The sequence below is a fragment of the Malus sylvestris genome, chromosome 16 (genome assembly GCF_916048215.2).
Source record: "Malus sylvestris chromosome 16, drMalSylv7.2, whole genome shotgun sequence".
NCBI lineage: Eukaryota > Viridiplantae > Streptophyta > Magnoliopsida > Rosales > Rosaceae > Malus > Malus sylvestris.
Window position 1 is genome coordinate 17,825,412 of NC_062275.1, and position 288,358 is coordinate 18,113,769.

At 38.6% G+C, this 288,358-nt stretch overlaps 12 protein-coding genes, 8 long non-coding RNA genes, 1 other non-coding gene and 3 pseudogenes across 34 annotated transcripts; 14 read left to right on the top strand and 10 right to left on the bottom strand.

Annotated features, from left to right (window-relative positions):
- Window positions 1-22,916: 22,916 nt before the first annotated feature.
- On the bottom strand, window positions 22,917-27,775 carry LOC126606768 (U-box domain-containing protein 43-like). Of its 3 annotated transcripts, none has more exons than XM_050274159.1 (4): window positions 26,880-27,775; window positions 25,358-26,784; window positions 24,800-25,121; window positions 22,917-24,492 (listed from the first exon to the last, which is right to left on the bottom strand). In XM_050274159.1, the coding sequence occupies exons 2-4, from the start codon at window positions 26,585-26,587 to the stop codon at window positions 23,000-23,002; spliced, it is 3,045 nt and encodes a 1,014-aa protein (XP_050130116.1). In that variant the 5' UTR covers window positions 26,588-26,784; window positions 26,880-27,775; the 3' UTR covers window positions 22,917-22,999. The 3 variants fall into 3 exon arrangements, with proteins under 3 accessions (XP_050130116.1, XP_050130114.1, XP_050130115.1); XM_050274157.1 differs by having other exon boundaries at window positions 25,358-26,799; XM_050274158.1 differs by having other exon boundaries at window positions 25,358-27,775.
- Window positions 27,776-27,927: 152 nt separating this feature from the next.
- Window positions 27,928-29,344, bottom strand: LOC126606789 (uncharacterized). Its single transcript, XM_050274182.1, has 2 exons — window positions 29,107-29,344; window positions 27,928-28,838 (listed from the first exon to the last, which is right to left on the bottom strand). Exons 1-2 carry the CDS (start codon window positions 29,233-29,235, stop codon window positions 28,737-28,739), a joined length of 231 nt encoding a protein of 76 aa, XP_050130139.1. The 5' UTR covers window positions 29,236-29,344; the 3' UTR covers window positions 27,928-28,736.
- A 7,762-nt stretch (window positions 29,345-37,106) lies between these two features.
- LOC126606794 (uncharacterized) lies at window positions 37,107-39,004 on the top strand. The gene is made up of 2 exons (XR_007617371.1): window positions 37,107-37,314; window positions 38,656-39,004. It is a non-coding gene; the product is annotated as an uncharacterized LOC126606794 (long non-coding RNA).
- Window positions 39,005-53,371: 14,367 nt separating this feature from the next.
- Window positions 53,372-55,069, top strand: LOC126606780 (CBL-interacting serine/threonine-protein kinase 4-like). Its single transcript, XM_050274170.1, has one exon. It carries the CDS (start codon window positions 53,442-53,444, stop codon window positions 54,741-54,743), a length of 1,302 nt encoding a protein of 433 aa, XP_050130127.1. The 5' UTR covers window positions 53,372-53,441; the 3' UTR covers window positions 54,744-55,069.
- Window positions 55,070-68,647: 13,578 nt separating this feature from the next.
- LOC126606781 (pentatricopeptide repeat-containing protein At3g23020-like) lies at window positions 68,648-70,412 on the bottom strand. The gene has a single exon (XM_050274171.1). It carries the CDS (start codon window positions 70,020-70,022, stop codon window positions 68,910-68,912), a length of 1,113 nt encoding a protein of 370 aa, XP_050130128.1. The 5' UTR covers window positions 70,023-70,412; the 3' UTR covers window positions 68,648-68,909.
- Window positions 70,413-73,319: 2,907 nt separating this feature from the next.
- LOC126606798 (uncharacterized) lies at window positions 73,320-76,159 on the bottom strand. Its single transcript, XR_007617375.1, has 2 exons — window positions 76,123-76,159; window positions 73,320-73,616 (listed from the first exon to the last, which is right to left on the bottom strand). It is a non-coding gene; the product is annotated as an uncharacterized LOC126606798 (long non-coding RNA).
- A 452-nt stretch (window positions 76,160-76,611) lies between these two features.
- Window positions 76,612-81,393, bottom strand: LOC126606775 (acylamino-acid-releasing enzyme-like; annotated as a pseudogene).
- Window positions 81,394-83,410: 2,017 nt separating this feature from the next.
- On the bottom strand, window positions 83,411-142,171 carry LOC126606772 (acylamino-acid-releasing enzyme-like). 3 transcript variants are annotated; one of them, XM_050274164.1, is made up of 18 exons: window positions 142,006-142,170; window positions 93,606-93,781; window positions 93,123-93,432; window positions 92,710-92,931; window positions 92,390-92,608; window positions 92,189-92,263; window positions 91,755-91,893; window positions 91,004-91,155; window positions 90,825-90,904; window positions 90,614-90,735; window positions 90,447-90,525; window positions 90,188-90,365; window positions 89,945-90,005; window positions 89,512-89,634; window positions 89,108-89,305; window positions 88,877-88,945; window positions 83,836-83,912; window positions 83,411-83,723 (listed from the first exon to the last, which is right to left on the bottom strand). In XM_050274164.1, the coding sequence occupies exons 1-18, from the start codon at window positions 142,122-142,124 to the stop codon at window positions 83,660-83,662; spliced, it is 2,463 nt and encodes an 820-aa protein (XP_050130121.1). In that variant the 5' UTR covers window positions 142,125-142,170; the 3' UTR covers window positions 83,411-83,659. The 3 variants fall into 3 exon arrangements, with proteins under 3 accessions (XP_050130121.1, XP_050130119.1, XP_050130120.1); XM_050274162.1 differs by lacking the exon at window positions 142,006-142,170 and adding an exon at window positions 94,701-94,865; XM_050274163.1 differs by lacking the exons at window positions 83,411-83,723; window positions 83,836-83,912; window positions 88,877-88,945; ... (12 more) ...; window positions 93,123-93,432; window positions 93,606-93,781 and adding exons at window positions 135,475-135,787; window positions 135,900-135,976; window positions 136,184-136,252; ... (12 more) ...; window positions 140,428-140,737; window positions 140,911-141,086 and having other exon boundaries at window positions 142,006-142,171.
- LOC126606792 (uncharacterized) lies at window positions 84,179-88,724 on the top strand. 5 transcript variants are annotated; one of them, XR_007617366.1, is made up of 9 exons: window positions 84,180-84,801; window positions 85,654-85,796; window positions 85,921-85,979; window positions 86,250-86,394; window positions 86,485-86,553; window positions 87,026-87,121; window positions 87,234-87,489; window positions 87,730-87,794; window positions 88,529-88,724. It is a non-coding gene; the product is annotated as an uncharacterized LOC126606792 (long non-coding RNA). The 5 variants fall into 5 exon arrangements; XR_007617369.1 differs by lacking the exon at window positions 88,529-88,724 and having other exon boundaries at window positions 84,179-84,801; window positions 87,026-87,106; window positions 87,730-88,069; XR_007617367.1 differs by lacking the exon at window positions 88,529-88,724 and having other exon boundaries at window positions 87,023-87,121; window positions 87,730-88,069.
- Window positions 94,970-102,800, top strand: LOC126606790 (uncharacterized). 2 transcript variants are annotated; one of them, XR_007617364.1, is made up of 7 exons: window positions 94,970-95,209; window positions 95,294-95,310; window positions 95,823-95,935; window positions 99,032-99,131; window positions 101,263-101,342; window positions 101,545-102,608; window positions 102,707-102,800. It is a non-coding gene; the product is annotated as an uncharacterized LOC126606790 (long non-coding RNA). The 2 variants fall into 2 exon arrangements; XR_007617363.1 differs by having other exon boundaries at window positions 95,010-95,209; window positions 101,545-102,800.
- On the top strand, window positions 102,025-102,127 carry LOC126609449 (small nucleolar RNA Z103). The gene has a single exon (XR_007618164.1). It is a non-coding gene; the product is annotated as a small nucleolar RNA Z103 (small nucleolar RNA).
- On the bottom strand, window positions 104,565-120,025 carry LOC126606796 (uncharacterized). The gene is made up of 2 exons (XR_007617373.1): window positions 118,873-120,025; window positions 104,565-106,335 (listed from the first exon to the last, which is right to left on the bottom strand). It is a non-coding gene; the product is annotated as an uncharacterized LOC126606796 (long non-coding RNA).
- Window positions 124,096-161,461, bottom strand: LOC126606773 (acylamino-acid-releasing enzyme-like; annotated as a pseudogene).
- LOC126606784 (acylamino-acid-releasing enzyme-like) lies at window positions 127,092-133,718 on the bottom strand. The gene is made up of 6 exons (XM_050274174.1): window positions 133,506-133,718; window positions 133,042-133,351; window positions 132,707-132,928; window positions 127,670-127,888; window positions 127,498-127,572; window positions 127,092-127,153 (listed from the first exon to the last, which is right to left on the bottom strand). The coding sequence occupies exons 1-6, from the start codon at window positions 133,654-133,656 to the stop codon at window positions 127,147-127,149; spliced, it is 984 nt and encodes a 327-aa protein (XP_050130131.1). The 5' UTR covers window positions 133,657-133,718; the 3' UTR covers window positions 127,092-127,146.
- LOC126606793 (uncharacterized) lies at window positions 142,313-148,870 on the top strand. The gene is made up of 6 exons (XR_007617370.1): window positions 142,313-142,514; window positions 142,599-142,615; window positions 143,128-144,158; window positions 146,339-146,438; window positions 148,570-148,649; window positions 148,852-148,870. It is a non-coding gene; the product is annotated as an uncharacterized LOC126606793 (long non-coding RNA).
- Window positions 152,950-210,427, top strand: LOC126606786 (uncharacterized). 3 transcript variants are annotated; one of them, XM_050274179.1, is made up of 2 exons: window positions 152,950-153,273; window positions 210,113-210,427. In XM_050274179.1, the coding sequence occupies exons 1-2, from the start codon at window positions 152,950-152,952 to the stop codon at window positions 210,332-210,334; spliced, it is 546 nt and encodes a 181-aa protein (XP_050130136.1). In that variant the 3' UTR covers window positions 210,335-210,427. The 3 variants fall into 3 exon arrangements, with proteins under 3 accessions (XP_050130136.1, XP_050130135.1, XP_050130134.1); XM_050274178.1 differs by having other exon boundaries at window positions 152,950-153,079; window positions 209,919-210,427; XM_050274177.1 differs by lacking the exon at window positions 152,950-153,273 and adding an exon at window positions 186,498-186,906 and having other exon boundaries at window positions 209,919-210,427.
- Window positions 161,603-164,193, top strand: LOC126606795 (uncharacterized). Its single transcript, XR_007617372.1, has 7 exons — window positions 161,603-161,976; window positions 162,077-162,215; window positions 162,340-162,480; window positions 162,989-163,076; window positions 163,267-163,339; window positions 163,447-163,542; window positions 163,662-164,193. It is a non-coding gene; the product is annotated as an uncharacterized LOC126606795 (long non-coding RNA).
- Window positions 178,626-183,652, top strand: LOC126606785 (uncharacterized). Its single transcript, XM_050274176.1, has 3 exons — window positions 178,626-179,254; window positions 182,765-183,455; window positions 183,549-183,652. Exons 1-3 carry the CDS (start codon window positions 179,052-179,054, stop codon window positions 183,597-183,599), a joined length of 945 nt encoding a protein of 314 aa, XP_050130133.1. The 5' UTR covers window positions 178,626-179,051; the 3' UTR covers window positions 183,600-183,652.
- On the bottom strand, window positions 192,549-196,180 carry LOC126606777 (uncharacterized; annotated as a pseudogene).
- On the top strand, window positions 201,956-205,626 carry LOC126606797 (uncharacterized). Its single transcript, XR_007617374.1, has 2 exons — window positions 201,956-202,971; window positions 203,239-205,626. It is a non-coding gene; the product is annotated as an uncharacterized LOC126606797 (long non-coding RNA).
- Window positions 210,428-215,343: 4,916 nt separating the features above from the next.
- Window positions 215,344-223,897, top strand: LOC126606771 (putative ion channel POLLUX-like 2). Its single transcript, XM_050274160.1, has 24 exons — window positions 215,344-215,532; window positions 216,835-216,902; window positions 217,010-217,128; window positions 217,499-217,785; window positions 217,862-217,933; window positions 218,707-218,782; window positions 218,894-218,992; window positions 219,072-219,226; window positions 219,322-219,426; window positions 219,598-219,684; window positions 219,832-219,916; window positions 220,004-220,151; window positions 220,570-220,646; window positions 220,737-220,817; window positions 221,224-221,415; window positions 221,509-221,622; window positions 222,075-222,167; window positions 222,306-222,429; window positions 222,528-222,604; window positions 222,756-222,803; window positions 222,903-222,972; window positions 223,064-223,137; window positions 223,282-223,392; window positions 223,467-223,897. Exons 1-24 carry the CDS (start codon window positions 215,441-215,443, stop codon window positions 223,566-223,568), a joined length of 2,556 nt encoding a protein of 851 aa, XP_050130117.1. The 5' UTR covers window positions 215,344-215,440; the 3' UTR covers window positions 223,569-223,897.
- A 32,291-nt stretch (window positions 223,898-256,188) lies between these two features.
- On the top strand, window positions 256,189-265,541 carry LOC126606783 (rRNA-processing protein EFG1-like). Of its 2 annotated transcripts, none has more exons than XM_050274173.1 (8): window positions 256,189-256,399; window positions 256,767-256,896; window positions 257,026-257,153; window positions 257,429-257,567; window positions 257,851-257,965; window positions 258,802-258,865; window positions 258,967-259,281; window positions 265,237-265,541. In XM_050274173.1, the coding sequence occupies exons 1-8, from the start codon at window positions 256,262-256,264 to the stop codon at window positions 265,240-265,242; spliced, it is 1,035 nt and encodes a 344-aa protein (XP_050130130.1). In that variant the 5' UTR covers window positions 256,189-256,261; the 3' UTR covers window positions 265,243-265,541. The 2 variants fall into 2 exon arrangements, with proteins under 2 accessions (XP_050130130.1, XP_050130129.1); XM_050274172.1 differs by having other exon boundaries at window positions 256,190-256,399; window positions 258,961-259,281.
- Window positions 265,542-269,526: 3,985 nt separating this feature from the next.
- On the top strand, window positions 269,527-280,618 carry LOC126606776 (alpha-mannosidase I MNS4). 2 transcript variants are annotated; one of them, XR_007617362.1, is made up of 18 exons: window positions 269,527-269,782; window positions 270,806-270,925; window positions 271,043-271,135; window positions 271,695-271,781; window positions 272,598-272,688; window positions 273,181-273,236; window positions 273,501-273,573; window positions 273,872-273,981; window positions 274,874-274,924; window positions 275,485-275,573; window positions 275,657-275,738; window positions 275,843-275,956; window positions 278,265-278,344; window positions 278,489-278,624; window positions 278,878-278,948; window positions 279,087-279,330; window positions 279,646-280,011; window positions 280,109-280,618. XR_007617362.1 is itself a non-coding variant. In XM_050274167.1 (17 exons), exons 1-17 carry the CDS (start codon window positions 269,651-269,653, stop codon window positions 279,883-279,885), a joined length of 1,869 nt encoding a protein of 622 aa, XP_050130124.1. In that variant the 5' UTR covers window positions 269,527-269,650; the 3' UTR covers window positions 279,886-280,618. The 2 variants fall into 2 exon arrangements, 1 of the variants encoding a protein (XP_050130124.1); XM_050274167.1 differs by having other exon boundaries at window positions 279,646-280,618.
- Window positions 280,619-280,781: 163 nt separating this feature from the next.
- LOC126606774 (pentatricopeptide repeat-containing protein At4g02750-like) lies at window positions 280,782-283,213 on the top strand. The gene has a single exon (XM_050274165.1). The coding sequence runs from the start codon at window positions 281,135-281,137 to the stop codon at window positions 283,109-283,111; it is 1,977 nt and encodes a 658-aa protein (XP_050130122.1). The 5' UTR covers window positions 280,782-281,134; the 3' UTR covers window positions 283,112-283,213.
- Window positions 283,214-288,358: the final 5,145 nt, after the last annotated feature.

Sequence of the window (288,358 nt, forward strand, 5' to 3'; positions counted from 1 at the left end):
AAAAACCTAGTTTTTCGGCAAAAACCCGCAAGATTTGTAGGCATTTTCTGGCCACAGCTAGACCAAATGTTTGTATATTTCTATTCCGCTCCTCTGTAGCTTCAAATCCATATATATGGCATGCTGGTGGTAGTTGTGAAATGGAGCTAGTCAGACTCCATATTGTTTCCCGACCAAATTTACAGAATCTGGCCAGCCCATGGCCTAAAACCAGGTCGACCTAACCTGCAACCCAAAACTGGATCCGACACGACCCAAAACCCTATTCCAACCCGACCCAGACCCTGATGGAATATTTTGTCAGGGAATATTCCCTAGAATATTTTTATTGACTTTTTGTTGACTTTTATGAAATTTGCCCGAGGTCACCCCTTAGGTTTTTCGACATCCTCAATCCGTTTACGACATCCATTTTCTTAAATTCAATCATTTAATAGAGTTTTATTAATTGGTCCCTTTATGTGCTTAAGTGCGTTGTTAGTGGCGTTTTCGTCTTCTCTAGTTTGCACGGCTCTTCGACAACGGAGTACCTATGAGTGGACCCTTTCCAAAATGCATGATTTTATTATTAGAAATGCATACATGAAAAACATGATTTTATGACTACGTTTTATGAAACGTTTATGAGTAAATCGGATTTACGCTTTATGCAATATCATGCTTTATCGAATTTATGTTTACTGAGGTATTTATGAACATGGATTTATAATATGATGATTGAGCTATTGAGCTCCTATGACATATATTTTGGAAAGATTATGTTCATGATTTTATGTGCTTACTTAGTGGTTATTCATACTATGTGCTTATGGGCGAATGATATTTATATATGGCTTTGGTTGGGTGATGTAGTAGCTTCGGTCGGAACATAATTATATATGGCTTTGATCGGGTGATGTAGTGGCTTCAATCAGAAGATAATTATATATGGCTTTGGTCGTGTGATGTCGGGCGATGTAGTGGCTTCGGTCGAAGGATAATTATATCTGGCTTCGGTCATGTGATGTAGTGGCTTCGATCAGAAGATAATTATATATGGCTTCGGTCAGGCAATGTAGTGGCTTCGATCAGGCGATGTAGGGCCTTCGGGTGATTGTGAAGCCACTACTAAGCATTTATATATGATATATGTTTTACGAAGGTTTTATGACATGCTAAGGTTTTCGGAAAAACCTATTACTTATTATGCTATATGAGTTTTCCAATTAGGGGTTAGTACGTTGAAGAATAACTGTTTTAGTTTACATATATATAAACTTGGTCCACTCATGTATTGTTTTGCATCCTTTTCAGGACTTAGAATCGAGGCGTACAATCCCGGCATCAAGGCACTCCCGCATGGGTATCTTCAAGTCCTCTCGGTATAGGACCCATTCTTTTGTTTGTAACTTTTCATAATATTACTTCTATAGTATTCTTGATTAGTTGTATGTTTTGAACACATTCCCACAATTGCATATTCATATTAGTTAAATTTACGTGTTTTTATTTAAGTTTGTTCTTTCTTCATAACTTTCATGCATGTTAATATGGCTTCGTCACCCACGGGTGTCGGCCAGCATATGCTTGCCTTGGTGTTTGGGGGAAATCGGGGTCGGGCGTGTCAATTTGGTATTAGAGCATGGTTTGTTGAGAGCATACTTAGGATCACCTCTTACTCTTGTAGTTGTAGGCCTTGATATCATTTGAATTGCCACACCCTTATCTGAAGTATGAAATTCGTGTCGGGATTGTGCCACTTCAAGGATGTAACTGATTAATGGACGACTTTCAACAACGGACCGATACTCTGTAACATGCATTCCCTAGGAATGGTGGGCAGAGTCAGATTTATAGTAAAGTGACGTGAAATAGAAAGAAAAAAATCTCAGTGAGAGGAAGTCTGGTTAAAACCGGTTGAAGATCTAAAACAGTGATATTACTCTGCAACACACGTTTCCTTGGAATGACAGGCAGAGTCATATCTATATGGAGATTACTCGAAACATCCGAAGCTTATGTTGGAGAAAGTGAGGAAGCATCAGTTGTAAGCGTAGTTTAGCAAGTGTTAGTTTGGTGGTATCGAATCAATGTCCTCGTGCTTGTTATTTCCGCTGAGGGAATTCGTATGGACCCTCAGGAGGCAGTTCTTAACAATTCTTTGAGCTTAGCCCTATTTCATTTTTTGATAAGAAAACTAGTCAATTTTGTTTAAGATGTTGAAGGTGAACGAAGTTTCTGACAACGAAAGTATAGTCTCTGTAGACAACAAAATTTCGATAAATAAATCTTCACCAACCCATTAAAGTTTTGACGTGTCATGGCATACATGGGATGCGCCACATGTCACACAATTGTATACATGGCATGTGACTCAACAAATTGGAAGAAATACCCTCGGAGGATTAAACAAGTTTTTCTTCTCATTTTTGGGCAATGATAAGGCAAGCACACTTCAATCCATTATGGATGAAAACAAGTTTTTCTTCTCATTTTGGGTAATGACAAGGTAAGCACATTTCAATCCATTACGAATCAAAAAAAGTTTTTCTCATTTGGGTAATGACAAAGCAAGCACACTTCAAGTTTAAAATTGTATCAAGTGGGAAAATTAGGCCATAAGTTAGACCACTTCAAGTTTAAAATGGTATTAAGTGGGAAATTAGGCCATATGTTAAACCACTTCAATTTCAATATTGCATTAAGTGGGAAAATTAGGTAATGGTGCTTAAGTGGGAAAATTATGTGGTGGTAATTCATTCTCAAAGCCTATAAATAGGCTTCTCCATCAAGGTATCAATCATCCTAAAATTCACAAATACATTTCTCTACTCCCAAATTAGAAGAGAATTCCCCAAAACCTTGAAGCTTTGAAACTCTAAAGCTCTCAAGCAAATCCTGAAGGATTAAGAAAGCCCTCTTCGTTCTTTGTCAAATCCTCCTTTAAGATTAAGCCCCAATGGCCTTTAAAGAACTTCCACCAATTAAAGATCAAGCATCGATGGCCCTTGAAGAAAGTGTTCATCGTTCATCATCCGTTCATCCTAAGATCAAGCCCCAACGGCCCTTTGGATCAACAACATCAACAAATCCGCACAATCATTCTTCAAGATTAAGCCCAAAATTCCTTGAAGATCTATTCATCCGTCAACCTTCAAGATCAAACCCAAAAGCCCTTGACGAAATCCGCACAACCGTTCTTCAAGATCAAGCCCAAAGGCCCCTTGAAAATATGTTCATTTGTCAACCTTCAAGATCAAGCCCAAAAGCCCTTGAAGAAACTTCCAACTGTTCATCCAAGATCAAGCCTCGATGACCCTTGGATCAACCTCACATCCATAAATCAACACCTTACGGAGATCGAATCAAATGATCAAGTTACAAAGAGATTGTAACCCAAAAATCATTAACACCAAAATATTATTTTGTACACGTTGTTCTTGTTTCAGGAATTTCCATATTCACAGTCTCATTTGATCTTTGTTCTTAAACTTTCCAATGACATCGATAAATTTCAAATTCTACAATGATGTTTTATTGAATGTTTGGCTACACGCTGATGCAACATGACTGAGTAACGCGTGTGCCTCTTGACAATTAGAACCGCATGAAGTGAACCATCTTATCTACGACCTTGAGCCAATGGTTACCTTCTTACTTGAAACCCTAATGACATCGTTTCTTTGTAGAAATTTATGTAGGACGAAGGTTAAGAATAGAACTTTTGGAGTTTGGAACATCGTTTTACTCATGCTCCCGTCCCTGCTTTTCTTGACGTTGGTGGTGAGTTTTAAGTCTCTTGTTTTGCATCCTTGTCACATTGGGGTTATAATTGGATGTAGCATAAGAAGGTCATCGCCTATGCTCTAGGACATCTCGAACCTCACAGAAAGAATTAACCTATTTATGACCTAGAGCTGGTAACAATTTCCCTTGCTATAAAATCTAGCGACTTTTTCTTTACAGCAAGAAGTGTTGCATCCCTTCTGACAAAAGAAATTGTAGTGTGTCATCACACAGAATGGTGTTTAGAGGATACCACTCGAGTCTAGTCCACACTCGACCATCTCGACTTGCCACCACAAAATCAAGTTAGGTACTCACACGTGTTTTTGCATCAAAGTTACGCATTTAATCCAGTTATCTTGTACTCTAGATTTGATGAACTTGTTTTGACCCTTAAATTCTTGAGTGTTCTTTTAGCCTTTTCAACATAGCCTTTCACTAAATTCAAGAAATTTTCAGTGAATCAGCTCGCTTGGGCTTTGTGAATCACATTGTTTAGTTTTAAGGTGCGTCGTCACTATTGTACCTCATCGGGATTTGCATCTCACTTCTAAGTCGTGTGAAGCTTTCTAGAAGGCCATGGTACTAAGTTGTTGTCCAATACCACATTTCATTCTCAGACTGTTAACCAGTCTAAACGAACTATCCAGACCTTGGATGACGTGTTGTGTTCATTTGTTCTGTGGTTTCAGCGTGATTAGAAATTGCACCGATCTCTTTTGGAGTTGTTACGACGACAATTATTATTTTCAGTTTGGGTATGGTACTATTTGAGACATGGTATGAAATATTCTACAGGCAACACTTGTTAGACATAAGAGTATTGCGAACTGGTATTCGAATGATCAAAAAGTTTTGATATGGGAAACTGTGTGCTTCAGATGATGTCACCTTGGGGTTTGGACAAAATGGTAATTTTGTACCCTCAGAAGTTACTACTTGTTTATCGAGATAACAATGTGTTGTCGATGTTGCGGGCTGCAAACTATAATATCGATGGTTTATTTGTTTGGTTCGTTAAGCAAGTAGGTAGGTAGACCTGTCTGTGGTAGTAGTTACTGATTAATTATTGTTTGGGCTCGATCCAAAGACATACACATCTATTGTTAGAGTACGTGACGTTACAAATGCTTGGGCGAAACCCATTTTTATTTTCGATTTTAATTTTCAATGCAAGTATTTTAACTTACATTATTATATTTATATATTTGTATTTTTTACGTTACAAATGTTTGGATGGGTCATTTCCACTTTCAATTTCAAATTCGGCACAAGTTTTTTGCTTCTATTTTAGTACATATTGATTTTGACGTTATCTCATTATGCGAACATGTTTTTGACCTTACGTTATTATATATATTTTTTACTTTATATTTTTATATAGTTTTGATACTATTATTATACTGATGGGGGAAGAAAGTACGAGCTTAGAGGCATGAAAGAGGAATCATTGCAACCTGATCGTGACGGAGTAGCACTCTCTTTTATTCAACCTCTCTGACTTGATTTCTTCTTTATATATATTCTTCTTACTATCTTCGAGTATTTATGTATAGCAAGTTATTTCAAATTTCAGGGACAAAATTTTCTTAATGAGGGTAGATTGTAACAACCCATCCTAGATTTTACGGAACGTCAAGGGCAATTTTGTAATTTCACTTTGGTTGGGGTATTTATTTTAAATGTTTGCTTTTTGGCCTTGTTTGGTGTGCCATGTGGGTCCATCCCTATTTTTGGTCCTCTGTTCCTTCTCTCTTTTTCCCTCTATTCTCTCCTTTCTCTCCCCATAAGCCCTCACTCTCAAACTCTTTCATGGCTAACTCTCTCACATATCTCTCTACTATTCTCTCCCTTTCTCCAAACAACAACAACAACCACACACACTAGACCACCACCTTAAGACCTTCCCTGTAACGCCCCGCCCCGCCAATTTTTTTTTCAGAAATACATTTAATGGTAGGCCAAAAAAACTGTCATTGTTACCCTTTAGGTTAACAACCATTCTAACATTTCTTTCTTTGATGATTTTCCACTAAAATTTAATCTCGTTTATTTTATGGATACATCTAACTTCTCATTTTACTGCCTACATACCCTTTGGAAGGATCAAGCCAATCATAGTTCATAATTCATTTCTAAAAATATTCAAGTCACTCTCTAACCAATGTAGGTCCACTAGACTTCACTTAGTCTCTTGTAGTACTAATTTTAGTATTTAGAACGTTTTGAGACATGTTGACCAAAAGTTAACTCTCGATCAATGGTAGGGTCCACAACTCTCAATAATTCGCTCCGGAAGATCCACACATCAGATTTTGGATCTGTAACGTCCTAAGGTTCTCACTATGCTCATAGAACATCATACTAAAATCTTAACACAATCCGATGGTCGGACCTCCTCCAATCACAATTTTCAGTAGCAGTCAACGTTTTATTTTATAAACTTACAAATCCAACTCGGGAAGATCTGTATGTCGGATTCACAATCCGTAAGTTTCTATTGTCCTCACATATTATGTACTATAATGTATCAAAGTTGGTGACGATCCAACGGTCGGATCGTTGATTGCTATAATATACTCAAACAATGGAATTTCATTAATGAGATATCAAATATGGAATCGGGGCATCAAAATTTAGCATAGGATGGTCAGGGGGTGCCTCAGCCCACGCGTCGCCTCATATGGCGGCCAGCCGCCCCGACTCGTCGGAAAATTCAACTAACTCCAAAAGTTATAAAATTTTACAGAATTGTAAATCTCAATTAGTAGAGCAAGTTTCATACCTGTGGCCAATGTCAATTTTGGCTGGGAACGGCCCCAATTTCACTCGAACTCACCGGAAACCTTAGAAATAGTTGGCTTTGATATGTCACCTCCGGTGCTCCCCCACCCCTATAGTTGTTTGGGCTTTATTCTAGACCTCATGAGGAGTAGTTTGATGGTGGTGGTCGGCTATACTACCTTCAAAAATGGAGGAATCCCCACGAACTCGTCGGTGAGTTTATTACGAAATCAAACCAATTTAACTCGGTTTTTTTATGAAATTGGAAGAGGAATTCCAGGTGGTGTGTAATCACTGGAGAAATCGCCTGAAAATGCATCGGAAACCATGGCTTTCGTCGAGTCGGGCCATGGGTCAAGGGATGACCTAGTTTGGCTGGGTTATTACCCCCCTTCTGGTTCCTCTCATTTTCTTCCCTCTCCTTTCTCTCTTTTCTCTTGTTTGTCATTGGTCGCACCCTCTTCTCTTTCTCCCCGATTGGGCAGCCCCCCTCTTCTTTCTTCTTACCTTTTTCGTTTATTTTTTTCTTCTTTCCCCTCCTCCCCGTTCATCCATCCTCCTCCTCCCTTTTTTTTTTTTCTAATTGGTCCTTTCCCAATTTAATGGGAACCCAAAAATATTAAATTTCTATTTTATTTAAGAACTTCTATCCAAATATATCAAGAATATGATAAAATATGTGAGGATAAAATACATCATTGTATAATTACATTGAGCCAACTAGGGCATTTTCATCTTTTCACTTATCGAACAAATATCCGTCGTAAATATAAATATGTTGTAACCACTAATATGACTACAAAATACTTAATTTAATAATCAAAATCAGGAACGGGATTTTACATTTCCCCATTAAAATATTCTTAATCATTTAGTGATTCATTTCCCTACTTTGCCCATATATTCATAAATATTAATATCAATTTCATATACTTAAATTTTTCAGGATATTACATTCCCAGTCACGATCTCGAACTCAGGCCAAGACCGTGGAGTCCCAATGCCCCGACAGTGGCTACGCCACTGTTCATTACCTTCTCCGGCAAGTTTCTCGACTTCCCCACTTGGGGTAAGCTTCGGGATGCTTAAGATGCTTTCTTTTTCGTCATGGTGATTTATTTATAACATAGACTATGCTTTTTAAACGTTGGAATTGTACAGGAACAAAGAATGTAAGGAACCCAGTTTTCCAACGAAAACCCGCGAGATTTGCAAGCATTTTCTGGCCACGGCTAGATATTTCTATTCCCCTCCTCCGTAGCTTCAAATCCATGTTGACTTTTATGAAATTTGCCCGAGGTCCCCCCTTAGGTTTTTCGACATCTTGAATCTGTTTACGACGTCTGTTTTCCCAAATTCAATTATTTTAGTAGAGTTTTATTAATTGGTCCCTTTATGTGCTTAGGTGCGTTGTTAGTGGCGTTTCCGTCTTCTCTAGTTTGCATGGCTCTTCGATGACAAAGTATCTGAGTGGACCCTTCCCAAAATGCATGATTTTATTATTAAAAATGCATACATGAAAAGCATGATTTTATGACTACATTTTATGAAATGTTTATGAGAAAATTGGATTTACGCTTTATGAAATATCATGCTTTATCGAATTTATGTTTACTGAGGTATTTATGAACATGGATTTATGATATGACGTTTGAGCTATTAGGCTTCGATGATATATATTTTGGAAATATTATGTTCATGATTTTATGTGCTTACTTAGTGGTTATTCACACTATGTGCCTACGGGCAAATGATATTTATATATGGCTTCGGTCGGGCAATGTAGTGGCTTTGGTGGGAAGATAAATTATATATGGCTTCGGTAGGCCGATGTAATGGCTTCAGTCAGAAGGTATCTATATATGGCGGTCGGGCGATGTAGGACCTTCAGGCGATTGTGAAACCACTACTAAGCATTTATATATGATATATGTTTTACAAAGTTTTTACGGCATGCTAGGGTTTTCAGAAAAACCTATTACTTATTATGCTATATGAGTTTTCTAACTAGGGTTAGTACGTTGAAGAATAACTGTTTTAGTATTACATGCATACATACATACATACATACATATATATATATATGGTCCACTCATGTTTTGTTTTGCGCCTTCATGACTTAGAATCGAGGCGTACAATCCCAGCGTCAAGGCACTCCCACATGGGTATCTTCGAGTCCTCTCGATGTAGGATCCATTCCTTTGTTTGTAACTTTTCATAATATTCCTTCTACATTATTCTTAATTAGTTGTATACTCTGAACACATACCCACAATTGCATATTCATATTAGTTAAATTTACATGTTTTTATTTACATTAATTCTTTCTTCATAACTTTCATGCATGTTAATATGGCTCGTCACCCTCGGGTGTCGGCCAACACATGCCTACTTTGGTGTTTGGAGGATATCGGGATCAGGCGTGTCAGAAGTGCTTCGACTTCGAATTATAGATTGTTGAATCCTAGGAGACGGACACCTACTGAACTACAAGCACAAGAGTAAGGGGGAATTATGTCTTTAGGACGTTGCATTTATCCAAGCCTCAATCTCCAAATTTGTCTGTGCTTCTAACTTTTTCTCTTGTTGTTTATATTAATCTCATACATAATTGATGTTGTGAATTTCTTTATGATTATTATTAGTGTAATTCTTGTGTTTTTTTTTTTAATATTTTTCTCCAACAGTAATATACCAGCCACTGTATTGGCTAAACACAGACCCAACACAATTTGATAGCTTTCACATCTTGCATTTCCAAACATATATCGATGGTGATAACTGGAGCCAAAAATTTATATTGGTTATGTGCGTGGACCAAGAGACATTGGCTATCTCTACCATTAGAGCTTCACGGTGATAATGAAAAAAATAAGAGAAAGAGGAGAGAGGGAAGAGACCAAGAAAGATTGTAGATGCCAAAGGACCAAAGAAAAGGCCCGTGACTAATGTTTTTTTCTTTATATTTATCTCCACACACTTGGGTTTTTCAAGTGGTATTCCAAAAGGACAGGAGAAAAATGTACTTGAAAACCTAGTTTCATAGATTATCTAACCAATGATTTAGGTAGCTTGACCATATATATATGCTTTCGAGAAGTAGTTAAGTACCTAGCTAAACTAGTTAATTACGTTATAGGGAATTTCTACTAAATTCATGACCCATTCCTTTTTTATTTATTTTGAAAGCAATATGCAAGTCTTCTATAATATGCATACTAAAAGTACTAATCCTGAGATGTTATTAAACAAAGCATAAGATGAACTACAAACAACACCAACAAGCAAAAATTTTTCGCTCTCTTTACACGCCTTATACACTCCTATATGAGGTAGAGTTTTGTACTTGAATATTGTGTATGAAAGTGGGGATCTAAGCCATATATTTATAGATGAGAGAGTATTAGGTTTCTTTCCCATAAAGAAAGCCCTTGTTTCTTTAGCATTTCCATAATTCATGATCTAATAGGATAGATATTCCCATTGATTGTAGCTTTACTTCCTATCTTGTATTCTTAATCAATGGGGCTTCTAAATAGATGTACGCCCACAAAGTCTTACATTCTCCCACTTGGGCGAATACCTATTCAAAAGCTCTCATTAAGATCAAGAATTGATTTCCTATGCGCACAACTTTGGATGATTATTTGATAACAATATTTATTCAAACTTAGTGTCAAATATCATTAGCCCGTAGGATTATAGACCATGATATCCAATATAGCAGATACATACCTCTACAATCACATACAAGCAATGACATTCACATGAAGTACCAATAAGTCATGGACAAATGTGTGTGTGTGCGCATATACATATATATGGTTCTTTTTACACAATACACACACACACACACACACACACACACACTGATACACATACATATGATAAGGGAGCTTAAGGGTGAGTATCACACTTAACGCATATATGGTCCTTTTTACCATCACAAAGTGATCTTCCTTAATGCTTAAATAAGCCCTTATGTCAAAAAGACAATCTTCATATAACAAAAATTAGCTAACTATTATGAAATAGGTTTGTAGTAATAAAACCCATTCATCTTTAGTGCATATCCATGAAATCTCAACGAAAGGAAAAGCTCAAAAATTGAAAAATATAACTAACAAACAAAAATAACTCCAGCTCCCACTAATCTAAGGCGTCTTCAAAACTTGATAGAACTCTCATACTTGTGACATGTTTTAGAAAACCTGTGTTAGGGATAGCTTTGTTTAATGAGTATGCTATCGTGTCTTTAGTGCTAATATAATCAACAGTAGTGATTCCTTCTTGCACCTTCTCCCTAACCTTCAAAAAATTTCGTTAACATGCTTGAATCTTTAAGATCTCTTGTTATTCCTGCTTAGAAAAACGGCTTCCTTGTTGTCACAGTACAATTGAATAGGTCTTGATATATTGTCAACAACTTGCAAACCTAATATAAAATTTCTCAACCAAATGTCATGCATTGTTCCTTTGAACACATGCCATAAACTCTGCATGCATTTGTCTAGACAACCATTGTCTTTTGTTTGACACTCTTCCAAGCTACTGCACAACCTCAAACATAAACACGAAACTAAAAGTTGACATTAAGTCATCTGCATATCTAGCAAAGTCGGAATCAAAATAACTTACTGATTCTATCTCATCACTCTTCTTTAAAACAGGCATGTGGTCTTTGGCTCCTTGTAAATAACGTAGAACCTTCTTTGTAGCTTTTCAATGTGCCAATCCGGAATTAGATTGGTACCTACCTAGAATACTAACATGAAATACTAGGTCTGGGCGAGTACAATACATGATGCTTTCTACAACTAAAGCATAGGGCTTGTTCTTCATCTCCTCATTTTTTTATATCATTTCTTGGACAATCTTTGTTACTCAATTTGTGTGTCCCTTGGATATTGGATATTGGAACTTCAACACCATTACTTGTCAACATATTAAGTATCTTCAACACCTTCTCAATATAAGCCTTTTGAGATAAGCCTAACTGACCATGGTTTATATCTCTATGAAAAGAAGCCTCTCCAAGATCCTTCATATCGAAATTCTTTAACAGGATATCTTTGGTGTCATGTAACAACTCCTTATCACTACTGCAAGTAGTATGTCATCAGCTTAATTACTCCTGCTAAATTTAACATATATGCATGCATCAATTTTTTTTTTCTTTGAAACTATATGAATTGATAGCCTTATCGAATTTCAAATATATTGTCTTGAATCTTGTTTTAATCGAAAGATTGATCTCTTCAACTTACACACGAAGTGTTTTTTTTCCCCTTCTCCACAAAACCTTCAGGTTGCTTCATGAATATCTCTTCATCCAAATCAACATTGAGGAATGCAGTTTTCACGTCTATTTGGTGCAGGTATAGATCAAAGTGTGCTACCAAGGCCATGATGATTCTAAATGCATCTTTTTTCAAAACTAGGGAAAGGGCTCCATTGTAGTCTACACCTTCTTATTGTGTGAAACCTTTAACTACCAATCTTGCCTTGTGTTTTTCAATGCTGCCTTTAGAATCCTTCTTAGTTTTAATCACCCACTGATATCCAAAAGGTTTAACTTCTTGCCTTAGTTCAACAAGCTCCCACACTTTATTGTTTTCCATAGACTAACTCACTTTGCATAGCTTCAATCCATTTCTCATACTCTAAACTAGTGATGGCTTCTTTGGAAGTTAAAGGGTTTCATATTTAAAATAATCCATAGTGTGGTTGGCCTTCTTTCTCCTTGAGATCTCCTAACTTTTTCTGGCTCATGTGCTATGTCAATAGGTCAACGTTGACTTCTTCATGTGGAGCTTTTTCGTGCACAATTTCTTTATTCATTGGTTCAACAACATGCGCAGCTTGTGGTAGAGTTTGAAGTAGAGGAATGGTGATTATTGGTTCAAGAGTGGTGGGATTGACCGGTTCAGTCTCAACTTCTCCTTCTTCTTAAAAAATAAAGTTCTTGTTCACTCTTTCACCAAATCATCATACTTAATAAACTTAGCTTTCCCACTATCTACAATTATGGTGGTGTGCTTGGGACTATAAAACCAAAAATCTATAGATCTTTCTACATAGCTAATGGAAAAAAACAACTGATTATCATGTGACCCAATTTAGACAACTCTAGATTGTAAATTCTTGCTTCAGTTTTGCAACCTCATACATGTAAGTGATTCAAATTTAGTTTTCTTTTATTTCACAACTCAAATGGTGTTTTAGAAACTGACTTGATTGGAACTCTTTGAGGATGTAGTTGTTAGCCTTAATCTCATCACCCCATAGAAATCTTGGAAGAAGATCAGTGTAACAAATCATACTTCTCACAATACCTTTCAAAGTCCTATTTCTTTGTTCAAGTACTCCATTCTATCCTGGGGTCCCAAGGTTTGTGTACTCAGCGAATATCCCACAATCTTGTAATGTGCAAAAGGTACAGAATCCCTTCCTTGCTCATCATACTTGCTATAATATTTCTCCACCCTTATTGGATCAAACCACTTTAATTTTTACATTAAGTTGGTTTCATACTTCAGTTTTAAAGACTTTGAAAACCTCAAAAACACTAGATTTAGTTGGAATTAGGTAGAGATAACAAAACCTTGAGTAGTGACTCATCAATGAAAGTGATGAAATACGTATGACCATTTAGGGTTTCAATTGGAAAATGACCGCAGATGTCTGTATGGATGATTTTTAAAAGATGAGTACTTCTAGTTGACCCTAATTTCCTTGAGTTGGTCATATATTTCCCTTAATGCACTCAATGCAATCACCATAATCTGAAAAGTCTAATGGAGGAAGGATTTTCTCCTTGACTAGGCGTTGCATTCTTTCTCTAGATATATGACCTAGACATTTGTGTAATAACCTTGATGAACTATCTCTTATGAGAGACGATTTTTTACCTATGATCTCAACATTAAGAGCCAATTTTTCTTTTCCATGAGTTAATTGAAACATTTCATCAATAACAAACCATTCCCAACAAGAATAGATTTTAGAAACAAATGGAAACCACATTCATGCATACTAACTTTAAACTTCGACTTAACAAGTTTGGAAATAGAAATCAAATTCCTCCTCATGGAAGGTATATAAACAACAACTTTTAACTCTAAACAAGAACTAGAGTCTATATAAAGCCTAACAGTACTTGTTACATGGACTGGAACTCTTTTGCCATTCCCTACAACTTGAACTTGATCTTTATTTGGTGTTTTCTGGCTTATAAAGTTCTGCAAGGAATTAGCAACATGGATAAAAGATTCACTGTCAATAATCCAAGTACTGGAAGGAAATATAAAGACAAAATTTGACTCAAAACAAACTAATTCGTTGCAAAAGTAACAACCAATGTTATTGGTTTGATTGACAAGAGTAGATGTCTTAAGGAGAAGGGTTCGGCTTTGCACCTATTGGCAATATGAGAGCTTCCCTTGAAGGGGCGACATTTCTGAGTACTAGCAGTGGCGAGATGCATAGGGTGAGTCTCCTTCTCTTTCTTGAGTCTTTCTTCTTCTTGAACACAAACAAGAATCATGAACAGAAAAGAAAATGAATAAATGAGTTTCTTGAGTAAAAGGAGACGTGGAAATTGATTGATCTTAAAAATCTGACAAAAGTTAAAGAACTTCAGTTGAAAATTTGAAACCAATACGGTTTCAATCAAACATCATTAGTGGTTAGGGACCTAAATTTTTTCTTTCTTTATATTTGATTTCAATAAAAATATCAGTTCATGATATTTACATCATTTGTTAAAATATTTTATTTGTAAATAAAGAGAGAAAATATATAAAATTGAACACTGTTTCACATTCAATCTGTCACATGATAAGATAAGATAGTCACTACTCAAGTTTTTCTTTTGGTATACGATCGGGTAATGCCTATATGATGAGGTAGGGTTCAAATGGAAAAGGCCAACAATATAATTCAGCATATATATCACTAATATTAATTGTTGCACTGGATGGTTCGCATCTGTCTTCTTCTCTTCCTATAATATATCATCATCAGAAAGCACATTAAAGGATAGTTTCCTTACCACCACACAAATAAAAGACACCAAAGATTTGGAAAATCTGACGTGACCTAAGAATGAGCATGCAAGTGCAAGTACCTAAGTTTAAGTGACCAAGCTAGTTTTACGCCTTCTTTGTTTTGCGGTCGGTGTATGTATGTAACAACTTCTATATGTCGATCCTTAATAGTAAGTGTGTATGCCTATGGATCATGTACACACAGGCAATGCACTCACAGAATCACCTTGATCAACTCGAAGCAGCTACATATCCTAACCCTATCCGTTTGAAAAATCATCTGTGAGGGGCGGAATTAAGCAACTAAAGAAAAACTTGACGATATTGAATTAACTCTAGCACCTGGACGCCAGTGTTCGATTTCCCAAAAAAACTTCATAAACTAAGAATATTTCAAGCAATAAAAGAAAGAACTAATGAAAGGAAAATCATTGGTGAGAATGGTTACGCATCTAATATATTTTATAATTATTCTTTAGCATTCAACATTATAATTAGAACCGTTCATCCTTTTATTATCATTTAAAGATCATATCTGCAAACAAAATAATCCAATTATTATGATGCAAGAAGATTGAAAATTTTCAATGCTAATTAATTAAGAATTTTTAACAAAGGATATACAAATCATAAGAATATGTTAGGTTCAGAGTTTGAAACCCTTCTAATGTAATTAAAAAAATGACTCATATTAATGCCAGTGGTATTCCTCCTCACTTGTAAATGAGAGCTCTAAGTTTGATTCTCCTAAAGGAGAATCTGAACCATATTATTACTAGCTCATTGTGAGGCTTAATCCACTCCCCTACTCCATAATTTAAGTCCTATCTTTTTCATGTGAATATTAACAAGTCGATGGCTAGCCTTGATAATTAACCAATTAAACATTTTTATGTGAATTAATACTAAGACTACTGTTTGTACTACTGTCTAGTAAGAACAGTAGTAGTGTAGATGGCCATGTCTATATTAATTTATGATAGCTGCATCGTTGGAAAGATACATAAAAAAAGTTGACTAATTAACGAGACATTGTGGTAATCTTCCTATTCATGGGCAATTATTTGACAAAATTGATGTAAGTGCCAATTTTATGAGTTATGACAGTACTTTTGTGTCCCCTCTATGACTGCATCACTTTGATGGTTAGTCTTGACAAATGTACTATAATTCTACAAATGGTATAATCGTAACTGTTCAATTTTTCAATCATCATATTATTTTCACAAAAAAATAATTCAAATTTGGCGATAATTTATGGATAGTACAAATTCAATTGTTATAACAATATACATTTTCATTTTGAACTGTCAATTTATTTGATATATATAAATGACTAAAAGATCACTAATTCAATTGTCTTCTAACAAAAATGATTTTTAAATGATGGTTAATACGTTAATCACAACTGAGGTTCACCTAGAAAATGAACACAAGTGTTAATGTTAGTCATCTTATCCCAATTGCCACTTGCATATGACTAAAACATGTCACGAAATCCCTTTCTTAGTAGCTTTTAAAAAGCGACATAAGATAATGAAATTTAATTTTCTAGAATATTTGAAGTTTATTTCTTATCTTGTTAACTTAAAAGTATAATGAAATAAGTGACAAAAAAAAAAGTATAATGAAATAATATATTACTAATTTTTTTCTTTGAACTTTAAGTTTACATGTAAATAATGGAATTTCTGGCCACGTTAAGTTTTCATACAACTGCAAGGAACACTTGCAGCTTAAAAAGTAGGAACATTTATCCACACACTCGGGATCCTAGTGTCACGGGATGACTCTTTAAGCCTTCCGCCCGTGCGGCACTTAGACTTGAATACCTCGACGAACAAGCTAAGTAAGCCTTCGAAGCCTCGCTTCCCCGGATCGAATCACAAAGAAAGCTAAGATAACTTGGAGAATGCTAAGATCACTTAGAAGATGGGAGAAAGGAAGCTTTGTATTGAAAGTTAAGAGAACTTTACAATTGCTTACAATTCTTGGATGGTTTGGCCAAATGGCCTTACCTCCTATTTATAGGCCTAAGTCACCTCCTCAATGGAGGGTTCTAGAATCCCCTACTTACATCCAAAAATATCTAGCATAGTTCTAGATACAACTTGCCTAATCTAGATTATTCTAGGTGAGGCTTAAATATGTACACTTGTGTGGAATGTTCCGGAATGCCCTAGATTATCTTGAATGCTCCGCCACGTTATTGATTTCTCCGGGACGTTCCAGAAGCTTCCATGAAGACATGGCTTCATGGGCTTAGATATATGATGTCTTGGGCATTTTCTTTGTTTTTAACATGCGGCCCGTGACATCCTCCCCCACTTAAGCCGTCGACGTCCTCGTCGACTCTTGCCTCTCGAATGTCTGAATCAAGTCCTTATATTGCCATAAGGACATCTCCTTCTCCCATGTTGCTTCGGAGTATGGTAGCCCCTTCCATTTGACAAAGTACTCCACATGCTTTGGTTGTCTTGGTCGCACCACGACACGCTTGGCTTCAATGCTCTCCACTTCTTTGTCAAATGCCTCCGTCATCAAAGGGGGTGCTCGATGAGACTCACCTCGGCTTGGTTCCTCATTGTCTGCATGATAAGGCTTCAAGTTGCTTACATGGAACACCGGGTGAAACTTGAGGCGGGGTGGGAGTTCCACAACATACGCGGCTTTGCCAACCTTCTTGATGATAGGGAATGGTCCCTTATATTTCCGCAACAAGCTCTTGTGCAAGCCACGAGTACTCTTGTGCTGAGACGCATTGAGCTTCACAAAGACTTGGTCGCCAGTTTGGAACTCCACATTCCTTCGCTTGCGATCCGCCCATTTCTTCATCTTCTTTGAAGCCTTCTCCAAATGAGCTCGAGCAAGTTCGTGGGCTAATTGCCACTCCTTAGCGGTTTTGAAAGCGGCTGGACTATTCCCCGTGTAGCCAGTCACGACCGTGTTCGGGGTCAAGGGTTGTTGCCCTATAGCCAACTCGAACAGACTTTTCCCCGTCGACTCCGAACGTTGCAAGTTATAAGAGAATTGGGCAACATCAAGTAACTTAGCCCAATCTCGTTGATTGGCACTAACATAGTGCCGCAAATAAGTCTCCAACAATGCATTAACCCGCTCCGTTTGTCCATCAGTTTGGGGATGAAAAGCTGTGGAGAAGTCTAACTTCGAGCCAAGTAGTTTGAAGAGCTCCTTCCAAAATCTACCCGTGAAGCGAGCATCTCGATCACTGACTATGCTTCTCGGAACTCCCCAATACTTCACCACGTGCTTTAAAAACAAGCGTGCAGCTACTTCGGCTGTGCACTCCACAGGTGCGGGTATGAAAGTGGCATACTTGGTGAATCTATCGACCACGACGAAGATAGATCCACATCCATCAGACTTGGGCAAATGTGTGATGAAATCCATGGTTAAACATTCCCATGGTCTTGATGGGGTGGGAAGTGGTTCCAACAGTCCTCCCGGTTGCTTTTGTTCCACTTTGTCTTGTTGGCACACAAGACAAGTCTTCACGTATGAATCTACATCATCTCGCATTTGTGGCCAATAATAAGCATCGCTCACCAAAGCCAACGTGCGGTGAGTGCCAGGATGTCCTGCCCACATTGAGTCATGGCACTCCTTAAGGATTTCTTTCCTTAAGCTTCCCCACTTTGGGACATAGATCCGCTTGCCCTTGGTGTATAGCAAGCCGTCCTCAAGCCAAAACCTTCTTGTCTTCCCATCCTTGACAAACTCCACAATGTTCTTGGCTTGGACGTCATGTGATAAACCTTCTCGGACACGGCCCAAGAGATGGCTTTGCGGCTTGAGTACCGTAGCCATTAACTCTACTCGTCTACTCAGAGCATCGGCCACCACGTTCTCCTTTCCTTGCTTGTACTCTAGCTTGTAATCAAACTCCGCTAAGAACTCTTGCCACCTTGCTTGCTTAGGTGTGAGCTTTTGTTGGGTTTGAAAGTAGCTAGTGGCAACGTTGTCCGTCTTGATGACGAATGGGGTACCAAGCAAGTAATGCCTCCAAACTCTAAGGCAATGGACGATGGCGGTCATCTCCTTTTCATGGGTCGTGTACCTCTTCTCGGCATTGTTTAGCTTGCGACTTTCATAGGCTATCGGATGTCCCTCTTGCATCAACACTCCTCCTATGGCAAAGTCGGAAGCATCAGTGTGCAACTCGAATGGCTTACTAAGGTCGGGCAACCTTAGTACAGGCTCCTCCATTAGGGCCTTCTTCAACCTCTCAAAGGCCTCTTGACACCGGTCCGTCCATTCCCATGCCTTGTTTTTCTTAAGAAGGTCTGTTAAGGGTGCCGCTATAGTTGAATACCCTTTTATGAATCTCCGATAGTAGTTGGCTAGCCCCAGAAAGGATCGTAGTGTTGGTACCTTGGTCGGCGGTTCCCACTCTTGAATGGCCTTGATCTTGCCCTTTTCCATCATAAGTTTCCCCTCCTTTATCTTGTGGCCAAGAAATTCTACTTCTTTTGTGGCAAAGGAGCATTTCTCCTTCTTGACATAGAGTTCATGCTCCCGAAGGGTCTTGAACACTATGCGCAAGTGCTTGACGTGCTCCTCCAATGTCTTGCTATAGACAACGATATCATCAATGTAAACCACGACAAACTTGTCAAGATAAGGATGGAATACCTTATTCATCAATGTGCAGAATGTTGCGGGGGCATTGGTTAGACCAAATGGCATGACTTTATACTCGAACGCTCCATATCTGGTCACCATCGCCGTCTTCGATTCGTCTCCAGGGGCTATCCTCACTTGGTAGTATCCCGATCGAAGATCTAATTTTGTGAAGTACCTTGCTTCACCAAGTTGATCGAATAAGTCGACGATCAACGGAAGTGGATACTTGTTCTTGATGGTAATCTTGTTCAATGCTCTATAGTCGATGCACAACCTTAGGCTACCTTCTTTCTTGCGTTGGAACAAGACAGGTGCACCATATGGGGACTTGGAGGGTTGGATGTAGCCAGCATCAAGCAGCTCGTTGAGTTGCTTCCTCAATTCCTCCAACTCGGGTGGCGACATCCTATAAGGTGATTTGGAGGGAGGCTTAGCACCAGGCTCCAACTCAATTGCATGGTCGACCTCTCTCCTTGGTGGCAACTTCTTTGGCAGTTCCTTAGGCATCACGTCCGCAAACTCCACAAGGACGTCTTCCACTTGTTTCGGCAAAGGCCCGTGCTTCTCCTCCCCTTCATTCAACATTAGGGTTGCAAGAAATGTGGCCTCGCCTTTCTTCCAAGACTTGGCAAATTGAATTGCCGACAAGTGCTGGGTACACTTCTTGGCTTGCCTTTCCAATGGCACCAGGCAAGGTTGTCTTCCGTCGGATAGGATACAGAAGATATTGTAGAATGGAATAGGAAAGGCTCGTACCTTGTCCATGAACTCTAACCCAATGACTACGCCATAGTCGTCCATCTTGACTACGGTGAAGTCGATTGTTCCCTTCCATGTGCCAATGTCTACGTGTACATTGCGCGCAACTCCAACAATGGGGGTGGCAGCGGAATTTACCGTCTTCACGCTACCGGGCTCCTTGGTGACTCGGAGGCCAAGCCTTGTGGCTTCCTCCGACGTCATGAAGTTGTGTGTTGCTCCCATGTCCACCAACACACGCGTCGTCTTGTCACCAGTCTTGACGTCGACGAACAATGATCTTCCCCCAACTTGAGCCTTAGGTTGTGGGAGGGTTGTCTGGATGGCATTCAGTAGACGGATGCATCCCATCGTTGCATCGTTACTCTCCTCGGCCTTGTCCTCCTTGAAGGCCATGGCCTTAAGGGCCTTCTTTTGTGGGCAATCTCGCATCATGTGAGGGCCGTCGCATAGGTAACAAGTGGGTTGCCAAGACTTACCTTTGCCTTTGTCATGCTTATCGGCTTTCTTCTCCTTCGGTTTGCTTGTCTCGGCCTTGTCCTTCGGCTTATGTTCTCCCCCACTTCTCTCATGGTTACCCCTCTTCCCCGTGGACTTGGAATCACCTTGGTGGCTTGATTTAAACTCAATCAAGGATTCGGCAGCGGCAATGGCATCAGACAATGTTTGCACGTGTCTCCTTTGTAGTTCGAGCTTTGCCCAATTTTGTAGTCCACTCATGAAGTACATGAGCTTGTCTTCCTCTAACATGTTGGGCACCTCGAATAACAAGCTCACGAAGGCGTTGACATAGTCTTTGACGCTCCCCGTTTGCTTGAGCCACCTTAGTTTCTCCTTGGCTTCGTACTTGGCATTTTGGGGATAGAAGTGCAACATAAGATCTTTCTTAAATTCATCCCAAGTGGTGAGAGAGAACGTACCTTGCTCAATCTCCATGCTCCGACGACGCCACCACATAAGGGCATTGTCAGCTAAGAACATGGTTGCCGTTGAGATTTTGGACTCGTCATCTTCAAGCTTCAGGTACTTGAAGTATCGCTCCACGTTCCACACGAATGTGTCGAGCTCCTTTGCTTCCCTCTTCCCATTATAGGATTTGGGTTTAAAGGAGTCGATTACCTTGGAGTCCAACGCCTTGATTTCCCTCGACCCTTGCACGAATTGCTTCACGACTGCTTCTTTACAAAACACCACATCTCCCTTAAGTTCCCTTGTGTCCTTTATCTCTTCTTGAAGCGCCACAAACCTTGCCTCTATGTTGTCAAGGTGAACCTGGACTTCCCTCCGCATCTTGTCTGCCATGGTGTTGAGAGCGCCAAGGAGCTCATCTCGTAGCCCTTCCACCAAGCCACGCAATTCATCCTTACCATTGTCCACCATGGTTTGGATTTCCTCCTTGTCGACAACGTCCTCATCAAGTCGAGTATCGAACTCGAGTATGGTTCGTTCCACCTTCTCGAGTCGCTCTTCCATGGTCTCCATCGATGCTTGCAAGTCCTTTAACTTTGGCTTGCTCTTGGCAACGTCTTGGACCTCGGCAGTACGCTCCCTTAGGTCGGAGACTCCGGACACCATCTCTCCACTTGCCATATCCTACTTTCCTTCAAGTGATTCACGAGCTTGGCTCTGATACCAGCTGTCACGGGATGACTCTTTAAGCCTTCCGCCCGTGCGGCACTTAGACTTGAATACCTCGACGAACAAGCTAAGTAAGCCTTCGAAGCCTCGCTTCCCCGGATCGAATCACAAAGAAAGCTAAGATAACTTGGAGAATGCTAAGATCACTTAGAAGATGGGAGAAAGGAAGCTTTGTATTGAAAGTTAAGAGAACTTTACAATTGCTTACAATTCTTGGATGGTTTGGCCAAATGGCCTTACCTCCTATTTATAGGCCTAAGTCACCTCCTCAATGGAGGGTTCTAGAATCCCCTACTTACATCCAAAAATATCTAGCATAGTTCTAGATACAACTTGCCTAATCTAGATTATTCTAGGTGAGGCTTAAATATGTACACTTGTGTGGAATGTTCCGGAATGCCCTAGATTATCTTGAATGCTCCGCCACGTTCTTGATTTCTCCGGGACGTTCCAGAAGCTTCCATGAAGACATGGCTTCATGGGCTTAGATATATGATGTCTTGGGCATTTTCTTTGTTTTTAACATGCGGCCCGTGACACTAGGTAGTTCGATTCCACACCCCTCTCTCTATCATACACAGTAATGCTTGTGTAAAAGAAATTCTGCAAGAACATAACTTTTGGAAAGTAAAAAAAAGTTGAATATCAGAGTGCGTAACGACCAAGATTAACAAAATAATAAGAATATTATTAAACAAACTGAGAATGCCAAAATGACTACAAAACTCTAAGAGACTACATTGTGACTAACTTATTCTAAAACTAAATTACAAGCTCTATTATATATAGTGAAAACTAAAGCAAAATTCCAATCCTTAAAAGATATAGAAAACTCTAATAAACCCTAAATCCTAACCCTTAAAGGATATAGAAAATTATAATATCCTTATTCCACAAGAAAACCATAAACAAAAATAAACTAATAACTAATTTTCCAACAAAAAATTGTAGCCAATTGACCCCTTTTACCGTCAAATTTCCCCTTTGACTCCTTAGGCCACGTTTGATAAGATTATTTTCGTTTGGCTAGCCTAACCTAAGAATAATTCACGAAAGTTAGAGATCTTTTGTAGAAAGCTAAAACTTCGACGTTGTCCAAAAATTTTACTCATCCAAAGCAAGATTAAAAAGCCACTTAGACTTAGTACCACGGTTTAAGTGAGAGGTCTTAAGTTTGATGAGAGTAAAACAATTAAAAAAAAAGGTCAAATCCAAGAGAAAATCTAATCACTGAATAGTATGATAAATATTTTTGCTAGTGACAATTGCTGCACTAAATTTTCCAACTCCATCCTTGTATATTCACAAACATAGTTGAAGTACATTTGTTCTTCTGATCTGATACCGAAAACTTGTTAGCCTTACATCAGTCCCGGAGTAAAAGAAGTTGATTTCGAATAACGTTCAAGGAGGGACAAAACCCTGGCAGCCTTCCTCCTATGGCCACCATCCTCATGGATGTTCGTGCTAGTTAGACCAGCAAGACTTAATCTAGCTGCTGATCCATACACATCAACCATTTCCTTCGATATGAAAACCTTTTCGAGGAGACTCAACGTATCTTCTTGTAAAGAATCTGTTCCCCAAGACAAGATTTCCAACATCGGCTTTATGGCATCAGCCTCATGCAAGACGCTGGCTCCTCTTTGAGGAGAGGCTTCGACAACCAATGTCGAAAGAGTTTGAATTGCTTCGATGGCAGTTTCATACACTTCTCCAGATAACAGCCTTACTAAGTCAGGCAAAGCTTTTGCTTCCAAAAGACAGAATGTGGAAGTCACACTGCAGATACCACCGTGCGCTGAGCATAGTGGAGCATTCGATGGCTTGAAACAGGACCAGCAACCGGAGGGTTTGGAGACAATGGTGAGATTTGGAGTGCTTGTGGAAAGATTACCAATCAGAGCTGCAGCTCTTGCCCTTGCAGTCACTGAGCTGGACCTGAGAAAGTTTACAAGCAAAGGGTATGCTCCTCCTTCAACCAGTGTACGCTGCGATTCCAGGTTTGTGGGATCCGTAAACCTGAAAAGAGCACCTAGAGCATTTTCTTTTGCCTTCAGAGTCCCTGTTCTTAAAATGCTTATGAGCGCAGTATGTCCGTCCAGTTCGATTAACTTCATAGTTAGTGATCTTTCCGATTTTGGTAGGTTCGCCAATAATCCAGCAGCAGCCATCTGTGCATCATCCTTGTCTTCATTCTCAAGGAATCCCACTAAAGCCTCCAGCCTTCTTGGCCTGAGAAGGTATTCCACAACCCCCTCAGGCTCGTGCTGCGAGAAGAGGAAAAGCAAATTTATGGCAATCTCCCGAATCTCCGAGTCAGAATCATCAAGGAGAGGAAGGACTAGAGACATGGCATTAGGAGTGAGAACAGCCTTTTTAACCAGCTCCGCATCAAACTTGCAGATTCCAAGAAGTGAGCGCAAGGCAGGCCTTCGGACATTGTAGGCCAAGTTATGATTCTGTTGTAATGCAGTCAAATTGGTGACAATTGGCCCTAACTCTAGTTGGCACCCGTTTTCATCGACAAAGAATTTGGCCCCATCAGTGTCAGATGTAAATTTCTCCAGGATTTCATAACATTTAACAACAATGATTGCACGCACATGCGGAGTGAATGCTAGCTTTAGAACAAGACTTACCCCACCAGAAGCAGCAATCAGTTCTTTGTTGGCACTGCAACCTGATAATTCAGCCAAGGCGGATAAGGACAATAGTTTTGATTCAATATTTCCGGACACCATTTCGAGCAAAGGAGGTATAATCCCTTGCTCACCAAGGAGCTTCAAATTTGAGTCTACCAATTCCATGTTAACAAGTGTTCTCACCATTGATACCCTTGAAGTTTCCGGCCCTGAAAATTGTTAGAGTGATAAACAGTTTGAGCAATCTATCGTTAAAATTAAAATAGGCAAATCAGAAAATATGTTTATCACAAGGCATTTAATGCTACAAGCATTGGATGGCCTGAATTCACGAGACCACACTAAAGGAATAATCCAAACCAATCCAAGTCATCCAATGCTCGTAGCATTTAATGCTACGTAGCATGGAAGAATTTCTTTATTACATCCCTCTTTTCATTTTTTGTTATGTGACTGAAGGAATCGAATGTATAAAAACAATATGTTATATAGGTTCTAGGAAATGAATCGTCTTACCTTCAACTATGCGATCAACAAGTGGCTTATACCAGCCAGATTTAGCTGCACGAGATATGTTTTCCTCATCTATGTCGAAAAGATTCAGCAAGATTTTCTCTGCAATCTCAGCTGACACCCTCACAGTACCCTTTAAAAGGGTGTAAACAAGGAAAAGAATTGTACTGCATTGTTGAGAGAGTTTCCTGCATACAGACACATTCCAACCAGTTCTGTCTTGCAACAATTCATATAGCAACTCAATTGCAGCCTTTGAGATGCTTGAGTCGCGCCCTAAGCAGGGAACGATGTGATCCCACCCCTGGGATTCAACCACTTTCTCCTAAAGAATTGATTGAAAAAGATTTAGAATATAGCAAAACATTTCATATATTTTCAGGCCGCAAAAGAGAACAAACTCCGAAAAAATAGATTGTATACTTCAAAAATCCAAACAGAGGGAGGATAAATTAAATGAATTAAAGGAAGGGCATTCGATTTCTACCATTCTTTCTTCTTTTCAGTTTTCGCTTCTTTTAGTTGTTTTCCATATTTGAAGGGAGTATCAAAGATGCTTACCTTGTTTCTTGCATGCCCTTCGACAATATCCTTTAAGGTGATCAAAATCCTCCTTTTCAAATCTCTGTCGTGAGAGTTTCCAAGTATAGAGATTATAATGTCGGTGAGCCCTTCAATGGTGAGCCAGTCCTTGTTAATAGAACTCTCTGTCATAAGATCTTGCATTTTGCTTAAGGCCTCTAATATTGACGTCTCAAAGCCCGATAACAACTTTGCCTTGGCAGTTCGAATCTTGAGACAATAATTTAGCTCTCTCCACTCTTCTATTGATTGTCTCAGTGGGATGTTACACCTCCAGGAAGTATCTTGAAGAACCTCATGAGTTTCAGGGTCAGTTCTCTCACCACTTTCAAACCAAGTTATGATTGCAGCTCTCTCACATGTAGTACCGGTGCAAAGACTGACTGGCTCAGCCATCACAGTTTTTCTAATACAGCATATAAAAGGCTTAAGTGGTGGAATATATTCTTCGCTCGAGTCGTATCTCTGTATGGCCTGCACACGTTGCTTGTATTGTTTCTTGACTTCTTCATAATCCCTTGCAGCATCAGCTCGAGAAAGCAGCTCAATAATCTGATCTAAGAAGAAAACTTCAGCTCTTTCTTTCCTGTTGGCAGCTTCTTCTTTCTCCTTTCTGAAATCTGCAAGCTCTTTGCTTATCTCTGAGGGCTCTAAAGGCACCCCAACTGCCATCGCTATTTCTGCAAGCATATCGTTTGCAAAACCTTGGTCAAGTGTCTGATCATCAAGACCTTGTTTTAGCTTGTCGAAAACTTGGAGCTGAGACTGTGAGGCCTCAATTTCCACTCTCTGCATTTCATTCTGTAACCTATCCACCTGATCAGATATCCCCAATAAGACGTCGGTGTTTGCAACGGACAGAGCAGCCAAAGACCTTCCAATATCCCTAGTAACGTCTTGTACCTCCTTGACAATGTGCCGGCACTTGACAAGCAAGTAGAAGCGTGCTCGGTTTTTATACTTGTCAACCAGATTATTTGCCCTTTTAACATCTGCTTCGAGGGACTCCAAAGCAAGCCTGGCAGCTTGAGAGTCATTCAATTCTTGACGCTGTAGTTCGTTCAAGACCGAGCCAATGTCAAGCAAGTGCTTCGAAAGGACCTTGAAACTCTCCTTGCCGAAAACATCTTTTGCAGCATTAGCTGTTTTAATGACCTGGTTTGTTAGCACGGCCAAGATGGTACCAATAGGTATAAGCTCCACTGCCATCGTAATATTCTGTGCCAAAGGATCCTTTATTCCAACAGAAAGACGATCTCCTATAAGATGAAGGCAACAACTACGGAAGCATACTTCTCCTGACCACCAATCCAACTGATCCAGAAGATGAATTTGGGTCAGCTCAGGCTACTTTTCCCAACAAAATGCTTTCAGTTTCAAACAACGGCTCCCAGCTTCTTTTATCTCTGAGATTTTGGCCGCTAAACATAGAAATAAGCACAAGTATCTGAAACATGAAAACCCCAGACAAAAATAAAAAAGCAATGAGAATTTTGGGTACCTGCCAAAAGTGCAGTGCATCATTATATTTACACTTGTGCTCCGGTTGGAAAATGGCAATATTGCTGCGGGGAACAAGACTTTAGACAAGTCAAGCCCTGTTTCTCTTGCCCTTGTATTTTTTCCAGGAAATTTGTATTTACTGGTAAACCACGCTTCATTTGGCCGTCGATATTATTAATTCATTTTTACGAAGGATCATGGAAAATTCCACCTACTGAGGACGGTTGCAGAAAAAGTCGTTGATTTTATGACATTAGTCATTACTGATGTGATCAAATGTGCGACAAAAATGCCAACTTTACGTATTTATAAAGTCGAGTTTATATCTTGGTTAGTTAAGAGAATTCGCTTGTATACTCAAAATACTAAATTCGAGTCCCTCCTCCTCTAATCGCTTGCATTAGTCATTACTGATGTGATCAAATGTGCGACAAAAATGCCAACTTTACGTATTTATAAAGTCGAGTTTATATCTCGGTTAGTTAAGAGAATTCGCTTGTATACTCAAAATACTAAATTCGAGTCCCTCCTCCTCTAATCGCTTGCATGAAAAAAAAAAAAAAAAAAAAAAGAAACAACGTTTGATGTCCTAGGAGTCGGACCAACTCGCTTGTTTATTCTAGCGCTACTTCTTTTCCCGAAATTGGAAAGTCTTAGGAGTCGGACCACCCCTGTTAACCAGAAACAGAACAGAAGTCGGACCAACACCAGCACTGGAGAGTAAATTTGTACTTGGGAAAATGACATTTCGTCTATCAGTGGACCGAAGACATTTTCCGTGATGGCCAGCGGTCCGGCGGAGTTTCGATTCATGAGTTGGCTGCGGGCAAGAATCCAAAAGCCCAAAACCAACCAGGACGATGAGGATCAGCCTTCTTGTTACAGCATCTGTAACAGCCTTCTTGGTGGCCGGCAGGCAAATAGACATCCAGAGGAATCAGCTTCTCAAGTCCCACAACTCTTGGATGACCCAAGGATCGGCTCCCAATGGCTGGTAATTTACATCAAATCCCGAATTACAGGTCGGAGAAAGGTTTTCTCAGGGATTCATACAACTCTGAAGAAATGGCATTTCGAATGAAAAATGGAACAACAATGGCTCTGGTTTGCAAGTCCACAAAAACAATTAATCTCAATCAACCATTAAAGCATGGAATAAACAGTAAACACGGGAACTTCATGCATCCGAAACTACATTCAAGCTTAACCTAATCAAAGTTAGGGCTGGTTTGGTATTGCTGTGCTTTGAAAAAAAGCTGCTGTGAGAATAAGCGGCTGTGCTGTGAGAATAAGCGGCTGTGAAATAAATCAGCAGAGTGTTTGGTAAACTTTTTTGTAAAAGTGCTTTTGGAAAAAAAAGCAATCTGATAGTGGGTCTTTTCATTAAAGGAGCACTGTAGTTCTGTGTGCTTTGAAAAAAAACCAGTTTTCCAAAGCTACAAATTGCAGCTTCAGCTTTTTCCTTTGATTTCAGCTTATTCTCACAGCAGCTTCCAAAATAAACCATTTTTTAAGTTTACCAAACACCAAAAACACTCCCAGCCCTTTTTTCATAAGAGCAGCTCAACCCCAAACTGGGGCTTAGCAGTACACGGTGATACTTGGAAGATACGATAGCAAACAAACGATGGCAACAAGTAGTGGTTGTGGAATCATCACATTCATATTTTACAAACAGCGGAGACCACAGCCATCGCCAAAATTAGAGGCCATACTTGTATTCCAAGAGCTAATCCACTTACTAACCACTCAGCGTTGCCATTATTTAAACCGAAATCCAAACAAGAACATAGCATTTTCTGTACAGCAGCAAAGCACTTACAAGTTACAACCAACCCACAAAGCACCAAATGCCTCAACGGGCAGCCTTCTTCCGAGCTAGCTCTCGTGCCATCTCCCTCATTTCCTCCGGTGATGGAGGTCTCGGTGCCTCCGGTGGATACACTACATACGAATGCTGAAGACCAAAACACAACAGCTTAAGTCATAATTATATTATAAACCCACATCAGATTTCAGCAAACTTCTCACTAATCATCATGCAATGCCAGATTTCTTATCACCTCAACTTTGAATCCTTCAATTTAATCACACTAAAACACTATATCCAATAAACCCAATTCAGATTTCAAATATCTAATTTCTTTCTTTCTTTCTTTCTTTCTTTCTTTTTCAATTTATATATTGAAGCAAAACTAATACAATTTCAATGAGAGAGAGATTACATTGCCCATGAATCTCTGGAGATTCTTAGAGTTGTTGGCGAAGGTGTACATAAGCACCATGGGGATGGCGACGTACAGCCCAAATTTTCCGATCTCCAGAATTCCCTTTGATGCTCCCACATTCGACATGTTTCCCTCTTCAATCGGACGAATCGGACGAATCGAACTTCACCTCTTTCACTCGCTCAAGTCTGAATCTTGTGCTCACAAACCCTAGAAAAATGATCGACCTTTTCAACTTATTGAATTGGATACGTGGACTGTTTCTGGGTGCTTGAGTGTCCGTGACATTGGGCCGGGCTATTTAATCTCCTCATTTCTATGGGCTTTGCTTACCCAATTAAAATCGTAATGGGCAACTTATTTCTTTCATTTCCAGCCCATTACCTCTAACAAACGAGGGCCCATACGCCAGTCTCATAACCTGGATTCCAATAGTCTCTCCCACAATATTTTCCGCCTCATTTATCTCAAGGCACCATTTTAAGCTTGTTAACACTCCATTGGCCATGTGATAGAAAAGAAAATCTAATAACATTTTCCTCCTCATTTATCTCAAGGCACCATTTTAAGATTTAACTTATTATAAAACTATACAGCACCTTTGGGGATGGGGAGAGAATTATTACTCATGTGGTTATTGAAACTGGGCATTTCAGTCCTATTCTTCCACATATTGGTCAGATATCAATACCGTCTATGATCATCCAAGCTAGTGTGGCCAATGCGTCAGCGAAATAATTTTTCATCCTCCACAAATAACTGAAAGTAATATGTCTAAACTTTAGGCAGATATCTTCCAGATATGGAAGTCTTTAAAGATCTCATAAGCAACTGAACTACCCTACAAGCAGCCAAAACAAAGGAAAGACTCCTAGCATCCTCTTGCTAGGAACTTATGTGAAAGAGGAGAGAAAACAACAAAATTCGAGTTAGGTGATCATAACCAAGTACGTTAGGAAATGTGCTGCAACCTAGTGATCACTAGGTAGCTCTTTCGCTCTATACAGATCGCGAGCATAGCACAATTCTTCTTGGAAGATAGTTGGTTTGCCTGTGTGACTGAGACTACCATAATGCACTCCTACCTATAGCTCCGGCTACCCAAGTCAAGCATATATACGGCGATCTTCATGGCTGCTAAGAATGTCCATTAAAAGGAGCGGGCCGATGGGGTCGTTTTTCAAGCACAAATAGGACGATAGTGAAGCAGGTGCACAAAGCATGAACGAATGGCTACCTGAACTAAAGTAAGCAGTGGAAGAACTTGCTTCAATGCAACATTCGAGCAAAGGGAGAACCCCTTGAGAAATAGGTCCCAAGAATTCATTATTCGCTGCAGTTACAGCCACTGTCGATTCATTAAATTGAGCTCACCAGGCCAAATAATAGCATGCAGTTAGGAAAGATTTTGCTTAATGTGTTGTACTTTGTTTTTTTCTTACTTTGTTTCTTTAATAGCATGCAGTTAGGAAAGATTTGGATGAATGATTGTTTTCTTTGTTTGTATTACCTTTTGAATGATGAATTTGGGTGATATTACCTTTGAATGATGAATTTAGATGATATTATCTTTTGAATGACTATGGATTTGAATGAAAAATTGAGAATGGATGTTTATTTTACATAGTATTATTGTTTATACAATTATATGTATAATACATAAAATATATATATAAAAAAAAATTTAATCCCGTAAGGCTTCGTCTCATGCTTAGGCCGGGCTTCGCCTCGGACGCCTCGCCCACACCTCACGCTTTTAATACATTGCCACCAACTAAACGTGGGCTCATGGTAGTCGACCAAAAACCCAGAAAATCATTTATTTATTTTTTTTCACATTTTTTTTTCTTACAAATGTTATCGATATCTTACTAAAGCTTAACTGAGATTAAATGCACATATGGCTGACTACAGATTTGGTGGAAGATGGGAGGTGATGGTGGGAGAGATGAGAAAAACCGAGGGCATGGGAGAAGGACGTGTGGGATTTTTTTCCAACTCCAAAACGCTATTAATTTTTTTGGACTAAAGTAAATATTGTCTTTAAATTGCAGTAATTGTTAACTATAGAATCAAATTGGAATTTCACTCAAATTAGAAGCAAGTGTCTTGTTGTACCTCGCGATTATTAATTTGATAGAAAATATTGAAAGTGATAGAAATTGTTAATTACAAAGAAGCTGTTGAGCGCCTCATCCAAAGATGCTGCATGCACAGTGAATAACGTGTTTTAGACATGGATGGGGTTTTGTATTAAACTTTACGGATATTTGGCTTAAATTAGATTCTGCATGCATCGCTAATAATGTGTTTTAGACTTGGATTGGGTTTTGTATTAAACTTGATAGAGATTTGGCTTAAATCAGATACTGCATGCGTCGTTAATAACATGTTTTAGATATGAATTGGGTTTTGCATTAAACTTAATAGAGATTTGGTTTAGATCAAATGCTGCATGCATCGTTAATAACGTGGTTTAGACATGGATCGGGTTATTTTGTATGAAACTTGATAGAGATTTGCAAATCTAGTGCTCTGTTTGCTGTGGTCTAACAAGGCACGGCACACTAATTAATAAACAACGAATGTCATTGTTACAAGTTGCTTGACTAGGGTTTAAGCTAGATTATTTAACTTCCAATTTGCGTTTAATAATACTTTCTTAATTAAAAGATATTTTAACCATGGAAAGGTTAGTTTTAAGTTTTGGGAGGTGCTTTACCCGTATACTTCCAAACAAATCCCTTCTTGCTATATCAATAATACTTCCTATAACTAAATTCTTCTCAATTCACCTGCGTAATGCATATGGAGTGGAACCAGAAGTTAAGCAACGATGAAAGGCTATTTTTAGTAATTACATTTTTATAAGAACAAAGCTTAGCTACTGAACAATTAGCAAGAGCTTCTGCTAAAATGCTAATGTAGCTGCTCCTTTGATTTGCCAGTTGTTCTTCTTTTCTTTTCTTTTTTTGTTAAAAAATTATTCAGTTTGAAGAGCAGAAATATGACTCGCTCACTCGGTCCCAGCAACCAAATAATTGCCAAAAGATAAAATTAAAACTGGTGCATACCTGATAATAATGAGTTAGGAAGATTAAAAGCATCCATGACTCTAGAAAAAGTAAGAGAATTAACTTTTTGTCTACGGGGGGTAATGGAATAGAAGAAAATTGAACGGAGTCGGCGTTTGTCAAAAAAGAGAAAAGAACCGGACATGTGTTAAATCAAGGAGTAGTCACATTAACTTTTCATAGGAAGAACTGCTAACACAAGCTTTAAAAGAGATGTCAAATATGTGAAATAGAATTAAAAGATATTCAACTGTTCTTTAATGAATATGTCATATATGATGTGGATGTGAGCCATTTAACTCCTTACTTTTTAAGTGTTTTTTTTTATAACAAACAAAGAAGGAATCAAATATATTTAATTTAAATTTTTTGATGCATGGATCCCATTAATAACCAATAAAATATAAATTAAAACTAATTTTTATTTTTTAATAGTTAATATAACTCTAGGTTCAATAAAATAATAAAATAAATATTTGACATATCTATCAGAAAATAAGAAAATTTAACATTTGTATTCAATTTGCCACGTTAGCTATCAAATAAAATTTTAACGTACCATATTTGAGATATCCTTGGGAAATGCTCTAATTGTTCGTCGGCCAAAATTTAGTTTTTTAATTGTTGAAGTCAACTTTCGTACAGGAAAATATCTGAGCTAAATCTTTTGTTTGTGGACAAAACTGGTGTTGGCTTAGGTTTTAATTTAATAAAATTCAATGATATAATGCTCAGACAATGATGTCGACATGGGTCTAATTAAACGAAATTAGTGGAAGGAATGGCCTATAATTTAAAGTGTCGTAAATGGCACTTTCAAAGTGATGAACAAGGAGCAAGGTATTAAATATCGGTAATATAGGAAATATCGGTAGTCCGAAAACACGGAAATATCGGTAAAATATCGATATCGATAAAAATTACATGGAAACCACGGAAATTGTAAGAAAAACTTGAAAATTTTAATTGAAACTTTGCAAGATGTTTATTTAATCAATTATCTATTAGTTTATCACAAAAAATTGGAAGGAAATGCATTGCATGATGGATTTAACTGATTTAAATTGATTATATAGCGAGCTGGCAAACATTGTGAGTGTAAAAAATATGTAGTAATTAATGAAAAAAGTTTAAAGACACCACAATCATTATATACAATGAATTAGTACAATATTTTACACTTTATATATTGCATTTTTTTTTCTCTCAGATAACACACACAGACTGACACATAGCCTGGATAATTTGAAAGCAGGTTTGGATTTTTTTTTTCTTCTCTCGGATAACACACACACACCCCACTTCTACACACACACACTTCAAAGTGCACCCCACTTCTACACACACACGCACAGACACACTGTAACAACCCAACCCCAAATTTTTATATATTTTCGTGGTTCCCCAAATAATTATGAAATTATCGTTTTAGTCCCCTATCTTAACCAAATCTGGACCATTCATCTTGATTTCCAAATTCTCTCAAGCTACCACATGGCAGCACCCTAGCACCCTCACGTATCTCTCTCTCTCCCCACCCCGTGACCTCTTTCTCCTTCTTTCTTCTCTGCACTCACTCTCCCTCTCTCGAAGACCCTCACTCTTTCACCCTTTGACCCACACCCGAGAGCACCCACGCACACCCTTCGTGGTACTCCGTCGACGGCATCGTCATCACCTTCTACACGCCGTCGTCTCTCTCTCTCTCTTTCTCTCTCTCCCGTCGCTGCGCAACTCGACGAAACCCCAAGAACCTCCGGCGAGTTCTTCATGGGTTATGGTTAGGTAAGCCTCGAACCTCTCTTTCCGTGTTGGTTTGTTGCTTGGATGTGATTATTGAGGTTATTCTGTCCTTTTTACCAAGGATTTAGCACGAAATCAGCCTGGGAATAGGCGCACCCATCTCCGGCGAGACCGTGGGTGTCGAGAGGTTTTCCGACCACCACGGGTCGTTTCACGGCAAATGGAAGGTATAAACGCACTCCTCTCGTCTCGTGCTTTTGTTTGATACCTAGATCGGGGTCTAGAACCCTTGTTTGTGGTCGGTCGGAGCTGTAGAAGCTCCGGCGTTCTTCTCCGAGTAGCACGGTTAAAAAAATATCGCGATATTTCCAAAATATCGCGATATTATCGATAATATCGCGATATTTTACCGAAAACCATTTGGATACCTATTTAAATATCCATTACCTGAAAAACCGATAATATCGGCGATATTTCGCCGATATTATCGATATTTTCTTCCATGACAAGGAGACAATACTCGTGTTTAATTAATTAAGAATAAAATAATATGATTATTTTATGAATAATATTTGACTACTTAAAAATAAGTAAGAAATTCTACTCAAAATTTTTCAAAATTATTCGTTGTCAATTTACAGAACATTCGTGTCTATAATCAGAATCATTCATATTATAAATCACTATATAATGATCGCCTCTGCAAAAAAAAAAAAAAAAAAAAAATTAAAACTAAGGTCTTTTAGTCATCAAACTATTTAAAAACAAATGAACGGTATTGGTAAAAGTATTATGAACCGTCTATATATTTGTTACAATATATTGACTAAACAACTTTAGTTTTAATTTATTTTTTGCAGAGATAATTTTACAGTATGATTCATAATATGAACGGTTCTTATCATAAGCACAAAACTTTATGATTAAAACACTAAGAGTTCTGAGTAGAAGCTTATACTCATCCTTGAGTAGTTAAGTATTATTCTTATTTTATTCTAGGAGTGGGTGTTGAAGTATCTCACGTTGACTGTGCTTCTAAAAAAGAAGAGTTTAAATATTCGAATTCCACTATAACAAATACCGAAATATTTTGTGATAGAATCTCACACTTGTGCAAATAATAATTGACCAGTTAAAAACAATAAAGACGATATCACTTTTATTAGAAGTGAACAATTAGCCCGCCTCTTTCTGATAATCTCAGAAGTGGGCATTGGGTGACTCCCCTCAGTTTCAGACCAAACCCACCCAATTCCTTTTCAGTGGAGTAGGGTTGGGTGAAGGGAGATAAGAGACGAAGGCTCGAAGCTCCCCATCTGATATTGTTTTTTTTTTAATAAAAATTTTGTTTTAATTTAAAATTAAACAATAATAAAATAGTTGATTAAAGTAAAATACTCTGCTTGTTTTAAAGAATTAGCTTTTAGACAGCATTTTTTAAAAGCAGTATGTTAGTTGTCTTTGAAAGTTGTTTTAATGAAAAACGAAGTTGAGCTTTTAATTAATATTTCAAAGGGAAGTGTTGTTGGTATTCCAGAATTTTATTCTACACTTCTCACAAGTGTATTTTTCTTACTAATTATAAAAAATTTAGAGTGCGAAATAAGATTTTTAGCATATCAATAACAATTTTCATTTCAAATTCTGTAATACCCTTATTAATTTTCTAAAAAATCCATTGTTTAACCTTTATGCTTATTTATCCTTTGTAGAACAAAGTCAACGCTACCAGCTACTAGACCCCACAGTTTCTGACAAGACACAATGACACGACACGAAAACGACACAAAAATAACGGATTTTGGGTCAACACGATAACTAATCGGGTCATTATCGAGTGACCCGTTAAGAACCCATTATTAACGGGTTCTTAACGGGTATACACGCGAGTAACACATGAGTGACCCGTTTTGACCCATTAAGAAAAAAAATTATTTTGATAATTTTAAAGTTTAATTACTAAAAGATTTATTATAAATCTTTTAATATATACAATAGCCATATTACTAAAAGAGTTATTATCATGTTTTTATACAACAGTCATATTAATATATACAATATATTCTATATTAAATATATAGTTTTGTATTATTATTCTATATAAGTTTTGAAAATAGTTTTAGTCGTTATTTATTTTTATTATGAGAGTTTCTTATTATCATTACTAGGATAAATTTTACTTAACATGTTGTTGTCCAAAATTAAAATAAACTAGTATAGTATTTGTATGGGCAAGAACTAAGAAGACATACATACAAGTATGAAAAATGTGAAATAATATATAAACACTTGTGATTCATCATTATTTATCCACGAGTAGATAATGGTTACACTTACATTATCGTTTAGATTTTTAAAATCCTCCAAACCCTCATGAAAATGTTTTTTATTTGAGGGAAAAATTAATAAAATTAATAATAATTATTGTCGAAGTGTAAAAAATGTAAAAAAAAATATACAATCCCTCATAATGACAAGCTTTACAAATTTCATGAAGGGTCAGCTTCGAAATCCAACACTATAATCCATAAACCTTAAATTTATATTTAACCGTCGATTGTCATTTACGCTTTATTCTTGTTACTGGATTTCATTTTTAAAATTTTCTTTTTTGAAAACATGATCATCTGGCGGATGTAAGAAGATGAACGGTTCAGATCTTTAATATCACGTTTCGATATTTACGATTAACTGAAATATGAGTTGATGTCATATAGTTTGTAGAAACTTTATAAACATCAAGCAATATTTTCACTAACTGTAAAACTCTGAACATAATATTAACGATCCAAACCGTTCATCTTCTTGCATCCTCTAATAGATCATGTTTTCAAAAAACAAAATCTGAAAAAACAAAATTTGATGAGAAAAATGAAGTGTAAATGTAAACAACAATCAACGGTTAAATTTTGATCTATGATTTATATGATTATAGTGGCGAATTTTGAGGTTAAGCTCTTCACGAAAGTTGTAAAGCTTGTCATTACGAGCGTTTATATATTTTTTCTATATTTTTTAAACTTCTACATTAATTAAAAAACTATTAAAAACTTTACTTAAATAACAGCCGTCAGATAAATGAGAATAAATCTTTACCGTTAGATTCTATTTCATTTATATTATTAAAACTTTTTTGGACAAAAAAAACCCCTTATATTTTCCATTATTTTCCAATTTTTTCCCTCTGATTTGATCAGAAGCCAACGCCCAGCCCTAAATTCTAATCCCTTTCTTTCTTCCTCTCTCCCCACTCCCGTACCCTCTTCTCCCAACCCGTCGCGACGCCGTCTATTCTTCGTAGCCTCTCTCTCCCGCTGTCTGTTCTTCCAAAAAGCTCTGATCCGACGGCCATGATCTTCTTGTCCTCCATTCATACAGCCACTTCTGTGTAAGTATTTCTCCCTCTTCAACCTTGCTCTCTCTTCACTCTTTCTACGCTGATATACGTACTTGGGTATTTTTATATCACTATATATACACATTTTCTGTGTTCTTTTCATTTGTTGAATGTTGTATCTTTATAAATCTTATGTTTTTGTTTCTTCTTTTTCATTCGAAATTACGAATTTTCATTTCTTGAAAAAAAAAACCCATGTTTTGTTTTTAAAATCTGACAATCTTTGATTAGTTCCAACATGCAGTGATTTAAGTTTGGATTATTTGACTTGTTAACTGATATGGGGATTCTGGATTTTAGCTACTAATATCAAAGCAGTATTTGAGTTCACTTTTTCTGATATGGCAATGTTTTTGTTTACTTTTTCTGATATGGGGATTTTCCGATTCTAGATTATTTGACTTGTTAACTGATATGGCAATGTTTTTGTTTACTTTTTCTGTTGAAATTTGCTCAAGGGGTATTTGAGTTTCTGCATTTCGTTTGCTGAGTGTGTTTATTGCGTGTTAAGTACATGAGTTTGATAGCTTTTAAAGTCGTAAATTTCGAAAATTACTTTATGAGTATTTTTTTTCTTCAAGTAAATTTGTAATGTTGGTAAGTGAATTACTTCTTTGTATGCTAAATATGAATAAGATAATCACCTGAGGCTTTTAGATCCGTGTTTTTGAATCTCATAAGTGCACTTAGTATGTTGTGATATTGATATTGATATGGATATTCACTCAAACGATTAGAAATCTTATATGCTAGGAATGAAATTCGTTAACATTATCAGTTTCTTATTGCGATCCTTGTGTTCTTAATTGTATAAACTTGCCACCAGTAATATGGTTTTCGGTTACAAAGATATGAAATCGTGTTTAATTCGTCATCTGCTTTTGGTCTTCTTGCAATCTTGGATATTGCCATGGATGATATAGTGGGAGAAGATTTGTCACCTTTTGTTAAGCGGTGCGATTCGTGAATAATTGCTTTCTTTGATTCCCTATATTTGAGAACCATGACATATATGACATGTCCAAGCTTGTGTTTCTTGCCTACTATCACTGATTTGGGCTAATGTTTAGTTTCTTTATAAAGAAGATAAGACTTTGGAGTTTATTAACTGATGGGAATGAATGCTGTTCGGGTGATGATTGTTCACTATGATGATGCACAGTTTTGGACAAATTTACTCTGATTATATTTGGTTATCAACTAAACCGGTTACCTCTGTCTAGTATAAGATGATATGTGCTGCTCATTATATTTGGTTAATTCCAGATTTGGCCTAAAGGCTAAGTGTATTCACATCTGATGATTGTCCTTCCCTTATGCTGTTTTGCGCAGATATCGTGTTCTCTACAGCTAAATTTGATCTTGTATATATGCGTGTGCTGGTATACCTTGCAAGAGTTTGTTAGATTTTGGTGCTACATTTTTTTTGAACTCCTTGTGAATTGGTTGGATGATGATTTGGGCACGTAATGCCAAGGAATTTCATTACAAGAATATTCCTGGATGTTCTTTTCTGTTTCACCTATTCCTCACTTTTGTTTTGAAAGAAAGAAGATCAAAAAGGGAAATTACATGACAGTTTATTCAAGCTGTTTTTGATTCATGGAGGCAGGGGTATGGGTGTGAATTAAATCGATGTACACAGATTGGCTCTAATCAAATTTGAGTTTTGGGACTAGAAGATTGATTTGTGTTTTGGGAGTAGAAGATTGATTTGTGTTTTGGTTCTAATCAAGCAATTGTGGGTTCGAGTCGAGTCCCATTGGACGTGCGTGCAACCTTTTTTTTTCACTCAAAAAAATTATTATGTTCTTTATTTGATTATTTATTAATTTAAAATATATTTTCCTTAACGAGTAACGAGTTGGGTCATATTACCCGTTAATATTATCGGGTCGATTTCAGGTTGGGTCATTTTACCCGTTTATATTAACGGGTGTTACACAACACGACCCGTTAAGATATCGGGTATGACACGAAAACAACACGAACACGGAAAACACGACACGAATGCTAGGTCTGCCAACTACCACTACAAGCGTTAACCTCACACCACCATTGCTAATTGCAACTAAATAAAATATATTGATGACTCGACGAAGACATAACAACACATATATAATGACAACATAATAAGCATTTATCATTTCTTGCTTTATAAAATAAGTCCATTTTGTAAGAAACATCCGGGTACATTTGTATATTTGTTCCCCGTAATATGAGAACAAATACAAAGACTATCGCATTAATACATTTTCCAGTGATCAAATCATTAATCCGGAGGTAATTTACACAAACATGCATAAACATACATAAAGATAAAACCTCTAGTTAAGTACCACAAGCAAAAACAACGCCATTATTAGCACAAACACCATTGACATATCCGTTACTAAGTGACAACTTTTTATATTAATTTTATGTTGGAGCATATATACTAGAGCATGCGCGATCGACCGTTTACTCTCTAGTGTCTTGTAATATGAACGACCCAACCCTACACAGGCAAAATGAAATTACGAGCATAGTGTTGGACATGTCAAATATATCAAAATGATATTCATCCCTCACTTATGTTGACTAAATATTAGTATTTACAGTGTTGGCCAAAAAAAAAATATTAAGTTGTTATTTGAAAAAAAATATATAAAAATATATATATAAATTTTTTTTAACAAACAATATTATATAAACTAAGTGAGCGGGCTTAGCCTCATAATGAGGAGCAATAATATAATTAAAGATCGCATTGGCGAGAACCGAACTTAAGACCTCTCAGTTATAAGTGAAGAGGAATATGCTAGAGAGACTAAATTTGTAGACAAGATTTACAAACTAAATAATGTGTCACCGATAGGAATGAACACATTGATCAACGCTTAAGTAATAATCCGATCATCAATTTTCATGACATTTAATTTACAAAATTTTATCTACAATTTTAGTTTCTCTAGCATTACTCTTGTTAAATATATTATATAGAAGATGACATAGCCAAAGGCTCACAAGCCCTTGGTTGGGTGGGTGTGTGTGTGGTGGGGATACTGGGTTTGTAATATTTAAGTGTGTTATTGTTGACCCTAAAAATTACCAAGCCTACGTGGCGCGCAGGTCGAGTAACTAATGAGCTAACTATGTTGTTCGGTTGATGCGGGGTATGCCAACTCGTTGGTCGAGCTCGATCGAGGAGTAAAATGTGTTGATGTTGCGTTGAGCGCGCGGCTGACTTCTCGATCTTGCAACTGCTACCGAGGAAGGAACACGTCTCGGCCTCTGGGTTATAGAGCTTGAAGACAAGACTGCTAGTTCCACGAAGTTCACAAATCATCGGCGTCCGATTCGGTCATGGTGATTATATTTGTAAGAGTATAAGCACGCTGAATCGACACCAGACTATATGGACACAAGTATTCAAAGCAGATGTATGTTTTAATCGTAAATGTGGTTCAGCTGTCAGAATGCCGAACTCTAAATCTAACTTATGAGTATCCAATCATAAAACAACTCGACGTTCAATGTGCTAAGCCCTAGTAAACTGTAACACCTCGCCTCGCCGAAAAGGCTAATGAGATAACCTCCGCCAATAAAGACCCAAAATTCTTTCTCGACCGAGACTTGTATAGATAATCAGTTGGCCTTGACGCAGTGTTGTTTATCCAAATTGAAGGTGCTTCGCGATTGGCTAATTCTACAGTGACAATGTTGTTTATCCAAACTGAGGATGTTCGTTGGTTGCCTTCACAGTGTTGTTTATCCAAACTGAAGATGTGTCGGCAAAAAAGAAAATAAAAATCTCAAGGTTGTTGAGAGGTTTCGCGTAGAGCTAGAGTTTGCGCAAAGCAGTTTGTGTGTTGGATTGGAGACCCTTTTCATTGTTTGCCGCTTTGTATTTATAGCCAAGTTTCCTTGACCACCAATCCAAAAGAGTCATTTCCCGACTATACTCCAAAAACAATATCAAAACAACTGATATTATCTTTAATATATTTCGGCAAAAAATCTTCTTAGTCTCCTTATGCATGTGGACTTATACTAGAGGAGCAACATATGTCCCATTGAAACCCTTTCACACGGCACGCATACTATGATTCCATCATCAATTCTTATCACTTTAAACTCATTTGACAACACCCATCACCATGCAAAAAGGCCTAGCCTACCTAGGTTTCCTACCACATCATCACATCACCAAAAAAAAAACCTAGCTTTCCTAGGTTCTCATCATCACCCTAAGCCATCCTCTTTTACCAAAAATGTCGCATGCATCCTGAATGCTGATGTTCATTTTTAATTATCACCATATTTTAAATGGATAATATCCTGACCTGCATGCTTCATTATTTGATATCGTGCATATCTGTCAACCAAAATTGATCCAAACCACATATCCACATCCACATCAATTTGAATTGTGTCGCCTGTTTCCAACATGGAGATATATTATTTCCATAAGAAAATGTGAAGATAAATCATTTTTAAAAGATAAACATGATAAAAGAAACCATAACGTTATCTTTTAACCTTACTAAAATTATCTTTACTTTTCCATCAACAGTGTGGAGGTATGCTTACTTAACGGTCTCGATTACTCAGGCCAATGGTGTAATTTTGGGTCCAAACATTGGCCCCCAGTTTCCTTGAGCTTTGAGTTTCAGCTCGTAAGCCGAATGGTTAAGGAAATTAAACTTTACAGCACTCTATAATTCTACTGGATAGAAGACTTGAAATGTCCATACTTCTCCCGAATATGAAATGGCACCTCAGCCGACTCCATTCTACCGACTTCAGATGGTGTTCGGCCAAATACCAGTAGTCTGGCCAAGTCAGACTAGTTTGATGCACAAATAAAACCACGACACTTCGTTCGGTTGTCTTAAAAACCATTGGATACCTTTAAACAAATCATTGAACTCGACGTTCAGTGCGGCTAAGCTTAGAAAATAATTAAGCAACATATACTGAGCAGCTCGGCCAAACTCAAAAAAAAAAAAAAAAAAAACTTTTATCTTTACCAATGATGTTCTGACATAACTTGGAACTGATCATGACTCCCCATCTGCAACCACAAGTTCATAGGCTGAAACCTACTTCCTTTCTTCTCGGTAATGGCATCTTGATACATACACACACACATTGAGCCGAGGTTGATAAGCTCAGAATGAAGGCAAGAAAAAACAAAGTGAAACACTGTTAAGCTCGACAAACACACCACTAAGATTTTTCTCGGCCGAGACTATTCCACCGAATGGGTCACGATAATACCATATTTGAGTCACATCAAATATTTCTGCTTCACCAAACCAGTGGCCTACCTTTCAGCTATCATGTCAGGGAAAGTGGAATCATGACGTCCAGACATAATAAAAATTTGGTATTCCTTTTTTTTTTCAATCCACATTTCTCGACTCTTCGACCTACTCTCGACTTCGGCCTAATGGTTTGTTTCGGCCCCCTATTTCCTTGACCTCGGCAGTCAAAAATGAAGGTCGACCCAAAATCAGGGTGGTGTATATATATATATATATATATATATATATATATATACATACATATATATATATATATACATACATATATATATATACATACATATATATTAGGTTGGATATCTCAGCAACACAGCAAACAAACCCTTTTTTTTCTTTTCTAATGCTGGTGTACGAGGCATTGCCCCCCTATGCATCAGCTTAATTAGCCAAATGATTAAGAAAATAATTTATTCCTTTTCTAAATAAAAGAAAACAAAAGTGGCCGAACTAATTAGGAAGAGGAGGCCAACGATACTTTATTCCAAGCCGAGATCTTAGGCCGAATAAAGAATTTTCTCCAAATATTTTTAACTTGACGAAATATTTTTCATTTTCGGTTATTGAATGTGTTGAACAATTACTATGCCCCCCGGGCATAATTATTTCACCAATTTCGACTTTTAACTCGAGCAACTCAACCGAACGGGACTTCTCCATATCGGCTTTATCACCAATAATCATATCGATTGGCGTGGTTTTTTCAGCTAGGCCAATGTCTTGGCCTTGTTTGTCATTGGAACACTCCTCTGACGAATCATTTTCTGAGTCAATTTTTGGCTTTAAAACTTGAACTTTTTCTTCTAGGCCTACCATAATTTCGATCCTGACCAAAAAAACAGGTGACCTAGGTTCTTCTTAGACCATCTCGACAATCTTCTTAGGCCGAATATTGGTTGTAGCCGAAGCGAAAAATTACCCCCCGGTCTTTTGATCCAACCATTATTCAAATGGAATTGATTTGAAGCCAAGACAAAAAGACTTTTTCTTATCGAGCCACTCATAATATCGAGCTTTATCTTCATTTAACCATTGATCTTGTAAGTTGTGATGAACCTTCACCTTTTTCATTTGAAAGAGAGATTTTTGCCTTTCTTCATTCACTTCGATGATCTAGTCAAGGCGTTTTTGTTACTCGACAATTTCCTTGAAGAGATGCCAAATCTCACTCTTTCTGAGATCTTGATATACCATGTGAACTTCGTAGTTTTAGCAGAGGTCCCACTGGGCGTGCCAAAATGTTGACCTTTAAAACTACCAAGCCTACGTGACGTGCAGGCCGAGTAACTAATAAGCTAACTACATCCTTCAGTTGATGAGGGGTATGCCAACTTGTCGGTCGAGAAGTAAAATGTGTTAATGTTGCATTGAGCGTGCGACTGATTTCTCGATCTTGCAACTGCGACCGAGGAAGAAACACGTCCAAAATGTTGACCTTAAAAACTACCAAGCCTACGTGGCGCGTAGGCTAAGTAACTAATGAGCTAACTACGTCATTCAGTTGATGCGGGGCGTGCCAACTTGTCGGCCGAGCTAGGCCGAGGAGTAAAATGTGTTGATGTTGCGTTGAGCGCGCGGCTGACTTCTCGATCTTGCAACTGTGATCGAGAAAGGAACACGTCTCAACCTTTCGATTCTAGAGCCTGAAGACAGGGCTGCTAGTTCCACGAAGTTCACAAATCATCGGCGTCCGATTCGGTCACAGTGATTATATTTGTAAAAGTATAAGCATGCCGAATCGACATCAGACTATATGGACACAAGTATTCAAAGCAAATGTACGTTTTAATCGTAAATGTGGTTCGGTCGTTAGAATGCCGAACTCTATATCTAACTTGTGAGTATCCAATCATAAAACAACTCGGCGTTCAATGTGCCGAGCCCTAGTAAACTGTAACACCTCACCTCGTCGAAAAGGCTAATAAGATGACCTCTACCAATAAAGACCCAAAAGTCTTTCTCGACTGAGACTTAGATAGATAATCAGTCGGCCTTGACGCGGTGCTGTTTATCCAAACTGAATGTGCTTTGCAATCGGCTGATTCTACGACGACAGTGCTGTTTATCCAAACTGAAGATGTTCGTCGGTTGCCTTCACAGTGTTGTTTATCCAAACTGAATATGTGTCGGTGACAAAGAAAATAAAAATCTCAAGGTTGTTGAGAGGTTTCACGTAGCGCGAGAATTTGCGCAAGGCAGTTTGTGTGTTGGATTGGAGACCCTTTTCGTTGTTTGCCATTTTGTATTTATAGCTAAGTTTCCTTGACCGCCAATCCAAAAGAGTCATTTTCCTGACTATACTCCAAAACAATATCAAAACAACTGATATTATCTTTAATATATTTCGGCAAAAATCTTCTTAGTCTCCTTATGCATGTAAACTTATACCAGAGGAGCAACAGATGTCCCGTTGAAACCTTTTCACACTACACACATATTGTGATTCCATCATCAATTCTTATCACTTTAAACTCATTTAACAACACCCATCACCATGCAAAAAGGCCTAGCCTACCTAGGTTTCCTACCACATCATCACATCACCAAAAAAAAAAAACCTAGCTTTCCTAGGCTATCATCATCACCCTAAGCCATCATCTTTTACCAAAAATGTCGCATGCATCCTGAATGCTAATGTTCATTTTTAATTATCACCATATTTTAAATGGATAATATCATGACCTGCACGCTTCATTATCTGATGCCGTGCATATCTGTCAACCAAAATTGATCCAAACCACATATCCACTTCCACATCAATTTGAATTGTGCTGCCTGTTTCCAGCTTGGAGATATATTATTTCCATAAGAAAATGTCAAGATAAATCATTATTAAAAGATAAACATGATAAAAGAAACAATAATGTTATCTTTTAACCTTACTAAAATTATCTTCACTTTTCCATCGACAGTGTGGAGGTATGCTTACTCAATGGTCTCGATTACTCAAGCTAATGGTGTAATTTTGGGTCCAAACAGTTATATAGAACTCTATTATTCTTTGTAGAGAATTTGCGTGGGTATCATTCCAAATATGCCATGAGATAATTAATGGCATTTATATTAACTTAAAACAAATTACAAAGAATCTTCTCTGCGGATCTTTAAACTATAATATCGACATTAATTCCTAGTATAACTTCCTTAAAAAAATTACAAAACCAAATACAAGATTAATCATTAGCTCAAGTTGTCCGCAAGCATTAAGGGTTTGGTTATCAGAGGTGTTGGGGATCAACTATTAGGAGAATTTTGGGAAGTACTTGGGTATCCAAGCAGATTTTGGGGGTTCGAAGAAGAAAGTGTTTGAAGAAATACGGAATAAGTTGGAGGAAAGAATTAATGGATGGGCGGAACAGTTTTTATCGGTGGCTAGGAAATAGGTTCTCCTTAAAAGTGTAGCTACTTCTTTACCTAATAACACAATGTCTTGCTTCCAGCTTCCCATTCAATTGGCTAAGGAAATTGAGCAAGTAATTGCTAGGTTTTAGTAGAGGGACCAGAAAACGCAGAAGGGGGTTCATTGGTTGGCTTAGAATAAAATGTCGAAAGGGAAGGCATCTAGAGGACTTGGGTTTAAGGAAATTATTTCGTTTAACTTAGCTATGCTAGCGAAGGTTGGGTGGCGGATTGTTTGTAATCCAGATTCTCTTATGGCTAAAGTTCTTCGAGCGAAATACCATTCTTCCTCATCTTTTTTGGAGACACAAATGGGAAGAGGCACCTCTTGGGGGTGGAAATGTATCTTACAGGGACGAAAAATATTGAAAGGGGGACTCCGATGGCGGGTTGGGGATGGGCAGAGTATTCAGATTGTGAAAGACCCCTGGATTCCTAATCAGTGCACTTTTCTCCCTATCTCATGGTCTATGGAAATGCGCAGATGGTTGGGGATTTGGTGGGCGTTGGCAGTCTTTGGAACAGGAACATTATTGAACGGTGCTTTAATGAGAAGAAAGCCCGTATCATTTTGAGTATGCGGCTTAGTAAATTTGGATGTCCTTATCGAATTATTTGGCATTATACACAGAATGGGATGTATTCTCTTATCTGGCTATATGGTTGCTCAAGATATAAATCGGAATGGAGAGCTTGGGAGGAATGGTGTGGGACAATCAGGTGGGGATCATGTCAGGGATCCTATTTAGGGGGCTATATGGCAGTTGAAGGTTCCTCCTAAGCTTTGTCATTTTATTTGGACAGGTTGTAAAAACATTCTTGCTATTAGAACTAATTTACAACAACGGGGCTTCTGTTTGGAGACAAGATGTCAACACTATGGGGAAGATATGGAGACACAAGTACATTTATTTTTCAAATGTCATTTTGCTCGTGTGTTTTGGTTTAGATCTCCATTGCAACTGGATGTGGTATTGGTGGAGGGGGGAGATTTTTTGGAATGTTGGAAATGGTTGTGGAGGAAATATGGTGATGCGGTGGAGGTGGATAAGCTTATATGGTGGGTTGTATGTGGATTGTGGAGGATTTGGAAGTGTCGAAACAGCACGGTTTTCGAGAAGACTATGGTGGAACCTAGTGTAGCTTTGGAGCTACTACAGTGCCAATGAGGTGAGCTTGAGGGAAGTGGACGGGAGCAGATGTTGCCTGCGTGCGAAAAAAGCAAGGTAGGGGGAGAGGAGGTCCAAGAAAGATGGGTGAAGCCTCATTTTCAAACAATTAAACTTAATTGTGATGGAGCCTGGCATAAGCAAATGGGAAGGGGTGGATTTGGGTGGGTTGCTAGAGACTTTGTGGGGATTTTTAAAGGAGCTGGAAGAGTCGGGAATGTTTTATGTGAATCTAGTTTGATGGCGGAAGCAGTGTGAGCAACTTTAGTGGCTTGTGTGGAAAGAGGTTTTGTGACTGTTCAACTTGAAACCGATTCTAAGGTTTTGGTGGACATGCTCACATGTGTACTTCAACTGGAGGCTGCTATGGAAGGTGTTTTATGGGACATTCAATATATTAAGCAACAATTGAGTTCAGTTGAATTTCTTTTCACCCCTCGATCCTGTAATGGGGCTGCACATTTGGTGACTAATCACATCAGGCGTGTGGGGGGATATCATATGTGGAATTGTTTTGAATCGGAATGATTGTTTAATACTCTGACTTATAATGTAAACATTTCAATTCGTATTTAATAATATTCTACTCTTTTGGAAAACAAAAATATACAAGAACGATCATATTTATGACCTACATTGGCAAAGGCATTTGTCGTCATATTAGCCTCTATATAAGTGTGCCGGAATTGGATATCCGGAATCTATTCTCGAAAGATGTAATGACAATTTGCTTAATTGTGATGAGTATTATTTTTTTATATAACAATGTGTTAATATTGATAATGAGATTTAAATTAAGCCACATAATGCATTAGTCAAATTAGGTAACGAACAAGTTACACAAGTGAGAAGTGAGTCAAATATGAAACCTTTTTTTATTTTTTATTTTTTTTGAGTTCGTCGATACTTTTACACTAAGGGGAGGGGGAGTTCGGCTAAGTTATACAACCTAATTTGGTATCGAATTCGCCATCCACGAGATTCGAACCTAAGACCTCTCACTTTCAAGTGAAGAGGAATACCATCATACCGTAGTACTGAAACATCCTATTAACAAGTGGAGAAAAATAATACTAGACTGTAGTCCTAGTGATATCTATGAGTGTTATTTTGATTGCTTTTATCTCATGCGTTAACTAACATGAGGATGCTAGCAACTTTCTCATTTAAACATTCTCATTTTACCTTTTTGGCTATCCTTCTCATCCTGCAATGTTGTTTGACGATCAGAATGATATACTTTCTAGATTAGCCTTTAAAGAACAACTCTTCAAAAACCAACCAAGTTAGAAACATTTAACTATTCTATTAATTTTGTCAAAATTTTAATATTTAAGTGAGAAGAATGGTTCGTCTATTTATTAGAAAACCATGAGATGACTAGACGATTTCGAATTTAGTTAATTTTTGCAGACATGATCTTTAACGGGTGATTAAAAAGTAACAATTTGAAACATCAAACAACATTGTAGAATAAGAAGGTCAAGAAGGTAGGACACGAAGATCCAAATGAGAATATTGTTACCATTCCACTACTAACATTCAAAGAAAGAAACAACTACTCGTTTAAGTTTGTCATACAGTTTGGGTTCAGTCTTTTTTTGAGTAAGCACCTCTATCTTGTCGTCGTTTGGTGGTTACAAATATAGTAGGGGTCTCGTGATATTCTTTTGTAAACTTTATTTTTCTTTCGGGCTTATGCTCCATTGTCAACCAAAAGAAAGAAAAAAAAACAATTTATGGGTTTTGCATTAAAACTAGTTATCGTACACTTGAACAACTAGGTATTAAATCACCAAAAAAGTCACTAACATGAATAATATAGTTTTGTAACACTGAAACAAATTTATCATTAAAAAAAAAAAAAACTAAATCGATTGTAAATTAAAATTATTATGTCAATCTTTTAGTAATGTTGAATAAATGAATATTATCACATTATATTGTCAATAAAAATATGCAAATCATAACCGCTCGATTAAAACGTGAAAACAATATGCAAAACAGAGTTGAATCATATTTTACTTAATCAATTGTATGCATATTATCTGACAACAATTTCCAGTCCAGTAAACCTCCACCCAGTGGAGTGAGTTACAGGGAGCTACGTCGTCGTTTCAGTTGCGGAAGCAGCCGCAGACTCCTAGGTAATCCCAACACGTGCCCAAACTCATCGCCTTTCCAGACTACTTCTTTGCTCTTTCCTCCCCTGACTCTCTCAGTGAACTCGACATCGTTGAAATTACGTAAAAGCCCTTTTCCGCTAGAAAAAAAAATTTGACCACGCAATTAATTAAGTTGAATATTAAGCTGAGCAGGCGCCACCGGACCCGTGAAACTTTCCGACAAAGCGACAAAAGGAAAGGTCGTATGCCACCTAATTTGACTCTCTCTGGATTTCAAAGGCCAATATGAACTTGCACAAATATGGGCCGTTGATATATGAATGATCTATGATTATGATCCAAGTAAATTGTTGAAGGTGGTGCCTTTCATTTTCAGTCCGTGATATGTAAAAAATCATATTTTTAAATCACATATTGTAACAATAAAGTAAGATTTCATAATTTAAAGAATTTAAAAAAAAATCATCACTCAGTACTACAGTCTAGTGATATTCTTCTTCACTTATAAGTGAGAGATCTTATGTTCGAATCTCGTAAATGGTGAATAAGATGCTAAATTAAGTTGCCCATTATGCGATTTAGCCGAACTCCCCATCTTCTTAGTGTTAAATATATCTGTTAAATATATTGTTGTGCTAAAAAACTTTTAAAAAATTTAGAATTCATGAATGCTTCAATATTAATCTTCTCACTAACATAATTATATATAACTATAACTCTAATCCCAATAAATTAAAAAAAAAAAAACTATTAAGAAAAGGAATCCTTAGCTGTACACGAAATTCACACATTTTAACAAAATAATCGTCTCACTAGCATTACCCTAAATATAGATATTTAAATAAAAAAAAGGCGATTACTTTGATTTCAATGAGAAGGATAAATTATAAATTTAAGGGCTTTAAGCCTGGATTCATGTGTCGGCACCAATAATATTTCTTGGCATTGTACGATTAATTGTTAGTGGAAGTGCTTTAAGCCGTTTACATCGATGTATATTTGTTCTCACATCATGCTTGTGGCCCTCTAAGTCACGATCGGTTACTTTCTTTTGAATCCTACATGCTCAATTTGCCCGTTTTGATATATTTTTTTTAATCGGTAGCGCCATCCGCTATCGTACATTAGAGCATGGAAGCTTCATATTAGTGCTTCATATATCGATTTCTATTATTAGAGTAAACTATTCCTCAGTTGTGAAACATAAAATATTCGAATTCATGGGAATACATTATGTGTACAACATATGTTATTTATCAAGTATGATAACTCTGTTTTTGATGAAATACGCAGATCATTAGTCAATTCAGACCATATTCTACGACTCTGTTTTTGATGAAATACGCACATCATTAGTCAATTCAAACCATATTCTACGAAGGCACTAGAAGTCCACAATCAACTGCCCCTCGAGCCTTATCATCGCATATGGTACAAGTCAATCGCTACGCGACTTCCGTAGACTATCCTGATATGTAAATACCTTGCCTATCAGTCAGAGCCGGCCCTGAGGGTGTGCAAGCGGTGCCATCGTACAGGGCCCACAATTCGAAAGGGCCCCTGATTACGATTTTATTTTACCTGTAGATATAGTATAAGTTTTTAAATTTGCAATGATATTCCAAAGTCTTCTCATATCCCAATTGTCTTCCGCTTCTTATCCATAATCCATGTCCATGAAACTGGGCTCGACTTTACATGGCGCCTTTTTTTTGTGTTTTATTTTAATTTTTTGGGTATTTAATAGCACGGTGTTTATTTAATGTTTTATTTTAAATTTCTTTTGTGTTTTATTTTAATTGTTTTGGTATTTAAAAGAATGAGTTCTGTTTTAATTTTGTTTAATTTAAAGCATGGTGTTTCAAACCCAAAAACATATGGGATGTAAATAGGTACCTAACCGCCACACTAAGATTTTTTTTTTCCTTACATCATCTCAATTATATGTGATCATAATTAAATGTAAAAGAAAACATAGCAACAAAATGTTAGACCCTCTAAGGGCTTTTCATTGGGTATGTTAAAATAAAGAGTTTTGAACCCAAAAACACAGCACCGAATTTTTTTCTTTTACACAGCAAATATATATCTAACCATAGCACAAATTTTTTTCTTTAACTCAATCTATAAATAATCATAAAAATTAAAATGTAAAAGAAAACATATCAACCAAAATTCTATACTTATTAAGGGCCTCTTTGGAGTCTCGCACAGGGCCCCCAAAATCTCAGGGCCGGCCCTGCTATCAGTATCTTAGCATGACAAAATTCTCTGGAGCATATTCTAGGAATCTCAAATGAATATTTTTTTAGGGTAAAAGACTGTTTACTACCCTCATGTTTGGTGGTTTTCAACATTTAGTACATCAAGTTTTTTTCGTCCCATAATCATACCTAAAGTGTAAATTTTAGGACAGTCTCATACATCCGTTAGTCAAACTGTTAAGTCTCCCGTTAACTGTGACGTGGCACCCATGTGGACAATGACTAGGCGCCACATGTCACCCACGTGGAAATTAAAAAGAAATTATTTATAAAATAAATAAATATATAAAATTATACATATATATATATATTAATAAATATATATATATTTTCTTTTTAACAAACGGGATGTGAGGAAAAATTAAAACACAAGATGCTCTTAATTACTTAAATTACAGCTCAATCATGCTGATGTGAGTATGACTCGGAGACTTATCTAAAACTACTAAACATATAATGGTCATGACTCATTCTACATATAACAAAACACGGACGGAAAATGTTATGCAATTCAATTGAAAATTAATCTTTTATATATGTATCTGGTCTACTTTTTCCTACTTAGTATTTAGGGTTTTTATCACAAATAGTCCCTGACATTGGTCAAACACATCATTTTGGTCCCTGACATTGAAAATCAATAGAAATGGTCCCTGACATTGATCAAAACCATCACAAATGGTCCTTCCGTTAAAAACTTTTTGGGCAATTTTCAAAGCTTTGTAACTCAATCGTTTCTTAACCAAATTCGACCCATGATATATCAAAATGAAGATAGGAACGTGTAGAACAAGATTATACCTATTTGGAAGCCCAATGGTTGCCAGAGATGGCCAGAAAATAGCCTCAAATGTGACTGGTCAGCAAAAAAACTGGAAAACTCGCCTGAAATGGGGTAAACTTTAAACATTCATAACTTCTTCAATAATCAACGAAATCGAGTGATTCAAAAACGAAAATCATACTTCTCGACGAGACTAAGAGAATGGTATTTTTTTTTTATGGCCTACTCGTCGTAGTTTGGCCGGAAAACGACTCGAAATTGGCTAACTCGAAAATGGTTATCCAAGTTCGAGCCATTTTCCGGTCAAACCACAGTAAATTAGCAGTCAATAAAGGTACCATTCTCTTTGTCTCGTTGCGAAGTATGATTTTCATTTTTGAATCACTCAATTGCGTTGAGTATTGAAGAAGTTATGAATATTTAAAATTTACCCCATTTCAGGCGAGTTTTCTAGTTTTTTCGCGGATCAGTCACATTTGAGGCTATTTTCCGGCCATCTCCGGCAACCATTGGGCTTCCAAATAGGTATAATCTTGTTCTACACTTTCCTATCTTCATTTTGATATATCATGGGTCGAATTTGGTTAAGAAACGATTGAGTTACAAAGCTTTGAAAATTGCCCAAAAAGTTTTTAACGGAATGACCATTTGTGATGGTTTTGATCAATGTCAGAGACCATTTCTATTGATTTTCAATGTCAGAGACCAAAATGATGTGTTTGATCAATGTTAGGGACTATTTGTGATAAAAACCTTAGTATTTATTTTGATGATACATTTACCTACTTAATATTGTCAATAAATTATAATACAAATAAAAATAAGAAGGAAGGGGATGAAATATGTGGGGGCGGGTGGGTAAGAGGTTGACTACAGTCTACAACGGGAAGTGAAAAACAAATTTCAAAAAACCAAAAAATACAAGGGTATTATGGGAAAACAAAATAAAGAAGCTAGCGTGTAGTCTCCGGAGAAATATGCTATAAAACCTAACGCCCAACGCGGCAGCAATTGCCCTTCAGAGTCTCTGGGTTGCTGCTGCTGCAATAGCTTCCTCCAACCCACGAGCCATGGGCCCCGGGGTCCCAGCAACCTCACCACCCACCTCCCGCGACGCCGCCACAACGACGCCCACCACCCTCCTCGGCAAATACCAACTGGGCCGGCTGTTGGGTCGAGGCAGCTTCGCTAAGGTCTACAAAGCCCAATCCCTCATCGACAACACCGCCGTCGCCATCAAAATCATCGACAAGTCCCAAGCCGACACCGCAATGGAGCCCCGCATCCTTCGAGAAATCTCCGCCATGCGCCGCCTCCAGCAACACCCCAATGTCCTCAAAATCCACGAAGTCCTCGCCACCAAGTCCAAAATCTACCTCGTCGTGGAGCTCGCCACGGGCGGTGAGTTGTTCGCCAAAATCTCGCGTCATGGTAAATTTCCGGAGTCCCTTGCCCGCCGATACTTCCAGCAGCTCGTCTCTGCGTTGCACTTCTGCCACCAAAACGGCGTCGCCCACCGCGACGTGAAGCCCCAGAACCTTCTGCTGGACAAGAACGGCAACTTAAAAGTCTCGGATTTTGGACTCTCCGCTTTACCCGATCAGCTCAAAAACGGGCTGCTCCACACCGCCTGTGGGACCCCCGCGTACACGGCGCCCGAGGTGGTTTACCGGCGCGGCTACGACGGCTCCAAAGCCGACGCGTGGTCGTGCGGCGTCATCCTCTTCGTCCTGCTCGCCGGTCGCCTGCCTTTCGACGACAGCAATTTGATCGCCATGTATAAGAAAGTGCAGAGACGGGAGTACGAGATTCCGGCTTGGATTTCGAAACCGGCGGGTCGGATCATATACCAGCTGCTCGACCCGAACCCAAACACGAGGTTGGGGATCGAGGCGTTGATGGAGAAGCCGTGGTTTAAAAGATCTATTGATATAGGCCTTTTCGAGGAACCGGCAGCGGAGGTAAAGAAATACGACGTCGTTCCCTGCGGGATGAATGCGTTCGATATAATATCGATGTCGTCAGGGTTGGATCTCTCCGGGCTTTTCGAGGCGGGGACACGGAGGGAGAGGCGGTTCACGGCAGAATCGGCGGCGGAGACAGTGGTGGAGAAGGTGCGGGAGGTTGGGGATAAGCTGGGGTACAGGGTGGAGAGAGGGAAGAGCGGTGTGAGTGTGGGAGTGGGGAGGGGAGCGATGATGAGGGTGGTAATGGCGGTTGAGGTAATGGAGATTGCACCGAGTTTGGTGGCTGGGGAAGTGAAGATGGTGGAGGGCGGAGGGGTTGAGTCTGAGCGGGAGGTTGGGCTTTGGGAAGAGTTGAGGGCTGGGCTGGAAAACCTTGTCGTTTCGTGGCATAGCGCTGCCGTTTGATGTTGGCGGTGTACATTATTTGGATATTAGCTGGGTGTGTTGTGTGGAAATTAAACACTGGGTTGGTTTAACACACGAGGCGAACTATCAGTGTCATATAAGCCCTTGTGCGAAACAGAAACATTAGTAATTGTTTAATTAAGGCGTGGTTAGTGATATATTAGTTTTATTTTTTTTGTCGAAAGATAAAAAAATTTATTAGTTGGGTTTGATTATTCGTTTCATTGATAGGATGTTGGGTTATGAGTTTAGATCGTGTACATTAGTTGAGATAGTGTAGTATGTACTGGTGCTTATGCATGATCAATGAAAAACTAGTTTCATCATTTCATCATTCACCTCCGTCTTATAATTTCAAGGAAGCTGTACTAGTTGTCATATTTTGTCGCATCATTTGTCACAACATTGTGATACGACTAGAATTGAATTAATATTCATTTGTTAATCGCATCCTTAATCGTGGATTTAATTGGGCTAATAAATAGGATGAAAGAACCAGTAGGCCCTTTTGTTTGGAGTTACATTGGTGCCTTGTGCAACATGAAAAATCAAATCTTTTATAGATGACATGGGAATCCGAACAAGAGTCTCAACATATACAGTTAAACACAACGATTGTTGTATTATTGCTGTTTTTTTAGACATCCACGAGGATGATTCAATCAGTCACGATTCACTATGTAAGAAACTTACGTACATTATGAATTAATAATACAATTTTAAAAAGTTGAATGCATACATAATACGCAACGCCCACAGTATTATTTGGAGGAGGAATATATACGTATGTAAGTCCTTAAGGTTGAGAAAATCAAGTGCTAATTTGTATATTTATATATTAAAAAAAATTGTGAACGTTCAATACGACAAAAGAAGTGAATTATTATGTTATTCCAAATTGGAATTAGAAATTTAGAAAGAAATTGGCTTGCTAGCTACTTGTTTGTTGTTCGTTGCTTGAACAGAAAAACAGGCTCCAATTCACGCGCATCATATTATTCAGATGGTCAGAAGACAGAAGATATTTTGGTTGGCAACATAAAACACTTAGCTGGGTATCTGCCAATGGGAGTTTCAGCTTTGAGTTAAAGGTTTTTTTAAAACAAAGGTACAATATTCACCAAACAAATCAAAATTCGTACAAACTGAGGATAGTGTGCATAATGGGTCTCGATAAAATTTTTTTCGGGGATTTCAACTCGGTCGAAGGAAAAGAATGTCCCGCACAACAATAAACCTATCCTCAAATGAACAATCAAACTTACAATCCTTCATAAAAAAGAATATCTTGAATCAAATCCAGAGGCTCCTCGAACCATACCATATCTTGGGCACTAGTAATCCCTAATTAAGCAAGCCTATGCGCCACCGAATTTCCTTCTCGTTGGACATGACTATTCTTCGAAGTCGACCACTCCATAAGAAGGCACCGCAAGTCATTTATAATGGGACTAAGAACAAAGCTGTCATCTCGTTGGCCCTTCATGGTTGTCAATACCAAACCCATATCACCTTCAAATTGAACTTGTACTTCGCCCGAGTATAACCTTTTGACCAGCAATACAACTTGTCTAGCTGCCATAAACTTCGCATGTAAGGCAGACGTGGTCTTTTCAATGGGACATGCTGCATCACCGAGAAACTCCCCCAACTGGTTGCGTATCACCACTCCAAACCCACCCCGGTTCTATCTTTGATTCCATGCTCCGTCAAAATTGCACTTGACCCATCCCTCCTCAGGTTTTCTCCACTTATGTAACTCACATCTTCCCTTATTTGCATCTATCTTATGGCATCTGTGGAATTCCTGTAACCAACATTCAGTTCGAAGCACAATCTCCATAGGGTTTAGAGGCTTACCATCCACAACACTTCATTCCAATGTTGCCATAGTGACCTGATCAACATTAACATAGATCAAATCTCAATGCATGACCCTGTATATGAAGATTGGCTAACCAATTCATAAAATTCACACCGTGCCTAGCATCCACACAAGCCCAAGCCTGGAAACCACACCTTTCTCGCTGCCTGACAATCCCGCAAGACATGCTCCACATATTCCACCTAACATCCACACACTACACATTCGTCCTCGATTGGCACTCTCCGCTTACAAAGATTTGATCTTGTAGGCAACGAATCCAAACAAGCGCGCCACACACAAATCTTGACTTTCCTAAGGACACAAGCCGACCACAATTTCTTCCTTAACTTCTCCCCACTATTACTAGTAGCCGAATGAGAGCCTGTAGTCCCTTCCCCACTAGCTGCAATTATCCCTCGAGCAACATGATAAGCACTCTAAACCATAAACTTCCCATGTTGATCATAATGCCAAACTATTCTATCGGCAATGTTATGTAAGCTAAGTGGGATCCCTTGAATTAATTCCACTTCTTCCTGGGAGAAAATCTCATTCAACAATCGCACATTCCACTACTTATCATCGACATGGCATTATGATCGACATGTTCTCATGGTGGCCTCATCATTCCAATGTACGGGTGGCGGGGTCAAAATCCAAAGACAGGACTTGTCACACCCGGCCCGAGCCCCCACCACATCCCGGGCTCGATTCCACCGTAGCATGATATTGTCCGCTTTGGGCCCCGACCACGCCCTCACGGTTTTGTTTTTGGGAACTCACACAAGAACTTCCCAGTGTTCACCCATCATAGGATTGCTCTCGCACAAACTCGCTTAACTTTGAAGTTCTGATGGAACCGGAAGTCAGTGAGCTCCCAAAAGGCCTCGTGCTAGATAGAGATGAGAATATACATATAAGGCTTACAGGATCCACTCCCCTAGGTGAAGTGGGATGTTACAATCCACCCCCCTTAGGGGCCCGACATCCTCGTCGGCACACTTCCGGCCAGAGATTGGCTCTGATACAAAATTGTCACATCTCGGCTCGGGCCCCCACCACATCCCGAGCTCGACTCAACCGTAGCACAATATTGTCCGCTTTGGGCCCCCACCACGCTCTCACGGTTTTGTTTCTGGGAACTCACACGAGAACTTTCTAGTGGGTCACCCATTATAAGATTGCTCTCGTGCGAACTCGCTTAACTTCGGAGTTTCGATGGAACCCGAAGCCAGTGAGCTCCCAAAAGGTCTCATGCTAGGTAGAGATGAGAATATACATATAAAGCTTACATGATCCACTCCCCTGGGCGAAGTGAGATGTTACAAGACTCATTTGACACCCAATATCCTTCCATATGTGAACCGTCTTCCCATCACCCACCTTCCACTGAAGTCCTTTTTGGAGCACCGGTCTTGAGGCAGGAATACTGTGACAGACATATGAACTATTAGAAGTTACCCGAGCTTCAAGGAAATCTGTAGTAGGAAAGTATCGAGCCTTGAACACACGATACACAAGGCCCTCGGTATCATGCAGCTGCCATGCCTGCTTGGCTAACGAAGCCAAGTTAAACGCATAAAGATCTCTAAATCCAAGACCACCTTCTTGTTTAGACTTACACAACACCCTCTAATTGAGCCAATGTATTTATCAAAACTTTTTCCACACCCTATCTTTCACATACTCGAAGGTTTCTTCCTTTGACTTGCGAAATACCGGCAAACCCAAGTATTTATCATGAAATTCCACTCGCCTCATCCCAAGACAGTTAGCCAATAATTGCTTATCATAAACATAGTGATTGGAACTGAACATAGTGATTGGAACTGAACAAAACGTAACTTTTCTCAAAATTAACCACTTGTCCAGAGGCCAACTCATACGTCCGCAACACCTGTTTAATATTATGACACTCACTAATGGTACCTCGGACAAAAAGTAAACTATCATCAGCGAAAAAAATGATGGATACTAGAAGCAGCTTAACAAACTTTGATCCCCTGTAACTCTCATTCAAACTCGATCTTTGTCAATAGGGCTGAGAAGCTCTCTGCACATATAATAAATAAAAAGGGGAATAGAGGATCCCTTGGCGTAGTCCTCTTTCTGGATACACGTAACCCACCGGGGCACCATTCAATTTAAATGAATAAGTCACCGTTGAAACACACAACATGGTCATATGAATCCACCTTTCAGAAAATCCCAATCTCTGCATCATAGCCTCAAGAAATTTCCATTCCACACGATCATAAGCCTTTACTAATGTCCACTTTCAATGTCATAAGACCATTGGACCATGAGGACCGTTTATGCATATAATGAGCAACTTCTGCAGCTACCAAATAATTATCCAAGATTAAATGTCTCGGAACGAAAGCACTTTGAGTAGGAGAAATAACATGCGGGAGAATAAGCTTCAATCTGTTCGTGAGAACCTTTGCCATTATTTTGTACAACACATTGCACAAACTAATAGAGCGAAGTTGTGTCATCATTGTAGCATCTTTGACTTTGGGAATTAATGTAACATGTGTATAATTGATTTTTCGTAGAATATGGCCAGATAGGAGCATGGACTGAACCTCATTACAAACATCCTTGCAGACCACTCCCCAGTGCTTCTGGTAGAATCCCGGTGATATATCGTCCGGTCCCAACGTCTTTGTAGGATGCATTTGAAAAACAGCACATTTGATCTCCTCATCCGTGAACAGGCTTATCAGGGAAAGATTCATCTCCTCCGTCACCTTAGGCGTGATATGACACAAGATATCGTCAAAACTCTCTACTCCATTTGAACTAAAAAGTATTGTGAAATAAGACACCACAACTTCCTTCATCGTCCTACGATCCTCACGCCAACAAGCATTATCATCCATTAACCCGTATAAACAGTTCCGCTTTTGCCTCCTATTAGCCTACTGATGAAAATACTTGGTATTGCAATCCCCAAGTTTAATCCAATTTTCCTTCAATAGTTGTCTCCAAAATTGCCCCTCTTGTTCAAGCAATCAGTTCAACTTCCCAATTAGCGTCTTTTTCTGCTCAATAGACTTATCAGTGAATGGTTGTCCCAACAAACTCGTAAGCTTATCCTCTGCTTCTCTAATTGATTTTGGTCCCACCCTTACATTACCATGAGCCCAATTATTGAGCTTCATCCTCATCATCTTAATTTTCTCGGTAACCTGGAACATTGGTGAGCCCTCCACCTCCTGGGTCCGTCCCCTCCCCCCCCCCCAATACCGTTTTAGTATAACCCTCATGCAAATGCCATCCTTTCTCATAACATAATTGTTTCTTCCATCGGATTAGGTTATGCCCCAACTAATTAAGCAAAATCGGCACATGATTCGAGGAAGTTTTGTTTAAATAATGCATTTTAAAATGAGGGAATTTCGCCATCCATTCTTGATTACCCAAAGCTCTATCCAGTCGTATCTTCATTCCACCCATTTTTGTCGTAAACCACATGAACTTATTTCCTGAGAAACCAAGATCCACCAGCCGACACTATTGCACTACATCTCGAAATCCCTCCATTAGTCTATCCTGTCGAATATTACCTTTTCCATGCTCGTTGGCTTGAAGGATTTCATTGAAATCCCCAATGCACAACCAAGGTTTAGAATCATTGCCTGCAAGAGTCTTTAAAAATCTCCAGGATTTATATCTGCCACAAATAGTTGGATAACCATAAAAACCAGTAAATTGCCAATGGTCTGTATCACCCGGAACACCCACATCAAAATCAACATGGTTTTAAGAATATGACCTTAAACATAACTTTATTTCATCATTCCAAAGAAAACATAGGCCCCCTGAACTACCTCGACTATCAACTGTAAAACAATGATCAAAATTCAACTTAAAACGTAAACGGTCCATGCAACGAGAATTACTTTTTGTCTTGCACAAGAACATTACAGTGGGATCTTGACTGGATATTAACCATTGAAGTGCATGAATTGCATGAAGGTTCCCAAGCTCCCGGCAGTTCCAACTTAGACAACTTATTGCTTGCGGCGGGGTTAACCCCTGTCAACCTTCATCGATGAACTGGACAACACCAAACTAGCATCCAACCTTCCTCTACCTTTGCTCTAAGATACCACTTCCTCATCTTCCCGAGATAACCTTTTCCTTAACCCCGGGAACATTGCAACCCCTCAATCTTGTGCAATAGGTTGCATGATACTTGACAAACTACCTTCATGTCTTCCTCGTCTTGGTCTCCTTTTCCTAACCCTCTGATGATCTCGATGATAGGCATAAGGTTGAATGGGTCTGAACTCAGCCCCGAGTTCTCGACCCACCATAATCTCGCCTCTACCTCGAGGCTCAATAATCTTCAGCCCATGTATAACATTCCTTACCTCCCTCTCTATTGACTCCATATGAAACTGACCATCATCTCCGTGCATTGTAGGCATGACATTTAAGTCGAATCCAAATAGTGTCAACCCTATGTCTACTTGATTTGTCGGGACCTGCTGCACTGGTGTAATTACTACAAAATCTTCTCTCATCTCCTCTAGGTCAACCTCAGCATTCAAGTCAGGGATATCAATGTCGCCATTAATGGTGGCATCATCCATCGCCTCTCCACGAATCCCACTACCTGACTATCCCACTGCAGCCATCACCAGAGTTGCCTCCAATACTCCCTACTGTTCTTCTAGCGTATTAATCATGTTTTCCCTATCATTAACATGCGTCGGCACTGTTATAGACCATCCCTTTGACCCCTCAAATCCAAAGCACGTGCCTTGAGACCACCTATAATTATCTCCCAACACATTATTCTGAAACCATCGTCCATACGACTTAGCAAAATCATCATCATTCTTCTCTTTAAAGTGCAAACACTGCTCTTTCATATGTCCAATGACCTCATAGAGAAAACAAGTGACAAGGAGTTTTTCATATTACAGATCGATCCCAATCTCCGTACCTTGAATTGAAAGCAGAAGGTTACATCTTAGTGGAGTGGCTTCGTAATATCTATCTCCACTCGAATGCGTAGAATGCTACCAAATAGATCACCCTTACGATTTTGATTAGTCAACACATGCATCCTATTCTGGTTACCTATGAACTACCCCATATGACGAGTCATATACACTAGGGGAAAACCCTTCACTTGAACCCAAAACTTCTGCAATCGCAGCGGAACCCTAGCAGGGTGCGCTAGGTTATCTGCCTCTGCCAATACTAGTAGGGCACCATCATATAGCCATGGTCCTCCCCTCATCATCATCGATCTCTCCCGAGCACTGTCAAACCCAAAAGAGAACAGCCCCTCATCCATCTCCACTATTGTAACCCTTGCCTTAGGGCACCAGAGATTTACCATCTGGCATTTAAACTCTCCTTATTTATCGCTTTTCATGAGAGGACCCTCCCGACTAGGAAAACTCTATCAGTTCGAAGCAGTGTGCTTTCCTTTTCATCAATCACAACAATCCATTGCTTTTCTTCCGTGAGAGCCAGTCTATCTGCAAACTTGATCACCATGTCCTCCATCATGCGTTGGACCACATGAAACCCTAACCTGCAGACCACTCGTAAATTATGCCCAACCATTTGTCCTAGTCGTCAGAACATCCACTCCAACCAAGCCACACTATCTGCGTCGATCTCCACGTTCCGTTGTGCACAGCAAATCAATACTCTATGGTCGTTGTCATAATTTGGTCATGCCGCTCTCCTAGAGAAACCCTAGAAAAACCCTAGAGAGGAATATTAACCTTGTGTAAGTTAAATGTGCAAACTTGATGCATACAACTGTGAGTTAAAGTTACACAAAAAGCTGTCCAATACACCATAAAGCAAATTGAATTGGGAGGATTAATGTTGTGGTGCCTTGCTCCATGCTTCTTTTGCTCTTTGTATCATCAAGATATTTTCTAAATCAATCATCATTTTTTTATGTCATTGTCAAGGAAAATGAACATTTCCAGATCCCTTCCTCTTAATCCACCAAGTTCAGGGATTCAGACCATTAAAATTTGATCTAATGATTAAAGTTATTATAACTTATAAAATAAGCCCCTGTTTGTAGCCGTTGAATCAAATTTCACTAGCTCAGATCCCTAAACTTGATGAATTAGGAGGAAGGAATCCAGAGAGGATCCCTTTTCCCATTGTCAACCACCACCTTGTTTCACAATAGGCTTAAAAATAAATAAACTTTTGTCTTTTTAGAAATATGACATTTGAAAAGAGAATTCTGTTTTTATTTTTTTATTTTTTTTATCACCAAGTGATCAAGTAGTTACTTGTTTTTAAATTCGATATAATGATTTAAGATTGCAACTCTAAAATCACATTCATTTATTTTTAACTTTTGATATCAAATTTTAGGTGAATGACTATGCATTCTGATGAGTGCATATTTTACTACTTATTTTACTCCGAAAGCTACATTTTCTTGTATCATGTTTGTTCTAAATGAATGAAATTACATGGTTTTGAGAAAAATATGAATTCAATCCTTTTAAGTTCAATCAAGTAAAGTAGCTGGAATTTGGTTTTGTTTAGTAAGTGGATTGAGCTGAAGTGTGTTTATCATAATTTTTTTTTTTAAGGCAAACTTGGTCTTAAGTGATATTCACAAGTTGGGAAATTTTTAATTACATTTTTGGCTCATCCAAATCTTATGCAAATCTTTCCTTTAGAAATTAGACAGCAGTTTATTTGGTTGAATTTTTCCTGTAGGGATCTTATTGTTTTATAAGTCTAAAAGGAGCATTGACTAGTCAACTAGACCATTTACTTGCGTGTGGCTTCTTACCAATTCCATGGGAAAGAGTTTTTATTGTTTTTTGTTCCAAAAGAAAGGGAAGGCTGCAATCACCTCTTGGCATTCTACAAGGGTAGCCAACCAATTCCATTTCAAGAAAAAGAAAAGAAAATGAGAGTGTTCAATTCCACACACCACCAGAGATGGTAGTTCATCCACCAAATTTTCAATCAGTGGATCTCTGCGAGAAGATGAATTTGGAGCATTGGGTTGATTATCTTAACTTTTGGAGTTTGGGAAATTTTTGAAAAGTGGCAAAGACGACCTGGAAGGTGAAATTCGAGTTGCACAGTTGGGGGAGAACAGAAAAGGAAAGTAGAGGAATGTTATTCCCATATTTTCTTGCTCCTAATTTGTTTGATTTTCTTGTGGTGTGTTCTCTTATATTATGGATTTTGGTGTGAAGGCATTAAAGAGAGATTTGGCTGTTGATGTTTTAAATGGATTTACTGAGTTATCGAAATCAAGGGGTAAACAACAGCAAGGAGATCAAGGGCACAAGTTTGATGCTAATAGATTCAGAATTCATTTGGGTGCCTTAATGTACCAAAGAGTGGCCATCACATAATTGAAGACTTCTACTGTTTCCTCTCTTTTACTGTCAGCAATCAATTGGGATTAAGTTTTCGTCGGTTACGAAAAAGTAAAAGGGGAAAAGAAGGAGAGGAATGACAGATCAGACAGAAGAGGCATACGAAAGACAGCAGCAGCAGAGAATAAGGATTTTTCTATGTTTTTTCTAACCTCAATTGTCTTATTATTTTTATTATGAATACAATGACAATTTCATCTATGTTTTGGAACTAATTTTCCTTAGCTAGGGCTACGATGTAGCCATGACTATGTATGCTTATATTCTCAAGTAAATTATTTTAAGTTTTCAATTTCATTGAGTATCGTTTGCTATGTTTATATGCTTGGTTTTAGTCTTGGTGATTAGCTACCATCTTGACTTTTACTTGGTAGATTTGATGCAAGTTGTGCAGATGCCGTGTTTTCAACATGAGTGATAACTTCTTGCAAATATATACCATGAATTACCTAGTAGTAGATGCCATACTCAAGGATTTGTGTAGTCTTTATATAAATTTCCACTGATCGTAATGAGTTTCATTATGTTAAACTATTCTAGATGCCATGGATGGTTTCAAATTGGGATATACGTAATAGTTTAGATGCCATAGTGTTTGCGCCCAATTTTACACTATCGGCCCGAGTAATCAAAGCCGTTGAATGAACAAAATTTTAGACCGTTGAATGAGAAAGTGAAGATAATTTTGTTATTGTTAAAGGATATTATTATTATTATTGTTTTATCATAATAATTATCTTTTAATAAGGAATTATCTTAACGTTTTCCTATCCAAGATAAATGGGATGCAAACTATATCTACGATCTGGAAGTAAACAACACAGTTCGAGTTGGGACTCTTATCACGTGGCATGGCTGGGATGTGATGGTCATGATAGGCTTTAGCCTACGGATGGGATAAGAAAATGGAGATGTGATGTGGTAGAAGGTTAGCTTGCATGCATGAATAAAGATTATGGTGGGACCGAATATCATTGGCATCCTGCCAAGAGTCTTGTCAAATGGCATCACATGGAAGAAACACATCTCATCAATGTAAATTTCCATGTGAATTAATGAAGATCGCATGAAGATAGGCATGCATGCAACATCTGAAGCAGAGACAAGCCCACGTGGCTCCTTGTTATCAACCTAGAGTCCCAATTGAGATAGAAACACATCTCATCAAGCACGTGGCCTCATCATGAAATATTGTTTAAACTGTGATGGGCACAGGATAAAGATGCATGCGGATTACACTAGAGAGATTAGGATTTGATCGAGGTTTGAACAGTGAAAGAGTTTTAGTAGCATGGTGGAACTTGAAAGTTTATCAACCGCGTACTTGTCCTTATAAATACAAAGGCAGTGGCAACGGAAAATGCCTCTCCAACTCAATACACAAACTGCCCTACGCAAACTCTCGCTCTACGCGAAACCTCTCAACAACCTTGAGATTTTTTATTTTCTTTTCTGCCAACACATCTTCAGTTTGGATAAACAGAATTGTGAAGGCAACCGGCGAACATCTTCAGTTTGGATAAACAGCACTGTAGCCGTAAAATTAGATGACCGCGAAACACCTTCAGTTTGGATAAACAGCACTACGTCGAGGCCGAATGGTTATCTATCAAAGTCTCGGCCTAAAAGGATTTTCGAATCCTTATTGGTAGAGGTCATCTCATTAGCCTTCTCAGCGAAGTGAGGTGTTACAAATTACTGGGCTCAGCACATTGAACACCAAGTTGTTTATGATTGGTTATTCACAAGTAGGGTTTAGCGGCCGAACCATGTTTACCATCAAGACATATCTTTTTTGAGTACTTGTGTCCGTATAGTTTGGAGCCAGTTCGGCTTGCTTATACTCTCACGAATATAATCATCGTGACCGAACTCGGTGCCAACGATCCATAAACTTCGCAAAACTAGCAGCCTTGTCTTCAGGCTTTAGAACCCGAAGGCCGAGACGTGTTCCTTCCTTGGCCACAGTTGCAAGATTAAGAAGTCAGCAGTGCGCTCAATGCAACATCAACATATTTTACTCCTCAGCCAAGCTTGGCCGACGAGTTGGCACGCCCGCATACAACTGAAGGACGTAGTTAGATCATTAGTTACTCGGCCTGCACGCCACGGGTTTGGTAGTTTTTAGGGTCAACACATAGATATTACATGTGTTGGGGAGATTTGACTATCAATGAGGTTGAGTACTTGTTCATAGTTCACTGCATAAAATAAGTTGGATTGGTTTTGGTGAGTCGGATGCTCTAGCGTTTTACTCAACTGAATTACAATTTGTGTACTTGGCTGCCACTTTTTGCATTGTGATCAAACTTTCTTGTTTTCATTTGTTTTTAACTATTAGTTTCAGTTCTCAAATCCATCTTTCATCAATCTTTGCTAATTTTACTTCGTTATAATTGGATTTAAGTTAGTTGATAAGAATTAAATCATTTTCTAAGGGACGATATTAAGTGCTTGCTTTCTATAATATCGAATGATTCGTACGCTTGCGAGCATTAAATTTGGAACTAAGTTGGACTAATTTCGATTAATTTAAATTTCGCAACACATTCTACAAAATATTTTTGTTTCAACAGTTCTTCACAACTAAAATATTTATCCATAAATTGGATTTTTGTTTTTTAATTACTTTCAATTTTAAGTTGGATTTTTGTGTAAGATATCGAAAGGAAATAATGAGAGAACGAGATATAGAAGCGTGGAGGACATGATAGAAGAAATGTTGAAGAATTATACTAGGAAATTAACACAAAATCAAAATCAAAACAATAAAAGATGAAAAGTTATTTTAAGCTGTTTTCAATTTGAATAATGTTGTTTTCGTTCATTCGTTCTTATTTTTTCCTCTCACTCCCACCATCCTTTTTCAATGTTCATTTATCTATACACTTTCTCCACGTCTCAAGCACAAAATGTAAAAAATAAGGCTTTTTAGCCAAAATGGTCTCTAAGAACGACATAACTCTTCATTTTGATCACTGAGATTAAAATCGATAGAAATGGTTTCTAAGATTGTCCACCATCAATCATTTTGGTTCTTATGTGAAAAACCTTTGTTAAATTGAGGATATTTTGTCAAATCAACCCATCAACTTGAACAGGTGATTTCTTCAATTTAACGAAGATTTTTCACATAATGACTAAAATGATTGACGGCGGACAATCTCAAGCCCACTTCTATCGGTTTGAAATCTCAGAAACTAAAGTGATGAATTATGCTAATCTTATGAATCATTTGGGCTTAAAAATCCGAAAAATAATAACAAAATGTTTGTCAAATGGGTCTATAACTTCCCATTCGAAAATAATCAAACCTCAATATAATATTATTGCATTACATACAAGGATTTTGTTTTTGTAGTTTTGACTTTTTACGTGTTTCCCATTAACTAGTATGGATCAAGTAACGATACAATATTCTAAGGGAGACTTTGGATGCGGTCCCTAGTTATGAATAGTCTTTGACTGAAACCTTGTTGGTTTTCAATTTTTGATCCAAGTCCCTGAAATTAATTGATAATTTATTTCTATGTACGTTACTATATTTTTTAAATTAAAAATTAAAATTTATAGTTGTTTATAGTAATGAGATTTTAAATAAAAAACCATAATTTGTGGGATTAAAAATATTAAAATATAAATATACTATTGTGTGTGTGTGTGTGTGTAAACATGGGTACATTCATAAAAAAATAACCAAAAAATTATTGTATCAAAACATGGATACATTCTTCAAAATGGGTACATTTAGCAAAAATAAAAATGGGTACAAATAAATAAAAAAATATGGGTACAATACAAATAAAACTTTAAAAAATATGGGCACAAAAAGAAATTAATATATGGGTACAAATTAAAACTGAAAGGAAAATTGGTACAAATTAAAAAAGGGTTGCAAATTAAAAATGGGTACAAACTAAAAATAAAAATATATGATAAAAAATTTAGCCATAAATATAAATATACTAATTGTAATATTTTTAATATTAAATGAATATATTTAGAAATAAAAAATATTTTATTATTGAAATAATTAATGATATTATTAATACAAAGGACCTTGATCAAAAATTGAAAAGTAATAAGGTTTTAATCAATAGAGTAGTAAAAATAAGGATGAAAACCTAATTACTCCATATTCTAAACTACTTAAATAATTTATGTGAATGATGAGGATTCAAACTCGAACACAACCCTGCGAGCACACTACCAACACCAACTCGCCTAACCAAGTTCAGTGTAGTGTTCAAGCGAAGTTTGTTGTGGGTGAACTTTAGAAGAAAGAGTATTAAGAAAATTTCCATAATGCGTCTTCCACCAAGAGATGCTTTTGTAAAGAAGAGTGGTTCATAGCTGAAAAAACGCAGAGAAAATTCTGCGTTATGCTTATGAAACAAGACACTGAGTTAACTAACATGGTATTTGAACCTTGCTCAATAAATATTCGATATAAACAAGGCAACTACACTGATTGAATTTTACCACAAAATGGCAACTCTGATACTCTTCTTTTCTACAAAATTCAGATTATTTGAAGAACGTATATTAAGTGCCACAACTGGTCATACAAGGATATTACATAATATTCAATTTGATTCGAGGAATTACTCCGGTAGAGTTGGCTATACAATTCTTGTTCCGAGCAATCGGCTCTATACAGGGTCACTTCTCTCGCCCCTGTCAACCGACATGTCATCTACATTTTTATCCTGTCAAAATTTTCATCTCCCTTCTCTGTACCATTGAGTGGCACATTGGATGTAACTTTGCATGCATAATTCAACTTCTACACCTGAAGTTCCACAGCCCAGTTCCCTCATTGACTTCCATTGATCTGCAAGGCATTGGACTACAAGGCTTGGTGGTCATTACTCAAACCCTCGTAGCAGAGTGTATCTACAGATAATTACTTTCATTTAATCTCACAACAGAAGAGAGGGCTGAAATCCACGCTCGCAAACCACTCTGAGGATCCTTCTTCATTGATACTTCCAGATTGCCAACAGCCTGTTTCGAAATCCCAGATTTCACCAAAACAATTCCAAGTGATTTGAATGTACAATCATCAGGTTTAATGGAAGCTTTTATCATTTCCTTGAAAGTTGCCACTACCTCTTTGAATCTGCCATGCATTGCATACAGTCCAAGCACATTATTATAACTCAGCAAATTAGTAAAAAGTTGCAGTTCTCTCATCTGCTTTGCGATCTGAATGGCTTCCTCAAACCTCCTCTGTTTTTTATACATGCACAACATCATTGCATATGTAAACTCATTTGCAGCTCCCTTGCTCTTCAAGCTATCAAAGAGTTCTTCTGATGGCTCAACCATACATCGCTCGCTATAAAGGTCAGTCATGCAATTTGAAGCATATATGGCATAACCATCCTCTGATGACTGAAGAAGTCTGTATGTTTCTTCTGCTTCTTTCAAAAACCCAACTTTAGTATAGAGCTTGATCAAGGAGTTGTAAATCACCGTGTTCCCAAGCAAACCTTCATTTTTCATTGCATCAGCATAACTCAGAGCTTCTTTAACACTTCCGACATCAGTAAAAGCATTTATCGACACCCCAAAGACTATAACATCCAACTCAACATTGAATCTGACCATCTCTTTGTATAGTTTCTCTGCCATTTCCAGTTGTCCTAATTTTGCAAAGCTTGATATCACAGCACAATACGGGATGCAATCACTTGCCAATCCTACCTCCTGCATCTTCCGGAGACAGGGTTTAGCAATATGTGGCATATCAGCAATAGCCAAAATTTGTATGAGAGAGCTATAACTACATTTGTTCGGAACTACGCCATGACTCTCCATGCTATCAAACAGCTGACATGTTTTACCATATTGTTTCCCTATCCCGTAAGCTTTAATCATCATATTAAACTCCAGGACACTCAATTTCTTCGCTTCTAGGCAGCAAATGAAAACTTTTTCAGCTTCCAAAATATGCCCACGCTCTCCATATGCATCAATGTTGGCAGAAAAGCACTCATAACTCATTTTCCCTGAAAGATGAAATCACATGAACCAAAACCATGATTTCTTAAGCATCCCAGCAGCTATGTACGTTCTACTCAAAGCTGACTGAGTGAATTCATCAATCTCAAGTCCCCTTTCATCCATCTCTGATATAAGGATTTTAGCTTTGGTAACCATGTGCCTTAACGAGTATACATACAAAAGGATCCGGTAACTCATAGGGTCTGGCTCAAGGCGAACCTCTCCTTCATCCTTGTGAAGTAGTTTGTCACCATGTCTATATTATCATGCATTTCGTGGAGGGAAATTAGAATATTATATGTTCTTGTATCGGGTGGACATCGAAGCTCTTCCATTTTCTGCATAAAGGAAGCAACTTCTTCTAGCCGGCCGTGGTTACCGCAAATGTGAATCATTGTATTGAAAGTCACTGTGGTTGGTGCAATCCCTTCCCTAAGCATCACTGCAAATATTTCATATGCTTCTTTAAGTTGGGCATCCTTTTCATATGTGTCAATTAATGTATTGTATGTATGCGAGCTCAAAGAAACATGAGAATGCAATGAGCTCTGCAATCCACAAGCACTTGTTGTAGAAGTGCCCTCTTGTAAACTACGTAGTATGTATTAACGAGATTTTATATTATTTTCGGGAATTTATAAGAGTTTTATTAAATTTAGATTTTAATTAAATTAATTACAAAGTTTAAATTTTGGTTAATAATTGTTAAAAATCCATAGACTGTACGAGGTCACACTAAGTACAATTGGACATGGCTCAATCCTACAAGCGCATATGCGAAAATCGTTCGCGAATCGGAGTTGAAATGAATAAATTAAAGGCATTTATAAAAATAAAATAAATAAATAAAAGAAGACTAGAAGCTGCCAAATGGCAAGGGAGAGACGGAGAAAATGAGAGAAATGAGGGAGGGATAGACCAATCAGGATGAGAAGAAAGGAGGGAAAGGAAAGTGGGAGGAACCAGCCAACCCGGATCCTCACGAGACCCGGTTCCTAACCCGACTACCAACCCAATTTTTCCTACACAATTCCGACGAAATTCCGTCGATTTTCCAATGAATTGAGTCAATCCACCACCATTAATCATCGCATCGCCACTTCCTCTCCACTTTCCACCCAACCCAACTGGGTTTATGCCCAGTTTCGTGAAGAACGAACTTGTGGGTTCCGTGAGTCTCTCGACTGCAATCCGCGCTTCCGCAATCACCAACATCTGCCACCACCACCGTTCAACTTCGACGAAATTATGTCGATTTTCCGATGAATTGAGTCGATCCACCACCACTAATCATCACATCGCCATTTCCTTTCCACTTTCCACCCAACCCAACTGGGTTTATGCCCAGTTTCGTGAAGAACAAACTTGTGGGTTCCGTGAGTCTCTCGGCTGCAATCACCACCATCTGCCACCACCATCGTTCAAATCCCCTTAGACCTAGGAACAAGTGTTAAGCATTGGGTGAGGCGTCAGAGTTTAAATGGACGATGATTCGAATGGCACCAATCCTAGGGTTTCCGGCAGCCTCTCGTCGATTTCAGGTAATTCCCGATGGAATTGAACTCTTTCACAAGTATGAAAATTCTTCCCCTTGTTACTTTCTATAATCTTGTGAAATTTGTTGATTTTTGGACTTGGTCGAAAATTTTGGTTTCCTTTCATAGGAAACCGCCGCATGCGGCTGCTCATGGGTAATGGGCTGACTTTGTCTTTTTAGGTTAAGTTCGATACTCTGATTACATATTTGACATCCGCACGATGAAATTCCATCGTTCGAACCTAGTTTCTTTAATGTCTGCCACTTGAATATTATAGTAAACAGCGATCCAACCGTTGAAACGTCACCAAATTTAGTATGTTATTGTACGTAATATTTAAGAACTTTAGGAACTACAAATCAAAAATCCGGTGGACGGATCTTCCTGATTGGATTACTAGGGTTGACTTTGTTGAAAATGTTTTGAAGCGTTCTTCAATACTAAAATTAGCATTACTAGAGACCCAATGGGGCCTAGCGGGCCATCTTAATTAGTGAGCTATCCCAGGTGATGTGCACCTTGATTTATGTGCAAGTGGCACCTTATTGTGTTATACATATTTATTGAACTTTCTAGATGATACGAATGAAATGTACAATTGCTAGTATAGAAATGCAAGTCCAGAATCTTATTAGAAGTATTATATAGATCTTATATGTTGGTATGACAAGATAGTTAGTGGTCGTGAGAAGTTGATAGTGCAGGTGCTTACGTTGTAAATCGTAAGGGTTTAAGATAAGGGTAAGTAGGTTGTGTGTTGATCTAACTGCACCATGTAGCAGTGGTACATGGATGATCCTGCTTGGTATATTTGCGATAGGGGACCATATGTATTTCAGGGGTGATCATGATTGGTATATTTGCGATGGGTGATCATCGCCTGCACAATTAGGTTATGCTTGGTTTATCCACAATAGGGGACCATACACATTTTAGGAGTGATCATGCTTGGTATATTAACGATGTGTGATAGTTAGGATGTGGTCCTGCTTGGTATATCTGCGATGGGGGACTTTATGTATTTTAGGGGTGATCATGCTTGGTATATCTGCGATCGGTGATCACTACCTACGTTATTAGACTATGCCTATGGTTTTGCTTAGTTTAGCTGCAATGGGGGACCACACGCATTCTAGGAGTGATCATGTTTGGCATATCCGCGATGGGTGATCACTACCTAGAGTTAGGATGTGGTCCTGCTTGGTATATCCGCGATGAGGGGACCATACGTATTTTAGGGGTGATCATTCTTAGCATATCCACGATGGGTGATCACTGCCGACATGCTTAAATTATGCATTTGGTTCTGCTTAGTATAGCCGCAATGGGGGATCATAAGCATTCTAGGGTGATGAGGATTAGTTGTACTTGTTACATTTTGGTAGGCGGCCATATTTTAGTTGGATTCCGTGGAGTGGCCTAGAATCCTTACTCTTGCTCATTTCCATAAAGTTAGTTTGGAACCCTAGATTCAAGTGAATGGGAATTACCCACTATAGACCTTGTGAGTATAAATTAGATTTACCATGTTATTACTTATAATCCAAGTAGGGAATTATGTAGAGTTCTTTAATTAAATTCGTGAATGATATGTTATCTCGTTGATCGATTAACGTAGTTAAAGGATAATATCGTGCATCTTTGACTCATGAATTTATTAGTGGACATGTTTGTGGAATGGTGTTGGAAAGCATGTGATATATGTGAATGACGAAATGACAAATCTCGGTTTATATATAGTTGTTATATAGTGGGGTACTTTTTGTTTTCTACTAGGAAGTATATTGAGAAAAGTTCAGAGTTTAATAATTGGTGAACTACGGATGGCTAAATCTCTATTTAGGGTACGTAGGCAGTCTAACGCAAGGGTTAGATGCAGCCATGAAATGGAAGTTACTACGTGGTTGAATCATTGTTTATTTTTTGTCTTCTCCAAGGGCAAGACATGATAGATAAACAAGAATTAGTGACGTCACGTGTCAATCCTGGACATATCTTGGGATCGGAGTGTGACAATAAGCTTGAGATTCTTGTATGACTAACGTATAAGCCACAACTGCACCACATTAAGAAAAAACAAACTCATTAATTTAATGAAGGGTTATATATTCAAACAAAATGCGTAAGTTAATACAATTTCCAAACTTCAAAGCACAAGGTAGAAAATTAGAACCTTGTGGTCCATTTTGAAAATCACTTCAAACTTGAAAAGTGTAAATTGTAATTGACCTTAGATTTTATATTGGTATTTGGGCAAATGAATGAGAGATTATTGTTCAAGTATGAATTCCATATCGAAAAAAAAAAGCATTGCCTGAAAGTTTAAATACATTTTGGAACACTTCATCTTGTTGTTAATTGGTTAATATGATTATTGAAAATACTTTTGGGTTTCTTAGATATTTGTTATTGGGCTTAAATATCAAAAAGGTTTGTGTGTTTTACTCTATCAGCCAATTTTAGTTCCTGTATTTTTCGTTTGACCAAACTAGTCCCTGTGTTTACGTTTGTTAGCTAATTCAAGACAATCCGTTAAAAGACGGTTAAAATTGAAATGTGTCAGGCACGTGGGAGGACAAAAACGTCATTTTATTGTACACCCACTAAATATATACGATGCATATATTTAGAAATTGACACTTTGTTCAGTTCACTTGAATACTATGCGATTTAGGGTTTCAACATCCATAAGGTTAGAAATTTAGAGATTATGGGGTTGTCGACTGAGATTTTGGTGACTACTCCAGAGAAGATGACAAGCAGACGAACTGAACCAAACAACCATGGTGACGATCTTCTTCGATTTTCAATGTTGTTGGGGGCTAAGGTTTGATTTGTTGGATATATTGTGTGCTTTTTTCCTGATAAAGGTAGCATTGTGTAATCGGCTCATGTCTTTCTTTAAAAATAAAACGTATTTCATTTTACGTGTGCAGATTTTCCTCAAGTTATCGAGGACTTAACTCAACCACCATTGTCACAAGCTCAATAAATTATGAAGAATCATTCAATGAATTCTCTACATAATTGTCTAGTCAGGTTGATGAAAATAGGTATTGCCTAAATGGTCTTAGCAGCGAATTCTTATTTCAAGAAGATAGTAGTGCTTTGTATCATGGTAAGCCTCAATATTATTATGATGTACCCATACAAACTGAAGAGTGTGAATATGATGGTGAGCAAAAATCTGATACGGACAATTACCTTTATGAGGAAAGTGATAATGATGATGACATTGGTGATTCTGATACAGACAATTTCTTATATGATGAGTATAATGATGCAATGCTTGAAGATGACAATTTCAGTGACAATGTAGATACATAGAGTTTCATTGGATGCAGTAGGAAACAAAAAACAAAATAATAAAAAAACGATTGGGAAGATATACAGGTTGAGGATTTGAACATGCATGAGAAGCAATATAACTCAGATGAGTTACATTCGCCACTAAATCTGATGAAGAAGGACATGATCGTAGATGCAAAGAGTTTAATGTTGACTGATATGGAAAACCCACAATTTGATATTGGGATGAAATTTCTAAGTAAAAAGGTGTTAAAGCAGGCTAGACATAAATATGAAGTCGTAAGGTCATATGAGTGTAAGGTAAGGAAGAATGATAGGATTAGGTTGTCTGTTAAATGCAAGAAAGGTTGCAGCTGGAAGTTGTTTGCTTCTGTGATGCAGGGTGAAAGTACTTTTCAAAACAAGAGCTACACTCCTGGTCATTCATGTTCAAAAGGTTTCTCTAGTAAAAACATAACTTTAACTTTTCTTTCTGAAAGATACATGGGTAGGATTAAAGATGATCCTAAGATTAAGAAGACAAACGCTTCAGTTAGAAATATTCAGAGACTTGGGATGTGAAGTCTCAACAAATCAAAGTTACAAAGCTAAGAGGAAGGCTCTAACTTTGATTGAGGGGGCTTATGCTCAACAATATGAAAGCTATGGGAGTATTGTGAAGAGGTTTGAAAGACAAATATAGGCAGCACTATGATGATGAAGGTGGATCCTCCTTATTTCCAAAGACATAATGTGTGCTTGGATGCATGCAAATAGGGGTTTGTATCTGATTGCAGACCTTTGATAGGTGTTGATGGTTGCCACCATAAGGTACCGTTTGATACGTGGGATGGGACGGGACGGAACGGGACGAGCCGTTCCGTCCCACGTTTGGTGCGCCTAAAAACTGTGGAACGGGTTGTCCCATGGGACGAAATTTGGCTGATTTTTCGTTCCACCTCTTCCCCCTGGAACGACCCGTTCCACCTCTTCCCCCTGGAACGACCCGTTCCACATCCGTTGAACACAAATTTGTAACATTTTATGACAAAATTTCTCCTTATCTTTTTCAATATTTACATCATCCGTTCCATCCTGTTCTGTCCCGTCCCGTCTCGTTCCGTCTCGTCTGCGTACCAAACGGTACCTAAGGGAACATTCCAAGGTAAAGAATTAATTTGTAGTTTTATTTGACATCAACTCATGTAGAAGTGGTATTAATTTAATATAACGTCCATATATGATATGTCTATGCGTGCATATTAATTCAATACCTTGGCAAGGCAATTACTTGTGGTAGTGGGAATTGATGCTGTTATGATCCCACACTTATGGGGGTGTAGGGGTTCTTAAGTCCTTGGGGTCCTCCCACCTATTGGACTAGTTTTTTGGGTTGGGCTCTTCCCTTGGGCTTGAGTACTTAACATTGGTATCAGAGCCTAGGTTCCCGACGTTGCGGAGGGGGCGACCTGGAAAGGGCTACCTTAACGGGATGACCAAAGGGTGCACCGCCGTTAAGAGTGAAAGCCACCAGAGTAAGGGCCACCGTGGGCGTTGGCTTCCGAAGGGTGGTGTAATGTTATGATCCCACACTTATGGGGGTGTAGGGGTTCTTAAGTCCTTGGGGTCCTCCCACCTATTGGACTAGTCTTTTGGATTGGGCTCTTCCCTTGGGCTTGAGTACTTAACAGATGCAAATGAAAATATGTATAGATTCAGTTCGATGATCAAGCGTGATATGTTGCTGAACAGCTTGTGTGAAATGGCGGTCAAATTGCTGCAGTAAAAGCAGCGGAGAAATGCCTGCTCATTTACGATAAATATTTCTTAAACCAGACACCAATGTTAAGAAAGCTCTCAAAGTCGGATTGTGGCCTGCAAACACGAATTTTGAAATCTCAGATTGCATTCCAAGCATGAAATTTTATGACTTTGGTTGTACCAAGTGACTAGTGACTACAATGCACAGCACATCTGGATCACTCCTTACCTGTCAATTGCATGATTATCGTGAGGAAACACAATGACTTTGACAGGAACTCCTTTTTCCTTCAGAGCGCGAGAATACTGTGTAAAGAACAATAAATATATCCAAATCATTTTCTACTCACGCCATTGCAATTATGCAACCATTAAAGTAGAATTGAAGTGCTCAATGTGTAGTTCATGAGGACACGAACGTGTTTTCTTACTTGCAATCCAATAGAAATCGGAAGACGAATATCCTGAGCACCCAAAAGAAAGAGGGTGGGTGTTTTGACCTGCAGAGAACATACGAGCTTGACGATAGTCCAGAATAGGCTCACTAAAATAACAGAAAACAAGCCTAACAAAAGTTACAAAACACAAACCTTTGAGACATGTGAAATAGGAGACATTCTGTGAAAGAGAGTCAGATGCTCAGCTGATGGCGCTTCTGTGAAGCTGTTTTTACCCTCACTCCCGTAGGCCTCAACATAGCACCAATCGGGAATGTCTGTTGTACCCACCATTAGCGCGAGGTTGCAAGCAGGATTCCTTGTTGCTGCCACAACAAACTTCTCTGGTTCCTGCAGCATTTCAATTACAAGATTATCGGATTCATAAGTACACCTAAAATAGTGTATGTTCATGTATGCATAAATGGGAAAATTATCGTCCTTTTTGCAAACTTAACACACCTGGCCAATCAAGTGGGTTGTGAGAAAGCCACCGTGGGAACCACCAAGAACTGCAACTTTTGACGGACTGCAAGCCCCACGTCAATGACATGGTCTACAGCCGCCAGTACATCCTTCAAGTCCTGTAGAGAAGATACTAATGGATCAGGGTCTCCGAATACAAATCCACACATTTAAAGTAAATACCATCTAAAGTAAATGCTTAACAAACATTGTGCATATACAGACACATAATATGTTGTTGGAACCCCAGTCCCACATCAGACAGAGGGAGAAGAAAAGAGTGCTTTAAATAGAAATACCCCTCTCTAACTAACATCGAGGCCTTTTGTGATAAAACCCCACACCTGAGGATTGTGCAGGTGGTTAAGTAGGGACAGTATCGGTGTTGTCAGATTGGGCCCTCGGCCCGTCGACCTGAAAATTTCCACATGGTATCAGAGCCAGGAGGCGGGCCCGTACTGCCACGTGATTGGGTGGGTCCCCGTTGGCCCCGCGTGATTGTCCACGTAGGCCAAAGATGCCACGTGTTTGGGTGGGTCCCCATTGGCCCCGCGTGATTGGGTGAGTCCCGACATGGCTCCACGTGGTTGCCGATGTGTGGAAATTCACGTGTGACCCATAAGTGGGGTCTCACGTGCGGGGGAGTGTTGGAACCCCAGTCCCACATCGGACAGAGGGAGAAGAAAAGAGTGCTTTAAATAGAAATACCCCTCTCTAACTAACATCGAGGCCTTTTGTGATAAAACTCCACACCTGAGGATTGTGCAGGTGGTTAAGTGGGGACAGTATCGGTGTTGTTAGATTGGGCCCTCGGCCCGTCGACCTGAAAATTTCCACATATGTATATAATATTACCTGGGACCCAATTTTTCCGGGAAGAGACTGAAGTGCTTCTTCACCAAACCCCAGTGAACCTCTGAGATAAACTCGCATGTCAGATCAATGGAAGCCAAAAGCTGATTATATGAAGCTAATATTGAAAAGAGGCAATTTTTGAAGCAGGGGATGATAAAATGTACTTTAGCCGAAAAAATCAGAATGAAAGGAAAACGGAGAAACACAACTTTCCTGTAATTTACAATTAACAAGCTGAAACCAATCGAAGAGAGAAATGCTAAGGACTTTGAAAAGCTTGACAATGAAACAATATGTGGGCCTCCATGAAAGAATACAATTAACGGGTTAAGTGCATCATTTCTTTTAGTTTTGGAAGACACAAATATAGCTTCAATAGGATTGGTGGCACCTGAAAGGTTTTAATCATATACAGGATGTCAAAATCAATGATTTTCCAAGACATAAGAAAGAAAACTGACTTGTGATACCTTTTGTTGGGCTATCAGAAACATCCCTGATCGGAATCTTCATTATACTGAACCGAAGAGATGAGAGCAAAGATTTAACCTGTAGCAAGGCGAAACTTGAGTAAAACAAAAGTAAGTTTTTAAGATAATCACAGTAATAACACAGTACTACAGACCTTCTCAGGACATTCATCTGTGGGGCTTGCTACGTTTAACCAACTCCATGCAGCATTTTTACTTTCTTTATCAACAAGATAACCGTACTTGATACGGGGTACATCTACTGGACTGCTAGACACTTCCGAAATCAAACAAGAAGTGAATTTTATTATTGTAATTCAGTAAATTTGTCCAACAAGTTATCAGTAAAAAAAAGGGAGTTTATATTACCGGCAATGATATTGTCTCCGTCCAGTGTAAGAACGCTCCATGAAAAACTAGAATTAGTAGGACTGATTCGTAATACTTCCCCGCTGTAATTTCATATAATTGTATCATGATTTAATTATAATAACAAGGTAACAAGAGCACGTCATATCATGAAACCCTATAGTTACCTCAACACATTCACAGAAAGTATCACTTGACAGCTACACCAGATGGAAGATATGATCATCGTGCGTCCATCAGAAAGCCATGGATTACTAAGGATACTTGAACAGTATAACCCAGGAAAGCAACCATCCTCAGCAGACATTACAACAGAAATCTTCAAAAAAGAAGCATACAGGGAATTAAAGAGAGAATAAAACTCATACGAAAAGGCCTAGATCTTTGATTATTATGTTGTGTGATATCAAATTCATGATACTGAAACTTGTTGAAAATAATTAAGCTCAGCTATAATCTATAACTTCGGTGGATATCTTTCACCAACGGAAGCCTCAGTGGGAGGCTATAGACTCAATATGCATGAAACCAATCAAGTTCCAAGTTTAGAGCATAAGATTCCTCCGATATATGAAGCAAGTAATGTAGAAACACGCATATTCTTGTCCAACCAAAAGCAGAAAATATCAGAGCAAGACACAAACAGTGATTTACATTTCTAACAATTCTGCAATGTGAGTTTGTATAGGTTTGTTGCACGTTACAAGGAAGACACTCGTCACTTATAGCCCATGCTAACAAGTGAACCTTTGCTCATAATCTACTTGCACCAGGAATTAATCCAGGAAGTACACATAAATGAGTAGTTTCTAGTTTTCAATCAAGGGAAAAAAGTAAGTTGATTATACTCGAATAAAAGAGATAAAGATTGAAGAGTTCACCACATCAGTAATTTTTGCAGCTGAGGATAGTACTCCATCCATTGGCCAATCTATTTTGTGAAGAGAGTTCGTTGCAGAATGTGCTCCAGACTCCACAGAACATTTTGCAGATAAAAACAGAAGGAATTTACCATCTGGGCTGGAAAATATTACACCGGTCATGACTTAGACAGAATCGGACATCTAGTAGATAACATTTGTAACAATCAGAACTATCCCCATTCTGATGTCCATCAAACTTGTGTTTATCAAGGTATCAATTTCAGTTTTTGAATCGAAAGATAGGTGGAAGGTGCCAAAATAAATTGTTTCAGTTCTGTCGAGTCTAGCACTCCAAGAGAAATTATATCAGTGACACGAAGAAAATGTATTCCACATGAGATATATTGTACACTGAATCTAAGCAACTAATGATTACAGACCCCTGTAAAGTGTAGACACACAGAAAACGAAGTATCTGACAGGGGAAAAAAAGTACCTGAACAGTGGATCGAAAGCACTACTTATGCTTTGAGTTAAGTTTACCAAAGGAGGATCTTCAGTTGAACAATCTCTGGAAAAGTGAAGGGATTGATAGTTATATGATATGACTAAGCACAATGAATCTCCAAAATACAAGAGACGGATGCATTGCACAAAAAGCAACTCACTTGAGTTCATGTCCATCAGCTTCTGATTCAAAGTTTGGTGCCTTAACCGCATACAAAGCACACGGCCTGTTATAGCAGTACTTCATACCAAGCTTTCTGGTACCCTCTGACCACCCAACAAAAACCAAATACTGATTCGAGCCTCTAACTTGCGGCGCCCACACAACTTGGCCAACACTCAATGACTTGTCAATTCCTTTAACAGCTTCCGCCTCTCCACTGTACAGGATAGGGGAATTTAAATAAGTTGGCTATTTAAGAAGAAATCCTCTTACTTATAATCTCGGTACTGATAAAAAGGAAACCACTTGTAACAAGACCTGTTAATGTTGAAGACAAAAAGTTCAGGCTGCTGTGCTCCAGCATACGTTTCCCCCCATTCCTCCTTCCAATCCCCTTGACCTTTCCAGTTACCCAAGTCCGTATCCGTTGAACTACATTTCTTGTATCCCTGGCTTGTGAATGTCGGCTTGGAGGGAGACGGTTCCTCAGCAACATAAGTGATGCGAGTTTCATCATGGTTCCAAGAAATTCCTTGAAACCTGTAACATCGAAAATTTGCCCTCTTTGAAATGAGGGAAAAATGTAGGCAAGAAAAAGGGCGAATAATGCACAGACTAAGGCACATTGTATATTGTACACATGATTAATATACCATCCATCAGTATATACATTGCTTTGAGAAAAAAAGAGAATTCGTACCGCTGTCAGATTTAAAAACCCATGCCTTGTCAACGCTGGACATACTAGTGAATTCTTGAAGTAACCTGGACTGGGAAGCATATTCTTCCTCAGTTGCTGCATCTATTCCAAGAGGCATCTCCTTCAGTGGACCATCTTTCGAACCGTCCATGGCTAAAAATGTTGACAATCTTCCACCACAAAGCAGATTGTAGGGAAGATCAATAACAAGAAAGCAACAAGCAGCAAGTATCGGAACAAACGATTACTTATTTTTCTTTTGATTATACAAATTAGAACTAGCATGTCATTCTTTCTTCAACATATTATACAGATGTATTATATGAAGCTGGATAGTGCTTCGATTGCTTTGTTTTTATGTTCTTCAAGTCAATCAGCCGTCTCAAATCTCAACGTTAACAGTTTCAGCAGCAGAAAATGTTGACGGCTCTTTCGGGTGACTAGAATTACTCGATTTCAATTAGCAATCCCCATGATTCCATCTAGTAAATGCCGGTGCTTGGAAATTTGGCGAATGTGGATTAATTGGAGTTGCTTTAGTAACATGAAAGTTTCAATATTTGCTCAGCTATATCCAATATGGCCACTCCATTTACCATTCGCAATCGTAAAAGAGTTCAACTTCAAGATATCCAAAACGCATGTAATTCAATGGTTTAAACTTTACCAACAAAAGAAAGAAAAGAAAGAGAACAGAACAACTGAAGTAGCAATATGAATCAAAGCACCAAGCAAAAAGAGATAAAAACTTGGATGGAACGACTAAAAGTCAACAGAATGTCAGTGAGAAGAGCACACAGTAAATACGAGAGAGAGAGAGAGAGAGAGAGAGAGCGCGCGCTTACGTAGAGAGAGAAGAGCTGAGTTTGTAAAGGATTGAGGTTTGGCTTGCAAATGTTGCTTCTCTTTATGAATTCAAAAACCCTTTTGACTTCATCACCTTAGCTTGTGTTTGCTTCCCTAGATTTGGTTGCATGTGTTATAAAATGCATATACGATACGGTTAATATGTATTTATATGTCTTATTAAATAAATTTATGTATTATAATTTAAGTGAAATAATTGTGTGATACTGATGTGAATACGCCTAAAAGTTAAGTAAGAGAGTTTTCAGGAGAAGAGCTTATAAAAAAAAAAAACATGAACACCAAAAGTGACAATGTCATATCTGCAACTTGTACGCATAATACACATACAAGAGGGACCCATGCATTTAGATAGGCCCTTTTTTTTTTTTTTACAGAAACAATAGAATTTCATTACTATCAACAACCACTTACAAGGATGTCAGATGGGTACATATGCTCCAATGATCAATTTCTTGATCTGGAGGTAATAAGCACAAATTACAAATAATTTTAAACCCCTATACAACCATCACACAAATCACACCATTAGAACGAGGAATCCCGAGACTGATATGCCCTATAGGCAAGACATGACATACCAAGCACCGAAACTCTCACCAAAACCACCGCAAGACAGCAAGACTACAAAATCGCCGAAACGACACAAACCACTTGCCAAAGCAACACAGACCAGTCATAAAAACAAAACGAAAAAAACAAAAGAACATGGTGACGTGTCCATAATGGAGATGCAGTTGCAAAATTTGGTAGTAGGCATGGGTAGAAAAGGCAGAGGCACATGCAAAAATGTCAGGAGGTGTAGGAGGCTAGTTGTAGCTGGGACAAACTCAGAGGGGTGGGGTGGAAGGGTATCCAGTCAGTGCTACCAAAGTCGTCAGAACGCCACCACAATCCAAAAACCTACATAAAACATGTTAACACCAAAGAAATTGATGCCCCTGTTATCTCACAAGGGTGAGAAAAAGACGTTTATACTCACTTAACGACTGTTTAACAAATTACCCTATATTCACTAACAAATATAAAAACATGGGCTAAATTGAAAACACAGTACCAAATATAGCATTAAAGCCAAAACAATATTAATAGTAATACGTAATAGTTCAGTTGAAGTTGCATTATTGATTTCAATAATCATAAATTTTCAACTACAATAATTTTTCATCCAGATTACATATGCTGAGCAAACGCAAGCCGGATTCAATAGTTTTTCATCCAGATTCAAGGTGGATTCAACCTACTTGACTGTAAATTGTAGATTTATTTGTACCGTGCCATAAAAGCAACCATCTTACGAAAGCTCTCGAAGTCGAACTATGGGGGTAAAAGCAGGGAAGAAATGCCTGCTCATTTACGGTAAATACTTCTTGAACCAGACACCAATGTTAAGAAAGCTCTCAAAGTCCGATTGTGGCCTGCAAACACACAAATTCGTATAAGATGAAAATCCGAGCATGACACTTTATGACCTCGCTTGTAGTGACTAGTGACTACAGTGCACAAAGCACATTTGGATCATAAGTTTACCTCTCAATTCCATGAGTATCCTGTGGAAACACAATGACTTTGACAGGAACTCCTTTTTCCTTAAGCGCCCGAGCATACTATGAATAATAAACATCCAAATCACTTTTCTACTCACATAATTCCAATTATGCAAACGTCTATGAATCAAAATCATCCCACCCCCTTGGGAGGAAGGAAAACAATTTAAAAGATGAAACTAAAAGAATAATTATCCAAGCACTTGTTTCATTATCTATTCTAAAATTGAGGAAGGATTTGACTGTAGCTTAGCTACAGTCAAATGATTGACCCTCGATTTTGCTTTTTTTACATCACTACCACCATATCTCTGGCTGGGTTGGAAGGGTAATTATTAAAACTTAGAAGGGTAATTTTGTCCGTGGGTTTGAGCCGAATTTCACTTTATTTACAAAATTGCCACCGCCTTTTCCTTCCCTCTTTCTCTCTCCCGACTCTCTCTCGGTAACCATCCATCAAATCCCCATCCTTCCCTTTTCTCACTCTGTAAGTCTCATTTCCTACAACCCTAGAGCACCGTTTCTCTAAAATTTGACTCAGGGAGAGAGAGGGAAGGGGGACGGAAGGGTTGACAGGTTGGAGGGAGAGGATCGTCGGGATTTAGGGGAGAGGATTTTCGGCAGGGAGGTATGGGTTTAGGGAGAGAGAGAGTAAGGGAGAAGTATGGGGTAGGCGGATTTCCAGGGATTTCTTTTCACCCCTTCACTCACCACGAACCCACCTTTCCCTTCTTTTCTTCCGTCCTCAAATCTTCTGATTTCCCTCTCACAAAATACCCACCAAGGAAACCCTACTTTTGGTTTATTTTGGGATTTTGTTTGCGCTCTCGATTTTCAGACGACGGGCCAATTGGTTGAGATTTGGATTTCTTCTCCTTTTGTCGAAACGCACAAATTTTGTTTCGGTGGGATTGGTCTCGAATAGCTGCGTGTGTCTACCCTTTCCAAGGTATGGTGTTCACCGATGACATGTTTTAGTGTGTTTCTGTTTTTTTTTTCTTTGTTTTGTATTTCTAATTTATCGTTTGCTGCTTGACAATGGTGATTGTATGTTTTAGTTTGGATGTTTTTCTGATTTTGGGTTGGTCAGTTTTTTTGGGCTGCTTGAGAAAATGTGATCCCATGTTTTGACCGAGTGAAATAATTAATAGATAAAAAGAGTGGAGAATTAGTGTCAAGAGTAGTGATGGAAAAAATGAGGAAAAAAATATAGATGTGGAAGAAAAAGGGGGGGGGGGGGGCTGGAAATCGAGCAAGGTGAAGAGAAAAAAAAATAGGGGTTAAGTGAGCAGCCAAAAGAGAAAAAAAATGAGGGGAAAAGGCTTAATGTGGGGAGTGGGCAAAAGAGAAAAGCAAGGGAAGGGAGACAGAACAGGAACAAGGTGTGGTTTTGTTGTTGGTTTTATCCAAATTTTTGATTTGGCATTGGTTTGAAGCTTATGTGTTATTAGTATAGTCTAATTTAGTGTTGGTTTATCTAGGTTTGTAGCTAATTTAATGTTAATGTTGATCTAGGCGTTTTAATTTGTTGTGAACTTATATGAGTTTCGTTTTTTAATTGTTATTTTACAGTTGCTAGGGATGACTTTGGCTTTTATATTGGTTTGGGTATTTTTTTTTTTCATTTGAAGATTTAGTGTCATTATACACCTTTGCACCACTGTTTGTTCTGTTTTTCTCGGTTTCTGTATATATTGGACTGTTCTTTTTAACTTAATTAAAGTTTTTGAGACTTAATTGAATGAAAGTTTAGTGTGTGTTTTGGACTAATGGTTTTGTGTTGTTATGTGGGTTTGTGAAGATGGATAGATGTGTGGCTCGGTTGCAGGAGCTGCAGTACACAGTTTCGGGCGGTACGAAGGTGATCTCAGGAGTGAGTCTCAGCCCTGGGAGTTCAAGAGGTTATCTCAGGGCTAGCCTCCGATGCAAACAAGAAACTGCAAGGTAATTGAGAATCTGATTTTAATTTGATTTGTACAAACCAGGAACAAAAAATCCCAGCTTTTGCTTGAATTTGAAGTTTTTGATTTTGATATTGGAACTGAAATGGGTCTTTTGATTTATGCAGAATTAAAGGCTCAGCCCCTAGAAAATCTCCTGTTGGCAAGTTTCCAGCAAAGGCAGGAGGTATCTCCCTCTCTCTCTCTCTCTCTCCCTAAAATCATAGACGTATGGCCAAATGTGTTTTTTGACAAGAAAGTTTATCCTTCACTTTTTTCAAAGAACAAAATTGAGTTTAGATTCAAAATCTGAACCTTTTGTTTTTGAAAATACGACATTCTAAACAACAGAAGCTCATTACTTTTTGTTTTTTAATAAAGCCATTACCAGTTTCTGAATTGATTCTACATTTTACTCTGTTTTTATGCCTAATACCGTTTGTTTTCCATTGGGTAGCTGTATAAGTTTTCCATAAGCTTCGATCATCTCCCCAATAAACCCAGAGCCTCCTTCTCTCCCGCTAAGCAAAAGAAAATCAAGGAGGCCTGCAACTTCGTATGCAGTCCGCCACTGCAAATCAGTCTGGAAACTGGATTCAAAGGTAAAACACACCTTTGATTTTGGTCTCTACTGCACAGTTTGACAGACAAATGATAAACCTAACACATGCATGCTTTGATTTCCTTGGTAGGTCATATTTTTCACTTTCTGGATGTGCAAAGTCTGGATAGTACACATCACCGGACCAAACCTTTATCAGGTAAGGAATTCCATCGCGTTTGTTGAAAATATTTGCTTCCTTTCCTCTCATGTATGTGTATGTATGATTGTATGTGTGTGATTTTAGATTGTAATGCATCACAAATTTGTGGCATAAAAATTGACATTTGTAGACTTACCCTTTGTTTGGTGACTGTGATAATTGAGAGAAAGGAAAATAAAATTTCGAAGATTGATGCTTTTATGTGATTTCTTGGCTCTTTTTTTTCATATGATTTTCATTGTATGTGTGCCGGTGTATGTCTCTTCTTGAAAAATACATGTTGAAAATGGGAGAATTTTGGACATGACACGTTTAGAAGTGAGGTTTTCTGAATGAAGACACTTTTATGATTTGTTTGTAATTTGTTTTGCAAATGGGTAGGAATGTCATTCTAAAAGGATATTGGCAGGAGAGGGTGGAATGTCATTCTAAAATATGTGTAATTCAATTCTCTCATTTTCTATAGCAGAATTGCGGATTTCTAAATCGAAAAGGAGAAATAAACACTATAGAAGTTTATGCAGAAGGAGCATGTAAAAGAGAAGCACAGGTAAAGGTTTATGAGGTCAGTTGGCTGTTTTCTTTTTAGTGTTTTCAATTTGTTCCTTTTAGTCTGGCTGCAATTTTTTAATCTCTGGTTATGCATCAATTTCTCTGCTTCTTTGTAAATCTTGCAGGTGAGGACAACACACTTATCAGGGCAATGTCGGGATGTTTAGGCTTGGGTGGAGACATGGACTTATGGAAGAGGTGAAGTAGCTTAGGTTTCTGTCATTAGCTTTATCTGTTCTATGCATCTCTGCAATCTTACAATGCTCCTTTATTTAATTGCAAGATGTTGGGGACCGGTTACTGGAATACAAGATTTGGAACAAAAGTGGTTGACAATGCAAGAGTCGAAAGCAAGTGTGAAATTCGCATTGAAAATGACAGGTGAGAATGCTAATCATATTCTAAAAAAATGTTGGGTTTCCTGATGAGTTCTCTAGCTGAATTCAAGAGGCTAATTTAGTGATTTGGAGTTAATTTTGTAAATTTATTGAATAAAGTTATTTGTTATTTAGCTTATCTTGCGTTTGGTTTGGTTTTAGGAGAGGGTTACGCATGATCCGTAGGTTATTTGTTATTTAGCTTATCTTTATTTAGCTTATCTTGCGTTTGGTTTGGTTTTAGGAGAGGGTTACGCATGATCCGTAGGTTCATTCAACCTCGCTGTTTTCGTTAGAATCACAATTAAGGTCAGTTTTTCCAACATTTTTTTTGCTTTTTGCTGCATGTTTGTGCATGTTTGGTCTCTGAGATTTTGTTTTTAGTCACTGTTGATTTGTAGTTTATGTCTTCCTTTAGCTACATATTGACACATGTTTATTCTCAGCATTTTTTTGTTATGGTAAGTGGTTTGGGGAGTTCTGTATTATTATATAATCTTTGGGGCTATTTTAAGTAAAAATGAAATGTTGACATTGATATAGCATACGGCACACTTAATTCACACTCCTATATTCGGTTTTCATGTTTCCATTGCAACACTCTGCATTTCCGAGCCAATGAATTTTTTGATAAAGATGTACTTAAAGCAATTACATGCTCTATCAAGTATGTTTTATATGTGGTTGTGGTAGTTGCAAGGAAATGAAATATTTGTGCTGATAATTGGTAGTTTAAATATATAGAAATAGAGAAGAATTATAAATGGAGCACCTAGGATATTTAACATTGTTTTCTTTTCCATGTATTTTTTCTCATGTTTAATATCTGCTTTTGCTTATGCATATGATTCAAGTGCTATTTTTATTAGTGTTAATTTTGGGTTGCATATCAACAAACTAACCCAGTTAATTTTGCTTAGTGTTCATGTATAACGAGAACTCTCATTGCATCAACTTGAACAAACATTCTTCTACTTAGTTGCTTAGCTGCTGCAACCAGAACGAAACACTTTTTATGTTTTTTTGTTTAACTGCTAAAACAGGTGACTGGCCTCCAGGACATATATTTTGCCATCTTAACTTTAAAGGCAATACATATGTAAAATGCATGTTGCTAAGGGAAACAAAGCATTTTTTGCAACCACATCTTTTGTAATCAGCTCGGTTGAATGTATATAAAAGTTAAGCTACTTATCTTACCTACACCGATCACTCATCTATCCTTTTTGTTCGTTCATGATTATGTTGAATTTTTTTTCAGGTTAAATGTGTCTTATTCATGTAGTTAAGGCTGGTGCATTCAAGTCCCGCAGCAACGCGCGGGCATTTTTCTAGTTGTTAAACTATTAAGGAGAAAAGGTGTATTTCATTAGGAGAACATGTTAACTTACTTGAAGTCCAGTAGAAATTGGAACACGAAGATCCTGAGCACCCAAAAGAAAGAGGGTGGGTGTTTTGACCTGCAGATAGATCCTTCAAAAAGTTACAAATAGCAAACTTCTTACCATATAAAATCTTTTTAAATTATTGAATTTCTTCGCAAAAAGGAAATTTATAGTATAAGCTTCAAAATCAAGAGTACGTAAATAATATAGTAACAGAGAAAAAGCTTAAACAAGCACCTTTGAGACGTGTGAAATAGGAGATTTGCTGTGCAAGAGAGTCAGATGCTCAGCAGAAGGTGCTTCTGTGTAGTTATTTCTACCCTCACTTCCATAGGCCTCCACATAGCACCAATCTGGGATGTCTGTCGTACCGATCATTAATGCGAGATTACAGGCGGGGTTCCTCACTGCTGCCACAACAAACTTATCTGGTGCCTGCAGCATAAATATGTTCAACTCTCAGTATAACTAAAAAATGATCGTCTACCAAGTGTGCATAAGTAATAGATGCTTCAAAAATAAAATAAAAAAGTTTTTTCAGTACCCCACAAAAAAAAAACAAAAAAAAAAAAAAAGCTTAAAGCGAGAAGCCTCAAAGCAACTAAAAAATAACAGTCATCCTTTTTACAAAACTACCAGACCTGGCCAATCAAGTGAGTAGTCAGAAAGCCGCCATGAGAACCACCAAGAACTGCAATTTTTGATGCACTGGCAAGCCCCTTGTCAATGACGTGATCGATAGCCACCAGCACATCATCCACGTCCTGTAGTGAATAAACTCAGATATTAGGGTCTACAAATACAAAAGCAGATACGTAAAGTAAATACTAGTTACACAAGTATATTAACAACGTAAATTCTTAGCATACATAAGCATATACAGATATATTTATGCCAGAGAGTGTGTATGTCTATCTGTATGATACCAAAGTAGTATAAAATGGCCCAACATGGGGCTCTACATAAATAAACAGGTGCTATAGAATACGCTCCCCTAAGGAACAATGCCATCTCGGATAACAAAAATAACATTGCTGTAAAACAGATTAAAGGTAAATATATATAGGTACGCACCTGGGACCCTATTTTCCCTAGAAGGGACTGAAGTGCTTCTTCACCAAAACCCAGCGAACCTCTGAGATAAACTAACATGTCAGAACAATGCAAGATAAAAGCCGATGAAGTTAAAAGAAATGGTTATTTCTTTTCATATCCGTAGGCCAATTTCATAATATCTGAACAAGATTGGAGCACAATTTTGTTGACCCAGATAAGAAAATTCAGAATGAAAGGACAAAAAGGAGAATCATAGCTTACCTATAATTTACAAGTAACAAACTGAACCCAATTGAAGAGAGAAATGCTAAGGACTTTGAATAGCTTGACAATGAAACAGAGTGCGGGCCTCCGTGGAGGATTACAATTAATGGGTCAAATGAATCATTTCTTTTAGTTTTGGAAGACACAAATATGGCTTCAATTGGTTTGGCAGCACCTGAAAGGTTTTAAGCATGTACAGGATGTTAAAATCAATTTTTTTTTTTTTTACAAACAAGAAATAATTGGTTTATAATACCTTTTGTTACGCTACCAGAAACATCCCTGACAGGAACCTTCAGTATACTGAATTGCAGAGAGGAGAGCAAAGATTTAACCTATGGCAAGTTGAAACATGAGTTGAACAGATGTAAGCTTTGAAGATAATCTTGATATGTGGAAATATAGAAAAGCAGATTAATGGACCTTCTCAGAGCATTCACTTGGGGGGCTTGATACATTTAACCAACTCCATGCGGTACTTGTACTTTCTTTATCAACAAGGTAACCATAATTGATATGAGGTACATCTACTGGACTGCTAGACACTTCAGAAATCAAAGATAAAGAGAAATTTCGTTATTGATCAGTAAATTTTTCCTGAGTAATTATCAGTAAAAAATGGCAATTTCTTTACCAGCAATGATATTGTCCCCATCCAGTGTAAGAACATCCCATGAATTTGAATCAGCAGAGCTGATACGTGATACTTCCCCGCTGTACTTCCATATAACTTTCATAGGTCAGTTATAAAAAGTTAAAAAGGTAACGACCCCATGGAGATACGAGTGTCATATGATTAGTCATTATAGTTACCTCAAAACATTCACAGAAAGTATCACTTGACAGCTACCCCAGATAGAAGATATGATCATTGTGCATCCATCAGAAAGCCATGGATTACTAAGGATACTTGACCAGTAAAGCCCAGGGAAGCAACCATCCTCAGCACACATAACAACAGGAATCTTCAAAAAAGAAGTGTATTAAGTGTTGTTATATAAGTAGGGAGAGAGATAAAGAGAGAAAAATTCATAAAAAATTTCCTAAACTTATATTATTATGTTGTGTGATATCACCTTCATGAAATCAAAACCTTTTGTTGAAGACAATTAACCTAGAGTTCAAGGGTTCGCTACCCATGCACAAAAGTACCGCACACCAGAATAAAAAAAGGGAAGAAAACAGGTCAAAGGAAATTTCTATATATTGAATTTCATCCTCAGTGTGTATGAATACAACATCGAATTTACAAATCAACTACAAAAGATACCACTGGTATATAGTAGCAACTAGCAAATAGCAAAACAGCATCCAACCAAAACAAGTAAGCGAACCACGATCTTTAATCCTAACAGTTCTGGAATGCAAACCCATATGAGTTTACACCTTTACAAGGAAACGCTTAATGCTTACTTATAAGCACATCTTAACAAATGAACCTTTGTTCATAATTTACATGCACATGGACTCGAACAAAGAATTCCACAGAACTGAGTAGTTTAAATTATCAATCAGGAAATAAAAGTTGATTAGTATACAGAAAGATAAAAGCCAGAGAGCTCACCACATCAACAATTTTTGCAGATGAGGATAGCACTCCATCCACTGGCCAGTCTATTCTGTGAAGAGAATCTGTTGCAGAATGTGCCCCGGAATCCACAGAACTTCTAGCCGATAAAAACAAAAGGAATTTTCCATCTGGGCTGCCAAAATTACATTGATCATGTTTCAAATACAATCAGAATCAGTAATTGTAATGATGTTTGAAACAATCAACCATCTATTGGATAATGTGAAACAATCAGTACAATTCCGATTCAAATGTTCATCAAACTTCAATTAATATTAAGATATCAATTTCCGTTTTGAAATTAAAAGAGAGGCTATAAACGTCAAAAACTTATATCATAGACTAAATTTGAGTACTGCATGATGTTACAGACCCTGGTAAAGTGCACACGAACACATAACTAAGTGTCTGATGGGGGAAAAAGTTACCAGAACCGTGGATAGAAAGCACTACTTATGCTTTGAGTCAGCTTTACAGCAGGAAGATCTTCAGTTGAACTAGCTCTAGAACAGTGAAAGAAAGTAATAGTTATATCAAATGTAGAAGCACAATGAATTTCCAAAACAATTAACAAGCAGAAGATCCAAAAAATCAATAAGTAACAATAAGTATTGCACAAAGCAACTCACTTGAGTTCAGAACCAGTTGCTTCTGATTCAAAATTTGGTGCCTTGACCACATACAATGCACAGGGCCTGTTAAAGCAGTACTTGATACCAAGCTTTCTGATACCTTCTGACCACCCAACAAAAACCAACGATTGATGCGAGCCTTTAACTGGTGGCGCCCATACAACTTGACCAACACTCAAAGACTTTTCAATTCCTTTGACAGCTTGTGCCTCTCCGCTGCACAGCATAGGATAATTAAAGTTAGCCAGGCATTTAAACGAGAAATCTCCTTACTTCTAATCCTGGTACTAATAGAAACTAAACCAATTGTTAAAGACCTGTTAATATTGATGACAAAAAGTGCAGGCTGCCTTTTTCCAGCATAGGTTTCCCCCCATTCTTCCTTCCAATCCCCTTGACCTTTCCAGTTACCAAAGTCCTTATCCGTGGAACTACTTTTCTTGTATCCCTGACCTGTAAATGTGGGCTTGGAGGGAGCTGGTTCCTCAGCAACATAAGCAATGAGAGTTTCATCAGCGTTCCAAGAAATTCCCTGAAACCTGTATCATTGAAAATTTGAACTCTTTTATGCTGGAGGAAATCTAGATATATGAAAAGATTAATGATCAAAACAGAGGCGTAATTCTACTACTATCACTAAAGGCATAAAGCACAAAACGTCTAGTACACAAGACTAGCATCAAATATCATGTATGACGATAATTGGAAAGACTGCATTCACGATGTTTACCATCCATCAGCATAAACTGAACCATGAACAGATTGGGGAATGTGGAATTCTTTCTCCAATTGACCTTGGCCCCAAATTTCAAATTGGCAGGGAGATTCGTTCTCAGGATTCCGAACCACAAAAAGCTTTGCACCGGACGGGGATGGAACAAATACAGATACTCCTGTCATCTCAACCGGGAACGGGGACCATTGGAAGTTTACAGAATTGTTACTTTCTCTTGAAATATGAGAGGATAGAATGAATTTCTTCCTCTTGTTTGCCAAAAGATTCGGTTGACTAATTGAAAACATTGCCTGAGACCCAATTCCTGAAACAAAGTTTAATGTGCATGTCCTCATTAGGAAAAATTCTTTGGCTTTCAATTAGAGAGGAAGTACATGTGTTTATATATTTCCTTACATATGTAATGTACGTATATATGAATCTGTTGCATGTATGTAAGGATAAGGACGTGCATGTTAGAAGAATGAGAAATTGTACCGCTATCAGATTTAAAAATCCATGCCTTGTCAATGCTGGAAATACTAATGAAGTCTTGAAGTAACCTAGACTGTGATGCATATTCTTCCTCAGTTGTTGCATCTACCCCAAGAGGCATCTCCTTCACTGGACCATCTTTAGAACTGCCCATGGCTAAAAGCGTTGACAATCTTTTACTACAGAGTAGATTGCATGGAAGATATTGTCAATTTGTGATGTCAAAGGACAAATGAAATTATGCAGTAGCTCATTACTCAAATGGTCAGTAGCATTGGTCATAAAAAACAGCAAATCTCCTAGAAAGAAAAAGAAAAAATAAACTATATTTTCTTGTTTTTTCCTTTTAAATGAATGAGTTTTAGCATGTCATTCCTTCATCAATCGAATACAGCAGACGTATGATATATTCCAAACAATAGAAACAAGCAATCCGCAACCTCAAATTCTACTTAACATGAAAAATGATGCTACTTTTGATTATTTTGATCAACATCGATAACAGCTACCTGAAATTTCTGCAAGTCAATCTGCCACCTCAAATTCTACATAACTTGGAATTGGCATATAGTATACTCACACATTTGATACTACCACATAGCACCTGTAAGAATTTCGGCTACAGAAAGTCTTGAGGCCTCTTTCCAGTCAAGGAAATTGCTCAATTCAATTTACACTTGCAAAACCAAATTAATACCCATCGCCATGATCCAATCTAGTAAAAAGGTAGCCGCGAATTCGAGCACTGTGGACTAAAGTTGGAATCTTTTTAAGTTGTTCTATATGGCCATTCCATCAATCCAGATTAACATTAACAATCGCACACTAGTTCAAGAATTCAAACGAACATGTTATTCAATTCCATTCAAAGATTTCCACTCTACGCAACCAAAAATAAATGAATCAAAGCACCGAGCAAAGTGAGATGAAGAAAGAAAGGAAGAACTAACAGATACCCACCAAACAGTTTAGCACAAAAACTTGGATTCGACGACTAAAAGTCAACAGTGTAACTGTGTAAGTAAGGAGAGTACACAGGTATAGATAGGGGAGAGAGAGGGAGAGAGAGAGAGAGAGAGAGAGAGAGCGCCAACTTACATAGAGAGAAAATTGCGAAAGGGTCTGCGACTGCTCGTCCTCGGAGTGAGAAGGTGCGAAGGTGAGATTAAATAGAAAGAGGAGGAGGGAATCTTATACCCAGGACTTATTCCGTTCATTTCTGCCTTCTAACAAAAGTGATGCTCCACCTAAGGCCTACAATAAATAGAGTTTTTTATTATTTTATTATCAATAAATTATACCTATACTGTTAAATAGTTCTCCATTTGATTCCAGTTGATTGCTTAATTGAGGTTTTTTGTTTCTGTTTTTCGCTCTTTCGTTAGTTCATTGGCTTTCATGTTGGGCTTAAGGAAATGGGAAATCATTAATTGGCATTGTTCAAGATATGATTCTGTTTTTTTATTTATTTGTGAAACGATTTGGCTGATGAAGAAAGTAGTTTTTTGCATATAGATTACACACATATGGGCTGATCTATCTTTCCTAATAAATTTCCCATTTGTTTCAGGTATAAAATTTTCTCATCTATTTGCAAACAAGTTTGGGTATGTTCTTACTTCTCGCAAAATGTTTTGTTTTTAGTAATTAGGCAGGCTTAATGTATATGACATTATTTTTGTTTTTGGCAGCAAATCACAGTACAAAGGTGAGCCAATTATTCTCATGGTCTTCATTTTTATAATTTATTTCCTTGGTTAATTTATTAATCTTAGTGAAGGTGTAATTATTGTGTAATTAACTTTTTTTCTTGATTCTATTCCTTTTATTTATGTGATTTTAAGCGGTGGGAAGCTGTTGCATACCTTGCATGCAATAAGTATAAAATTTGATGTCTTTTTATGAGCTTTCCCAAACACCCCCCCCCAAAAAAAATTAGTGGAAATGCTCAATCTTTTTGTTTACAAAGGATATCTCCGATTTTGGCTTGGGTATCAGGCCTTCTTAATTATCATCTATTAATCTTTCCATTCATAGTGAAGCTTAATTTTCAACCTGTTTTGGGGTGGCCACGTGAACCATTCTTTGTCTTTCTGTTCACCAAGCACATTTTCATCCTGAATGTTATTTGTACACTGTTTGTTTTTTCATGTGTGTCGATTTTGTTACCGATGATTTTTTTTATTGATATAATGTGATGATTTCTCTTGACAAATACAGGTGCTTGAAAAATTTCAACTCTGCAAGTTGGAAAAAAAAGGAGGGTTTCAAAATACTGTGCTTTCACGCTTTGGCGTCTTTGTCTTTGTGTTTGAAAGATTTCTGTACTAAAGGTGAGTGAGCTAAAATTTTGGAATTGTTAAGATCAAATTTTAAGTATTTGTTTCGATTTTGTTTTATAAAGTATGAATAAACTTGGTATTTCCTTTAACTTTAATTGTGTTTAAATTGAAATCCTAATTTTGATGGTTTGTTCATAATTAATGTTTGTTATGTTTTTTTGCTGTGTGATTTATGTGTTAATTTTTTTTTCACTTTTTTTTTCTTTTTTTTTCCAATCTTTTTTGCAGCTCTTCGCTTTTCCTCATAACAATTTGTTTTCAACATGTCTAAAAGATCTATAAATGCGTTGGTCAATGATGATAACAACAAAAAACAAACAAATAGTGATAATGAATATAATGTCTTGGTTCAGTGTGACCATCAGCCAAGAAAAGTGTGTAGAACCAGTTATCTTGAAAATCATGAAAACGCTGTTTTATCTCAGATTGATACATTTCTTCGAACTCCATATTTTAAACATCAGTGTAGTAGTAGTGGATCAGCTGTTGTACAATGCGATTTGAAAAATGCTAATTATGATAAACTGCAGCATACTGCATCTGTTGAAAAAATTGTTCAGCCTTCTAATCGAAAAGGTAAAAAACCTATTAATTTGTTGGATAATTCTGATAACATGGCTGAAAAAACGATTGATCCTCAAAATTACAATCTTATGAACAAGGGCCAAGCATTCTTCCAGAAAAGCAGAACTGGTATGTTTTTTAATTTATATAAAAATATATTTCTGTTATCGTGTAAATTTATATTTAGTTTATTGCATATCTTTCCTAAGTCCCGTTTTCTTTCTTTTCTTTCCTGTGTATTTTTTTTGCAGGGGTTTTAAAAGATTATATGGATTTTGGGGATAAGAATTATAAATGTAGTCACTGCGGTGCCTATTTTTTGTTGAAAGAGTCTCATAAGCAAGTATGTAAAAAAGATGAACCTATTTTCACTTTTTGTTGTCAACAAGGAAAAATTGCTTTTCCAAATCCAAAACCAACACCGCTTTTTTTAGAATCTTTGCTTGATCCAAATGGTGGTCCAAAAAGTTTATCATTTCGAGAAAATATTAGAGCTTACAATTCTATGTTTTCATTTACTTCGATGGGAGCCAAAATTGATCACTCAATTAATGATGGTTCAGGTCCTTATATTTTCAAAATTAGTGGTCAAGTTTGCCATTTGATGGGATCTCTGTTGCCTGCTGACAATGAGTGTCCAAAATTTGCACAATTATATGTCTATGATACATACAATGAAGTCCAAAATCGATTGAAGGCTTTTGAATCTGATGGAAATAATAGAAAGCTTGATCCAAAAATTGTTGAAGGTTTGATTAAGATGTTTGATATGTCAAATGAGTTAGTTAAGCTTTTTCGAACAGCAAGAGATAAGTTTGAAACTAATAGACTCACTTCTTTGAAAATGAGATTATCAGCAAGAGAAACAACAGATGGTAAACAATATGACCAACCAACAAGTGATGAAATAAGTGGTCTGATAGTTGGTGATATAGGACTTGCTGATTCTAATAGAGATATTATTATTGAGTCTAAAAGTGAAGGATTAAAGCGTGTTACAAAATTAAATCCAAAATTTATGTCTTTGCAGTATCCTCTTCTTTTCCCATACGGTGAAGATGGTTATAGACCTGATTTAAAATGGAACAAAAATTATAAGGGTTCAGAGACTAAAAGACAAAGGATACCCATGAGAGCTTTTATAGCGTATCAAATTCAAGAACGAGAACCATGCTTAACAACATTGTTAAAAGGGGGGAGACTTTTTCAACAATATTTGGTTGATTCTTATGCAACACTTGAAGAAGATAGGTTAGATTACATTAGGCAAAACCAAAAAAATTTAAGAAGTGAAGTTTACAAAGGAATTTATGATGCGATGTCAAGGGGTGATAATGATGCAAACAATTTGGGACAAAAAATTGTATTGCTTGCTTCATACACAGGGAGTCCTAGATATATGATTAATAATTATCAAGATGCAATGGCTATTTGCAGAGAATATGGACATCCTGATTTATTCATAACATTCACATACAATATAAAGTGGCCAGAAATCATAAGAGAATTTCAGAAAAAACCAGGATTCAAACCTGAAGATAGGCCTGATATAATTTCCAGAGTATTTAAAATGAAACTCGATGATATGCTTCACTTTATAAAATCTGGAAAACCTTTTGGAGAAGTTGAAGCAAGTAAGTCTCTAAGAGTCCTTCTTTTCCTTTATTAATGTTTATTTATTTTTTTCTGACCTAACATAATTTTTTTTCTCTGTTTGTTTGTTTTCTTTTATTTTTCTTATAAACAGATGTTTGCATGATTGAATTTCAAAAAAGAGGTTTGCCTCATTCTCATATATTAATATGGTTAAAATCAAACTTCAAGTGTCATTCCTCATGTGATATAGATTCTATTATTTCAGCTGAAATACCGGATAAAATTGTTAATCCAAAGCTTTATGAAATTGTTAATCAATTTATGATTCATGGTCCATGTGGTCACATTAATTCAAAATCTCCTTGCATGCGAGAAAATAAGTGTTCAAAAATTTTTCCAAAACCATATAAAAATGAAACACTATTTGAGCCTAATGGTTTTCCAATTTATAAGCGTTGTGACGATGATACAAAATTTTTCATAAAAAATGGCATCAAAATTGATAATAGCTTTGTTGTTCCTTATAATGCAGAACTACTTTTGAGATACAATGCTCATATAAATGTTGAATCATGTTGTCAATCTATGCTTATAAAGTATTTGTTCAAATATATTAATAAAGGTTCAGATAGAGCACGGTTACTTCTTCAAGAAGATTCAAATGATGAAATATTAGCATATCTCAATTGTAGATACATATCACCATATGAGGCTATTTGGAGATTGTTCCAATATTCAATACATTATAGAGAACCTTCTGTTGAGCGATTACCTGTCCATTTACCATTAGAACAAAACATTGTTTTCAGTGGTAATCAATCATTGGAATCAATTATTAATCAAAGAGCTTCTGAACATACTATGTTAACAGCTTGGTTTGAAGCAAATAAAATTTATAATGAATCACACTTGCTAACTTATGCTCAGATGCCATCCAAGTTTTTATATGATGGACGACAGAAGTTTTGGAAGCCAAGGAAACGCAAAGGATCAATTGGTAGGATAGCATATGTGCACCCTGCATCTGGTGAGTTATATTATTTAAGAATGCTTTTAAATTTGAAAAAATGTGCATTGAATTTTGATGATATCAAAACTGTTAATGGTGTTCTCCATTCTTCATATCAAGCTGCATGTAAATCATTAGGATTATTAGGTGATGATAAAGAATGGTTAGATGCTTTATCAACTGCTACACATGTTGCATCATCTCCTCAGTTAAGACAATTATTTGTTACAATAGTTTTGTTTTGCGATGTTGCAAATCCTGAAATTCTTTTTGATACTCATTGGAAAAATATGTATGACGATATTTTATACAAGCTGCAAAAAACTTTTGCAATTCCTAATATGATTGTTCCGGAAGATGAACTAAAAAATTCTGTCTTATTTGAGCTAGAATTACTTTTTAACAATGCATCTAGCTCTTTGCAAAAACATTGTTTGCCAATGCCTGATGAAAAAAAGATGCTAGAAATAAAAAATAAACTTTTAAGAGAAGAATTAAATTATGATTGTCAAGAATTATATAGAAAACATGAAATATTGAAATCACAACTTAATGAAGAACAAAAATATGTATATGATACTGTTATAGATACTGTAAATACAAGAAAACAAGGATTATTTTTTATCTATGGCCATGGAGGTACTGGAAAAACATTTTTATGGGATACAATTATAAGTAAGCTTAGATCTGAAGGCAAAATTGTTTTAGTTGTGGCATCATCAGGAATAGCATCATTATTATTACCAAATGGTAGAACAGCTCACTCTAGGTTTAAAATTCCGTTGGTTATTACTGATACATCAATTTGTCCAATAAAGAAAAAAACTCATCTTGCCACATTAATTGAAAAAACTGATTTGATTATATGGGATGAGGCACCTATGAATCATAAATATTGTTTTGAAGCATTGGATAAATCACTTTCTGATATTCTATCACATTTACATGCTCCGAATAACATTGTTCCATTTGGTGGTAAACCCCTTTTATTAGGAGGTGATTTTCGACAAATATTACCTGTTATTCCTGGAGCAAACAAAGAAGATATAATAAATGCTTCTTTAAACAATTCTTATTTGTGGCCACATTTTAAAATTTTTCGTTTAAAAGAAAATATGAGGTTGTTAAGAAATGATATAAGCATTGATGAAAAACAAAAAATCAAAGATTTTGCAAATTGGATTTTAAAAGTAGGTGATGGAGAAATTGATAACATAGATGCACTAAATGATTCAAATGACATTGATACATCTGTGATTGAAATACCTAAAGATTTAATAATCCATTCTTCCACAAACCCAATTGCTGCAATCTTTTGTGCAACTTTTCCCAATTTTGAAAATTCTTTTGACGATTTTGTATATCTAAGAGAACGAGCTATTATTACACCTCGAAACACAACTGTGTCGGATGTAAATGATTATATAACTAATTTATTACCTAGAGAACATCATACATTTTTAAGTTATGATTCTTTGTGTTCTTCAAATGGAAATTTTGAAAATCTTGAAACAATGTATCCTACAAAATTTTTAAACAAACTTGATTTCAACGGTTTGCCTACACACAATCTCATTTTAAAAGTGGGAATGCCAATTATGTTATTACGAAATTTAAACCAATCTTTGGGTTTATGCAATGGAACTAGATTGATTGTGACACAATTATTTGATAGAATTATTGAGGCTAAAATTCTTGCTGGAACTAATATTGGTCACAAAGTTTTCATACCAAGAATCACTCTTGCAGCAACTGAAAGCAAATGGCCTTTTATTTTCAAAAGACGCCAATTTCCAGTTAGACCATGTTATGCAATGACCATTAATAAAAGCCAAGGACAATCTTTGAAACAAGTTGGATTATATCTTCCTGAACCTGTTTTTACTCATGGTCAATTATATGTTGCATTATCTAGAGTTACATCAAGAAAAGGTTTAAAAATATTGGTAGGAAATGGAGAAAACAATTTAAACAATTATACAAAAAATATAGTATTTAAAGACGTGTTACAAAATTTACAATAATTTGTTTATAATCATGAATACATATTGAGCAATTTATATAGTTATCATTTAATCACCTTCTTTTGTTAAATACTTTCTTACTGCTACATTAATATTCTTACCCACTTTTGTTCAACCAAATGCAGGTTACCTTCATTGGAACTACTGTTTTTAGTTTGCTTACATAGGAAATAAATGCTGCAATTGCACATTTATTTTAATTATGGTAAAGCCTCAAAACTATTCCATCTGCCTATCCTATTTTTTAATATTTCCTTAAACATATAGTATATATCCATTTCCAATTTTCTACCTAAATTAAAAAAAGAATTCAAACATTTTCAAAGAGATTAAACATGTTCTAATAAACAAAGTTTTTACAATTGCTTTTTCAATGTATAGTGAGATGTTAACCTCTTCCTCCGCAGATTCAATGAAAAGAAGACACATGACAAATTCAACAACCAAGTTGCAGCTACAACAAATATGTTTAAGCACGGTATAAAAGCAAAGATTATTAGGTATGGCCTAAATCCTCAACTACAATGGAATGACTTAATGATATGTTTTTCTTAACTTTCTTTTCTTTGCTGATTCCCGTTTAAATTCAATATTTACTAACCTTTCTCTTCAGAGGAATTCGTTGCTACCAATGTATGTATATACAAACGATCTTCTTTTTACCTAATCTGAATACATAGCTTATTCCTTGCTTGACCATTGATGAGTTAAGGGGGACATATGTACAAAGTATATCTTCAATGAGAACATCTTCATCTATACTTTTGTATGTCCAACTCAAACCTCTCATTAGACAACCAACCAATTAGCCATGTGTTCACAATACGTCAAAAGGAGAAAGTTTTTGTGTATAAATTGTTAGCAACCAATTCCTCTGAAGAGAAAAGATGGAAGTGATGATTATTTCTCCAAATGATGAAGACTGAAATAACTCAGCATACTTTGTCTCTATATTACAAAGAGGCATCTAACTAGCTATATCTGATCCATCTTTTTACATGTTTCACTTCACTTTTACAGATAAAATACTAATGAATTAACTCTTGATTAACAATGTCATTGTTTAAATTATTTCAAGTGTTGCTTTTATTCAACCTGTTTGAATTTTTCCATTTACACACTCCTATAGGATTTTGGATTTTTGTGAATTTTCAAGATTTTCCTTGGCTTCAATTTTTCTTTTTCAATCTGTCTATCATGTTTCCATTGACCATTTCATCATTTTCGCCCCACAGTAAAATTACAATTATCAATATGGATCCTACCAACAATGCATTGCCATATCGTTTTCATTTTTTTCCTGTTTTGTTATTTGTAGTTTTCGTTGTGTGATTAGTATAAGCAAAATCATATAAGATTTTGGTTTTTTGTGGGTTTTCAACTTTTTTCATGGCTTTTTGACCATTTAATTGTTTTTGGCTCCAAAGAAAATTACAGTTCTCGATTTGCATTCTTCCAAGGGTGCATAACCGTATCCTTTTCTCATTTTTGTTTTTGTTTTTCTGTTGTTTCTAATTTGCTGTGTAGCATTCTATTCCATGTACAAAGTTGAGCCTTTAATAAATTTAGTTATGAATGTTTTGTAAACATGGAAGACCTTATAAAACTCAATCATGTGATGGTGGAGCACTCTTTTGCTCCCAATTGAGGTTAGTGTTCTTTATTGACTCTATAAAAGTTCAATGGTTGGATAAAGTAAACAGAAGATTTTTTTTGGGTTTGTGAATGAACAAGGAAAACAACGGAAATATAGGAACTTATATTAGACTCTCAAAAATTTTCTTTAAAACATAGGTCAATTTTCTGTTTACTAACATCATAATACCTCTTCCTCTATTTGAATTTAATCCCTTTGTTCTCATTTTCTATACAAATGGTTATGCACCTTTCATTCAAACTTGATCATTCTATAAATATCTATATTATTTTATCCTTTTGAAACATATTTTCTCATACATTTTCTAATCCCGCAGCAACGTGCGGGCACTATTTCTAGTATATTACTATTCATTGAGAAGAAAATGAATAAAAAGAAAAGGCATTTTTTTTATTAACATCCCAAACAATGTTAAATCACCCCATATTTATAATAACTCATAAGCCCTAATATGCATTGACAATTTTGACCTAATTAAATATACAAATGGAACACCACCGAAAAAAGGAAGACATGGCCGGCCATCACCAGTTAACACTACTCTATCTGGATGGGAATGAACAAAGCTTCTCATTTGCGGATTAAGGACATTTGACCATCTCGTATTGCGCTGAACCCCATAGGTGTTTGTCATAGCAATAGAAGCAAGGGCAAGTAGGATGGTGAAACAATCCATTATGTGGGTAAAGCCCATATGGATCAGGATTGTTTTCAACATAATGTTTAGAAAAGTATGGAAGCTACGGTTGCTCGTATTGCTAGGAAAGGGATGAGGAGCTCCATTGTGCATGCGGGACCCAAAAGGATCACCATATCTAGGATAATTGTTTGAAATAGCACATAACATTGTGGATTTTCTGTATAAAATGTGGAGTTTATGTTGACAGTGTAGTGTGTGAGGATATTATTGGAAGTAATGTGGGGAGTATTAAGATAAATTTTAATTGAAAAAAACAAATATGAGGTGTATTAAGTATGTGGGGCGTATTCAACAATATATGGGGTGTTAATAAAACAACCCAAAGAAAATAAAATAGACTAAAAAATAAAAAAATCTTTCAATTCTCAAATAAGAGAAGAATATAATAGATCATACTTTCATATAATATCTTAATTGAATCATGAAAGGATCAATAAATTCAGTTTCATTTGAGACTTTGTGAGGACCAACTCTACCTCAATCATAGAATTTTATTAAGAGATGATTAGATTGGGCTGCTTAAATTTTACATTGTTTTGATTAATATATTTCTGCAAATTAAAATTCTACATATTGAATTCTGAATTTATCCTCCTCTATGGGAGTTTTTCTCTTTCTTTTTTCCTGGCATGGCCTTTTATTCAGGGATATTTATTTTAAGGATGACTTTGGATGCGATCCTTATTGATCAACGTTATTTGATTGAAACTTTGTTGGTTTTCGATTTTTGATTGAAATCCCTAAAATTAATGCAATAATGCATTTTCATGTAGGTTATTATAATATTTAAATTAAAATTTGATATTTGTGGTTATTTATATTAATGAGATTTTAAATAAAATTCATAATTTGTTGAAAATATTGAAAGAAATTATACCTAAATAAAACCCATGATTTGTCATTACTTATATTAATGACAATTTACATACAAAAAATTGGTAATTTTTATACGATGCATTTTACATACAAAAAGTTATACAACAAAAAGGTCATACGTTTTATATAATGGATAGATTTCATATAAAAAGAAAAAGAAACAATGGGTACATTTTACACAAAAGAGATGGTACTTACGAAAAAAAAATGGGTACATTTTACATATAACAAAGTGATACATTTTTAAAGACAAATGGGTGCATTATTAATAAATCATGGGTACAAATAAAAAGGTCAAAAAAATATGAGTACAAATAAAAGTTTGGAAAATATGGACACAAAAAGAAATTAATACATGGGTACAAACTAAAACTGAATAGAAAATTGGCACAATTAAAAAATAAAAAAAAGGGTTGCAAATTAAAATGGGTACAAACTAAAAATAAAAATGCATAATACAAAATTTAGCCATAAATATAAATATATCAAATGTAACGTTTCTAACACTAAATGAATAATTTAAAAATAAAATTTAATTATCTTGGGATGTAAAATATTTTATTATTGAAATAATTAATGATGTTTATTAAAACCAATGGACCTTGATTAAAATTTGAAAAGAAATAAGATTTCAATCAATGGAGTTGAAAAAAAGAGGAATGAGAACTTAATTTTTTTTTTTTTACTTATTAGTTATGTTTATCCAGATTCATTCTCACTTGTAAAATTTGGATGGGCTCTTCCATTTGAATTAGTGGTTGTTTTCATAAAATTTATTTTCTTCACATTTGAATAGTAATTCACTTTTGAGATATTTTAGGTTTCTTGTTGCTTGATGTTTTCGATGTTTTCTGTTTTTTTCCTTGTTCTCTAACCGATGCTTCTGATTTTGGGGCATGATGCTTGGTGAGCAACCCTAGTTTGGTATGGTTAAATGGTAGCACAACAAATGAGAGTGTCACCGGCCACATTAGCTAGTCAAACAGAAGTTTGGAGGAGGCAATATCTTCAAATATACCAAATAAGAACCACCTTGCTCAAGAGGCATGTTTCTACAAAGGACGGAGAACACATTTGGACAGTTTAAAACGTACCAAATCGAAAATATGTCTTACAATATTATTAATTTACGTACCAAATGACTGGTATGAATAAATTAATAAATAATTAACATTACATAATAAATGTACCAAAATATTGATATGTACACACCAAGTACACAAAAAAAAGGTACCAACCATTATTAATAATAATCAGTCACTCAACCAAGTTGATAAAACAAAGAATGATAATTCTATTTTCAAACTTGATCATGCCAAACGTACCCAACCAAAATAAGTTATACAAAATCACATGGAAACTAACCCAAAAATTTCTATTTAACTTTGACGGAGGTACAATACAAACTTCAATTGACATGATCCGTACGTTTAATTATACGTGGAATGTGTAGTTATTACCAAACTTCATTTGACAGGATCGATTTTGTTCAAAAACAAAAACAAAAATTGACAGGATCGATACTTTTAGTTATGCCTTCAAATGTACCAAAGCATTTGAGATAAAATGCACCCAAGAATCCAATTAATAAGAAATAGATACGTTAGAGGCTACCATTTAAAACGTTTGTTGGAAGGTATTTGGTATGTTACGTTTGTTGAAAGTTATTAAATACGTTTTAAATTTTTTATTGTTAATTTTTCAAAAGGGAAGTGTGAGTGGCACTTCAAAAATCTTATTTTACACTCCTGTTGACCCTAGAAACTACCAAGCCTACGTGGCGCGCATGCCGAGTAATCTATAAGCTAACTACGTCCTTCGGTGAATGCGGGGCGTGCCAACTCGTCGGCCGAGCTCGGCCGATGAGTAAATTTTGTTGATGTTGCATTGGGTGCGCGGCTGACTTCTGCGTCTTGCGATTGCGGCCGAGAAAGGAACACGTCTCGGCCTCTTGGGCTCTCGAACCTGAGGACAAGGTTACTATTCTTACGAAGTTCAATATCAAATTCGGCTTTCAATATGCCGAATGTAATAACTGTAACACCTCACTTTGCCGAGAAGGCTGATGAGATGACCTCGACCAATAAGGATTTAGAAACCCTTCTCGACCGAGACTTGGATAGGTAATCAACTGTTCTCGCCGCAGTGCTGTTGATGCCAACGGAAGATACTGCGAGAGCGACTAATTCTACGGTGACAGGGCTATCTATGCCGACTTAAGATATCACCAGTTGCTTCCACACTGCTGTTGATGCCAACGGAAGATGTGTCAGCGAAAAAGAAAAAGGAAAAAAATCTCAAGTTGTTGAGAGTTTGCGCAGGGCAATTTTGTATTGATTTGCAGAAGGCCTATTTGACGCACAGCTTCCCCTATTTATAGCATTGGATCTTGAATCCGAGTTAAAATCCTACTCGGACTAGGTCTTCCTCTCCGGATCAACACCACCTCGACCAGTCTTATCTTTACTAGGATTGTGACCCTAGTCCTTAACTGAGCCGGATTCGCTTTCTGGGCTACTGATCCCGCCGAGACTCCCTATTGTACTAGGACTCGACTTGCGTTATGATCTAACCGACCTAGGCTTGGAAGCCCACGAGCTGAACGATCCATGGCCCTCTCGCTGCACGGCCTCCCGGGCCGAGAATGATCCTACCCTCGGCCCAAACTATTATTTTGGGCCCAAACATTGCCCCTTCGCTTCTGAGGTCCTCAGCCTGAATTCCTCGGCCAATTTTCGGCCTTGAAGAAGCGAATCTACCACTCAGAACCCTAGTGCCCGAGTTCCAAGGCGCATTTATTGAACATGATTGCACGATCTTGATCCTGCTAACCAAACTCGCCACGTGGCGTCCTCCAACACGGCCAATCCCCAATAATGACGTCTAAGGCGTGCGGCTGCCTGAACCGTCCTGCCATCATGATCTTATGGCTGAACTTAACCACTACCTCAATCCGCGAGCCACTACCTCCATCTGTGAGTCACTTGTCATCGTGCAGGCGTCGAAACGTCTTCCGCCATTAATTTCGCCGTCACACGCAATCGTGCGCCCCTAAAACCTGAAACCTTCGGTCTTCTCAATTGCATTTCCCAAATGTTCATCATGATCAGCAATTCCTTCGGTCGATTTTTCCCTCTGTTTTGAATTTCAAACGATTGCCCTTCCTGCCAAAATCCTATAAATACTGAAATCCTTCATTCATACTTTACGCTTCCAAAATCACTCCGAAATTTCTTGCCCTTGTTCTCCAACACATTTTTCTTCCCAGGTCTTCGTCTTCAAATCCCCCAACCCAGAAAACTTTTTACGCCGTGCTTCCTTCCTACAATGGCGTCCTTCATCTCTAAGCTTTCCAGGGAATGTGACCAGCATCAGAAAATTCTTGATCGGAGCTCGATCAAAACCATACGGTTTGAAAGTGACATGAGCCCTTCCCACCAAATCTTGGGTCATATTTTCAAGGCGGTAGTACTGTCGACCATTACTGGCATTCTCCAGGAGCACTGCCTAACACCCTTGCTCCAAGGGTTTGAATGGTCGAGATGGGATGCGGCGAAACCCCAAGGCTCCTGGCCCTCGACGACCACAACTTGGACAGCCTGGGTTGTTCGAATGGAAAGGCTCTTCGGCGAGCAATGGAAGGCCATCGGCATCTACGACGCCATCTTCCTCTCGTCAATGGATGTCGTTCCCGACAAGGAGCTTCTTCTAATCGCCTTGTGCTTCTGGTGCTCGGCCACCAACACCATGGTTCTTCCTCTTGGTCCCATCGGCCCCACCATTCTTGATGTCACCGCCATTTTGGGCACTTCGGCAACTGGGATCCCCATTGATGCGGCCCTCTCTGGGTACCCGTCGAATATTGACCTGAAGACGCTTTTTGATCGACGGGCTTTCGAGACGTTGAACCGTGAAGGTCAAATCCCGTCGAAAGAAGACATTCAGAAGCTCCACAAGAACTTCTTCAATTACAATACTCTCTATCTCCATTTCGCCGGTCGAGGAGAAGAGGACCTGCGATAAGGAGAACATGAAGCTTTCCTCTTCTATTGGTACAACAAGTACATTTGTTGTACCAAGTTGAACAAATGCTTGGTCGAGAACATGCCGGTAGCCGAGGCCCTGGCTAGTGGTCACGTCCTGTCACTGAGCTCCAACATTCTCGCCCATCTCTTCCGCTGCCTGGCCGAGGTGACCCTTCACAAGATCGACCCACACCAGAATGGTCCCCTCTGGGTCTTCCAACTCTGGTTACAAGTTTATTTCGCCTCCCTTCGGCCGGCCATAGCCGATTTCTCGCCAACGGAGGTGCTTGGACCTCAGCTGGCCTCCCGACCGACACCCCCTCGCCAAGCCGAAGAGGTATTTAGGTACCTCTTCGCCCTTGATGACCTTTCCAACGACGAATTCCTGATATGTCGTCGTCGGGACTATCATTCCTCCGTCAGGCTACCTACATCCATGTGGGGCGCGGTCGAAGATGCCGACCTTCGTCAGTCCTGGGGGTCGTTCATGCTTACTCGCGACCTTCCTCTCGGCTGCGATGGGAAACGAGCGGGTTGGGAAGTATACCATCCTAACTTCCTTGCTCGACAGCTCGGCTATCTCCAAGGCTGCCCGGTCCCCCTGCTCTCCTTCCGGACCGTCCTAAGCCGTGGAAGTGAACCCCGTTCCTCGGAGAAGGAATGCAATGCCGCCGCGAGGGAGTTCTAAGAGCAATGCCAAAAATTCCGCCTTCGACCGGCCACCCCAGAAACCCTTTGCACTGACACCTTCGGTGACTGGTGGGAAGAGTATACCCAGGAGTTCTTTGGTGCTCCAGTCGAAGGTGTGCTGAACAAACTCTTCGGTGAACGGCCTAAGAAGGCCTCGGCCCCCCAAGCTCAAGGTAACTGTTCATTTCTTCCCCGGTTTCTTCAACTTTGCATATTGATTTGCCTTGCTGAATTGCTTTTATTTTCTCAGGTAGTCGGCCATTAAGGAAGGTGGAGGTAGCTGCTGTGGCTACGGCCGAGAAAAAATCGATCGTGGCTAAGAAGGCTACGATTGCTAGTCGGGCCGTGCTGAACAAACGGCCTTGCCAAGAGGCCGAGCCGGCTGTCGAACTTCTGCCGCCTGCCAAGCGGGTAAAGAAGTTGGCAAAGAAAGGCGCACGGGAGATCCACGTCATCTCCAGTCAAACTACGGGGGCGACGACTCCCAGTGTTTCCCCTTCTCTTGCCGTCGGCCAACCCTTGGTCGAGAAACAGCCAACTCCGGCCGCAGAGATAGTTCAAGCGCGGCCTGTTTCTGGGGCCGGTACACCAGTTGTGCCCCCCTCTGTCGAGGAGGCACCTGTTCTGAAAAAGGCGGTCTTTGCGACCGAGGCAACTTCCCTTGAAAATCCAAAGCCCTCGGTCTTCGTTCTGGAAGAGAGTGAGGGGAGCGACGAGGTCCCGCTGGTAGATCGTCCTCATACTCGCCGACAACCTCCTCCAATGTCCGAGATGGCGGTTCAAGCCGGCCCCTCCACGGCTGATCGAGGTAAGCGTCCGGTCAAGGAACCAACAGCGGTGGCCGAACCCCCCGCTCCTTCTTAAGACTAGGATGTCCTTCCCTCGTCCGAAGCAGCTATCCCGGTCGGCCGCTCCACAGCCAACCGTGGCAAACGACCGGTCGAGGAACCAGAGGCAACGGCGGAAACGCCCGTTCATCCTCAAGACCAGGGCTATCACATTCCTCCGCAGGAGGTTACTTCGGCCTTCGTAAGTACCCTCTACCGTTTTTCCTTGATTGCTTTTCTGCTTTAGAATTCTAAACGAGGAAAATACTAAATGTCAGGTGCCTGTACACTCTTTTCACCGAAAATTCTACGCGCCGAAGGGCGTTATCTATATCTCTTGGCCGCCTCAGTGGCCATCGAACGTAGATAACCTCCATTGGCCGCGTGAACTGAGAAGCAATCTAAGACACTAGGCTCGGCCATTGAGTTCTTTGGGTTCGAGCAACGATCCTGGAGACATGGCCGAGGTCTCCTCTCGGCAGGTTAAAAAAAACGCAACCTTCTTGCTATCCTTGTCATGACTTCTTTTGAGCTTAACCTAATTTGTATGTGCAGGCTTCGTGGAAGGTCGAATTTAAAGCCCTCATCTCCAGCACAACTACCGGGTCTGGTCCTTCGGCCCCCACGACTGAAGCTACCGATTTAACCGCTCTGTCTCAGTTGCGAGAAGTCATGTCGCTTTCGGCGTCGTAAGTACTCAAGCGCAATGGTCTTGATCTGCTTGGCGCATGTCTGAACGACCTCGGAGCTGACGGTCGTCTGAGCGGAGATGCTATCGTTCGGGCATCGTCGACCTTGGAGCGGGTTCGGGAGACATTTAGTGTCTTCCAGATCGCTCTAAAGGCCGAACAAGACCTGTAAGCTGCCACGGCCGTCTAAGACACTCTCCGTCCGAAAATCGACACCCTAAATGCAAAAGGAGAAGCATTGGCCGAGCTTGACCGTCAAATGGCGGAACTAGCGAAATGTAGGTCGGCCATTGCCTTCGATCTTGCTAAGGACTTCGAGTCGGGCGGAAAAGATTGCCTGACCGAGTATGCGGCGACCACAAAATAGGTCGAGCGGTTGAAGCTGGATAAGAAGAATCGGCAAGCTAAGGTCATCATGGGCGAGGTGCGGTGGTTGGAGTTGAAGGCCCTGCTCGGCACTCTTCTACCCTTTTCCCCTTGAATGTACTTGAATGTAAACCGATCGACTTGCTCATTTTGTATATGCTTATCAATCTTAATGAAATGGTTTTCTATTCCCGCATTTCCCACGTGACCGGGTAGTATTTTTTAAAAAACTTCCCGTTTATTGGTAATCTGTGAACCAAACCGGTCCGGTCTTTAAGATGATACGCCCATTTTCCGTATACTTTATGTATAACGAACGGTCCTTCCCAATTTGGCGACCACTTGCCGAACCTAGGATCTTTTAGTCCTACGGGTAACACCATTTGCCAAACCAATTCACCTTCGCCGAATGTTTTCCGTCGCACCTTTTGATTATATGCTCGCTCGGCAATCCGTTTTTGTGCCACCAGTAAGTTATAAGCGTCAAGTCGCACTTCTTCCAAATCTTCTAATTCTTGTCTCATGGACTGATTATATTCGGCGCTAAACAAACTACTTTGTTCAATCAATTGCAACGAATTTATACTTAACTCGACTGGCAACATTGCATCGTGTCCGTATGTTAATGCGTATGGGGTTGTTGCAGTCGCCGATCGGGGCGACGTTCGGTATGCCCATAATGCCTCGTTCAACTTCAAATGCCACATGTCAGGCCTTTATTTTATTATTTTTTCGAGGATGCCGATCAACACTTTATTACTTGCCTCGGCCTGCCCATTTACCTGTGGATAATACGGTGTGGACTGTTCCAGCCAAATTTTCAAATTTGCCGTGTACTCTTTAAACCTTTCGGCTGTGAAGATTGTTCCATTATCGGTTATGATCGTTTTCGGTACGCCAAATCGGGTCACAATGTGTTCCTCCACGAAGTCGCAAACTTCTTTAGATGTTAACTCGGCATATGATTTTGCTTCGACCCACTTAGTAAAGTAATCAGTTGCGACTATTATCCATGCATGCTTAGCAGCTCCAGAAGATGGCGTGATTTTGCCGATTACGTCCATGGCCCATCCTCTAAACGGCCATGGCTTAATGACCGAATGCAGTGATTCGGCCGGGACCCTTTGTATAGGCCCGTGGATTTGGCACTGTACGCATCCTCGTGCAAACTCGATACAATCATTTAGTATTCTCGGCCAAAAATAGCCGTGCCGTCGAAGTAACCATCGCATTTTCCGTCCGGATTGATGAGCTCCGCATACCCCTTCATGGACTTCTGTAATCGCCCGAGCACTCTCTTGGGGGCCGAGGCATAGCAGTAACAAACCATCTTCGCCTTTTCGGTATAACTTGTTCTGGTACGTGACATAGTTCGTGGCCTGAACTCGTGTCCTGCGACTATGTTTCCCATTAGGATTATCAAGGTACTGCATAATGGGTGTTCTCCAATCATCTGGTATTACCTCGGCCGTACAAATTTCTATAGAATCCTGCCGATCCAACAAGGAAGGTAAGGACATGACCCTGGTGCGTATCACGTCGTCGCGTCGGAGGATTTGCTGGTTAACCAAGGTCGAGTATAACTGTCGTAACACCGGTATCTTCCGGCCTAGCTTGCCCCCCAGGAGTTGTACGCCGGAGGCAATTTGAGCCAATTCGTCTACGTCGGTATTATGACACCGGGAAATATGTTTAAATGTAATACCGTCGAAGGATTCGGCTAAATAGCTGGCGACCATGTTGTAAGGTGCCAGGGTACAACTCATGCAACGAAAAGAACCATTAAGTTGGTTAATCACAAGTTCGGAGTCGCCGAGGACGAGGGCGCGGGTCGCTCGCAAGTCATGAAGGATTCCAAGGCCGACGATTAGGGCTTCGTATTCGGCCTGATTGTTGGTGCATTCGAAATCCAACTTAAGCAAAAATAACCAGCGATCGTGGTTTGGGGATTGAATGACAATTCCCACGCCCGCCGAAGATGACGTACTGGAGCCATCAAAGTACATCGTCCAGTAGTTGTCGCGCGTCTGAACCATGCCGATTTCAACGTCGTTGCCCCCAAAACCGTATGGGGAGGGATGTTGAGCAAGGAAATCAGCCAGTGCCTGGCCCTTGACAGCTTTCTGGGCTACGTACTGTAAGCTAAATTCAGACAGTGCCATTGTCCATTTCCCAATGCGGCCCTTTACGATTGGTCGGGTGAGCATGTAGCGGATGACGTCGGTCTGAGCAATGACTTGGGTGACCGATGGGAGCATATAATGCCGAAGCTTGGAAGCGGCGAAAAATACGGCCAGGCACAGTTTCTCGACGGCGGGATAATTGATCTCTGGTTGATTGAGATTGTGACTTAGATAAAAAATAGCCTGCTCTCGTCCGGCGTCGTTGTCTTGTGCGAGGAGGCAGCCGATGGACTCTTCGGCCGCCGAGATATAGAGCTTAAGAGGCTTACCGCGCCGAGGAGGAACCAGGACAGGTGGTTGCGTGAGGGAGACCTTGATTTGTGTAAACGTTGCCTGATGCTTGTCAGTCCACTCAAACTTATCTGAGTCCTTAAGCTTCAAAAGCGTCGAAAACGCTTTCATTTTCCCTGTCGAGTTAGCTATAAATCGGCGGAGAAAATTTATCTTGCCGAGTAAGGACTGCAGTTGTTTCTTCGTCGTGAAGGGTGGAGCACTGATGATTGCACGTGCTTTATTTTCATCCACTTCAATCCCACAGTGATGTACCAGGAAACCGAGAAGGAGATTACCGGCCGACACACCGAAAGCACATTTGGTAGGATTCATTTTGAGGTTGTGTTGGCGCATACGAAGGAAAGCCTGTCGGAGATCATCCAGATGGGTCCGCCGTTGCTTGGATTTAATTACAACATCGTTGATATAGACTTCGACGATGGTTCCAATTAAATCATGAAATATGGTGTTCATTGCCCGTTGGTATGTGGCGCCGGCATTCTCAAGGCCGAATGGCATAACAACCTATTCGTAAGTGCCGAGTGCCCCCGGGCAACGGAAAGCAGTTTTGTGTACATCGGCTTCGGCAATGAAAATTTGGTTGTACCCAGCATGTCCATCCATAAAGGATAAGATCGCATGATTCGCCGCGGCATCGATTAACAGATCTGAAATCGGCATTGTATACTCATTTTTGGAGTTGCCAAATTCAGATTTCTGAAATCGATACAGATGCGCAGTGCACCATTTTTCTTCAAGACAGGAACAATATTTGCCAACCATTCTACATATCGAGCTGTCTGAATGAACCCGGCTTTCAAAAGCCGAACCAGTTCGTCCTTGATGCCGAGTTGTACTTCGGTCGAGAATCGACGAGGTGGTTGACGGAAAGGTTTACACCCGGGCTTAATACGTAATTCATGCTCGACAAGAGTACGATCTAAGCCGGGCATTTCATGCTAGCTCCAAGCAAAACAATCTTTGAACTCCGTAAGCAAGGCACGAAGCTCGTCCTTCATTTGTTGAGGAAGTAAAGCACTAATAAACAAAGGCCGTGGGTCATCGGCCGTCCCAACATTAATCTCTTCCAGAGGGTCCTTAACTTGAGGCCGATGATCTTCGAGCTCGGCCGGAGCGGCTTGAATTTTGTCAAGAGATAAAACAGGACCATTATCTCATTCGGCAAGGAACTCGACGAGGTTAACGCCCGAATTCGGTTGTTTAGATATCGTATACCAATGGGCCAGCAGTCGTTCCATAGTAGATGAAACCGCGGCCCTATGGTCTTCCCGATCGGTGTCAAACATCGGCTTCGGGGAGGAAGTTGGCTAATCCGAGTCTCAGTGGCCATCGAACAGTGACCGGGTGAACAATGCTTGGATCATACCGTGCTTGGATCATGGTAGCTTCGAAGGGCTGGCTATCGGCCGGGTGAACAGTGACCGAGTTGCCATCCCAAAAGACAAGCACTTGATACAATGAGGAAGGAATACAGCTGGTCTGATGAATCCAATCTCGACCGAGCAATGCATTATACTCGGTTTTGGAATCAACCACGAAAAATACGGTCAAGTGAGTGCGACCGGCAATATTCACAGTTAACGGAAGTACGCCTTTGGTTTGGGATTTGTCGCCGACGAAACTACTCATTGTGATCCCTGACGGAATAAGTTCATCATTCGAGCGACGTAAGGCCTTCATGATATTCAGAGGCATGATATTGATGGTAGCTCCACAGTCGACAAAAACTTTAGGAACTGGATATCCCTCGATGTGGGCCGTCACATACAACGGCTTTAAATGGTGAAGGTTGGCTGGTGATGAACGAGGAAACAATTCGGCCAAAGCGGCCTTTAGACTATCATCTTTTGTTGTCGACTCACATTCAACGACAGATACAAAATCAACATGGCCGGCTTCTTCGACGACTACATCACCATCAAGGAAATTCGGTTGAGCCGTGCTTGATTGAAAATCAGCGGGTAACACATGAACCATACTGATTTCCATGTTATCCAGGACTGACGGGCCCATCGGGTTAGGATCTTCCTCGTTAGCCTCATCTCTCGGCTGGTCGGCAACTGCGAACTCCATTGTTGTCAAAGTTGGACAACGAGACTCTTCGATTCCTTCTCCGATGGTTTGATCCTGCGGTGCTGCTTCGGCAACTTGTTGGTTCTGCGTGACTGCCTCAGGTGAGGTTGATATCGACAGTGTGCTTGGGGTCAGAACCTGGACCTGTTCCTAGTAGTGTAGCCGGGCATCCCTAGTGTCGAGATAAGCATCCAGACGCGCAACACGTGCTATTTCATCGGTCGTAAGGTCGAAGAGCAAAACAGCCGAAAATACTTCGAAGTGATATCGTAAATACTGAAGGTCCTCCATTGAGAAAGGAAGGTCGGCTGCATCGATATCAGTGTATGGGTCGACTTCAAATCCAAGGACACGAGCTTTTCGTATGTGCTGGAACCTTGCTTTCAATCCTGGGTCCGAGGTTTTCTGGATGATTCGCTCGGCATCAGGACAAGTCAGGACTAGATCAATGGTGTCCTGGCATGCCTTCGACAAACCATACAGATCGTTGGCCGAATGGTTCTTATGAAATTCGCGCATATATTCCAAAGACTCCCCAAGGAACGGGGGATGCAAATTCCGTCGAATTTTGATTAAAGGTTCTTGTATAGCCGGTGGGGCTAATTTGCTTTCGGCCTCTTGCCTGAAATGTTCAAGGCGTGCTTTCATCTCCCCTGGTCGAAGAAGAAGTTTGATCCGTTTATCAGCCTCTTCAAACATGGTTTCGACATCTTGGTCGACCAGCTGTTTCCCTTGAGCCAACTCTGTCATAATGGCTAGAGGTGGTCGTTCATCATCAGTAGCAATTGTGTCCTTCGGCAGCCATTTAGGGACCGAAGTTTCTTGGGCTGCCTGTCAGCGGGCCATGCAATCTATCCTTTGGTGCCGGCGTTTCTGGGATTTGGACAGTGCGGTGTAGACGCCTTTCGAAGAATGATACGTATACCAACGTTGATCTTTAGGCTTAGGAGGTTTGAAAGTTTTTTGGCTCCGCGATGATTCCGAACTGCTAGAATTACGTTTATAGTAGTCATCGTCATAGAATGAAGCATCAAAATCGAGGCGCCGCCTGATTGAGGGTGTTTCTTCCATCCGCACTTTAGGACCGAGCCTATCAAAAACCCCTTGATGTTGGCCTACGTTGGCTACCTTTTGCCGGGTTGCGGCCATAGGTCGTTCTGTTATAAACGAAGAGGGCTTCTCCTCTGGCTCACTGTCGACTTTTGCCTTACATTTACTGCACAAAACCGTCGTCCCACTGCCTTCATCGGTGCTATAATCCATCATAGGTTTGACAATAGCGGGTCATGTTAAAGTTGTAGGTGGTTTGTTTGAATGAAAATCGGCCATGAACCGTGGCCGAGAATTCTGATTCCGCAAGCGTTGCGTCGCAACAACTTCGGCCTTTCCTTTCCCTTTGTCCTTAGGTAGGCACGCATCGACCATATTTATTGTTGCCGTGGGGAACGGGTCAGTATCAACACTCATCTTCTTCTCTGGAAATTTCAGTTTGCCATTATCAATCCAGCTTTGGATGTTGTCGCGAAACACTACGCAATTGTTTGTCGTATGTTTGCTTGAATTGTGGTATTTGCAATATACCTTTCCTTTAAGCTCTTCGGCCTTGGGAATGTTGTGACCAGGCCGAAGCTTGATGATTCTTGCTGATAACAGTTGGTCAAAAATTGCATCAGCCTTGGTAATATCAAAAGTATAAACTTTTGACGGTTTCAATGTTCCTTCAGTGGCCGAGCGGCTTTTGACTTCTCTAGAGTCGACTTGAGTTAATGTCTTGCAAACGTATGGCTTATCTATCACTATCTCAGCGGCATCCACACTAACGCATTCATCCTCGGTTGATGCATAACTGACAGTAGGATTCTTGTAAATCGTCACCTGAGTTGGAGCTTTCGAAACCTTTTCCTCGCGGAGCAAATAATCATATTGTTCGACATGTTGAGCTAATTCGTACATATCCCGAAAGTTTGCCCCCAAAAATTTCTTTTTGTACTCAACGTCGAGGCCGTTCAAAGCAAGCCTGACAAATTCGACTTCAGGTAAAGGCACTCGGCACCAATTCCTGGCTGATTTGAACCTGGTAAGATAATCCATGGGTGACTTATTAGATGCTTGAGCCATCCTTGCTAATGAAGAAACTGACATCTCCATCCCTGGCCGATAAAACTGCTCGTGGAATTTCTCGACCAACTCCTCCCAGTTTTGGACGGAATTAGGAGGGAGATTGATATACCAGGCAAATGCTGATCCGGTCAATGAGAAATTGAACAGCCGTAACTTATGGAAATCACTATTAACATCCCCGCATTGCGCGGTGAAACGAGCCACATGCTCCAACGAAGACAGGGATGATTCACCGGTAAAAAGGCTGAAATCTGGGATCTTGAAACCCTTCGGGTATCCGAATGTTTCCACGTAAGCTGGGTACGGATGAATAAACTTAGGAAACTTCGGCCCTTTCTTCATGGCCAAGTCGATCATCCGCTGAACTTCGATCATATCCACAGGTGTTGCTTCGACCCTCTGGTCGGTTCCGTCTGACCTACTATTCGACCCTCCTCCTTTTTCCAAGTCAATTGGTTTGAGCCGAGCAGGAATAGGCTCGGCCGGTACAATTGGTAATGGATTGTTTCCTGGTGGTAAGTGCTGAAGAAGATCGAAAGGCCTGCTGTCACTGACTTTACTATCCAGCATTTCGAGCAATATGGTTTGTCACTCATTGGAACTGAGTATCACGTCATGCAGCTTGTCAATGCCTCGGCTAAACGTCTGCTCGACTGACCGAGACTGCTCGTCCAGTTGCTTTCAAAGAAACGACCTTGTTGGTGGGTCAGATCCTTCACCACCATCCTCGTCGCACTCCTCTACTATCCCTTCATTGAGAACGCAGGTGTTTCTGTTAGGGATTTCTAGACCGCGGAGCTGACCGCCGAGATTAACTTCTCTATCTTGGCGATTTGCGCTTGTGAACTCAGGTGTCACGGCGCTAAGGGGATTCTGCGCCTGTGGTACACTTTGTCCTAAGCTCTGATTTGGCAAATCGGCTGTCGACTTTTCCATAGCTGTTTTCTTTTTTACCGATCGTGTTTCAATTGGCATGAACTTCGTAGTTTAGCACTGGGTCTCACTGGGCGTGCCAAAATGTTGACCCTAGAAACTACCAAGCCTACATGGCGCGCAGGCCGAGTAATCTATAAGCTAACTACGTCCTTCGGTGAATGCGGGGCGTGCCAACTCGTCGGCCGAGCTTGGTCGAGGAGTAAATTTTGTTGCTGTTGCGTTGGGTGCACGGCTGACTTCTGCGTCTTGCGATTGCGGCCGAGAAAGGAACACGTCTCGGCCTCTTGGGCTCTCGAACCTGAAGACAAGGTTACTATTCTTACGAAGTTCAATATCAAATTCGGCTTTCAATGTGCCGAATGTAATAACTGTAACACCTCACTTTGCCGAGAAGGCTGATGAGATGACCTCGACCAATAAGGATTTAGAAACCCTTCTCGACCGAGACTTGGATAGGTAATCAACCGTTCTCGCCTCAGTGCTGTTGATGCTAACGGAAGATACTGCGAGAGCGACTAATTCTACGGTGACAGAGCAATCTATGCCGACTTAAGATATCACCGGTTGCTTCCACAGTGCTGTTGATGCCAACGGAAGATGTGTCAGCAAAAAAGAAAAAGGAAAAAGATCTCAAGTTGTTGAGAGTTTGCGCAGGGCAATTTTGTATTGATTTGCAGAGGGCCTATCTGACGCACAACTTCCTCTATTTATAGCATTGGATCTTGAATCCGAGTTAAAATCCTACTCGGACTAGGTCTTCCTCTCCGGATCAACACCACCTCGACTAGTCCTATCTTCACTAGGATTGTGACCCTAGTCCTTAACTGAGCCAGATTCGCTTTCTGGGTTACTGATCCCGCCGAGACTCCCTATTGTAATAGGACTCAACTTGCGTTATGATCTAACTGACCTAGGCTTGGAAGCCCACGAGCTGAACGATCCATGGCCCTCTCGCCGCACGGCCTCCCGGGCCGAGAATGATCCTACCCTCGGTCCAAACTATTATTTTGGGCCCAAACAACTCCTCACAAGTGTATTTTTCTTTCCAAATCTAAAAAGTTTGGAGTATATAATGAGATTTTTGGACTGCGAATAACAATTTCCTTTCGAAATAGGTACACTAACAGTGGTACACATTTTGAGTGTATCAAGCGGGTTTGTATATCATATTTAGCATGGGTACAATTGTTGTCATATGTTGCGTAAGCAAGCATTAACAATTCAAATTCAAAAGCCTTTGAGATAATACTTCCAGATTTCAAGGATAACAACAAAATAAAAAGGATAATGACAATTGTTAATGGAATTGAAATGCTAATTCAGAAGGAAAAGATCTGATGGAAAATGACTAAATTCTCAACGCTTGAAATAATGGCAGTGCTTATAAATTTTAGAAAAATGAAATCATTTTTTGTAATCTACTTGGCTCCTCATAGGGGAAGCAGTTCAATTTAAAACGCAAAACCTATAGATGTTTAATCAAACAAGTTGGGGGGGGGGGGGGGGGGAGGAGGGTGAGGCACTGATATCAAAAGCTCCCAATTGTAAATTTAGGAGGGAATGAGAACATATGATTTTTGTCATATATTATTGGTGGTGTGTAAAAGAAATAATGTAGCTCACCATGGTGCAGGTTACTGTTAAATAACTACTTAATTCGCTTAGTCCCTAACAACTGATAATAATAGCGAAAAACACTTTTTAAAAAAATCAAATTATAGAAAAAAATTTCTCGACTAATGTCAATAATAGTCGAGTGCAGCAACATATAGGTCCTAGGTTTTTCTCTTGAAAACAAGGCTATTAAAGGAGCCTATTTATGAAAACTCCGGCCTCATTTTGTGTATAGGGTTCACTCAGATTGGATAACTCGCTAGAATGTTGAATGAAGAAGTGGATACGCCCTTGCATAGTTTGTCCAAGTAAAGGTAGAAGATGAATTAGTTGTGACGAAAACTTATCCCTCCAAATTCCCTTAAAATGATAGGATGAAATAGACAAGTTATTTTCATGACTAGTTCATCTTTTACCGGACAAAACATTCACTTCTTCATCCATCATTCATTAAATCCAGTGAACTATTCAATCCAAGCGAATCCTACCCATCAAACAAGGCACATTGTCCTATAATTCGTTTTATATTCCCCCTTCTCATCATGTGTGTTGCCAGGTATAAGTGTTTCATTTGGCTTTTGGAGTCAACATTGTACCATGACTTTTAAAACATACTATGTAGAATTAGTCAAACACTGGATGGATCATGGAAATGTTAGGTTCCAAACTTAATCATGTTTTGTACGAACATGAATCTGGTGCCTCGCCACTAAGATTTCTGCAGTGCGACCCCTCCCATACGGCAACCTATCTTGGCTTCTTTCCAAGTTCCTACCCGTCAAACATTAATTCATGACTTGAATTTTCTCACAGATATTTTTTTCTTTCTCAGCCAGCAGAAGTTTCAAAGATATCCTTTTCCTATCACGCTATCACCCCTCTGTGTTCACAACTTTTACCACTTTCTAGGTCAAGTAATTAGTCAATCTCTAATGGAGTGTTCCCCCTTCAATAAGTTAGATAAATGGTTTATGGTTGGTCCAACTACTCGAGCACCTATGACATACGAGCACTGTCTGAACTCATTTATTCAGACAAACGTTCGTATGTCGGACCTACTCGGGGATTATACAGGCTTAGCTGCCCTCGTAGTTCAGTGTTACTATCGCCTTGATGTGAAAATTACTTGACACATAAATTAAACCCTATTGATGACAATTGTAGCAAAGATGTAAGTATGGCTCATGTCTTTCTTTAAAAATAAAACTTATTTCATTTTACGTGTGCAGATTTTCCTCAAGTTATCGAGGACTTAACTCAACCACCATTGTCACAAGCATGGTTTTAAATATCGATAATATCGGCGATATTTCGCCGATATTATCGTTTTTCAGAGGCTTCGATATTTTTTCACATATCCGTCTCATTATCGTCAAAATATCGCGATATTATCGATAATATCGCGATATTTTCGATATTATCGAAAAAGTCGTCGTGGATCCGTCGTCGGAAAGGCAGCCGAGGCTGCGTCGTCCCCCTAGCTGCCCAGATCTCTCTGCAATCCATGCTCAAACCTAAGATCTGCGCCTCAACGACGCCGATTCCCCCGCCGTTGTCGAAGTCGCGGCGAAAGATCCACAACTCCAGAACGGATCGAGCTCGCAGTTGTAGATCCACAACTCGTGGTCTGTCCCCACGGCGAAGCAGGCGTGGTCTTGGGTTGAAGCAGACGGGGAACAGAGACGGAGGCGAGCGCGGCGCCGGCGGGGCAGGCTCCGGGGGGAGGAGGAGAATGGGTGGTTGTTGTGGAGGTTGAGGTTAGGGTTTGGGGGCGATTGGGGGTCGTCGTTGGAGTCAACGACAGAGGTGGGGTTGTTATCGGTGGGATCGGTGAGCAAGGCGGAGAAGGATCAAGAGAACTCAGAGTTCCTGGGTTCGCCGACGAGGCGGAATACGCGGACCAGGAGGAAGGCGAGGGAGGAGGAGAATGCCATGTGGAAGAAGGATCGAGAAAGGTCTCTGTGCGTGTGTATGGGAGAAGGGAGAAGAGAGAAGGATCGAGAATTCGAGAGATCTGTCGATCTGTGTGTGTGTTTGTGGGAGAAGGGAGAGGGAGAGGGAGAAGAGAGAAGGTTCCAGATATAAGTCGTGTGTGCGTGTGTGGTGTGCATGTGTGGTGGCGTGTGTGATCCTGTGTGTGCGTGTGTGTGTCGGTGGCGTGTGTGTGTAGGTGGTGTGTGACGTTGTGAGAAAAGAAAAGCATGGTAAATAATTCAACTTTTACATCTTTTAGGAATGGTACAATGTATAAAGTGTAAAATATTGTACTAATTTAATATATATAAATGATTATGGTGTGTTTAAACTTCTTTCATTAATTACTATATATTTTTTACACTCATAATGTTTGCCAGCTCGCTATATAATCAACTTGATAATGTTAAATCCATCATGCAATGCATTTCCTTCCAATTTTTTATGATAAACTAATAGATAATTGACTAAATAAACATCTTGCAAAGTTTCAATAAAATTTTCCAAGTTTTTCTTACAATTTCCGTGGTTTCCATGTAATTTTTATCGATATCGATATTATCCCGATATTTCCATCGATATTTCCGTGTTTTCGGACTACCGATATTTCCGATATTACCGATATTTTCTTCCTTGGTCACAAGCTCAATAAATTATGAAGAATCATTCAATGAATTCTCTACATAATTGTCTAGTCAGGTTGATGAAAATAGGTATTGCCTAAATGGTCTTAGCAGCGAATTCTTATTTCAAGAAGATAGTAGTGCTTTGTATCATGGTAAGCCTCAATATTATTATGATGTACCCATACAAACTGAAGAGTGTGAATATGATGGTGAGCAAAAATCTGATACGGACAATTACCTTTATGAGGAAAGTGATAATGATGATGACATTGGTGATTCTGATACAGACAATTTCTTATATGATGAGGATAATGATGCAATGCTTGAAGATGACAATTTCAGTGACAATGTAGATACATAGAGTTTCATTGGATGCAGTAGGAAACAAAAAACAAAATAATAAAAAAACGATTGGGAAGATATACAGGTTGAGGATTTGAACATGCATGAGAAGCAATATAACTCAGATGAGTTACATTCGCCACTAAATCTGATGAAGAAGGACATGATCGTAGATGCAAAGAGTTTAATGTTAACTGATATGGAAAACCCACAATTTGATATTGGGATGAAATTTCTAAGTAAAAAGGTGTTAAAGCAGGCTAGACATAAATATGAAGTCGTAAGGTCATATAAGTGTAAGGTAAGGAAGAATGATAGGATTAGGTTGTCTGCTAAATGCAAGCAAGGTTGCAGCTGGAAGTTGTTTGCTTCTGTGATGCAGGGTGAAAGTACTTTTCAAAACAAGAGCTACATTCATGGTCATTCATGTTCAAAAGGTTTCTCTAGTAAAAACATAACTTTAACTTTTCTTTCTGAAAGATACATGGGTAGGATTAAAGATGATCCTAAGATTAAGAAGGCAAACGCTTCAGTTAGAGATATTCAGAGACTTGGGATATGAAGTCTCAACAAATCAAAGTTACAAAGCTAAGAGGAAGGCTCTAACTTTGATTGAGGGGGCTTATGCTCAACAATATGAAAGCTATGGGAGTATAGTGAAGAGGTTAGAAAGACAAATATAGGCAGCACTATGATGATGAAGGTGGATCCTCCTTATTTCCAAAGACATAATGTGTGCTTGGATGCATGCAAATAGGGGTTTGTACATGGTTGCAGACCTTTGATAGGTGTTGATGGTTGCTACCATAAGGGAACATTCCACGGTAAAGAATTAATTTGTAGTTTTATTTGACATCAACTCATGCAGAAGTGGTATTAATTTAATATAACGTCCGTATATGATATGTCTATGCGTGCATATTAATTCAATACCTTGGCAAGGCAATTACTTGTGGTAGTGGGAATTGATGCAAATGAAAATATGTATAGGTTCAGTTCGATGATCAAGTGTGATATGTTGCTGAACAGCTTGTGTGAAATGGCGGTCAAATTGCTGCAGTAAAAGCAGCGGAGAAATGCCTGCTCATTTACGATAAATATTTCTTAAACCAGACACCAATGTTAAGAAAGCTCTCAAAGTCGGATTGTGGCCTGCAAACACGAATTTTGAAATCTCAGATTGCATTCCAAGCATGAAATTTTATGACTTTGGTTGTACCAAGTGACTAGTGACTACAATGCACAGCACATCTGGATCACTCCTTACCTGTCAATTGCATGATTATCGTGAGGAAACACAATGACTTTGACAGGAACTCCTTTTTGCTTCAGAGCGCGAGAATACTGTGTAAAAGAACAATAAATATATCCAAATCATTTTCTACTCACGCCATTGCAATTATGCAACCATTAAAGTAGAATTGAAGTGCTCAATGTGTAGTTCATGAGGACATGAACGTGTTATCTTACTTGCAATCCAATAGAAATCGGAAGACGAATATCCTGAGCACCCAAAAGAAAGAGGGTGGGTGTTTTGACCTGCAGAGAACATACGAGCTTGACGATAATCTAGAATAGGCTCACTAAAATAACAGAAAACAAGCCTAAACAAAAGTTACAAAACACAAACCTTTGAGACATGTGAAATAGGAGACATTCTGTGAAAGAGAGTCAGATGCTCAGCTGATGGCGCTTCTGTGAAGCTGTTTTTACCCTCACTCCCGTAGGCCTCAACATAGCACCAATCGGGAATGTCTGTTGTACCCACCATTAGCGCGAGGTTGCAAGCAGGATTCCTTGTTGCTGCCACAACAAACTTCTCTGGTTCCTGCAGCATTTCAATTACAAGATTATCGGATTCATAAGTACACCTAAAATAGTGTATGTTCATGTATGCATAAATGGGAAAATTATCGTCCTTTTTGCAAACTTAACACACCTGGCCAATCAAGTGGGTTGTGAGAAAGCCACCGTGGGAACCACCAAGAACTGCAACTTTTGACGGACTGCAAGCCCCACGTCAATGACATGGTCTACAGCCGCCAGTACATCCTTCAAGTCCTGTAGAGAAGATACTAATGGATCAGGGTCTCCGAATACAAATCCACACATTTAAAGTAAATACCATCTAAAGTAAATGCTTAACAAACATTGTGCATATACAGACACATAATATGTTGTTGGAACCCCAGTCCCACATCAGACAGAGGGAGAAGAAAAGAGTGCTTTAAATAGAAATACCCCTCTCTAACTAACATCGAGGCCTTTTGTGATAAAACCCCACACCTGAGGATTGTGCAGGTGGTTAAGTGGGGACAGTATCGGTGTTGTTAGATTGGGCCCTCGGCCCGTCGACCTGAAAATTTCCACATGGTATCAGAGCCAGGAGGCGGGCCCGTACTGCCACGTGATTGGGTGGGTCCCCGTTGGCCCCGCGTGATTGTCCACGTAGGCCAAAGATGCCACGTGTTTGGGTGGGTCCCCATTGGCCCCGCGTGATTGGGTGAGTCCCGACATGGCTCCACGTGGTTGCCGATGTGTGGAAATTCACGTGTGACCCATAAGTGGGGTCTCACGTGCGGGGGAGTGTTGGAACCCCAGTCCCACATCGGACAGAGGGAGAAGAAAAGAGTGCTTTAAATAGAAATACCCCTCTCTAACTAACATCGAGGCCTTTTGTGATAAAACTCCACACCTGAGGATTGTGCAGGTGGTTAAGTGGGGACAGTATCGGTGTTGTTAGATTGGGCCCTCGGCCCGTCGACCTGAAAATTTCCACATATGTATATAATATTACCTGGGACCCAATTTTTCCGGGAAGAGACTGAAGTGCTTCTTCACCAAACCCCAGTGAACCTCTGAGATAAACTCGCATGTCAGATCAATGGAAGCCAAAAGCTGATTATATGAAGCTAATATTGAAAAGAGGCAATTTTTGAAGCAGGGGATGATAAAATGTACTTTAGCCGAAAAAATCAGAATGAAAGGAAAACGGAGAAACACAACTTTCCTGTAATTTACAATTAACAAGCTGAAACCAATCGAAGAGAGAAATGCTAAGGACTTTGAAAAGCTTGACAATGAAACAATATGTGGGCCTCCATGAAAGAATACAATTAACGGGTTAAGTGCATCATTTCTTTTAGTTTTGGAAGACACAAATATAGCTTCAATAGGATTGGTGGCACCTGAAAGGTTTTAATCATATACAGGATGTCAAAATCAATGATTTTCCAAGACATAAGAAAGAAAACTGACTTGTGATACCTTTTGTTGGGCTATCAGAAACATCCCTGATCGGAATCTTCATTATACTGAACCGAAGAGATGAGAGCAAAGATTTAACCTGTAGCAAGGCGAAACTTGAGTAAAACAAAAGTAAGTTTTTAAGATAATCACAGTACTACAGACCTTCTCAGGACATTCATCTGTGGGGCTTGCTACGTTTAACCAACTCCATGCAGCATTTTTACTTTCTTTATCAACAAGATAACCGTACTTGATTCCTCCGATATATGAAGCAAGTAATGTAGAAACCAATCAAGTTCCAAGTTTAGAGCATAAGATTCCTCCGATATATGAAGCAAGTAATGTAGAAACACGCATATTCTTGTCCAACCAAAAGCAGAAAATATCAGAGCAAGACACAAACAGTGATTTACATTTCTAACAATTCTTCAATGTGAGTTTGTATAGGTTTGTTGCACGTTACAAGGAAGACACTTGTCACTTATAGCCCATGCTAACAAGTGAACCTTTGCTCATAATCTACTTGCACCAGGAATTAATCCAGGAAGTACACATAAATGAGTAGTTTCTAGTTTTCAATCAAGGGAAAAAAGTAAGTTGATTATACTCGAATAAAAGAGATAAAGATTGAAGAGTTCACCACATCAGTAATTTTTGCAGCTGAGGATAGTACTCCATCCATTGGCCAATCTATTTTGTGAAGAAAGTTCGTTGCAGAATGTGCTCCAGACTCCACAGAACATTTTGCAGATAAAAACAGAAGGAATTTACCATCTGGGCTGGAAAATATTACACCGGTCATGACTTAGACAGAATCGGACATCTAGTAGATAACATTTGTAACAATCAGAACTATCCCCATTCTGATGTCCATCAAACTTGTGTTTATCAAGGTATCAATTTCAGTTTTTGTATCGAAAGATAGGTGGAAGGTGCCAAAATAAATTGTTTCAGTTCTGTCGAGTCTAGCACTCCAAGAGAAATTATATCAGTGACACGAAGAAAATGTATTCCACATGAGATATATTGTACACTGAATCTAAGCAACTAATGATTACAGACCCCTGTAAAGTGTAGACACACATAAAACGAAGTATCTGACAGGGGAAAAAAAGTACCTGAACAGTGGATCGAAAGCACTACTTATGCTTTGAGTTAAGTTTACCAAAGGAGGATCTTCAGTTGAACAATCTCTGGAAAAGTGAAGGGATTGATAGTTATATGATATGACTAAGCACAATGAATCTCCAAAATACAAGAGACGGATGCATTGCACAAAAAGCAACTCACTTGAGTTCATGTCCATCAGCTTCTGATTCAAAGTTTGGTGCCTTAACCGCATACAAAGCACACGGCCTGTTATAGCAGTACTTCATACCAAGCTTTCTGGTACCCTCTGACCACCCAACAAAAACCAAATACTGATTCGAGCCTCTAACTTGCGGCGCCCACACAACTTGGCCAACACTCAATGACTTGTCAATTCCTTTAACAGCTTCCGCCTCTCCACTGTACAGCATAGAGAAAATCGGTTACGGTGGTTTGGACATGTGCAAAGAAGGCCTACTGACGCTCCGATTAGAAGATGCGACTATGGGACAGAGGTTCAGGACCGAAGGGGTAGAGGAAGACCTAGGAAAACTTTGGAAGAGACCCTAAGAAAAGACTTAGAGTACTTGGATCTAACGGAGGACATGACACAGGACAGAACACAATGGCGTTCTAAGATTCATATAGCCGATCCCACTCAGTGACTTGGATTTTCCAAGTCTCCAACCGAGAAGTTTTCCTCACTCGGGAAATTAAGGGAACACTACCTCAACCTACATGCTCCACTCACAAAGCTTCAACATACAAGCTTCAACAAAAGAAAATTCAAAGAACTTAGCGAAGAAGGCTTTGGTGTATTTAACACAATACGTTGAAATGAAGGAAAGTTTATTTATTGATATCCCCGATAAGTTACAAATATGTACATATACTTGAGTCAAAATAAACAAACAAGAGGGAGCCTTCACAAAGGTTGCTTAGGAGAAGTCTCAGCAGTCGGTAGAGCCCCAGAAAGAGAAGGCACCGGAGGGGGATCATTCAGAGCCTCAGTACTGGACAAAACCCTAGAAGGAGGAGGCATTAGAGGTTGATCATTTGGAGCTTCATTACGCGGTACAGCCCCAGAAGATGAAGGCAATAAATGCTTTTGGAACAAACCCACAAATCTCTGATGATCAAGTAAAACCTGACCATCAGTTTCCTTCATCTGGTCAAGCTTCCTCTTCATGTTTGTAGCATAGTCATGTGCGAGCCGGTGCAACTGTTTATTCTCATGCTTGAGCCCTCTAATCTCCTGTTTGAGACTCATCACTTCAGCCGCCAATGATTCAACTTGGCGGGTTCGAGCAAATAGGCGTTGGGCCATATTAGACACAGAACCTGCACACTGAACACTGAGAGCCAGAGAATCCTTAACAGCCAACTCATCAGACCGTTTGGAAAGTAGTCTGTTATCTTTGGGAGTGAGAAGGTTCCTGGCCACTACCACAGTGGTCATATCATTCTTCATCACGGAATCCCCAACGGTAAGAGGACCAGTAGGGGAGACGAAGGATGGGCGCCATATGTTGTCTGGAGAAGGCGGGGCTGCCTCTTCAACAAGGTTCAAGTCAAAACGACGGTCGGAGGGGCCAGACATTTTCAAATGTGTTGAAGAGAGAAGAGGTCGGACAAATCAAGATCTTAGAAGTGCAAGAATGGAGCTTCTACTGGTGGATATTCAAGTGTGCTTTGGAACTTAATGTCAGCCCCTATAAAAAATCTGCACTCGACGAAGCTTCAGAAATCGAAGAGGCGCCTGCTCAGAAATCGAAGAGGCGTTTGCTTTCTCAAAAGCTGGGCTGCTCAGAGACCACGAGGGTCGATCTTAGAAATCGAAGAGGCGTTTGCTTTCTCAAAAGCTGGGCTGCTCAAAGACCACGAAGGCCGATCTCAGAAATCGAAGAGGCTTGCTTTCTCAAAAGATGGGCTGCTTAGAGACCACGAGGGCCGATCTTAGAAATCGAAGAGGCACCTACTTTTCCAGCCTTGTCAGCACCTGTCACACGCACACTCAGCTTTGCGGAAATTATGGGCATTCTGTCGAAGATTTCTGGCGAAGTAGAAAGCACATGAATCGTACTGTTCAATCACCCACTTCCCACACGCAACAGTAACTCATGGGTACCACAGATAACTTTGCCAAAGTTCTTTGACAAAGTTGAGACACGTGAAGCTTGCAGCTCCCGCTACATCGCTCTGACCAAGAAGGGTAAAAGAATTGCAAAGAAACAACACTAACAAAGTTTAGACACATAAATTTTGAAGGTCTAGCTACCATATTATTACCCACAAGGGTAAAGGAACGGTACCACTGCTGGATAATTGGAAAGTCCCGGTGTGTCAACCTCTGTGCTTCGTGGCAAGGTAGACTAGCAAACATGCCCAACCTTTACTCACATTCGAGAAAACACTCCCAACAGGATTGCTTGCTCCAAAATCGAAGAGGCACCGCCCTCCGAATCTCGAGAGCCAGACTCCCAACATGATTACTTTCTCAAAAATCGAAGAGAGGGTAAAGGAACAGTACCACTGCTGGATAATTGGAAAGTCCCTGTGTGTCAACCTTTGTGCTTCGTGGCAAGGTAGACTAGCAAACTTGCCCAACCTTTACTCACATTCGAGAAAACACTCCCAACAAGATTGCTTGCTCCAAAATCGAAGAGGCACCGCCCTCCGAATCTCGAGAGCCAGACTCCCAACATGATTACTTTCTCAAAAATCGAAGATAGGGTAAAGGAACAGTACCACTGCTGGATAATTGGAAAGTCCCTGTGTGTCAACCTCTGTGCTTCGTGGCAAGGTAGACTAGCAAACATGCCCAACCTTTACTCACATTCGAGAAAACACTCCCAACAAGATTGCTTGCTCCAAAATCGAAGAGGCACCGCCCTCCGAATCTCGAGAGCCAGACTCCCAACATGATTATTTTCTCAAAAATCGAAGAGACACCGCTCTCCGAATCTCGAGAGCCAGACCCCCAGCAGGATTGCTTTCTCAAAAATCGAAGAGGCATCGTTCTCCGAATCTCGAGAGCCAGATCCCCGACATGATTGCTTGTTCGAAAACCGAAGAGGCACCACTTTCCCAACTTCAAGAGCTGGATCTCCTTGGATAAAGCTTCTCTGTAATCTTCACACGCAACATCAGCTTTCCAGATACCACAGACCACTTTTTCAAAGTGCTCTGACAGAGTTAAAACATGTGAAGCTGGTAGCTCCCACTACCGTGCTATGACCAAGCAGGGTAAAGGAATAGCATTATTACTTGATGTTAGGGAGACTCCTATATATGACGACCTCCATCCCTAACGGACAGGCAGACCTGCAAAAATGCTCAACCCTTTCTCTTATCTGAGAGGGCACTCCCAACGAAGCCTTTCGAAATATTCAACTTTCTTTCCCCCCATAATACCTCTGTAAACAAGCTATACTAGAGCAAGAATATCTCATATCATCAGGGTTAAAAGCAAGAGTATCCCATATCATGCTTTTTCCCTGTCTTTTCCTTTGGCCTTGTTCTTACCTGCAAGACAAGGAGAAAGAGAGCAATCAGTCAGTACTTGGAATCAAGCTTCCAGCCAGGAACTGACTGCCTGGAACCCCTTACCTGATTACTTACCTGGCATTGCTCTCGAGTACTCATCTTCAACATCTTATGCTTCCAGGGAAGATACCGCATCTGCCTGAGGAACAGATAGGGCAAGTGAGAAGGATACAAGGAAGCATGTGGAGACAAGCGTAACAGCACACGTGCCGATACATCCACTACTCTGTCAAAAGCAAAAGTATCACATATCAGCAGGGTCGAACGTACTCTAGATTTGATGGACTTGTTTTGACCCTCAAATTCTTCAGTCGGCCTTATACTCTGGAGGAAACCAGAAAACCCTCCAGCCCGGTTCAAGAATAAGCCTGTGGAAAGTTACTTCTTCAAAAGCAAAAGTATCCCATATCATCTCTTCTCATTTTTCTTCTCTTTATCCTTCATGCTGCCTGCAAGATAGGGAGAATGTGAACAATCAGCCGGAGCTCTGATTGCTTACCTTGTCTGTCACCTCTTTCAGCAGATCCCCTAGCCCGGCGACTTGGGGGACTCCTACTACATGGTTTGTATCGCGCTTGACCAAGCCTGAAACTACAAGTAAGCTTCAAGTGAAATTGATACATTACCTTGTGCATCTCCACCAGTTACAGATACCACCCCTGGATGGAGGAAGAGTACTTCCAGAGAAGATGCCACATCTACCTATGAGACAGATAAGGCAAGTCAAGACGATACCACACTCCGGTACTTAGAAGTTTCGTGGTTACGAGATCATTCTCCCACAATATTTCCTAATGTCATTTGTACTAAATCATTCACTTGTACTCACTAAAGGAGAGCTTGAACCTATGTACTTGTGTAAACCCTTCACAATTAATGAGAACTCCTCTATTCCGTAGACGTAGCCAATCTGGGTGAACCACGTACATCTTGTGTTTGCTTTCCTATCTCTATCCATTTATATACTTATCCACACTAATGACCGGAGCAATCTAGCGAAGATCACAAAAAGTGACCGTTTTCGCTACCTAGGATCTATCTTGCAAGAGAACGGAGAATTAGATGGAGATCTCAACCATAGAATACAAGCTGGATGGATGAAGTGTAAGAGTGCACCCGGCGTGTTGTGTGACCGTCGTAGGCCATTGAAGCTCAAGGGAAAAATTTTATAGGACGGCAATAAGGCCAGCGATGTTGTATGGCACAGAATGTTGGGCGGTGAAGCATCAACACGTACACAAAATGGGTGTAGCGGAGATGAGGATGCTTCGTGGGATGTATGGGCACACGAGAAAGGATAAGATTGGGAATGAGGATATCCGAGGTAAAGTAGGAGTAGCCAAAATTGAAGGAAATATGAGAGAAAATCGGTTCCGGTGGTTTGGACATGTGCAAAGAAGGCCTACTGACGCTCCGGTTCGAAAATGTGACTACGGGACAGAGGTTCAGGACCGAAGGGGTAGAGGAAGACCTAGGAAAACTTTGGAAGAGACCCTAAGAAAAGACTTGAGTACTTGGATCTAACGGAGGACATGACACAAAACCGAGCGCAATGGCGTTCTAGGATTCATATAGCCGACCCCACTTAGTGGGAAAAGGCTTTGTTGTTGTTGTTGTTGTTGGCTATTTAAGAAGAAATCCTCTTACTTATAATCTCGGTACATATAAAAAGGAAACCACTTGTAACAAGACCTGTTAATGTTGAAGACAAAAATTTCAGGCTGCTGTGCTCCAGCATACGTTTCCCCCCATTCCTCCTTCCAATCCCCTTGACCTTTCCAGTTACCCAAGTCCGTATCCGTTGAACTACATTTCTTGTATCCCTGGCTTGTGAATGTCGGCTTGGAGGGAGACGGTTCCTCAGCAACATAAGTGATGCGAGTTTCATCATGGTTCCAAGAAATTCCTTGAAACCTGTAACATCGAAAATTTGCCCTCTTTGAAATGAGGGAAAAATGTAGGCAAGAAAAAGGGCGAATAATGCACAGACAGAGGCACATTGTATATTGTACACATGATTAATATACCATCCATCAGTATATACAGGGCCATGAACAGATGGGGGAATGTGGAATTCTTTTTCCACTTGAGCTTGACTCCAAATTTCAAACCGACAGGGAGATTCTTTTTCAGGATTCCGAGCTACAAGAAGCTTTTCACCAGATGGAGATGGAGCAATCACAGAGACTCCCGTCATCTCGACAGGAAACGGAGTCCATTGGAAGCTTACAGATTTGTTACTTCCTCTTGAAACATGAGGGGATAGAATGAATTTCTTCATCTTGTTTGCCAATAGATTTGGTTGGCTAATTGAAAACATTGCCTGGGATCCAAATCCTGCAATAAAAGTTTAGTGAAAACATCTTCATTACAAATTTTCGTGTATACATATAAAATGTTGATATTGTCAAAAGAAGAATATGTAATGTTGATATGTATATGTATCTGTCTGTATGTATACATTGCTTTGAGAAAAAAAGAGAATTCGTACCGCTGTCAGATTTAAAAACCCATGCCTTGTCAACGCTGGACATACTAGTGAATTCTTGAAGTAACCTGGACTGGGAAGCGTATTCTTCCTCAGTTGCTGCATCTATTCCAAGAGGCATCTCCTTCAGTGGACCATCTTTCGAACCGTTCATGGCTAAAAATGTTGACAATCTTCCACCACAAAGCAGATTGTAGGGAAGATCAATAACAAGAAAGCAACAAGCAGCAAGTATCGGAACAAACGATTACTTATTTTTCTTTTGATTATACAAATTAGAACTGGCATGTCATTCTTTCTTCAACATATTATACAGATGTATGGATACTGCTTCGATTGCTTTGTTTTTATGTTCTTCAAGTCAATCAGCCGTCTCAAATCTCAACGTTAACAGTTTCAGCAGCAGAAAATGTTGACGGCTCTTTCGGGTGACTAGAATTACTCGATTTCAATTAGCAATCCCCATGATTCCATCTAGTAAATGCAGGTGCTTGCAAATTTGGCGAATGTGGATTAATTGGAGTTGCGTTAGTAACATGAAAGTTTCAATATTTGCTCAGCTATATCCAATATGGCCACTCCATTTACCATTCGCAATCGTAAAAGAGTTCAACTTCAAGATATCCAAAACGCATGTAATTCAATGGTTTAAACTTTACCAACAAAAGAAAGAAAAGAAAGAGAACAGAACAACTGAAGTAGCAATATGAATCAAAGCACCAAGCAAAAAGAGATAAAAACTTGGATGGAACGACTAAAAGTCAACAGAATGTCAGTGAGAAGAGCACACAGTAAATACGAGAGAGAGAGAGAGAGAGAGAGAGAGAGAGCGCGCGCGCTTACGTAGAGAGAGAAGAGCTGAGTTTGTAAAGGATTGAGGTTTGGCTTGCAAATGTTGCTTCTCTTTATGAATTCAAAAACCCTTTTGACTTCATCACCTTAGCTTGTGTTTGCTTCCCTAGATTTGGTTGCATGTGTTATAAAATGCATATACGATACGGTTAATATGTATTTATATGTCTTATTAAATAAATTTATGTATTATAATTTGAGTGAAATAATTGTGTGATACTGATGTGGATACGCCTATAAGTTAAGTAAGAGAGTTTTCAGGAGAAGAGCTTATAAAAAAAAAAAAAAACATGAACACCAAAAGTGACAATGTCATATCTGCAACTTGTACGCATAATACACATACAAGAGGGACCCATGCATTTAGATAGGCCCTTTTTTTTTTTTAACAGAAATAATAGAATTTCATTACTATCAACAACCACTTACAAGGATGTCAGATGGGTACATATGCTCCAATGATCAATTTCTTGATCTGGAGGTAATAAGCACAAATTACAAATAATTTTAAACCCCTATACAACCATCACACAAATCACACCATTAGAACGAGGAATCCCGAGACTGATATGCCCTATAGGCAAGACATGACATACCAAGCACCGAAACTCTCACCAAAACCACCGCAAGACAGCAAGACTACAAAATCGCCGAAACGACACAAACCACTTGCCAAAGCAACACAGACCAGTCATAAAAACAAAACGAAAAAAACAAAAGAACATGGTGACGTGTCCATAATGGAGATGCAGTTGCAAAATTTGGTAGTAGGCATGGGTAGAAAAGGCAGAGGCACATGCAAAAATGTCAGGAGGTGTAGGAGGCTAGTTGTAGCTGGGACAAACTCAGAGGGGTGGGGTGGAAGGGTATCCAGTCAGTGCTACCAAAGTCGTCAGAACGCCACCACAATCCAAAAACCTACATAAAACATGTTAACACCAAAGAAATTGATGCCCCTGTTATCTCACAAGGGTGAGAAAAAGACGTTTATACTCACTTAACGACTGTTTAACAAATTACCCTATATTCACTAACAAATATAAAAACATGGGCTAAATTGAAAACACAGTACCAAATATAGCATTAAAGCCAAAACAATATTAATAGTAATACGTAATAGTTCAGTTGAAGTTGCATTATTGATTTCAATAATCATAAATTTTCAACTACAATAATTTTTCATCCAGATTACATATGCTGAGCAAACGCAAGCCGGATTCAATAGTTTTTCATCCAGATTCAAGGTGGATTCAACCTACTTGACTGTAAATTGTAGATTTATTTGTACCGTGCCATAAAAGCAACCATCTTACGAAAGCTCTCGAAGTCGAACTATGGGGGTAAAAGCAGGGAAGAAATGCCTGCTCATTTACGGTAAATACTTCTTGAACCAGACACCAATGTTAAGAAAGCTCTCAAAGTCCGATTGTGGCCTGCAAACACACAAATTCGTATAAGATGAAAATCCGAGCATGACACTTTATGACCTCGCTTGTAGTGACTAGTGACTACAGTGCACAAAGCACATTTGGATCATAAGTTTACCTCTCAATTCCATGAGTATCCTGTGGAAACACAATGACTTTGACAGGAACTCCTTTTTCCTTAAGCGCCCGAGCATACTATGAATAATAAACATCCAAATCACTTTTCTACTCACATAATTCCAATTATGCAAACGTCTATGAATCAAAATCATCCCACCCCCTTGGGAGGAAGGAAAACAATTTAAAAGATGAAACTAAAAGAATAATTATCCAAGCACTTGTTTCATTGTTAAACTATTAAGGAGAAAAGGTGTATTTCATTAGGAGAACATGTTAACTTACTTGAAGTCCAGTAGAAATTGGAACACGAAGATCCTGAGCACCCAAAAGAAAGAGGGTGGGTGTTTTGACCTGCAGATAGATCCTTCAAAAAGTTACAAATAGCAAACTTCTTACCATATAAAATCTTTTTAAATTATTGAATTTCTTCACAAAAAGGAAATTTATAGTATAAGCTTCAAAATCAAGAGTACGTAAATAATATAGTAACAGAGAAAAAGCTTAAACAAGCACCTTTGAGACGTGTGAAATAGGAGATTTGCTGTGCAAGAGAGTCAGATGCTCAGCAGAAGGTGCTTCTGTGTAGTTATTTCTACCCTCACTTCCATAGGCCTCCACATAGCACCAATCTGGGATGTCTGTCGTACCGATCATTAATGCGAGATTACAGGCGGGGTTCCTCACTGCTGCCACAACAAACTTATCTGGTGCCTGCAGCATAAATATGTTCAACTCTCAGTATAACTAAAAAATGATCGTCTACCAAGTGTGCATAAGTAATAGATGCTTCAAAAATAAAATAAAAAAGTTTTTTCAGTACCCCACAAAAAAAAAAAAAAAAAAAAAAAAGCTTAAAGCGAGAAGCCTCAAAGCAACTAAAAAATAACAGTCATCCTTTTTACAAAACTACCAGACCTGGCCAATCAAGTGAGTAGTCAGAAAGCCGCCGTGAGAACCACCAAGAACTGCAATTTTTGATGCACTGGCAAGCCCCTTGTCAATGACGTGATCGATAGCCACCAGCACATCATCCACGTCCTGTAGTGAATAAACTCAGATATTAGGGTCTACAAATACAAAAGCAGATACATAAAGTAAATACTAGTTACACAAGTATATTAACAACGTAAATTCTTAGCATACATAAGCATATACAGATATATTTATGCCAGAGAGTGTGTATGTCTATCTGTATGATACCAAAGTAGTATAAAATGGCCCAACATGGGGCTCTACATAAATAAACAGGTGCTATAGAATACGCTCCCCTAAGGAACAATGCCATCTCGGATAACAAAAATAACATTGCTGTAAAACAGATTAAAGGTAAATATATATAGGTACGCACCTGGGACCCTATTTTCCCTAGAAGGGACTGAAGTGCTTCTTCACCAAAACCCAGCGAACCTCTGAGATAAACTAACATGTCAGAACAATGCAAGATAAAAGCCGATGAAGTTAAAAGAAATGGTTATTTCTTTTCATATCCGTAGGCCAATTTCATAATATCTGAACAAGATTGGAGCACAATTTTGTTGACCCAGATAAGAAAATTCAGAATGAAAGGACAAAAAGGAGAATCATAGCTTACCTATAATTTACAAGTAACAAACTGAACCCAATTGAAGAGAGAAATGCTAAGGACTTTGAATAGCTTGACAATGAAACAGAGTGCGGGCCTCCGTGGAGGATTACAATTAATGGGTCAAATGAATCATTTCTTTTAGTTTTGGAAGACACAAATATGGCTTCAATTGGTTTGGCAGCACCTGAAAGGTTTTAAGCATGTACAGGATGTTAAAATCAATTTTTTTTTTTTTTACAAACAAGAAATAATTGGTTTATAATACCTTTTGTTACGCTACCAGAAACATCCCTGACAGGAACCTTCAGTATACTGAATTGCAGAGAGGAGAGCAAAGATTTAACCTATGGCAAGTTGAAACATGAGTTGAACAGATGTAAGCTTTGAAGATAATCTTGATATGTGGAAATATAGAAAAGCAGATTAATGGACCTTCTCAGAGCATTCACTTGGGGGGCTTGATACATTTAACCAACTCCATGCGGTACTTGTACTTTCTTTATCAACAAGGTAACCATAATTGATATGAGGTACATCTACTGGACTGCTAGACACTTCAGAAATCAAAGATAAAGAGAAATTTCGTTATTGATCAGTAAATTTTTCCTGAGTAATTATCAGTACAAAATGGCAATTTCTTTACCAGCAATGATATTGTCCCCATCCAGTGTAAGAACATCCCATGAATTTGAATCAGCAGAGCTGATACGTGATACTTCCCCGCTGTACTTCCATATAACTTTCATAGGTCAGTTATAAAAAGTTAAAAAGGTAACGACCCCATGGAGATACGAGTGTCATATGATTAGTCATTATAGTTACCTCAAAACATTCACAGAAAGTATCACTTGACAGCTACCCCAGATAGAAGATATGATCATTGTGCATCCATCAGAAAGCCATGGATTACTAAGGATACTTGACCAGTAAAGCCCAGGGAAGCAACCATCCTCAGCACACATAACAACAGGAATCTTCAAAAAAGAAGTGTATTAAGTGTTGTTATATAAGTAGGGAGAGAGATAAAGAGAGAAAAATTCATAAAAAATTTCCTAAACTTATATTATTATGTTGTGTGATATCACCTTCATGAAATGAAAACCTTTTGTTGAAGACAATTAACCTAGAGTTCAAGGGTTCGCTACCCATGCACAAAAGTACCGCACACCAGAATAAAAAAAGGGAAGAAAACAGGTCAAAGGAAATTTCTATATATTGAATTTCATCCTCAGTGTGTATGAATACAACATCGAATTTACAAATCAACTACAAAAGATACCACTGGTATATAGTAGCAACTAGCAAATAGCAAAACAGCATCCAACCAAAACAAGTAAGCGAACCACGATCTTTAATCCTAACAGTTCTGGAATGCAAACCCATATGAGTTTACACCTTTACAAGGAAACGCTTAATGCTTACTTATAAGCACATCTTAACAAATGAACCTTTGTTCATAATTTACATGCACATGGACTCGAACAAAGAATTCCACAGAACTGAGTAGTTTAAATTATCAATCAGGAAATAAAAGTTGATTAGTATACAGAAAGATAAAAGCCAGAGAGCTCACCACATCAACAATTTTTGCAGATGAGGATAGCACTCCATCCACTGGCCAGTCTATTCTGTGAAGAGAATCTGTTGCAGAATGTGCCCCGGAATCCACAGAACTTCTAGCCGATAAAAACAAAAGGAATTTTCCATCTGGGCTGCCAAAATTACATTGATCATGTTTCAAATACAATCAGAATCAGTAATTGTAATGATGTTTGAAACAATCAACCATCTATTGGATAATGTGAAACAATCAGTACAATTCCGATTCAAATGTTCATCAAACTTCAATTAATATTAAGATATCAATTTCCGTTTTGAAATTAAAAGAGAGGCTATAAACGTCAAAAACTTATATCATAGACTAAATTTGAGTACTGCATGATGTTACAGACCCTGGTAAAGTGCACACGAACACATAACTAAGTGTCTGATGGGGGAAAAAGTTACCAGAACCGTGGATAGAAAGCACTACTTATGCTTTGAGTCAGCTTTACAGCAGGAAGATCTTCAGTTGAACTAGCTCTAGAACAGTGAAAGAAAGTAATAGTTATATCAAATGTAGAAGCACAATGAATTTCCAAAACAATTAACAAGCAGAAGATCCAAAAAATCAATAAGTAACAATAAGTATTGCACAAAGCAACTCACTTGAGTTCAGAACCAGTTGCTTCTGATTCAAAATTTGGTGCCTTGACCACATACAATGCACAGGGCCTGTTAAAGCAGTACTTGATACCAAGCTTTCTGATACCTTCTGACCACCCAACAAAAACCAACGATTGATGCGAGCCTTTAACTGGTGGCGCCCATACAACTTGACCAACACTCAAAGACTTTTCAATTCCTTTGACAGCTTGTGCCTCTCCGCTGCACAGCATAGGATAATTAAAGTTAGCCAGGCATTTAAACGAGAAATCTCCTTACTTCTAATCCTGGTACTAATAGAAACTAAACCAATTGTTAAAGACCTGTTAATATTGATGACAAAAAGTGCAGGCTGCCTTTTTCCAGCATAGGTTTCCCCCCATTCTTCCTTCCAATCCCCTTGACCTTTCCAGTTACCAAAGTCCTTATCCGTGGAACTACTTTTCTTGTATCCCTGACCTGTAAATGTGGGCTTGGAGGGAGCTGGTTCCTCAGCAACATAAGCAATGAGAGTTTCATCAGCGTTCCAAGAAATTCCCTGAAACCTGTATCATTGAAAATTTGAACTCTTTTATGCTGGAGGAAATCTAGATATATGAAAAGATTAATGATCAAAACAGAGGCGTAATTCTACTACTATCACTAAAGGCATAAAGCACAAAACGTCTAGTACACAAGACTAGCATCAAATATCATGTATGACGATAATTGGAAAGACTGCATTCACGATGTTTACCATCCATCAGCATAAACTGAACCATGAACAGATTGGGGAATGTGGAATTCTTTCTCCAATTGACCTTGGCCCCAAATTTCAAATTGGCAGGGAGATTCGTTCTCAGGATTCCGAACCACAAAAAGCTTTGCACCGGACGGGGATGGAACAAATACAGATACTCCTGTCATCTCAACCGGGAACGGGGACCATTGGAAGTTTACAGAATTGTTACTTTCTCTTGAAATATGAGAGGATAGAATGAATTTCTTCCTCTTGTTTGCCAAAAGATTCGGTTGACTAATTGAAAACATTGCCTGAGACCCAATTCCTGAAACAAAGTTTAATGTGCATGTCCTCATTAGGAAAAATTCTTTGGCTTTCAATTAGAGAGGAAGTACATGTGTTTATATATTTCCTTACATATGTAATGTACGTATATATGAATCTGTTGCATGTATGTAAGGATAAGGACGTGCATGTTAGAAGAATGAGAAATTGTACCGCTATCAGATTTAAAAATCCATGCCTTGTCAATGCTGGAAATACTAATGAAGTCTTGAAGTAACCTAGACTGTGATGCATATTCTTCCTCAGTTGTTGCATCTACCCCAAGAGGCATCTCCTTCACTGGACCATCTTTAGAACTGCCCATGGCTAAAAGCGTTGACAATCTTTTACTACAGAGTAGATTGCATGGAAGATATTGTCAATTTGTGATGTCAAAGGACAAATGAAATTATGCAGTAGCTCATTACTCAAATGGTCAGTAGCATTGGTCATAAAAAACAGCAAATCTCCTAGAAAGAAAAAGAAAAAATAAACTATATTTTCTTGTTTTTTCCTTTTAAATGAATGAGTTTTAGCATGTCATTCCTTCATCAATCGAATACAGCAGACGTATGATATATTCCAAACAATAGAAACAAGCAATCCGCAACCTCAAATTCTACTTAACATGAAAAATGATGCTACTTTTGATTATTTTGATCAACATCGATAACAGCTACCTGAAATTTCTGCAAGTCAATCTGCCACCTCAAATTCTACATAACTTGGAATTGGCATATAGTATACTCACACATTTGATACTACCACATAGCACCTGTAAGAATTTCGGCTACAGAAAGTCTTGAGGCCTCTTTCCAGTCAAGGAAATTGCTCAATTCAATTTACACTTGCAAAACCAAATTAATACCCATCGCCATGATCCAATCTAGTAAAAAGGTAGCCGCGAATTCGAGCACTGTGGACTAAAGTTGGAATCTTTTTAAGTTGTTCTATATGGCCATTCCATCAATCCAGATTAACATTAACAATCGCACACTAGTTCAAGAATTCAAACGAACATGTTATTCAATTCCATTCAAAGATTTCCACTCTACGCAACCAAAAATAAATGAATCAAAGCACCGAGCAAAGTGAGATGAAGAAAGAAAGGAAGAACTAACAGATACCCACCAAACAGTTTAGCACAAAAACTTGGATTCGACGACTAAAAGTCAACAGTGTAACTGTGTAAGTAAGGAGAGTACACAGGTATAGATAGGGGAGAGAGAGGGAGAGAGAGAGAGAGAGAGAGAGAGAGCGCCAACTTACATAGAGAGAAAATTGCGAAAGGGTCTGCGACTGCTCGTCCTCGGAGTGAGAAGGTGCGAAGGTGAGATTAAATAGAAAGAGGAGGAGGGAATCTTATACCCAGGACTTATTCCGTTCATTTCTGCCTTCTAACAAAAGTGATGCTCCACCTAAGGCCTACAATAAATAGAGTTTTTTATTATTTTATTATCAATAAATTATACCTATACTGTTAAATAGTTCTCCATTTGATTCCAGTTGATTGCTTAATTGAGGTTTTTTGTTTCTGTTTTTCGCTCTTTCGTTAGTTCATTGGCTTTCATGTTGGGCTTAAGGAAATGGGAAATCATTAATTGGCATTGTTCAAGATATGATTCTGTTTTTTTATTTATTTGTGAAACGATTTGGCTGATGAAGAAAGTAGTTTTTTGCATATAGATTACACACATATGGGCTGATCTATCTTTCCTAATAAATTTCCCATTTGTTTCAGGTATAAAATTTTCTCATCTATTTGCAAACAAGTTTGGGTATGTTCTTACTTCTCGCAAAATGTTTTGTTTTTAGTAATTAGGCAGGCTTAATGTATATGACATTATTTTTGTTTTTGGCAGCAAATCACAGTACAAAGGTGAGCCAATTATTCTCATGGTCTTCATTTTTATAATTTATTTCCTTGGTTAATTTATTAATCTTAGTGAAGGTGTAATTATTGTGTAATTAACTTTTTTTCTTGATTCTATTCCTTTTATTTATGTGATTTTAAGCGGTGGGAAGCTGTTGCATACCTTGCATGCAATAAGTATAAAATTTGATGTCTTTTTATGAGCTTTCCCAAACACCCCCCCCCAAAAAAAATTAGTGGAAATGCTCAATCTTTTTGTTTACAAAGGATATCTCCGATTTTGGCTTGGGTATCAGGCCTTCTTAATTATCATCTATTAATCTTTCCATTCATAGTGAAGCTTAATTTTCAACCTGTTTTGGGGTGGCCACGTGAACCATTCTTTGTCTTTCTGTTCACCAAGCACATTTTCATCCTGAATGTTATTTGTACACTGTTTGTTTTTTCATGTGTGTCGATTTTGTTACCGATGATTTTTTTTATTGATATAATGTGATGATTTCTCTTGACAAATACAGGTGCTTGAAAAATTTCAACTCTGCAAGTTGGAAAAAAAAGGAGGGTTTCAAAATACTGTGCTTTCACGCTTTGGCGTCTTTGTCTTTGTGTTTGAAAGATTTCTGTACTAAAGGTGAGTGAGCTAAAATTTTGGAATTGTTAAGATCAAATTTTAAGTATTTGTTTCGATTTTGTTTTATAAAGTATGAATAAACTTGGTATTTCCTTTAACTTTAATTGTGTTTAAATTGAAATCCTAATTTTGATGGTTTGTTCATAATTAATGTTTGTTATGTTTTTTTGCTGTGTGATTTATGTGTTAATTTTTTTTTCACTTTTTTTTTCTTTTTTTTTCCAATCTTTTTTGCAGCTCTTCGCTTTTCCTCATAACAATTTGTTTTCAACATGTCTAAAAGATCTATAAATGCGTTGGTCAATGATGATAACAACAAAAAACAAACAAATAGTGATAATGAATATAATGTCTTGGTTCAGTGTGACCATCAGCCAAGAAAAGTGTGTAGAACCAGTTATCTTGAAAATCATGAAAACGCTGTTTTATCTCAGATTGATACATTTCTTCGAACTCCATATTTTAAACATCAGTGTAGTAGTAGTGGATCAGCTGTTGTACAATGCGATTTGAAAAATGCTAATTATGATAAAGTGCAGCATACTGCATCTGTTGAAAAAATTGTTCAGCCTTCTGATCGAAAAGGTAAAAAACCTATTAATTTGTTGGATAATTCTGATAACATGGCTGAAAAAACGATTGATCCTCAAAATTACAATCTTATGAACAAGGGCCAAGCATTCTTCCAGAAAAGCAGAACTGGTATGTTTTTTAATTTATATAAAAATATATTTCTGTTATCGTGTAAATTTATATTTAGTTTATTGCATATCTTTCCTAAGTCCCGTTTTCTTTCTTTTCTTTCCTATGTATTTTTTTTTTGCAGTGGTTTTAAAAGATTATGTGGATTTTGGGGATAAGAATTATAAATGTAGTCACTGCGGTGCCTATTTTTGGTTGAAAGAGTCTCTTAAGCAAGTATGTAAAAAAGATGAACCTATTTTCACTCTTTGTTGTCAACAAGGAAAAATTGCTTTTCCAAATCCAAAACCAACACCGCCTTTTTTAGAATCTTTGCTTGATCCAAATGGTGGTCCAAAAAGTTTATCATTTCGAGAAAATATTAGAGCTTACAATTCTATGTTTTCATTTACTTCGATGGGAGCCAAAATTGATCACTCAATTAATGATGGTTCAGGTCCTTATATTTTCAAAATTAGTGGTCAAGTTTGCCATTTGATGGGATCTCTGTTGCCTGCTGACAATGAGTGTCCAAAATTTGCACAATTATATGTCTATGATACATACAATGAAGTGCAAAATCGATTGAAGGCTTTTGAATCTGATGGAAATAATAGAAAGCTTGATCCAAAAATTGTTGAAGGTTTGATTAAGATGTTTGATATGTCAAATGAGTTGGTTAAGCTTTTTCGAACAGCAAGAGATAAGTTTGAAACTAATAGACTCACTTCTTTGAAAATGAGATTATCAGCAAGAGAAACAACAGATGGTAAACAATATGACCAACCAACAAGTGATGAAATAAGTGGTCTGATAGTTGGTGATATAGGACTTGCTGATTCTAATAGAGATATTATTATTGAGTCTAAAAGTGAAGGATTAAAGCGTGTTACAAAATTAAATCCAAAATTTATGTCTTTGCAATATCCTCTTCTTTTCCCATACGGTGAAGATGGTTATAGACCTGATTTAAAATGGAACAAAAATTATAAGGGTTCAGAGACTAAAAGACAAAGGATACCCATGAGAGCTTTTATAGCGTATCAAATTCAAGAACGAGAACCATGCTTAACAACATTGTTAAAAGGGGGGAGACTTTTTCAACAATATTTGGTTGATTCTTATGCAACACTTGAAGAAGATAGGTTAGATTACATTAGGCAAAACCAAAAAAATTTAAGAAGTGAAGTTTACAAAGGAATTTATGATGCGATGTCAAGGGGTGATAATGATGCAAACAATTTGGGACAAAAAATTGTATTGCCTGCTTCATACACAGGGAGTCCTAGATATATGATTAATAATTATCAAGATGCAATGGCTATTTGCAGAGAATATGGACATCCTGATTTATTCATAACATTCACATACAATATAAAGTGGCCAGAAATCATAAGAGAATTTCAGAAAAAACCAGGATTCAAACCTGAAGATAGGCCTGATATAATTTCCAGAGTATTTAAAATGAAACTCGATGATATGCTTCACTTTATAAAATCTGGAAAACCTTTTGAAGAAGTTGAAGCAAGTAAGTCTCTAAGAGTCCTTCTTTTCCTTTATTAATGTTTATTTATTTTTTTCTGACCTAACATAATTTTTTTTCTCTGTTTGTTTGTTTTCTTTTATTTTTCTTATAAACAGATGTTTGCACGATTGAATTTCAAAAAAGAGATTTGCCTCATTCTCATATATTAATATGGTTAAAATCAAACTTCAAGTGTCATTCCTCATGTGATATAGATTCTATTATTTCAGCTGAAATACCGGATAAAATTGTTAATCCAAAGCTTTATGAAATTGTTAATCAATTTATGATTCATGGTCCATGTGGTCACATTAATTCAAAATCTCCTTGCATGCGAGAAAATAAGTGTTCAAAAATTTTTCCAAAACCATATAAAAATGAAACACTATTTGAGCCTAATGGTTTTCCAATTTATAAGCGTTGTGACGATGATACAAAATTTTTCATAAAAAATGGCATCAAAATTGATAATAGCTTTGTTGTTCCTTATAATGCAGAACTACTTTTGAGATACAATGCTCATATAAATGTTGAATCATGTTGTCAATCTATGCTTATAAAGTATTTGTTCAAATATATTAATAAAGGTTCAGATAGAGTACGATTACTTCTTCAAGAAGATTCAAATGATGAAATATTAGCATATCTCAATTGTAGATACATATCACCATATGAGGCTGTTTGGAGATTGTTCCAATATTCAATACATTATAGAGAACCTTCTGTTGAGCGATTACCTGTTCATTTACCATTAGAACAAAACATTGTTTTCAGTGGTAATCAATCATTGGAATCAATTATTAATCAAAGAGCTTCTGAACATACTATGTTAACAGCTTGGTTTGAAGCAAATAAAATTTATAATGAATCACGCTTGCTAACTTATGCTCAGATGCCATCCAAGTTTTTATATGATGGACGACAGAAGTTTTGGAAGCCAAGGAAACGCAAAGGATCAATTGGTAGGATAGCATATGTGCACCCTGCATCTGGTGAGTTATATTATTTAAGAATGCTTTTAAATTTGAAAAAAGGTGCATTGAATTTTGATGATATCAAAACTGTTAATGGTGTTCTCCATTCTTCATATCAAGCTGCATGTAAATCATTAGGATTATTAGGTGATGATAAATAATGGTTAGATGCTTTATCAACTGCTACACATGTTGCATCATCTCCTCAGTTAAGACAATTATTTGTTACAATAGTTTTGTTTTGCGATGTTGCAAATCCTGAAATTCTTTTTGATACTCATTGGAAAAATATGTATGACGATATTTTATACAAGCTGCAAAAAACTTTTGCAATTCCTAATATGATTGTTCCGGAAGATGAACTAAAAAATTCTGTCTTATTTGAGCTAGAATTACTTTTTAACAATGCATCTAGCTCTTTGCAAAAACATTGTTTGCCAATGCCTGATGAAAAAAAGATGCTAGAAATAAAAAATAAACTTTTAAGAGAAGAATTAAATTATGATTGTCAAGAATTATATAGAAAACATGAAATATTGAAATCACAACTTAATGAAGAACAAAAATATGTATATTATACTGTTATAGATACTGTAAATACAAGAAAACAAGGATTATTTTTTGTCTATGGCCATGGAGGTACTGGAAAAACATTTTTATGGGATACAATTATAAGTAAGCTTAGATCTGAAGGCAAAATTGTTTTAGTTGTGGCATCATCAGGAATAGCATCATTATTATTACCAAATGGTAGAACAGCTCACTCTAGGTTTAAAATTCCGTTGGTTATTACTGATACATCAATTTGTCCAATAAAGAAAAAAACTCATCTTGCCACATTAATTGAAAAAACTGATTTGATTATATGGGATGAGGCACCTATGAATCATAAATATTGTTTTGAAGCATTGGATAAATCACTTTCTGATATTCTATCACATTTACATGCTCCGAATAACATTGTTCCATTTGGTGGTAAACCCCTTTTATTAGGAGGTGATTTTCGACAAATATTACCTGTTATTCCTGGAGCAAACAAAGAAGATATAATAAATGCTTCTTTAAACAATTCTTATTTGTGGCCACATTTTAAAATTTTTCGTTTAAAAGAAAATATGAGGTTGTTAAGAAATGATATAAGCATTGATGAAAAACAAAAAATCAAAGATTTTGCAAATTGGATTTTAAAAGTAGGTGATGGAGAAATTGATAACATAGATGCACTAAATGATTCAAATGACATTGATACATCTGTGATTGAAATACCTAAAGATTTAATAATCCATTCTTCCACAAACCCAATTGCTGCAATCTTTTGTGCAACTTTTCCCAATTTTGAAAATTCTTTTGACGATTTTGTATATCTAAGAGAACGAGCTATTATTACACCTCGAAACACAACTGTGTCGGATGTAAATGATTATATAACTAATTTATTACCTAGAGAACATCATACATTTTTAAGTTATGATTCTTTGTGTTCTTCAAATGGAAATTTTGAAAATCTTGAAACAATGTATCCTACAAAATTTTTAAACAAACTTGATTTCAACGGTTTGCCTACACACAATCTCATTTTAAAAGTGGGAATGCCAATTATGTTATTACGAAATTTAAACCAATCTTTGGGTTTATGCAATGGAACTAGATTGATTGTGACACAATTATTTGATAGAATTATTGAGGCTAAAATTCTTGCTGGAACTAATATTGGTCACAAAGTTTTCATACCAAGAATCACTCTTGCAACAACTGAAAGCAAATGGCCTTTTATTTTCAAAAGACGCCAATTTCCAGTTAGACCATGTTATGCAATGACCATTAATAAAAGCCAAGGACAATCTTTGAAACAAGTTGGATTATATCTTCCTGAACCTGTTTTTACTCATGGTCAATTATATGTTGCATTATCTAGAGTTACATCAAGAAAAGGTTTAAAAATATTGGTAGGAAATGGAGAAAACAATTTAAACAATTATACAAAAAATATAGTATTTAAAGACGTGTTACAAAATTTACAATAATTTGTTTATAATCATGAATACATATTGAGCAATTTATATAGTTATCATTTGATCACCTTCTTTTGTTAAATACTTTCTTACTGCTACATTAATATTCTTACCCACTTTTGTTCAACCAAATGCAGGTTACCTTCATTGGAACTACTGTTTTTAGTTTGCTTACATAGGAAATAAATGCTCCAATTGCACATTTATTTTAATTATGGTAAAGCCTCAAAACTATTCCATCTGCCTATCCTATTTTTTAATATTTCCTTAAACATATAGTATATATCCATTTCCAATTTTCTACCTAAATTAAAAAAAGAATTCAAACATTTTCAAAGAGATTAAACATGTTCTAATAAACAAAGTTTTTACAATTGCTTTTTCAATGTATAGTGAGATGTTAACCTCTTCCTCCGCAGATTCAATGAAAAGAAGACACATGACAAATTCAACAACCAAGTTGCAACAACAACAACAACAACAAAGCCTTTTCCCACTAAGTGGGGTCGGCTATATGAATCCTAGAACGCCATTGCGCTCGGTTTTGTGTCATGTCTTCCGTTAGATCCAAGTACTCTAAGTCTTTTCTTAGAGTCTCTTCCAAAGTTTTCCTAGGTCTTCCTCTACCCCTTCGGCCCTGAACCTCTGTCCCGTAGTCACATCTTCGAACCGGAGCGTCAGTCGGCCTTCTTTGCACATGTCCAAATCACCGGAGCCGATTTTCTCTCATCTTTCCTACAATTTCGGCTACTCCTACTTTACCTCGGATATCCTCATTCCCAATCTTATCCTTTCTCGTGTGCCCACACATCCCACGAAGCATCCTCATCTCCGCTACACCCATTTTGTGTACGTGTTGATGCTTCACCGCCCAACATTCTGTGCCATACAACATCGCTGGCCTTATTGCCGTCCTATAAAATTTTCCCTTGAGCTTCAGTGGCCTACGACGGTCACACAACACGCCGGATGCACTCTTACACTTCATCCATCCAGCTCGTATTCTATGGTTGAGGTCTCCATCTAATTCTCCGTTCTCTTGCAAGATAGATCCTAGGTAGCGAAGACGGTCGCTTTTTGTGATCTTCGCTAGATTGCTCCGGTCATTAGTGTGGATAAGTATATAAATGGATAGAGATAGGAAAGCAAACACAAGATGTACGTGGTTCACCCAGATTGGCTACGTCCACGGAATAGAAGAGTTCTCATTAATTGTGAAGGGTTTACACAAGTACATAGGTTCAAGCTCTCCTTTAGTGAGTACAAGTGAATGATTTAGTACAAATGACATTAGGAAATAATGTGGGAGAATGATCTCGTAATCACGAAACTTCTAAGTATCGGAGTGTGGTGTCGTCTTGACTTGCCTTATCTGTCTCATAGGTAGATGTGGGTGGTATCTTTAACTGGTGGAAATGCACAAGGTAATGTATCAATTTCACTTGAAGCTTACTTGTAGTTTCAGGCTTGGTCAAGCGCGATACAAACCATGTAGTAGGAGTCCCCCAAGTCGCCGAGCTAGGGGGTCTGCTGAAAGAGGTGACATACAAGGTAAGCAATCAGAGCTCCGACTGATTGTTTACCTTCTCCCCATCTTGCAGCAGCATGAAGGATAAAGAGAAGAAAAATGAGAAGAGATGATATGAGATACTTTTGCTTTTGAAGAAGTAACTTTCCACAGGCTTATTCTTGAACTGAGCTGGAGGGTTTTCTGGTTTCCTCCAGAGTATAAGGCCGACTGAAGAATTTGAGGGTCAAAACAAGTCCATCAAATCTAGAGTACGTTCCACCATGCTGATATGGGATACTTTTGCTTTTGACAGAGTAATGGATGTATCGGCACGTGTGCTGTTACGCTTGTCTCCACATGCTTCCTTGTATCCTTCGCACTTGCCCAATCTGTTCCTCAAGCAGATGCAGAATCTTCCCTGGAAACATAAGATGTTGAAGATGAGTACTCGAGAGCAATGCCAGGTAAGTAATCAGGTAAGGGGTTCCAGGCAGTCAGTTCCTGGCTGGAAGCTTGATTCCAAGTGCTGACTGATTGCTCTCTTTCTCCTTGTCTTGCAGGTAAAAACAAGGCCAAAGGAAAAGACAGGGAAAAAGCATGATATGGGATACTCTTGCTTTTAACCCTGATGATATGAGATATTCTTGCTCTAGTATAGCTTGTTTGCAGAGGTATTATCGGGGGGAAAGAAAGCTGAATATTTCGAAAGGCTTCGTTGGGAGTGCCCTCTCAGATATGATGAAGGGTTGAGCATTTTTGCAGGTCTGCCTGTCCGTTGGGGATAGAGGTCGACATATATAGGAGTCTCCCTAACAACAAGTAGTAATGCTATTCCTTTACCCTGCTTGGTCATAGCACGGTAGTGGGAGCTGCCAGTTTCACATGTTTTAACTCTGTCAGAGCACTTTGAAAAAGTGGTCTGTGGTATCTGGCTCTCGAGATTCGGAGAACGATGCCTCTTCGATTTTTGAGAAAGCAATCATGCTGGGGGTCTGGCTCTCGAGATTCGGAGAGCAGTGTCTCTTCGATTTTTGAGGAAGTAATCATGTTGGGAGTCTGGCTCTCGAGATTCGGAGGGCGGTGCCTCTTCGATTTTGGAGCAAGCAATCATGTTGGGAGTGTTGTCTCGAATGTGAGTAAAGGTTGGGCATGTTTGCTAGTCTACCTTGCCACGAAGCACAAAGGTTGACACACAGGGACTTTCCAATTATCCAGCAATGGTACTGTTCCTTTACCCTCTCTTCGCTTTTGAGAAAGTAGTCATGGTGGGAGTCTGGCTGTCGAGATTCGGAGGACGGTGCCTCTTCGATTTTGGAGCAAGCAATCTTGTTGGGAGTGTTTTCTCGAGTGTGAGTAAAGGTTGGGCATGTTTGCTAGTCTACCTTGCCACGAAGCACAGAGGTTGACACACAGGGACTTTCCGATTATCCAGCAGTGGTACTGTTCCTTTACCCTTGTGGGTAATAATATGGTAGCTAGACCTTCAAAATTTATGTGTCTAAACTTTGTTAGTGCTGTTTCTTTGCTATTTTTTTACCTTTCTTAGTCAGAACGATGTAGTGGGAGCTGCAAGCTTCACGTGCTCAACTTTGGCAGAGAACTTTGGCAAAGTTATCTGTGGTACCCATGAGCTATTGTTGCGTGTGGGAAGTGGGTGATTGAACAGTAAGATTCATGTGCTTTCTACTTCACCAGAAGTCTTCGACAGAATGCCCATAATTTCTGCAAAGCTGAGTGTGCGTGTGACAGGTGCTGACAAGGCTAGAAAAGTAGGTGCCTCTTCGATTTCTGAGATCGGCCCTCGTGGTCTCTGAGCAGCCCAGCTTTTGAGAAAGCGAGCGCCTCTTCGATTGATTCGGAGAACGATGCCTCATCGGTTTTTGAGAAAGCAATCATGCTGGGGGTCTGGCTCTCGAAGATTCGGGGAGCAGTGTCTCTTCGATTTTTGAGAAAGTAATCATGTTGGGAGTCTGGCTCTCGAGATTCGAAGGGCGGTGCCTCTTCGATTTTGGAGCAAGCAATCTTGTTGGGAGTGAGATTCGGAGGACGGTGCCTCTTCGATTTTGGAGCAAGCAATCTTATTGGGAGTGTTTTCTCGAATGTGAGTAAAGGTTAGGCATGTTTGCTAGTCTACCTTGCCACGAAGCACAGAGGTTGACACACAGGGACTTTCCAATTATCCAGCAGTGGTACTGTTCCTTTACCCTTGTGGGTAATAATATGGTAGCTAGACCTTCAAAATTTATGGGTCTAAACTTTGTTAGTGCTGTTTCTTTGCTATTCTTTTACCCTTCTTGGTCAGAGCGATGTAGTGGGAGCTGCAAGCTTCACGTGCTCAACTTTGGCAGAGAACTTTGGCAAAGTTATCTGTGGTACCCATGAGCTATTGTTGCGTGTGGGAAGTGGGTGATTGAACAGTAAGATTCATGTGTTTTCTACTTCCCCAGAAGTCTTCGACAGAATGCCCATAATTTCCGCAAAGCTGAGTGTGCGTGTGACAGGTGCTGACAAGGCTGGAAAAGTAGGTGCCTCTTCGATTTCTGAGATCGGCCCTCGTGGTCTCTGGGGAGCCCAGCTTTTGAGAAAGCGAGCGCCTCTTCGATTTCTGAGATCGGCCTTCGTGGTCTTTGAGCAGCCCAACTTTTGATAAAGCAAACGCCTCTTCGATTTCTGAGATCAACCCTCGTGATCTCTAAGCAGCCCAACTTTTGAGAAAGCAAACGCCTCTTCGATTTCTGAAGCTCCGTCGAGTGCAGATTTTTATAGGGGCTGGCATTAAGTTCCAAAGCACACTTGAATCTCCACCAGTAGAAGCTTCATTCTTGCACTTCTAAGATCTTGATTTGTCCGACCTCTTCTCTCTTCAACACCTTTGAAAATGTCTGGCCCCTCCGACCGTCGTTTTGACTTGAACCTTGTTGAAGAGGCAGCCCCGCCTTCTCCAGACAACATATGGCGCCCATCCTTCGTCTCCCCTACTGGTCCTCTTACCGTTGGGGATTCCGTGATGAAGAATGATATGACCGCTGCGGTGGTGGCCAGGAACCTTCTCACTCCCAAAGATAACAGACTACTTTCCAAACGGTCTGATGAGTTAGCTGTTAAGGATTCGCTGGCTCTCAGTGTTCAGTGTGCAGGTTCTGTGTCTAATATGGCCCAACGCCTATTTGCTCGAACCCGCCAAGTTGAATCATTGGCGGCTGAAGTGATGAGTCTCAAACAGGAGATTAGAGGGCTCAAGCATGAGAATAAACAGTTGCACCGGCTCGCACATGACTATGCTACAAACATGAAGAGGAAGCTTGACCAGATGAAGGAAACTGATGGTCAGGTTTTACTTGATCATCAGAGATTTGTGGGTTTGTTCCAAAGGCATTTATTGCCTTCGTCTTCTAGGGCTGTACCGCGTAATGAAGCTTCGAATGATCAACCTCTGATGCCTCCTCCTTCTAGGGTTCTGTCCAGTACTGAGGCTCCAAATGATCCCCCTCCGGTGCCTTCTCTTTCTGGGGCTCTACCGACTGCTGAGACTTCTCCTAAGCAACCTTTGTGAAGGCTCCCTTTTGTGTGTATATTTTGACTCATGTATATGTACATATTTGTAGCTTATCGGGGATATCAATAAATAAGCTTTCCTTCATTTCAACGTATTGTGTTAAATACACCAAAGCCTTCTTCGCTAAGTTCTTTGAATTTTCTTTTGTTGAAGCTTGTATGTTGAAGCTTTCTGAGTGGAGCATGTAGGTTGGGGTAGTGTTCCCTTAATTTCCCGAGTAAGGAAAACTTCTCGGTTGGAGACTTGGAAAATCCAAGTCACCGAGTGGGATCGGCTATATGAATCTTAGAACGCCATTGTGCTCGATCCTGTGTCATGTCCTTCTATAGATCCAAGTACTCTAAGTCTTTTCTTAGAGTCTCTTCCAAAGTTTTCCTAGGTCTTCCTCTACCCCTTCGGCCCTGAACCTCTGTCCCATAGTCGCATCTTCTAATCGGAGCGTCAGTAGGCCTTCTTTGCACATGTCCAAACCACCGTAACCGATTTTCTCTCATATTTCCTTCAATTTCGGCTACTCCTACTTTACCCCGGATATCCTCATTCCTAATCTTATCCTTTCTCGTGTGTCCACACATCCAACGAAGCATCCTCATCTCCGCTACACCCATTTTATGTACGTGTTGATGTTTCACCGCCCAACATTCTGTGCCATACAGCATCGCCGGCCTTATTGCCGTCCTATAAAATTTTCCCTTGAGCTTCAGTGGCATACGGCGGTCACACAACACGCCGGATGCACTCTTCCACTTCATCCATCCAGCTTGTATTCTATGGTTGAGATCTCCATCTAATTCTCCGTTCTTTTGCAAGATAGATCCTAGGTAACGAAAACGGTCGCTCTTTGGTATTTCTTGATCTCCGATCCTCACCCCTAACTCGTTTTGGCCTCCATTTGCACTGAACTTGCACTCCATATATTCTGTCTTTGATCGGCTTAGGCGAAGACCTTTAGATTCCAACACTTCTCTCCAAAGGTTAAGCTTTGCATTTACCCCTTCCTGAGTTTCATCTATCAACACTATATCGTCTGCGAAAAGCATACACGAAGGAATATCATCTTGAATATGTCCTGTTAACTCATCCATTACCAACGCAAAAAGGTAAGGACTTAAGGATGAGCCTTGATGTAATCCTACAGTTATGGGGAAGCTTTCGGTTTGTCCTTCATGAGTTCTTACGGCAGTCTTTGCTCCTTCATACATATCCTTTATAGCTTGGATATATGCTACTCGTACTCCTTTCTTCTCTAAAATCCTCCAAAGAATGTCTCTTGGGACCCTATCATACGCTTTTTCCAAATCTATAAAGACCATGTGTAAATCCTTTTTCCCATCTCTATATCTTTCCATCAATCTTCGTAAGAGATAGATTGCCTCCATGGTTGAGCGCCCTGGCATGAACCCGAATTGGTTGTCCGAAACCCGTGTCTCTTGCCTCAATCTATGCTCAATGACTCTCTCCCAGAGCTTCATTGTATGACTCATTAGCTTAATACCCCTATAGTTCATGCAATTTTGTACGTCGCCCTTATTCTTGTAGATAGGCACCAAAGTGCTCGTTCGCCACTCATTTGGCATCTTCTTCGTCTTCAAAATCCTATTGAAAAGGTTAGTGAGCCATGTTATATCTGTCTCTCCCAAAAGTTTCCACACTTCGATTGGTATATTGTCTGGGTCTATTGCTTTTTTATGCTTCATCTTCTTCAAAGCTACAACCACTTCTTCCTTCCGGATTCGACGATAAAAAGAGTAGTTTCTACACTCTTCTGAGTTACTCAACTCCCCTAAAGAAGCACTCATTTCATGTCCTTCATTGAAAAGATTATGAAAATAACCTATCCATCTGTCTTTAACCGCGTTCTCTGTAGCAAGAACCTTTCCATCCTCATCCTTGATGCACCTCACTTGGTTTAGGTCCCTTGTCTTCTTTTCCCTTGCTCTAGATAGTTTATAGATATCCAACTCTCCTTCTTTGGTATCTAGTCGTTTATACATATCGTCGTAAGCCGCTAACTTAGCTTCTCTGACAGCTTTCTTCGCCTCTTGCTTCGCTTTTCTATACCTTTCACCATTTTCATCGGTCCTCTCCTTGTATAAGGCTTTACAACATTCCTTCTTAGCCTTCACCTTTGTTTGTACCTCCTCATTCCACCACCAAGATTCCTTTTGGTGTGGGGCAAAGCCCTTGGACTCTCCTAATACCTCTTTTGCTACTTTTCGGATACAACTAGCCATGGAATCCCACATTTGGCTAGCTTCCCCCTCTCTATCCCACACACATTGGGTGATTACCTTCTCTTTGAAAATGACTTGTTTTTCTTCTTTTAGATTCCACCATCTAGTCCTTGGGCACTTCCAAGTCTTGTTCTTTTGTCTTACTCTTTTGATATGTACATCCATCACCAACAAGCGATGTTGATTAGCCACGCTCTCTCCTGGTATAACTTTGCAATCCTTACAAGTTATACGATCCCCTTTCCTCATTAGAAGAAAATCTATTTGTGTTTTTGACGACCCACTCTTGTAGGTGATCACATGTTCTTCTCTCTTCTTAAAGAAGGTGTTGGCTAAGAAGAGATCATATGCCATTGCAAAATCCAAGATAGCTTCCCCATCCTCGTTTCTCTCCCCAAAACCATGGCCACCATGAAAACCTCCATAGTTGCCTGTCTCCTGCCCACGTGTCCATTTAAATCTCCTCCTATAAATAACTTCTCCGTCTGAGCAATTCCTTGCACCAAGTCTCCAAGATCTTCCCAAAATTTCTCCTTCGAACTCGTATCCAACCCTACTTGAGGTGCGTACGCACTAATCACATTGATAAGTTCTTGTCCTATTACAATCTTGATTGCCATGATTCTATCTCCTACCCTCTTGACATCTACAACATCTTGTACCAAGGTCTTGTCCACGATGATGCCAACACCGTTTCTCGTTCTATTTGTGCCCGAATACCAAAGTTTAAACCCTGAGTTTTCTAGATCCTTTGCCTTACTACCAACCCACTTAGTTTCTTGTAGGCACATAATATTTATCCTTCTCCTCACCATAACTTCCACTACTTCCATAGATTTTCCCGTTAAGGTTCCTATATTCCACGTTCCTAAACGCATTTTGCTCTCTTGAACTCTACCCTTCTGTCCTAGCTTCTTCACCCTCCCTCGTCTAATAGGATCAAAGTACTTCTTTTGTGTGTCCCGGGTAAAGTTGATAGGAGCATATGCTCCCAAACAACTTTGAGTGGAGTCGTTCGAAAAGAAGTTTCTATGGCCCCCTTGCTCATTTAACACTGCATCCGGGTGCCGATGGAGATACAGCGACCCTTGCTCACTTATCACTGTGCTCGGGCCACACAGCGCGCCACTTACGGGTGACGCCCTAGCTTTAGCGCAATTTTGTTCTGGATTCATTTTCATAAGGATTCGACGTGATCATGGAGTGCCGGCTGTCGACTACCTGACGCCCTCCCCCTCCTCCTTTATCCGGGCTTGGGACCGGCCATGTAAGACATAGGCGGAGTTTCAACAACCAAGTTGCAGCTACAACAAATATGTTTAAGCACGGTATAAAAGCAAAGATTATTAGGTATGGCCTAAATCCTCAACTACAATGGAATGACTTAACCTATGGCAAGTTGAAACATGAGTTGAACAGATGTAAGCTTTGAAGATAATCTTGATATGTGGAAATATAGAAAAGCAGATTAATGGACCTTCTCAGAGCATTCACTTGGGGGGCTTGATACATTTAACCAACTCCATGCGGTACTTGTACTTTCTTTATCAACAAGGTAACCATAATTGATATGAGGTACATCTACTGGACTGCTAGACACTTCAGAAATCAAAGATAAAGCGAAATTTCGTTATTGATCAGTAAATTTTTCCTGAGTAATTATCAGTAAAAAATGGCAATTTCTTTACCAGCAATGATATTGTCCCCATCCAGTGTAAGAACATCCCATGAATTTGAATCAGCAGAGCTGATACGTGATACTTCCCCACTGTACTTCCATATAACTTTCATAGGTCAGTTATAAAAAGTTAAAAAGGTAACGACCCCATGGAGATACGAGTGTCATATGATTAGTCATTATAATTACCTCAAAACATTCACAGAAAGTATCACTTGACAGCTACCCCAGATAGAAGATATGATCATTGTGCATCCATCAGAAAGCCATGGATTACTAAGGATACTTGACCAGTAAAGCCCAGGGAAGCAACCATCCTCAGCACACATAACAACAGGAATCTTCAAAAAGGAAGTGTATTAAGTGTTGTTATATAAGCAGGGAGAGGATAAAAAGAGAAAAAATCGTAAAAAATTTCCTAAACTTATATTATTATGTTGTGTGATATCACCTTCATGAAATGAAAACCTTTTGTTGAAGACAATTAACCTAGAGTTCAAGGGTTCGCTACCCATGCACAAAAGTACCGCACACCAGAATAAACAAAGGGAAGAAAACAGGTCAAAGGAAATTTCTATATATTGAATTTCATCCTCAGTGTGTATGAATACAACATCGAATTTACAAATCAACTACAAAAGATACCACTGGTATATAGTAGCAACTAGCAAATAGCAAAACAGCATCCAACCAAAACAAGTAAGCGAACCACGATCTTTAATCCTAACAGTTCTGGAATGCAAACCCATATGAGTTTACACCTTTACAAGGAAACGCTTAATGCTTACTTATAAGCACATGTTAACAAATGAACCTTTGTTCATAATTTACATGCACATGGACTCGAACAAAGAATTCCACAGAACTGAGTAGTTTAAATTATCAATCAGGAAATAAAAGTTGATTAGTAAACAGAAAGATAAAAGCCAGAGAGCTCACCACATCAACAATTTTTGCAGATGAGGATAGCACTCCATCCACTGGCCAGTCTATTCTGTGAAGAGAATCTGTTGCAGAATGTGCCCCAGAATCCACAGAACTTCTAGCCGATAAAAACAAAAGGAATTTTCCATCTGGGCTGCCAAAATTACGTTGATCATGTTTCAAATACAATCAGAATCAGTAATTGTAATGATGTTTGAAACAATCAACCATCTATTGGATAATGAAACAATCAGTACAATTCCAATTCAAATGTTCATCAAACTTCAATTAATATTAAGATATCAATTTCCGTTTTGCAATTAAAAGAGAGGCTATAAACGTCAAAAACTTATATCATAGACTAAATTTGAGTACTGCATGATGTTACAGACCCTGGTAAAGTGCACACGAACACATAACTAAGTGTCTGATGGGGGAAAAAGTTACCAGAACCGTGGATAGAAAGCACTACTTATGCTTTGAGTCAGCTTTACAGCAGGAAGATCTTCAGTTGAATTAGCTCTAGAACAGTGAGAGAAAGTAATAGTTATATCAAATGTAGAAGCACAATGAATTTCCAAAACAATTAACAAGCAGAAGATCCAAAAAAACAATAAGTAACAATAAGTATTGCACAAAGCAACTCACTTGAGTTCAGATCCATTTGCTTCTGATTCAAAATTTGGTGCCTTGACCACATACAATGCACAGGGCCTGTTAAAGCAGTACTTGATACCAAGCTTTCTGATACCTTCTGACCACCCAACAAAAACCAAAGATTGATGCGAGTCTTTAACTGGTGGCGCCCATACAACTTGACCAACACTCAAAGACTTTTCAATTCCTTTGACAGCTTGTGCCTCTCCGCTGTACAGCATAGGATAATTAAAGTTAGCCAGGCATTTAAACGAGAAATCTCCTTACTTCTAATCCTGGTACTAATAGAAACTAAACCAATTGTTAAAGACCTGTTAATATTGATGACAAAAAGTGCAGGCTGCCTTTTTCCAGCATAGGTTTCCCCCCATTCTTCCTTCCAATCCCCTTGACCTTTCCAGTTACCAAAGTCCTTATCCGTGGAACTACTTTTCTTGTAGCCCTGACCTGTAAATGTGGGCTTGGAGGGAGCTGGTTCCTCAGCAACATAAGCAACGAGAGTTTCATCAGCGTTCCAAGAAATTCCCTGAAACCTGTATCATTGAAAATTTGAACTCTTTTATGCTGGAGGAAATCTAGATATATGAAAAGATTAATGATCAAAACAGAGGCGTAATTCTACTACTATCACTAAAGGCATAAAGCACAAAACGTCTAGTACACAAGACTAGCATCAAATATCATGTATGACGATAATTGGAAAGACTGCATTCACGATGTTTACCATCCATCAGCATAAACTGAACCATGAACAGATTGGGGAATGTGGAATTCTTTCTCCAATTGACCTTGGCCCCAAATTTCAAATTGGCAGGGAGATTCGTTCTCAGGATTCCGAACCACAAAAAGCTTTGCACCGGACGGGGATGGAACAAATACAGATACTCCTGTCATCTCAACCGGGAACGGGGACCATTGGAAGTTTACAGAATTGTTACTTTCTCTTGAAATATGAGAGGATAGAATGAATTTCTTCCTCTTGTTTGCCAAAAGATTCGGTTGACTAATTGAAAACATTGCCTGAGACCCAATTCCTGAAACAAAGTTTAATGTGCATGTCCTCATTAGGAAAAATTCTTTGGCTTTCAATTAGAGAGGAAGTACATGTGTTTATATATTTCCTTACATATGTAATGCACGTATATATGAATCTGTTGCATGTATGTAAGGATAAGGACGTGCATGTTAGAAGAATGAGAAATTGTACCGCTATCAGATTTAAAAATCCATGCCTTGTCAATGCTGGAAATACTAGTGAAGTCTTGAAGTAACCTAGACTGTGATGCATATTCTTCCTCAGTTGTTGCATCTACCCCAAGAGGCATGTCCTTCACTGGACCATCTTTAGAACTGCCCATGGCTAAAAGCGTTGACAATCTTTTACTACAGAGTAGATTGCATGGAAGATATTGTCAATTTGTGATGTCAAAGGACAAATGAAATTATGCAGTAGCTCATTACTCAAATGGTCAGTAGCATTGGTCATAAAAAACAGCAAATCTCCTAGAAAGAAAAAGAAAAAATAAACTATATTTTCTTGTTTTTTCCTTTTAAATGAATGAGTTTTAGCATGTCATTCCTTCATCAATCGAATACAGCAGACGTATGATATATTCCAAACAATAGAAACAAGCAATCCGCAACCTCAAATTCTACTTAACATGAAAAATGATGCTACTTTTGATTATTTTGATCAACATCGATAACAGCTACCTGAAATTTCTGCAAGTCAATCTGCCACCTCAAATTCTACATAACTTGGAATTGGCATATAGTATACTCACACATTTGATACTACCACATAGCACCTGTAAGAATTTCGGCTACAGAAAGTCTTGAGGCCTCTTTCCAGTCAAGGAAATTGCTCAATTCAATTTACACTTGCAAAACCAAATTAATACCCATCGCCATGATCCAATCTAGTAAAAAGGTAGCCGCGAATTCGAGCACTGTGGACTAAAGTTGGAATCTTTTTAAGTTGTTCTATATGGCCATTCCATCAATCCAGATTAACATTAACAATCGCACACTAGTTCAAGAATTCAAACGAACATGTTATTCAATTCCATTCAAAGATTTCCACTCTACGCAACCAAAAATAAATGAATCAAAGCACCGAGCAAAGTGAGATGAAGAAAGAAAGGAAGAACTAACAGATACCCACCAAACAGTTTAGCACAAAAACTTGGATTCGACGACTAAAAGTCAACAGTGTAACTGTGTAAGTAAGGAGAGTACACAGGTATAGATAGGGGAGAGAGAGGGAGAGAGAGAGAGAGAGAGAGAGAGAGCGCCAACTTACATAGAGAGAAAATTGCGAAAGGGTCTGCGACTGCTCGTCCTCGGAGTGAGAAGGTGCGAAGGTGAGATTAAATAGAAAGAGGAGGAGGGAATCTTATACCCAGGACTTATTCCGTTCATTTCTGCCTTCTAACAAAAGTGATGCTCCACCTAAGGCCTACAATAAATAGAGTTTTTTATTATTTTATTATCAATAAATTATATATACTAAAACTCAGTTTGAAGTCACTGTTTATTAACAGTGATTTGACGAAATTGTCCCTCGTTTGCTACCTAATTCTCAGCCTTTTTCCTCTGTTATACAGTGAAATCATGTATTTACCCCCATTGTACGCATGTTGGTTATCGTGGAAGGAAATGAGGCTGGATGTACGCGTGTTAGCCATCTGGGAGGGGAAGCAAGTGTTGGGGATGGTGCAAGCATGTTCTTCTCTCTCTCAGATCTCTCGAGCTCTCTCAAATGTTTCAATAACTTTTCCATTTGCTTCCCTTTTATCTCAACCTGAAACCAACAAATCCCAAAAACCCTCGAGCCCTCCAACAAAATCGGAAAAAAACACCATCTTCGCCCAAAATTTTGAATTTTCTCAAGAATTCTCGCATTTTCCTGAGATTTTTTTCTATGGGCTTTGGTAGCAGATGAAGATCGATGACAGTGATCGGAGTTCGTCACATGACATTGTGGTAAGCTATTGAATCTAATTGGCGATTTTTTTTGTATGATTGTTTGTTATTGGGATTTGGGACGTTGGGAATAATTTGTTTGGTTTTTGTGTGGATGCAGCTCGGCAACGAACAATTTGATCACATCCTGAGTTTTCCGACTAATTTATTCAATTGGATCGGTTCTGATTTTGTCCCTCCATAGCATCTGCAGCACTATCTGCCTTGCTTTCGTCACAGCTTGGCTTTCGGTTCCTCAGGTAAAGTTTCCACCTTTTTTTCTTTAGGAAAATAACAAAAATTCCAAATTTATTGAATTATTTAGTGATTTTCTATTGAGTTTTTTCTTAAAACTTTTAATATAAATTTTTTGAATTGGAATAGGGGGAATGGTGGATGTGAGAGTTTCTTTTACAGCAGTTCAAAGGGAGAGCTTGAGAGATAGTGGACTCTTCCCCTATTCCTCCACAATCGCTTTTACCAATTTCCAAGAACACATTAAATTCCCTCAAAATATAAGCCGAGGTATGGAAAAGCTTCGAATTCCTTGGTTTCCTCCAATTAGTATGCAGAACTCTCAAAAAAGAAAGTAGTGAGGGTTGAATTTCTACTCTCATATATACACAGATAGATATGGAAAAGCTTAGAATGGTGAAGTGAGGGTTCAATGACTTATTACTCATTTTGGTCTATTTAAATAAAGTTCTCTGATTGGTTTGATTTGTGTTGTGTACATTTACTTCTTGGGTATATTTGTGTTTTTGGACTTATTTGTTTCTGTATCGGTTGCTGACATAATGGATAGGGTGCCAAAAAGAGAGGTGGCATTAGGAATAATGGCTTTTTTGAGAGAATTAGAGTTTGATCTCTTCATTTGGGTTGTGCATATTTCGTTTGATCTCTTACTTTGGGTTGTGCATATTTCATTTGAATTAATTTGGGTTGTGAGGAAGTGAATAATTATTTGAATTAATTAATTAATTTCTCTTGGGTTGTGCATATTTCCTTTGAACTAATTTGGGTTGTGTTTAAGCATTGTACATGCATGAACGTGGGTAAAGAGTATGAGGATAAAGGGAAGAGAAAATGTTGTGATCATCCACCTCAAACGATTTGTTGAGGTATTTTTTGTACCTTTTTTTTGTTTAAAATTACATGTTTTTCATATGTTAGGAGTATGTCATCGAGGAATGTTAGTGCCTCTTTATTCAATTTTTTCTTTATTTAAATATATATGTATTTAGAAGTGTAAATTTGTATAATTGAATCTTTGCTCCAATTTTATATTTCATTTTTTGTGACTTTCTGCAGAACTTGGAATCAGCTTTTCACATAACATGGATGATGAATATAAGAAACTCATACACATAATTACTCCACCAAGGTATATACAAATTAAAATCATAACTTGCGTCAATATAGAAAAAATTATTTTTTAGCACACAAGTTTGACATAATAATTTTTCTCATAATTTATAAATTATTGTACAGATTTATGCTACCTGGCAATCAACGACTAATATTACTTTCAAGAAGGCAAGACCAACATATGACATGTCACATCGGCATATTTTTCACAAACAGATGGTAAAATTGTACACATCACTTAGACAAGTTTCAATCTTTTTTGCTTCCATTGTAACACATTTCTAATTAACATTTCGTACTAAATTTTGATTAAACTTTATTTAAATGTTTGATTTCAGAATTTCACAAGTCGAATTACCACCTCAATAATAGGAAAAAAATACATTTGATCTCCGGTTATAAGGTAACCTCACCTCTCTCTCTCTCTCTCTCTCTCTCTCTCTCTCTCTCTCTCTCTCTCTCTCTCTCTCTCCCTCCCTAAACTCAATTTTGAACTTTTTATGCATATTTTTTTTTGAATCATTGGCTGTCTTTATTATTTTTGTGGTTGTATTCACAATTGTCCAAGAGAGTACAACAAAAGGTCAATTTTTCCATTGGAAGCACCTCAAGTTAGGAACAAGTCTGTTATCCAATTACATTCATGGCATATAACACTTGAAAGGTCAATTTTCCATTGGAAGCACCTCAAGCTAGGAACAAGTCTGTTATCCAATTACATTCATGGCATATAACACTTGAAAAAGCTAATGATGTATTTCAACATTGTTTAGCATGTAGCAAGCTTTGTTTGACTGATATACTCAATACTGCATTTGTAATTTTATCATTGGTCCAACTTTTTGAATAAACAATTTCTCTTTCTTTGCACTTTGAAAAAATGGATTTTTATATTTTTTGTTAGTATCTAAATTTGTTCCGTTCATGATAAGGTTTAGCAAAATATCTCATATGATTTTCAATCCCGCAGCATCGCGCGGGTGCAAATTTCTAGTATATTACTATTCATTGAGAAGAAAATGAATAAAAAGAAAAGGCATTTTTTTTATTTCCATCCCAAACAATGTTGAATACACCCCACATTTATAATAACTCATAAGCCCTAATATGCACCGACAATTTTGACCTAATTAAATATACAAATGGAACACCACCGAAAAAAGGAAGACATGGCCGGCCACCACCGGTTAACACTACTCTATCTGGATGGGAATGAACAAAGCTTCCCATTTGGGGATTAAGGACATTTGACCATCTCGTATTGCGCTGAACCCCATAGGTGTTTGTCATAGCAATAGAAGCAAGGGCAAGTAGGATGGTGAAACAATCCATTATGTGGGTAAAGCCCATATGCATCAGGATTGTTTTCAACATAATGTTTAGAAAAGTATGGAAGCGACGGTTGCTCGTATTGCTAGGAAAGGGATGAGGAGCTCCACTGTGCATGTGGGACCCAAAAGGATCGCCATATCTAGGATAGTTGTTTGAAATAGCACATAACATTGTGGATTGTCTGTATAAAATATGGAGTTTATGTTGAGAGTGTAGTGTGTGAGGATATTATTGGAAGTAATGTGGGGAGTATTAAGATAAATTTTAATTGAAAAAATAAATATGAGGTGTATTAAATATGTGAGGTGTATTCAACAATAAATTGGGTGTTAATAAAACAACCCAAAGAAAATAAAATAGACTAAAAAATAAAAAATCTTTCAATTCTCAAATAAGAGAAGAATATAATAGATCATACTTTCATATAATATCTTAATTGAATCATATGAAACGATCAATAAATTCAGTTTCATTTGAGAGTTTGTGAGGACCAACTCTACCTCAATCATAGAATTTTATTAAGAGATGATTAGATTGGGCTGCTTAAATTTTACATTGTTTTGATTAATATATTTCTGCAAATTAAAATTCTACATATTGAATTCTGAATTTATCCTCCTCTATGGGAGTTTTTCTCTTTCTTTTTTCCTAGCATGGCCTTTTATTCAGGGATATTTATTTTAAGGATGACTTTGGATGCGATCCTTATTTATCAACGTTATTTGATTGAAACCTTGTTGGTTTTCGATTTTTGATTGAAATCCCTAAAATTAATGCAATAATGCATTTTCATGTAGGCTATTATAATATTTAAATTAAAATTTGATATTTGTGGTTATTTATATTAATGAGATTTTAAATAAAATTCATAATTTGTTGAAAATATTGAAAGAAATTATACTTAAATAAAACCCATGATTTGTCATTACTTATATTAATGACAATTTACATACAAAAAATTGGTAATTTTTATACGATGCATTTTACATACAAAAAGTTGGTATATTTTATACAACAAAAAGGTGATACGTTTTATATAATGGATAGATTTCATATATATATATAAAAAAAAAACAATGGGTACATTTTACACAAAAGAGATGGTACTTATGAAAAAAAAATGGGTACATTTTACATATAACAAAGTGGTACATTTTTAAAGACAAATGGGTGCATTATTAATAAATCATGGGTACAAATAAAAAGGTCAAAAAAATATGAGTACAAATAAAAGTTTGGAAAATATGGACACAAAAAGAAATTAATACATGGGTACAAACTAAAACTGAATAGAAAATTGGCACAATTAAAAAAATAAGAAAAAGGGTTGCAAATTAAATTGGGTACAAACTAAAAATAAAAATGCATAATACAAAGTTTAGCCATAAATATAAATATATCAAATGTAACGTTTCTAACACTAAATGAATAATTTAAAAATGAAATTTAATTATCTTGATATGTAAAATATTTTATTATTGAAATAATTAATGATGTTTATTAAAACCAATGGACCTTTGATTAAAATTTGAAAAGAAATAAGGTTTCAATCAATGGAGTTGAAAAAAAGAGGGATGAGAACTTAATTTCTTTTTTTTTTTAACTTATTAGTTATGTTTATTCAGATTCATTCTCACTTGTAAAATTTGGATGGGCTCTTCCATTTGAATTAGTGGTTGTTTTCATAAAATTTATTTTCTTCACATTTGAATAGTAATTCACTTTTGAGATATTTTAGGTTTCTTGTTGCTTGATGTTTTCCATGTTTTCTGTTTTTTTCCTTGTTCTCTAACCGATGCTTCTTATTTTGGGGCATGATGCTTGGTGAGCAACCCTAGTTTGGTATGGTTAAATGGTAGCACAACAAATGAGAGTGTCACCGGCCACATTAGCTAGTCAAACAGAAGTTTGGAGGAGGCAATATCTTCAAATATACCAAATAAGAACCACCTTGCCCAAGAGGCATGCTTCTACAAAGGACGGAGAACATATTTGGACAGTTTAAAACGTACCAAATCGAAAATATGTCTTACAATATTATTAATTTACGTACCAAATGACTGGTATGAATAAATTAACATTACATAATAAATGTACCAAAATATTGATATGTACACACCAACTACACAAAAAAAGGTACCAACCATTATTAATTATAATCAGTCACTCAACCAAGTTGATAAAACAAAGAATGATAATTCTATTTTCAAACTTGATCATGCCAAACGTACCCAACCAAAATAAGTTATACAAAATCACATGGAAACTAACCCAAAAATTTCTATTTAACTTTGACGGAGGCACAATACAAACTTCAATTGACATGATCCGTACGTTTAATTATACGTGGAATGTGTAGTTATTACCAAACTTTATTTGAAAGGATCGGTTTTGTTCAAAAACAAAAACAAAAATTGACAGGATCGATACTTTTAGTTATGCCTTCAAATGTACCAAAGCATTTGAGATAAAATGCACCCAAGAATCCAATTAATAAGAAATAGATACGGTAGAGGCTACCATTTAAAACGTTTGTTGGAAGGTATTTGGTATGTTACGTTTGTTGAAAGTTATTAAATACGTTTTAAATTTTTTATTGTTAATTTTTCAAAAGGGAAGTGTGAGTGGCACTCCAAAAATTTTATTCTACACTCCTCACAAGTGTATTTTTCTTTCCAAATCTAAAAGATTTGGAGTGTAGAATGAGATTTATAGACTGCCAATAATAATTTCCTTTCGAAATAGGTACACTAACAGGGGTACACATTTTGAGTGTATCAAGCGGGTTTGTATATCATATTTAGCATGGGTACAATTGTTGTCATATGTTGCGTAAGCAAGCATTAACAATTCAAATTCAAAAGCCTTTGAGATAATACTTCCAGATTTCAAGGATAACAACAAAATAAAAAGGATAATGACAATTGTTAATGGAATTGAAATGCTAATTCAGAAGGAAAAGATCTGATGGAAAAAATGACTAAATTCTCAACGCTTGAAATAATGGCAGTGCTTATAAATTTTAGAAAAATGAAATCATTTTTTGTAATCTACTTGGCTCCTCATAGGGGAAGCAGTTCAATTTAAAACGCAAAACCTATAGATGTTTAATCAAACAAGTTGGGGGGGGGGGGGGAGGAGGGTGAGGCACTGATATCAAAAGCTCCCAATTGTAAATTTAGGAGGGAATGAGAACATATGATTTTTGTCATATATTATTGGTGGTGTGTAAAAGAAATAATGTAGCTCACCATGGTGCAGGTTACTGTTAAATAACTACTTAATTCGCTTAGTCCCTAACAACTGATAATAATAGCGAAAAACACTTTTAAAAAAAATCAAATTATAGAAAAAAATTTCTCGACTAATGTCAATAATAGTCGAGTGCAGCAATATATAGGTCCTAGGTTTTTCTCCTGAAAACAAGGCTATTAAAGGAGCCTATTTATGAAAACTCCGGCCTCATTTTGTGTATAGGGTTCACTCAAATTGGATAACTCGCTAGAATGTTGAATGAAGAAGTGGATACCCCCTTGCGTAGTTTTTCCAAGTGAAGGTAGAAGATGAATTAGTTGTGACGAAAACTTATCCCTCCAAATTCCCTCAAAATGATAGGATGAAATAGACAAGTTATTTTCATGACTAGTTCATCTTTTACCGGACAAAACATTCACTTCTTCATCCATTATTCATTAAATCCAGTGAATTATTCAATCCAAGCGAATCCTACCCATCAAACAAGGCACATTGTCCTATAATTCGTTTTATATTCCCCCTTCTCATCATGTGTGTTGCCAGCTATAAGTGTTTCATTTGGCTTTTGGAGTCAACATTGTACCATGACTTTTAAAACATACTATGTAGAATTAGTCAAACACTGGATGGATCATGGAAATGTTAGGTTCCAAACTTAATCATGTTTTGTACGAACATGAATCTGGTGCCTCGCCACTAAGATTTCTGCAGTGCGACCTCTCCCATACGGCAACCTATCTTGGCTTCTTTCGAAGTTCCTACCCGTCAAACATTAATTCATGACTTGAATTTTCTCACAGATATTTTTTCTTTCTCAGCCAGCAGAAGTTTCAAAGATATCCTTTTCCTATCACGCTATCACCCCTCTGTGTTCACAACTTTTACCACTTTCTAGGTCAAGTAATTAGTCAATCTCTAATGGAGTGTTCCCCCTTCAATAAGTTAGATAAATGGTTTATGGTTGGTCCAACTACTTGAGCACCTATGACATACGAGCACTGTCTGAACTCATTTATTCAGACAAACGTTCGTATGTCGGACCTACTCGGGTATTATACAGGCTTAGCTGCCCTCGTAGTTCAGTGTTACTATCACCTTAATTCTCTGATCACAAATCCAATCTTTTTATAACCACTTGATATGAAGAAAACAGGTGTATAGGATTATGGAGTGATGGCCCTGGCTAAGTGGCTTGACCCCATTAACCTTGTTGACTAGAAATATATATATATATATATATATATATATATATATATATCTTAAATATATATGATTCTAGTCAAAAGATGCTTATATATTTTATATCCACTTGATCTGAAGAAAACAAGTGTATAGGATTATGGAGTGATGGCCCTGGCTAAGTGGATTGAGCCATTAACCTTGTTGACTAGAAACGTGTATATATATATATAAGGAGGTCTCAGAGAGGGGTGAGGCAATAGGTAGAGAGAATCAGAGAGATGTGTAATTGTGTTCTATTTCACCTTATTGTGCCTTTATTTATAGTAGTATGCTAGGTAACCCTTTAGGATTATAACATTTAATAGGTAATCAACTCCGAATAGGAATATAAGAGATATTCCAATATATACTAGGACTTACACAATTCACATTCCTAATCTAATAGGACTGCAACACTCCCCCTTGAGTGTGTAAATACTCAAGTAAATGGCTTGTCAAGTCTTCAATGATGAAGCAAGTATAGTTGATGAAGTCATCGGCACAATGAGTGAATGCGAGTCTCAGATCAACGGAAGAATGCATAAAAAGTAAAACTCACAAAACCTTGCTATGGTAAAAACCCAAGGTGGGGAAAAACCCCATAGTCTAAGGAGAAACGTGAGAAGTTGCATTAAGTCAAAATTATATGTCTTTTGGACGCAAGTAGAATAGCTCATAAGGGTATGATCAGCCCAGGATGGGTGCCTTATTAAAACCTAGTTAGGTAGCAAAAACCCAGTGGGAAAAATGCTCCTAATTGTAGGGAAAAAAAGTACATTAACATCAAGTGAGTATACTTCTGGATACTCTCCCTGAGTTTGACATAACTTCCAAATGAGACTACAAGCATTACATAGGATAGTTAGGCATACCAATTCCTCGGACAAGCTTCTAGAAGGTTGACTTCGGTAGTGACGTCGTGCAGAGGTCGGCAAGGTTGTCTAGGATCGGCTTGCATGACTTCAATCTCCTGATGCTTTGCTGATGTAGATGTAGATGCAATATGTCTTGGTGTTGACTTCGTTAATGTATCATGGCTTGGTCGAGTTGATACATGCTGCATAGTCTTCATGGATCGTCATCGGGACTCAACGATGGATAAAAACACAGTAAGTACTTCGAAATTGCTCAACAAGAACTCCTAACCATGTCTCACTTGTGGTGTAGTGAAGTGAGGTGAGTCTTGGAACGATTTGAAGATTTCGCAACTAAGGTCATATCATGGACCTCCAAGATATTGCGATATCCCTAATGGTAAAGACATAACCATTTGGGATTTTGCCTTGTGCAGGTTTGATAAGTAACCTGCGTCAGCATAACAAAAAAGGCAAGCATCATTTTGAGGATGTGTTGGGATTTGCCCTCGTAGTACCTTTAGGGTACGTCTTTAATACCAATTTAGTGGTTGCGTGTAGGTGCAGGTGCTGCATCTTTACCAAGATCAACAGCGAAGGAGATGTCCTGTCTAAATACAATGAGCTAAGTACAACGAAGCGCAACGTTGAACTTAGATATGGAATTTCGGATTGCATAACCTTTTCAAGGGTCGTTTGCATATAATATATGGATGATCAAAGGTATACTCAAAAGTGACACATTCGGGGTGTAGTTCGACTGCTAGACCAAAATATAGTCAGAACAATGCTTCAACTTCGGGTCAAGGTATAAATGAGTTTTCCCAAGATCATTCATCTCAAATTTCATCTTCAGGTGCGAGACAGTTTTCTCAAGTTGTTCTAGAGTCTTAGTGAGATGTATGTCAACGACATAAACTGCAACTTTAGCAATTTGGAATAAGACTTCATAGTTTAAGATGCAAAGGCATAATTCATATCCCTGATTGATCAAATAATCACTTAGACGAGTATACCACTTCCGTCAGAGTGTAGTGAACGCCTCAAAACAAGTTAAGAGGGTGTTCCGTGGTTTTAGAACTATTTGAACCAGTCTATGTAATTCTTCGAGAACTTACATGTCAATCTCCGTATCTATATCCCCGTGGAGAAAACACTGACGATATTTCATCATGCTGCTATCAATCATAGGACGTTTGAGAGAAACCTTGCGTCGTAAGGCGTGCATCATATCGCACTATTTCATTCATCTCATAACGCTTCCTTTCCCACTTGTAACACAACAGATTTACCTTGGGCAGTGTAGGAACGACAGGTCCAAAACACACTTTGGTAAGGAATTTGACCTGGATTGTAAGTTTAGTTGTCCAATCAGTTCTACGTTGTCACTTAATCAACGAAACACAGTTCGATATCATCGCTTTTCATTTATGTCGATAGCTACCATATAAGTGAAAACATCATCCATGATAATCTCATTTCAATTCCATTTTGCTCATCCAAACTAGTATACTGGACCAAGAACTTTAAGTCTCGGGAGAAATCCGGATTAATCTCATAAGATGGAAATGATTTAAGACAGCGATTAAGTTTAGATTCATTATTGTGTCGTATCTTCGTCTTCTAGGGAAGTGAATCCTACAAACCGAATGATTTGTCGTACTCCAGGCCAAGACAGATTGATTGGCTATCTGCCGGTGTACTGGACCGTCCAATATGGGCGTCCAAACCGTCCAACAAGGGCAGCACACCCTCTAGGGATGTTGACTCGACATCCGTTAAGTACGTTTATCCTTGCAGGCATGTTTGCAGCTGGTATATGATCTCGTCACTTTAGCTAAATCAGAGGAATGCGTCTGGAGCAACATTTTGAAATCTAGAATTCATTGCACTTGCTTATCATACCTGTGCGGTATGAGGATCGAGATGAGACATAGTGGGCAACGTCCACACAAATTCGTGTCGTTCTCCAAGAATGTTGACGTTCGTATCTCCCCCTAATAGCGGGAATACTGTCTCATTAAAGTGACAACCTGCGGTAAAGAAATCGCGTGCAAGGGCTCGAAGAGAGCTAGTGTGAAGGAGAATCATGATTGACAAAAGATACACATCCTTCTTTGAGAACCCATGGTGGTACGTTGTGGCGGTGCAACTTGGCATATGGAATGCACACCCAAATGCTTAACTACAAAAATCGTCAGGTTCGTACCCAATTACCAAATGTAACGTCATATAGGTTGGGTGGCAATGGGCCTCAAGGCGGACTAACATAACTGCATACAAGGATTGCATAGCCCTAGGTAGAAACTGAAAGCTTGGTACGTTTACCAAAATTCGGGCGATCATCTAAATTGCGCTTTATGATCACTAGGCGAGGCTATTTGGGGTGATTCATGGGAATTCGATGTTCAATTATAAACCCAAAATGACATGCAATACTTTGTCGAAAACTGTCGATATAAACTCTCCGGCATTATCCAATCTCCCAGACCTTAAGGGATAAGTAGGGTGGTGAACCCTTAATCGGCCATGAGGTTTAGCAGTAATGTTTGTGGACAAATATGTGACCAGTTTGTCGATTCATCAACCAAAACCATAAGTATTTATATGGTTCGCATTTTGGTTGGATTAGTCCACATATATTCCATTGAATCCACTATGAAAAATGAGTCGCTTTGTATCTTTGTTAGGGATGATTTAGAAATCAAATTTCCCAAAATGAGCGGGTTTTGGCAAAGTGTGCTTGTAGGCATAATATCCTTACTTCGGGTAAGGAGATGTGTCGTAGCATTATTGTTCGACCTAAGTGTCCCAAAAGGTCATGCCAAAACAAGTAAACTGCTCGAATCACCTGGCTTCAGGCCGGCCACATACGGCGTGGTCCCAATTGGGAGACAACCCAATGGCCCCCAATCAAAGCTTCGGGCTCATCTTCGGAGGTGGTGCAAAGATATTTCACTTTGTTTTCTTCAGTGGTTCATTTATGATCATTGTCATCTCGAATATCCTTAAAAACTCAACGTCAGGGAGAATTTAAGGTCCCTTAAATGGTGATTCAGTACCATTCATACAACGAGGAGAATGCCAATGCTATTAATCAGGTTGGATAAACCTGAAGTCATTGTTAGATATGTGATTTAGGTGTAAAGTTAGTGTGTGTAGTACGCATTCATCCAGATAACTAACTTTTCCACATTCCTACCTAATCACGTGTTTAATTGAATCAGTCACATGTATTAAGAAACATGATTCATTTAACTCATATTCGAGGACAATATCAATAAGATTATCCATAAGTAAAACATACACCAAATGTGAATCCAAGAACATGGAAAAATGTTCACAACATAAATGGTTTACTAAAGGGATTCGGCTAACAAGGCCATCCATGTCAAAATTCTGCTCTTCCAACAATGTTTGATGGAGCAAAATTGGTCTCACGTATTAACTACTAGAATGGTACTCCTTAATAACATTGGTAAGGCACGAACATATGCATAACCAATGGTCTATTCCATCGAGACGGAAATAGATTATGCAGGGTTAAGGTTCGGGAATATTTTCCTTTATTCTTGAAGTTTTAGGTCTTAGGTACCAAGGATCATGCTTCGGGCATGATGCCACACCTTGGCAGGCCCTAATTCTATCATTTGTTGTAAAAAAAAACTCAAAATTGGATTGTGAGAGAATATGTCATTCGGTTTATCCCTGCCGAAGCAGTGTATCACCATTCGATAGGTTTCGATAGAAATGGGTTGAGCTATTTGGTAGACTCCAGCCGAACTGGGTCCATACCTTTCTCTCACATTTGTGGTAGTAATCAGATCCGAGAATTTGGTAACTTCCGTTTTCTACACTACTGCTTCAAGGGTGAGTTAGAAACATGGAAGAACGAGAAAAGTATTCTCTAGTCAAAATTCGATCGGATTTATAAACTTCATAATTGTACTCATTCATGGACGTAATCATGGTTTGCTTTAGGCAATGTCTTTCATGATTAGACAGTCTGTATAAGCGAGCCAAAGAGCTATGGAATCCTCGATCGGGAGGTATTTCCATTTGTAATGCTTTGAGCATAAGTCTTCAAATGAAGATCATGGCGGAGGCTTATTTAGCTATTCCATGCCATTGTTGGCTTCAGTGGTTTCTCAGCTTCTTGATAGTCAAGTGGAGATTCATGTCTTGTACCCCACATAAAGTGGTTTTTGTAAGAAACGGCCAAATCAGGAAAATCAAACTTGTGATGGTTCGACAATCCATTGAATTGGAGAGAACAATATTGTGATTGGTGCTATAGGAATGAATCATCCATAAGCATCAAAGTTAGAACATTCGAGTTCTAAGATATGGTTTTCATGAAAAACGTCGGGTTTTCATGGGTGTATTGTTTTATGAAAACTTCGAGTTTCAAAGGCACTAAATTTGAAACTACAGATTCTATTTAGTTTATGAACGTTTAGTTCATAAAAGAGAGGTGTGAACACGGAAAATTTCTGAAACGAAAGAGACAAAATTTCGATGTCTACAAGAGGTTCTTGCAAGAACACAAAATGCAATATACAACTAAGTGTAGTGGATTTTGGTTGCTTCAGTAACTCAAGTGTGAGTGCTTCAGGACTACGAAAGTATGTCAATGGTTCAAAGTAGAAAAATAAATTATTGAATCGTTAATGTCCAAAAGTGATCTTCAGGTCAATAAATCGGGCCATACAGGGTCGATTGTATAAGCTAAATAATATTAAAATAATGTTATTGGATCGAAAATATAGCCCCAAAAATATTTGGGCTTGGTTGGGTGCCTTAAGTAGAAAAGGCATGGTCCAAAAAGGTCCTCGAGAGTAACTGCAGGTCACGGGGGTGAGGTGAAATCCCAGCAGTAGTTGGGTTTCAAATCTGGGCCGAAGGGGGGGGCACGAGTGAGGTTCAGCGCAAGCTAGTCGTGGGTTCTGGGCGTGCATGAGCTAATCCCAGTTGCATGGGCTGGCTGCAGGGAGATGCAGGCTGCATGGACCAAGCCTAACCATGTGGGCTGTGTGAAGTACACGTGTCGTGGCAGAAAACCTAGCTAACTAGGTTGGATTGGATGAAGGTTGCAGGCTTGGGCTACATAGAACCCAAGCCGAGGCTTGGTTCGGTTCGAGAGAAAGTAGCAGGCCACGGGTCAAGGTACAAACAGGCTGAGGGCTTCAGGCCCATCAAATTGACCCCAGGCCGAAGCCGGGTTTCTGTTTGCACAGTGATGGTGCGGTGGGTGTGCCGCACCATGCCCAATTCCCATTTTTTCAAAAATCCCTTAGGGTTTAGGAAACCCATATTTGCTTCTAATTTAATTTGATACTTTGACTCACATATTCCACATAACAATTTAATTGTGCAATGCATGGAACAAATATATATATTGACAAATATATGAATATATACATATATATATGGGAAGGAAAATATAAACATAGGGGTTCATACATCATGAGGAATGTTTTCATGCTTCAAGGTTGTTTCAAATATCTTACTTTATTTTAAGCGTACCCGATTAGTAGAAAACTACAAAAGCCTTTGAATTTGAAGAAGTTCCTTCTCAGAAAGCTGAAATTGCATCTCCAATGCATTGTATCACGTTCAACAAAGAAAAATTAAATTGAATCAATATCATGTAGATGAATTCAATAAAATAATAAATTAATCATAAAAAGAATGATTAAAACGTAATACTCCTCTGATGGAAGATAAAACTCTCTTGTTAGCATAGCGTCAAGAGCGTGCTGATAACGTGTTGTAGGCATAATTTACTAAACAATTATGGAAGCCTTAGAGAGAGCGGTAGGTTAGGTCACCTTGCAATTTCTGTTTTGCGTCGTCTAATTTCCCAAAATAAACTACCTTTAACTGGTAATGCAACCTACGACTTTTGTTCATCATGTCCCCTTGGCAAAAGTCATAAGTTGCCATTTTATTTATCTTCTTCCCAGTCATCGTTTCCTTTGGAATTAATACATTCAGATGTATGGATTTCTCCTTCTTATTCAATTAATGGTTACAAGTATTATGTTGTTTTTGTGGATGACTTTTCTCGTTATGCATGGCTCTATCCTTTAAAGTTAAAATCTGATGTTTTTCAAACCTTTGTTAATTTTAAAAAGCTTGCAGAAAATATGTTCAACACCAAAATTAAATTTTTTCAATCTGATGGTGGAGGAGAGTTTGTCAATTCCTCTTTTAAACAACTTTTCTCTCAACATGGCATTCATCATAGACTCAGTTGTCCTCATCATCCCGAGCAAAACGGTCTTGCGGAACGTAAACATCGTCATCTTGTTGAAATTGGCTTAACTTTACTTGCTCATGCGTCTCTCCCTCACACTTTCTGGGATGACGTTTTTCAAACTGCCAATTATCTCATTAATCGTCTTCCCACCAAAATCTTGAATGGCGTCTCTCCTTTCCAAAAACTGTTTTCAAAATCACCCCAATATGATTTTCTCAAAGTATTTGGTTGTGCTTGTTTTCCCTATTTACGTCCTTACACTGATTCTAAACTTAAGTTTCGATCAAAACAATGCATTTTCTTAGGATACTCATTAAATTATCAAGGTTATAAATGTTATGATCCTACCACTGGCAAGTCTTTTTTGTGTCGTCATGTAGTTTTCAATGAAAAGAGTTTTCCATCTAAAGAACTTGCTCCTCCGACCTTGTCAAACCCTCGTCAGTTGGACCATGTCCTCAACATTGATACCTTCCATTACACCCAACCACATTCGACCCCACCGACCCCTCCTTCCCATCCAACACTGATTGTCGCCATCGCACTCCCTCCTTCCCTACCGCTATCTACCCCAGACTCCCATTCTCACCCATCAACTCCCACTACTCACGTGAATATTGAACCTGCCAACACCACTTCACATACTGTTCCATCCACTCATCCCATGATCACGCGTGGTCAACAAGGAATTCGAAAACCAATCCCAGATATGCTTGCATCACTAACGTTACTAATACTTTGGTTGAGCCCACATGTTTCTCACAGGCAAATAAGTCTCCCCAATGGCGCCAAGCCATGGCGGATGAATTCAATGCTTTACAGCGTACTGGCACTTGGACTTTGGTACCCTACAAGTCTTCTATGAACGTGTTACCTAATAAATGGGTGTATCGCATCAAAACGAACTCTGATGGTTCCATCGAGCGTTTTAAAGCTCGCCTAGTTGCCAATGGCTTTCATCAGCAAGAGGGCATTGATTTCTGTGAAACCTTCAGTCCGGTCGTCACACATGCCACCATTCGGCTCATTCTCTCTATTGCTCTTCATTTTCAGTGGCCTATCAGCCAGCTTGATGTTCAAAATGCCTTCCTTCATGGCACGTTGAATGAGGAAGTTTATATGCGCCAACCTGCAGGGTTCGTTGATCCACAGTTTCCCTCTCATGTGTGTCGACTTCGACGGTCTCTATACGGTTTGAAACAAGCACCCCGTGCTTGGTTTCAATGTTTTTCTCATAAACTAGAAGACTTGGGCTTCACTGCTTCCCAAGCTGATTCGTCTCTCTTCACCTATTTTGATGGTTCAACAATCATTTATCTTCTCATCTATGTGGATGACATTTTAATAACAGGGAACAACAATGCTCACTTGTCTCAGTTTATCACACAGCTTGGTACTCATTTTGCAATGAAAGATCTTGAGCCCTTACACTACTTCTTGGGGATGGAGGTTTCCCGGACGCCTTCTGCTTTCTATCTCACTCAATCCAAGTATATTTTGGAGCTTCTACAGAAAACTAATATGGCTGACGCCAAGCCCATCTCAACGCCAGTTCCCAGTGGTAAACGCTTGAGTTTATATGATGGTGAGCCTCTCTCAGATGGATCTTCTTTTCGCAGTGTTGTGGGCGCCCTTCAATACCTTCTATTTACACGTCCTGATATTGCTTACGCTGTCAACCAAGTGTGTCAGTTCATGCACTCTCCAACTACTGCGCATTGGGCTGCAGTCAAACGTATCTTACGGTATTTGAAAGGCACACATGATCACGGCTTACTTTACAAATCCAGTCCCCTCACACTAACTGCCTTCGCTGATGCTGACTACGCTGGCGATCCTGATAACCGGCGTTCCACTGGCGGTCACTGCATATTTCTAGGCAATAATTTAATTTCCTGGAGTTCGAAAAAGCAACGTGGAGTATCACGGTCTAGCACAGAGGCGGAGTATCGTCAACTTGCCTATACTTCTGCCCATCTCTCATGGTTTCGCAATCTATTCCGTGATTTATATCTTCCATTACCGCCACCTCGTCTCTGGTGTGACAATATCAGCGCCATTGCTGTTGCTTCCAATCCCGTTTATCAAGCTCGCATGCGCCATGTGGAAGTGGATTATCACTACATCCGGGACAAGGTCATTCGCAAGGAAATAGAAGTTGGTTATGTGGCTACCATTGACCAAATTGCTGATTTTTTAACCAAGGGTTTGTCGTCTGTCCGCTTCCATTATCTTATATCCAAGCTTCCTGTTCGTCAACGCCCCGTCAGCTTGCGGGGGCGTGATAAACCTAATTTGGGTAAGTCACCAGTCCACGACGTCAACACAACCAATTCCACCACAACCTTCCCACTGCATTCTGCAACTGACCACAACCTTCCCACTGCATTCTGCAACTGACAAGCTGTACAACCTGGACAAAAGGAATGTTGCACATGGATACAACATTCCTTGACAGCTAAGACTATCACATGGTTTCTGCACCTTGTGTTCTGGTTGCTGCATCGTGTATCACATGGTTTCTGCACCTTGTGTTCTGATTGCTGCATCGTGGGCAGCAAGGACATCACTTGCATTTCATTTGTTTATTGCATGCGGATGTAATAATGTATGTATATAAAATCTGCTGTCCATTGCAGCATTGTCGAGTGAATGTATGTATATAAAATCTGCTGTACATTGCAGCATGGTATGAGTGTAAAACAATTATTGAATATCAAGTTTATTAGATTGGTGGGGAAGGAGATGAGGAGGAGAATAAGGTTCTGTACAGGAGCAAGCAGGGGTCAAAGAGGTCGAAGGAAATGGAGGTGAATTTGATGGCGGATGTTTCGGATTGCTTGGACAAGTATATAGTGTTTGGTATTGAAGAGTTGAGAGAGGCCACAGATGGGTTCAGCGATAGTAGCTTGATTGAAGGGTCTGTGTATAAAGTTCCATTAATGGAGATTTCTATGCCATTAAGAAGAAGTGGAACGCCTATGAGGAGCTCAAGATCTTACAAAAGGTTCTTTCACCTTCTTCTTCTTCTTCTTCTTCGTTCTTTTTCTCTGTGTTTGTTTCTTAATTTTTGGGTATTCGGTAAAGTTTTCATCTTGTTGCATGGCACACACTTCAGCATTTGTTAACTTCGCAAGTTCACTTGGAAACAAGGACTATTCTACTAGACTGTCAAAACTAGGCTCTCTTTAGCCTGTGATAAATCAAAGGAGAATTAACGGAAAAAAATTATAAATAAAAAAAAAGTGTAGATGGAAAAAGAGTGTAAAAATCACTATCTTTGAGAGATTATTTCCGCTCTCATTCAACCCCGCTACACTACTAAAAATCTTGCTCATACATGTCCTTCCTAGGCAATGTTTGCAATTAAAGCATCTTAAGTAGACTAGTTAAATCCGTTTTTAAGCCAGTTTTAGATTCTCCAAAAACACTCCTTCAGCAAACTAGCTATCCATAATGCAGATTTAAATTTGTAAATAATGGTTAGCCAAGTGTGAATTGATATATATAAATATGGATTGATAAGTTGTTTTACTAGAACGTAGGATATTTTACGTACTATTTTCTATGTGGAATATTTTGTTCATGGCCAAAATAACATCGTCTGCTCGAGATGAAACCTAAACAAACGTTGTATGAAAGTCTAAGCAAACGTTGTTTCGGATATATACGAAGCATTGTCAGGAACACTGAAGTATGTCAATGATTCCATTGGCCAAAGTCATCGAATCTTAAACAAGCCAACAAGAGTAAAATATAAAAGAAACTATAGGCGATGTCAGCTCATTTAAATGATTCTTTTCCTTCAGTTTGACCAAAACTGCTTACTTAAGCAAAATCATGGCATTCATGAAGGTTGCTCTCTTTTAATTATTAATTAGTGAGGTGTAATGTTCGTAAGCATGTTTTGGCTGGGAGGGACAAGAACAGGGTCACAAATAGCAATTTTTCTTAAGAGTGCCTTATACATATCTGACCGTTAGATTATCCAACAACTTAAACTGAGTGACTAGGATCGTTGGATTTGATACTACGATCAAATATATATCAACAATGGGTGTCTCTATGTATTCAAGAAAAAATGCACAGATAGTGGAAGGTCTTGTTTGAGCCAAAGGTTGAAACATTCCAAAAGATAAATTGAGACTAGGACAGCTCTTAAGAAGCCTCATTATAAAACTGATCTGTTGCAAATATTATATTAATTTAAGGAAATTATTATTAGCACTCCAAAAATCTCATTTGACACTCCAAACTTTCTATAATTAGAAAGGAAAATACACTTGTGAGGAGTGTAGAATGAGATTTTTGAAGTGCTAATAAAAGTTCTCTAGTTTAATATAAAGTGATATGGCAATGTGACTTGTTACTTAGGAAAAAGATCCTCGCCAGATCCTTTTCCTAGGGATCCTAGGAATCGTGTGATCATGATTGTTCATCGTATATTGTGCGGTTAATTTTCGTTAGGTACTATTTATATTTAAATTTAAATTTTAAATTTTGAAATGATTTCTGACTATACAATGTACAATGAATAGTCACGATTATGGAATCTATATGATCTTCAGAAAAAGGATCCGGGGAGGATCTTTTCCGTCTGCTTATTAGGTATTTCAAGTTTTTAAAATAGCATATCTAGTTAGGCCAGAAGCTTTAAATATTAATTGTGTTTAAAGCATACTTAGGAAGAAAACAATGCTAGGAAAATTGGCTGCCGTCAGTGGTGTCACATTTGGGGTCCATTTTATTGAATATGCTCAAGCAGAAAAAATGGATTTCCATATATTTGAATATTCAAATTGTAGAGCCTTCTAATGTAGCCACAGACGATGCACTTCTAAAATTTAGACAAAAGTTATTGGCAAAGAAGTCAAATGAGGTAGAAGCATGGATTAAATCAGTTAGTTATAATAATGTTTATGGTGTTCTACTGATAAGTGCCTCGTAAATCAAAAGTCAAAGGTGAAAGATAGCAAACTGAACCATGTGCATAAACTTCCAAATGTGCGGCCTTGCAATTTGGCTTTTAGTCATTTTTAGGGGCGTTTTGATTTAGACCCCTTGATTAAATATTCTTCTACAATTTTGGGGGCCATGTGTATTTTAATTAACCCATTGTAATGAACCTAAATTACATAATTTGCCATAGCCTTTAACACATGTGTTTCCCGTTTCCAGTTCTCTTCACGCCAAAATGCACGCAAGGTTCCTAGATTCTTGCTAAATGTCTTAGAGTTTTAATCCAATAAGAACACTAATTGTTGAATATCAGAAGTATTTGAATTTAAGGATATTAATAATGTTATTTTTATCTAGTTAATTCTATTTTCCAGCAGCACTTTCTTCCTTCCTATGAACGTACCATAAGTTTTAGAAGCCTTCTTTCCGTATTGAGGTCGACGTTGGTTCCAGTTATCGATTTTTATTCAAATTATTAGTTGGGTGTGTTGATTTTGATTTTCTTTTGAAGTCGAAGGTTTTGGGTTGGGAAAAAGGTGCATCTCTGGTATTTGATTTCGATATATGAGATGAGTAAGTGAGTAGGATTGAAGGCTACTGTACCACTTTAGGCCATTTGATGGGCATTGATTCGCTTTCCAGAACTTTGTTTTCGAGTTTCTTGTTTTTGTCGAATGCTGAATGTGGTTTTGAGCTTTTGATTCACATGAGATTTTGTGTTCGATTGGTTACTAATATTTGACTTTTTGTTGCGTGGATCAGGTTTTGATCTTTTGTGTGTTAGCTATGATTTGGTACATTCGTTTACGTATTGCTACATCTCTTTTTGTAGTGTGCTTGAACATGAATACGATATGCTGTTTGGTTTTGATAATCTTTTGAATTCAAAGGTTTTGATCGCAATTTTTAATTGGCAAACATGTTCGTAGTTTGACACCTAACTTTTGGTACATTTTCAGCCTAGGATTTATGATCGTGTAGTGTATATGATTCCAATTCCACCATCACCGAGTCATCGCTACGTACTTCACTTCCCACCTCGCTTGACCGGCTAATGTGCCAATGTCTTCTCACCTCCAATAACTTATCCAACTTGTTCTCCATTTCGGGGCATAAATAAGAGTTCCATTTCTCTGTAGCAATACATCTCTCAACATTCATCACCATCAATTTAACTCTTATGCTTTCTACCAATTGGAATATTGGTAATAATCGTTCTTTCCTAATCCAAGAATTAAATGAATCGGCAACATTTGACCATATTTCACCGTACCTGCCAAAAAAAATGTCAATCAAAACACTACATAATCCTAACATTATTTTGTTCCATAACCAAGATTTCATACCAATTGCATAATCCTAACATTATGTTGATCGCAATTTTTAATTGGTAAACATGTTCGTAGATGATTGACACCTAACTTTTGGTACGTTTGCAGCCTAGGATTTACGATTCGTGCAGTGTGCTATATATATGATTCGTGTTGACATCTTGCAGCCTAGAATATATATATATATATATATTATGGTACAAATTATTTGACTAAAAATGTTTCAGGTACATCATGGTGCTACCAACCGCTAAGAATGGGAGCATGAACTACCGATCTAATCTTCTACACTTTGCTGGTTTGTATGGTACAATTGAAGAACATGTAAAAGCCGGACACGATATTCATATGAAGACAACACCATTTTGGAGACTATACCGAGCATACAGAGATAAGCTTGTGACAACAGAGCACTTTAGTGCTTTGGACAATGATATCAAGATGATAATTGAACAATATGACAAAGACCAAGGGTGCTTTGTATTTGGTGACATCAAAGGAGTGGTGACAGCTAATGACATTGCTGATATATTCGGCATTCCTAATGAGGGGAGAAATTTGGAATACACATGTACGCCAGGAGAGAAAAAAAAAACAACATTCATGTCTAAATATTTCTCAGATATGGTCGATCGTGTTACAAAGACTAGGATTGAGGCATCCATAAGAAATATAGTTGCAGGAAGATCAATTGAAGAGCGTACAGACTTTGCACGTTTAGTGTGCATTTATTTATGTAACACACTCTTATTGTGCAATAGTTCTACTCAAATTTCGTGGAAACTTGTGGGTATATGTGAAAACTTGGATCAAATTCAAACATATAATTGGGCAGTAGCGATTGCTGAGTATTTGAACAAATCACTTGTACATGCCAGTAAGCCACATTTGGTAACAGGATGTGTTCCGTCTTTGTTGGTACGTTTTTCATAATGTGGTTTTTTTTTTCTTTTGTTGAAAAATGCTATAGTTGTTGATTCTGATGCATTATACTACTATTTGTGTTTATAGTTTTGGTTTGGCGGAAAAACAAGATTACTTACCCCCATCATTGGTAGATAGAACAAACTACCTAACTTTGTAAGGTGGAGTTTATTCTAACTGCACAAAACATTGATCAACATGGACTTGAAAACATTTGAGGTACATTTATATATGTTAACTAATGATATTATGCTTTTTTGTCTAACTTTCTTTATTTCGTACATTTTACTATGAAATTAAATGAACTAGCATATGTTATCGTTGGCATATTCTTTTGAACGTTAGAATCAATGTTCGATCAAAAGAGTATTAAAAAAGTGCAGGGGATTCTAATTTTCCCTTATTCAATTTTCTATTTGAATGAGTATTCAATCTTAATATTTTGGACGGAACAAACCTTGGTTACAGATTCATCCCCTTAATTAAGTAGCAGCCACCGCCCATAACCAACCATCGCATCATTCCCATATTCTTGCCCATGTGCAAGCAAACCACGACATCCCTCCCCATTAACTTGGAAATTTTCTTTTTCTCTTCTTTTTGTTTTTTCCTTCCAAAAAATGGCACTATGTTATAAACTTTGTTGATGCACAAAATTAGTGAGGACTTTGATACAACATAAAGTGTTAAGTTTGTGACCTTCGCTAGATTGCTTCGGTCACTAGTGTAGATAAGTATGCAAATGGATAGAGACAGGGAAGCAAACACAAGATGTACGTGGTTCATCTAGATTGGCTACGTCCACGGAGTAGAGGAGTTCTCATTAATTGTGAAGAGTTTACATAAGTACATAGGTTCAAGCTCTCCTTTAGTGAGTACTAGTGAATGATTAGTACAAATGACATTAGGAAATATTGTGGGAGAATGATCTCCTTTTATAGAAGAGAGTTTCTAGCTTTGTTTTGACTTTGACACGTGTCGTGTTGTGATTGGCTTCTGATGTTGACACGTGTCGCGCTATGATTGGCTTCTAATGTCGACACGTGTCGCGTTGTGATTGGCTTGCTGGTTGGAGGGAAACTCTTCTGGGTCCTTGACGGTATAACGTTGACCAGTGCTCAGTAGTTTCAGGATTGGTCAAGTATGGTACAAACAATGTTCCCCTAATTTCCCAAGTTAGGGATGCTCCTCGGTTAGGGACTTGCAAGATCCAAGCTGCTGAGTAATTGCAAGATCCAAGCCGCTGAGTAATCACGAAACTTCTAAGTACCGAAGTGTGGTATCGTCTTCAATTGCCTTATCTGTCTCATAAGTAGATGTGACATCTTCTCTGAAAGTACTTTTCCTCCATCCAGGGGTGGTATCTTTAACCGATGAAGATGCACAAGGTAATGTATCAATTTCACTTGAAGCTTACTTGTAGTTCTGAGCTTGGTCAAGTGCGATACAAACCCTATAGTAGGAGTCCCCCAAGTCGCCGAGCTAGGAGATTTGCCGAAGGAGGTAACATACAAGGTAAGCAATCAGACTTCCAAGCAAGCAACCTAGATTGGAGGTTCGACTTTGGCTTCCGGTTGATTGTTCTCCTTCTCCTTGTGTCGTAAACAACAACAAGGATAAGGAGAAGCAAATGGAGAAAAGATGATATGAGATACTTTTGCTTTTGAAGAAGTAAATTTCCACAGGCTTATTCTTGAACTGGGCTGAAGGGTTTTCTAGTTTCCTCCAGAGTATAAGGCCAACTCAAGAATTTGAGGGTCAAACCAAGTCCATCAAATCTAGAGTACGTTCGACCCTGATGATATGTGATACTTTTGCTGTTGACAAAGTAGTGGATGTATCGGCACGTGTTTTGTTCCGCTTGTCTCCACATGCTTCCTTGGATCCTTCTCACTTGCTCTATCTGTTCCTCAAGCATATGTGGTATCTTCTCTGGAAGCATAAGATGTTGAAGATGAGTACTCGAGAGTAATGCCAGGTAAGTAATCAGGCAAGGGGTTCCAGGCAGTCAGTTCTTGATTGGAAGCTTGATTCCAAGTGCTGACAGATTGCTCTTTTTCTCATTGTCTTGCATGTAAGAACAAGGCCAAAGGAAAAGACAAGGAAAAAGCATGATATGGGATACTCTTGCTTTTAACCCTAATGATATGAAATACTTTTGCTCTGGTGTGACTTGTTTGCAGAGGTATTATCGGGGGGAAAAGAAGTTGAGTATTTCGAAAGGCTCTGCTGAGAGTGCCCTCTCGGATATGAAGAAAAGTTGAGCATTTTTTTATTTGCATGTCTACTTGGCTGTGGAGGATGAAGGTCAACATATATAGGAATTGTCCCAACAGTGAGTGGTAACGCTGTTCCTTTACTCTTCTCGGTCATAGCAATGTAGTGGGAGTTGCAAGATTCACGTATTTTAACTTTGTCATAACATTTTGAAAAAATGTTCTGTGGTATCTGGAAAGCTGATGTTGTGTGTGAAGATTGCAGACAAGCTTTATCCAAGGAAATCTAGCTTTCGAAGTTCAGAGAGCGGTGCCTCTTCGGTTTTCAAACAAGCAATCTTGTCAAGGATCTGGCTCTCGAGATTCGGAGAATGGTGCCTCTTCGATTTTTGAGAAAGCAATCCTGTTGGGAGTCTGGCTCTCGAGATTCAGAGGGCGATGCCTCTTCGATTTTTGAACAAGTAATCCTGTTACGAGTCTAGCTCTCGAGATTCGGAGAGCTGTGCCTCTTCGATTTTTGAGCAAGCAATCTTGTTGGAAGTGTTTTCTCGAATGTGAGTAAAGGTTGGGCATTTTTGCCAGTTTGCCTTGCCACAAAGCATGGAGGTTGACACACATAGGGACTTTCCAGTTATCAAGCAGTGGTGCTGTTCCTTTACCCTTGTGGGTAATAATAAGGTAGCTAGACCTTCAAAATTTATGTGTTTAAACTTTGTTAGATATCTTTGGCAAAGTTATCTGTGGTACCCGAGGAGCTGATGTTGAGTGTGCAGATTGTCGACATATTTTACTCAGGAAAATCTGCTTCTCGAAATTCGGAGAGTGGTGCCTCTTCGATTTTTGAACCAACGGCCCGCACCAATTGTGTGCAAGAAGTATGTTCAGAGAGTTATTGTTTGTAGGAATTTTCCCCTTATTTTTGTACTTCAGAGATTTATTGCACTGCATTTCTCCTTCATCATTTCTGAGAATGTCTGGCCCATCCGACCGTCGTTTTGACTTGAATTTTGGTGAAGAGGCAGCCATGCTCTCTCAAGACAATATATGGCCCCCATCCTTCTTATCCTCTACTAGTCCTTTTACCGTTGGGGACTCTATGATGAAAAATGATATGATCGTTGCGGTGGTGGCTAGGAACCTTCTCACTCCCAAAGATAACAGACTACTTTCCAAACGGTCTGATGAGTTGGTTGTTAAGGATTCTCTGGCTCTCAGTGTTCAGTGTGCAGGTTCTGTGTTTAATATGGCCCAACGCCTATTTGCTCGAACCCGCCAAGTTGAATCATTGGCGGCTGAAGTGATAAGTCTCAAACAGGAGATCAGAGGGCTCAAGCATGAGAATAAACAGTTGCACATGCTCGCACATGACTATGCTACAAACATGAAGAGGAAGCTCGACCAACTACAGGAATCTGATGGTCAGATTTTACTTATCATCAGAGGTTTGTGGGTTTGTTCCAAAGGCATTTATTACCTTCGTCTTCTGGGGCAGCACCGCATAATGAAGCTCCAAATGATCAATCTTCGATGCCTCCTCCTTCTGGGGTTCTGCCTAGTACTGAGGCTCCGAATAATCACTCTCCGGTGCCTCCTCCTTTTAGGGCTTTGCAGACTGCTGAGACTTCTTCTGAGCAACCTTTGTGAAGGCTCCCTCTTGTTTATTTATTTTGATTCATGTATATGTACATATTTGTAACTTAGCGGAGATATCAATAAACAAGCTTTGCTTCATTTCAACGTATTGCGTTAAATACTCCAAAACCTTCTTTACTAAATTCTTTGAGTGTTTTCTTTTGTTGAAGCTTGTATGTTGAAGCTTTGTGAGTGAAGCATGTATGTTGAGGTAGTGCTCCCTTAATTTCCTGAGTGAGGAAAACTTCTGGGTTGGAGGCTTGAAAAATCCAAGTCACTGAGTGGTCGTGAGACTTCCAAGTATCAAGGTGCAGTAGCATATGGTAGGAGTCTCCCAAGTCTCCGGTCGAGGGAATTGACGAATGAAGCATTTCCTTTTTAAGTGGTAGCCCAAAACTCATCCTTCATATATATTTGTTATGAAAGTTGTTAAGCCCAAAGAAGATGAGGCTTAGGCAATTTTTTTTTTTTCGAATTTTCGAATTTTCGAAATTCTGAATTTTTCGAATATCTGAATTTTTGAATTTTTGAATTTTCGAAAAAAAATATATATTTTTTAAGCTTTGTAGGTGAAGCTTTGGTATTGAAGCTTTGTTGGGTACTATGAATTGATTTTGCTTCACAATATCTTGATCAAGAGTGTGTGAAGCTTTTGTAGGTGAAGCTTTTGTGTTGAAGCTTTGTAGGTGAAGCTTTGAGGTTGAAGCATTGTTGGGTACTATGAATTGATTTTGCTTCACACTATCTTGATCAAGAGTGTGTGAAGCTTTTGTAGGTGAAGCTTTTGTGTTGAAGCTTTGTAGGTGAAGCTTTTGTGGGTCAAGCTTTGGTGTTAAAGCTTTTGTAGGTGAAGCTTTGAAGTTGAAGCTTTGTAGGTGAAGCTTTGGAGGTGAAGCTTTGGAGTTGAAGCTTTTGTTGGGTACTATGAATTGATTTTGCTTCACACTATCTTGATCAAGATAGTGTGAAGCTTTTGAGAATTTGTAGTTGTCCTCCTTTGATGAAGCTTTTGTTGGCACCATAAATTGGTTTTGCTTCACACTGTCTTGATCAAAAGTGTGTGAAGCTTTTGAGAATTGTAGTTGCCCTTCATTAATGAAGCTCTTATTGGCACCATAAATTGGTTTTGCTTCACACTGTCTTAATCAAGAGTGTGTGAAGCTTTCAACGAGTTGTAGTGTTTGCATTGTTACAAAGGAGAAATGTCTGAAGCAAATGCAAAAGGGCTGAATAGCTTGATCTTTGTATGCCATGCACTGAAGTTGTTGTTGGCTTGCAATAAGACTTTGTTGGTAACTATAACTCTTGTTGGGCATAAGTGCTTCACTAATTGAGTTGTAAAACTTGAGGGTTTTTGATTATTTGTGAATGCTAGGAGTTCACATGTACAAGTTGTACCACTCGTTTTCTGGTTGGTGGAATGAATAGTGAGTTGCTTTCATCACTTGGTTAGTGGTACGAAGGTGAGTTCCTGCATCACCTTTCATCACATTTCATCACCTGGTTCGTGACACGAAAATGAGTTCCTTCTTCACCTGGTTGGTGGCATGAGTGGCAAGTTGCCAAATGATATTAGAGTACGGGTTGTACATTTCATCACCTGGTTGGTGGCATGAAGGAGAATACGGGTTGTACATTTCATCACCTGGTTGGTGGCACGAAGATGAGTTCCTTCTTCACCTGGTTGGTGGCATGAGTGGCAAGTTGCCAAATGATATTAGAGTACGAGTTGTACATTTCATCACCTGGTTGGTGGCGTGAAGGAGAGTACATGTTGTACATTTCATCACCTAGTTAGTGGCATGAAGGAGAGTACGGGTTGTACATTTCATTACCTGGTTGGTGGCATGAGTGGCAAGTTGCCAAATGATATTAAAGTACGGGTTGTACATTTCATCACCTGGTTGGTGGCATGAAAGAGAGTACGGATTGTACATTTCATCACCTGGTTGGTGGCATGAAGATGAGTTCCTTCTTCACCTGGTTGGTGGCATAAGTGGCAAGTTGCCAAATGATATTAGAGTACGGGTTGTATATTTCATCACCTGGTTGGTGGTATGAAGGAGAGTACGGGTTGTACATTTCATCACCTAGTCGGTGACATGAAGATGAGTTCCTTCTTCACATTTTATCACTTGGTTGGTAAGAATAAGGGTAAAGTGTCAAGACATATTGTAGCAAGTGTCGAAGACACACAATATGTTGAACCATTTCGAAGCACAGTTGACTTATGTATGGATGTGTTGGAATGTATGATGTTTATGTATGAATGTGTTGGAATGTATGATGTTTATGTTGATTGATATGAGTGATGCTTATGAATGTTTTGCTATGCATGAAGGGATCCATGCTTTTGATATGTGAACCATGTTGGTTGTAACACTTAGTATCACATACTTTGTGTCAAAGTACGCATGTTGAAGCTTTGAGTTGGAGTATAAGGGTAGGTCAGCGTAGACTAAGTGTTCCAATGCTAGGAACGCAAAAGACTCAGAAGAAGTTGTCTGAATTCCCTCTTCTTTAAATATTTTCCGAATGGCTTGTGTGACAAAAGATCTCAAGCGGTTGAGAGTTAAAACATTTGTAATATGTATGCCTTCTTATAATAGCATTTCCTTCAGTACCTAGTCCTCTACTTTGAAAGAGTGAGGCTTGGCCCCATAGTCATAATAGTCGACGGTACGTTCACCCCTGGCTGTCTTTATACGAACTTTTATCCTTCTTGTTGTAATGGGCTTGCTGAGAATAAAAATCATTCCTCTTACCAAGAGACAGATACGTTTGGTGACTTAGCGAGTAGGTAAATGAGGTAGGAGATGATGCAATGGGTGTCTGAATGGCCAATATCTCCTCACTTGGTAGAACTTGACTTCCACTTCCCACTTGTTAATAGGGGTTAACTATATGGGGGTTCCCTTGGTATGTCTTTACTTTGGTGGAGGCATGGTTGTAAGCATGTGCCATCACCTCAGAGTAAGTCTTCCAAGTGTTGGCATTGATCATGTACTTGAAGAAATAATCACGTAGGCCTGCCGTGAAGGCCTTGAGGGCGGTCTTGTCATATGCCTGAGCGCAGCGAGAATACTTATGACTGAAGCGACCGGTATACTCTCGTAGTGACTCGTCCGGCTTCTAGCGAACAGTGTACAAGTCATCTGTAGAATGCAAACGATCGGTCTGGAAGATGTGTTGAGAGACAAACAGTTTCCTCAGTTCCTCAAATGAGTCTACTGTCTCAGGTGGAAGACGGTAATACCAGTTTAAAGCTCTGCTAAAGAGAGGGGAGTGGAAGAGAAGACATCACTCTTCGTCGGTGTGCATCCGATATGCCATGGTGGACTAAAAAAGGTTAAGGTGTTCAATTGGGTCCTCCCTTACAGTATAGAGTTGTAAACCAAGCTTTTGTTTTGTCTTCGCTTGAAGGGGGTGTCGAGGATCCTTCTTATGAGAGGGCCAGGCTTGGGTTGGTTCTAGTCAGGTATCTCGGCCTGACGTTCGGCCTTCAACTTGTTTACTTCCTTAAGGAGCTGTAGGATAAGGGGGTCTTGAGTGGAGTCATGTACCACTGGAATTTTCTTTCGTAAGTCTCCATCACCTCTTGGAAGTAGAAAAGTTTGAGCAAGGGCGTGTGGTTTTTTTCTTGGACTCGCCATACTGACTTCTAGGGCGAGTCTGTCGGAATACCTCAGAGTCCCCTGTACTTTCATGTTCCTCTGGGACTGTCGTTCCTTCCCTAGATTGGCAGCTGGCCTGGGTCGTGGGAGGGGACCGAGTCTTTCAGAAACCCTTGAGTCATTGATCTTCGAGCATATGTGGAAGGGATTCTCTCGACGTTGCTTTAGGAAGTCTCGGCAGTCACGAGAAACGACTTTCGATCCTTCCAACCCTTCTGGAAGGAGGTGTCTTCCTCCACTTCTTCTGCTTCGGGTCAAAGCATCTGGGTTGAGAGAAGTCTCATGTTGATCAATGTTTTGATGATTAGCTCGCTCCTCATCAAGGATACCCATGTCGAAGGGAGGTGACCCTCCGTGTTGGGGGGCACCCAGATGATGGTTGATGTCCACAAGGGTAATGAGCTTGCGTGTTTGAGTACGCCTAGTTTCGTGGAGCGTCTCAAAGAGCTTCTCATACTGTTTATGGAGGACCTCATTCTTCATTGCTATCTTGTTGTTCTGAGCTTCTAGCTCATCGACTTTAGCTTGAAGAATAACACTCTTTCCTTCCTTCTTTCGTTGCTTCACACTAGGTGCAAGAGGGGTGTCATTCTGTGTGTTGTGGCTTCCTTCGCTCCTTATGTTGGAGAGGGATACCTGGTCAAAAGAGAGTGTACGAATGGTGGAAACCAGCTTGGCAAAGCTGAAGAGAGTGAGAATAAGTGTCGTTTCCACAGACGGCGCCAAATGTTGATGCACAAAATCAATGAGGACTTTGGTACAACAGAAAGTGTTAAGTTTGTGACCTTCGCTAGATTGCTCCAGTCACTAGTGTGGATAAGTATGCAAATGGATAGAGACAGGGAAGCAAACATGTACGTGGTTCACCTAGATTGGCTACGTCCACGGAATAGAGGAGTTCTCATTAATTGTGAAAGGTTTACACAAGTACATAGGTTCAAGTTATCCTTTAGTGAGTACTAGTGAATGATTTAGTACAAATGACATTAGGAAATATTGTGGGAGAATGATCTCCTTTTATAGAAGAGAGTTTCTAGCTTTGTTTTGACATTAACACGTGTCGTGTTGTGATTGGCTTCTGATGTTAACATGTGTCGTGCTATGATTAGCTTCTGATGTCGACACGTGTTGCGCTGTGATTGGCCTCCTGGTTGGAGGGAAACTCTTCTGGGTCCTTGACGGTATAACGTTGACCGGTGCTCAGTAGTTTCATGATTGGTCAAGTATGGTACAAACAAACTTATAAAATTATTACAATGTATATCTTTATAAAGTCTCATTCTTGTTTATGAGTTTGTTTGATTTATATTTATATTTTATTAAACTTGTGTGGTTGGGGATTTGAGAGTGATATAGGCCTATGATGAAGATGATGCATTGCCTGAAACACAAGTTGAATTTCAGGCATATGATCCTATTAAGAAAGATGAAGTGGCTAAAGATATTGTAGTTGTTGCACATTCGAACGTACCTGTTTCACCTATAGAACCTATATTACGTACTCCTACATCCAAATCAATGGAAAACAACATTGAAAAGAACATGTGTAGTGTGAAGGCAGGAAGTGATCAATTTGAAGCACCTACATGGGATATAATTACAAGTCAATTCAAATCCCCACTGAAAATATTTGGACAGGTACACTATAATGACATGGATGGAAAGGAAAACATAGATCAACTCCATGCTGAAAAGGAAATTCTAAAGGAGTTGGATGCGATGAATGTTAGGCGTGAACAAGCTGAAGTAAAAGCTATTCTGTTGAGCGAGGCATTGGCTGCAACTGAAACTGAATTGGAGGAAGCTCATAAACAAATCAGTGTCTTACTTGAAGAGGTCGATAAAAAAAAACCATCTTCGAAAATAGCTTCCATAATCAAAGGAGTGAAAAGAAGACAGGTACGAAAGGTACTTAGAAAAGCGGACTTCGAATATGCAAATACAAAAAAAAGATCTGGCAAAAAAAGGAAACATGTGGAACAAAAGAGTTCTGGTGTTGTTGAATCAATGAGGAAAGTTGGTGACGTACCTTATGAAAATGCAAAGAAAGGAAAGAAGATGAAACAAATTGGGGATTGATAGATGTCAGGAATCGATTCAATTGGAAAAAAATATGAAGACTTATAGTAATCAGTTGTGAAATAGTCTTCAATGTAATCATAAGGATTGCCATCGTTGTGCATGATAGCTGCAACTGCGTGTGAGCAATGGAAACCTTTAATCTGCCACTGACAACATGAACAATACCATTTTTCCAAGTCCACCATCATCGAGTCATCGCTACGTACTTCAAATACAAACTCGCTTGACCGGTTAATGTGCCAATGTCTTCCCACCTTCAATAACTTATCCAACTGGTTTTCCATTTCGGGGCATAAATAAGAGTTCCATTTCTCTGCAGCAATACGTCTCTCAGCATTCATCACTATCAATTTAACTCTTATGCTTTCTACCAATTGGAATATTGGTAATAATCGTTCTTTCCTAATCCAAGAATTGAATGACTCGGCAACATTTGACCACATTTCACCGTACCTGCAAAAAAAAAAGTCAATCAAAACACTGCATAATCCTGACATTATGTTGTTCCATAACCAAGATTTCATACCAACTGAAAACTCCTAAAACATATACTGTTGAATGAAAGCATAATAAGAGAAGGAATAAAAATGAGGAAAAGGAATAGTGGTAGGACGGCAAGTCTTAAACCAAATCATGTACACAAGCACCTCTGCAATTAAAACTCCACATAACAATTGTACCTGGCCCCTAAAAAGAATGTATCTGAATAGTTCTCTTTGGGCAAGACCTCCAAAAATTTGTCAATTAGTCCACCACCCTTTTTTCTCAGAATCTGCAGGTTTACGTCGAACACTTCTGGAGTGGATGAATAAGCACAGTTCTTGAATAATTGGACCATTTTCTTACAAAATTTTTTCCCAAAGCCAATAGGATATGTGGTCTTAATATTCTTTTCTATGTGGTAAATACAAAATCCATGTGGAGAAGTAGGGAAAACATTTGCCACAGATTGAAGCAATCCTTTGTGCCGGTCCAATATGAATGTAATGGTACGGTCATCTTCAAATAATACGGTAGATAAGTTCATCAAAAACCAAGTCCAGTTAGCCTCATCTTCAACATCAACCAAAGCAAATGCAAGAGGGAAAAAACCTATACAAATGAAAAATACAACATAATTAATTACAGCATGATGTTAATTAACATACAAAAATATATAAACATCTTTACATGCATACCTTGGTTACCATTTTTCCCTGTCGCACCAAGCAAAGTGCCTTTGTACTTGTTTTTCACAAACGTACCATCCAAAAATAATAAGGGTCTACAATAATTAAACCCCTCAATAGAACCTCTAAAAGCAATAAATAGACGACGAAAGTGGGAGGTGTTTGGGTCGCACTCCAACACACAATGGGATCCAGGATTACTTTTACGGATCTCTTCCACATACCAACCTAACTTTTGGTAAGATAAAACGTCATCACCATAAACCATTGTCATCACCATCTCTTTTCCGTACCAAGCATTGTAATAGGAAACATCCAAACCGTAATTCTTTTTGAAATCATCAACTATCTGAATTGGTTTAATGTGTGGATTGGACCGAAGTTGCTCAACCAGTATGGAACACACAATCTTTGAGGTCATCATCCCACTTTTACGTTCTCGAATGCGACCAATGCATATGTGCTGATTATTTAATCTCCGGATAACAAAATGGCCATTAACACTACATAAAGATGCATGAACACGCCACAGACAACCTTCAATATCTTTCTTAATGTAAGAAGCTGTTATCCTTTTATGCTCATTTGCAACATACTCAAATTCAAAACCCATTTCAACAGCATACTTGCATAGTTTAAGCTTGAACTCATCCGCTCCACCCTCATAATCCTGACCAACATGACTAATATAGCTTTTCCAAGGATGCGATAAATACATCTTAGCATTAGGTATTTTAAATTTCCCCAAAAACTCATTCCCATCGGTGTGCATTACACCTTCAGCCAAAAATGGTTCTGTAATACGAATATCTTGACTAGCATTGCCAATTTCATTTGATTCTTTTAAGCTCACCAATATATCAACAAAATATGTGTTCTCCTTCGTTACAGACATGTGCAATACACGCACATCCATGTCACATTCCAAAAGACAACATGCGCATCCATTCATAGCATATGTAAGGTTAAATGAACCAACTACCAAACCATTGAACCTTGAGCTAACCTAGTTGCACAATTCAGAAAATGAAGTGTGCTAAAAAATGGGAATAGAAGCAGTAACATCATTATGGATACATCTCCCAACAAGAGCTCATTCCATGAAGTCCTACATACAAAAATAAATTGGAAAACTGAGCTATACATGAGATTACCAAAGCAAAATGTAAAATTATATATCGATCAATACTGAAAATCTAAATGGACCAGGGAATTCCTATTTAGCGAACTAGCAGAGAAGAAAGCAAAAAACAACCTATTATACAACTTATTTACACCAAAGAAGATATATTAGTGTCCTCTCCATTGTTATTACTTGCTTAATTTTTCTCTCATTTATTTTATTAAAATTGGTGTAAAACATGACTTTCATAAGCCTTACAAGCCCAAGCAAAATGCACACAGCACCAATGCTTATTGGGACATTTCATCGAACATGTGTTGGGCACCTTTCAAATCTTCAAATACTCAACACAACTTCTTCAGTGTGCATCTTCCAGTGTTATAACTTATCAATATAAATGTGCATTAATAACAGAAGGAATAAAAATGAGGAAAAGGAATAGTGGTAGGTCGGCAAGTCTTAAACCAAATCATGCACAGAAGCACCTCTTCATTAAAACTCAACATAACAATTGTACCTGGCATCAGAATAGTTATCTGAAACCCACAACAAAATAACCAATCCAAATCCCTTTTCGAACCCAGACTAAAATCGACAAAACTACAAAAAAGCATTAACTTTACGATAATTATCTGAAATCCCATTAAGCATATTTATATCTAAACAACAATATATCACAATTACTATAACCGTGCTATATGTATTTATCACAACGTACCACAGATAACAAGGTAGACGTTGTAGAGAATCTCGATAAACCTCCTGAACGTACAAGCCTCAATCCTTCGAAAATAGAGAATACGTCTAATTATCTCACAAGATATCAATATAAAATAGTGAAAACACCCACTTATTGAAATGGATGATGCCATTCAAAATTCAAAAATGAGGATCACAGAATTCAAACGTGGGAGAAGAAACAATACGCTCAAACATGGGAGAAGAAAACGGCTTCCTAAATAATAGGCACGTACAGAAATATATCTACATAAAAGGATATATATGGAATTTAATAATTAACATATTAAATTAAAAAAACACAATAATGACTTGTAATCTAAATAAATATAAAAATGCTGACATGGCTATTGTTTAGGCGTCCTAATCAAATTTTGTATTAGAACCAATGTTTAATCTAAAAAGTATTAGAAAAGTGAAGGCGATTCTAATTTTCCCCATTTTTTAATTCAGTTGTTGTTGGGCAATATTAGAGGGTTCATTCAGTTGTTGGAATCATATTGCATGTAAATATAGTCGGTTTGGTGAGGTCAAAGAGGACATTTACTTGCTTTTATCTTTTCTATTTTGTTCAGAATTGAATATAAATTAGAGCAGTTTAAAATATATAGAGAGCTATTAGATTCACACCATTATTCTATTTTTTTCATTTACATTATAATTCCACCCACTATAAAAAATTTAAAAATTAAAATAGTATTTCCCCACCCACTATTATTCCTAAAATAACGTCTAATATACATATACAATTATAAACTTGTCTCTTAGAAAAATCAAACGCCAATCTTGAAAGACAAATCAAAGATATTTGCGTGTTGTCTTTCAAATTCAGATATGGGTTCAAGGAACTGGGATTGTTGTTTTTTCAAGTACTACTTTTTTGTGGAGAATGGATTTGGGTGTTCCTCCTCCATGATTCAAATTGCAAAGGTCCTTTTTATGAATATTTATAAAGGAAAACTAATTAAAAATGTTTGAAAATTTTGAGTTTTAACGATAAGGACAAAATAAAGGGTAAAGTGAATAGTACTAAGATTTACTTTTTAGTATAAAAATGTGATTTTTCATTAAAGTGAATAGTACCAGAAGTTTTTCGTTAAATTTCCATTTTTCTAAATCCCGTTTTGTGGAATTGGTTCAATTAATTTGGAATTTTTTTTTTCTCAATTTTTGGACAACAGCTCTAGGCTCTATGCTCCTCACTCAACTTTTGCCTTCTTTGGGTTTCTTATTCAGTGAACTGATTGTCACCCTGCTCATGCTAGAGCTTTGGAATAGTGACCCCTCCATCACAACCAAAATCGAATTACAAACCATAACATGAATCTAATTTGGACAAGGAAATTCAAGGAGTGATATATGGCTAACATGGAATCCCTCCACTTAAAGAATATGTATATTATCTTTTAAGGTCTTTATCTGTCATTTTATAGATGGACAAACTGATATTTAAAAAATTTCATTAAGAAGTGGGTGGGGGATAAGACACTGAGGTGAGAATAACAACACTTAATATACATGTCATTAATTAAAGTAGTTCAAAATATTTATCGCGTTGTCCGGAAAAGAAAACAACTTCAACTAGGGTGCATGTGAGATTGCTTCTCATGCTTGAACTGAAAAAACTTTGATGACTTCCAAGATTTGTAACTTTCACTTAAATAACTTCTATAAAAATTATTTTCCTTTAATTAGAAGAGAATGCTTTGAATTGTATTATATTCTTCTCAATATGAGGTACTTATAGGTTTACAACCCTAACATAAATGGAAAGAGAACTAATTACAAGTGATTACATGAGAATACACGGAATTACAATTAATTAGGGATCCTACCTAAAATACAAAAGTCAACACTCTTCCTCAAGTTGGTGCATATATGTCGTTTATACCCAACTTGTGTAAGAAACTTGAAAACTTGTGACTTGAAACAGCTTTTGTGATGATATCTGCCAACTGATCTTCTGTTCTTATCGCCGGTACTTCAATTATTTTCCCTTCCAATTTTTCTTTGATAAAGAACCGGTCAACTTCAACATGTTTTGTTCTATCATGTTGTACCGGATTATGTGCGATGTCACAGGTAGCTTTATTATCACAAAATAATTTCATGGGCTGATCATGTTGTATACCCAAATCGTTTAACAGAAGCTTAAGCCACAAAATTTCACAAATTCCTAAAGCCATACCTCTGTATTCGACTTCTGCACTGGAACGGGCAACCACATTCTGTTTCTTACTTCTCCATGTAACCAAGTTACCCCCAACAAACGTAAAGTAACCTGATGTTGAGTGCCTATCGTCAATTGAACCTGCCCAGTCTGCATCAGTATAACCTTCAACGCTAAAGTGATTATTCCTTTTAAACAAAATTCATTTGCTCGGACTTCCCTTCAAATATCGCAATATTCTCATCACGGCATTCATATGTTGTTCTCTAGGATCATGCATGTATTGACTCACTACACTAAAGGCATAAGCAAGGTCTGGTCTTGTTTGTGCCAAATACATCAAACGGCTTACTAACCTTTGGTATCTTCCTTTGTCAACTGGTACTTGATTAGAATTAACACTAAGTTTCAATCCTTCTTCTAATGGTGTAGCTATTGGCTAACAAGCTGACATGCCAGTTTCGTGCAACAAATCAATAATATACTTCCTCTTAGACAAGAAAATTCCAGAACTGCTTCTCGACACCTCAATCCCTAAAAAATATTTCAGGGATGCAATGTCCTTCATTTCAAATTCTGTCTTTTCAGGAACAAAGTATGATCGGAGTTACTTTGTCTGTAACCAAATGCACTCATAGATTTTATGAATCTTCCAAACCATGCTCGAAGAGACTGCTTCAAGCCATACAAGGATTTCTTCAACCTGCACACCTTTCTTTTGTATTTATCTAGAGCATTACATCCAGGTGGAAGATCCATTTAAATCTCTTCTGTCAAATCTCCATGTAAGAAAGCATTCTTCACATCAAACTGCTGTAAAGGCCAATCAAGATTTGCAGCCAAGGACAACAAAACACGAACGGTGTTGATCTAGGCCACATGAGCAAATGTATCTGTATAGTCAATTCCATATTTTTGAGTGTATCCTTTTGCTACCAGTCTTGCCTTGAAGCGATCCATTGTCCCATCAGCTTTATACTTCACAGTATAAACCTATTTACACCCCACATGTTTCTTATCAGCTGGCAAGTCTGTGATCTCCCAGGTAGCATTCTTCTTCAAAGACTTTAACTCTTCATTCATTGCTTCTTACCAACGCGAATCAGCTAAAGCCTCATGCACATTGTTAGGAATAGATACAGTAGATAATTGATACACAAATGACTTATCTGATTCTGACAGGTGACTGGTCGACACATAATTAATTGATGGTATAACACATTGGATTTAGGGTTAGGCTTATTCATTGGATACCTAGTTTTGCATTTAGGGTCAGCTTCATAAGTAGGTTTAGGAATACCTCAATTTACACTGTCAGTGAGGCAACGTGGCGGTGGTGCATCCGGGATCAAAGGCAATTGATTATGGTTATTGGGGCTCAAAGGCGGTGAAATCGATTGTGAGGTAGTTGGCGACACAGGGTTGTCCGCTGGTGAAGAAACTGGCAGTGAGCTGTCAGGCAGAGATGAAGGCTGCAAGTTATCTGGTGTAGTCAACTTGTTACTTTCAAAGTTTTCATCATTGTTTCCATGTGAATGATCATCACTTGTCTCCAAGACATCACCACTTAAATCCAAATCATTCATACTATCTGTCTTCAGAATAGTATAGTCAAGAGTTTGAACTTTTGTTTGATTCTCCCCCTGAAGTGAAGACTCAGGACTGGCAAAGTACATATCATTCTCATGAAAGGCAACATCGAGTGACAAACAACTTTTTCATCGGAGGGTGATAACAATGATGTCCCTTCTTATTTGAGGCATACCCTACAAACACACACCGTAAGGCCCGAGGTTCAAGCTTACTCCTCTACTATTTATGAAGATGAACGAAGGCCACACAGCCAAACACATGAGGTGGAAGATTGGGGACTGCAAGAGCATCAACGTGTGAGGAGGGAGCCTGAAGTGGTATTTGAAAATCAACGAATTGGGATGGAACACAATTAATGAGATACGTAGCTGAGGTGAGGGCTTCTCCTAAATAGGATAACGGGGAACGAGCCTCGAGCAAAGAAGCATGAACAACCTCTAAAAGCTGACGGTTCTTGTGTTCTGCAACCCCATTTTGTTGTGGAGTTTATGGGCACGTGGTTTGATGAACAATGCCATGATGATCAAGAAAGGCACAAAGGTCAGAGTTAACATATTCACCACCATTATCATTCCTGAGAACCTGTATGTGGGACTTATATTGTACTTGTACCATTTTATAAAACTGCTAAAACAAAGAATGAACTTCACTTTTGGACTTCATTAAACATACCCAAGTCATACGTGTGCAATCATCAATAAAAGTAACAAACTAATGAGCACCACCAAACGTAGTAGTTTTAGATGGCCCCCAAACATCAGAATGAATTATCATAAATGGAACTGAACTTTTATTCATACTGGACGGAAATGAAGTACAATGACTTTTAGCCATTTCACAAACACCACATTTAAAGCTAGAAACGTCATGCTTAACAAATAGGCTAGGAAACAACATTCGTAAATAGTCGAAAGAAGCATGTCTAAGTCGACGATGCCACAACCAAACCTCCGAAGATTTATCCCTCTCCCTATGAGATCCTTCAACGGCAAGAGCTTGAGTTAAATTTCAAGAACTATTCGATGCCAGCTCCAAGTAGTAGAGTTTTCCCCTCCAAATACCATAACCAATCGTCTTATGAGTCCAAATGTCCTTAAAAACACAAAGGAAGGCCAAAAAATAACAAGGCAATGTAGGGCGACATTTATTTGAACAACAGATAATAAATTATAGTCAAGGGAAGGAACAACAAGTACGGAGTCAAGATTCAGGGTATCAGAGAGGGAGACATCGCCTTCCCCAATAATGGGGACAACAATACCATTGGCAACACTAAGTATAGTATTGGTGGATGGTTTTAGGGTTTAGACCTATCTAGAATTGCAAGTCATATGTTCAGTAGCACCAGAATCAATTATCCATGTACTATTCATAACAGATGCAGAAATTTTTAAAGTCATACCATCATTACTTGTATGATCAGAATATGCCTTAGCTTCGGCAACTAATGCAAGCGACTTGAATCGGTCACGATTGATCCTACTCTCCTGTTCGGTTTAATCAGATCGATGCATAGTGAGTACGTGATGCAGCAGTGGGTTGTGAGTGGATGCAAGGATCGGTTCGGTGAGCTCCGATCAACAACGACGGTGTCACTCGCTGGTCGGACGGCACGGTACACAACTGGATGCGCGGTGGTCTTCTATGGACTCTGATCAGCAATGACAGCGTCGCTCGCTGGTTTCACAGTGCGCGACACAATAGGCTGCATGGCGATTTCTGTTCTCCGGACAAATTGCAATAATAATAATTTTATTATTTTTCTTAACCTGGCTCTAGTGCCAAGAAGAGAATGCTTTCAATTGTATTATATTCTTCTCAAAAAGAGGTACTTATAGGTTTACAACCCTAACATAAATGGAAAGAGAACTAATTACAAGTGATTACATGAGAATACACGGAATTACAATCAATTAGGGATCCTACCTAAAATACAAAAGTCAACATAATTTACTGTTATTAGCAAACATTTTAACTACTTTCCAAAGGTATTTTGATTACTTTTAAAACATGATTGGTAAGTGATTATGTGCACAATTTTGAATTATAATTGACAAAACAATGACTTTTCAAATTTTGAAGGTAAACCATGGCAATTTGGTGAAGCTAGAGGGCTTCTGCATAGACCAGGAGGATGATTCTTGCTATCTAATTTACGAGTATGTCGAAAATGGTTCTCTTTATTCATGGTTACATCATAACCAGAGTGAAAAATTGAGTTGGAAGACAAGGCTGCAAGTTGCTATACACTAGGCCGAAGGTTGTGCACAAAGACATCAAAAGCAGCAATATTCTATTAGATTCGAACATGAGAGCGAAAATAGCAAATTTTGGGCTCGCAAAAACCGGTTGCAATGCCATAACAATGCACATTGTTGGAACTCAAGGTTACATTGCACCCGAGTATCTAGCTGACGGGGGGGTGTCGACGAAAATGGATGTTTTCTCTTTTGGGGTGGTTTTATTAGAGCTTGTTTCGGGGAAGGAGGCGATTGATGAAGATGGAAATGTTTTGTGGGCAAGTGCTGGTAGTATTTTGGAAGGAAATGAGGAAGATAAGGCAAGGAAACTCAGGGAGTGGGTGGACAGTGAACTTGTCCTGGAGTCGTTCTCAATGGAGAGCATAGTGAATGTTGTGACTGTTGTCATTGCTTGTGTGCATAAAGATCCTTCAAAAAGGCCAACCATGGTGGATATTGTCTATGCCTTGTGTAAGAGTGATGATTTGTTTTTTGACATCTCCGATGATGGATCATCGACTCCCCCAGTCAAAGCAAGATGAACAGCGATGAACTAAGTTTTGTTTTTTCTTTTGGCTTTTATTTCATTTAGGAAAGACAAAGGTTATAGTCGAATTCTTATTGTGAACGTGAGGGTAAGTGATAGTTTTACTCTTTAGAGCTATTGCCTAAGTAATTATTATGTACCTGTAAATAATATTATGTATCTGGCTTTTATTTCATCTTTTGTGCACAGTTTGTGATTTCAGAAATAAAGTGATATCTGGGTTTTCAAAATCGTAGCGAGTCTTGAAATCGTAGGGTGATTTGAACGCAGTTGGTTAATGGGTTCTTGCTTGTTCAATCCTACTCGTCAATGAAAAATTCAGCAAGGTGATATATTTGGAGTTTGGGTATGATTTCATTCTGAATTCTTGGTTCAATTTCACTTTCTTGAGGATTTGTCCGTGTGAATTCTTGGTTCATTCTGAATTATGCAAAATATGGAATTGTTCTTTCTGGTTAATTTTTTGAAGTAGTGTACTCTAAATTTTTTTCCATTTTGCTTGGGAAGTGAAAGTTGTGGCACGAAACCATTAATTTTTTGAAATCTGTGTGCTTTCTCCGTCGCTTCTTCTGATTTTCTGGATTCATGATTAGGTTAGTGATGCAAGTAGATATCCGTGGTAATTTCGCACACCAGGTGTTCGACGATTTGCTTCAACCATGTCTTGTTGTTTGTACTTCATTTGCTTATTCATTATTGAGTGATTCTTGAGACTTAGTGATTATGGAGAAGAGAAAATTGACTGGAGATATGGGTGTCTTTTACTTTGAAGAAGTGAAAATGGATGTGGATATCATGGAAATCATAAAATCAGATGTTGAATTCGAATCAATGAGTCAGGCACTTGAAAGTCATCAAAGTATTCATACAGAATGAATAACCATTCTTTGTATCCGATTAGTTGCACAGTTGGTTTTTGGTGCTCAAGCTATACCACTACAGATTTCCAAGCCTCTTTGGTGCAATCTCTACCTTTCACCATCATCTTCATGTATTTCTTCGTAGTTAGTGAGGCTGCCATGTGATCTTCACACTGTTGGGTAATGGGTTATTGCATATCACCTGTTCGATCTTATGCGTCAATGAAATTTAATGTTAGAACAATGTAACTGCAGATTTTAGATGCCTAGTGTTCAAGGTTTTACTATCCCTTCTCAGTCATTCTTTCATTAATGAAGATTGTTTCTGATTCAATTATTTATGTTTCTAGTAGTTCATTTTCTAATTGGTTGGATATGAACTAGTTTGTAACGGGTCATCAAAGTGGGGCTGTTGAGGTATGGCAAATGGTTTATGCCACCAACCTCAAGAGTTTGCAACAGAAGTCAACGAGTAATGAGATGGGTGGTTTAAATATCAATGATAAAGCACCAGAGTACAAGTTTGGTGAAATGGGTATGTGTTATGTTTCATGTAAATTGTTATGCATCGAGAAAGATTACAGTCACGACACATTGTAATTCTTGTGATAAGGAGTTGTGGCATATACTATTGTGTTTTTGGGTTATCCATCTCTTGGCCAAGTGTTCATTTTCTTGATTAATTTTGGACAAGAGTTCAATTTGGGATTAAGGCATGATGCTAGTAGTTAAGAAGCATTGCTTGAGATGAAAATATGGCTGTGACATGGAATGAATTGCAATTCTTTTATGAGGTCTGATGACATAGAATGGAATGCATAGCCCTGCAATGTTGGTTATTTTCAAGTCCCTAGCAAATAACTTGGCCCTAATTCCGATTAAAGTGGTTGTTGCAAAGTGGCGAAGGCATCGATTATCATACATTGACAGATACTATAGCACTATTTGAGTTCCTTGCCTTAGCCTATAACGTCGACTCTAACCAGTTCAGTTGTTAGCATGTATCTATTGTAAGTTCGGTTATACGATGAAGTTTGAAGAAGTTGTTAATGGTAAATCCCACGAAGGGTAATCCTACATAGATGTTGATTTTCTGTTGTTGAAATTGTGAAGGCTAATGACATTGTTAAGAGTAGTTGTTTTTTGGTAAAATCCCCAAAGGGTGATCCCGTGGTACTATAGTTAAGGCTGATGCCACACTATAGTTTGTTAATTTTTTGTTTTAAAGGCTGAAGCCAATGTTAAATGATGTTGTTGACGTTAAATCCCACAAAAGGTAATCCTGCAAGAAATTGTTATAACAGGCATGAAGGTGTGTTACAACTTTATAAGAGGCTGTTCTTGGATTGAAGCTTATGCGAGATGAGGAATATTGGATTTTTTGGATGGGAGGATTGTATCTGCAAAAGGTGCAAATTTCTATTTGGTTTGCAATAGCTACAGAGGAGTAGACATTAGTTTGAGCGGCTAAAATTCTTGAGTATGGATTTAGGTTCTAGATACCTGTCAGTTTAGTGAATTTCTGGGTGGTACCTCTTCAAGCTCATGTAGCTTTCATGTTTGTGGGTTCAATGTTCTAGAACTTTTGTTTTTAACTATGAGAAAGTAGCATTTGTGCATTTTATCAACAAGTGTTATCAATGAGCAAACTTTGGCCACCAACTTGGTTTGGGGTTTGACATCTGGGAGACCGCAGTTGAGAATAAAATAAGGAGCAAAAGCAAGCTCAAATTACTGTAATCTTAGGGCAACAAAACCTTTTTTCAATCAGAAAGCATCACAAAAGCTGTGATTTCTCTCTTTCTCATATGTTCCTTCCTCACTCACAGTACCTATGAAAGCATTCAATGGAACAAGAACACTCTATGGTGAGTCCATTTGTCCATGTTTTAGTGCTTGCTATTTGAGATTTTGCTGCAATCTCAAACTGGGATACCCCCAGTTGAGATTGAGGGAGAGTATTAAGGGTACAAGTCATCAATACATTTAGAAATACAATTAGGAATACAGTTAGCAAGTTTGTTAGTATTTGGTTAGAGTTGTTAGGCTTTCTAGTATAAAACAGAGTGTGTAATCTTCATTCTTTCAAGTTAATACAAGTCTCATATTTCTCTCTCTAAACTCTCTCTCCAAACTCTATGTGTTCATCTTTCTTCTCTTCAATTCTCAAATATTTCAATGTAGTTAACAATAACGAGCGGTTATCCTACTAACTCGAGTAGTTGATTACTATGACTATCCCACACCAATTTAATGGTCTATTTTGTTACAAACAAACGTTATGACCTTTGACTCTTATGTTAGTTTAATACTTCCTGAAATACAATTTGCGTCACTTTATCCTGTGAAATAAAGTCTAAAGTTTGAAGGGCATTGCTAAATTTTTTTCTTAATATAAAAAGTAAAATAAATAAAGCCTTTAAAACAACTTGCAACAAAAGGCAATTCTAACATTCCAAAGTTGCGTTGTGCTCTCCTTTGTCCTCAGATGGAAAATTATGATGCCAAAACTCAAACTTGAAAGTTTCCGGGGCGATGGGCAAAAAACTGGTTGTAGGAGTCGTCAAACCAAGCAGCACGGTAGGAAAAGACATCATCATCTGTGAGATCTGGGCAGCCAGAGGCTGTTATCCTAGGGCATATTCCGGGTTGAGTGTCTTTGTGGGTTTTGCTACCTACCTTTTGAGAGTGGGTTGCTTTACTAACTCGAGTGGTAGGCCTAGGTGTCATTTGTGAATTGAATATCTTTGTGGGTTTAGCATATTCCAGGCTGAATATCGTTGTGGGCTTCAATTCATCAATCAACAACAACAACAACAACAACAGAGCCTTTTCCCACTAAGTGGGGTCGGCTATATGAATCCTAGAACGCCATTGTGCTCGGTTTTGTGTCATGTCCTCCGTTAGATCCAAGTACTCAAGTCTTTTCCTAGGGTCTATTCCAAAGTTTTCCTAGGTCTTCCTCTACCCCTTCGGCCCTGAACCTCTGTCCCGTAGTCACATTTTCGAACCGGAGCGTTAGTAGGCATTCTTTGCACATGTCCAAACCACCGGAACCGATTTTCTCTCATATTTCCTTCAATTTTGGCTACTCCTACTTTACCTCGAGTATCCTCATTCTCAATCTTATCCTTTCTCGTGTGCCCATACCTCCCACGAAGCATCCTCATCTCCGCTACACCCATTTTGTGTACGTGTTGATGCTTCACCGCCCAACATTTTGTGCCATACAACATCGCGGCCTTAATGCCGTCCTATAAAATTTTCCCTTGAGCTTCAGTGGCCTACGACGGTCACACAAACACGCCGGATGCACTCTTACACTTCATCCATCCAGCTTGTATTCTATGGTTGAGATCTCTATCTAAGTCTCCGTTCTCTTGCAAGATAGATCCTAGGTAGCGAAAACGGTCACTTTTTGTGATCTTCGCTAGATTGCTCCGGTCATTAGTGTGGATAAGTATATAAATGGATAGAGATAGGAAAGCAAACACAAGATGTACGTGGTTCACCCAGATTGGCTACGTCCACGGAATAGATGAGTTCTCATTAATTGTGAAGGGTTTACACAAGTACATAGGTTCAAGCTCTCCTTTAGTGAGTACAAGTGAATGATTTAGTACAAATGACATTAGGAAATATTGTGGGAGAATGATCTCGTAACCACGAAACTTCTAAGTACCGGAGTGTGGTATCGTCTTGACTTGCCTTATCTGTCTCATAGGTAGATGTGGCATCTTCTCTGGAAGTATTCTTCCTCCATCCAGGGGTGGTATCTGTAACTGGTGGAGATGCACAAGGTAATGTATCAATTTCACTTGAAGCTTACTTGTAGTTTCAGGCTTGGTCAAGCGCGATTCAAACCATGTAGTAGGAGTCCCCCAAGTCGCCGAGCTAGGGGATCTGCTGGAAGAGGTGACAGACAAGGTAAGCAATCAGAGCTCCGGCTGATTGTTCACATTCTCCCTATCTTGCAGGCAGCATGAAGGATAAAGAGAAGAAAAATGAGAAGAGATGATATGGGATACTTTTGCTTTTGAAGAAGTAACTTTCCACAGGCTTATTCTTGAACTGGGCTGGAGGGTTTTCTGGTTTCCTCCAGAGTATAAGGCCGACTGAAGAATTTGAGGGTCAAAACAAGTCCATCAAATCTAGAGTACGTTCGACCCTGCTGATATGGGATACTTTTGCTTTTGACAGAGTAGTGGATGTATCGGCACGTGTGCTGTTACGCTTGTCTCCACATGCTTCCTTGTATCCTTCTCACTTGCCCTACCTGTTCCTCAGGCAGATGCGGTATCTTCCCTGGAAGCATAAGATGTTGAAGATGAGTACTCGAGAGCAATGCCAGGTAAGTAATCAGGTAAGGGGTTCCAGGCAGTCAGTTCCTGGCTGGAAGCTTGATTCCAAGTGCTGACTGATTGCTCTCATTCTCCTTGTCTTGCAGGTAAGAACAAGGCCAAAGGAAAAGATAGGGAAAAAGCATGATATGGGATACTCTTGCTTTTAACCCTGATGATATGAGATATTCTTGCTCTAGTATAGCTTGTTTACAAAGGTGTTATCGGGGGGAAAGAAAGCTGAATATTTCGAAAGGCTTCGTTGGGAGTGCCCTCTCAGATAAGAGGAAGGGTTGAGCATGTTTGCAGGTCTGCCTGTCCGTTGGGGATGGAGGTCGACATATATAGGAGTCTCCCTAACATCAAGTAATAATGCTATTCCTTTACCCTGCTTGGTCATAGCACGGTAGTGGGAGCTGCCAGCTTCACATGTTTTAACTCTGTCAGAGCACTTTGAAAAAGTGGTCTGTGGTATCTGGAAAGCTGATGTTGCGTGTGAAGATTACAGACAAGCTTTATCCAAGGAGATCCAGCTCTTAAAGTTGGGAAAGTGGTGCCTCTTCGGTTTTTGAACAAGCAATCCTGTCGGGGATCTGGCTCTCGAGATTCGGAGAACGATGCCTCTTCGATTTTTGAGAAAGCAATCTTGCTGGGGGTCTGGCTCTCGAGATTCGGAGAGCGGTGTCTCTTCGATTTTTGAGAAAGTAATCATGTTGGGAGTCTGGCTCTCGAGATTCGGAGGGCGGTGCCTCTTCGATTTTGGAGCAAGCAATCTTGTTGGGAGTGTTTTCTCGAATGTGAGTAAAGGTTGGGCATTTTGCTAGTCTACCTTGCCACGAAGCACAGAGGTTGACACACAGAGACTTTCCAATTATCCAGCAGTGGTACTGTTCCTTTACCCTCTCTTCGATTTTTTTTAGAAAGTAATCATGTTGGGAGTCTGGCTCTCGAGATTCGAAGGGCGGTGCCTCTTCGATTTTGGAGCAAGCAATCTTGTTGGGAGTGTTTTCTCGAATGTGAGTAAAGGTTGGGCATGTTTGCTAGTCTACCTTGCCACGAAGCACAGAGGTTGACACACCGGGACTTTCCAATTATCCAGCAGTGGTACTGTTCCTTTACCCTTGTGGGTAATAATATGGTAGCTAGACCTTCAAAATTTATGTGTCTAAACTTTGTTAGTGTTGTTTCTTTGCTATTCTTTTACCCTTCTTGGTCAGAGCGATGTAGTGGGAGCTGCAAGCTTCACGTGTCTCAACTTTGTCAGAGAATTTGGCAAAGTTATCTGTGGTACCCATGAGCTACTGTTGCGTGTGGGAAGTGGGTGATTGAACAGTACGATTCATGTGCTTTCTACTTCGCCAGAAATCTTCGACAGAATGCCCATAATTTCCGCAAAGCTAAGTGTGCGTGTGACAGGTGCTGACAAGGCTGGAAAAGTAGGTGCCTCTTCGATTTCTGAGATTGGCCCTCGTGGTCTCTGAGCAGCCCAGCTTTTGAGAAAGCAAGCCTCTTCGATTTCTAAGATAGGCCTTCGTGGTCTTTGAGCAGCCCAGCTTTTGAGAAAGCAAACGCCTCTTCGATTTCTGAGATCGACCCTCGTGGTCTCTGAGCAGCCCAGCTTTTGAGAAAGCAAACGCCTCTTCGATTTCTGAGCAGGCGCCTCTTCGATTTCTGAAGTTTCGTCGAGTGCAGATTTTTATAGGGGCTGACATTAAGTTCCAAAGCACACTTGAATATCCACCAGTAGAAGCTCCATTCTTGCATTTCTAAGATCTTGATTTGTCCGACCTCTTCTCTCTTCAACACCTTTGAAAATGTCTGGTCCCTCCGACCGTCGTTTTGACTTGAACCTTGTTGAAGAGGCAGCCTCGCCTTCTCCAGACAACATATGGCGCCCATCCTTCGTCTCCCCTACTGGTCCTCTTACCGTTGGGGATTCCGTGATGAAGAATGATATGACCGCTGCGGTAGTGGCCAGGAACCTTCTCACTCCCAAAGATAACATACTACTTTCCAAACGGTCTGATGAGTTGGCTATTAAGGATTCTCTGGCTCTCAGTGTTCAGTGTGCAGGTTCTGTGTCTAATATGGCCCAACGTCTATTTGCTCGAACCCGCCAAGTTGAATCATTGGCGGCTGAAGTGATGAGTCTCAAACAGGAGATTAGAGGGCTCAAGCATGAGAATAAACAGTTGCACCGGCTCGCACATGACTATGCTACAAACATGAAGAGGAAGCTTGACCAGATGAAGGAATCTGATGGTCAGGTTTTACTTGATCATCAGAGATTTGTGGGTTTGTTCCAAAGGCATTTATTGCCTTCGTCTTCTGGGGCTGTACCGCTTAATGAAGCTCCAAATGATCAACCTCTGATGCCTCCTCCTTCTAGGGTTCTGTCCAGTACTGAGGCTCCGAATGATCCCCCTCCGGTGCCTTCTCTTCCTGGGGCTCTACCGACTGCTGAGACTTCTCCTAGGCAACCTTTGTGAAGGCTCCCTCTTGTTTGTTTATTTTGACTCAAGTATATGTACATATTTGTAACTTATCGGGGATATCAATAAATAAGCTTTCCTTCATTTCAACGTATTGTGTTAAATACACCAAAGCCTTCTTCGCTAAGTTCTTTGAATTTTCTTTTGTTGAAGCTTGTATGTTGAAGCTTTGTGAGTGGAGCATGTAGGTTGAGGTAGTGTTCCCTTAATTTCCCGAGTGAGGAAAACTTCTCGGTTGGAGACTTGGAAAATCCAAGTCACTGAGTGGGATCGGCTATATGAATCTTAGAACGCCATTGTGTTCTGTCTTGTGTCATGTCCTCCGTTAGATCCAAGTACTCTAAGTCTTTTCTTAGGGTCTCTTCCAAAGTTTTCCTAGGTCTTCCTCTACCCCTTCGGCCTGAACCTCTGTCCCATAGTCGCATCTTCTAATCGGAGCGTCAGTAGGCCTTCTTTGCACATGTCCAAACCACCGTAACCGATTTTCTCTCATATTTCCTTCAATTTCGGCTACTCCTACTTTACCCCGGATATCCTCATTCCTAATCTTATCCTTTCTCGTGTGCCCACACATCCAACGAAGCATCCTCATCTCCGCTACACCCATTTTGTGTACGTGATGATGCTTCACCGCCCAACATTCTGTGCCATACAGCATCGCCGGCCTTATTGTCGTCCTATAAAATTTTCCCTTGAGCTTTAGTGGCATACGGCGGTCACACAACACGCCTGATGCACTCTTCCACTTCATCCATCCAGCTTGTATTCTATGGTTGAGATCTCCATCTAATTCTCCGTTCTTTTGCAAGATAGATCCTAGGTAACGAAAACGGTCACTCTTTGTTATTTCTTCATCTCTGATCCTCACCCCTAACTCGTTTTGGCCTCCATTTGCACTGAACTTGCACTCCATATATTCTGTCTTTGATCGGCTTATGCGAAGACCTTTAGATTCCAACACTTCTTTCCAAAGGTTAAGCTTTGCATTTACCCCTTCCTGAGTTTCATCTATCAACACTATATCGTCTGCGAAAAGCATACACCAAGGAATATCATCTTGAATATGTCCTGTTAACTCATCCATTACCAACACAAAAAGGTAAGGACTTAAGGATGAACCTTGATGTAATCCTACAGTTATGGGAAAGCTTTCGGTTTGTCCTTCATGAGTTCTTACGGCAGTCTTTGCTCCTTCATACATATCCTGTATAGCTTGGATATATGCTACTCGTACTCCTTTCTTCTCTAAAATCCTCCAAAGAATGTCTCTTGGGACCCTATCATACGCTTTTTCCAAATCTATAAAGACCATGTGTAAATCCTTTTTCCCATCTCTATATCTTTCCATCAATCTTCGTAAAAGATAGATTGCCTCCATGGTTGAGCGCCCTGGCATGAACCCGAATTGGTTGTCCGAAACCCGTGTCTCTTGCCTCAATCTATGCTCAATGACTCTCTCCCAGAGCTTCATTGTATGACTCATTAGCTTAATACCCCTATAGTTCATGCAATTTTGTACATCGCCCTTATTCTTGTAGATAGGCACCAAAGTGCTCGTTCGCCACTCATTTGGCATCTTCTTCGTTTTCAGAATCCTATTGAAAAGGTCAGTGAGCCATGTTATACCTGTCTCTCCCAAAACTTTCCACACTTCGATTGGTATATCGTCTGGGCCTACTGCTTTTCTATGCTTCATCTTCTTCAAAGCTACAACCACTTCTTCCTTCCGAATTCTACGATAAAAATAGTAGTTTCTACACTCTTCTGAGTTACTCAACTCCCCTAAAGAAGCACTCATTTCATGTCCTTCATTGAAAAGATTATAAAAATAACATTTCCATCTGTCTTTAACCGCGTTCTCTGTAGCAAGAACCTTTCCATCCTCATCCTTGATGCACCTCACTTGGTTTAGGTCCCTTGTCTTCTTTTCCCTTGCTCTAGCTAGTTTATAGATATCCAACTCTCCTTCTTTGGTATCTAGTCGCTTATACATATCGTCATAAGCCGCTAACTTAGCTTCTCTCACAGCTTTCTTCGCCTCTTGCTTCGCTTTTCTATACCTTTCACCATTTTCTTCGGTCCTATCCTTGTATAAGGCTTTACAACATTCCTTCTTAGCCTTCACCTTTGTTTGTACCTCCTCATTCCACCACCAAGATTCCTTTTGGTGTGGGGCAAAGCCCTTGGACTCTCCTAATACCTCTTTTGCTACTTTTCGGATACAACTAGCCATGGAATCCCACATTTGGTTAGCTTCCCCCTCTCTATCCCACACACACTGGGTGATTACTTTCTCTTTGAAAATGGCTTGTTTTTCTTCTTTTAGATTCCACCATCTAGTCCTTGGGCACTTCCAAGTCTTGTTCTTTTTTCTCACTCTTTTGATATGTACATCCATCACCAACAAGCGATGTTGATTAGCCACGCTCTCTCCTGGTATAACTTTGCAATCCTTACAAGTTATACGATCCCCTTTCCTCATTAGAAGAAAATCTATTTGTGTTTTTGACGACCCACTCTTGTAGGTGATCACATGTTCTTCTCTCTTCTTAAAGAAGGTGTTGGCTAAGAAGAGATCATATGCCATTGCAAAATCCAAGATATCCTCGTTTCTCTCCCCAAAACCATGGCCACCATGAAAACCTCCATAGTTGCCTGTCTCCCTGCCCACGTGTCCATTTAAATCTCCTCCTATAAATAACTTCTCCGTCTGAGCAATTCCTTGCACCAAGTCTCCAAGGTCTTACCAAAATTTCTCATTCGAACTCGTATCCAACCCTACTTGAGGTGCGTACGCACTAATCACATTGATAAGTTCTTGTCCTATTACAATCTTGATTGCCATGATTCTATCTCCTACCCTCTTGACATCTACAACATCTTGTGTCAAGGTCTTGTCCACGATGATGCCAACACCGTTTCTCGTTCTATTTGTGCCCGAATACCATAGTTTAAACCCTGAGTTTTCTAAACCTTTGCCTTACGACCAACCCACTTAGTTTCTTGTTGGCACATAATATTTATCCTTCTCCTCACCATAACTTCTACTACTTCCATAGATTTTCCCGTCAATGTTCCTATATTCCACGTTCCTAAACGCATTTTGCTCTCTTGAACTCTACCCTTCTGTCCTAGCTTCTTCGCCCTTCCCCGTCTAATAGGATCAAAGTACTTCTTTTGTGTGTCCCGTGTAAAGTTGATAGGAGCATATGCTCCCAAACAACTTTGAGTGGAGTCGTTCGAAAAGAAGTTTCTATAGCCCCCTTGCTCATTTAACACTGCATCCGGGTGCCGATGGAGATACAGCGACCCTTGCTCACTTATCACTGTGCTCGGGCCACACAGCGCGCCACTTACGGGTGACGCCCTAGCTTTAGCGCGATTTCGTTCTGGATTCATTTTCATAAAGATTCGACGTGATCATGGAGTGCCGGCTGTCGACTACCTGACGCCCTCCCCCTCCTCCTTTATCCGGGCTTGGGACCGGCAATGTAAGATAAACTTACACGGCGGAGTTGGGTCTTCAATTCATCAATCATTTTAATTATTTCTTAGTTAGAAACTCACGCTACTAAGCTTGACAAAAGTATTTTTCAGTGTAAAACCTTAAGCACTTGTGTGAAGCAAGTACGTGAAGCAAATGTTTGCGGATGTGGAATTGCACTTATTGTACATGTTGATCTGTTCAACTCATTTTTATTGTATTTGTAGTTTTTGATGATAGATTTCACGCCAGGACAATTGGATTCAGCTTCCACCACTTGCCCCACTTTCATTGCTTCTTGTGTTGTCTTTGTTCTCCATCCTCACTTTCCCTTAACCAAGTAATCACTAATCTCTAGTCTCACGCGTTCACACACAACAATGGTTAGTAAAATTCTCTTACAAGTTACAACCATTCTCTTAAATAATAGTACAGAAATTTCAAAGGGTCTAATGGAAAGCGAGAGCAAAGAGTTGGAGCTTCCAATCCCTATAGACACATATCTTAGGGCCAGTGACTATGATTTTGTGTACCATTTGATCCTTGTGTAAAAACTATGTTACTAGCTCATGACTCATGCAGTACCAGAACTATATGGAAAAAGAAGCCAGTTTATCACTGTGAGATACCTTTTATAATTTTTTGTCATCAATAAAACTTTATTCGTACCGTCGAGGTTTTCCAAAAAAAAAAAAGAAAAATCCTTTCCATCAAATTTCCGTGTCTCATTGGTAATACTTGTTCATATAAAGTCGATTTATATTAGAAAATGAAATTATACTTGCATCCTTTTCAACCACATAACATTGACTTGAATGACTTTTAATATTATTAATTGATTTTGAGGTTATTCACGTGTTGAGATCCACACTTTCAATGTCAAGTATCCCCAGGTAAAAACACAACGTTATTCATGTGAGATGCTGATATATTGTTTGATTGTAGATGAAATCGGGATAAGAAATTAAAAACCGCTATTGGCGATAATCTTCGGGATAGTGTTAGAGATATCAAATTTTTTAAATCAAATAATGTCTCACTAATAAGAAATAAACACGTTAATCAGCATTTAATTAATAATGTAATTATTTACAACTACATTGTTTGATTTAAAAAATTTGATATTCCAGCGATATTGTAAGAAATATCATCAAATAATTGATAATTGGTGTTCTTGTTTGGAACATCTCCATCCACAAGCTTTAATGGTACTGAAATTAATCATCAATCGACGACAAAAGGTTTGACAACGACTGTTCACTGTAGTTGCAAGCAAGCATCGGAAAGCAAATGACATTTTTGGGAGGGACGAAAAGGTTTTTCAATGTGATCGGCACACGAAATGATAATCATTATACAAATGATAAAATATATGTGTTAAAAAATTAATAACAAAAATAAAATTTTTCACTACTTACATAAAAACACATATTATCGTCGCAACAAAAAATTTCTCTACGCCACGTGGTCCACGTTGGATTCCCCGAAAGATCCCAAATTTCTGTTTCTTTTTTCCAACTTCCATTTGTGTTGTTTGAAGTTTCCGTTGAGTCTCTAATGTTTCCTTCCTTCTTCTGAAACCTCAAAACTCCCGGAAAACACTTGTGACTGTCACAGACATGGTTCTTCCGAGTAGTCAGCTGCACAGCTTGCAGCTCTGCGTTTTGCCTTCTCGGGTTCCCGTCTCCAACCGTTTTTCTTCCCCAAAAAGGTATTTAGAATTTCATTCCCTCATCATTTCAATTACCAAGTGAGTGTTTTTTTTAATGCCATTTTTTGGTTGTTTTATGGCATTGGCATTCATATGGGTTTTAAAGGGTTTATTTTGTTAATTGGTTAATGGACTAATTGTGGCAAACGTCCTTGAACTATAGTTCGAGTTGCATTTTCGTGTATGAATCCGAACGTTAGTTTCTTTAGCGTCCGAATTTGGTCCAGGTTTGCACTCTTGGTCCTGAAAACCAATTCATTTGAACCCCATCACTTGGTAGTGGTACTTGTTTGTTGTTAACCTTCAAGTTTCATGCTTTGTTTCTTGGTAGATTTTATATGTTCCTCTGATTCCTAAGTATTTGTGAACTGGGTAGTACTTGAAATTCTCAACTGTTGATTGTAATGCGAATTGAGAGATTTCGGGTGTTCAACTGTTGGGTAGTGCCGAATTCTTTTGATACAAGTGTGAACTTGTTGGAGTTTGAAGTTTGGTAGATAAAGGGGCTGGCTCAGTTGCCTAGAAGTTTAGTTTCTGTGTTAGTACCTGGATGGGTAGGGCTTGAAGTAGAGGGATAACGTTTGCACCCCTCACCTGAGGAACCCAACCCAGCCTTAAGGGAGAACTTTCACATCCGGCAGCAGGAATTGAACCTACAATGTTACCGGCTCTAATGGCGGAGAGAGAGTGATCAAAAGATGAGTACTTTCCGTGAGGACTTATCTGGATTCATTACGCCTTTTCTTTGCAGATTGACATACTTGGTTTCTGATATTCTAAATACTTTAGCTCAAACTCCTGCATATCTTCGAGGAAATTGTCTGCTTAAACCACCTTATTATTTTAACTAGTACTAATGCCTTTCTCGTGCTGTTGCCTATTTAAAAGTATGTGTTCCTCCTGTAGAGTAGGAGTTTGATGACAATAATGGCTTACTGATGAAAACAGTCAGTTAATGTCCGACGCCATATACATAAATTCTCCGGGTTGAGCTCTGTTTCATAAGCCCTTATCATCTGTTCGGTATTTACAGAACCAAGATGCACGGTTATCACATTTAAGTTTTGTAAGCAGCATATGGTGTTATGTATGAAAAGCTTTCCGATTTCTATCTGAAGCAGATTGTGATAAATTCCATATTCTGTAACTGACGGAAATTGTAATTTGGAATACAGTTGTTGATGTCTGTATTTGTGCAACCTAGTTATGATACATACATTGGGGCAAATATTGATGCACGGTTATCCTGAGTTTTAGTGTACACGAGCCTTATGATGCTAACTTTGATATGATACTTAACAGGAAATTAATGCCATGTCACTTTTGGTGGATCAAATCTCCGTCTTTACATGCATGTAGTTTCAACAGAGGTGAGAATGTTATTTGTATGCTTTATCATGTGTGAATGCATTGATATTCTGCTTTATATTTTGATCACTCACTAGGGATATCTTACATCTGTTTATTCTTTTTACAGGAAAATGTGAGGCCAGTTCTCAAAGGGCAGAAAATAAGTTAGATTCCACAGTGTATATAAATGTTGCAGACGATTCGAATGACAAACTCTTTAGTGCAGACCCAATTAATATTTCTCAGGTGAGAGCATTAGATAGAATTTTTTTTTATTTATCTGTTCAATTTCTAACGAGAGCATTAGATGGATGAATCTGCATAAGATATAATTGTTTTTTAATGTGAAAAAATAAGAACAAATTGGTTTTGCTGAATTAGAATTGATTAAAACGGATAACAGCTTAAACCCCTTTTGAGGTTCCTCTACTTAGTGGATTCACCCGTTTACTCTCTGTTATCAACTATTTGTATCCATGATAACTTGAATAAACTCATTATATTCTGAATCTTTTAATTCCGGGGAAACCTGCTGGCTTCAGATCTTGCATTTTATTCATATCATGGCTCTACTAGTATTTAGTAAATTTCTTGACGGAATTTGCTGTATTTGCAGGTTCACCTGACTAAAGTCACGATGGGATTGGTGTCCTTATATTTCCCAATTAGACTGGTGCAGTCAAGTATTTTTAATACTTTCATCAAGATTGTCCAAGCGAAACTTCCCTATATCATTCAAACTTTCGGGGCTGCCACCTTGCCCTTTGCCTGTGTTTCTAATTCTTTGAATAAACCTGTGCCTCTTCGGTTGGATGTGTCTTTTCCTTCACTTCAAGATATTAGATGGAGCTTTGCACGGTTACTGTATCTATTTAACATCCAACTTGAGAAAAATGTTGCCACGTAAGTGAAGATTTTGGATAGAGCTTTGCAAAGTTACTGTTCTCGTTTGGCTAAATTCTTTTGTAAATGTTTTTAGGTTCTTTCTGGTGCTCCTGGTAGCATGCTTCTCATTTGTTGTCATTGGTGGTTTCCTATTCTACAACTTTAGGTAACCTATAATCCTTTCTAAGAGCAGGTCGAATTACTTTCTCTGGCATATTCTGCTTCATGTTGCTTTATGGTAGTTCATTATATAGCAATCTTTTTCTTGGTGTCTAGACTATTAGATTGATATACATTGATGGCCCATTTCATAACAGCTGAAGTTTTCTAATATGGTATCACCGTATCAGAGCTTTGGTAGCAGGAGGTCCTGGATGTGGAACCTTCAATCCGTTCACCACTTTTTTGGTGCAGGGTGGGGTTTCAGCTATATTTTTCTTTCTGTTTGCCTGGCAACATGCAAAGCAAGAACGGGTTTTGTGTGAGGGACGGTGTTAGATTGATATACATTGTTGACCAATTCCCAAACAGCTTAAGCATTTGGGGTCTAATCGTTGTCTATTACAAATGAATTACTGAAAGAATATGGTTTCGTCTCTTCTATCCATCTTCTTCACAAGGATCTCAGCATCTTAGACCAACGATTATTTTATATTCTCACTCCCTGTCAAATGCTGGCCTTTTTTCACCATTAAAGGCCAACATGTGGAATTCAACTTATATTGGTTACACTTGCATGATTTGACCAGGATTTCCTGCTTTGATATCATTAGAAAGTTTGTTGTTATCACACTATTCCAAAAAACTTGAAGCTGTTATGATGTGGGCTGACAATTATTTGATATTGTAACGGTTCAGCAGTCTTATTAATGGTGTTATTTTTAAATGAATTTATTCCTAATGCTTGTTTACAATCTGGATGCATTTCAAATTACACAGGGGTAGTAAGGAGTCTTTGGAGGACTGCTTCTGGGAGGCTTGGGCATGTCTGTGTTCATCATCAACACATCTAAAAGTGTGATGTCGTTTTCTACTTTTATCATTTGGTTCATTCTATAAGCTTTCGCTCATTCTGTATTTTCTTAAATGATTGTAAATAACATGTATTGTACAATGTACACTGCAGCAAAGAACACGCATTGAACGTGTTATTGGTTTTGTTCTTACAATATGGGGCATATTATTTTACTCTCGCTTGTTGACCACAATGACTGAACAGTTCAGGGTAAGTTCTTGAATCATGGAACATTATCGTACATCTAACTTATATGTAAACAGCATCCTTATGGCCATGATTTGCACAGAACAATATGTACAGGCTCAGAGAGGGTGCACAAATACAAGTTCTGGAGACTGATCATATCATTATTTGTGGAGTGAACAGTCATCTTCAGTTCATACTGAAGCAACTAAACAAGTATCATGAATTTGCTGTCCGCTTAGGTACTGCTACAGCTAGGTAATCTAATACTTGTACTCGGACAGAGGTTCTTATATCAGGATTGTGTGGTTAAATTACTGGCTTGTGTTGTTGTCTTGCTTACATGTTCACAGGAGGCAGAAAATTCTTCTTATGTCCGATCTCCCAAGAAAGCAGATGGACAAGCTCGCGGACAATTTAGCCAAAGATCTTATTCATATTGATATCCTTTCAAAGAGGTGCAGCTATAAGAAATCATCTAAGTCATCTCTGTCTGATTTTGGAAGGCCTCGGTGCAATGAATATAAAAATTAACAAAGTAATAAATGATGTAATAGGTAATTGGATTTGATAATAAAATAGAGACTTTGTGTGCTTCTGATTCTTACATTGAGGCTCTACTCTTACAGTTGCAGCCTTAGTTTAACAAAATCATTTGAAAGAGCCGCTGCCAACAAGGCACGTGCAATAATTATACTGCCAACGAAGGGTGACCGGTGAGAACTTGATCAACGTTTACTTCTATGTTAGAGATCATCTTAGAGTATACAAGATTTTTGTTAAAGTTTCTTTGGAATTTCCTAGTATATTACAAATTTCTTCTCTCTCAAACGTGTTTTGACTTCACATCCTCATCTGTTTAGGTATGAAGTTGACACCGATGCTTTTTTGTCTGTTCTGGCTCTTCAACCTATTCCTAACATGGAATCTGTCCCCACAATTGTTGAGGTATATCACTAATCTGTGTCTTCGTACTAAACTTTATTACAAAGTGTGCTAAAACCATGTTAAACTTTCCCTCCCAAATGAATGCAGGTTTCAAGTTCCAATACGTGTGAGCTCTTAAAGTCGATCTCAGGGTTAAAAGTAGAGCCTGTAGAAAATGGTGCATCAAAATTATTTGTTCAATGCTCTCGTCAAAAGGGACTCATAAAGATCTACAGGCACTTGCTTAATTATCAAAGTATGGTACAAGTCTCTTTTGAAGAAATAACTAATTTTCTCGTGATGATGCTTATGAAATTCTATTTTTGAACCCTCAAAGTTAATTTTATGCATTACCAAAAGGACATATGATTAACGACCAACAATCGGAAAGTTACAGATGAAATGTTATTGCTGTAATGATAATTTCTCATTTTATCAGTTGTGCATTTATTTGTGGTAATAAATCTATACCTTGAGGCCCTACTATCTTTACAAATATCATTTTGAAATCTTTAGGCGGTAACTAGAAATTAGACCTGTCAACCCAAGTCATGTGTTGTTCTTTTTACTACGGTAATTATTTCTATGTCATGTTGGTTATTAGGCAACTGGAACCATCTCTCTGATCATTTCTGAGATGGCACACTAATTGATATCATTTCTGCTCAGTGCAGAAAATGTATTTAATCTTTGCAGTTTCCCAAGTCTAGCGGGGATCAAGTATAGGAGGTTACGACATGGGTTTCAAGAGGTAACACCATCTGCCAAATGTAATTCTGCTAGTGAAGAACTTATTGCGGTTGGCTGATTTGGAATTTCTATGACTGGATATCCCTTTCAGGCAGTTGTTTGTGGGCTTTATAGGAACGGGAAGATAGACTTCCACCCCAATGACAGTGAAATCTTGCGGGAAACTGACAAAGTATGAGATGTTTTGGACTTAATTTACATTTTTAATTCGAACTAAAACAAGCACCAGTAACTTTGAGATTTCTTTTGACTTGTGAAAAATGGAATCATAAACACAATGTTTGTTAAAGTTTTGTTTTGTAAATTTCTGTACACACCGATGGTTGATTAGATTGTTTACTTCCCAGTTCCTGTTTTTATTTACCATGAGTAGACAATTAGACAAAAGTATCGTAAAATTTGATAATTGCAAAATAGAAGAAAGAAACTATGATGATCATCGAAACCTGAGCGATTCACTCTGTGACTGCTTCATTTGCTTTGGTATTTGCTTTATGTTGTTTTGCTGGCTGAATGGATTGTGGTTAACCATCATTTTTATTTATGAGCTCCTAACGTTGTGCACTTTCGTCTTGTAGGTATTATTCATTGCACCTGTTAATGGGAGTAAGACACCAGATGTTACTTATTCGAATGTTGTCAAAGAAATAGGCGCTGATCAAAGTTTGGATGATCTAGAAACAAACGGTGGTACTCACCCGCATTCCTTGCAACTGGTGAAAACACGACTTGAGAACATTGTCAGGCGTCCCAAGAAACCAGGCTCTAAGGTGCAACTTTACTAAGACATAATTGCTTGAAGGCCACCAGGGCTTGATAGATTTGGTCTCCAACTCTGAATAAATTTGTTCTTATTAATGCAGGCTTCAGATTATAATCTGGGACCAAAAGAATTTATACTTCTGCTTGGATGGCGCCCTGACATCGTAGAGATGATTGAAGAATATGACAATTATCTTGGACCTGGCAGTGTCGTGGTATGTTCTAATTCGCTTGGAACTCTTTGTGGATCCTATACTCAAATTTCCCTGAACTGTAAAACAATGTTCTAATTAGTAAAGGTTTATTGTTAATTACTTAAGTGCATGTGTGATGGAATTGTGGAGAGGTAGTTATATTAAATGGATGCAAGGTACTCCAAAGTAACAGAAGGAGGTGAAAATTGCTAATATATCAATTTCCCTGATCCGTAAAGCATTAGTAAACCTACATTGTTACTTACGCAAGTACATGTGTGATAAAATCGTGAAGAGGTAGTTATATTAAGTGGCTGCAATGTACTCCAAAGTAATGTGAAGGCGGCAAAATCACCAACAAATCAATTGGGATGTTATTGCAATTTTCTTCACCTTGAGGAAGCATGATAGAGACTAAGCAATACTAGAATTTTTTGTCTTCACAACCAGGAATCGTTGTTTTATATATGCAGGAAATTCTGTCAGATGTACCGTTAGATGACAGAACAAGGACAAGACAAGTTTCTGAACACGGAAAACTCAAACACATCAAGGTTTCTCATCGGGTACTGCCTCACTCTTTCAACCTAGAGAGTGGAACCTTCTGGTGTCATTATGGATTTCTTTTCTTTCTCAATACTAGTTTTCTATGGAAGTCTCCTTTTTTGCCCTTCAAAACTTCCATTTTTTTCAATGTGCTGCAGATTGGAAATCCATTGAACTTTGAAACCTTACAAGATACCATCAAGCATATCCATAATTCATTGAAGAACGAAGATGTTCCCTTGTCGGTGGTTGTAACATCCGATAGAGAATGGCTTCTCGGAGGTGAACACACTTGAATTCCCCCCTCCCTTCTCTTTTCTTGGTTTTATGATGTTTCAATTACCTTTTGGTTGCATTGCGTTAAAGTACCCTCTCTTCAGATCCAACCAGGGCAGACAAGCAATCTGCGTATTCTCTTCTTCTTGCCGAAAATATTTGCAACAAACTTGGTGTAAAGGTAGGTCAAGTTCATTTAAACATCAGTACCTCATTTCCAATTTTGTAAAATTTCGAACTCTCTGTTTAATTAATTAAATAGTTTTCACAATAACTTAGTCATAATTGTCACCTAGAGCAGACAAAGGAAGTAACAAGGTGGTGTACTGCAGGTACAGAATCTTGTTGCAGAGATCGTGGACTCGAATTTGGGCAAACAAGTACGATGCAGCAGACTTTTCTCAATGAATATGATTTTTCTATCAAATATTTTTCCATATTAACATTATTAATTATCATACACCCCAAAATCAACACAGATCATGAGAATTAAGCCGTCCCTGACTTACATTGCCGCAGAGGAAGTAATGAGCCTCGTAACAGCCCAAGGTATTGAAGCATTGTACTAAACTTAGTTCTCACCACATATATAATGGTCAAATTCCAAAATAACAAGTCATTATTTGATTGTGCATATCAGTTGCTGAGAACAGTGAACTAAATGAAGTGTGGAAAGACATTCTTAACGCCGAGGGTGATGAAATATACATAAAGGTAAGCACCTTGAATCCTGAATTTTATTATGCTATGATTTTGATCCCGGTTGGACGTTGTCTTTTTTATATTTTCAGCTACAGGATTTGGGTTGATATCTGTTAAAACCGTATATTTAAACTTTGACTGTTTTTGTTCCGACAGGATATCAGCCTCTATATTAAAGATGGAGAGAACCCTTCGTTCTTTGAGCTTTCTGAAAGAGCACAACTGCGGAAAGAAGTGGCGATAGGTTATGTGAAAAACAACAAGAAGGTAAAAACATCTTGATTTGATTCGGCTCTGAAATTGGTTTAGACATCTCATTCATATCTTATGTCACGGTGCAGGTTATCAATCCAGTTCCCAAGTCCGAACCCCTCTCCCTTGAGTTGACAGATTCGTTGATAGTTATATCTGAACTCGAAGGAGAACAACCTATCGTTCTGTAGACTCTTCATTTGGTCGCCTGTTCCATTGTTTTCGTTGCTGTTGAGTGTTATATGATTTCATGTTGAAACGATCAACCAAATTTTGGTCGTGAAAGTCTGAATCCCATGCTAAGTAGAAGCACTCATGTTTTGACGGTGAAAATGTTCTCCGAGCTTGTACCATAGAACCGGCATTAGCACTCATGTTTTGCAGTATTAGCTTCTTTTCTGATGTGAAACACTGTAACATTGATGCAGGCAACACACAAATTCATGGAAATTTGTCCAATAAAGGAAATCTGGAGGTTGAGTATTCACCCCCTCCAAGAATATTGGATTAACAACAAGAAGCATTGTTTGCCATGTTACCATACCTTGATATTGTCTTTAGAATAATGCTAGGTGCATCAAATTTGTGCCCTGAATTTATACACACCAATCATATTTGTACTTTAATTCAAGTTGGGAATTTGATTAATAATTGTAATGAAAATTTAGGAAATACCCCAAAATGGGATATTTTCTTAATTTTGGAACAGAAATAGGATATTTTTTTTTAATATGCACAAAGCATGCACGTGCCATGCACAATCGCTGGACAAAAATAGGATTTTCCTACATCTTGAAATGACCTAATTGCCCTCGTATATAAATGGGTTATTTCCTCCCATTTTTTTTATTTCTCTCTCTCTACTCTTTCTCTACTTTCTCTCTACTCTCTTTCTATCAAAGAACCCTAATGATGCACTCACCATTTAACAACCCACCTCACCAGCGGCAACCCTTTTTCTCTCACTGATAGCCATCCTTTCACCAATCCCCTCTCTCCTCTGTTTTCAAACTAGTGACCCAAGATTCAGATCGCATCTAAACAATTCCCAACTCACAATCCCAAAAGCTTGGTGTGTAATGGATAATAATTCATCCACCAAAGCTCTCATAAAGGTTGCAGGTGGGATTAGATGAATCAACATGAGCCAAAGCCCAGTACAAGTGATGCAGGTTTCTTTACGATATTTGGAGAATTTTTTTTTTTAAATTTTTTTAAAGGTTTGTTTATGGGTTTTGATTTCAAAGTGCAATATTTATGAGTATTAATTTCTGGGTTCGTATGTTTTATGGCTGTTGGGTTTCTTGGCCTTACCTGTATTTTGTGAGTTCGTGGGTTCTATGGCTGGGGTCAAATATTTCTTAGCTTTGGCTTCAAATTTTTTTCGAGAAAACTATACACTGTATGCACACGAGATGCATAAAAGAGGTCAAATTTGGGTTTGTGCTCAATTATTGTAGTTTAATTTTGACATAACGCAATTAACAACGACACAGAATCACACGCCCTATATAATTCGAACCTATGACATCGGGTCTTGGAGGCATAAGCATGCTTTGTTCATGCCTTTTTCATTTAAGAAAGCAAACATTGTTAATGTTACCAAAAACTTCTCTCTTTTCCATTTACTAACAAAATGTACATGAGAACTAAATTTGTAGGCAAGTAAAGGAAAAAAAAACAAATCAAGTCCCTATTAAAACCATTTAACATATCACAAAAAAAAGTTCATTTCTTGATGCCATCTACACGAATTACAGCTACTGAATTTGTCATGGCACCAGAAATCCCAATAGGGTTAGATTGTGAAAGGACCTTGTGCACTTCCACAATCGCTGCATGCTTTGGCAGCAACATTGTCCTCGTGAAGTTTTATTATTCTACTTCTAACTTCCCTGTCCACTCGAATTGACCAAAAAAACCATCGAGCTCTTTCTCTACACTCCATTACGCTCACCAATTTCTGAGAGAATGTAGAAGGTTGAGGCCTCTCTCTTTTTCACCCCATGTGGCACACCAATATTGCACCATATATGTATGTTGATGCTTAATGACCCTTGGAGATCGCCGTCTTCAAAGACTCAATTCCAAGTTTAGAATTATCGTATCGAAAGTACCATCGCATCCTTCGGGTGCGTAGGGCCTTAGGATTGTTGCACTCCCTACACTGTTCCAAGAACTTGTACACTTTTTCATGTCTCCTCTGTGAAGTCAATGAGTCGACCCTTTCAAATCTCTGAATGCTGATGTGTTCTAAGATGTGGTCATGTTTGGCAAGTTGGTTGAACTTCTTACACACCATTTTTGTTGAATATAAGGAACGAAGGAAGCCTAAAGTAACCTTGGTGGTGAGTATTTCCATAAGAAACTTGTTCGAAAGAGATTGTATGAAAATTAAGGTCGTTGTGCCTTTCTGCCTTTCTTCATCGTTCTGCAACTAGATGAGGTGGTTTGTGCTTGGACAAGCATGAATAAATACACCACCTCTTATGCAACTCAAAAGTCTTTCATGTACAATTTCCTAATTATGCCTATTTTTTTAAGCTTCTTGTTTGTGTATGCACAATAAACAACTAGATAAGGTGGTTGAGACTTTACAACCCAACCATGCATGCACAATAACCAACTGTCATCACTCTTAATTAAGATAACCCTCGAGAACCCAACCACACACCAAACCTATGAGACCTATCATTGACTATTATTTGTAAATTTTGGGTTCGTTTAGGGGACATGAAGATGTTGTGTGCATATAATGTGCATGTGTTGTGCATGGAATGTGCATTTTCTTTGCTTGTCGGTCATTCATGCAGAATATCCAAAGAAAATAATAAAAGATGGACAAGCATTGATGAGTGGGAAAAAGTGGCGGCAAGATAGATCGATGACACCTTGGGCTAGTTTTTTGTAATTATGCCTAGTTTTTAAAGCTTGTTGTTTATGTATCTGTATGAAGAAAAAGTTAAAAGTATAAAGTCCAATAGAATTACAAATTTAGTAGTACATGAAAGACTAAAGGAAAATAAAAGGCTGCGTTAAAATTTAAATGCTGCGATTACAACAAAATTAAACGAACTAAAAAACAAACTTAGTACCTATCTCTACTACATAATATATCACAAAATATATTCACTTCATGCTGCCATCTACAGGCATTACATGTAGTCAATTTTTCATGGTCATATGCAACCCAATGTGATCGGACCCTGTGGACTTCCACAATCGTTACAAGGTTTAATGGCAGCTTTGTCGTGGTAAAGATTTAGGATTCGGGCCTTTACTTCCCTATGCACCTAAAAACCCAACAAACATAGCCGAAACCTCTCTCAGCATTCCATTACACTCAATTGTCCTGGGTTGTGACAGTTGAGAGAATATAGAAGTTTGAGCCCTTCTTGCTTGGAATCCGACTGTGGCACACAAAGATTGCACCGTACACTTACGTTGCTACTTGATGGCCCTCCGAGATTGCACTCTTATGCCGCTGAATTTCAGTTTCTTCCTTGTTATCTTGGAAGAAGTATCGCATCCCCACCATGTAGAAGGCCTCGAGGTTGCAGCACTAGATGCAACGATTGATGAAGTTTGAGACTTTGTCAGACGTGCAACATGATCTAAGTGGGTTGACGGTCTCGAAGTCTATAATATTGATGTGTTGGTAGATGCGAGGGTCATCAGCTATTTCCTTGAACTTCTTCGATACCATATTCACCGAAAAGAGGTCATTTAATGAACGGGAAGCAATGATGATGAGAATTTTGAGAAGAACATCGTCAAAAATAGATTGCGTAGAGGAAGAGGTGGTGCGGCCTTCTTCATCATTTTCAACTTCTAGTTTTTTTTTTTGGAGGATATAAATTGAACTTGTGGTTTTGTATGAAACACAAACCCACAAGACAACTTAAATAGATGATGAATAAGGGTCATTCAAACGGTGCAACTTCCCATAACAAAAATGGTCATTCAAATGGTGCAACTTCCCATGACAAAAAGTTAACTTCTTATTTACATAAGAATTCAAAAATAAAATCACACAATACCATTACAAAAGTAAATTAATAATAATCGCCCTCTGTATACAACGCATGCGCATTAAATGTACAACACATGCACATTATATCCACATACTATGCACATTGAATAATCTCATATGGTCATTGTGAAGTCAAGACCTTTAGCTTTGGCTCTCCTAGTCAAATATTGTAATTGAACCACACACATGCTCAATATAGTTTTAGGCTATACTCTGTTTATGGGATGTTGTTGTTGGATTAAAGTTCAAGATGTGGCACTTTTAACCTCAAAAGGTTTGTTCATGCATGTGCATTTCATATCTATATTCATGTTGCATTCTGTCTAATTTGATTGTCTAGTCAGTTTTGCGCGCTGACTTCCAGCTGTCTAGGCACACAAATTAAGACAGCCCACATGGGCTGACTAACACCTTTCCTTTGGTGGTTAGTTTATGGCCATTGATCTGCCTAGATCTCTTTTGTAGCTGACAAGTGTCCTAAGCACAAGTTGGTTGATGGAAATCAGATTTCCTTGGGAAGATTTGTTCCCTAGGGTATCAATTTTTGTTTTTGGGTTTAGAATTTATTTTAAAGTGAGGGAGTTGCTTTGAGACATTTGAGCTTGCCTCTTCTCCATTTATGAAACCATAACTGCCAAACATTCTTCATGCATTAAAAACCAATCATTAGGAAGTAGGTTTGCATTGTTTTCATGGTTTTGCATTAAGTTTCAAATCCATATGTAGACCTGTTTTAGGACTATCATCAATTTCTTGTTTTAAATGTTTGACTGGACAAATTGACTGGTCATTGAATCCAGATTTTACATAACCATCATCGTCATATCATCTGCATTGGTTGTGTTGGTTCTCGGTGCCATAAGGTAATGAGCTCAGAAGAAGCTGCCACTTCGTGAAGACCGTATGAGTTCATCCCGTGTAAGGCAAGGTTGCACAAAGGTAAAGCTGCTCTATAAATAGGGTTCTAGGAATTGTGCTTTGTGTGGATCTTTTTATGAACCTTTGTTTACACTAGTGGATTAGGCTTAGTGGTGAGTTCCTGGTTTTTTAACCCAGAGGTGGGTTTTTCCGGCCAAAAATTGCTTGTGTTGATTATTGTTATTCTTGCTCAGATATCTTGTTAATTTGCATGTTACACATTGACTCAGGGTTTACAAATAGATATGTTTTGTCAACTAAGTTTAATAAAGTTTAAATGTACATTGAACTAGACCTTTGTTAACTATAATTAAGTTAGTAAACCAAGTATAGTTGTTTATTCTCGGTTTTGGTAAATTAACAAATCTGGTCTTAATTGACTGGTGACGCTGACTAGTCAGTCAAGCATATATCAAATTTCAAATTATAGGATATTCCGCCTAGTACCAATTTCAATTGGTATCAAAGTCTTGCTCTAGATATACTTAGAGTGATCTCTGGGAGTAACTGGTATTGGGTGGAATCTCACCATGGATCATGAACATTTTGCTGCCTCTTGCAATTCTCCTCCATACTTTATGGAACTAATTATGTTGCATAAAGTGAAAAGTTTCAAACCTTTTTGAAAGCTCAAGACTTAGTTGTTGTTGACTATCTTACCCTAGAATGGAGGGCACCATCAAGAAATATTAATGGTGAATCAATGGTTAAGCCCAAGGGTGAATGGACTCAAGGAGAAATTACTTCTGCCATGGCAAATAGGAAAGCCAGGAATGCTATTGTTTCTGCCATTTCGTCTAATCAATTTGCTCATGTTCGTTATTGCAAAACTGCCATGCAAACTTGGGACAATCTTAGAATACTTCATGAAGGTGACAAATAAGTGAGAGATCTAAAGGTCTAGATACCCTTTCAAAATTTGAGGATTTGAGAATGCTCGAGTTTGAGACTTTCTCGGTCTTCTATGAGAAGTTGAAATGTTAATCAATGAAGCCTTAAGGTTAGGGAAGCCTATTTATGAAAAAATTGTTGTTCAAAAGATTTTGAGGTCCTTGCCTAAAAGATTTCAAGCAAAGAAGGCTACCATTCAAGAGTTTCAAAACCTAAACGAGATCAAGCTGGGAAAATTAGTTGGGAAACTCATCACCTATAAGATGCAAATTGACATGGATGAAAGTGACTCCAAGAAGAGAAAAGAAGTGGCTCTTTAAAGTGTTGAGAACTGTGAGGTTGTTGGTGATGTATGTAGACATGCCTTAGAAGATGATCTTACCTTATTCGTCAAACAATTTAGAAGAATTCTTAAAAACAATGGAAAAGATTCTAAATGGTTTGATGAGTCATCAAACAGTCGGTACAAACAATCTACTGGAGTGAAGCATAAATGGTTCACTAGAAAATGTGACAAAGGTTCGTCAAAGGTACTTGGTCCCTGTTTTACATATGGGGTAAGTGGACACCATGATGTTGAATGTGTTAACACCAAATTCCTTGGACGAAAGCATAAAAAAGCAATGATGGCTACTTGAAATGATAGTGATGATCAAGATTCTGTCATGTTTGATAAATCGTCAGATGATGAAGAAAATATTGTTGCTTTTGTTGCTCCAATCCAGGAAGTACCTCCAAGTGATAGTGATATTATACTAAATGACAGTGAAGAGATGACTTAGGATGAATTATGCATTAAGAATGATATTCTCTTTGACGACACCTGTACTACAAAAGTGGAGAAGATGAAGCTAACTAAGAAGATTGATGAGTTTCAAAAGAAAACAAGTTTCTTTGTCTAGTCAGTTCTGAACTGAATGAAAAGATTGGTTATCTTGAGATTCGTGTTGAGGAACTAAATGAGAAGAGGTCTAATGTTAGTGACAAAGATGAGAAAGATGATATTATTGTTGGTCTTGAAGATTAGGTTCAAAGCTTGATGGTGTCTCATGAAAACTTGATAAATTAAATTCATGTGTTGAAGGCAAATAATGTGTTGTATCATGAGGCTAACCAGAAATAACTAATTGAATTGAATGAGGCAAATGATAAAGTTATTCGTCTTACCATTGGAGATGAAAAAATTAACAAGATGTTGAGTATTGGGAAACCACATGGTGACAAATGTGGTCTTAGATATATAGAAGGTGCATCAAGCTGAATGGTCACAAAATTGAAGTTGGCGAAAGAATCTATTCCCGTAATCTCTAAAGTCAATTCAAGTTCGAAAACTAGATTTATTCCCACATATCATCACTATGGTGAATTAGGCCATATTCGACTGAAGTGCTAGAAACTCTATTATGGGAAGAATGATACGTTGAAGAATTAGGTGGACCAACTGGTTAATGAAGTCAACAGAATTGCACAACTTGTGCAGTCATCTAGTGTGGGAAGTGTGAAGCCTCGGTCCAAATGGGCTTAGAAAGTCTCTAATCGATGTTTGGTTGTTCTCAATGCATTCTCTGCCTCCAAGTTAAATGTGTGGTATCTCGATAATGGGTGTTCTCATCACATGTTTGGGGACAAGGATGTCTTCCTATCCCTTTCACATTTCAATAGTGGTAGTATTGTTTTTGGTAGTGGAGATAAGTCCCAAATCATTGCAATAGGGGTTGTAAATATTCCTGGTCTACCTCAGCTTATGAACGTTAGTTATGTGGAAGGTTTGAAGTCAAGTCTCATTAGCATTAGTTAACTATGTGATGAAGTGATGGATGAAGTTCGCTTCTCCAAGAAAGGCTGTGGAATTGTGGATGAACATGGAAATAATATTATAGTTCTTCCAAGATTTGGTGACAATTGTTACATTCTGATTGCTAATAAGTTGGTGATTCCTCCAAGAGCAACAAAGTATGAAACACAAACCCACAAGACAACTTAAATAGATGATGAATAAAGGTCATTCAAACGGTGCAACTTCCCATGACAAAAAGTTAACTTATTATGTACGTAAGAATTCAAAAATAAAACCACCCAATACCATTACATAAGTAAATTAATGATAACCGCCCTCCATATACAACGCATGCGCATTATATGCACAACACATGTGTAATATATCCACATATTATGCACACTGAATGATCTCCTATGGTCATTGTGAAGTCAAGATTTTTAGGTTTGGCTTTCCTTGTCAAATATTGTAATTGAACCACACACATGCTCAATATAGTTTCAGGCTATACTATGTTTATGGGTTGTTGGTACTGGATTAAATGTTCAAGATGTGGCACTTTTCACCTCAAAAGGTTTGTTCATGCATGTACATTTCATATCTATATTCGTGTTGCATTATGTCTAGTTTGATTGTCTAGTTAGTTTTGCACACTGGCTTCCAGCTATCTAGGCACATAAATTAAGACAGCCCATATGGGCTAACTGACATCTTTTTGCTGGTGGTCAGTTGCTGGCCATTAATCTGCCTAGATCTCTTTTGCAGCCCACAAGTGCCCTAGGCATAAATTGGCTGATAGAAATCAGATTTACTTTGGTATATTTGTTTCCTAGGGTTTTTGTTTTTGTTTTATGGGTTTAGAATTTATTTTAGAGTGAGGGAGTTGCTTTGAGACCTTTGAGCTTGCCTCTTCTCCATTTATGAAACCCTAATTGCCAAACATTCTTCATGCATTAATCACCAATCATTAGGAAGTTGGTTTGCATTGTTTTCATGGTCTTGCATTAAGTTTCAAATCCATATATAGACCTGTTTTATGATTCTCATCAGTTTCTTCCTTCAAATGTTTGACTGGAGAAACTGACTAGTCATTGAATCCAGATTTTACATAACAATGATCATCATATCATTTGCATTGGTTATGTTGGTTCTTGGTGCTAGGGTTCGGTTCGGTTTAAAACGGTTCAATTTTTTGCAAAAATCGAAATCGAACCGAAATTTCGGTTCGATTCGGTTCAATTTTTTTTCGGTTCGGTTTCGGCCTGGTTTGATTTTTTTTTTATTCAATAGAAAAAAAAATCCGTGAGATTTCAGAGCTCCATGATGAAACAGAAAGTGCTCAAGACTGGATAGGCAACCCATCTGTCTAAAAGAGGTGTTCTACCAACGATTCACACTACTAAGATTTTAGAGCCAACACAAGCAATCAAGCACACTCATGCACACCGAGTCGCATGTTTTCAATGCCAAGTCGGATTCCTTACTCAAATAATTCCTAGAGCTTCAAGCTAGTACAGTACCATTCCTAATTCCTAAAGCTCAGTTATTCAATACAAACTACAACAATTCTATTCTGAATCTGAATGCATTACTATCCAAAACGAAATTGAAACCGATGTAATCCAGTACCCCTAACCAAACAAACCCTAAATTCTCCCAATAACAAAAAAAAAAAAAAAAGCTCACCTTAAACGAAGCATTGAGCCTCTTAAACGAATCATCTCGATTCTTATTCTCCACCACCACCATCCTTTCATACTCCTCCTCTTTGACCGTACGGCTCTACTTCTCGGCTTCTTCCTTGCGCTTCTTGGCCGCGGGGGATTTGCTGCTTTCCACTTCGCACCAGTACTACTCGTCCTCTTCTTGAGCCTCGCGTTCCTTGCGCTTGGCTTCGATGGAGCTCTTCACAGAGAAACAGAAAGAGTGAGAGATAGAGAGTTTGAGAGAGAGAGATAGGCTCAGAGGTTGCACGAACTGGGAAAATGGGAGAGACTCTGCATAGAGAAAGAGATGAGGCTAACCTTTTGCTGTCAAGACTCGAAAGGGCAAGAAAAAGCTTACGGTGAAGGCGAGGTGTGAGAGATTGAGAGTGAGAAGGGTTGCGCCGTCGTTGGTCGTTTGAGAGATTGAGAGAGCCAGAGCGATTGAAGTTGAAAACCGAGCGAGAGAGAGATGAGGCTCGGCTGCGCGAAAGGGTTACTAGGTTAGGGTTACACTGGAGGCAAGGAATGAGAGAGAAGAGAGGAATGAAAAAAATAAAAGGTGCGGCTAGGGTTAAAGGGTTTGTTGATTTCTCAGAAAAACTAAAAAAGTTTTCTAAAACTCTGGAGGCATGAGGATTCGAACCCATGCGCAGGGGCTTGAAAAGTTTCAAGCAAACCAACTTGGTAACAGGTTATGTTTTGTTATGATTGTATGACTAAACTATTTATAATATTGAAAAAATAATTAAATATATATATCTGTTCGGTTCGGTTCGGTTTGACAATTTACGTTCTGTTTTTTTAGGCCTCGGTCAGGTTCGGTTTTCGATTTTTTTCGGTTTTCAATTTTTTTAACCCACCCCTACTTGGTGCCATAAGGTAATGAGCTCAGGAGAAGCTGCCACTTCATGAAGACCGTAAGAGTTCATCTCATGTAAGGCAAGATTGCACATAAGTAATAGTGCTCAATCGATAGGGTTCGAGGAATTAAGTTTTGTGTGGATCTTTGTATGAACCTTTGTTTACACTAATTGATTGGATTCAGTGGTGAGTCCCCGGTTTAACCCAGAGGTGGATTTTTCCAGGCAAAACTCCTTTTATCGATTATTATTATTCTTGCTCAAATATCTTGTTAATTTGCATGTTACCCATTGACTCTAGGATTTGCAAATAGATATGTGTTGTTAACTAAGTTTAACAAAGTTTAAATATACACTGAACTAGACCTTTGTTAACTAGAGTTAAGTTTGTAAACCAAGTATAGTTGTTTATTCTCAGTTTTGGTAAATCTAGTCTTAGCTGGTGACGCTGACTAGTTAGTCAAGCATATATCGAATTTCAAATTGCAAGATATTATGCATGTTATCAATTTCAGTCATGATATGCACAATGCATGTTGCGTCTTGAATTAATTTGGAATTGGGAAAATTAACATTTTCCAAAATCTTTTTGGGTCAAATTAAGTACCCAAACAAAACAATAATTAAAACCCACTACTTTTGTTATATATTATTATTAAACATTGGGAAATTTATGAGTTGCCATGAGAAAAAAAGCACATCTTACACATATTGAATGTAATGCCCACCTCAAGTAGGTTAGGACAAGACATAAGGGTCATGTGCACCACATCTACACTGTATCTACTTTGTCTAGCCAATTTGCTAACTAGTTTGCCAACCAATCCATTTAGAAACAAAACATGGAAGACAAGATTTGCTATCCAATTTGCACTTTATTTTTTGGGATTTCACTAATATGAGGATGGTGCATTTTCCAAGATTTGAAACTCTAAAATAATGAGGTAATTCTTATCCCTTTTGGTGCCTGGTCTTAAAGAGAATCCCAAGGCCAACATGCTAATGCCGACTGGGTTTATAGTAATGTGTGGAAAAAAATTGATTTTTGATGTGATACAATATTGGGTATGTTCCAATTTGTATTTCTGTTTAATTGCAGAAATTTCACAAAATATTTCCGATGTGCATATGTTGTGTAGGTTACATGCATTTCTTGTGCATGGCATATTATGTGCATTTAATGTGCATATAACAAGGATACATAGTACCCATGTTTATTATGATAAAATATTTAGCTAATACATTGCACAACAGTAAAATGTCATATACTCCCATTATGGTTGGTGGGGTTCCTTTCCTTTCGCTAGTCAACATGAATCCTTAAAGCCCTTGTTGCGTTCCTCCTTTATTTCGGCCTTTTTTCTCCCATGAACGCTCATACGACTCAATATGGCCCCTATGCTTCTGGAACAATTCAAAATTTAGGAATGTGATCATTTTTATAAACGTGCCAGCCTTTGTTTTCTGGTTGTTTACACGGTAGAGCGCTTCGTTAGCTTCACTGTTGAGGTCCACAAGCTCTTTTTCTGCCTTCATTAGCTTGTGGTTCCAATACTTACCGATGCTCGTCTCATAGTCAAGTCTCTCGCGGACCTCATCTATACTTTTCAGCAGTGTCTTTAAGTCCACACAGTTGAACGATGATGTAGGATTTGCCTTCGGCGACCCCGGAAGTGGAGGAGGTTCCATGTTGTACCACCCGTGGAACGCCGCATTAAAGCCCTTAGTTTCATATGGGAATTTGGACATGTTTGTGTTCTCAATTGTTTTGGCTATCTGAGAAGTCTAATTTTTCAAAGGGGGTTAATGGTTATTGCAACTATGTGTGAAAAGCATATTTATACACAAGTCTACCATGATGAAGATGAAATCAGTTGGGTAATAGAGGGAAGTGCTGAAGGTGTTTATGTGGTGAGGATGTGATGCATGTGACCTTCAAAAGTTGTAAGAATCCCTAACAGTACTTTTTTGTCCCTCAACTTGAATGATGCTCCCAAATGTTTTTACTTCATTCCCAAGCTAAATTTGTTGTCATCAATCATTTTGGTCATTCAGTGAAAAATCTCCTTTAGATAAGAAAAAATTGGCAAAAATACCCTCAATTTTTGTCAAATTATTTTGGGAAATACCTCAAAATGGGATAATTTCTTAATCTTGGAATAGAAATAAGACATTTCAAATATGCACATGCAATGTGCACACGATGCACAACAATTGGAATAAATAGGATTTTTCCTACATCTTGAAATGAAATGAAATTTAATTATTTGAACCTAGGTTTTGTAAAATTGGGAATTTTGGGTTTTGGGTGCGAATTAGTGTTTTGTACAGTTAAGTTGTTTGATTTTAATTTCTGTTGTGCATGTGGTTTAAAGGTTGGTGGAAATTAATTGATTGAAACATGTTCATCAATTCGTGCATAATCCGTGCATGACTATATATTAGGCACGCTTGAATTTGTGCATACTATGTGTATATTCAGTGCATATCCTTTTGATATTGCTGGAAATATTCAATTGAATTTTGTTCATGAATTGGTAGATAGTATGTTCATATATTGTGCATATCCTCTGCACGAGTTGATGTTCACCATACTTGTATTTGGTTGATGAATTGGTTTAATTTGGGCAAACAATATGCATATGATGTGTATATCCTATGTGCATGCTTATCTTATTTAATTGGTTTGCTTATGTTCTAAATATTGCAGGTCCAAAGTCAAATCTGCATCTCCAACAGCACTCGTGTGTCCACTAAATGAGGTGTTTCCTGCAACCATCTCTTGTCTATCATGTGCCTCGGGGTGTGTGGGTAATATTAGAGGCCAATTTACAAAGGATCTACTGAACAAAATTGAGGCTTCGTGTTTCGGCTATTTGGTTGATGTGAATCGCTGACTGATTCGGGAAACTCACCCATTACACTATCCTTAGGGCTATTAAGGATATAGTGAGTGATGATTCCGTCTCCTTCCATTTTGGGGAACATGTCGCGACTTTCAAGAGCTGGGAATTCTGTTTAGTGATGGGACTCAGTTTCGGAGAATTCCCCCTTAAAGAGAATGATGATGAATGTCATCTTAGAGACATCGATTTCAGGAGAAAGAATAAGATAACCTTGAAACAATTGGAGGAGCAATTCAACATGTGCCAACATCTAGAAGATAGGTACAAGTTCGGTCTAATGTACTTCACCCACTTTGTTGTTTTGGGCAAGGAGAAAGAGTCAGCCATTGACCACCACCTACTTCAGTTGGTAGAAGATGAAGAAAAATGGGAAAGATATCCCTAGGGAACTGCATCATTTCAAGCGTTGATGCCAAGCATATCCACAAACGCTTTAACCCTCCACAAGGTTGTAAAAAAAAGCTATAGAGAAACCGAGGGGTACGATCAGGGACTCCTATAATTTGAGGGGGCTTTCTTTATGCTTTTTAGGTAATTTCCCTTTTATTTTGTTGTTATAAGTTGAACGTACTTTTGCATTTGTTTTTTGCTGCAACTTATTCACATTATCACTTTAAATATTGTGGATTTGGCTTTTTGAAACATCATCGTACTTGAGGTAAAAAAACTATGCGAATGCGTGCATGGAGAACCTTCAGTTATTGCCCTGGATTTGCCGTTGGGACACCTACCTAAATTTGTCCCATCAGAAGCTAAAAAGTGGTATTTTTGCTCAAAAAAGGGTATGTGTTTGTTCAAGTTTTAATAAACTTAGTGAATTTTGTATTACAAATTGGTTGTACTTACATAAGCAACACCGATTTTGTCTGATGCAAGTTGTTGTCCACCCCGATTACTCCAATCGAGGAAGAAAAGATGACGCCTCACTGGAACATCATGTTTGATGATGTTGAGGCTAGTATGGATGCAACATTGGAGGACAAAAGTAAAGGTATTGTGGATGCTGATCAAGACTCCAAGGCCACGCCTTCATCCGAACGGAAAGGGAAGGTGAATAAGGGATACCACACGAGCGTGGAAGCATTGCCATCGTCGTCTCCGTCAGCGGTGAGTATATAAATCCTTATAAATTGTAGTTTGAATTTACACGCGTGCATGGAATGATGTTGACCAAGTATTCATCCCATGTCATGTGAATGACGACCATTGGATGTTAGTTGATGTCTATCTTCTACTTTGCACGATCACGATTTACGATTCAGATTGGTCAAGGTTGCAGTGGTCAAAAATGAAGAAACAACTTACTCATATGTGTTTCGTAATACCCCAACTTCTAAAGGCGACGAGATTTCATGCTACGCGAAGTGATTTGAACCTAACCTCAAAAGTGATGGATAAACCATTTGATTATGGCGAGGGCGAACTGCAACTAACAAAAGAATGGGTGCATTCCTTTTGTACTTATCTCAAACTTAATTGTAAATGTCTTCAATATGTATTGTGTTGTAACCTGGAGTTTTTGTTTTCTGGTAGTTGGACTGTAGAGTTTTCTTAGTTAAATTTGTTGACTACCTATCCTTGGGCTTGGAAATTGACCACGTACAACTTGAGAACTTGCCTTTTTCAGACTGAAGCTTGCCATCAAGCTTATTAGTCTAATTTTAGTACACTTTGCAATCACATGGCTTATGTATTGAGCATGTAATCCTTATTTTATTACTTAGCATTCAAGGGTCTTATGTTGGCATTTGTACTTCTAAGGCTTCCTAATGCAGCAATGTATATGTACATGCGATGTGCATGACGTGTACATGTTGTGTGCATCACTTGAACATATAATGTCTAGTACCGGTTATTGTATTGTATGTAAAAAAAACCAACATCGAAAATGATAGAGGAATTCCATTAATATACGTAGATAACATTGAGCTAATTAAACATTAAGGTCCTTCTTATTTATGACAAACGACACGCAAAATGTCAACATATAACAAAATACGAAGGACCCACAAAAGACTTCAAATTAAATTATTCATAGTGAGTGGCCCCAACGGCAAGAGCTTTGTAGTAGTCAACGGTCAGCCACTTCCCATTAACATCCACTTTCATTGCATAGTGGCGAAATATATCAAACCCCTCACTAAGTCCCGACCGAAAGCCTTGTTTGTATTGCTCGGCCAAGGCATGATTGTACGCTTCAGATGATATGAACTCGATCTTTTTTGCCACTAACATCTCCATGGATCGACGAGCCCTTTTCAATTTCCGCTTCAAAGATGCATGTTCTTCGCATGATCTTCCTCGTGCTTAGTAATCCTTCCTACAATTGTTTCAAGCTCATACTGCTCAAATAAGCCTATGTCTTCCGTTCGGGGGAGGAGAGAGGTTAGCATGAGTGGGAATGGGAAGAAGAATATTTATGGGCGAAAGTGCGAGGGGGCCAAGGGTGAGAACGGGAAGATGAAGGTTTCATTGCTTGACTGTGGTATGGATTTCTTCGTTAGATGGATGAGAGAATGGGGTGTTTTGTGTTTCCTTATATACACCCAAAATCACCAAAATCAAAGGACAACTAAATTTAAAAAAAAAATAAGGTGTCTCATACATTTCCCAAAATTAAAAATTAGGCCCCAAATTTTGGTGGTGGTTTGAATTTCCTACTTGGAAAAAATGTGAAAATTTAGTATTTGAAATTTTCGTGCACATTCTAAGTACGTCCCATGCAAAGTACATATGAGTTTTCCATGCATGTACCATGCATCCACATGATGTGCACAATACATGCACATGATATGTACATATTGTCCAAATAGAATTTCGTATATTTTCTTAAGTTGTTTAGTTTTTGTCAAAAATTTATTAACTTCTTTTAAGGATAACTAAAAGCATGGTACACTAAATGGCGAAAAACAGAAGTGGAAGTAGTCATTAATCTCATTTCATTACAACGAGCAGCAATGCATATTACATCAAAGTGATCAAAAGTATTATCTTGATGCGCCAATATCTTAATTTAAGAAGAAGGACAGTGGTGCAGCAAGTTGAGAAAGTCTCTGTAAGTTTCAACTTCGGAAGACTACACAAAAAAAACGCCATGCCTAGAACAAACTCCTACGAATGAGGTTGCGCTTGTCGATCACGTCAACATCAAGCCCATCCTTGTTGGCCTTGGCGCCGCTGCGAAGATTGGCGTATGCCCAGAACAACTCAACTCCTTCCTCATAGGCCTTCTTGTTCTTCTTCATCTTAAGCTCCTTGGAGACCTTGAACTAGCTAATATTGTCCTCATACGAACACTGTTTCAGTTTGTGTTTCAAAAGTCTAACCTTGAAGCAGTTCTTTCAAGCTCAGAGTTTGTGGCCATCCTCGATAGATTTCAGCATCTTAATTCTTGCCCTACATGCCTTTTTTCCTTTTCAATGTCGGCGATTCGAGTCTTGAAAATTGCCAGTTCTCTAGCCACGAGGTTTGCCACATTGAAATCGAAGTTGCTAATGACTTTGTTCTCGTGGTCAGATTTTATTGTCGATGTCGTATAACCAGACATTGTTGAACTATTTCAGGCGGGGAGGCCCGATCTTGTGATGAAGTTTGCAATGTGTTAGTGCATGTGTGTGTGTGTGTGTGTGCATGCATATGTGGAGTTAGTTATGTGAAATATTGTGGTTTAATAGGTGAATAAAGACATGATTGCCTTTGAAAAAGGCAAAAAATTGGCGCCAGTAAATTGTTCTGGTTCCCTAAACAAACGATGGATACATGGGGCCAAAAAATACCTTGGTGGGATACTTTCCCCAATTTTTAACAAAAAATGTGTGATAAAGAGCAATGTAATGTACGATTTGGGATTCTCCTCAACAATTGGCGGCAAATAGATGATAATTACCCCATTATTTTAAAGTTTCTTTTATTGGAAAAGGCACCATCCTCATAGTTGTGTAAATTCCAAGCTAAAAAGTGGAAATTGGTTAGCAAAAGTTGGCTTCCATGGTTTGTTTGCAAATATATTTATGTGTTCCATACTTGACCAATCCCGAAACTACTAAGCACCGGTCAACGTTATACCGTCAAGGACCCAGAAGAGTTTCCTTCAAACCAGGAGGCCAATCACAGCGCGACACGTATCGACATAAGAAGCCAATCATAGCGCGACACGTGTCAACATCAGAAGCCAATCACAACACGACACGTGTCAATGTCAGAATGAAACTAGAAACTCTCTTCTATAAATAGAGATCATTCTCTCATAATATTTCCTAATGTCATTTGTACTAAATCATTCACTTGTACTCACTAAAGGAGAGCTTGAACCTATGTACTTATGTAAACACTTCACAATTAAAGAGAACTCCTCTACTCTGTGGACGTAGCCAATCTAGGTGAACCACGTACATCTTGTGTTTGCTTTCTTATCTCTATCCATTTACATACTTATCCACACTAGTGACTGGAGTAATCTAGCGAAAGTCACAAACTTAATATTTTCTGTTGTACCAAAGTCCTCACTGATTTTGTGCATCAACATTTGGCGCCGTTTGTGGGAATGACACTTATTCCGACTCTTTTCATTTTTGCCAAGCTGGTTTCCACCATTCGTACACTCTCTTTTGACCAGGCTTCCCTCTCCAACATGGGGAGCGAAGGAAGCCACAGCACATAGAATGACACCCTTCCTGCACTAGTGCGAAGCAATGAAAAAATGAATGAAAGAGGGTTGCTCTTCAAGCTAAACTCGATAAGCTAGAAGCTCAGAACAACAAGATAGCAATGAAGAATGAGGTCCTCTAGGAGCAGTATTAGAAGCTATTTGAGACGCTCCACGAAACTAGGCATACTCAAACACGTGAGCTCATTGCCCCTGTGGACATCAACCATGATCTGGGTTCCCCCTAACACGGAAGGTCACCTCCCTTCGACATGGATATCCTTGATGAGGAGTGAGCTAATCATCAAAACATTAATTAACATGAGACTTCTCTCAACCCAGATGCTTCGACCCGAAGTAGAAGAAGTGGAGGAAGACACCTCCTTGCAAAAGGGTTGGAAGGATCAAAAGCCGTTTATCATGACTGCCGAGACTTCCTAAAGCAACGTCGAGAGAATCTCCTCCACATATGCTCGAAGATCAATGACACAAGGGTTCTGAAAGACTCGGTCTCCTCCCACGACCTAAGCCAGCTGTCAATCTAGGGAAGAAACGATAGGTCCCAGAGGAACATGAAGGTACATGGGACTCTGAGGTATTCCGACAGACTCACCCTACAAGTCAGTAGGTGAGTCCAAGAAAAAAACAACACACCCTTGCTCAAACTTTCCTATTTCCAAGAGGCGATAGAGACTTACGAAAGAAAATTCCAGTGGTACATGACTCCACTTAGGACCCCCTTGTCCTACAGCTCTTTGAGGAAGTAAACAAGTTGAAGGCCGAACGTCAGGCCGAGATACCTAACTGGAACCAACCTAGGCCTGGCCCTCTCACAAGAAGGATCCTCGACACCCCCTTCAAGCGAAGACAAAACAAAAGCTTGGTTTACAACCCTATACTGGAAGGGATGACCCAATTGAACACCTTAACCTCTTTGAGTCCACCATGGCATATCGGATGCACACCGACGAAGAACGATGTCTTCTCTTCCCCTCCACCCTCTCTAACGGAGCTCTAAACTGGTATTGTCGTCTTCCACCTGAGACAGTAGACTCATTTGAGGAATTGAGGAAACTGTTTTTTTTTCTCAACACATCTTCCAAACCGATCACTTGCATTCTGCAGATAACTTGTACACTATTCGCCAGAAGTCGGACAAGTCACTACAAGAGTATGCCAGTCGCTTCAGCCATGAGTATTCTCGCTGCACTGAGGCATATGACAAGACCGCCTTCAAGGCTTTCACGGCAGGCCTACGTGATTGTTTCTTCAAGTACATGATCAATGCCAACACTTGGAAGACTTACTCTGAGGTGATGGCACAGGCTTACAACCACGCATCCGCCGAAACAAGGACATACCAAGAGAACCCCTATATGGTTAACCCCTATCAACAAATAGGAAGTGGAAGTCAAGTTCTACCAAGTGAGGAGATATTGGCCATACAGACACCCATTGCATCATCTCCTGCCTCATTTAGCTACTCGCTAAGTCACCAAACGTATCCATCTCTTGGTAAGAGGAAGGATTTTTACTCTCAGCAAGCCCATTACAACAAGAGGGATAAAAGTTCGTATCAAGACAACTAGGGGTAAACGTACCATCGACTATTATGACTATGGGGCCAAGCCTCATTCTTTCAAAGTGGAGGACTAAGTACTGAAGGAAATGCTATTATAAGAAGGCATACACATTACAAATGTTTTGACTTTCCACCGTTTGATATCTTTTGTCACATAAGCCATTCGGTAAATATTTAAAGAAGAGGGAATTCAGACAACTACTTCTGAGTCTTTTGCGTTCCTAGCACTGGAACACTTGGTCTCTGCTGACCTACCCTTATACTCTAACTCAAAGCTTCAACATGCGTACTTTGACACAAAGTATGTGATACTAAGTGTTATAACCAACATGGTTCACATATCAAAAGCATGGATCCCTTCATGCATAGCAAAACATTCATAAGCATCACTCATATCAATCAACATAAACATTATACATTCCAACACATTCATACATAAACATCATACATTCCAACACATTCATACATAAACATCATACATTTCAACACATCTATACATAAGCTAACTGTGCTTCGAAAGGGTTCAACATACTTTGTGTCTTGGACACTTGTTACAATGTGCCTCGATACCTTGCCCTTATTCTCACCAACCAGGTGATGAAATGTGAAGAAGGAACTCATCTTCATGCCACCAACCAGGTGATGAAATGTACAACCCGTACTCTAATATCATTTGGCAACTTGTCACTCATGCCACCAACCAGGTGAAGAAGGAACTCATCTTCATGCCACCAACCAGGTAATGAAATGTACAACCCGTACTCTCTTTCATGCCACCAACCAGGTGATGAAATGTACAACTCGTACTCTAATATCATTTGGCAACTTGCCACTCATGCCACCAACCAGGTGAAGAAGTAACTCATCTTCATGCCACCAACCAGGTGATGAAATGTACAACCCGTACTCTCCTTCATGCCACCAACTAGGTGATGAAATGTATAACCCGTACTCTAATATCATTTGGCAACTTGCCACTCATGCCACCAACCAGGTGAAGAAGGAACTCATCTTCATGCCACAAAATAGGTGATGAAATGTATAACCCGTACTCTCCTTCATGCCACAAACTAGGTGATGAAATGTACAACCCGTACTCTAATATCATTTGGCAACTTGCCACTCATGCCACTAACCAGGTGAAGAAGGAACTCATCTTCGTCCCACCAACCAGGTGATGAAATGTACAACCCGTACTCTCCTTTATGCCACCAAACAGGTGATGAAATGTACAACCCGTACTCTAATATCATTTGGCAAATTGCCACTCATGCCACCAACCAGGTGAAGAAGGAACTCATCTTCGTGCGACCAACCAGGTGATGAAATGTACAACCCGTACTCTCCTTCATGCCACAAACTAGGTGATGAAATGTACAACCCGTACTCTAATATCATTTGGCAACTTGCCACTCATGCCACCAACCAGGTGAAGAAGGAACTCATCTTCATGCCACAAACTAGGTGATGAAATGTACAACCCGTACTTTCATTCATGCCACCAACCAGGTGATGAAATGTACAACCAGTACTCTAAAATCATTTGGCAACTTGCCACTCATGCCACCAACCAAGTGAAGAAAGAACTCATCTTCATGCCACCAACCAGGTGAGGAAATGTACAACCCGTACTCTCTTTCACGCCACAAACCAGGTGATGAAATGTACAACCCGTACTCTCCTTCATACCACTAACCAGGTGATGAAATGTATAATCCGTACTCTAATATCATTTGGCAACTTGTCATTCATGCCACCAACCAGGTGAAGAATGAACTCATTATCGTGTCACCAACCAAGTGATGAAATGATATGAAAGGTGATGAAGGAACTCACCTTCGTACCACCAACCAAATGATGAAAGCAACTCACAATTCATTCCACCTACCAGAAGATGAGTGGTACAACTTGTACATGTGAACTTCTAGCATTCACAAATAATAAAAAACCTTCAAGCTTGATAACTCAAATAGGGGAGCACTTATGCCCAACAAGAGTTATAGTCACCAACAAAGTCTTATTGCAAGCTAACAACAACTTCAGTGCATGGCATACGAATATCAAGCTATTCAGCCCTCTTGCATTTGCTTCAGACATTTCCCCTCTGTAACAATGCAAACGCTACAAATTCTCAAAAGCTTCACACACTCTTGATCAAGACAGTGTGAAGCGAAACCAATCTATGGTGCCAATAAGAGCTTCTTCAAAGGAGTTCAACTACAATTCTCAAAAGCTTCACACACTCTTAATCAAGATAGTGTGAAGCAAAACCAATTTATGGTGCCAACAAGAGCTTTATCAATGGAGGGCAACCACAATTCTCAAAAGCTTCACACACTTTTGATCAAGACAGTGTGAAGCAAAACCAATTTATGATGCCAACAAGAGCTTCAGCAAAGGAGTTCAACCATAATTCTCAAAAGCTTCACACACTCTTGATCAAGACAATGTGAAGCAAAACCAATTTATGGTGCCAACAAGAGCTTCATCAATGGAGGGCAACCATAATTCTCAAAAGCTTCACACACTCTTGATCAAGACAGTGTGAAGCAAAACCAATTTATGGTGCCAACAAAAGCTTCATCAAAGAAGTTCAACCACAATTCTCAAAAGCTTCACACACTCTTGATCAAGACAATGTGAAGCAAAACCAATTTATGGTGCCAACAAAAGCTTCATCAATGGAGGGCAACTACAATTCTTAAACATTCGAAGCAAATTCAAGACTATTCAAAGCAAATTCAATTTATATGGTTCATCCAAACCTTCGACTACTACAAGGTGTGGCTTGCATCCCAATCTCTTGCTCAACAGTATGAAAGCAAAATTTGTATATGTTGTTTCACCACAAAAGCTTCACACTATCTTGATCAAGATAGTGTGAAGCAAAATCAATTCGTGGTACCCCACCAAAGCTTCACCAATAAAAGCTTCACCAACAAAAGCTTCACCAACAAAAGCTTCACCCACAAAAGCTTCCCCCACCACAAAAGCTTCACCCACAAAAGCTTCACCCATAAAAGCTTCACCAACAAAAGCTTCACCCACCATAAAAGCTTCACCCACAAAAGCTTCACCTACAAAGCTTCAACACAAAAGCTTCACCTACAAAAGCTTCACACTATCTTGATCAAGATAGTGTGAAGCAAAATCAATTCATGGTACCCAACAAAGCTTCAACCTCAAAGTTTCACCTACAAATCTTCAACATCAAAGCTTCACCTACAAAGCTTTAATATATATATATATATATATATATATATATATATATATATTTTCGAAAATTTGAAAATTTGAAAATTTGAAAATTAGAAAAAAAATATTCAAAAAAAAAAATCGAAAAAAAATTGCCTAGGCCCCATCTTCTTTGGGCCTAACAACTTTCATAACAAATATATATGAAGAATGAGTTTTGGGCTACCACTTAGAAAAGAAATGCCTCATTCGTCAACTCCCTCGACCGGAGACTTGGGGGACTCCTACCATATGCTACTGCACCTTGATACTCGGAAGTCTCACGACCACTCAGTGACTTGGATTTTTCAAGTCTCCAAACGAGAAGTTTTCCTCACTCGGGAAATTAAGGGAGCACTACCTCAACCTACATGCTTCACTCACAAAGCTTCAACATACAAGCTTCAACAAAAGGAAAAATTCAAAGAACTTAGTGAAGAAGGTCTTGGTGTATTTAACACAAAACGTTGAAATGAAGCAAAGCTTGTTTATTGATATCTCCGATAAATTACAAATATGTACATATACATGAATCAAAATAAACAAACAAGAAAGAGCCTTCACAAAGGTTGTTCAGGAGAAGTCTCAACAGTCGGCAGAGCCCCAGAAAGATGAGGCACCAAAGGGTGATTATTCGAAGCCTCAGTACTAGGCAGAACCCCAGAATGAGGAGGCACCGAATGTTGATCATTTGGAGCTTCATTACGCGATACAGCCCTAGAAGACGAAGGCAATAAATGTCTTTGAAACAAACACACAAACCTCTGATGATCAAGTAAAATCTGACCATCAGATTCCTACAGCTGGTCGAGCTTCCTCTTCATATTTGTAGCATAGTCATGTGCGAGCCTGTGCAACTGTTTATTCTCATGCTTGAGCCTTCTGATCTCTTATTTGAGACTTATCACTTCAGCCACCAATGATTCAACTTGGCGGGTTCGATCAAATAAGCGTTGGGCCATATTAGACACAGAACTTGCACACTGAACACTGAGAGCCAGAGAATCCTTAACAGCCAACTTATCAAACCGTTTAGAAAGTAGTCTGTTATTTTTTGGAGTAAGAAAGTTCCTGGCCACTACCGCAGCGGTCATATCATTCTTCATCACAGAATCCCCAACGGTAAGAGAACCAGTAGGGGATAATAAGGATGGGTGCCATATGTTGTCTTGAGAAGGCATGGCTGCCTCTTCACCAAAGTTTAAGTCAAAACGACGGTCGGATGGGCCAAACATTCTCAGAAATGATGAAGGAGAAATGAGGTGTAATAAATCTCTTAAGTAAGGGGAAAATTCCTACAAGCAATAACTCTTTGAATGTACTTATTGTACACAATTGGTGCCCTTATAAAAGAAATGGCAACAAGGCCATTGGTTCAAAAATCGAAGAGGCACCACTCTCCGGATTCCGAAGAGGCACCACTTTCCACACGTAACATCAGCTCCTCGAGTACCACAGATAACTTTGCCAAAGATCTCTGACAAAGTTTAGACACATAAATTTTGAAGGTCCAGTTACCCTACTATTACCCACAAGGGTAAAGGAACAGCACCGCTGCTTGATAACTAGAAAGTCTCAATGTGTGTCAACCTCCATGCTCCATGGCAAGGCAGACTGGCAAAAATGCCCAACCTTTACTCACATTCGAGAAAACACTCCCAACAAGATTGCTTGCTAAAAAATCGAAGAGGCACCGCCCTCCGAATCTCGAGAGCCAGACTCCTAACAGGATTACTTTCTCAAACATTGAAGAGACACTGCTCTCCGAATCTCAAGAGTCAGACTCCCAACATGATTGCTTTCTCAAAAATTGAAGAGGCACCGCTCCCCGAATCTCGAGAGCCAGACTCCCAACAGGATTACGTGCTCAAAAATCGAAGATGCACGTCCCTCCAAATCTCGAGAGCCAGACTCCCAACAGGATTACTTTCTCAAAAATCGAAGAGACACTGCTCTCCGAATCTCAAGAGTCAGACTCCCAATAGGATTGCTTTCTCAAAAATCGAAGAGGCACGTTCTCTGAATCTCGAGAGCCAGATCCCCGACAGGATTGCTTGTTTCGAAAACCGAAGAGGCACCGCTCTCCGAACTTCGAGAGCCAGATTTCCTCGGATAAAGCTTGTCTGTAATCTTCACACGCAACATCAGCTTTCCAGATACCACATACCACTTTTTCAAAGTGCTCTGACAAAGTTAAAACACGTGAAGCTTGCAGCTCCCACTCCATTGCTATGACCAAGAAGGGTAAAGGAATAACACTACTACTTGTTGTTAGGGAGACTCCTATATATATCGACTTCCATCCTCCACAGCTAGGCAGACCTGCAAATAAAAAAAATGCTCAATTGTTCTTCACACCCGAGAGGGCACTCTCAGCAGAGTCTCTCGAAATACTCAGCTTCTTTTCCTCCCAATAATACCTCTGCAAACGAGCCACACCAGAGTAAGAGTATCTCATATCATCAGGGTTAAAAGCAAGAGTATCCCATATCATGCTTTTTCCCTGTCTTTTCCTTTGGCCTTATTCTTACCTGCAAGACAAGGAGAAAGAAAGCAATCAGTCAGCACTTGAAATCAAGCTTCCAGTCAAGAACTGACTGCCTGGAACCCATTGCCTGATTACTTACCTGGCATTGCTCTCGTGTACTCATCTTCAACATCTTATGCTTCCAGAAAGGATACCACATCTGCCTGAGGAACAGATAGGGCAAGTGAGAAGGATATAAGGAATCATATGGAGACAAGCGTAACAGAACACATGCCGATACATCCACTACTTTGTCAACAACAAAAGTATCTCATATCATTAGGGTCGAACGTACTCTAGATTTGATGGACTTATTTTGACCCTCAAATTCTTGAGTCGGCCTTATACTCTAGAGGAAATCAGAAAACCCTCCGGCCCAGTTCAAGAATAAACCTGTGGAAAGTTACTTCTTCAAAGGCAAAAGTATCTCATATCATCTATTCTCCATTTGCTTCTCTTTATCCTTGTTGTTGTTTACAACACAAGGAGAATGAGAACAATCAACCGGAAGTCGAAGTTGAACCTCCGATCCAGGTTACTTGCTTGGAAGTCTGATTGCTTACCTTGTCTATTACCTCCTTCGGCAAATCTCCTAACTCGGCGACTTGGGGGACTCCTACTATAGGGTTTGTATCGCACTTGACCAAGCCCAAAACTACAAGTAAGCTTTAAGTGAAATTGATACATTACCTTGTGCATCTTCATTGGTTAAAGATACCACCTCTGGATGGAGGAAAAATACTTCCAGAGAAGATGCCACATCTACATATGAGACAGATAAGGCAAGTGAAAATGATACCACATTTCGGTACTTAGAAGTTTCATGATTACTCAATAGCTTGGATCTTGCAAGTCCCAAACCGAGGAGCTTCCCTCACTCGGGAACTTAAAGGAGCACTATTTGTACCATACTTGACCAATCCCGAAACTACTGAACACCAGTCAACGTTATACCATCAAGGACCCAGAAGAGTTTCCCTCCAACCAGGAAGCCAATCACAGCGCGACACGTGTCGACATCAGAAGCCAATCATAACGCGACACGTGTCAACATCAGAAGCCAATCACAACACAACACGTGTCAATGTCAGAATGAAACTAGAAACTCTCTTCTATAAATAGAGATCATTCTCTCACAATATTTCCTAATGTCATTTGTACTAAATCATTCACTTGTACTCACTAAAGAAGAGCTTGAACCTATGTACTTATGTAAACCCTTCATAATTAATGAGAACTCCTTTACTCCGTGGACGTAGCCAATTTGGGTAAACCACGTACATCTTGTGTTTGCTTCCCTATCTCTATCCATTTACATACTTATCCACACTAGTGACCGGAGTAATCTAGCGAATGTCACAAACTTAACATTTTTTGTTGTACCAAAGTCCTCACTGATTTTGTGCATCAATAGTATTGATTGGCTTCATAACTTGATTGATAAGACAAGGTAGATGAGTTGTACATGACCTCACCTCTATGTCTTGTCTTACTCTAGATAGGATCCTCGCGTGGATCCTCTTTATGAGGATTCCAAGGATCTTTTAATCTTATCCGTTCATCGTGCTGTTAGTTTTTCTTCAGGTACTATTTGTGTTCAATTTTAAATAATATAATTTAAAATGATTTCTGACCGTACGATGTACAAAGAAAAGACATAATTAAAGGATCATCAGGATCCTCACAAAGAGGATCCGGCGAGAATCTTATCTCATCCTAACCTACTTGAGGTGTGATTTCCATGTAAATGTGTAAGATGTCCTTTCTTCTCATGTTACCTCATAAATGTTTAATAATAATATGTTGTAAAAAAAAAAATGTTAATTACGGTTTTATTTGGGCCATTTAATTTGACCCAATAGGTTTTCACCCACATCATGGTAGACTTGTATAAATATCTTTTTTTCACACCCATTCCATTCAATGTGGGTTATAAACATGATAACCGAATATCCTTCTTATTTGCAGAACAAATGCACGATTGAATGGATGCACAGTATAAGCACAACCCATGCACAAAGAGATGTTTCTACCATTTTTTAAAAACACACTTTAATCCAAATATAACATGACATGCACATTACAAGCACACCCCATGCAAGGGAAATAGACATGTTGTGTTGGGGATATCAATAAGTTCCCTGCAAGTCCGTTGATTATGACCAAGCTTCCGACAACGCTTGCATTTTCGATGGACTATATCTTCTCCTTAGGACGGGATACGTTGTTTCTTGGGTCTCCTGGCTAGTACCTTCCCTGTCGGAGGTAGGACTAACGTGCGTTTGGTTGCACGTTTTGCGTTTCATTGTAGATCGGGGAATACCAAGTATATGGAATCAAAATAGGTTGCCTCCCACGTTGTACGACTATAATAGTTTGAAGCCAACTCATAGAAATTGCAGTTTGCAAATAAGCAAGTTGTAATGGCGTGTTTGCAAAGCAATTGCTCAAGATCGAATTTATGGCAAATGCAAGTCTTGTTGCATATATCAACCATGGCTTCATCATCTGCGTGGCAAATATGAAACTCAATGTTGCTTACTTTATAGACACGCATGTGCCTTGCATCCTATACCCTTTTTCTTAATTTTTTTTTCGCACCGAGGTTGGGGCACAACGTGGTAGTAGTCATACGCGCTATATCTCGCCTTTAACAAAACCATTTTTGCAACACCACCCTATTGAAATCAATCAAGTATGGGCAGCCCCCTTGCAAAGTGCAACATCACATTAATGCTCTTGGCAATGTTAGTGGTCATTACGTTGTACCTCTTCCCATTCATTTGAGCCCGTAACCACTTCTCTACACCCACATCATTTAGGTACTTTGCTACCAAGTCTCTCACCTTGACGAAGTTTGTGTCGAACTCGGCACGATAATAGGATTTAGCTGCCTTGTGTTAGTGGTAGAAAAAGTTGTCCTTCTTTTTTAGGTGAAACTTGGCCTTAATATTCCCTTTCAAGTGATGCATGCATAAAGCCTTAATATTCCCTTTCAAGTGATACATGCATAAATCATGTTGAGCTTTTTTGAAAACCTTATTGACCACGTTTACAATGCTTGTGTTGCGGTCCGAAATTATAACCAAATTCAGTACATCCCCAATCACTCTATAGAGTTGCTTGAAAAACAACTCCCAGCAATTTTCGTTTTTTGTGTCACTTATGCTGAAAGCCAAATGGTAAATGTTACGGTTGCAGTCGAACGCTATCGCGACTAAGAGGACACCTTTGTACTTTAACTTCAAGTAAGATCTATCAACTACAATAATTGGCCGCATCCATGACAAGAAACCCCTAACTGATGCACCGATTGTGAATAAGAAGTATCGAAAATGATGGTCTCCATCAGTTAAAATGGATGTCTTGCTGCCCAGATTTACCCTCTCAAATTTGACACAATAAGTAGAAAGTTTGGCATATGAGGCTTCAAGTGAATCACATCTCGATGCCAATACCAGTCCTCTAGCCCGAGATGCTGACTCATAGCTAACGGTAACCCTGAGAGTCGTTTTAATATCGCGCACAATATCTTTGATGCTGTACACTGTAATTGGATCATTGAACTTTTCCCTTATCATGTGACCAATAAGCCACGTGTTGACTTGTGGGTAACAATCTTTCAACAAAGCCAAATCACACCGGTGAGAGACTTCATCTTTGGCAATTCAAAACTTCTCACTACCATTTCGATATGCAAAAATTTGCCATAGACATCGGGTATCCTTACACATGACAATGAGACGCCCCTTCGAAAATGTATCAACCTTTTACTGAAAATTCCCTTTAATTGCTTCAATCAAAGCCTTCTAGACAGATCTTACTTGTCAACAAAAAGGTCACCCCTTATTCAAATACGGCTGCCAATCCAAATTTCCCTCAACACCATAGCTTAGGCTTTTCACGTAAGCATAAGAATTGATGGTAGATTCATTCGTGTCTTCTGCAACCGTACTTCTCTTGCCCTTCCGGTTTTCTACTCGTACACCTCTATTTGGTTGTACCTCATTACTGTTAGCCATAGACATCACATTTTGAGTTGTAAAAGTGGTCACGACAATTGAATCAAATTCGTACTGCCACGATTCAAAGTCCACCATGGTAACCCAATCTATGTCATTGCCATATTCAAAAGGCACCTCCGTAGTACCCAAAACCCTTTGTTTGCCAGTTAAAGTGGTCGTTACTTCAAACATTGCATTTGACCATAGTGTGACCTTAGTGGGATGTGGGTTCATATTATCCGAGATGTGGAGCATGGATACATATATAGGTGTCACCCTCGTACCAATAACTACCAAGCTATACACAAAAAAAAAATATCACATATCACTTTAGTCCCCAATGAACACAAGTTTGTTAGCATGGACCCCATTGGAATTGAGTAGGCAAGAGTAATCATGTCAACACCACAACACGTGATCTTCAAAACAATCTCCAAAAACTCCATGAATTTTATAGATTTAGACACAACTCCTTTCTCTTCACCGCCTACGTAATTCTTTTCCTTATCGGATGCAACACACCTCCCATTATGACAAATCATTACATGTACTTCCCCCATGTTTTGTTCCACAAACCTAAAATTACACATAACATAGGTGCATCAGAACTAGTAACAATCGTGATTGTGATATTAAAATACAAACAAGCACATCATATGCACAATATAACAATGAGATATGGGGCCTAGGGATTATCTTAACCACCTCACCTTTATTGTCAACTTGGGTTCCCTCCAAAACCAAAAAACCATGTACAAAGAGAGGGAAACTTACAAAGGTCCCTCAATAATAATAATATATTATAAAGGTAATGGGTTTTGTTTGGGTACTTAGTGATATGTTACCTTGTATATAAGGTAAAGAAGGGGAAGACTTTTTTCTTCTCACATATTGGAAGCAACATTGAAGTTGGGATAAAAAAGCATTGCTACGAATTCCTACAGCTTTTGATCCACATCATACTGAAAAGGTATTCCACTTCTCAGATAGCGAAAACAATTCACAACACCTAATGTCCAAGTGGAGACATGAAACTGAGGGTTTTAATGTCGAGTTAAAACTGTGGTACAACCTCGTTTTGCTAACTATTAAATGGTGATAATAGTATTGTGGAATGTATTGCTAACTATTATACGATAATAAACAATAAGGACTCCGTGTGTTTGTTATTTGAGCTGCATTCCATGTCCTAAAGTACCTTAATGTGAAGAGTATGAAATATGAAAATACGCACTATATACACTATACGTACGACGTAGATGACATAAACACTATATCACTGTGCATACATCATGCAAAGGATATGCACATGTCATGTACATACAATGCACATGTCAAGCACATAAAATATATAATATATGCACATGACAAGAACATAAAATATACACTATATGCATATATTATGCATAAACTGGAGATTGGGCAGCAAGTTGATTCTACCATTTATAAGACACCATTTACGCCATGCTATTCGTATAGTGGATTCAATTACAACATAATTCACAAGGATCACATATATCCAAAAGATTGCAATTTGCACATTACACAACTCACAATGTCAAATTCGTTAACCAAAATAATCATATCATATGAAATGACAGTAGTGTGTACTTTACAATTCACAAAGTCAAAGTGTATACGTGTAAACCAAAATATTCACATAAGGCTACTGCAACAAACCCAATATGTCTGTCTCAACCACATAACAAAAGACAATGATGGATGGTTGGATATCGACAAACCCAACTGAGCAAACAACAACCACTTCAATAAATTTGTTGAAATCCACTCTCAGAAATGTAATATCATCAGTCCCAACAAGAAAAAACTCAAATATTTGACTTCAAATCCTTAACAAGATAGTCAATGACTGTCAATGTTTATGGAGTTCTTAGAGGATATCATGAACCAACAAACTTCCCTATCGGTGATGGATTTTAGATCCCTGGACAGCAATATACGTTGGTTAACACACGATTCGTATGTAAAACTAACACAATTCATATGTAAAACAAACACAATCATATGTAATAAATAACACAAACATCGATCTTTTCAAAGTAAACCATCACAATGGGCAACTGTATTCCTTACAAAGTATGAAAATGTTCACTTACATTTCTTATGACAAACCCTCTTTAGACGGAGCTTCCTTTTTTGTCAATCTCGTTACGTAGTACCAACAACGGAATACCATTTAGCGATGCCTTACTTAAGAGGTCATCAAGTTCTCTTTTTCAGACTCGCAAGTTATCACTATCAGCAGCAACCACAACATAACTACAACGTGAAAAAAGGACAAATTCAACATAACGCAAAGTTGGTTTCGAAAGATACAACATCTTATGGAAGATTGACAATCGTATCACTGCATATGTAAACAAAAGACTAACAATTCTAGTATCTCACCATCAATAACTACAATGTTTACTGTCATAGTTGGGAAACAAAAAAAAAAGTCAAATCATATGCCTAAAAACTGTCATACACAATAGAGGAAACTGCAAGGCAATATCTTTCCTACATGATTAGAAACTTGGGTTAACCACCAAGATCCCACAACTTTATTGTTGACATTCCCTTTTCTTACTTTCTTCATCCAACCTGTACACAAAAGAGATTGCCTCTAGTAAGATAATTGTGCCAACGCAAATGCCTTAAGTAAGATAATTGTGCATTCCGTGTACAATTTCGTACATTTTGTGCTAAGACTTCTAATTCAAACAAACACCAATTCGAGATCAAATTCACAAACATTTGCAAGTTCATAACAAAATTAACAAATATTGAGCATCAATTAAACAGCAAAAACTTTAAGATTGAAACCCAGAAATCTAAAATAACAAAACCCATAAACAAATAAAGATTTCCAGAACACATTTCGAGCCCTCTCTTCCCCATCCCTCTTTTGTTCGACTTCCCATATCTGCAAATCCAAAAAACCTAATTGAACAAACAAGTAATTAGTTGCAGAAATGGAGACAATGACCGAGTTAGAAAGAGAAAGAGATGAGAGAGAGACAGACGAACCCGATGACAGTGGAAATATGGTTGCCGAAGCTTCACTAGTTGGAAATAATGGAACTTTCCGGCCAAAATGCAAAATTTGGTATAAAAACCATATCTTTAAGGATGAAACATTGATGCAAACAAGAAACCCTCACTTCGAAGCTTCACTCTTAACTTCCCTCTATTGGAAATCGAAACTCAGAGATCTGAGCTTAATCTAGAAAGCTCACAGAGCTCTCGACATCCCTCTCCAGCAAATGAGGACATTGATGAAATGAGCTAAGGATATGTAGTATTTATATGTGGGCATTTTAGTAATTTCGGTTTTGGCATGGTGTGCATGGCTTGTGCATCGCCGGTTTGTCCTATTTATGTCCCAAGATTAAGAAATTGTCCTATTTTGAGGTATTTCTCAATTATTTTGACCTATTGTGTATTAAATTGCGGGTATTTTTGTAGTTTTAGTCCTTATTTAATAAAGATTTTTCACGGAATGGCAAAAATAATTGAGAGTGGATAAACTCAGGACTAGTTCTACCACTTTTAAATCTTAGAGATCAAAGTGAAATTATGTCAATCTCAAAAACTATTTTAGATAAAAAATAAAAAATAAATAAATAAAAAAACCAATTTGTAACGGAATTAGGTCAAACGACGTGTGGAAAACTTTTGTATATTTTTTCATTTTTTTAAATAAGGAGAAAAACTCTTAAACAAAACAAATTGCTGCTCGCTGTCTACTGTCCGTGTGTCTTATAAGCCCTCGCAGCGATAATTTGGAGGGGCAACGCCATGGCTCACGGTGGCCACAGCAAGCGGCGGGTGAACCCCGCCGGACATCGGTCCAAGTCGGCCTTGGGCCCGGAGAAGAAGCCCAAGTCCGTCACCCTCAAAAACCAGATTCGCTCCATCGAGCGCATGCTCCGTAAGGTACTCCCTAAATCTTTCTTCCCAATCTCCACCACTTTCAGTTTTCCGTTATTCCATTTCGATTTTGCTTCAGTTGGGGTCGATTTTAGGGTGAGGGTTTGTGTGGTTTGGGGGTTTCAGTCACCTTGAGTTCTTTGCTAGCCCTGTTGCGTGTATAGAGAGAGAGAGAGAGAGAGAGAGAGAGAGAGAGAGAGAGAGAGAGGAAACTGTATACAGTATTCTGAATTTCATAGGAATTTGAAGTAATTGGAAAATTTCTGACCCAATACCGCTTGGATTAATATTCTGTCGATCTTTCTGGTTTTAGCTATTGATGAAGTGATAATCATTGTGAAGTGTGGCCTAACACGACGATTATTGTTCTAAGAATCTACCAGCTGAAGTTAGGGAGGCTCAGGAAAAGAAGTTGGAAGGATTCAAGAAACAACAGGAGATTCACTCCCGTCTCGCTGTGGAACGCAAAATATTTATGCGTGACAGGAAGATAAAGTTTTTTGGTACGGATGAACTGATTTTGTTTGTTACTTTAGTTATTTTATAGGTGAATTCGTGTATGATGTGCTGCTTAATTGCATCAGTGGTTTGTGTTTTACTCGAATGGTGAAAATAGCATGCGCTTTTTGTAGAGAGAAGAAAGATAGAGAGAAGAATAAGACGCCTGGAGAAACTCCAACGTGCTTCATCGGGTCAGGCACAAGACGCAGAGGTTTCTGTGAACCTTTCGAAATTGAAAGAAGATCTTGAATATGTTAGGGTAAGTTATGTAATCGTCCTTGGTCTATTTCCTTTTATGTGGATGCGGGGATATGGCATTTGTAATTGGGAATTTGGTTTTTTTTTCTCTGTCATGAGAGTATCTTAAGCTGATATTGGACTTGAAATGTGAATTTCTACTTGACTTGCCTTACTAGAGAAGAGCCGAATGTTTTTCACTTTACTTGTTACAGACTTTAAATTGTTTCTTGAAATAACATGGTACTTGTTTCCAATAATGTTGAACTGAAAGGCTGATATTTTTTTGACCACCAGTTCTTTCCCAAGACTGAAAAGTACGTCTCTCTATTTACTGGAGGTGAAGATACAGATGTGATTGATATGAGAAATAGGTTGCGAAAGCAGATTAAGGCCAATATAGTTGCTGCAGCAGCTAGCGGAAAGGATTTGGAAGGTATTTCTTTTATAAATACCTAGCAAAACGTCTAGTCTTCAGATGAAATTAACCGTACAGGTAAGAATGGCTGCAAGATAACCTATCAAACAAAAACACCTACCAAATTATTCTTTCCGCATTCCTGCCAAGCTAGATGCTTTATGTTTTCTCTCCAGGAGGCTTGTTTTACCTTCCTTTTCTTCTTTTACTTATCAATTATGAACATGATCTGAGGGTTACAAATTATTGAACTATTTTATTACACTGATATGAATGCTGTCTATTCTTGGACTTCCTACAGAAACAGGGAGTGAGGACGATGGGCTTGTGGATATGAGCGAAGATGATTTCTTCCTAAATGGGAGTTCTAGTGATGAAGCAGATGCAGACGATGAATGGACAGATAAGAGTACAAAGTATTTTACAACTTTTCTGTTCGTAGTTTATTGTTTTTTTTAGCAGTAAAATTGTTTCTTACACTAATAATTAAAATTGAGAGTGAGATGTCATAATTTGTTCTTGAGAACTTTTTGTTTTGACTTTGAGATAGGGTTATATGTTTGATTTGTTGTAATGGACTGTGTTGATATTCCCTCATTGATTGGTTAGTGTAAGTTCTCGTTTATCAAAAAAAAAAAAAAACAGATTTATAAAAAAAAGTGGACATACTGCCACATCCCGGCCTAGGGCGGACCACTTCCCGGCCCGCTCCACCACCGTAGCACGATATTGTCCTCTTTGAGCTTACCATTCCCTCACGGTTTTGTTTTTGGGAACTCACGAGCAACTTCCCAGTGGGTCACCCATCATGGGATTGCTCTCGGGCGCTACTTGCTTAACTTCGGAGTTCCGATGGAACCCGAAGCTAGGGAGCTCCCAAAAGGCCTCGTGCTAGGTAAGGATGGGAATATACATTTAAGGATCACTCCTCTGGGCGATGTGGGATGTTACAATCCCCCTTAGGGGCCCGACGTCCTCGTCGGCACACCACGGCCAGGGTTAGGCTCTGATACATACTCTGTTGAATAGAAAGCTTATATTTGATTAGGCTACTGTTGAGGATTTCGATCATTATCACTTTCTCTTAACACAATCCCACTGGCTTTATATTACTTGGCGAAGCTGAAAGTTAACAGAACCTATATGAATTAGTGTATAATCTGTTGTTTTGTTTTCATGTACTTTGCCTATTTATTAAAAATATGGTCCATTTTGATGGAAGTTGCATCGAAATTCGCTATCTGTTTTGCAGGGAACAGGTGTCCAGTGCTTCAGGAAAAGCAACTTCTGGCATGTCCAGTGATGAGAGAAATCAGGTTTCCCATCTGTTGACTATTGTACTGCTGTGATTAAGTATATGTACTTATTGATTGTTTATATTTCTGTCGCCTCACCTGAATTTCTTAAATAGCGACAGATTTCTGCTAGAGCTTTGATGCCTCCTCCCCGGCCATCCAGCAATTCTCACCCAAGTTCTGTTCGTGCTCAGTCAAGGTTTGGTCCTTCATCAAGCAAAAATTCCTCAAAAAGCATCACTGAAATGGCCACATCAAGCGCTACATCAAATAGCAGAAGTGGAACTTCCATCAATACATCAAGTGGCAGAAGTGGAACTTCGTTCAAAGCTAGGGTATCCTCTAATTCAACTGCAGGTCAAAGTAGTAATTTGAGCTCCAACTCTGATGCTCATAAACCCCGTAGAAAGAGGAGGCCAAAGAAGAAAAAGCAGCAGGTTCGAGTTACTTGTTAACGTTAGATGTGTTAAGGTTTTGCATCTGTTCATGAGGTCTAGTATTTTCTTTTGGAAATTTGTTACAATGCTTTTAAAAGTCTGTCTAGTAACATATATCCTTATATGAAGTAAAAAACATGGAAATTGCTAATGGTCTTGGTTTAACCTACGGCTACTTGGTTTTAGTATCTGTTTTCATTTTTTATAAGAATATGCACCTCCTTTCATACTTCAGCTACAGATCTCTCTGACAAGAGCTAAAATGAGTACCTGCGCTTTATTTGACTCTGGGGGTATAGGTTTTGGCCCTGTTGGGTCAAGCACACATATATAGCACTTACTACCCACGCGTTTCCATGGACCATGGATGATAAATATATGCTATCAGTGCACAATTACCGGGGGATTTGGTGTTCTTGCACACAGAGGGTCAAAATTGCCTGGTAGGATAGGACGTGGCCACATTCCTTTTCCTGTGATTTATGAAGTTCATATGCCATATTGTTTTCCTAGGTCTTCCTCTACCCCTTCGGCCCTGAACCTCTGTCCCATAGTCGCATCTTCTAATCGGAGCGTCAGTAGGCCTTCTTTGCACATGTCCAAACCACCGTAACCGATTTTCTCTCATCTTTCCTTCAATTTCGGCTACTCCTACTTTACCCCGGATATCCTCATTCCTAATCTTATCCTTTCTCGTGTGCCCACACATCCAACGAAGCATCCTCATCTCCGCTACACCCATTTTGTGTACGTGATGATGCTTCACAGAATGTTGGGCGGTGAAGCATCAACACATACACAAAATGGGTGTAGCGGAGATGAGGATGCTTCGTTGGATGTGTGGGCACATGAGAAAGGATAAGATTAGGAATGAGGATATCCGGGGTAAAGTAGGAGTAGCCGAAATTGAAGGAAAGATGAGAGAAAATCGGTTACGGTGGTTTGGACATGTGCAAAGAAGGCCTACTGACGCTCCGATTAGAAGATGCGACTATGGGACAGAGGTTCAGGGCCGAAGGGGTAGAGGAAGACCTAGGAAAACTTTGGAAGAGACCATAAGAAAAGACTTAGAATACTTGGATCTAACGGAGGACAGAACACAATGACGTTCTAAGATTCATATAGCCGATCCCACTCAGTGACTTGGATTTTCCAAGTCTCCAACCGAGAAGTTTTCCTCACTCGGGAAATTAAGGGAACACTACCTCAACCGACATGCTCCACTCACAAAGCTTCAACATACAAGTTTCAACAAAAGAAAATTCAAAGAACTTAGCGAAGAAGGCTTTGGTGTATTTAACACAATACGTTGAAATGAAGGAAAGCTTATTTATTGATATCCCCGATAAGTTACAAATATGTACATATACTTGAGTCAAAATAAACAAACAAGAGGGAGCCTTCACAAAGGTTGCTTAGGAGAAGTCTCAGCAGTCGGTAGAGCCCTAGAAAGAGAAGGCACCGGAGGGGGATCATTCGGAGCCTCAGTACTGGACAGAACCCTAGAAGGAGGAGGCATCAGAGGTTGATCATTTGGAGCTTCATTACGCGGTACAGCCCCAGAAGACGAAGGCAATAAATGCCTTTGGAACAAACCCACAAATCTCTGATGATCAAGTAAAACCTGACCATCAGATTCCTTCATCTGATCAAGCTTCCTCTTCATGTTTGTAGCATAGTCATGTGCGAGCCGGTGCAACTGTTTATTCTCATGCTTGAGCCCTCTAATCTCCTGTTTGAGACTCATCACTTCAGCCGCCAATGATTCAACTTGGCGGGTTCGAGCAAATAGGCGTTGGGCCATATTAGACACAGAACCTGCACACTGAACACTAAGAGCCAGAGAATCCTTAACAGCCAACTCATCAGACCGTTTGGAAAGTAGTCTGTTATCTTTGGGAGTGAGAAGGTTTCTGGCCACTACCGCAGCGGTCATATCATTCTTCATCACGGAATCCCCAACGGTAAGAGGACCAGTAGGGGAGACGAAGGATGGGCGCCATATGTTGTCTGGAGAAGGCGGGGCTGCCTCTTCAACAAGGTTCAAGTCAAAACGACGGTCGGAGGGGCCAGACATTTTCAAAGGTGTTGAAGAGAGAAGAGGTCGGACAAATCAAGATCTTAGAAGTGCAAGAATGGAGCTTCTACTGGTGGATATTCAAGTGTGCTTTGGAACTTAATGTCTGCCCCTATAAACATCTGCACTCGATGAAGCTTCAGAAATCGAAGAGGCGTTTGCTTTCTCAAAAGCTGGGCTGCTAAGAGACCACGAGGGTCGATCTCAGAAATCGAAGAGGCGTTTGCTTTCTCAAAAGCTGGGCTGCTCAAAGACCACGAAGACCGATCTCAGAAATCGAAGAGGCTTGCTTTCTCAAAAGCTGGGCTGCTCAGAGACCACGAGGGCCGATCTCAGAAATCGAAGAGGCACCTACTTTTCCAGCCCTGTCAGCACCTGTCACACTCACACTCAGCTTTGCGGAATTTATGGGCATTCTGTCGAAGATTTCTGGCGAAGTAGAAAGCACATGAATCGTACTGTTCAATCACCCACTTCCCACACGCAACAGTAGCTCATGGGTACCACATATAACTTTGCCAAAGTTCTCTGACAAAGTTGAGACACGTGAAGCTTGCAGCTCCCACTACATCGCTCTGACCAAGAAGGGTAAAAGATTAGCAAAGAAACAACACTAACAAAGTTTAGACACATAAATTTGAAGGTCTAGCTACCATATTATTACCCACAAGGGTAAAGGAACAGTACCACTGCTGGATAATTGGAAAGTCCCGGTGTGTCAACCTCTGTGCTTCGTGGCAAGGTAGACTAGCAAACATGCCCAACCTTTACTCACATTCGAGAAAACACTCCCAACAAGATTGCTTGCTCCAAAATCGAAGAGGCACCGCCCTCCGAATCTCGAGAGCCAGACTCCCAACATGATTACTTTCTCAAAAATTGAAGAGAAGGTAAAGGAACAGTACCACGGCTGGATAATTGGAAAGTCCCTGTGTGTCAACCTCTGTGCTTCGTGGCAAGGTAGACTAGCAAACATGCCCAACCTTTACTCACATTCGAGAAAACACTCCCAACAAGATTGCTTGCTCCAAAATCGAAGAGGCACCGCCCTCCGAATCTCGAGAGCCAGACTCCTAACATGATTACTTTCTCAAAAATCGAAGAGAAGGTAAAGGAACAGTACCACTGCTGGATAATTGGAAAGTCCCTGTGTGTCAGCCTCTGTGCTTCGTGGCAAGGTAGACTAGCAAACATGCTCAACCTTTACTCACATTCGAGAAAACACTCCCAACAAGATTGTTTGCTCCAAAATCGAAGAGGCACCGCCCTCCGAATCTCGAGAGCCAGACTCCCAACATGATTACTTTCTCAAAAATCGAAGACACCGCTCTCCGAATCTCGAGAGCCAGACCCCCAGAAGGATTGCTTTCTCAAAAATCGAAGAGGCATCGTTCTCCGAATCTCGAGAGCCAGATCCCCGACAGGATTGCTTGTTCGAAAACCGAAGAGGCACCACTTTCCCAACTTCAAGAGCTGGATCTCCTTGGATAAAGCTTGTCTGTAATCTTCACACGCAACATCAGCTTTCCAGATACCACAGACCACTTTTTCAAAGTGCTCTGACAGAGTTAAAACTTGTGAAGCTGGCAGCTCCCACTACCGTGCTATGACCAAGCAGGGTAAAGGAATAGCATTATTACTTGATGTTAGGGAGACTCCTATATATGTCGACCTCCATCCCCAACGGACAGGCAGACCTGCAAAAATGCTCAACCCTTCCTCTTATCTGAGAGGGCACTCCCAACGAAGCCTTTCGAAATATTCAGCTTTCTTTCCCCCCGATAATACCTCTGTAAACAAGCTATACTAGGTCAAGAATATCTCATATCATCAGGGTTAAAAGCAAGAGTATCCCATATCATGCTTTTTCCCTGTCTTTTCCTTTGGCCTTGTTCTTACCTGCAAGACAAGGAGAATGAGAGCAATCAGTCGGCACTTGGAATCAAGCTTCCAGCCAGGAACTGACTGCCTGAACCCCTTACCTGGCATTGCTCTCGAGTACTCATCTTCAACACCTTATGCTTCCAGGGAAGATCCCGCATCTGCCTGAGGAACAGATAGGGCAAGTGAGAAGGATACAAGGAAGCATGTGGAGACAAGCGTAACAGCACACGTGCCGATACATCCATTACTCTGTCAAAAGCAAAAGTATCCCATATCAGCAGGGTCGAACGTACTCTAGATTTGATGGACTTGTTTTGACCCTCAAATTCTTCAGTCGGCCTTATCTCTGGAGGAAACCAGAAAATCCTCCAACCCAGTTCAAGAATAAGCCTGTGGAAAGTTACTTCTTCAAAAGCAAAAGTATCCCATATCATCTCTTCTCATTTTTCTTCTCTTTATCCTTCATGCTGCCTGCAAGATAGGGAGAATGTGAACAATCAGCCGGAGCTCTGATTGCTTACCTTGTATGTCACCTCTTTCAGCAGATCCCCTAGCTCGGCGACTTGGGGGACTTCTACTACATGGTTTGTATCGCGCTTGACCAAGCCTGAAACTACAAGTAAGCTTCAAGTGACATTGATACATTACCTTGTGCATCTCCACCAGTTACAGATACCACCCCTGGATGGAGGAAGAGTACTTCCAGAGAAGATGCCACATCTACCTATGAGACAGATAAGGAAAGTCAAGACGATACCACACTCCAGTACTTAGAAGTTTCGTGGTTACGAGATCATTCTTCCACAATATTTCCTAATGTCATTTGTACTAAATCATTCACTTGTACTCACTAAATGAGAGCTTGAACCTATGTACTTGTGTAAACCCTTCACAATTAATGAGAACTCCTCTATTCCGTGGACGTAGCCAATCTGGGTGAACCACGTACATCTTGTGTTTGCTTTCCTATCTCTATCCATTTATATACTTATCCACACTAATGACCGGAGCAATCTAGCGAAGATCACAAAAAGTGACCGTTTTCGCTACCTAGGATCTATCTCGCAAGAGAACGGAGAATTAGATGGAGATCTCAACCATAGATTACAAGCTGGAGGGATGAAGTGTAAGAGTGCATCCGGCGTGTTGTGTGACCGTCGTAGGCCACTGAAGCTCAAGGGAAAATTTTATAGGACGGCAATAAGGCCAGCGATGTTGTATGGCACAGAATGTTGGGCGGTGAAGCATCAACACGTACACAAAATGGGTGTAGCGGAGATGAGGATGCTTCGTGGGATGTATGGGCACACGAGAAAGGATAAGATTGGGAATGAGGATATCCGAGGTTTGGACATGTGCAAAGAAGGCCTACTGACGCTCCGGTTCGAAAATGTGACTACGGGACAGAGGTTCATGGCCGAAGGGGTAGAGGAAGACCTAGGAAAACTTTGGAAGAGACCCTAAGAAAAGACTTGATTTTGGATCTAACGGAGGACATGACACAAAACCGAGCGCAATGGCGTTCTAGGATTCATATAGCCGACCCCACTTAGTGGGAAAAGGCTTTGTTGTTGTTGTAGTTGATTTAGGTTGAATTGATGTGCATCTGCGCTTAGATAGGCATAATAGCAGTGGCTGGGCATTTTTTGGCTAACTTACAGAAGTTGGATGTATATCTCGGCCCGATTGATTTGAGCTAATTATTCAAGCCGGAAAACTGAGTATAATTCAAGTATGGGCCATTATTGTATGCATATTCTTCATTTATCATTAAATAACCATACTATGCTAAGTGGATTTCTTCAAGTATGGGTTATGTTCAATATGGTGAGTGGTGTGCTTGCTTTTATTTATTTCAGAGCTGATTTTGTACTAGCTCTTCGTAGTGGTCAAAAGTCTGATCCATACTAGCATTTTTTGTACGATTGATGTGATTTATCAATGATTTAATGCAGTTGGTAAATTCCTTTTCATAACTAGTTATATATTTGCAGGGATGAGTGGAAGTTGCTTGGTGCCGATGAGACCTTCGCTTTTAAGGATTCGATCACTTGAGTTGCTTATGCGGAATTCTTACAGCTCAGTCTTGACAATGAAGTTGGAAGGCGGTGCTTACCGCTCTATGTAACAATTAGTCTTTAACTCCATGCCTACTCACTCCGAGCTAGGCTTGATTTATTTTGAGAATTTGTACAAACTTGTGATGTAGTGAGAATCACTAAATCCCTGGATGGCACGGCACGGACTTCTTGGTGCTCATTGAGAAATTCATATTGGAATTGGATCGTGCCCTAGTTTATTTACGTGTGTTTATGCTCGATTGCTTTTAAAAAACCGTTTTAGTACTAGTTTGGTACTGAGATGCTTTTATAAAAAGTGGGTATAAAAAAAAGCTGAGCTTAAAAATATGTTTGGTAAACATTTAAAAACAGCTTATTTTCACAGTATTGGGTGAAAAAAAACTGAAAACGTGAAGTAGAAAAAATAAACTTATTCTCATAGCACAACAGAAACAGTTTTTTTTTAAGGCACAACAATACCAAACCAGCTCTTCCTCTATGATGTGCTTGCCTGGGCATGTTTTTTTATTGCTTTTTGTTCGTATCCAGCTTGTCTTTATGCGGCCGACGACAAATGCAGGCCATGGCATGATACCATGGTGCTCATGTATTGTTTTGCAAGGGAGAAATTGAAATCATATATTGCTTGTCTCGAAAACTACGGGCTTGTTTGGGAGATGACTAAAAGCATTTTCAGAAAAAAAAAAAAAAAAAAAAAAAAAAAAAAAAAAAACACTTTTAAAGGAAATGTTTTTGAAATCAAATTTTAGTAGTAATGCAAAGCTAATATTGAAAAAAAGTACTTTAAGTGCTTTTTAAATCTAAAAATGATTTTAGTCATTTAAAAGCCTCTTGTAACATGCTAGTGTGTGCGGCAATTTGTTTTTTATTTTTGTTTTAGCTTAATCTTTATTTTTTTTGGATATTTTAATTTTATTTGAAGAGAACAAACTTGATTACAATGAAGTTCGATTCTCGCTAAAGGTAAATTTAATCATATTATTACTACTTCATTGTGAGACTTAACTCACTCTGTTACTCTTTAGTGTATATAATATCATTTGTTCCAAAAAAAATTGGTTAGTAACTTGTTGTAGGGTTTATTTATTTATTATTATGTTACTAGTTTGTCCGTTTTAATTAAATTATTTAAAAGTTGTAAGAAGGAATGGGTATTTTGGGTATTATAAATATTTTACTAAATTTGCCTTCTCGCTCTATATATAAAGATGAAAAGTCTATATGTGGAAGTTATTTACACTCACTCATTGAAGGGGGAGGATGACGCGCGTGTAAATATGACTCTTTGTTCCAAATTCTATCGTTTGATAAACATTTAATTTAATTTATTATTGTATGCGCCCATGTAAATTTTTGTGTATTCAGTTTTTTATGTTTCGTTTTCATCTTGCCATGTCATTACATCCTTTCAAATTTCTTTACCATCCTCTCCTCACCTTTCTTCAGATCCCAAATATACATTCTCAATCTCTACTATACAAAATTAAAATTAAAAATAAAATAGTAATCAAAGGAATCGATTATCTAAACTTACAATACTAATGTTATTGACAAAAAAAATGTTATGAAGCAAGTCCTTTAATTTTTACTAATTTAGTAAATAATTATTTTTTATAGGATAATACTAGAGAGACTAAATTTATAGACAAATTTTGAAAATTAAAGGACATAGAAGTTGATGATTGATTTATTACTTAAGCGTTGATAAACATGTTCATTCTTATTGATAACACATCATTTAGTTTTCAAATTTAGTCTCCAAATTTAATTTCTATAACATTACCCTTCTTTATATATAGACAATAATAGAACCATCTTTCCGCCCGCGCTAAGGTGCACCTTTTTAATTTGATATTAAAATGACCCTGTTAATTTCATTTTTCATACATAGATAGTTGTGATGACCTGTCCCTAATTTTACGTTTTTATAAATTTTAAAAGCGTGATTTTACGAAAATGCCCTTAGAGGCGAAGGTATTGACTTTCGTTGACCAACGTATAGTGAGATGTACAAAATATTCTTTTAGTGTATTCCTGAAGTCTTCGACGATACTGACGCGTAGGCGTAAGAAGAAGCGAATTTGGAACTTATGGATTGGGAATCCGACGTATAGATCTTCCCGAATTGAATTTGTAAGTTCATAAAATAAAACGTTGACCGCCACTTAAATTTACAATTGGCGGAGATCCAACCGTTGGATCGTAATGAAACTTTAGTATGATGTTTTAGAAGTATAATGTGGATCTTTGGAAGCTAAGGATTGGAAATCTGTGATGCAAATCTTCCGAATCGAGTTACGTAGGGTTGTGGACCTTACCGTCTATCTTTGATCGACGGATGACTTTTGGTCAATAGGTCTCAAATCATTCTAGAACGTCCTTGGGGATGTGTTTTATGTAAGTTATATGTTCTATCGATAAGAATTCTGAGACGTGACTGAATATTTGTTCTAGGCGACAATCATTCGTGACACCTCAATATTCGCGCTAGGGAGTTGTAGCGTGGACCTCAGGTGTGTGGGCATTTGTTTATATATATATAGTTTCCAGAAACGTTTTTATATGGAACTATGCTTTGCTTGCCATGTTGTAAATAAGTTATATTTTAAATATTGCATTGTTACACTTGTGAATTGTATTGTGTGATGTTGCGGAGACTTAGTAATCTTCAGGTGAGTTTATGTGATTGAATGGGTTGTATTGCACTGGTATGCACACATTTATTTAGAGCTCATCATGGTTGCACCCTAGTATTAGTGCTCCTACCTAGGGCTAGGGCCAGCCTTCACGTGATTATTCACCTCCCGCACCGTACGCTCACCTTGGATCCAAGTCTGGTGATAGCCTGTTGTACAGACCACAATAGATGGTTCTGACTCATAGGTGACCCACGAATTATCGCACAGCCTTCACGTGATTGTAGCATTTGATCATACATATTTATACCCAGGATGTCGTATAGGTCACACCAGGTGACTCCAACTCTTGTGTTAGCCTAGATTGATGAGCTACAGGTCCAGTCGTATAGGTCATGTTAGGTGACTTCGACTAGCATACTATTTTATATTGGTTTCACACCTGACTTACATTTATTATTGTTGAGATGTTATGGCTTGGCATACTTCAGTTCTCGCTGCTCTTGTGCATTGGTTTTCATACCTACGTAGTATGATATTTTGGAAACTATATAGGTTTTACAGCAAGGGGTTATAACGTTTTCCAAAGGGTTTTATTAAAACTTTATTTTCAAGCCCACTCACCCTTGTTTTTCTCCCCTCCAAGTTTAGTAGCAGTGATTGCGTACCGACGAGGATTATTGGCAAAACTTGGTGTAGACGATTACCATTGATGATATAATTCTTTCCCTATTTTACTGTATTGTACTTATGCTCTGTTATCACGTGTGAATTGGATTCATTTCCGCTCACAGCGCACTCTTGTATTTAGGTACTTTTAGGTTTAAATTTATTCACATTTTCCACATCACTATACTTTATGACTTCGTCACCTTCTAGGTGTCGGCCATCACAACTCGATTCGGAGTCCTAGTGAACATCTCGGATTGGGGTGTGTCATAGCCATTTAATGACATTCTAACTTATAATTTATGTCAATACAATAAAAACTTGGGAATTTTAACGAAAAACTTCTGTTACTATTTGTTTTTACGAAAAATCACATTTTTACACTAAAAAGTCAATCTTGCTATTATTCACTTTACCATTTATTTTGTCCTTATCGTTAAAACTCAAAGTGTCACATCCCGGCCCAGGGTCCACCACATCCTGGGCCCGTTCCATCACCGTAGCACGATGTTGTCCGCTTTGGGCTTATCATTCCCTCACGGTTTTGTTTTTGGGAACTCACGAACAACCTCCTAGTGGGTCACCTATCTTGGGAGTGCTCTGACCTCCTTCTCGCTTAGCTTCGGAGTTCCTACGGAACCCGAAGCCAGTGAGCTCCCAAAAGGCCTCGTGCTAGGTAGGGATGAGAATATACATTTAAGGATCACTCCCCTGGACGATGTGGGATGTTACACAAAGTTTTCAAGTCATTTTTATTAGTTTTCCTTAAAAACTTCTATTTTATTTTATTTCCAAGTTTGATTTATGAAAATCTGCACTTTCTTTATTTTTACCATTGAATTAAAAAAAAAAAGATATCAAATTAAATTAGACAAGTACTTGCTTTACCGACCCGAAACCGGCGCTCCGAGAGCACCAAAAAACCCGATTGTAACAGAGTTAACTACTGCAACTGTACAACTCTTCCTTCCTTCCCTACCCGACAGCTAACACCAATTCCGAAACGCATACTGGCTGCGGCAATGGAAGCTCTGAAATCTTCACTTCCAATCTTATCATTCTTCTTGTTGCTCTCACTCCATTCCGATTCTTTCATCCGCACAGCTCTCGCCGACGGTGTCACTCCCGCCGAAGCCAAGCAACTCCGGGACGAGGTAAATCCTCAATTCACCATCCATTTCTCGTCATTAGGGTTTAGGGAGATTGAAGCGGTTTCGAGACCGTTTGGTTGTAAAAACCCGATTTTCGGAACAATCCAGAGTTTAATTTGCAAAGGATTGGTGGTGTTTGCAATTTTTGAGTTAATTGATTTGAGTGTATAATGATTTAATCCAAGTATAATGTAGTTCACCTAGCCAGTTGCTGAAAGTTTCGATTTTTAATTACTATTTGTAAAAGTTTGGATTTTGAGTTTGGAAGGTCACCCATGATTGCTTGTTAGTGTATTTTCTGGATCCTGAATCATAATCAGGACTTCTCATTTTTTTTATAATTTTTGTTTGGTTTTGGTGAACTAATTATTGTTATTATTTCTTACATTTTCTATTGTATAATACTTGGCTACTCAAAGAATGAGTAGGAGTTCCTACTCAAAATTGTTCATTGTTGATTCATAGAACTTTGTATTTATGATTAGAACTGTTCATATTATAAATCACTCTATAAAGATCGCCTTTGCAAAAAGTAAATTAAAACTTAGGTCTTTACAGTATGATTCACAATATGAATGGTTCTGATCATAAGCAAAAAACTTTGTGATTCAAACACAGAGTTTTCAGTAGGAGTTCCTACTCATCCTTGAGTAGCTAAGCATTTTTCTTTTTTATTAGCCTTATGAATATCCACTTTGTAATCAGTTTGCTTCAATTTTACACATTTTTAATAACTTTCTCGATTCAGTCTTGCATTGCATTTGTATGTGAATAAAAAAGACACTAGAAACCTTTTTTCTTCGGATTCTCCCTTTGAGAATCTACATGTTAAGAATGTAGGATGTTATTCTTGTATTTTTATTATGCTGTATCAAAGTAATAAATTGTGATTCTTTCTGTTATATATTTTTGTGGTCCATGTGAAATTTTCTAAAGAACACTAATAGTTGGTGGGCTAGCTTGTCATTCGTTGCAACTTACAATGTGGCGTTCTAAAAATTTGGAAATATATATTTTCAATTGTAGGTCAGGGAAATGTTTTATCATGCATTCAATGGATATATGGAGCATGCTTTTCCTTTGGATGAGTTAAGGCCTCATTCTTGTGCAGGTGAAGATTCGCTTGGTGGTTATGCCCTAACTTTGGTAATCCAAATAAAAAATTCTCATTTTCCAATTTCTCTACTACATATACTTTATTGTTTAAGACACCTTTTTTTTGCTAAGCTCTAATGTGATGCTTCTGCCGAACCATTGTCGCAGATTGATTCCTTAGACACACTAGCTTTACTTGGTGATCGAGAACACTTTGCCGCCTCTGTTGAATGGATTGGTAAAACACTACGGTTTGATATAGTGAGTAGATTTTTTCTTTCCTTTTTTCCCTCTTAATTGGTAATCTGAACTCAGGATACACAAGTGATGCTCATAGATAGGGGTTCGCATTGAACTGCTTTTCTTTCTTTTGGAATAATTGGTTAGATTCTTCAAGTGTTTACTTTTGTGGAATAATTAGTTAGCTCACTTGACAACAGGGCTTTTAGGTTGATGGGTTGTCTGGTTCAAATCAAAGGTTATCCCTAACTTTAATTAACACCGCATAAGGCTGTTTTACATGATTTGAAATGTGGCAGTTGTTGACATGGTATGTGTTTAATAACATATCATGACTCATGAGATACAGTGGCAGACTGTTCTCATTCTAATCTGATGTATTGCTCTTTTGATTTTTATTTAAATTCTCCTTTTTATATGTTGGTCTTGCCTAATTTTGAAATTTTGTTTCCTTATGACTCTTATGTAACTGTTATCATAAATTTATGTGTACTTTTACTATTGCATTGGTTGTAAATTAAATAATTCTAGATGGTAGACGACATTGTCAATCTAACTAGGGATCTTTGTACTGATGCAGAATAAGACAGTATCTGTTTTTGAGACAACCATCCGCGTCCTTGGGGGTTTACTCTCTGCACATCTTATAGCAAGTGATTATTCCACGGTAATAATTAATTGTGTACCTCTATGTTTCAATCTTTCACCTTTTTATCACATCCATAAATCACCTTTTATATGCCATCAGTGAACAGTGTACAGTGCCCTTCTTTTTAAGTAATTACGAACACACATTATTATACAAAGTTATAAACATAGGTAGGGGTTATAGAACTGGCAGTCACCTGGTCTGAGTAATGCTAATGAGTTATGAGAGAATTGGTTTGTGGCTGTTTTGTTTCTCTTTTGTTCGCTATTTCAAGAAGAACCAACAATTAGTAGTTAGCAAGAAAATTTACCGGCCAGAAGGGATGGGAAATTCTAGGTTCATTGATATAATATTAAAAATAAAACTTTCCTGGGACCAACCTTAACTCTCTTGATTATCTATGATACTAAGTAAATGCCCTACTGCCTACTCAGCATTAATGGCACCACTGTAAGATTAGTTTTTTAATTTCTTTTAGTGCTGATATAATGAATGTCTGCTATGAGCTCAATTTTGACTCTGGCTTAACTATGTTTCTACTTTCTAGGAGAAAGAAAGAAAACATATAAATATTAGAAGGATAAAATTGAAGAAAGGAGATGTTTTAGTTTGTAAGATACGTATAGCAATATCACTTGTCTGATATTTCAAGAAAGGAGATGTTTTAGTTTGTAAGATACATATAGCAATATCACTTATCTGATTTTTCTATCGAAGTTTACTGGGGAGAAATTTGGTTGTCTATTTTCATTTATAATCGGTCGGAGTGCAATGTCATAGAATATATATATTTGAAGATCATTATTGAATTATTTCTACATCCGTCCATTTCAGGGCATGAAAATTCCAACCTATGACAATCAATTACTTACCTTAGCTGAGGATCTTGCCCGGAGATTGTTACCTGCATTTGATACTCCTTCAGGTATACTTACTGGATTATTCTTTTCATCTAGTACACACAAAACTCTGCAAGATTCTTTTGTCTGAACCTTCATTGTTTTGCAGTCTTTGTCATTCCCAATGTTTTAGAGGTTTGCTCAAAATATATGAATTTAGGAAAATGCTGACATTTCTTTTGTAAAGATCCTGAAGGGAATACAATTATGAGTGTCTTTTATTTTTCTGGTAAAAATAGTAATAGATAAGATCATATGGAATGACAAGCCATATGTTTAAAAAACACCAATTGATTTTGGTATGGAAAAGAAGGCTTAAAAGGGCATAACAAGCCATATGGGATGATTGTAACTAACTTGATTGAAAGCATGCTGTAGCTAACTGAATTATAAATGCATTATTTAAAGGTTGAATTGTCTACCGGACCTTGAATGTCAAACTTTTTGTTTCCAGTTGCAGAAGTGTATGAATAGTACTGGTATTTTAAATATCCTTATTAAACGGTCTTGTATTGCAGGAATTCCTTTTGGATCTGTCAATCTAATGCATGGAGTTGATGAACATGAAAGCAAGGCAAAGCCTCTCAACATTTTCTCTTTTATGTCCGATTTTCTTTACTCTTTCCCGTGTCTGTTACACTTTTTACAACAACTAAAGAGTAGATCTGCCATTTTTTTTTTCTGGATAAGTAAGTTTGCCATTCTCATGCTGAAGTTTAAGTGAAGGTCTAAATTGTTAACCAAACTCAATTAATTTTGTTTATAAACCATCATCAAGACTAGTATTTATTTGTTAGTTTGGGCAAACGTTTTTAAATTTCAGTTTTAGTTTGTGTAGATAACATCGACAGCTGGTGGTGGAACCTTGACTTTGGAATTTGGAGTGCTCAGCCGTTTGACAAAAGATCCCAGTAAGTATTAGCTACCTCTGAACCCTGGCTTCTAAGAAGCATGCTCTTGGGTTTCGCCTGTAGACCAAAATGCATTTTGCTCACTTTTACTTGCAATCTTTTTTGGTGTTGAAGTTGCAACTGTGACCTTTCTTTCATATAATTCATCTTTAGAGCCAATATTTGAAGTACGGTGTTCTTTACCATCTTACATTCCCTTATATTTCATCTCTGACTGGTTGGTTCCATTTTGTCTGTTTTTGGATTTCTTTCTCAACGAAGGGAGAGTTTACTTTTTTCCATCTTATGGGGATTGCAGTTTTTGAACAAGTTACCAAGAATGCAGTGCGTGGACTTTGGGCTCGCCGTTCAAGGCTCAATTTAGTTGGTGCTCACGTTAATGTTTTTACAGGTGAATGGACACAGAAGGTAACATTCTTTTTAACATTATTACTTTGCAAAACATGCAACTTTGAGTCAGTAGATGTAGTATCAAGATAAAGGGTTCTTAATCATCATACTCTATGGGAAAATCAGATATAAAACTTAAGTTAATTCATCTGGAGTTTGAAAAGCCGACCGCAATAATAATAGTGGTTAATTTTACTCCGGCTTGAAACTGGGGCATTTATGTTGTGAATAACTCTACTTTAAGAAATAGAAGTTGGCATATACATTAGGGGTAGGCCTCACCTTACTATTTTAAACAACGTTGTATATCCTTGTTTCGATTTTATATTAATGATACTGATCAACCTTCTCCAATCGGCTATAGAGAAATAGAACTGACTAATCCTAAGGAAAAGTCGAGAAACTCAAGCCACTGTTCTTGAACAACTTGCAGTTGACGGATTTAGAGTTAACTCACCCTCGCAGGATCTCTACTACCACATTTTTGATTTCTATGTTGTTAGTTTGACAGACCCTTAGGCCATCTTTTGGGGACCTGATATGATTGTACTAGACTAAACATGCTAAGCCAATGCTTCTGGGATATCCATTATTACTAACTGGGATTGGTCATCCTGCTAACTTGGGATTGTGAACCTGCAAGGATCCCACTGTCCCATTAAATTGCCTAAATTGTGTCCCAAATGCATAACTGGGGTTCTTATCCTATCTGAATGTCTAGTCCGACCTTTGAAAGGCCTGAATTAGATGTATTTATAGGGTAGTTAGTAGTTTATTCTTTTTTGTCACTTTTTTATGATGTGTTGGTATTTTCTTTTTTCTTTAGATTTCTGTGCCGGCATCAAGCACTCTTCTCTGCTATGTTCTTCGTGAGCATTACCTATACTTACGTTTCTCTGTTTCTATGCAGGATGCTGGAATAGGAACTAGTATTGACTCTTTCTATGAGTATCTTCTAAAGGTGTGTAACATCACTTGGAAAGGTGAAACTTTTCTGTAGCTATTACAATTATATTTTTGAAATGGGCATTAGCACGTTTTCAGTCACTAGGTCCGATACTTGATATCCTTATGTCAGCACTGATTACAAAAGCTCCTGGAAGTTAAATTGGAAAGATAAGGTAACTAGGACTAAAAAGCTGCAGTGCTAGTTTTGGTATTTTTTGGGGTTAAGAGGGAGACATCAGACAAAGTAATCACTGTGATTGTTGGAAGACAATGCATTCTTGTTAATGTAAATTAGTTTGGTGGTTTGATTACAGGGAGCTTTGACTTGTCATTTTCAGTAGTTTGGTTTAGCCCCTCAGGACCTTTACAATAAGTGATGTTGAGGAGTCCTTGTTTTTTATAGTTATTTTAGCAGGAAAACCATAGTCCCCCTTCCTAGTTTTTTCTAAGCCTTGATTTGGTGGTTAAGCCTTTGTAGACTCGTATGTTTTTATTTTATATTGGGTTTACATGGTTTTTGTGTATTCATGTTTTTTTTTTTTTCCCCCCTACTATCATTGTTTACCATTACAGGCTTATTTATTGTTTGGAGATGAAGAGTATCTTTTCATATTTCAAGAAGCTTATGCCGCTGCTATGCACCATCTTTACAATGATCCTTGGTAAATGCTGTAACTATTTTAATTTCTCTATAGGTTTTTATTCTCCTTAACTAATAGCACGCCAATTTTACTTACGCTTGTAGGTATGTAGAGGTAAATATGGATTCTGCTGCTGTTGTCTGGCCATTATTTAACAGTTTGCAAGCATTCTGGCCCGGACTTCAGGTTTGTAACATGTTGTTAAAGATTAACATTTCTACAGTGGAGACTGGATAATTCAAAATTGCCCATTAGGTTTCAGTGAGACTGATTACCTTATATTTTGGAAGGTTTTAGCTGGAGATATTGATCCTGCCATTCGAACACATGCTGCCTTCTTTAGTGTGTGGAAAAGATATGGTTTTACTCCAGAGGGCTTTAATCTTGCTACGCTCAGTGTGCAGGTACCATAATAATGTTTTTTTCCCCCCTATCCTAATACCAATTTTATCATTCTTATTTTACTAATAGTACTGTGAATAGGAGCTTGCTTGTGTCTTTATGAATGATTTGATGCATCTAATTAAAAACCAATTTTCATAAGTGAAAACTACATAGCTGTATTTTGGGGTATGTTAGATAAAAATTTTCGTAAGGTTATCAGCACTTGTGTTCTAGCTTTGATTTGTGAATGGTTAGGTAAAAATTTCCACAGTGCTCTTCTTATCCCACAGGCAATATTAGATGGTCAGACAGGTTGTAGTTTGAGGTGTGAACTTTTGGCCTGGTTAAGCCTCTGGTATATGGAGCTGTTATATGAATTCACGAATAGTAGGCAGTCCATGAATATTTCTAGACCAGTGTCCCTATTAACAAATTAATTAAACTTAGCTTCTCTGGTAGCACATCCGTCCTTTCTCACTCTCTCGGTTTTTTGTTTCATATTTTTATTGTTTTGACTTTCTTGGAATTATTCTCTCTATAGTATGGATTTTAAATTTCACTTTAGGGTAAATTACACAAAACTACCTCAACTATGGGTCGAATGACACTTTCATACCTCATATTTTAAAAATGACAATGTCATACCTCATCTTACGAATTTGTTCTAATGTCAGACCTCCGTCAGTTTTTCTGTTATTTTCTCTGTTAAATGCTAACGTGGCTAGAGATGGGGCCCACTCGCTAATCCAACTGGACTAAAAAATAATTAAATATTAAAAAATTAAAAATGAAATTATGTTTTTATATAAAATTGTGGGATCCACCTCTACAAACCCTTCCCCACCTGTCCCCCCAACCTTCCTCCACCCGTCTCCCCCATTCCTTTCTTCTTCGATGAAACCACCAACCCAGTCCTTGTCTCCGGCTACCCCACCAAAAACAGAACCTAGAACGCCGGTCATCTCCTTCGTCTTCCCTCACTCCCTCCTCTGTCTGACAAATCTGGGAAATAAAAATGGAAATGGGATTTCAAAGGGGAAATGGGATCGAACAAATCTCTCCTCCTTTTCTCTCTAGAACGCCGGTCATCTCCTTCGTCTTCCCTCGCTCCCTCCTCCGTCCCCCTTCTTCCTCCTCCTTAAACACAATCAAAATTCCTTCACCTAAAACATGAAACAACACCATGTAACATTCAAGACTTTAAAAAATTGCAAAATTCATCAAAATTTCAGAGCACATTACATGCAAACCCAGATCTGCCCCCAAAACGAATAAATTCAATTACAAATCCGCATTAAAAAACCAATAAATTTAGTAACAAATCAACACCAAAAACAGAACCCAAAAGCCAAAAAGTTCTAAAATTTCATAGAAATTCGAAATTTGAAATTGGAAAACTTTTTGGATACTTTGAACTAGTGGCAGGGCTTTGTATGCCATGAGTTGCAGAGAGACCATCACGGACAAACCTTCCATGTGCACTAGGAGGAGGGCCATTTTCTTAATTTTTTCACCTTCCCTCCCTCCAAAACGGAGCTGTGGAACCCCAGCCATTCCTCGAGGTTCGTCAAATTGCGGAGCTCTGCGTCCCTATCAAAGGAGTTTTCGATCGGAAAAACTTCTAGGTTGGCGATCTAGAGCTTGACGGCCTGGAAGGTGACTTCGAGTTGGTCATAGGGAATGGCCTCGCATTTCGGGAAGCCCAACGACGGCTTCAGATTTGTCAAAGGGAGGAGGGGGTGGGATGACGAGGAGATTGATATATTGGAAGATGGTATGACGAGGTCTGTACGAGCGATGTTGGGTTTTGTCGGAGAAGAGAGGTTGAGGTGGGGGTAGCCGGAGACGAGGACTGGGTTGGTGGTTTTGTCGGAGAAGAGAGGTTGAGGGGGGGTAGCTGGAGACAAGGACTGGGTTGGTGGTTTCATCGGAGAAGAAAGGAATGGGGGAGACGGGTGGAGGAAGGTTGGGGGGACGGGTGGGGAAGGGTTTGTAGAGGTGGATCCCACAATTTTATATATAATTTTTTTTTTTAAATTTTTTAATATTTAATTATTAAAAATATATTTAATTATTTTTTAATCTAGTTGGATTAGTGAGTGGGCTCCATCTCTAGCCACGTCAACATTTAACAGAGAAATTAACAGAAAAACTGACGAAGGTTTGACATTAGAACAAATTCGTAAGATGAGGTATGACATTGTCATTTTTAAAAGATGAGGTATGATAGTGTCGTTCGACCTATAGTTGAGGTAGTTTTGTGTAATTTACCCTTCACTTTACTATATCAACTCCGTTTGTAATATTTAAGTCTACATTTGTTTTTAGCATGGACAAAGAAGTTATCCACTGCGTCCAGAATTAATGGAGAGCACATATTGGCTCTATAAGGCAACTAGAGATCCAAAGTAAGTTCAGAAATACTTCTAATTTTGGGACCCTTTTTCAGGTTTTGTTATAAAGGGAATATGTAAAAAAGGACATTTACGTTAGTTAAAGAAAATGACACTTCAGTATAGTAGGCTTTAGTCATCTTTTGTATTTTTTTGTAGGTATCTTGATGCTGGACGAGACATGATTGCCAGCTTGCAGCACAGTGCACGATGCCCCTGTGGATTTTGTCATATATCAGATGTTGAGTTCCACAAGCAGGAAGATCACATGGAGAGCTTTTTCCTGGCAGAAACGGTAAGAACTTTGAAGTCGAATGTTTTTTCTTTTTCTTTTTTTCTTCATGTAGTCTCTCAGTAGAGTAAGATTATTATTGACAAATATCCGTCTGATGGTAGTGGGTTAATTGGGAGTTGAGAGTCTTGGTTACTCTTTATCCTGCTGCTACTAGCATCACTGTATCGTGTTCGATTTTTACAATCATTTATCTTTATTTTGTTTTCTTTTTCATCTTCTATTACACAATATTAACAACCTGTAGTATAATTAGGTTAAATACCTGTGGCTTCTTTTTGATTTGGCTGTGGGACCAGATAACCTTGTTGAAAATGGGCCATACAAGTAAGTTCTGCACATTCCTTTCATGATGCTTCAGTGCGGGAACTTATCTCAATAAAAGAGCTAAGATATCTATATTTTCCATATCTGGTGAAAATGTCTCATATTTGCCTTGTTTGGTGAAAATGTTTACATTTGCAGGTACATATTTAGTACCGAAGGCCACTTATTGCCTGCAACCCCTGAAATAGCTCTTGTGCAGGAACATTGTTCATATTTTGGGGCTTATTGTAACACTGGCAACATTAGAAATGAATCTCAAGCTTCCGATGTTCCAAGTAATTCTCAAGAAACTTATGATGGTAGCTTATATGGAAGGGTCCGCACTGGAATTCCTTCAGACTCGTCTTTGTCGGATTCTACCTCTATATCAGGATTGATAAAAGTGAGAATTGCATACCAGGCGTTTCTCTTCTTGAATCTATTATGCATGTCCTACTGGATTTTAGTTCGTGCTCGCTCTGCAGTCTTTTATTTTTTAATGTGCTTGTGGCTCTTATAAAATGAAGCCTTGTTTTTGTTAAATTTAGTGGGATGAAGAACTGGGGTATTTTTTGGAATTATAGCAAAGTTAAATGTTTCTAATTGGAAACTAAAAACTACAGAAAATACATAATTAAGTTTTTTTGTTTGGGTCGTAAAATTTATGTGTTGTAATAGTATCACTTTGAAGTCGGACTGAAAATTTCTCTCTGTGCAGGGGGTTTGCCAAGGACTAACTCATGGGCAGAAATTTGGTATATCATATGTGTCCTCAAGCCACAAAGCTCCTGAGAAGTCCAGAAGCCAAAGACAATCGAACGTTGCTGAGAGCCAGTCAGTGATGATTGTCGGAAGCCAAACTTCTGATTATTCATCATCAGAGAACAAGAATTACCATGAGAAATCTCCGGAATCAAGTGACGGAAGACCAGGGAGGAACACACCTCAAAAATCATGACAGTGCTGTTTTATTCGATTGAACTTGTTTTTAGCCTCGTAATAATCACAATCTCAGCTGCCTCGGTGATTCTTAAGTTCTACAAATAGGTCTTTGACAAACAGGGGGATTCTGGTAAAGGGGCTGGTATGTCAAACTTGTTCATTTTGTTATCTAGAAGCCTGGAACTGCTTGAGATTCTTAACTTCGGACTTCATGTAAATTACCCGGAAATTGCTTACAGAGAAAACATGGAGCTCACGGGTGGAAACATGAACAATGAAGTTATGTTGAAGATCTGCCTTGCTGGTTCTACTGCCCCTGATACCCCAACACTGGCATGTGGTCACTTGCTAGGCTCATGTAACTCGGCGTATTGTAGCATAACATATGTACATTTTCATTTTCTTTCCGGTAGGTCTCAAAAGTCTGGTTTTGAAACTGGGGGTCATCGGCTTCGGTATGAATAGGAATTCAGATATTCTTGGAGAAGGGGAAGGAGCTGGACATTTTCGCTCATGGAACTTATGTCAGAGGACCGAATATAGTGAGATACCTTAGTTTTACATGTATTCTAAATACAAACACAGGTGAGAGGCTTACATAGAGTTACAGCTGATTCTTTGTTAGCTTATGCCCGTTTGGTGGAGGATTGGCGACTTTGAGGTCAAGGTTGTTTTTAAGAATTATAAGTTGTTTTGAATCCCATTATCTACTCCTTTACGGTTTTCAATATCGATTGTTTGAACTCCAATGACATTGTAGCTCAAGTGGTTAAGAGCATTCACACATGCTACTCACGGTCTTGCATTTTGTTCCTCCTACTGGGTCCTCCTTTCTATCATTTGAACTCTGTTGCTACGGAGTGTTGTTATATATAGGTAATTAATTTTGTTCTCCAATTAGAGAACAAATAAACCACTTCCAAAATGACTAAATTCATATGGGTAAAAGTAAGAAAAAAGTACTTAAGAAGAGGTTAATTAACTATCTTTTCCTGAACTAGACGACACTTGAGTGCAATTTTGGGTTAGAGTAATTTAGATTATCGTCTTGTAAAAAAACCAACGCTCAGTTATTTAATTGAATAATCTTTGTGACCATAAGTTCGTAACAATTGCAACACCTTGTACAAGTAGTGAGAGATCCATCAATCCAGTGGGCCCAATGCACAAGGCCCATTATTCATTTTCCCAGCCGGCCTTTAATTTTAAATACTTTATGTGACCGTTACAAGTAGGAATTTCTTCCTCCCATTTGGCGCCATGAAATGAATCACTCGCTGCTGAAACTTGTGCACAAATGCCAAACTCTCAGACCACTGAAATCCATCCATGCCCATCTCCTAGTCACCGGTTCGTTCCTCTCGTCCCACCATATCCTCAACAAGCTCCTCAGGTTGTACTCTCGCTTTGGAGCCATCGACTATGCCCGCAAGCTGTTCGATGAAATTACTCAACCAAATTCCTTTCTTTGGACTGCCTTGATTCATGGGCATGTCGAGAATCGTAGATATGAAGTTGCTTTGTCTCTGTTTTCCCAAATGCATGGTGAGTCCGTTGAGCCATTGAATTTTACTTTTGCATCCGTGCTTAAGGCTTTAGCTAGGCAGAGTAGAGTTCAAGATGGGGAAGCAATTTATGGGTTTGTCTTCAAATTTGGATTCGGTTCTGACTTGACCATTCAAAATGCGGTAATTGACTTGTTTATGAGATGTGGCAAAGTTGATGTCGCTAGGGGTGTATTTGACCAGATGGATGAAAAAGATGTGGTTTCTTGGAATTCGATGATTTCAGGCTATGTAGGTAATGGTAGAGTTGATGTTGCGAGGGAGCTTTTTGATTGGATGCCTGAGAGGAATACAGTTTCATGGACAAGCATGATATGTGGATGTGTGAAGTCTGGGGACATGGCGGAGGCAAGGTTTCTTTTTGAGAAAATGCCAACCAAAGACTTGGTGTCATGGAATGTGATGATTTCTGGGTACACCGATGCCGGTGAAATTGGTAATGCTCTCTCTTTATTTGAAGCAATGCCAATCCGTGAGGTTGGGACTTGGAATCTGATGATTTCGGGGTTATGTAAAGCAGGGGATATCAAACTTGCAGAAGACTTCTTCAATATTATGCCAAATAAGAATGTTGCTTCGTGGACTATAATGATGGATGGCTATATAAAATCTGGCAATATTACTAGTGCGAGGAGCTTATTTGATCAGATGCCAGAGAAGAATTTGGTTTCATGGTCTACCATAATTGGGGGTTATGCGCGAAATGGGGAGCCTCGCAGAGCTTTGGAGATGTACAAACACTTCAAGGAGCTAGGAGTTGGACCAGATGAGACTTTTGTATTGGGAATCATCTCGGCTTGCTCACAATTAGGAGTTCTTGGTACAGCAGAATCCATTGTGGGTGATTTTTTGGGACAATCAACTCTGTCTAATCTGCAAGTGGTCACTAGTTTGATAGACATGTACGCAAAATGTGGGAGCATTGAAAGGGCTGTACAAATATTTGAAATGGCCCGAAAAAAGGATTTGCTTTGTTATAGCACCATGATTTCAGCCTTTGCCAACCATGGATTGGGTCAAGATGCCATTTCTTTGTTTGAGGAGATGAAGAGGGAAGGCATAAAACCTGATGGCATATGTTTTCTTAGCGTTCTGAGTGCTTGTAACCATGCTGGTTTAGTCACCGAGGGCAGGAGGTACTTTAAACAAATGACATTTGAACATGGAATTCATCCTTCTGTAAAACACTATGCATGTGTTGTTGACCTTCTTGGTCGTGGCGGATGCCTCAGAGAAGCGTACAAGCTTATATGTAAGATGCCGTTTGCAGCTCCTTCAGCTGTATGGGGCGCTTTACTTGCAGCGTGCAGGGTCCATCGCAATGTCCAACTGGCTGAAGTTGCCGCAGCCGAATTATTCAAGATTGAGCCAGACAATTCTGGCAATTATATTCTGTTATCCAATACCTATGCTGCTGCAGGAATGTGGGATGGCGTGGCGAAAGTAAGAGCGTTGATTAGAGAGCATGGGGTTAGAAAAAATAGAGGGTCGAGCTGGATTGAGTTGGGATGTGAAATCCATGAGTTTGTTATGGGAGATATGTCACATTTTGATTCAGAAAGGATATACCTTGTACTGGATTTGCTTAGGGAAGATATGAAGCTTCTGGGTTATTTAGTTGACAGCGAACAGAAAGCAGAATTGTCAAGCTCTGGAAACTATACACAGGTTCAGTAGTTCGATAACAGTATGTTCCGCTGCCGCGATTCGAACCTTGTTGAGCAAATACACATTCCAAGTTTATTTTTGCTTGTGACAATTTAATTTAAATCTTCGCAATTCGTCTATTATAGCAACGATAATTGAGTAAAAATGAAAATCTTTATCGTTGTAGTCTAGATTTGGAACACAAGTCCATAAATTGTTCCAACGTCGTAAAATGCCCTTGAGAAGCGATTACTGGGAGGAGTTCTACTAACATGTTGCCCGAGTAAAATACTTGTTTGGGTGGCGACTGGAGAGTTGAAACTAGGGCAAACCATGTATTTTATGAACTAGACTCCCTACACACACACAAAAAGCCTGTTTTGAATCACGCGCTATCCGCTTGATTCAAGAATAACATCTTTACCTAAGCCCCTCGGGTTAATAGGGGCGCCCCACCTTTATGAGTGGGGTAGCAAACAAAAAAAAAAGGAAGAATATCTTTACATGTGCGCAACGCTTTTCTTTAATGAGGTAATTTATTTGGTCACAAATTATTCTTAGTGTTAGGATTGTGTCGATCAATATTATAGGTCAATGAATAGAAATTTTAGCAAATGATATTGATGCTAGACGGAGAAAAAAATTGTTTTTATTGAAGAGGATAATTGGTTTTAGCATATGTATGTTTTAATTTGATATGGATACGTTAGGCACTGCAATTATTTATTTTTATTTTTATTGTACTCATGTCTAATTAAACGTATCCATACCAAATTAAAACATACATATGCTAAAGCAATACAATCTAAAATTGAAATTTTATAGCCAATACGCAAGAAAAGATAGAATAATGTCACATTATGAGCACGAAATGTGCAGAAACAAATGGAACATAAAATTACAAGCAAAAATGGAGTACCTATATAGTGCCTCCAGTTGTCAAATTGTTTGAGGAAGAAGTCTTTGTCTTGACCATGAGGTTCATAACATTCTTGAAGCTGTTGACATATATTGAAATCCAAAGGTCAAATATTATTAATATAATATACGCATTCTAGATCCACAATGACTTACACTTGTTTGGAAGTGTTTTTAAAACAACAAGAAACCGCTTTTCGTGAATTTGTTTTTGAAATCAATCATTGGTAAAAATCCAAGTGGATCCTAAAAAAACACTTTAAGTGCCAAAACTCATTTCATAAAAAACGCTTCCACTAATTTTAAAAACATTTCTAAACAAGTCATAAAATTCAGTAGTAGTCCCAAGTTTGAATTAAGAGAGTTTTAATGAAAAGCCCGCGGTACTGTTCACTTTAAAGAAAAACCACATTTTTACACTAAAAAGTCAAAGCTGATACTATTCATTTTACCCTTTATTTTGTCCTTATCATTAAAACTTAAAGTTTTCAAACCATTTTCATTAGTTTTCCTTTGAATTAATCCCCTCTCACCGTTGATAAACAAAAATTCATGATAGGGAAAACCAACCTCACCCAACGAAACCACTTCTGAATTAATCAAATGAAAAGAAAGCCACAATTATGGTACGCAAATTAAAATGTAGCACAGTAAGATGAAAAGTCACAGAAAAAACATGAAACAAACTAATATAAGATAAGCTACCTACCTCCATGTTAGCCTAATCTCTTCGACCTTTTCATCGATCGCTCTAGTTACCGACTCTAATTCTCTACGTATAGCAATATAGGAGCCAATAATATGCTTGCAAAAAAATCGAAATCCCTCCCTTAACAGCAGTCCATGCATGAAGAAAGCAATAATCTCACCGACTGGAATTTTGTCTTCTTCTTTCTTGGAAGTTTCTTCCTGAAAAATGATCCTTTTTTTTTTTTTTTGAGAAAATTCCCATTGGATTGGTTGAGCAAAAACGAAAATACTATATTGGTTGAGCAATAATCTCACCCTAAAACCGTTTTAGGGCCACGGCCTAGTATCTGGTATATATTTCTCAGGGTTTGGTTCACATCATGAGATAATTACACAAATGATGAAGTGATTTATAAGAGTTAGAAGACTAGAAAATGATAAATCTCCGATTAATACAAGACTACATGATTATCCAAAGAGTTCCACTTTTCTATGAGATGCGTGTTCGATGTGAAATCCGTTCGATTTTAGTGCTACACGTACTATTTATTTGTATCATCTTTGTTACTGGATTTTTGTGGGTTAACGAAAACTATATGCTTGTAATAATATTGTGTTAGAAAGTTCTCTTACAAATTTGAACCACAGTTTATTTTTAAACTATTCTGCCGTATTAATCTCTTATCTTTGCTTGTGGATATAACTTGAATTTGCAACATATGTAATTAGGGAAATTAGGCAGAAGAATTTGGGCAACTACTAGGATGATGGAGGCCGCCAAAAGAATAATCGGGAGCAAAAGAGAATCAAGGGGTGGAAATAATCAAATATGTGCATAAGTAGATCAAGGTTGTATGAAAATCATTTCCGTAGTCTAATATTGGTTTAAATCTTACTTGACAGTAGGGTTGGTTACTTTATTTTAATTTCGTTTCCACTGATATGTTATGTACGAGTTCTGGATGTATTTCAGGATAAGGGCATGACAATGTTTCAGAATATGAGTAATCTGTGTTAGGGGTGGTTTTGGGACATTACCGTACCAAAACTTCTGTACCAATTACCATATCAAATATTTAGTACGGCAAAATATATTACCATTACCGTACCAAACTTTCGGTATACCGAATATCGGAATACCAAATAGTTTGGTTGATATGGTATGCCAATGGTAATTGCCACTTTGTAAGCCACTTAGTTTGCCCAAAATCTAATATTTTTTAATTAATGTTGAAGTGTAAAAAATATAGAAAAAAAATATATAAACGTTCGTAATAACAAGCTTTACAACTTTGAGCTTAACTTTGAAATTCACCATTATAATCATATAAATCATAGATCAAAATTTAACCGTTGATTGTTGTTTACATTTACGCTTCATTTTTCTCATCAAATTTTGTTTTTTTTTTTTTTTGGATTTTCTTTTTTGAAATCATGATCTATTAGAGGATGTAGGAAGATAAACGGTTTGGATCGTTGATAGTATGTTTAGAGTTTTACGGTTAGTGAAAATATTGCTTGACGTTTATAAAGTTTCTACAAACTATATGACATTGACTCATATTTCAGTTAATCGTAAATATCGAAACGTGATATCAAATATCTAAACTGTTTATCTTCTTACATCCGCCAGATGATCATGTTTTCAAAAAAGAAAATTTAAAAAAAGAAATGCAGTAAGAAGAATAAAGCGTAAATGACAATCAACGGTTAAATATAAATTTAAGGTTTATGGATTATAGTGTTGGATTTTGAAGCTGACTGTCACATCCCGGCCCGGGGCGGATCACTTCCTAGGCCCTCTCCACCACCATAGCACGATATTGTCTGCTTTAGGCCCCGACCACGCATTCACGGTTTTGTTTCTGGGAACTCACGAGCAACTTCTCAGGAGGTCACCCATCCTGGGATTGCTCTGGCCACCTTCTCGCTTAACTTCGGAGTTCCTACGGAACCCGAAGCCAGTGAGCTCCCAAAAAACCTATTGCTAGGTAAGGATGAGAATATATCACTTCCCGGTCCCTCTCCACCACCATAGCACAATATTGTCCGCTTTGGGCCCCAACCACGCCTTCACGGTTTTGTTTCTAGGAACTCATGAGCAACTTCCCAGGAGGTCACCCTGGCCACCTTCTCGCTTAACTTAGGAGTTCCTACGGAACCGGAAGCCAGTGAGCTCCTAAAAAGCCTCGTGCTAGGTAGGGATGAGAATATACATTTAAGGATCACTCCCTTGAGCGATGTGGGATGTTATAATCCACTCCCCTTAGGGGCCCGACGTCCTCGTTGGTACACTTCCGCCCAGGGATTGGCTCTAATACCATTTGTCACATCTCGGCCCGGGTCCACCACATCCCGGGCCCGTTCCACTACCGTAGCACGATATTGTCCGCTTTGGGCCTCGACCACACCCTCACGGTTTTGTTTCTGGGAACTCACGAGCAACTTCCCAGAAGGTCACCCATCATGGGATTGCTCTGGCCACCTTCTCACTTAACTTCGGAGTTCCTACGGAACCGGAAGCCAGTGAGCTTCCAAAAGGCCTCGTGCAAGGTAGGGATGAGAATATACATTTAAGGATCACTCCCCTGGGCGATGTGGGATGCTACACTGACCCCTTCATGAAAGTTGTAATGCTTGTTACAATGAGTGATTGTATATTTTTTTTTTTACATTTTTTACACTTCTACAATAATTATTATTAATTTTATTAATTTTTCCCTCAAATAATTATATGAATAAATACATAATATAATATTAATAATATTGGTAGATACGGTATACCACTGGTACTAGTTTTGGATACTAGTACTGTACTGAAACAGTATGGTACGGTACAAATACCGCACCATTACCAATTGGTACAAATTTTTGGTAATAATTTGATATGGTATGGTTGGTACGGTAATTTGGTAAAAATTTCCTCCCCTAATCTATGTAGGCTTGTAGTATTTATCAGACATATCTAATTTTTGAAGAGAATATGACATATATCAGACATATCTAATTTTTGTAGTATTTCACACTAACACTAAGATAAACTAAAGTCAGCATTAACATGTTTTTATGAAAAAGGTAACATGGAATGTGCAACGATTCGAATAAAAATAAAATAAAAAGGGAAGGTTAAATTTTTTGAAACATACGAAATCTAAAATATAATTAAAGTTGTAATGCTTCAATAAAGGTGACTTTGTTATTAAATTGCATCTAATATAAACCAAGAATGTATAGCAGTCAGATGCATCCCCTGCTAATGACCAAGTACTGATACACATATAGTTAATACAATATTTACTAGTTCCAAAATAATTTTCTTTTCCTGTTAAGATTTCCAGACAAAAAGAGACAGTTTAATGAATTTACTCAATCACCGACTTTGCTGACATGTTTTGGTAATTAGGGTTTAGATTTGTAGACAGCCATATCTTAAAAGGCCAGGAGAAAAGGTAATCCATTTTCCACACTTCCAACATCATGAGCCATGTGCATATTGGGGGTACTACTCCCAATATGACTTGGTAAGTTTGCCTTGCTCATATACTGGGTTGAAAGACGAGTTGTTCTTAATTTCATTATATTAGTTGGAGGGAGAATTGAACTCAGAATCTTAGGTACAAGAGTGAATGTTTATAATCAATTGATCTCTAAGCTCTTTATGGTGTGCAA

Bases quoted from the DNA above. Each gene is read 5' to 3' on its own strand.
- LOC126606768 (XM_050274159.1), bottom strand. From the start codon at position 26,587: ATGGCAGTGGAGCTTATACCTATTGGTACCATCTTGGCCGTGCTAACA. The intron at 25,122-25,357 runs GTAAGCATCTTT...TCAATTCTTTAG, and splicing joins AAGGGCATGCAAGAAACAAG to GAGAAAGTGGTTGAATCCCA. The intron at 24,493-24,799 runs GTAAGACGATTC...AACAATTTTCAG, and splicing joins TGTTGATCGCATAGTTGAAG to GGCCGGAAACTTCAAGGGTA.
- LOC126606789 (XM_050274182.1), bottom strand. From the start codon at position 29,235: ATGTCGAATGTGGGAGCATCAAAGGGAATTCTGGAGATCGGAAAATTT. The intron at 28,839-29,106 runs GTAATCTCTCTC...TTTGGTCTTCAG, and splicing joins TCCAGAGATTCATGGGCAAT to CATTCGTATGTAGTGTATCC.
- LOC126606780 (XM_050274170.1), top strand. From the start codon at position 53,442: ATGGGCCCCGGGGTCCCAGCAACCTCACCACCCACCTCCCGCGACGCC.
- LOC126606781 (XM_050274171.1), bottom strand. From the start codon at position 70,022: ATGAGTTATGAGTGCTTTTCTGCCAACATTGATGCATATGGAGAGCGT.
- LOC126606784 (XM_050274174.1), bottom strand. From the start codon at position 133,656: ATGAACGGTTCGAAAGATGGTCCACTGAAGGAGATGCCTCTTGGAATA. The intron at 127,889-132,706 runs GTCTTGTTACAA...TATGCTGTACAG, and splicing joins TTTGTCTTCAACATTAACAG to TGGAGAGGCGGAAGCTGTTA. The intron at 127,573-127,669 runs GTGAGTTGCTTT...TCACTTTTCCAG, and splicing joins GCTGATGGACATGAACTCAA to AGATTGTTCAACTGAAGATC.
- LOC126606772 (XM_050274164.1), bottom strand. From the start codon at position 142,124: ATGAACGGAATAAGTCCTGGGTATAAGATTCCCTCCTCCTCTTTCTAT. The intron at 90,736-90,824 runs GTAAAGAAATTG...TGATTTCTGAAG, and splicing joins TGGGGACAATATCATTGCTG to TGTCTAGCAGTCCAGTAGAT. The intron at 83,724-83,835 runs GTAAACTTATGA...GTGTGTTTGCAG, and splicing joins GATACTCATGGAATTGAGAG to GCCACAATCGGACTTTGAGA.
- LOC126606785 (XM_050274176.1), top strand. From the start codon at position 179,052: ATGGAGGTGAATTTGATGGCGGATGTTTCGGATTGCTTGGACAAGTAT. The intron at 179,255-182,764 runs GTTCTTTCACCT...AAAATGTTTCAG, and splicing joins AGCTCAAGATCTTACAAAAG to GTACATCATGGTGCTACCAA. The intron at 183,456-183,548 runs GTACGTTTTTCA...TTGTGTTTATAG, and splicing joins GATGTGTTCCGTCTTTGTTG to TTTTGGTTTGGCGGAAAAAC.
- LOC126606786 (XM_050274177.1), top strand. From the start codon at position 186,555: ATGTTCAGAGAGTTATTGTTTGTAGGAATTTTCCCCTTATTTTTGTAC. The intron at 186,907-209,918 runs GTTCTGTGTTTA...TTCAGTGTGCAG, and splicing joins TCTCAGTGTTCAGTGTGCAG to GTTCTGTGTCTAATATGGCC.
- LOC126606771 (XM_050274160.1), top strand. From the start codon at position 215,441: ATGGTTCTTCCGAGTAGTCAGCTGCACAGCTTGCAGCTCTGCGTTTTG. The intron at 219,227-219,321 runs GTAATCTAATAC...ACATGTTCACAG, and splicing joins TTAGGTACTGCTACAGCTAG to GAGGCAGAAAATTCTTCTTA. The intron at 223,393-223,466 runs GTAAAAACATCT...GTCACGGTGCAG, and splicing joins ATGTGAAAAACAACAAGAAG to GTTATCAATCCAGTTCCCAA.
- LOC126606783 (XM_050274172.1), top strand. From the start codon at position 256,262: ATGGCTCACGGTGGCCACAGCAAGCGGCGGGTGAACCCCGCCGGACAT. The intron at 257,154-257,428 runs GTAAGTTATGTA...TTTGACCACCAG, and splicing joins AAGATCTTGAATATGTTAGG to TTCTTTCCCAAGACTGAAAA. The intron at 257,568-257,850 runs GTATTTCTTTTA...GACTTCCTACAG, and splicing joins TAGCGGAAAGGATTTGGAAG to AAACAGGGAGTGAGGACGAT.
- LOC126606776 (XM_050274167.1), top strand. From the start codon at position 269,651: ATGGAAGCTCTGAAATCTTCACTTCCAATCTTATCATTCTTCTTGTTG. The intron at 270,926-271,042 runs GTAATCCAAATA...CCATTGTCGCAG, and splicing joins GTGGTTATGCCCTAACTTTG to ATTGATTCCTTAGACACACT. The intron at 278,625-278,877 runs GTAAGAACTTTG...TAGTATAATTAG, and splicing joins GCTTTTTCCTGGCAGAAACG to GTTAAATACCTGTGGCTTCT.
- LOC126606774 (XM_050274165.1), top strand. From the start codon at position 281,135: ATGAATCACTCGCTGCTGAAACTTGTGCACAAATGCCAAACTCTCAGA.